At 40.8% G+C, this 288,358-nt stretch overlaps 3 protein-coding genes and 2 non-coding genes across 6 annotated transcripts; 2 read left to right on the top strand and 3 right to left on the bottom strand.

The window, feature by feature from the left end:
* Window positions 1-19,352: 19,352 nt before the first annotated feature.
* NANP (N-acetylneuraminic acid phosphatase) lies at window positions 19,353-22,561 on the bottom strand. The gene is made up of 2 exons (XM_049780229.1): window positions 22,465-22,561; window positions 19,353-20,178 (listed from the first exon to the last, which is right to left on the bottom strand). The coding sequence occupies exons 1-2, from the start codon at window positions 22,552-22,554 to the stop codon at window positions 19,510-19,512; spliced, it is 759 nt and encodes a 252-aa protein (XP_049636186.1). The 5' UTR covers window positions 22,555-22,561; the 3' UTR covers window positions 19,353-19,509.
* Window positions 22,562-42,745: 20,184 nt separating this feature from the next.
* On the top strand, window positions 42,746-43,359 carry LOC126018116 (chromobox protein homolog 3-like). Its single transcript, XM_049780234.1, has one exon. The coding sequence runs from the start codon at window positions 42,777-42,779 to the stop codon at window positions 43,326-43,328; it is 552 nt and encodes a 183-aa protein (XP_049636191.1). The 5' UTR covers window positions 42,746-42,776; the 3' UTR covers window positions 43,329-43,359.
* A 4,439-nt stretch (window positions 43,360-47,798) lies between these two features.
* On the bottom strand, window positions 47,799-47,931 carry LOC126019346 (small nucleolar RNA SNORA51). Its single transcript, XR_007499072.1, has one exon. It is a non-coding gene; the product is annotated as a small nucleolar RNA SNORA51 (small nucleolar RNA).
* Window positions 47,932-73,966: 26,035 nt separating this feature from the next.
* On the bottom strand, window positions 73,967-242,462 carry SYNDIG1 (synapse differentiation inducing 1). Of its 2 annotated transcripts, none has more exons than XM_049780228.1 (4): window positions 242,268-242,462; window positions 158,043-158,598; window positions 124,267-124,404; window positions 73,967-75,116 (listed from the first exon to the last, which is right to left on the bottom strand). In XM_049780228.1, exons 2-4 carry the CDS (start codon window positions 158,520-158,522, stop codon window positions 74,958-74,960), a joined length of 777 nt encoding a protein of 258 aa, XP_049636185.1. In that variant the 5' UTR covers window positions 158,523-158,598; window positions 242,268-242,462; the 3' UTR covers window positions 73,967-74,957. The 2 variants fall into 2 exon arrangements, with proteins under 2 accessions (XP_049636185.1, XP_049636184.1); XM_049780227.1 differs by lacking the exon at window positions 242,268-242,462 and adding an exon at window positions 241,408-241,555.
* Window positions 227,476-227,582, top strand: LOC126019627 (U6 spliceosomal RNA). The gene has a single exon (XR_007499260.1). It is a non-coding gene; the product is annotated as a U6 spliceosomal RNA (small nuclear RNA).
* Window positions 242,463-288,358: the final 45,896 nt, after the last annotated feature.

Genomic DNA, 288,358 nt, shown 5'->3' with positions numbered 1-288,358 from the left:
TAGTTGCTGCATGATGGAATATCTTGTGCTGAAACGTACGTCTTTGAGCCATTGCATTCCTTCCCTCACTGATACCAAATAGGAATAAGTCTTACTAGCATCCTTAGACCTCAAAATAATGAAATGATCTGCTAGGGGACTTAGCATGAAAGAGATATATTTTATAAAATATATTTTTTCTTTTTTTTTTTTTCTTTTTGGTTTTTGGGCCACACTCGGCAGTGCTCAGAGGTTACTCCTGGATGTCTGCTTAGAAATAGCTTCTGGCAGGCACAGGGGACCATATGGGACACCGGGATTTGAACCAACCACCTTTGGTCCTGGATCGGCTGCTTGCAAGGCAAACGCTGCTGTGCTATCTCTCCGGGCCCTATAAAATATATTTTAATGAGGCCAGAGAGATAGCATGGAGGTAGTGAGTTTGCCTTTCATGCAGAAGGACGGTGGTTCGAATCCCGGCATCCCATATGGTCCCTCATGCCTGCCAGGGGCAATTACTGAGTGTAGAGCCAGAAGTAACCCCTGAGCACTGCTGGGTGTGACCCAAAAACCAAAAACATATATATATATATATATATATATATATATATATATATGTATATATATATGTATATATATGTATATATATGTATATATATATGTATATATATGTATATATATACATATATATATCTTTTAATTTTATTTTATGGTTTTAGAAGAATATGAGAATCTGGGGCAAAATGCCTGGTAAAGTGTTACACCCCACTCAGGAAGGGCACACATCAGAAAAGTGTTGCACTCCTGAAAAAGAATTATTTCCCAAAAAGGCCCGCTTAGAGCAGTCAAAATCAGTTGACCCTTTGTATGGATTGTTTGACCATAATTCTAAAACGTGGCTGTAACTATCTCTCTCTTTATTTTTGACCATTATTTAGAAATCAGGCCTCAGTTTTTTTTTTTTTTTTTTGGCTTTTGGGCCACAACCGGCATTGCTCAGGGGTCACTCCTGGCTGTCTGCTCAGAAATAGCTCCTGGCAGGTACGGGGGACCATATGGGACACCGGGATTCGAACCAATCACCTTTGGTGCTGGATAGGCTGCTTGCAAGGCCAACGCCGCTGTGCTATTTCTCCAGGCCCTGGCCTCAGTTTTTCAAACAAAGAAGGACAGTGCCCAAAGCCCGCCAAAAGACTCCTGCTGAGAGCTCCTTTGTGATCTCTGTCTCCACTCACTTCCTTAAAGGTATCTGGTTTCTCCTTACCTGTCTCTTCACATGCTAATTCTAGCTCTGATCTCATTGGTTTATCCCCTTTTCCTTTCTCCCTGGCTTTACCCCAAATATCCATCTATTTAAGGCCCAATAAAGCTCTGGCCTCTCTCTCTCTCTGGCCTCACCTCTTGTTTTCACCATGTAATTCTGTGTGGTCTCATTTATTTCATATTTCATAATTCATTATTCCATATTCGCCTCTTCGTGCTCCCGCTTGATTCTCAGTGGGAAAATGAACTCACTAAGGTTATGCTTAGGAACTATTTATCTCATCAGGATAAAACAGTCCGCAGCAGCAGACAGTCAGGCTTGTGGAAATATTAGCTTTATTCAGTGGACAAGAATGAAGTCCAAAGACTCAGCATCAGTTCCAGCCAAAAGCCTCTCGCCTTCCACAGACCCTTGTTTTATCCCCCAGAATCAGGTACCACCCAATGGTGGGATCAGATACCACCCAATGGTGGAAGCAGAATCAGGTACCACCCTAGAGTGGGGGCAGAATGCCAGGTCACACCCTAGGGTAGGGCACAGTCACCGATCAGGGTAGGGTCAGTAACATAATAATCCCCTAAAATATTTACATACAGAACCAGAAATAACTACACTAGCAACTACCATGGCAATGTTAATGAGTGAGAGAAGTAGAATGCCTGTCTCCAATACAGGCAGGTGATGGGAGAGTGGAGACATGGGTGATGGAAATGTTGTACTGGTGAAGGGGGGGGGGGTTTCTTTTTATGACTGAAACACAACTACAATCATGTTTGTAATCAAGGCGTTTAAATGAAGATATTATTAAAAAATTTAAATAAAAAGATTCCTCTCCAACCAGATAGGTACCACCAATACCCCTTAGGAAGATCTAAACCATTTGAAATTTATAACAAAAAAAAAAAAAAAAAAAGGTCACCAGACATGTGGGAAGATGTAAAAATCAATTAATTAGATGATTCGTAAAAGAAGGATTCAAGAGACCCTGGACCCCAGGATCTCTGTGGGGCTGCTGGGCAGGGATCCACAAAGCCTGGTGGAGGCCAGTGGAGGGAAACCAGCGGGGGCCTCGGCAAGCACGGCTAGAAGATGGGTCCCACATCTGGACTGGGTCCACCAGGTCCGTCTCCTCCTCTGGCTTATCTCAGATCCGTCCTGCAGGGTGCAGGGACCCAATGAGCTGAGCTGAGCAGCGGTCAGGGGAGAGTAAGCAGCTAGTGCCATGGGGAAGGGGACATTTTTATCCACCGGGCTGGAACAGTCCCTGCTGTCTTCATGACTGTATTCACAGAGGAGCTGGCCCTGGACACTGGGCCATGCTAGGGACATCTGTGGTTGGCAGAGCCCAACAGCTACAAACGTAGCTGACACCTCGCGCTGCCTGCCTCTCAGCACCACAAACAGCGATACCGCCTGATGGGTGGTGATGCCAGGGCTGAGACCTGGTGTTTTAGGATTTGGGGCACTCCACTCGAGGCTATCTCGAGGAGACCTCCAGGCTCACTCCTAGATCCATCCTGCATGCTCATGGTCTGTCCAGTACAGAAACCAGGGCCCCCTGCATGGAGAATCTGCACTTAGCTCTCAGAGTCACCAAAGGGGCAGTAGGGACAGACCTTCTATGCCTCCCAAAGATGGGGTAGGAGGGAGAAAGGGAGGGAGACAGAGAAAGAAACAGAGAACATGAAGTGAATGGCTTAGTCCATCATTACTCCAGAGAGACTATGGGGTGTCGCTGGACTTTTACAGAGGACAGAAAATACAGCTGATGGCTAACAGATGTGTCATGGAATACACGAGAAATAGGTTTGGTGAATTTTTGCAGCATTATCAAAAGACCTCATCACAACAGAGAAAAAACAGCGTTGACTACTTTGAGTAGAGAGCAGAGCAGGTAGGGTGCGCTTAACCTGCCAAAAGCCAACTGAAGTTTGATCCTGGAAGCCCAGAGAGCCCTGATAGGCCTGGTTCCTTAGTGAAGAGCCTGTCTTTAGGCCTCCCAAGTATGGAGATTGGTCCCCCCAAATCAAAAGACCATAGAATTTGACAGAGGAAAGCAATTGCAATTTATTTACCTTGGAAACAATACATGCATAAACATGAAATAAGCCCAAATTAAAAACAGCCCGACAAGGGGCCAAAGACAAGGAAGGTTGAGCCCTCGGAAGGCATCTTGCGTGTCTGTCTGAGGGACCACAGATTCAGCTGTGGGTCCGAGATTTTCCTCTCCCAGTAGCTGCCCGGGCAGGTCCTCCTTGGACTCGGGCTGCTCGTCCAGCACTGAATCGGCTGTTGGCTCTGCAGCCAGTGCCAGCGATTTTCCTGACGCTGCTTTGGAATGAGCCGGATCCACATCCACGGCCTGAGCAGGAGCTGTTTCAGGAGAGGAGAAAAACGTCACCCGCATGGCCGGCTGCATGTGGCTGCCCAAAGGCAGGTCCATCCCCGGGGTTCTTGGCGAGTCACTTCTCAGATGAGCTCTGGGCCTCACAACACCTTCTTTCCCACACCAGCCCCTCACACACCACCAGGTGCTCCTTCTCCCTTCCCCTTCTTCCCTTACAGCATGTGCACATAGACTGGCTCTTACCATTTGGCTCTGCTAGTGCTGGCAGGGGCAAGAGAGGAGGAGGTGCTCCTTGCCCCCTTTCAAATTGCAACTCAGAAAAGCTCTGGCTCTCTGTGCTGCTGGAGACATCCACCCAGTCTTGAAAATAAATGGATGGGGAGTAGACAAAACTCTCAGTGCTTTCCTCTGTCGTACTCTCCTCTGTCGTACTCTTCTCTGCTATCGTACTCTGCAGAGAAAAAAATCACCAAGCCTGAGCTTTGGGACCACTCACTGTCATCCTTGTTGTGTTGTACCCTTGACCTCTCCTCGTTCCTTGTGGACCTGGGTCTACGCAGAACCCCCACCTCCCCTACAGATATGAACCCCTTAACAGTAGATGAGTCTTTTGACAAAGCAGTGCCTCCAGGTTCCCCCAACTGAGAAGCAACCTCACCCTTCCATATGAGAGTTTGAGGACAGGCCACATTGCTTACAGCACCAGGTCCTCAGAGGTGAACATGCACAATATTCATTTTCTCTATCCCTCTCACTTTCTTTTTTTTTTTTTTTTTTTTTTTTTTTTTTTTTTTTTTTGGTTTTTGGGTCACACCCGGCAGTGCTCAGGGGTTACTCCTGGCTCTATGCTCAGAAATCGCTCCTGGCAGGCACGGGGGACCATATGGGAAGCCGGGATTTGAACCACGGACCTTCTGCATGAAAGGCAAACACCTTACCTCCATGCTATCTCTCCGGCCCTCACTTTCAATCAATTCATAAACACACACCGACTCACTCTCTTAAGTAATTACACAGAAATTCATTCTTTTACTTATCTTTGACACAAAAAAAATTCATCAAAATACAAACTCGACACACACAAAGACATACACAGAGATCTGCACCCAGGCACACTTGGGAAGAGATAGAAGCTATATCTTAGACATCTATGTTGTGGCCTCCCTGGCCTCTCCTGCCACCCTCCATTACCTTTGGTCCTCGTGAACAGAACCAAGGAGGGCAGCAATGGATTCTCATCCAGTGCCGAAGTCTTCTGAATCTACTACGCTTTTGCTTCGGGGGGTCAGAATCTCGAATTCTTGGTAAACAACAAAACATGTCTGCTCACTGCTTAACACAGCCAGCCAACATGGGAGCTATGTGTACCATGCGGGGGGTCTGGGGTAGCCAGGTTCAAGCTAGATCAGGTTGCCTCATAAAGGAGACAGGGATGTGTCACGGCTGGTGACAGAGCTTCATCCTCATAATAGATGATCCCTCTGAGCTGGCACTGGTCTCCCTCATCCCCCAGCCCAGGTACATATGCAGATATACATACACAGCCAATGCATAGCCCTTGGGAGGGGAAAAGATGCCTCTGGTGTGAAGACACAGCTGATCCGTGCCCAAAACCTCTTTTACAAATTATGGGAGCTTGGATAATCTTTCATAGCAGGAACACTGCCCATGGCTTTCGGGACTGTTGAAGTATCTTTTCAGTGATGTTATGCATATCTATGTGTGGGAGGGAGTGCGTGCTAGAAAGAGATAGAAAGAAACAGAAAAGCATGTACAGAGGGAACTGCAAAGGAACTCATTATGTCCATCTATTCTGAGATGGGAGGTTGAGAAAAAGAACTGTTTCCCTTCTCTATCCTCAATAACCCATAAAGACTAAGTAACACGAGTATATGGGATTAAGTGAATAAATATTCTCTAGTCAAAATGAAGTGCTTACACCAATATCCCTGATGAACACAGATGCAAAAATCATCAACAAAATCCTGGCAAATAGGACCCAACGCCTCATCAAGAAGGTCATACACCATGACCAAGTAGGTTTCATTCCAGGAATACAAGCATGGTTTAACATATGTAAATCAATCAAGGTAATATATCATATCAACCAAAGGTAAAATAAAGATCATATTATCATATTAATAGATGCAGAGAAAGCATTTCATATGGTCCAACACCCCCTCCTGATTTAAAAAGAAACTCTCAACAGTGGGAACGGAAGGGCCTTTTCTTAATGTAGGCAAGGTCATCTATCACAAACCAAAGGCAAATCTTTTTGTTTTGTTTTGTTTTGTTTTGTTTTTGGGTCACACCCGGCAGCGCCCAGGGGTTACTCTTGGCTCTATACTCATAAATCGCTCCTGGTCAGGCTCAGGGGACCATATGGGGTGCCGGGTTTCGAACCACAGAACTTCTGCATGAAAGGCAAACGCCTTACCTCCACGCTACCTCTCCAGCCCGCCAAATCTTATTCTCAATGGAGATAAACTAAAAAGCCTTTCCTCTAAGATCTGGCACATGACAAGGCTGCCCCCTCTCACCAATCCTATTCAACTTAGCACTGGAAGTACTTGCCATTGCAATTGGGCAAGGAAAAGATATCAAGGACATTCAGATAGGAAAGGAAGAAGGCAAGCTCTCATGGTTTGTAGATGGCATGATACTCTATTTAGAAAGCCTAACGTCTCTACCATTAAGTTTCTAGAATCAGTAGATTCATAAGGCAAAGTGGCAGGCTACAATATTAACATGCAAAAATCAATGGTCTTTTTGTACACCAAATGCTAGAGAAGAAGTGTCCATTAAAAAAAAAAAAAACAACCCTTTCCATTAGTGCCACAGAAGCTCAAATACTTGGGAGTCAACTTAACTCAAGAAGTGACGGACTGGGCCCGGAGAGATAGCACAGCGGCATTTGCCTTGCAAGCAGCCGACCCAGGACCAAAGGTGGTTGGTTCAAATCCCGGTGTCCCATATGGTCCCCTGTGCCTGCCAGGAGCTATTTCTGAGCAGACAGCCAGGAGTAACCCCTGAGCACCGCTGGGTGTGGCCCAAAAACCAAAAAAAAAAAAAAAAAAAAAAAAAAAAAAAGAAGTGATGGACTACTTCAAGAAATGAAAGAGGCACAAAGAAATGGAGACACATACCCTGCTCATGGATTGGGAGGATTAACATAATTATAATGCCAATACTCCCCCTAAGCATTGTACAGATTTAAGGCATTCCCTCTAAGGATACCCATGACATTCCTCAAAGTCGTGGATCAAACACTCCAGAAATTGATTTGGAACAATAAACACCAACGAATAGCTAGAGCAAGCCATGGGAAAGGAATATGGGAGGCATCATTTTCCCCAACTTTAAATTGTATTACAAAGCTGTGATCATTAAAACAGCAGGTATCAGAATACAGACAGACCTTCAGATCAGTGAAATAGACTTCAGTATTCAGAGAATGCTTCCCAGACTTAAAATCAATTAATCTTCGATAAAGGGGCAAGAAATGCAAAATGGAGCAAGAAAAACCTCTTCAACAAGTGGTGTTGGGTCAACTGGCAAACTACTTGCAAAAAAGCCAACTCAGACTTCCATCTAACTCTATGCCCAAAGATAAAATCCAAATGGTTTAAAGACCTGGATAGAAGACTTAAAACCATAAGGTTTATAAAACAACATATAGGTAAAACTCTTCATGATATTGAGGCTACCGGGATCTTCAAGGAAGAAACAGCACTCTCCAAACAAGTGGAAGCAGAGATAAACAGATGGGACCATATTTAGCTGAGAAGCTTCTGCACCTCAAAGAAAATAGTGCCTAGGATATAAAAGCCACCCACAAAATGGGAGAAACTTTTCACCCTATACCTATCCGATAAGGGGCTACTCTAAAATATATACAAAGTACTAACAGAACTTAACAAGAAAAATACATCTAAACCCATTAAAATATGGGGAGGATACATGAACAATTTCTCAAAGAAGAAATACACATGGCCAAAAGGCACAGAAAAAAGTGCTCCACATCACTAATCATCAGGGAGATGCAAATCAAAACAATGAGATACCATCTCATGCAATAGAGACTGGCACACATCCCAGAGAACAAAAACACTCAGTGCTGGCAGGAATGTGGGGAGAAAGGAACTCTCATTCACTGCTGATGGGAATGTCGGCTAGTCCAGTCTTTATAGAAAACACGATGGAGAGTCCTCAAAAACCTGGAAATTGAGCTCTCCTAAGATCCAGCTATAATGCTCCTAGGGATATACCCTAGGAACACAAAAGTGCAATATAAAAATACCTTCCCTACACCTATACTCATTGCAGTGCTATTTGCAATAGCCAGAATGTGGAAACAACCAAGATGCCCTTCAACACGTGAGTGGCTAAAGAAACTGTGGTACATATACACATTGGAATATTACACAGTCGTCAGGAGAGATGAAGTCATGAAATTTTCCTAGACTTGGATGCACAAGGAAACTATTATGCTGAGTGAAATAAGTCAGAGGGAGAGAGACACACACAGAGAGAATAGACTCACTCATCCATGGGTTTTAAGAAAACTAAAAGACATTATTGTAATAATGCCCAGAGAGGAAGGCCGGAAGGACCAGCTCATGATATGAAACTGACCACAAAGAGTGGTGAGTGCTGTTAGAGAAATTGTTGCAAGTCAGCCCCTGAAGAGGTTGCCTGTTGGAGGGATGGAGGATGAGATCTTTCCCCTCCAGCTGGAAGCATGCGTCTGCCACCCTGTCTAGCCGACGGTTCTGAGGTGAAATGGCGGGTAAACAGCTCGCAGACAGTCAGGCTTGTGGAAATATTCACTTTATTCGGTGGACAAGACTCAAGTCCAAAGACTCAGCATCAGTTCCTGCCAAAAAGCCCCCCCCCCCCCGCCTTCCACATACCCTTTTTTTTTTTTCTTTTTTCTTTTTTTTTTTTTTTTTGGTTTTTGGGCCACACCCGGTGATGCTCAGGGGTTACTCCTGGCTATGTGCTCAGAAGTCGCTCCTGGCTTGGGGCACCATATGGGACGCCAGGGGATCGAACCGCTGTCCGGTCCGTCCTAGGCTAGCGCAGGCAAGGCAAGCACCTTACCTCTAGCGCCACTGCCCGGCCCCAAAGACCCTTGTTTTTATCCCCCAGAATCAGGTACCACCCAATAGTGGGATCAGATACCAACCAATTGTGGAAGCAGAATCAGGTACTACCCTAGGGTGGGGGCAGAATGTCAGGTCATATCCTAGGGTAGGGCACAATCACCCATCAGGTTAGGGTCAGTAACATAATAATCCCCTAAAATATTTACATACACAACAGTCTAAGATTATTTTTTTTCCTTTTTTATTTATTTATTATTATTATTATTTTTTTTTTGGTCTTTATTGTCGGTCTAGCTCTTGGCTATCTTTTTTTTTTTTTTTTTTGATTTTTGGGTCACACCCGGCAGTGCTCAGGGGTTATTTCTGGCTCCAGGCTCAGAAATTGCTCCTGGCAGGCACAGGGGACCATATGGGGCGCCGGGATTCGAACCGATGACCTCCTGCATGAAAGGCAAACGCCTTACCTCCATGCTATCTCTCCGGCCCCTCTTGGCTATCTTTTACTCCTTGCTTCACAGGCAGTTGTTTGGTTGTTTGGTTGTTTGGCTGTTTGCCTGTGATTGGGGAGTGCTCCTGGTAGTGCTCAGAGGACCATATGTGGTGCCAGAAGTTGAAGTGGAACCAGTGAATGCAAGGCAAGTGCCTTAATCTCTGCATTTTCTCTTGAGTTTGCCAATATTATTTCTACCTATGAAAATTGAGCCACTGGGCCCGGAGAGATAGCACAGCGGTGTTTGCCTTGCAAGCAGCCGATCCAGGACCAAAGGTGGTTGGTTCGAATCCCGGTGTCCCACATGGTCCCCCGTGCCTGTTAGGAGCTATTTCTGAGCAGACAGCCAGGAGTAACCCCTGAGCACCGCCGGGTGTGGCCCAAAAACAAAAAACAAAACAAAACAAAAATTGAGCCACAATTGCTTGAAATAGTGAATTAAATCACTTAACTTAAGCAGGTTAAGACTAACTCTGGGACACTTTGACCTGTTTTGTCTCAGGTGGTTTGATACACTAGGGCTCTAGCTTTGCAATACACTGCAAACATTGGGTCTTTCTCTTCTTCTAGTCATCATTGCATTTCTCCTTGTGGACTAAATTCTCTCCAAAATTTGAGTATGTGTTCATAACTGCTCGTCAGCCAACAAATGATCTGAGATTATAAGATTAAAGGAAACAAAGAAAATGGCCATATAAAAGAATATGAATGGGTGCTTGTCTTGGTAGCACATATACTGAAAGAAATCTGGAAGGGGCTGGTGTTGGAACACAGTATGCCTAAATTCAACTATACAAAATTTGTAAATCGGTGTCTTTTATTTTGTTTGGTTTTGGGGGGGTATACCTGGAGATGCTCAGGAATTACTCTGGGCAGTGCATGGAGAGGGGATCAGGCCTGGGTTGGCAATGTGCAAGGCAAGTATCCAATCTGCTGTACTATTTCTCTGGGCCTAATAATGGTGTCTTAATAAAAATAAAATAATCTGGGGTCAAAGAGCTAGCATGGAGGTAAGGTGTTTGCCTTGCATGCAGGACAGTGGTTTGAATCCCGGTATCCCATATAGTCCCTGGAGCCTGCCAGGAGCGATTTCTGAGTGTAGAGCCAGGAGTAACCCCTGAGCACTGCCAGGTGTCACTCCCCCCAAAAAATCTGATCTGGAGATACTAGACAGGCCAACATAGGCAACAATTGCAAAAATACTAAAATTTTTAGTTTTACATTTTCAGTTAGCTCTGTATCTAATCAAAAGCAGGCAATTATTAAACTCCCAGATTAGGTGCAAGATGAATTTGCTCATGCTAAGCCCTATGTCAGCAAATCTGCTCTAAAACAACACACAACACACACATACAACAAGCACTACTCTAAAACACACTCCTGTTACTCTATTTCTGGTAATTGTTGACTGAATGGTACATGAAACCATGATGTCATTCAGCTCAGGCTGCCATAGAAAAACAGTTGAGGAGCTTAAGTAACAGAAACTTATTTTCCATTTGGAGGTTGAAAGTCTCGTGAAGATGTTGACAGTTTTCTCCTGAGGCCACATCTTCTGTGTCCTTAAAAGGTTTATTGTCTGAGCTTGCTTCCCTGTTGTCTTTTCTTATCAGGGCACTAGTTCCAGTGAATTAGAGTCTCTTCCTTACTGCCTCCTTCCATTTTGATCTTCTTTAGTTTTGGGGCACACCCGGCAGTGCTCAGGGATCACTCCTGGTTCTGCATTCAGGGCAGTTTAGGGGACCATATGGGATGCCAGGGATGGAATCTGGGTCATCCACGTACAAGTAAGCTTGTGCTATCTCTGATCCCCATACATTCTCATGCAACCATTTTCATCAGCATATGTGTAATACCTTTACCCCATTTTAAAAAAAAGAAAAAAATGGAAATATTTAAAATAATTTTTATATTTCCTAAAATATAAATAATAATTTCCTCCATATTCCCGAGTCTCATATTCACAGTCTACTTTCTTGGGAAAAGTGGTGAGGGGGCTGGGGAAGAAGTTAGTGTTTTCAATTTTGTTTTGTGATACTAGGACCAAATGCAGGGCCTCATGCAATGCAAACACGGGCTCTATATTCAGTGGCCCTGCGGAACCTGTTTTTGAATGTCCCCCAAACCTAACCATTCAATTCTTATTTTTCACCATCCCATTTTCCATATCCTGGTTTCGTTCTGTTTTGTTTGAAGGCAAGGGCTCCCCACAGTGCTTTAGGGCCTGGTGGTATTCATCTGATAGTGGGCATTTGACAATTTGGTATTTGGGCTGGACATACAGTGTCAGGGTGACCAGACCTATACCTGGTGGTGCTAGGGGGCTGTGAGATACTGGTGCTGGATCTAAGGGCCTTGCAAAGCATGCACTCCATCCTTGAACTATCTCTTTGGCCCCTCAGAGCCCTTTCAAGTGGACAGTCGATTCATTTCCTTGGGGACTTTGGCATCTTCATTTGATTACCTGTTAACCATCGGAGGTTTAAGAAATGTGTTGAGCTGAATTTTCCCTGCAAGTGTATTTTCCTTCTTTTGTTCTGATTATTACATTTTCTTCATTATCAGCGTTCTACATCTTCAACAAAGTTCCTACCCATAGCTCTCTAGTTTGATGCTTACTTAGGATGTTTATCCACATTGAACCATATTTTGAACCTAACCAATAAGAATAAACCTAATATATTTATCCATATTGAACCTAATATTTGAGCTTCCTCACCCTTTTCACAAGAATTAGAATTGAAAAAGTGGAGATGTAGGTAGAAGGAATTTATGACTCTTAAAGAGCATCTTTAATCTCTGAATCCCATCCCGTTGGTGATGATTAAAACTACTACCTTGGGACAAGTACGACTGAGCAGAACTTCTGGAACCATAAGGAAAGGCTATATCCTAGGCTTCATCCTACAATCTGTGCAAATACCATGATCTCTAATTACAGAGGACTGGTTTTATCAGCCACACCCGAGCAGAATGTTTCCTGGCATCATAAAAAGACTTTGGGGTTCGATAATGAGCTTCTCAGGAGCCGGTAGTTGTGCCCATGACAGTATACTTCAAAGGTGCAGAAACCCTGTATCTCTTTGGCCACGGGAATTTAATTTCCCCAATACTTACTCTGTCTATGCCTCCACCCAGAAAAGGCACAAAACCTTGCCACATAAGCCCTCCTTCCCTTTATTTTCTTTTTTGTGTTGTTGTTTAGTAGTTGTTTATTGTGCTGTTGTGTATTTTGTTGTTGCTTCTTCTTTATTCCCCCCCCCTTTTTTTCTTCTTTTATTTTATTTATTTATTTTTTGCTTTTTGGGCCACACCCGGTGACGATCAGAAGTACTCCTGACTATGCACTCAGAAATTGCTCCTGGCTTGGGGACATTTGGGATGCCGGGGGATCAAACTAAGGTCCGTCCTAGGTTACCGCATGCAAGGCAAATGCCCTATCACTTGTGCCACCACTCTAGCCCCTTTTTTCTTCTATTAAATTGCTATTGATAGCTCCTATAAAGATTCCTCCCAGCTTTTTTTTTCCCAACAGAACCACAGAACTTGAATCATCTTGTTCTGCCTCATAAATAAAGTGGATGGTACCAGGAGCAAACAGTCACATGAACATTGAGTGGAAATAAATAATCAGGCCTAAATACCAAATCCAAAGTCAATGACAATAGAATCAAGATCTACAACAAGGAGCCGGAGAGATAGCATGGAAGTAGGACATTTGCCTTGCATGCAGAAGGATGGTGGTTCGAATCCTGGCATCCCATATGGTCCCCCGTGCCTGCCAGGGGCGATTTCTGAGCATAGAGCCAGGCATATTCCCTGAGCGCTGCCAGGTGTGAACCAAAAACAAAACAAAACAAAAAAGATCTCCAAGTTATATACAAATGGGACCAATTACACTAGCAGTACTGGGGACAAAGGGGGGAAGTATGGGATGCATGCTGGGAACAGGGGCGAAGGGAGGTCAACACTGGTGATGGGGAATAGCCCTAATTCACTGCCACTATGTACATTAAATATAACTCTAGATATAGCTGTGAAAGACTTGTAATTCACATGGGTCTCAATAAAATTATTATAAACTACTGCCTGAGGGTGAAGGGCATAGTGGCATCAGTCAGAAAGGTTGCTATGCATTTTCTGTGGGGAACCTGCAAGTTAGGGAGTTAGGGACGAGGGAGCTGGTGAACAGGATGTAATTTCTGTACACGGATGGATGGGCAAGGAATAGAGAGGCTGAGCTAGAGCCACTTAATCCTTTGCAAAGCAGTTACAGGTGTGGACAGGATCCTACTGATGAGTGCCAGTGTGTGTGAATGCCAGACAAGGGCCTGAGCGCCAGCCCATCAAAGAGGATCTAGAAACTACAGCTGGAAGAGGAGACTTCTCAAGAAATCTTGTAATTACCTGAACTCATTGCAAGTGAAAATGTGTAGGTCTGTAGGCAGGAAAGCTGACTCATAATGACAGACACTCCCTTCTGTCTTTATGAGAGGACTGGGGGACAACCAGCATGCTAGATGATCTTCCTCTTGCCCAAAGATTGAGATTGGACTAATGGTAGAGCCTGGGCCATTTACATGTCTTGATATAATTTCTGGCCCAGCTCCAGGTGAAATAGATGACTTTATTGCTTGGAAGAAGAAAGCTTCTCCCACTCAAGTTGCAAATTGCAAATATGAAAGAAACAAGTGGCACAAAGTGATCTTTTCTTTTTTTTTTTTGGTTTTTGGGTCACATCCGGTTTCACTCGGGGGTTCATCCTGGCTCTATGCTCAGAAATCGATCCTGGCAGGCTCGGGGGACCATATGGGATGCCGGGATTCAAACCACCATCCTACTGCATGCAAGGCAAACGCCCTACCTCTATGCTATCTCTCCGGCTCCCAAGCGATCCATTTTTATTACACACCAGTGTCATTGTTCAAGACACTGGTTATACAGGTTTCCAACTAATTCCCTAGTTTTTATATGTGAATATTATAGTATATCTGGTGATGTTTTCTTGAGTTTTTTTTTCTTGGCCACACCCAACAGTGCTCAGGAATTACTCCAGGCAGGCTCAGGGCACTATATGAGATGCTGTGGATCAAACCCACGTTGTCTGTATTAAAGGTAAACACTCTACCTGCTATACTATTCTCCAGTCACTGATGATCCATTTTCTTCAGCCTATTACCAATTAAGGAGCAAACATAGAGTTTGATAGATCTAGAATTTGATTGACTTGACTCACGGAAACCTGCAAGTCATTTCACTAAGTGAGCCTCTTGCATATTGAGTGCACAGACTCAGGACAGATTCTTATTTCTGTTTCTATGATTTTATCATCTTTAGAGGGAGGAATCAAACCACTGCATTCAGTGTCCTCAGAGGAAATTAAGTTGGTTTTAGAGATGTGATTTTATTGACTTCTGCTGGACATTCAGTGAAGTGCTGTAGACATGGTTTTCAAAGTGTGTATTAATGCTATTTTATATATTGTAAATCTTCAAGTACAAACTTCAAGTTTAGAAGATGTAAAAAATTAAGTATATATTTCTAATGTCTAGAAACTCAGCAGATATAATAAAGAAGACATATACCTATCAATAAACCATTATAATTTTTAAACTTTTATATGACCTTAACATACAATTGGGGCTCTAAACGCATTCAGAAAGCTATGAAACCAGCACTGTCATTCCAGATTATGTTTATCAAACCAAAAGGAAATCTTGTATGCCATAGTAGTTACTCTCGTTCCTGTAAAGAAATGGTGAACAGGGGCTGGAGCAATAGCATGCAGCTGATCCAGGACAGACCTGGGTTCGACACCCTGGCATCCCATATGCTCCCTCAAGCCAGGAGCGATTTCTGAGCGCATAGCCAGGAGTAACCTCTGAGTGTCACCAGAATTTTTTTTTAATTAATAATTTTTCTTTTAAAAAAAGGAAGAAACAAAGATGGTTGGTTTGAATCCCGGTGTCCCATATGGTCCCCCGTGCCTGCCAGGAGCTATTTCTGAGCAGACAGCCAGGAGTAACCCTTGAGCATCGCCAGGTGTAGCCCCCCCCCAAAAGAAAAAGGGAAAAAAAAGGGGCCAGAGCAATAGCGCTGCGGTAGGGCATTTACCTTGTACGTGGACAGACCTGGTTCGATCCCTGGCGTCCCATATGGTCCCCCGAGCCAGGAGCGATTTCTGAGTGCATAGCTCAGAAATAAAAAACAAAAAACAAAAAAAGGGGCCGGAGAGATAGCATGGAGGTAAGGTGTTTGCCTTGCATGCAGAAGGATGGTGGTTCGAATCCCGGCATCCCATATGGTCCCCCGAGCCTGCCAGGAGTGACTTCTGAGAGTAGAGCCAGGAGTAACTCCTGAGCACTGCCAGGTGTGACCCAAAAACCAAAACTCCAAAAAACAAAAAGCAAAAGATATTTTTAATATTAAGAATACAATCCCCCGGGCCCGGAGAGATAGCACAGCGGTATTTGCCTTGCAAGCAGCCGATCCAGGACCAAAGGTGGTTGGTTCGAATCCCGGTGTCCCATATGGTCCCCCGTGCCTGCCAGGAGCAATTTCTGAGCAGACAGCCAGGAGTAACCCCTGAGCAATGCCGGGTGTGGCCCAAAAAAAAAAAAAAATAAGAATACAATCCCCCCCCCTTTTTTTTTTTTTTTGGTTTTTGGGTCACACCCGGTGGTGCTAAGGGGTTATTCTTGGCTCTGTGCTCTGGTAGGCACAGGGGATCATATGGGATACCAGGATTTGAACCACGCAGTGTCCCTCCTGGACTGGCCATGTGCAAGGCAAACACCCTACCATTGTGCTATCTTCCGGCCCCAAGAATACAATTTCTTAAAACAAACAAAACCCTTGTCCTTGCTTTCTTTGCTGTGATGACTGAGGAGTCAACACATGGATCGTGTTGTTTGCCAAGGGTGGCATACTTTGTCAGGCTTGCACATGGGCTCACTTAACACATGTGCATAAGGGTCACCATCCAGCATTGCACTTCCATGCAGTCTAGTTGTGCTTGCCTGGACTATCTGTGGTGCTCCCACACAAGTGTGCTAGGGACCGAAAACCTGGTTGTGTCCAGGGCGCACATTCTACCATTACCAGAAGTGCTAGTGTCTCAACAGAAGCCACTGGGGCCATGCTTAGTGCTTGTGATGGTACGGGGGCCAAGCTCATGGTCTTATGTTTGCAAGGCAGGTGCTTTTGGACACAGATCATCATCTAGGATATATACATATACACACAGTTACATAATAGTGCTGAGGGTTGAATCAGGCTCCAACTTTTAACAGACACTGATTTGTCATTCAGGCTCTCTGCATTTAATGGTGGTGGGGATCAAACCCAGCCCTACCTACACATGCAAGACCCATGACGTATCCCTGAACTATAGCTCTGCACACACCTTGAAAACTATTTATCTTCCGTCATTGTGAAAAATCACTTGTTTAAATCCATTTCTAAAAGTAAAAGAGGTGTTTTATAACCATCCCCTCCATTCCCCCTTTAGAGGTTGCCTTGGCAAGGGGTGGCTCACCTTAGCTGTGGGGCCTCTGGAATTGCATTCCTTCAGCTGAGACTGCACCTTTATTTGCCAACTAGGTGGCACCCACCTAGTTGAAGAACACTAAATCATTGTGGCATCAGATATCACAGACAGCAGGGTTGCCTTGTTTGTGCATGGCACATGTGCTAGCACCAAAGACTGAACTTAGTAGTATTTTAGCCACTGACTGAGCAATCTCTCAGCCTGTAAGTAAATGGATCATTTTATAAGTAGAAATTGAGAGAACAGGGGCCCGGAGAGATAGCACAGTGGTGTTTGCCTTACAAGCAGCCGATCCAGGACCTAAGGTGGTTGGTTCGAATCTCGGTGTCCCATATGGTCCCCATTGCCTGCAAGGAGCTATTTCTGAGCAGACTGCCAGGAGTAACCCCTGAGCACCGCCGGGTGTGGCCCAAAAACCAAAAACCAAAAAAAAAAAAAAAAAAAAAGAATTTCAGCAGAGGAAGCTGGAGAGATCGTACAGTCAGTAGGCAGGGAGTTTGCCTTGTGTGTTGCCAGCCTGGGTTTGAGCCCTGGCATCCTGGAGCCCAGGCAGGAGTGATCCAGAACACAGAGCCAGGAGTAAGCCCTAAGCACTGCTGCTGTACATCTTCCCCAGAAAAAATATTTTTAGCAGAAACCTGGTTGAGACCAGTAAGTGAAGAAGCTCCTAAGTGGGGGCTGGGAAGGAACACGGGCTGCAAGCTACTTAATCAATATACTTTGAAGTCCCCCGAGCAATGCTCAGGTGGCAGGTTGACTGAATCATAGCAAGGGGTTCAGGGTCTACAAGTACCACCTCCCATGAAAAATCAATAAAAAGGGAATTAGGGATGCAGCTCAAGTCGTAGGGTTCTTCAAGTCTAGCGTGTATGGTGCCTGATTGTATGGAGTCTGATTCTGCCACTGGCCTTCCCTCTCCTCACCATTGGGTATGGCACCTTTAAAAAAAAAAAATCAAGGAAAAGAAACACAAGAGGGAATATTTGCAAAATGGCAAAGAATTCTGTCCCCCAAATAGAGAAGAAATGAGTTGTCAAAGAAATAGTCGTTCAGATAGGCATGAGCTAGAGCCATCATTTTAAGATGAAGAAGTCATAGTTCACAGACCCTAACTAAATGTAGTAAGTTTACATTGTTCATTTTTATATACAAGTTAACAGCCCAGACCATTATTTTTTGCTTAGTTAGCCCGGTTCGACTGGTAAAATCTTGACAGGCCAGTCTAATGGTCTTGTGTAGTGCTTTTGAACCTTTTTCTCACCGTGGCCTCTCCTGACCTTTTCTTTTTATTTTTTTGGCCACACCCGTTTGATGCTCAGGGGTTACTCCTGGCTATGCACTCAGAAATCACTCCTGGCTTGGAGGGACCATATGGGACGCCGGGGGTCCTACACTAACGCTTGCAAGGCAGACACCTTACCTCTAGCGCCACCTTCCTGGCCCCAACCTTTTCTTTCTTGAGGTCTCCCAGTCTTGCACTGTGGCCCGCCCCATTTGGCACCCATGGAACATCCTGTGGGTGCACAGGGGGATGAGAGAGTTCTGATCACCTGAGGCCTTTCTATAGAATCATTCATTATTAAGGTCCTGAACTGAACTTGGCATTTGCGTGTGTGTGTTTGGGGGTAAGGAGGTGGGAAGCATTTCCCCAAAATTTCAAAACTTGGTAGATCCCTCAAACAGATCATGTAGGAAACAAACAAACAAAAAAAAAAAAAAAAAAAGAAAAAGAATCATAGGCATACAAAAGAACAATATAGTGCATACAATTTATACTTTTAGTTTGGGGTTTTTTCGCACATTTGAAGCTCATGAGTTACTCCTGGTTCTGTGCAAACAGAAGATTGTGGCATTGCTTGGGGATCATCTGTGGAACTGAGGATTTAACCCCGGGTTGGTAACATGCAAGGTAAGTGTCTAACCCCAAATGCTATCTCTCCAACCCCTGGCATAAAACATTTTATTCAGGGGCTGGAGAAGTATGAAGGTAAAGCATTTGCCTTGCATGCAGAAGATCAGTGGTTCAAATTCTAGCATCCCATATGGTACCCTAAGCCTGCCAGGAGCAATTTCTGAGCATAGAGCCAGGAGTAACCCCTGAGCACTGCTGGGTGTGACCCAAAAACCAAAAAAAAAAAAAAAAAAAACCACAACAAAAAACCCACTTTATTCTGGTGGGAGGCCGACACTTGGTGGTGCTCAGGCTTATTCCTGGCTCTGTACTTCTGACAGGCTCAGAATCAAACCTTGTAGTGCTAAGACTGAACCCAGGTCGACCACATGCAAAGTGAGTACCCTATCTGCTGTACTTTGGTTCCAGCCTGTAGTTCAGACATTAAAAAAAAAAAACACATAGGAACCAGAGCGATAGTGCGGCAGATAGGAAACTTACCTTGATTGCGTCTGACTTCAGCTTGATCCCTCACATCTCATAGGATGCACTGCCAGGAGTGATTCCTGAATGCAGGGGTGTGACTCCCCTACTCCAAAAATGTATATATATTAAGCGAGTACATAGTCTGTATTTATGCACCCATATCTAAGTTACCCACCTGTTATCTTCATAGATCTAAGAAGCTAAAAGATTCTTAATAAAACAAAATTTAATAAACTTTATTTAATAAAGTCATGAACATATCTCCTCAAAGACTTCAGACTAACTCAAAGTAACTTGTATATGTAATATATCTTAATGTTTTCTGATTATAAACACCTTTCATTGGTATTGGCACTAGATCATGTTTCACACCCTGTAATTTGTAATCACACCCCCTAAGAGGCTTCAAGATGATGGCCTGAATCCATACTGTCCATACTGTGTAAGAGAGCAGGCAACTCTAGCACAGAGGAGACCGTATAATGAGGCCTGGGCGATGGCTTAGGCGGCGCCATTCCATTTCTATTTACCCAGACAGTGGCTCTCAGCCCTGCGTTCAGCCCTCCTTGTATATCGGTTTCCAGAGTATCCCCCACCATGACACAATCTGCAGGCTGCACTCCAAGTAGATCACAGGAGTAAAAAAATATGGAAGGTGCTGGCTTCTCCTCCTCCTGCTCTCCACCTACAACAATAGCATCAAAATAGGGCTCGCAGGCACAAGCCTCAATCTTTTCCCTTTGGGTCTGTCGGTCTCCATTGGTTAGTAAAAGTAGCCGGAACTCCTTTCGAAGTTCTGTGAGCATGGCTCTGACATCTTCCGAGAGAGTCAAGTGTTGTAAACGTGTAGATTTCCACAGGAAATAGCATTCTTTAGCTGCGTTCTGGCTGGCCGGGCTGCCCGTTGTTTCCTGGATCGCTTCTTCCCAGTGCTCAGTCCTCACATCGTCAATGCATGTGCTGGGTGGGCAGAAGCATTCCTTGCTGAGTTTCACTTGAACTTTGTCACAGACGACTTCAGCCTCTTCTTTGAAATGATACTTTGACTGTAAGAGCTTTATCACCTAAATAAATAAGCAAAAGTAATCTCAACAGTCTTTAACAATTACTTATATAATATTGTTACTTTTTAAAAAATATTTTGGTTTTGGGGACACACCTGGTGGTGCACAGGGGTTACTCCTGGCAGGCTCGGGGGACCATATGGGATACTGGGTATAAAATTCTGGTAAGCCCCATGTAAGGCGAATATTCTACCTCACGTGCTTTTGCTCCAGCCTCCAATATTGTTAGTTTTTTTTGTTTGTTTGTTTTTGGGTCATACCCGGCAGCGCTCAGGGGTTCCTCCTGGCTCTGTGCTCAGAAATCGCTGCTGGCAGGCTCGGGGGACCATATGGGATGCTGGGATTCGAACCACTGACCTTCTACATACAAGGCAAATGCCTTACCTCCATGCTATATCTCTGGCCCCTATTGTTAGTTTTTTTAAGTGATTTGATATTATTATTATTTTGTCTTTGGGGCCATTATACATACACCCATCGATGCTCACGGGTTATTCCTGGCTCTGCATTCAGAAATTACTCCTGGTGGTGCTCAAGACCATATGGGATACATATGGGAAACAGGGTCAGCTGGGTCCAGAGAGATAGCACAGTGGTTTTGCCTTGCAAGCAGCCGATCCAGGACCTAAGGTGGTTGGTTCGAATCCCGGTGTCCCATATGGTCCCCTGTGCCTGCCAGGAGCTATTTCTGAGCAGACTGCCAGGAGTAACCCCTGAGCACCGCCGGGTGTGGCCCCCCCAAAAAACAAAAACCAAAACAAACAAACAAACAAAAACAGGGTCAGCTGTGCAAGGCAAGCAGCCATATCCACTATACTATCTTGTAACTGTGCTTTAAAGTTCTGATTCTATTTTTGTTTTTGGTGGTGGTCATGGGTTATTCCTGGCTCTGCAATAAGAAATTAATCCTGGTTGTATTTGGGGATCTATATGGGATGCTAGGAATCAACGTGGTTATCAACGTACATGGCAACAACCATACCTGCTGTATTATCATTTCTTCCCCAGTTCTAATTCCTTCACTTATGCCTTCAATATTCTAGGCTCTTAGCCAATACTTTCATCCAGACTAACAATCAAACAGTCCTCCTATTATTTTCCATTAACTTCTCTCAAACAACGTGTATACAATGTGATCCAATCTTACTATTTAAAACAGAGCTTTGCTCCCCTCTCCAGAGCCTTATACATAAATGTGTTGCAGATAGATAGGTAGGGGAGGGAGACTAGTAATGAGTTGTTTTTTTTAAAATAAATAATACAATTTAAGAACTTGTCTAGAGGGCTGGAGTGATAGCACAGCAGTAGGGTGTTTGCCTTGCTGACCCAGGACAGACCTGGGTTCGACCTCTGGTGTCCCATGTGGTCCCCCAAGCCAGGAGCAATTTCTGAGTGCATAGCCAGGAATAACCCCTGAGCGTCCTCAGGTGTGGCCCAAAACAAAACAAAGAAAGAAAGAAAGAAAGAAAGAAAGAAAGAAAGAAAGAAAGAAAGAAAGAAAGAAAGAAAGAAAGAAAAGAAATTGTTTAGCCTGATATAGCCCGAAGAACACATTCCTTTAAGATAAAACACCTAATTTTTGTTTGGTTTTCGTTTTGGCCACATTCTGTGGTGCTCAGAGGTTACTCCTGACTCTACAATCAGGGATCACCCTATGGGACGCTGGGGATCAAACTTGGATCAGCTGCGTGCCACTCAAGTGTATGTAATATCTGTATGTAATATCTGCCCCAAAGTCACTAAGGCTTGCTTGCCTTGGCAAGTCCCTGTTTCCTTTTAAATACATATTCCTCCTTTTCTCCCATCACATCTAAGGCAATTTCTTCTAATGCAACTATTTTGCTTCACTATTTTGTCCCTTCCTGAAATTCTTTTCTACAAGGGAAGGCAATGGACCTGGAATGCTGCCAGTCCCGAGGTTGGGACTGGCTTTCCTTTCCTGTCAAGAGAAATTCCTTGCTGTAGTCTGAGAGAAATTGGGGGAGAAGGGCTACTCTGTGCAGAAAAGTGAAATGATGCTGTAGGACATGAGTATTCCTGCTGCGTCGGTTCCTGAGCCATGCCAGGCATTTTCCAGGATGGCCGAGGGGGGGTTGAGACTTGTTCCTTTGTCCCCCAAAGCCACCCGCAACACCTGTGCATGACGGACGGCCAACTGTCATCCCCGCTGAAGGTCAGTCCGAAGCAGGCGCGTCTGCAGGATGATCGCAGAACAGCAGGTGCTGGCCGTTTGCCCAGGGCCCAGGAGGTCCGGGACGGGCGGGAAGGGGTTCCCAGGCGCCTTACCTCCAGCACGCCTCGGCGACTCGCCCCGGCCGTGTCGACCAGCGTGTTGTCCAGGTCGAAGAAGACGGCCCGCACGCGCCCGGGCCCCATGCTCCAGCCCCGGGACCTCGGCCCACCGCGCCTGCGCGGGGCTCCCGGCGCCCGGCCGACGCGAGCGCACTTCCGGCCGCCCCGGAATCTCGCGAGACGTCGCCTCCCCGCGCCCGCCCGGCGGCCGCGTCTCGCGAGACTGCGGCCCCGGCCAGCCCGGGAGCTGGGCGGGGCTTAGCCGAGAGACCGGAAGTCCCCGCCCTGCGCGAAGCACCGAATTCGAAGCAGCCCCGCGGCGGCTCGGCGTCCCGTCTGCCAGGCGGAGGCGCCGGGCACGGCCCCAGATGTGCCACAGCTGGACGCGGCCCCCGCGCAGGCTGCTGCTTCCTCCAGCGAGGCGTAGCGCGCGGCTGACCACGCCGGGCATTGGAAACACGCCAGCGGCGCTCAGGCCTGAGGCTGTCGCAGCCAGGGCAGCCTCGGGAGCCCCAGGAACAGAATAGAAAGGCCGGGAAGGGCTGCTGCGGCTCTCGGTGCCAGGAAGGCGGGAGGGCGCTGGCCTCGCGTGCGGCCCACCAGGTGCAGTCGAGTCCTGGCACGCGACGCTCCCCTCCTGAGTACCGCCCTGGTATCGAGCCCCGGGCTCAATGCGAGGAGGAAGCTCTGACTATTGCTAGGTGTAGCCCAAACGCCAGCCTCTTCTCCCCCCACAAAGAAAACTATAAGGAAGAGACGGTTCGTATATACTTCTGGACTGGATTTACCCTCCTAAGTAGTAGCATGAGCCTTGCACCAGTCTGTACTGTTCGGGGTGGGGAGAAGGAGCCTGCAGTGGTTCCATGTGCCATAGAGGTCCCACATGGGGACCCTGTTTGATTCCTGCCACCCTGCTTATGGTTCTCCTAGTCACCTCCAGGATGCTCCCTGAGCAAAGAGCCTGGAAGGAGTAATCGCTGAAAACAGCTGGGTCTGGTACCACATCCTGCCCCCATTTTTGGTAATGACTCTTTTTTCTTTCTTCCTTCCTTCCTTCCTTCCTTCCTTCCTTCCTTCCTTCCTTCCTTCCTTCCTTCCTTCCTTCCTTCCTTCATCCTGCCCCCATTTTTGTAATGACTCTTTTTTCTTTCTTCCTTCCTTCCTTCCTTCCTTCCTTCCTTCCTTCCTTCCTTCCTTCCTTCCTTCCTTCCTTCCTTCCTTCCTTCCTTCATCCTGCCCCCATTTTTGTAATGACTCTTTTTTCTTTCTTCCTTCCTTCCTTCCTTCCTTCCTTCCTTCCTTCCTTCCTTCCTTCCTTCCTTCCTTCCTTCCTTCATCCTGCCCCCATTTTTGTAATGACTCTTCTTTCTTTCTTTCTTTCTTTCTTTCTTTCTTTCTTTCTTTCTTTCTTTCTTTCTTTCTTTCTTTCTTTCTTTCTTTCTTTCTTTCTTTCTTTCTTCCTTCCTTCCTTCCTTCCTTCCTTCCTTCCTTCATCCTGCCCCCATTTTTGGTAATGACTCTTCTTTCTTTCTTTCTTTCTTTCTTTCTTTCTTTCTTTCTTTCTTTCTTTCTTTCTTTCTTTCTTTCTTTCTTTCTTTCTTTCTTTCTTTCTTTCTTCCTTCCTTCCTTTCTTCCTTTCTTCCTTTCCTTTCCTTCCTTTCCTTCCTTTCCTTTCTTTCCTTTCTTTCCTTCCTTTCCTTCCTTTCCTTCCTTTCTTTTTTTTTTTTTTTTTTTTTTGGTTTTTGGGTCCCACCCGGCAGCGCTCAGGGGTTACTCCTGGCTCTAAGCTCAGAAATCGCTCCTGGCAGGCTCCGGGGACCCTATGGGATGCCGGAATTCGAACCACCATCCTCTGCATGAAAGGCAAACGCTCTACTTCCATGCTATCTCTCCGCCCCATGACTCTTCTTTTTAAAACCTTATACTTACTTGAGGATTATGCTATCAGTAGATCTGTAACTTGAACACAATGGTTGGGAAGCATGTATTCATGTAATACAAGTTTTGTTGACTGAACTTTTTATCTCTTGATAACAAGTCTCATCACTTTCTGGGACCTCTAAGCAATGAAGTGATTCTCATATGGGAAAGGAAGCTACTTTGGTATTACCTTTAAAAAAAAATATGAACTGGCACACTAGCACAGTGGGTAGGCCCTTGCATAAGGCCAACCCAGGTTTGATATCCGCTATCTCCTATGGTTCCCTGAGCCTGCCAGAATTGATTTTTGAGCACAGAGCCAAGAGTAACCCTTGAGTGCCTCCTCCCAAAAGAAAAAATACTCAGACTTCTTTACAACCAAAGATGTGCTTTCCTTTTTTACCCCAAAGATGCCCAGAGATGAGGGCAGGAAGGACTGGCTCACGATATGAAGCTCCCTCAAGGAGGGGTGAGTGCAGTTAGAACAATAAGAACTACCATCACAATGTTAATGAGTGAGAGAAGTAGAATGCCTGTCTCGAATACAGACAAGGGGTGTGGGTGGAGGGAGATGGGGTGCTTTGGTGGTGAGAACGTTGCACTGGTGAACAGGGGTGTTCTTTTTGTGACTGAAACCCAACTACAGTCATTTTTGTAATTATGGTATTTAAATAAAAAAATAACTCTTGGGGCTGGAGAGATAGCATGGAGGTAAGGCGTTTGCCTTTCATGCAGAAGGTCATCGGTTCAAATCCCAGCGTCCCATATGGTCCCCCGTGCCTGCCAGGAGCAATTTCTGAGCACGGAGCCAGGAATAACCCCTGAGCAGTGCCAGGTGTGACCCAAAAACCACAAAAAAAAAAAAAAAAATAACTCTTATGGGGATACCTGTTGACTGTAGCACCCCCCCCCCCCCCCAAAGCAAGACCTCTAGGTTTGGGACAGAAACCCTAAGAGCCACTTGCTGCTCAGCTGCTTGCCCATGCCCATGCCTGCTGCTTCCTTCTCACTGGTCTCTCAGTAGCTGATTGTGAACTGGTTGCCAGTTGCCACTCTTCATTGTGTTCTTCCCCTTGTCGTCTCTGTCCTTTGCCAATCTATATCTCACTTACTCAAATAAATGTGTTTGGGGCTGGAGAAATAGCACAGTGGTAGGGAGTTTGCCTTGCATGTGGGATGTAGGGACAGGTTCGATTCCCGGCATCCCATATGGTCCCCCAGCCTGCCAGGGTGATTTCTGAGTGCAGACCTAGGAGTATTCCCCTGAGTGCAGTTAGGTGTGGCCCAGAAACCAATCAATCAAGAGATAATGTTTAAAAAAATGTGCTTAGTAAATGTGTTGAAATAAATTGCCTAAACACCTAACCCAACAAAAATGGGAAAAAGACGGGAAATGAACAAGCATTTCATCAAAGAAGAAATACAGATGGTCAAAAGGCACATGAAAAAATGCTTCCACATTATTAGTGATCATGGTGGTGCAAATCAAATCAACAATGAAATACCTCTCGCCAGAGAGACTGGCACACATCTCAAAGTGCTGTGGGGAAAAAGGGATTCCCATTCACTGCTTATGGGAATATCAACATGTCCAGTCTTCTGGGAAAACAATATGGATATTCATAAAAAAGCTAGAAATTGGGGCCAAAAAGATAGCACAATGGTAGGGAGTTTGCCTTGCATGCCGCGGACCCTGAATGATCCCTGGTATCCCATATGGTCCCCTGAACCAGGAGAGATTGCTGAGTGCAGAGCCAGAAGATCCCTGAGAGTTACAGGGTGTGGCTCAAAAGACAAAAGGCCCTAGAAATTGGGGCTGAACCTATAGTACAGTGCAGGGCATTTGCCTTGCAAATGGCCAATTTAGGATGGACCTGGGTTGGGTTCCTAGCATCCCATATGGTCTCCCCGAGCTTGACAGGAACTATTTCATTTTTGGGGGCCGTGGTAACACATGGTGGTGCTCAGGAGTTACTCCTGGCTCTGTGCTCAGAAGTTGCTCCTGGCACACTGGGGGGAACCATGTGGAATGCCAGGATTTGAACCGGGATCCTACCTGTGTTGGCCGCGTGCAAGGCAAACGCCTTACCGCTGTGCTATTGCTCAGGCCCCCGATGAGTGATTTCTGAGTTTAGAGCCAGGAGTAATCCTTGAGCACCACCAGCTGTGGCCCCAAAACAAAATAAATATATATATAAAAAAAAAAAAAACAGAAATTGAGCTTTTATATGATCCAGCAATACCACTCCTAGGAATACAGTGTTAGAGCCCAGAAAGGCCTTCTGCATTCCTATATTCATTTACAGCAGTATTCACAATAGTTGAAATCTGAAAACAACCCAAATGCCTGAGAACAAATAAATGGGTAAAGAAATGGGTACCTCTACACAATAGAATACTATGCAGCTGTTAGGAAAATGAAATTCTGAAAATTGCTTATACCTGGATGGATATGGAGGGTATTCTGTTAAGTGAAATAAATCAGAGGGAGAAATATAGAATAATCACTAACTTTTGGGATATAAAATAGATAATCTGATAATAGTATTCAGAAAAAATAGAAGTGTAGGCCAGGAGGACCAGTCCATGGTAGAAAGCATGCCATAAATGGTAGGGGAGTGCAGTTAGGCAGAGAAGGGACCATTAAAATGAACACTCTGGTCAGGAACTTAGTGCTGAAAAGAGGTGAAATGATATACATGATACTCCTTCAATAACGGTATTGCAAGCCACAGTGTCTAAAAGGAGGGAAAAAAAGGAAGAGAAAGGAAAATTGTCTGACCCAGAGTAAAGCAGGGGAGAGGGCAGAGGGAGAGCAGGAGGAAAACTGGGGATTCTGATGGCAGGAAATGTGCACTGGTGAAAGGTGTTGAACATGTATGACTGAAGTTCAATGAACAACTTGGTAACTGAAAAAATCCAATTGAGGGGCTGGAGTGATACCACAACTATAGGCGTTGCTTGGAATCCCATAAAGTCCCCTGGACACCACCAGGAATGAACCCTGAGAGCAGAGGCAGTAGAAACCCTGAGGACCATCAGGTATGGCCCCAAAATGAAAACAAACATAAAAACACAAATGTATTATGAACAACCTTGTAACCACAGTGTTTAAGTAATTTTAAAAAATCACAAGTATTTTGGGTTACTGATCCTACTCTAATTAATATTTGTATTCCACCCTAGGGTGTGATCTGGTGATGGTATATTGGATTATTCCCTAGTTGGTATTCCTCTCCCACCCTAGGATAGGGCCTGATTCTTGTCAATAAAAGCAGGGGTCTGAAGAAGGCGGAGGCCCATTCTTTGGTCTTCTTCCACTGAGCTGCATTCCATCTTAGGAGCAGAAGCTTGGGTGGTTGAATTCCTTGCTCGAGCAATGAATTTCCTGAAATCCTCATTTTGACTCATTATGACTCCTCATTTTGGAGTCATAAGCTCCACTAACACAAGTGGTTTAAATATATACCAACTTTTGATAAGTATAGATTTGAGAAGTATAAAAAATATATCGCATATCTCTGCCTTTACCTATGGCTGGACTACCAGTGAGCAATCAGATCATCTCAATTATCTCCCCCTTCCCCCGAATTCTCCCTAATATAAAAGAGATAGGGTGTGGGGAATTGAGCTCAGTTTGGGAAACTGTCAGGTAAGTACCCTGTTGACAGTGTCTCTTTGTGTGTACCCCCACATGGCCTGATGCTGCCAGCCTTAGTGCCACTCTTAATAGGTCAAAGAAACTTCAACCATGCTTGTGACCACTTCTGGGTCTGTAAATGGGGAAAATTTCCCTGAGTGCATGTCCGAGAGTTGCTTCTTAACCAGCACTCCCAGTATAACATGGTGCAGTCTGTCTGCAGGAATTCTCTTGGAGTGTGACCAGTTGTAGACTTTTACACAGAACATGAATCCGCAGACATAAGCTTACATGCATATGCATGTATGTGTGGTCATATCTCTGTCTATTATTTTCCAAGTATATAAGCATGCTGAGATAGGTCAATTCTGATCTTCATCAGTCTCTTGTGAGAACTCTGGAAGACTGAAGTCAGGTTCGTCTTTCAAGTATAAACTATCATGTTCAGATAGATGATCTGGCATAACTGGTTACCAGGGAGGGCAAACTTCATCATTTCTGGAGACTCAAGCCTAGTGGAGTCTGGAAACTCATATGAGACCTGAGTGTTCTAGAAAAATCTGAGGGGCAGACAAGAAGAAAATCCTGATGAATTATTTTGCTCCCCCAAGACCTGTCCTGTGTTTGGGAGAGTCGAAGAGGTGTTTTATGACACTGTGCTTTACATTTTAGTTATTTTTGTTTGTTTTGAAGCCACATCTGGAGGTGTGCAGTACTATCTCTTGATTCTACTCTTAGGGACCTCTTCTGGTAGTGCTCAAGGAACATATGGGGTGCCAGGTTTCAAACCTGGTTGACTCACATGCAAGGCAAACACCCAACCCACTCTATTGTATCCAGCCCCCTCTTACTGTCTTCTGCTAGAGATGTAACTTTCTTATATATAAATATATAAAATGTTTAAATATATAATATACTCATATGTATATACTACTTTATTTAAGTACCATGTATTACGTAGTTGATCATAATACTTTAGTTTCCAGGTAAATGGGAGTGAAATAAAAGAAGGTAAAAAAAGATGAAAAAAAGTACAAGAAAATTTATGAAAATTATTATCTCTCAATGAGGTCATTAAGTCATTGTCAAAAGGTTTACCAAACTCTTGTTGCTAGTTGATCTTTCTGCTACTTTTGTTTTTAACATTAGGTGGCTTCAAGTGCACTCTCTTGGCATAATGACCTTTCTTCAATATCTTTTCACAGGCTATATTTTATTTGTATTATACACATATATATTTGGGAATGTCAACAGCCCCAGATCGAGCTGGGAAACAGGCGCACAGAGTGGGTGGGTAATCTCCACCGTTGGATGTACAGGAGTGTCCACTCCAATATTTTACCCTAACCCTTATCATAAAAAGCCTTTTTCCTTCTCTCAGCCTTTATGTCTCATCTGTTCCTTTGGGAGAGGGTCTTGCTGGGACTTCAGGTCAATACCTAGGGGCTGGGGAGATAGCACAGCAGTAAGGCGTTTGCCTTGCATACAGCTAATACAGGACAGATGGTGGTTGGAATCCTGGCATCCCAGATGGTCCCCCGAGCCTGCCAGGAGAGATTTCTGAGCATAGATCCAGGAGTAACTTCTGAGTGCTGCTGGGTGTGACCCAAAAACCAAAAAAAAAGAAAAAAAAAAAGAAATTGTCATTCTTGGGCCGGAGCGATAGAATAGTGGTAGGGCGTTAGCCTTGTGCATGGCCAACACTGCATGGACCCTGGTTTGATTTCTGGCATCCCATATGGTCACCTGAGCCTGCCAGAAGCAATTTCTGAGTGCAGAGCCAGGAGTAACCCCTGAGTGCCACACTGCCAGATGTGACCCACTCCCCAAATAGAAATTGCCATTCTTTTTTTTTTTTTTTTTTTTTTTTTGGTTTTTGGGTCACACCCGGCGGTGCTCAGGGGTTACTCCTGGCTGTCTGCTCAGAAATAGCTCCTGGCAGGTACAGGGGACCACATGGGACACTGGGATTCAAACCAACCACCTTTGGTCCTGGATCGGCTGTTTGCAAGGCAAACACCGCTGTGCTATCTCTCTGGGCCCAGAAATTGCCATTCTTGTGAGTGATGATGACTAAGCACTGAGTCTAGATGTGCTCAGCGAGGGCCCAGCTCTCCTTGGAAAGTCATGTGTTCTGGAGTTAGTGACGTGACCACTCAGTGTTGGGGGCTCTGGCTCTGAAGAGTGTATTGCTCCGAAAGTTCCACTGAGAGTGGATGAAGGAGTCAGAAATAGCTCATGGTGATCATGTATGTCACAGAAACAACAGTAAGGGACAGAGGGGAATCAGCCTTATCCTTTAAGTGCTGGCCTTGCAAGTGTAAAGATATGAGTTAGACTGGAGCCGCCCATGTGCAGGGAGCTTAATCGGAGCAAATATTTCTTTTTCAAATGCATTATTTCTCTTTCTCATTTATTCACACATTTCCCCTTTGCATGTGTGTGTATGAGAGAGAGAGAGAGAGAGAGAGAGAGAGAGAGAGAGAGAGAGAGAGAGAGAGGTGCCTAGAGGAAGCCTCTGAAGGAGTTCAGGAGTCAGGTGGGGATTGGAAGGTCTGGGGGCATAGTTTCTGACTGAGAATGAGAATCAGAGTTCATGCCAAGTGTCCATTGAAGAGATGGAGACATTCAAGAGATTGTCGTGGACTCAGGGTACCAGGAACCTAGGGAAACTAAGTGCCCCAATTCTCTGGGGTTCTTAATATGAGTCTGATTCATGACTGGCTCCACCTCTCCCCAAGCAGCAAATCATTTTGAGAACAGGGTTCAGCCTATTGGGAGGGAGAAAATCCTTCCCAATGATACCTGAGAACAAAAGATGAGGTCCCCTAAGTGTACCTGAAAGTTTGAGCAACATGCCTGGCCTTAATCTTGAATGTCAGCATGTAACTCCCCACCTCAATGTGGTAATCACAACACCACAGATGTTACCAGGATCCCATGTGGTCAGAATTGCCTCTGTACAGAACTTCTCAAACATGCTGTTTCCAGGGCAAGGGAAAGACTATTTCAAGTATACCTGAGCATACCTGGAGAATATTTTGTGATTACAGCGAGAGCCTACAACCTTCTCAAGAACGTCCTGACTGTAACCTGTGGTCATATCATGTTGTCCAGACTTAGCTGCTCCTGACAGCTCCTGCTCCTCTGCCATTGGACTGTGTGAATTGAGAGTAGGGGTCTATTTTCCTGAGGTGCCCCTGCAGAGGGCCAGGACTCCAATGGGGAAGGGGCTAGGGGTTATTGTTTGGGGAAAATATTGTTATGTTATTCTTAGGAAAATGGTCAGAATTAATTTCCACACCAAATTTGCTACCCATGATCTGGGGACTTTCATGAGACTATCCCAGACTCACATCAAGACAATGATGAGAGGTGCATTCCTATAACTTCGGTGGTTCCTCGTAGGCCTCTATTTACTTCAGGGCACAAAACCATTTTAGGGACAGGGTCTCACCCAGTTCTGGGTGGCAGAGAATCCTGGTACCTGAGGTACTTGAACCAGGTCTCCCCAGAGAGCTCTCAAGAGCTGATCTGTAGGCTTGATCCCAGCCAGGGACTCTAAATTGACCGGAGAGTCTTCTCACAAAATAACAGAACAACCACTGTACAAATTATCATGCATGAAGGGGAATCAGACTTGCAGATCCAAAAGATAAAGGTGAGAGACCAGGATGATTTGTCTGAGCATATGGACAGGAGGGAGTTTGGGAAGCCACAGAGGTGTTCCAGGTACTGGTGCTCCAATGGATCCGTCTTAGGCCTCAGCCGCCTCTGGGCCGGTGTAGTACGGGAGACGTCCTGCGGCTGTGGGCTCAGTCTGCCTGCAGATTCTAAGATGGGATCTGTCGGTGGAGAAGCATTTGGAAGCAGGCATATGTGTGATCTTGGTTCCTCTTTCCTATCCAGCTCCTTCTCCAATGAAAACTGGCTCCTCTCCCATCAAAAGTGTCCAGTCAAGGTGGAGAAGCCAGAAGAGCTCCTGAGCCTGCTACTGCTATGACCCCACCCCAAATAAGTGATCCCCATAACATCATCAATGAAAATGATGATGGCTGAGACTCTGGATCCTGATGCTGCAGCATGAGCAGCCTACTGGAAAACTCCTTAGACCCTGAAGAGCAGATCCCAGCAACACTGAAGGGTGATCGGTTTTGATCCCGCCTGCAAAGCAGCACCAGAGTGAGCTAGAAAAGGGGTGCCTGCTGGACCCGTTAGGGATACTGGTGGAGATCGTCTTTAGGTTTGCTTTAAAATTCATTGTATTTTTATGAATTTAATTATTGTTCTTTTTGTTTTGTTTTGTTTTTTGGATCACACCCAGTAGCGCTCAGGGGTTACTCCTGGCTCTATGCTCAGATATTCCTCCTGGCAGGCTCTGGGGACCATATGGGAGGCCAGGATTCAAACCACTGTCCTTTAGCATCTAAGGAAAATGCCTTACCTCTGCGCTATCTCTCCGGCCGCTTGTTATTGTTTTTATTTCAATAAGCTTTTTTTTTTATTGTGATAGGATGCTCCAGGATATGATGTAGAATACTGACCTTTCTTGGAAACCTTCACTAAAATTGTTTTTAGATTATTTCAGGCTCCATAGGAAGCTTTTTTTTTTTTTTTTTTTTTTTTGGTTTTTGGTTTCTGGGCCACACCCGGCGGTGCTCAGGGGTTACTCCTGGCTTTCTGCTCAGAAATAGCTCCTGGCAGGCACGGGGGACCATATGGGACACCGGGATTCGAACCAACCACCTTTGGTCCTGGATTGGCTGCTTGCAAGGCAAACGCCACTGTGCTATCTCTCCGGGCCCCATAGGAAGTTTTTATTGAAGTATTCTTCCCATTTTATCTCCTGCTCATACGCCCCCAATCTATCTTTATATGTTGTTCCTTTAACTTCTCAATGTCTCTCACAGTTGGAATCACAGAAGTAATGATGTACCATGCACAGCTGTTCTGTTCAAATGATGGATTTGGGGATTTTATTTTATATTCCTCAAGAAAGAAAACCTGGATATAGCAGTTAGGTGTAAACGTGAAGTCCTTTTAATAATAGTAATAAAACACATAAGTTTGTGACACATCAGAGACAGATGAGGGAAACCAGGCTCCTCTGCAGGCCCAATCCAAATCCAAAGATATGCAGTTGCTAGAAAGGCAAACCACACCAGGAAGCTTTCCTGACAACCCCATGCCGGAGAAATGGCTACTGTACCCACACTCTTCCTCTTCTGGAATGTCACGCACGTTTCAGATAGTTTCTTAGGGTAGACAAAGCCTGCCATGCAGGGATGAGGCCAGTCTTCCATTGTGGCATACCTGGAAAGGGCGCATGTGGCTCAAGGTCACGGATGCTGTGCTCCTTGGAACCACACAAATAATGTGATCACCAGAACTGTTCAAGCCAGAGTGTGAGTATCACAACCAAGTGAATGAGCACTGTATAAAGTTTGCGAAACACAAGTATCACAACAGAGGAGAGGGAGGAGGGAAAGAAAAGTAGAAATAGGGCCGGAGAGATAGCATGGAGATAAGCGCTTGCCTTGCATGCAGATGGTCAGTGGTTCGAATCCCGGCATCACATATGGTGCCCGGAGCCTGCCAGGAGCGATTTCTGAGCGTAGAGCCAGGAGGAACCCCTGAGCGCTGCCAGGTGTGACCCCCCCAAAATAGAAAAATAGAAATAAATTAGCATCTGAAATAATATGTTGAACAGAATCAAGTGAACAGTTTCTAGAGAAGTAGAGCCAGGCTCTGTCAGATATGCCCCTACACCTCAAGTGGACAGACCAATGGAAACACAATGTGAAAAGTGCCACCATCAGATTTGCAGACTTTGGGTCTGTGACAACCAGCCCTGGGATGACAGGAGGGAAACTGAAGTCTCAGCAGACTGCCTGTGAGAAGTGTGAGAGCCAGTCCTGCCAACAAGCACACTCTTCTCCCTCACAGGGAGTCGGCAGGAGTGTTTCATGCCTTGCGGGCGACATGGGCATTTCAAAGGAGGCCGAGTCTGGCCAGCACAGACGCCACAGAGTTCCTTTGCCCTTTATGGAACAAGGTCGCCGAGCTCTCCTGCAGATGGTTGGGGCAGGCTCTGCGTAGCATCTGCACCAACCAGTTTCCCAGTACCTTAAGGTTCCCAGAGTAGATAAAAGGCAGCTTCTTTATCAAAGCCCTCAAGTTCTGAGTCTGAGATTCTTGGAAAAACCTCTGAGATGCTGCTGCTATCCTGATGGAGCTGTTGTTGCTGAGAGAATGTTTGACTCTCTCAAACTTCCCAGTTGCCAGGCACCAATGAAAATATGAGCAAAATTCCCACAACAGAGGCTAAATGAGTGTCCACTGATGGAGGCTCAGTCCAGTCAATCATGCATTTGGATGACCTGTCAGGTACTCTCCTCTTCACCACAATTTTAAATAAATAAATAAATAAATATGTTTATTCAAGCACCTTGATTATAAACATGATTGTAGTTGGGTTTCAGTCATAAAAAGAAAACACCCTTTACCAGTACAACATTCCCAACACCCATGTCTCCAATCTCCCAACACCTGCCTATACTTGAGAAAAGCATTCTACTTCTCTCACTCATTAACTCTGCCATGGTAGTTGTTAGTGTAGTTATTTCTCTAACTGCACTCATCACTCTTTGTGGTCAGTTTCATATCATGAGCTGGTCCTTCCGGCCCTCCTCTCTGATGATTTTTACAATAATGTCTTTTAGTTTTCTTAAAACCCATGGATGAGTGAGTCAATTCTCTCTGTGTGTGTCTCTCTCCCTCTGACTTATTTCACTCAGCATAATAGTTTCCTTGTGCATCCAAGTCTAGGAAAATTTCATGACTTCATCTCTCCTGACGACTGTAATATCCAATGTGTATATGTACCACAGTTTCTTTAGCCACTCACGTGTTGAAGGGCATCTTGGTTGTTTCCACATTCTGGCTATTGCAAATAGCACTGCAATGAGTATAGGTGTAGGGAAGGTATTTTTATATTGCACTTTTACCCTAGGAGCATTATAGCTGGATCTTAGGAAAGCTCCATTTCCAGGTTTTTGAGGCCTCTCCATAGTGTTTTCTATAAAGACTGGACTAGCCGACATTCCCATCAGCAGTGAATGAGAGTTCCTTTCTCCCCACATTGCTGCCAGCACTGAGTGTTTTTGTTCTCTGGGATGTGTGCCAGTCTCTATTGCATGAGATGGTATCTCATTGTTTTGATTTGCATCTCCCTGATGATTAGTGATGTGGAGCACTTTTTTCTGTGCCTTTTGGCCATGTGTATTTCTTCTTTGAGAAATTGTTCATGTATCCTCCCCATTTCTTAATGGGGTTAGATGTATTTTTCTTGTTAAGTTCTGTTAGTACTTTGTATATATTTTAGAGTAGCCCCTTATCGATAGGTATAGGGTGAAGAGTTTCTCCCATTTTGTGGGTGGCTTTTATATCCTAGGCACTATTTTCTTTGAGGTGCAGAAGCTTCTCAGCTAAATATGGTCCCATCTGTTTATCTCTGCTTCCACTTGTTTAGAGAGTGCTGTTTCTTCCTTGAAGATCCCGGTAGCCTCAATATCATGAAGAGTTTTACCTATATGTTGTTTTATAAACCTTATGGTTTTAAGTCTTCTATCCAGGTCTTTAAACCATTTGGATTTTATCTTTGGGCATAGTGTTAGATGGAAGTCTGAGTTGGCTTTTTTGCAAGTAGTTTGCCAGTTGACCCAACACCACTTGTTGAAGAGGTTTTCCTTGCTCCATTTTGCATTTCTTGCCCCTTTATCGAAGATTGATTGTAAGTCTGGGAAGCATTCTCTGAATACTGAAGTCTATTTCACTGATCTGAAGGTCTGTCTGTATTCTGATACCTGCTGTTTTAATGATCACAGCTTTGTAGTACAATTTAAAGTTGGGGAAAATGATGCCTCCCATATTCCTTTCCCATGGCTTGCTCTAGCTATTCGTGGGTGTTTATTGTTCCAAATCAATTTCAGGAGTGTTTGATCCACGTCTTTGAGGAATGTCATGTATATGACATGGGTATCCTTAGAGGGATTGCCTTAAATCTGTACAATGCTTAGGGGGAGTATTGGCTTTTAATTATGTTAATCCTCCCAATCCATGAGCAGGGTATGTGTCTCCATTTCTTTGTGTCCTCTTTCATTTCTTGAAGTAGTCCATCACTTCTTTTTTTTTTTTTTTTTTTTTTTTTTTTGGTTTTTGGTTTTTGGGCCACACCCAGCGGTGCTCAGGGGTTACTCCTGGCTGTCTGCTCAGAAATAGTTCCTGGCAGACACAGGGGACCATATGGGACACCGGGATTTGAACCAACCACCTTTGGTCCTGGATCGGCTGCTTGCAAGGCAAATGCCGCTGTGCTATCTCTCCAGGCCCAGTCCGTCACTTCTTGAGTTAAGTGGACTCCAAAGTATTTGAGCTTCTGTGGCACTAATGGAAAGGATTGTTTGTTTTTTTTTTTAATGGACACTTCTTCTCTAGCATTTGGTGTACAAAAAGACCATTGATTTTTGCATGTTAATTTTGTAGCCTGCCACTTTGCCTTATGAATCTACTGATTCTAGTACTTAATGGTAGAGACTTTAGGCTTTCTAAATAGAGTATTATGCCATCTACAAACCATGAGAGCTTGCCTTCTTCCTTTCCTATCTGAATGTCCTTGATATCTTTTCCTTGCCCAATTGCAATGGCAAGTACTTCCAGTGCTAAGTTGAATAGGATTGGTGAGAGGGGGCAGCCTTGTCATGTGCCAGATCTTAGAGGAAAGGCTTTTTAGTTTATCTCCATTGAGAATAAGATGTGGCGGGCTGGAGAGGTAGCATGGAGGTAAGGCGTTTGCCTTTCATGCAGAAGTTCTGTGGTTCGAAACCCAGCACCCCATATGGTCCCCTGAGCCTGACCAGGAGCGATTTATGAGTATAGAGCCAAGAGTAACCCCTGGGCGCTGCCGGGTGTGACCCAAAAACAAAACAAAACAAAACAAAACCAAACAAAAAGTTTTGCCTTGGGTTTGTGATAGATGACCTTGCCTACATTAAGAAAAGGCCCTTCCGTTCCCACTGTTGAGAGTTTCTTTTTAAATCAGGAGGGGGTGTTGGACCATATGAAATGCTTTCTCTGCATCTATTAATATGATAATATGATCTTTATTTTACCTTTGGTTGATATGATATATTACCTTGATTGATTTCCATATGTTAAACCATGCTTGTATTCCTGGAATGAAACCTACTTGGTCATGGTGTATGACCTTCTTGATGAGGCGTTGGATCCTATGTGCCAGGATTTTGTTGATGATTTTTGCATCTGTGTTCATCAGGGATATTGGTCTAAGCACTTCATTTTGACTAGAGAATATTTATTCACTTAATCCCATATACTCCTGTTACTTAGTCTTTATGGGTTATTGAGGATAGAGAAGGGAAACAGTTCTTTTTCTCAACCTCCCATCTCAGAATAGATGGACATAATGAGTTCCTTTGCAGTTCCCTTTGTACATGCTTTTCTGTTTCTTTCTCTTTCTAGCACGCACTCCCTCCCACACATAGATATGCATAACATCACTGAAAAGATACTTCAACAGTCCCGAAAGCCATGGGCAGTGTTCCTGCTATGAAAGATTATCCAAGCTCCCATAATTTGTAAAAGAGGTTTTGGGCACGAATCAGCTGTGTCTTCACACCAGAGGCATCTTTTCCCCTCCCAAGGGCTATGCATGTGTATATGTGTATATATATACACATATATGTGTATGTATATCTGCATATGTACCTGGGCTGTGGGATGAGGGAGACCAGTGCCAGCTCAGAGGGATCATCTATTATGAGGATGAAGCTCTGTAACCAGCCATGACACATCCTTGTCTCCTTTATGAGGCAACCTGATCTAGCTTGAACCTGGCTACCCCAGACCCCCCGCATTGTAAACATAGCTCCCATGTTGGCTGGCTGTGTTAAGCAGTGAGCAGACATGTTTTGTTGTTTACCAAGAATTCGAGATTCTGACCCCCCAAAGCCAAAGCGTAGTAGATTCAGAAGACTTCGGCACTGGATGAGAATCCATTGCTGCCCTCCTTGGTTCTGTTCACGAGGACCAAAGGTAACTGAGGGTGGCAGGAGAGGCCAGGGAGGCCACAACATAGATGTCTAAGATATAGCTTCTATCTCTTCCCAAGTGTGCCTGGGTGCAAATCTCTGTGTATGTCTTTGTGTGTGTCGAGTTTGTATTTTGATGAATTTTTTTTGTGCCAAAGATAAGTAAAAGAATGAATTTCTGTGTAATTACTTAAGAGAGTGAGTCGGTGTGTGTTTATGAATTGATTGAGAGAAAGTGAGAGGGATAGAGAAATTGAATATTGTGCATGTTCACCTCTGAGGACCTGGTGCTGTAAGCAATGTGGCCTGTCCTCAAACTCATATGGAAGGGTGAGGTTGCTTCTCAGTTGGGGGAACTTGGAGGCACTGCTTTGTCAAAAGACTCATCTACTGTTAAGGGGTTCATATCTGTAGGGGAGGTGGGGATTCTGCGTAGACCCAGGTCCACAATGAACGAGGAGAGATCAAGGGTACAACACAACAAGGATGACAGTGAGTGGTCCCAAAGCTCAGGCTTGGTGATTTTTTTTCTCTGCAGAGTACGATAGCAGAGAAGAGTACGACAGAGGAGAGTACGACAGAGGAAAGCACTGAGAGTTTTGTCTACTCGCCATCCATTTATTTTCAAGACTGGGTGGATGTCTCCAGCAGCACAGAGAGCCAGAGCTTTTCTGAGTTGCAATTTGAAAGGGGGCAAGGAGCACCTCCTCCTCTCTTGCCCCTGCCAGCACTAGCAGAGCCAAATGGTAAGAGCCAGTCTATGTGCACATGCTGGAAGGGAAGAAGGGGAAGGGAGAAGGAGCACCTGGTGGTGTGTGAGGGGCTGGTGTGGGAAAGAAGGTGTTGTGAGGCCCAGAACTCATCTGAGAAGTGACTCGCCAAGAACCCCGGGGATGGACCTGCCTTTGGGCAGCCACATGCAGCAGGCCATGCGGGTGACGTTTTTCTCCTCTCCTGAAACAGCTCCTGCTCAGGCCGTGGATGTGGATCCGGCTCATTCCAAAGCAGCGTCAGGAAAATCGCTGGCACTGGCTGCAGAGCCAACAGCCGATTCAGTGCTGGACGAGCAGCCCGAGTCCAAGGAGGACCTGCCTGGGCAGCTACTGGGAGAGGAAAATCTCGGACCCACAGCTGAATCTGTGGTCCCTCAGACAGACACGCAGGATGCCTTCCGAGGGCTCAACCTTCCTTGTCTTTGGCCCCTTGTCGGGCTGTTTTTAATTTGGGCTTATTTCATGTTTATGCATGTATTGTTTCCAAAGTAAATAAATTGCAATTGCTTTCCTCTGTCAAATTCTATGGTCTTTTGATTTGGGGGGACCAATCTCCATACTTGGGAGGCCTAAAGACAGGCTCTTCACTAAGGAATCAGGCCTATCAGGGCTCTCTGGGCTTCCAGGATCAAACTTCAGTTGGCTTTTGGCAGGTTAAGCCCGCCCTACCTGCTCTGCTCTCTACTCAAAGTAGTCAATGCTGTTTTTTCTCTGTTGTGATGAGGTCTTTTGATAATGCTGCAAAAATTCACCAAACCTATTTCTCGTGTATTCCATGACACATCTGTTAGCCATCAGCTGTATTTTCTGTCCTCTGTAAAAGTCCAGCGACACCCCATAGTCTCTCTGGAGTAATGATGGATTAAGCCATTCACTTCATGTTCTCTGTTTCTCTGTCTCCCTCCCTTTCTCCCTCCTACCCCATCTTTGGGAGGCATAGAAGGTCTGTCCCTACTGCCCCTTTGGTGACTCTGAGAGCTAAGTGCAGATTCTCCATGCAGGGGGCCCTGGTTTCTGTACTGGACAGACCATGAGCATGCAGGATGGATCTAGGAGTGAGCCTGGAGGTCTCCTTGAGATAGCCTCGAGTGGAGTGTCCCAAATCCTAAAACACCAGGTCTCAGCCCTGGCATCACCACCCATCAGGCGGTATCGCTGTTTGTGGTGCTGAGAGGGAGGCAGCGCTAGGTGTCAGCTACGTTTGTAGTTGTTGGGCTCTGCCAACCACAGATGTCCCTAGCGTGGCCCAGTGTCCAGGGCCAGCTCCTCTGTGAATACAGTCATGAAGACAGCAGGGACTGTTCCAGCCCGGTGGATAAAAATGTCCCCTTCCTCATGGCACTAGCTGCTTGCTCTCCCCTGACCGCTGCTCAGCTCAGCTCATTGGGTCCCTGCACCCTGCAGGACGGATCTGAGATAAGCCAGAGGAGGAGACGGACCTGGTGGACCCAGTCCAGATGTGGGACCCATCTTCTAGCCGTGCTTGCCAAGGCCCCCGCTGGTTTCCCTCCACCGGCCTCCACCAGGCTCTGTGGATCCCTGCCCAGCAGCCCCACAGAGATCCTGGGGTCCAGGGTCTCTTGAATCCTTCTTTTACGAATCATCTAATTAATTGATTTTTACATCTTTCCACATGTCTGGTGACCTTTTTTTTTTTTTTTATTTGTTAGAAATTTCAAATGGTTTAGATCTTCCTAAGGGGTATTGGTGGTACCTATCTGGTTGGAGAGGAATCTTTTTATTTAAAATTTTTAATAATATCTTCATTTAAACGCCTTGATTACAAACATGATTGTAGTTGTGTTTCAGTCCTAAAAAGAAACCCCCCCCCCCCTTCACCAGTACAACATTTCCATCACCCATGTCTCCACTCTCCCATCACCTGCCTGTATTCGAGACAGGCATTCTACTTCTCTCAGTCATTAACATTGCCATGGTAGTTGCTAGTGTAGTTATTTCTGGTTCTGTATGTAAATATTTTAGGGGATTATTATGTTACTGACCCTACCCTGATCGGTGACTGTGCCCTACCCTAGGGTGTGACCTGGCATTCTGCCCCCACTCTAGGGTGGTACCTGATTCTGCTTCCACCATTGGGTGGTATCTGATCCCACCATTGGGTGGTACCTGATTCTGGGGGATAAAAAGAAGGGTCTGTGGAAGGCGAGAGGCTTTTGGCTGGAACTTATGCTGAGTCTTTGGACTTCAGTCTTGTCCACCGAATAAAGCTAATATTCCCACAAGCCTGACTGTCTGCGAGCTGTTTACCTGCCATTTCACCTCAGAACCGTCGGCTAGACAGGGTGGCAGACACATGCTTTGAGCTGGAGGGGAAAGATCTCATCCTCCATCCCTCCATCAGGCAACCTCTTCAGGGGCTGACTTGCAACAATTTCTCTAACAGCACTCACCACTCTTTGTGGTCAGTTTCATATCATGAGCTGGTCCTTCCGGCCTTCCTCTCTGGGCATTATTACAATAATGTCTTTTAGTTTTCTTAAAACCCATGGATGAGTGAGTCTATTCTCTCTGTGTCTCTCTCCCTCTGACTTATTTCACTCAGCATAATAGTTTCCTTGTGCATCCAAGTCTAGGAAAATTTCATGACTTCATCTCTCCTGACGACTGTGTAATATTCCAATGTGTATATGTACCACAGTTTCTTTAGCCACTCACGTGTTGAAGGGCATCTTGGTTGTTTCCACATTCTGGCTATTGCAAATAGCACTGCAATGAGTATAGGTGTAGGGAAGGTATTTTTATATTGCACTTTTGTGTTCCTAGGGTATATCCCTAGGAGCATTATAGCTGGATCTTAGGAAAGCTCCATTTCCAGGTTTTTGAGGCCTCTCCATAGTGTTTTCTATAAAGACTGGACTAGCCGACATTCCCATCAGCAGTGAATGAGAGTTCCTTTCTCCCCACATTCCTGCCAGCACCGAGTGTTTTTGTTCTCTGGGATGTGTGCCAGTCTCTATTGCATGAGATGGTATCTCATTGTTTGGATTTGCATCTCCCTGATGATTAGTGATGTGGAGCACTTTTTTCTGTGCCTTTTGGCCATGTGTATTTCTTCTTTGAGAAATTGTTCATGTATCCTCCCCATTTTTTAATGGGGTTAGATGTATTTTTCTTGTTCTGTTAGTACCTTGTATATTTTTTAGATTAACCCCTTATTGGATGGGTACAGGGTGAAAAGTTTCTCCCATTCTGTTGGTGTCTTTTATATCCTTAGCAGTACTTTCGTTAAGGTGCAGAAGCTTCCCATCTGTTCACCTCTGCTTCCACTTGTTGGAAGAGTGCTGGTTCCTCCTTAAAGAAGCCTTTGGCCTCAGTGTCACGGAGTGTTTTACCTTTGTGCTTTTCTATGTAAATTATGGTTTTAGATCGATATCCAGGTCTTTAATCCACTTGGATTTTATCTTTGCGCATGGTGTTAGATGAAGGTATCGTATTCCTATTTTGAAACCTATTTGTTCATAGTGTATGACCTTCTTGATGAGGCGTTGGATCCTATTTGTCAGATTTTTGTTGGTGATCTTCGTATCTGTGTTCATGAGGGACATTGTTCTGTAGTTTTCTTTTTAGCAGTATCTCCTCCTGGTTTTGCTATCAGGGTGATGTTAGCTTCATCAAAGTTTGGTCCGTTTGGTCCTGGCGCCGCCCTCCCTCTCGGCCGGGCTTGAGCCGGTGCGCGGCGCGCGGGGCCGGAGAGACGTTGCCGCGGCGGGCGCGGGACGCGGGCGCGGGCTCGGAGGCTCCCTCGGCGGCTCCCTCGCGCCTGGTCGGCTGGCTCGGCGCGGCCGGCCTCGCGCTCGTCCTCGGCTCCCTGCGAGTCAGACCCTTCAAGGCTGCGGCTCCAACATGGCCTCCAACAAAACGACGCTGCCAAAAATGGGAAAGAAACAGAATGGAAAGAGCAAAAAAATGGAAGAGGCAGAGCCTGAAGGATTTGTGGTGGAAAAAGTATTGGAAAAAAGTGTAGTAAATGGGAAGGTGGAATATTTCCTGAAGTGGAAAGGATTTACCGATGCTGACAATACTTGGGAACCTGAAGAAAATTTAGATTGTCCAGAGTTGATTGAAGCATTTCTTAATTCCCAAAAAGCTGGTAAAGAAAAAGATGGCACAAAAAGAAAATCTTTATCTGACAGTGAATCTGATGATAGCAAATCAAAGAAGAAAAGAGATGCTGCTGACAAACCAAGAGGCTTTGCCAGAGGTCTAGATCCTGAGAGAAGAATTGGTGCCACAGACAGTAGTGGGGAACTGATGTTTCTCATGAAATGGAAGGATTCAGATGAGGCAGACTTGGTGCTGGCAAAAGAGGCAAATATGAAGTGTCCTCAAATTGTAATTGCTTTTTACGAAGAGAGACTAACTTGGCATTCTTGTCCTGAAGACGAAGCTCAATAATTGTACGCATTGCTTTTTATATATATATGTATATATATAATATACATATATATATAAAAAATTTGGGTTTTAGTTTTGATCTACTAGTGTGAAGAAATGACTACGTTCTAATGGAAATCAAGTTTGATATGTTCATTTTAAAGTAGTTTGGGGGGGTTGGGAGGTTTTTGTGTGTGTATTTTGTATTTTTTTTTTTTTTTTGCATCTAATAGCACTGGTTACTTTGAACAAATTAAGCTTTCTGTAGTTGCTTCCTTTATCAGAAAAGAACATTGATGCCATGGTGTATTATTTTCTCTGCATTAGAGAACAGTTTTACTAATTATTGGGGGAAATTACCATAGTCATTATTCATTGTGGATTTGTGTTTAACTCATACATTGCCTAAGGGCCATTTGGATTTTTGTTGTTGTTCATTTGAGTTTTTTAATTTTTTTGTGTGGGTCTGTATACATAAAATACATATGTAAATGGTTTTGTTTCTTTTACAAACATTAATGAAACAACATTGCAACAACATATTACAATCATGAATAAATGCATGTCTCTAGGATTTCATTGTTTTGAAGGGCCTAAACTTAGGAAAATTTCCTCTCTGCCCAAATGAGCAAACTAAATAAATCCCTGTTTTATTAAGCAAGCAAGACTTAGTAGACAGTTAATTGTTTTCTTTTATGAGCCATTCCTTTACAAATAGGTTTGTTTGTTTGTTGTTTTTTTTTTTTTACATTGAAAACCCTATTACACTTCTAAAAACTTTATTCTTAGAAACCTACTGGTTTTGATGTTGGTAAATAGATGGACATACTTGTCTAAACTTTTGACCTGTGTTTTTTCTTTTTTTTTTTTTTTTTGGTTTTTGGGCCACACCCGGTGACGCTCAGGGGTTACTCCTGGCTATGCGCTCAGAAGTCGCTCCTGGCTTGGGGGACCATATGGGACGCCGGGGGATCGAACCGCGGTCCGTCCTAGGCTAGCGTAGGCAAGGCAGGCACCTTACCTTTAGCGCCACCGCCCGGCCCCCTGTGTTTTTTCTTTGCCCTCATTTGTTCTTATATGTAGGCTCAATCTTTTCAGTATTTGGTTTACTGGTTCAGGAAAAGCCAGGAAAAAGAATAACTTTATAGTAATCAAAATGTTAACCAACAGTATATTGTTTACTTTATTGTAAATACTGGTAAACAGTGGTCAATAAATAGTTTTATATTCCTTTAAAAAAAAAAGTTTTTGTCAGTTTGTTCCTGTTCCTTCATTTTCATTAAAGAACCTGAAAAGGATTGGTATTACTTTCACTTGAAAGGTTTCAAAGAATTTGTTCTTAACTCCATCTGGGCATGGACTCTGTTAATGGGAATACTTTTGATTAACATATTAATTTATTCATTATTGATGGTTTTGTTTAGGTGTGCTAGATCAAGGGTCTCAAACTCGAGGCCAGCAGGCCGCAAACGGCCTTCTGTACAACATTTTGTGGCCTTGCCCTAGAAGAATCTTTTTTTGTTTTGTTTTGTTTTAGTTGTTTGGTCACACACCCCAATGATCAAGGCTTACTATTGACTTTGCTCTCAAGGAGCACCCCGACTTTGCCTCCTGCAGCCTCCAGGTAAATTGAGTTTGAGACCCCTGTGCTAGATTATCCTGGTTTAATCATGTAAGTTTATAGGAGTCCAAGAATTTATCCTTTTTCCCCAGGTTCTCCTGCTTTGTTGAATAGAGTTTCTCAAAATAATCTCTGATTTCCCTTTGAATCTCTGCAGTGTCTGTAGTGATCTTCCCCTATTCATTTATTTTATCTTGTCTTATCTTCATTAAGTTTATATATCACCTTTTCTTGTGAATTTTCCTAGTATTTATCAAACTTTTTTATTTTTTCAAAGAATCAACTTTTGCTTTTGTTAATTTTTGGATTTCCTTTTTGATTTCTACTTCACTGATTTCCACTCTAAGCTCTGTTATTTCCTTCTGCCTACCTATTTGTGATATATTTTGTTGATCCTTTTTTAATTTTATAATCTGTATCATTAAAATATTTATGTAGCCCCTTATTCCTTCTTAATGTGTGGTTAACAAGCTATACATTTTCCTCTTAGTACTGCTTTTGCTGTGTCCCATAAATTCTCGTAATTTGTGTTCTCATTGTCTTTTGTTTCCAGGATTGTTTTGATTTCCTCTTTGACCTGCTGGTTGTTAAGTAGTGCACTATTTAATTTCCAGGAGTTAAGAGTTTTTCTTCTGTGTCTCTTTGTAGTTCACTTCTAATTTCAGTGCCTTGTGATCTGAGAAGGTAATGTGTACTATTTCTATTCTCATGATTTTATAGAGATATGTTTTATGGGCCAGCATGTGCTCTATCCTGGAAAATGATCCATGTGCATTGGGGAAAAATATATATTCAGTTTTCGGGGGTGGGGGGTGAGAAACCATGTATATATATATATATATATATATATATATATATATATATATATATATACACACATATACACATATATATATACTTTCTTCCACTTTCTTCCACTTTCTGTGCTAGTATATTCTTGTTAGATTCAGCCTGGTTGACCCATCAATGGGTAACAAGGCAGTGTTGAGGTCTCTCACTATTATTGTGTTGCATTTGATGTCTTCTTTAAGATTTGTCAATAATTGGGGCAGGAGAGATAGCATGAAAGTAGTGCATTTGCCTTGCATGCAGAAGGTCAGTGGTTCGAATCCTGGCATCCCATATAGTCCCCTGAGCCTGCCAGGAATGATTTTTGAGCATGGACCCAGGAGTAACCCCTGAGTGCTGCTGGTTGTGACCCCCAAAAAACCAAACAAACAAAATAAAAATATTTGTCAATAATTGTATTAAATATTTTGTTGGCTCCCTCATTTGGTGCTTATCTGTTTAAAAGTGTAATTTCTTCCTGTTGTACATATCTCTTAATTAGTATAAATGTCCATCTTTGGGGCCAGTCAGATAGCATGGAGGTAGGGTGTATGCCTTGCAATTAAAAGGATGGTGGTTCCAATTCTGGCATCTCATATGGTCCCCCGAGGCTGCCAGGGGTGATTTCTGAGTGTAGAACCAAGAGTAACCCCTGAGTGCTGCCAGGTATGACCCAAACAACAACAAACAAACAAAGAATTAAAAAAAAAGTCCATTTTTGTCCCTTATAGCTTTTTTTTTTTTTTTTTTTTTTTTTGGTTTTTGGGCCACACCGGTTATGCTCAGGGGTTACTCCTGGCTATCTGCTCAGAAATAGCTCCTGGCAGGCACGGGGGACCATGTGGAACTCCAGGATTCGAACCAACCACCTTAGGTCCTGGATTGGCTGCTTGCAAGGCAAACACCACTGTGCTATCTCTCAGGCCACCCTTATAACTTTTTTGAGTCTAAAGTTTGTGTCTTCTGATATTAATATGGCCACTCCAGCTTTTTGTTTGTTTGTTTGTTTTGTTTTTGTTTTGTTTTTGGGCCACACCCAGCGGTGCTCAGGGGTTACTCCTGGCTGTTTGCTCAGAAATAGCTCCTGGCAGGCACAGGGGACCCTATGGGACACCGGGATTCGAACCAACCACCTTTGGTCCTGGATCGGCTGCTTGCAAGGCAAACGCCGCTGCACTCCAGCTTTTTTAAGGGTGTTTTCTCCACCTTTGATTTTGAATCTATATTTGTTCTGACTATTTACATGTGTTTCTTTTAGGCCGCAGAATGTCAGATTCAACTTTTTTAAATCTATTTTTCCACTTTGTGTATCATAACTGGTGCATTTAGTCCATTGACCTTGAGAGAGATAACTGTCCTGGGACTTAGTGTCATCTCTGTAGAAGTTTCACTGCTCTGTAGAATTTCACGGTGCATATTTACTTTACCTTTATAATTCACCTGCCTGGCTTTGGACACTTAGGTTGATTCCACAGCTTACCTGTTTTGCTGAGTATTGCAATGGTGGCATATGTCTTAGTAGTGGGTCCTGAGCATAGCTACTCGGAAGTAGAATTGTGGATCATGTGGCAGCTCAATCCTGACTTTTCTGAGAAATCTCCAAATTGTTTTCTAGTGTGGTGGAACCAAATAAATTCTATGAGCAGGGAATAAAATTGTAACCACATACATATTCACCAACATAGATTGCTCCAAGTTATAGTGTTGTTGCTGTTTATTTCCTCTTGATCTGTCATTGTCTTCTCTTTGGGGTTTCCCTGACAATAACTGATGAGCACTGCTCCATGTGTCTGTGCATCTCGCTGTCCTCTTCAGAGAAGTCACTGTTTATTTGCTCTCCATGTTTTTAGATGGTTTTGTATTTGTTGTTATTGCTATTTTTGACCTCTTTTTAAGTGTTTTATATATGTGTATGTATATATACTTTAACCTGTTTTTTATATGAATCCTTTAACTGTTTGAGTGCAAACACTTTCTCCCAGTCCTGTGGGTGTTGTTTAGTCTGAGTTTGTGTTTTTTTTCCAAGCAAGGAGTCTTTTTTATTTTGTTCTCCAATTCACAATACAGACCAGGCAAAGGGCCTGGGTTGAGGTGTATATGGGGTACATTTACTGTACCTCCTCTTTCTATACAGTCAGTGTAAAGAACACAGCCTGTGGCAAGAATTGGGAATCCTGGGCCTGGAGAGATAGCATAGTGGTGTTTGCCTTGCAAGCAGCCGATCCAGGACCAAAGGTGGTTGGTTCGAATCCCGGTGTCCCACATGGTCCCCCGTGTCCGTCAGGAGCTATTTCTGAGCAGACAGCCAGGAGTAACCCCTGAGCAACCACCACAGTTGTGGCCCAAAAACAAAAAAACAAAACAAAACAAACAAACAAACAAACAAATTGGGAGTCCTTATCTAGGAGTCTTTAATTTGATGTGTCCCATTTGATTTATTTTTATCTTGTTGCCTTTGCTGTTGAAACCAGATCACTTAAAGCCCACCTATGAGAAAATTCCTAACAAAGTTAGGGCTGTAGGTGTCTTGTAAGAAGGATGCTCTTTTCATTTGTTAATCAAAGTACTGTGATATTAAGAAGTATTTAATATCCGTATTTAACACGGTCGGAGAGATAGCATGTAGGTAAGGCATTTGCCTTGCATACAGAGGGACGGTGGCTCGAAACCTGGTATCTCATATGGACCCCTGAACCTGCCAGGAGCAATTTCTGAGCATTGAGCCAGTAGTAATCCCTGAGCGCTGCCGGGTGTGACCCAAAACAAAACAAAATTTATTTTTAGCACCGCCTGTTCTCTGTGCTCCTGAAAGCTGCTTTACCATATTTGAGACCCTTCGTGTATGGTATAGGAGTGAGTAAATCTACAGGTTCTTCTTATAAGGAAAACCTTTTTTAATTTTTTAAGTTTTAGTTTTTACTTAAAAAGAAATTCCCAGAATTTAAATCAGGAGTCATGTATATCCTAAGAGTTACCAGCAGATGGAAGCAGAGTATAGTAAATGGGGTGGAGTCTGAAAGGGGAAAACCTATACAGAATTCTTGTTCTTTCTTTTTTCATAGTTCATTTGGCTTTATTTTATTTGTATTTATATATTTATTTACTTATTTCTTTTCTTTTTTCTCTTTTTATTTAAAAATCTATATTTGTGCACCATACTGACACGCATGATTGTAGTTGAATTTCAGTCAGAAACAGAACACCTTCCTTCACCAGTGCAACATTAATTCCAGAATATCTATTTCTCAATCTCCCCATTTCCTGCATTAATGCTTTAAAAATTATTTTGTATTCTATAGATCAAACTGTGGCTCGCGGGCCACATATTGTATGTGTTCCCGTTTTGTTTCTTCACTTCAAAGTAAGATATATGCGTGGTAAGGCGTTTGCCTTGCATGCAGAAGGAGGGTGATTCAAATCCCAGCGTCCCATAGGGTCCCCCGAGCCTGCCAGGGGCGATTTCTGAGCATAGAGCCAGGAGTAGCTCCTGAGCACTGCTGGGTGTGACCCCCCAAAACAAACAAACAAACAAACAAAAAAGAAAAGTAACGTGGATCTCCTTTTAGGGAGTCCGTATGATGCCTTGGGGAGTGTTGCCATTTTGATGATGTCAATTCTTCTACTCCAGGAGCAGTGGATGTAAATCCATTTCCTAGTGGCTTCTATTACTTATTTAAAAGTATTTTAGAGTTTTCTTTGTAGATGTTTTCTGAGACACAAATGTGAATAGAATTATTTATAATAATAAATCTCTTCTGATCCATATGACTATGCAATAAGAGACATTATTTTAGTTAATTTATTAATTTCCTTCAATTATTCTACTCATTATTTATTTTTGGTGGCTCTTGGTGTGTATGTGTTGGTGTTGGGGAGCTGGAAGGGGGTTGGATAATAACTGAAAGTATGCATTGCTATCTACTGGCTTTCTCCTCAAGGATAACACTTAGTGGAGCTTAGGGTTCTCTGTTGTGTGCCAGAAATCAAACCTGGACCTGCTGTTTGTAAGGTCTATTGTGGATCTTTTAAATATTTGTTTTAGAACCACTTGATCCATGATGCAACTTCTCACCTTCTGGTGGTGGCTTTTCCTCTTCCCTGAGAACCAGAGCTCAATGAGGGGGAATCCACAGGTCTTTGGAGAAAGAACACTTCTGTGTCTCTCCCTCCCCCCACCACCTTTATTGATTTATTTAAATGTTTATTTTATTGAAACCATTGTTATTTACACAGTCCTTTATAGTTGGGTTTTAGACATACATATAATCAGGGCCAATCCCCCCACCGGTGTCGACCTTCCTTCATACCATCTCTTGCCTCCTAGCCTGCCAGTCTAACAGGCCCATTTGAAGTTTTAGATGGTGAAAGTTTGGGTCTCTTGATTCCATTGTGTTGCCTTTGGCTTGAAGATTTAGTTCTGCCCTTTTGAACACCACCAATGCACCTGAGACCACTTGGCCCTTGGCCTCCATCCTTCCATTTTTGTGTTTATTCTCCACTCAATTTATTTTCTTCTCCTTTATAGACTCTGGGGACAAGGATATTCGAGACAACTCCCATTTAAACCGTTGCATTTATTCTTACAGTTATTCTAAATACCACATATAAGTGATGACATTCAGTTTTTATCCTTCTGGCTCCATTTAACGTATCATCCAGTTCCATCTATGTTGTTGAAAATTGCACGATTGCATCATTCCTTGCAGCTATGTAATATTCCATTGTGTATATGTACCGCGTCTTCATGGTTCACTTTTCTGTTGTTGGATCTAGGTTGATTCCAAGTCCTAGCTCAGTTACTGTGCAATCAAAGGAAATCGTCTCGCAGTGCGCAGTTCCTACGAAAGACCAGACAACGGCAGCAGAGGTTTCGCGAATGAGGGAATGCGTCAGGGGAAGTCTTTGCAGTGCCGAAGAGGACGAGCATTGCCCGAGGCACTGACAGCGACCCTTTTAGGATTTGTATTATTACTTCCACTATGCTTATTTCTCAAAACCTTCCAATTCCGGCCACCCCATTAAGGCTTTTAAATCGTTTTAATGGACCATGTAGTCCAGCGAGTATGGCGCTTGCCTTGCACTCTGCAGACCCTGGTTCGACCCAGTATCCTTTATGGATGATCCCCCTAGCTCTGCAAGCAGAATTCCTGAGTGGAGAGCCAGGAGGAACCCCTAAGCATCGCTGGGTAGAGCCTAACAAAACAAAACAAGTACTTATTATTTAATTCAACAGAAAAAAATGTAAATTGCATTCAAATATAAGGGATACATAAGATTGATCTAACATTATGATTCATTCTGTAAAATCTCCAGCATGTCACATACTTTACTGTTTTATTTATTTTCTGTGGTAAGAATACACGAGATCTGTTGAGTAACTCTCACATATTAGTAGGTCACTCTTGGTTGTTGTCACCACAGTGTTATGCATTAAATTTCAGAATTATTCACTTTTATATATGTATATACATACATATATATACATACATATATATATGTGAGCCACACACACCTTGTGATGTTCAGGGGTTACTCTTGGCTATGCGCTCAGAAATCGCTCCTGGCTCAGACGACCATATGGGACTCCGGGGGATCGAACCAATGTTAGCCCTAGATCGGCTGCGTGCAAGGCAAAGACCCTACCGCTGTAATATCACTCCAGCCCCCAGAATTAATCACTTTTAAACAGGAAGTTTGTGTTCTTTGTACATAACAAGTTCACATTCTTACTTGGCAGAATCCATTGTTCCAATTTGTTTTTCTGAATTCAGTTGCATAAGATTTTATATATGAATCAAGTTATATGGTACTTGACTTTCTCTGACCTATGTCACTGAGAATAATGCCTTCAGCATCCATCTTTAATATTCCAAATGGGAGGATGGATGTATTTTTTAGGACTGAATAGTACCTGTTGTATATATATATGTGTGTGTGTGTTTGTGTGTGTACAATGTGTATGCATTATGTATATATGTGTATATATACATATGTGTATATATATTTATCTCTTTGTATGAAAGTAACAAGTTAAAAATAAATGTTGTTTACTCTAGGTGCTATTTACATTAATATGATGAAGTAATAAATACTTATTTCTTTATAAATATATATTATGATTACTTTCTCTTTTGCTCTGTTTTATCTGTTCTTATTATATGTATTATATATCTAAATATTGTATCCTTCGTTATTATCACCCAAGGAACATCAAATGTATATGCAATTCTCTCTTCTGCATCCTTCCCACCACTCTCTAAAACCCTCTGGCCTCCTATTTCAGTTGAGATGTGTTGTTTTCTTGATCTGTACCATAGGTCAAGTTACTCACAGCTACTCTGAGATCTTGGATTCCAGAGTATCTTGAAATAAAAAATACTTTGATTCCTGGTTATTTGGTTTTTGAGTCAGTGTTATTAATTGAATAAAAGGGTTACTCTTTTTTTTTGTTTGTTTGTTTTTGTTTTTGTTTTGGGGTCACACCCGGCAGTGCTCAGGGGTTACTCCTAGCTCTATGCTCAGAAATTACCCCTGGCAGGCACAGGGGACCATATGGGATGCCGGGATTCGAACCACCATCCTTGTGCATGAAAGGCAAATGCTTTACCTCCATAATATCTCTCCAGCCCCAAAGGGTTATTCTTATATGAAGGAAAGAAAAAAAAAAACCCACAACTATTTTTTAAACTTAGAGTTGAAGACTTCCTGAAGGCAGCTGCCAACAAGGATAGAACTCCTTTTCACTGCTTCTGAGCTCTCCATTGCAGGTTCAGAGGGCTGCAATTGGAACAGGGGCACTATTGTCTTTAGAGGAATTTTTGCATGGCAGTAAAAAGTCATTTGTATTTGGTGGGCTTGATTAATTTCTAACATTGAGAACATGCTTATTTTGAACTCCAGAGAGAGAGAGAGAGAGAGAGAGAGAGAGAGAGAGAGGGAGAGAGAGAGAGAGAGAGAGAGAGAGAGAGAGAGAGAGAGAGAGAGAGAGAGAGAGAGAGAGAGAGAGAGTATACTCGGCTGCCCCAGTTTTGGGGACAAGTTCACTCCATCATCTTTTGTGAACACATCACCACATCCTCCTTCTTCCCATATGCATATCAGAGTCCAAGTGTAAAGACACCATTGTTGATGTCACTCCTCACCTCTGTATCTCCTCTCTCCTCCCATACTGAGATTTTTCTGACGTCCTCATGGTTAGGATTTGGACCAACAAATTAAGGGGAACATGCACATAATCATAAACATGTGATCAAAAACACATAAAACATAATCATCTCAGGGGATTCAGATTGGAAAATCTCTAAGAAGATTTCAGGAGTGGAGGAAGTATGAGAACAAAGTCTACATCTGGGGCAGGTGGGGTGTGGGGGATGTGCCTGGCACAGAGAATCCATGTTGGTCCCCAATACTGCAGGCTCCTGAATGATTGCCTCATCAATCCTGTGTCCTCCCCACAGAGTCCCTTATATCCACAATGACCTACCAGTCAAAAGCAGGCTCCAAATAAAACACAGAAGGTGCTAGATTTCAGCCCTGTCCTCCTTCCCCTCAAAACTCCGTGGAAGGATTCAGCTTTGCAGTGTCTGCTGTCACTCACTAGGGAAAGAGAAGATGATGTCCAGGGCAAAGGGTTGGGGAGAGAGGCCCCTGCATGTGGGAAACATGCAGTGAGAAATAGATAGTTTAGGGTGCCGAGTGCCACTTACCAAGGTTGTGAACAGGCTGCTCAGAGCTACCTGGAAGTGGGCCAGCCTAAGTGCTTAGCTCTCCTGTCTGCACTGAGCATCAGTCCCCTGGTGAAAGCTCATCTCCGAATCATGTCCGCATTTTCCCCAGCCATGTCCTGGCCTTTGAGCACCTGCCTCCAAAACAGAGCTCCAAACAGTGCTTCTTGTGAAGGTCAGAACCAGTTAAGTGACTCAGAATTTACAGAGAAGCCAGTTTGCTTTTGAGCTCTCTCTGTGTCTCTCTCTCTCTCCTCTCTTTCTCCGCCCTCTCTCTCTCTCTCTCTCTTTCACACACACACATGTTGGACTGCAAAGACATGAAACCAGCAGGCATAAGGAGAGAAGCCTGGTGAGGTCCTCCAAGAAAGAGCTTCTGTCTTATTAGAATGTGGGATGTGAATCAGCATGTGGAGGGGTTCAGTGTCCCAGACGAGGCATTTCCCCTAGCCCCTCTTTTGCTTCTACTGTAGGCTCTGTCCCCAGACTTGGTCCCTGAGCCCAATTGTCACTGGATGAGGAGGCCTGCCTGGGACTCTGTTCCCAAGGTTATTTTCTGCCTTGAAGTGAGATGGAACCCAGTGAGGACACTTATATTTCGGGAGAGATAAAACAAGATAAAGCTCTGCTTTATCAATTTTGGGGATGTGAACCTCAGGGTCCCTGTTACTGGCAGAAAGGTGTTTCCAGGGCACAGAGAAGATCTAGGTTTTCATGCACCTGTACCACTGGTGTAAGTTCTGAAGTCCTCATTGGCTTTTAGACAGAGTTAGTGGCTCTCATGAGGTCACTGGCATGTCGTCTCCACTGAATTTGAGATTGTTCATGAGTTTCCACAGTAGTGAAACAACTATAGGCTTTTTATAAACACCGTCCATTTGAGTTTGGTTTCTTTCTCAACATGTTGGTGACTACAAACAGATGGTGGCCTTTCTGGTCTCTGAGAGAGGCCTGCTGGGTTTGGAAAATGGAACTGAGCTAGCATAGGGCACACGAATAGCAGCAGCTCCCACAGAGGTAGAAATTACTCCCAGCCTAGCTGGAGAGTGTCTCTGGAAAGTGTCACTGCATAAATACTCCCTCCTCCTCTGCTTGTTCCTGACCGCTCTCATTTCTATCAGCCTACTGGGAGAAGCCTAGCCTTGTCCTCATCTCCAAGACATAATCAAACTCCTTGAAAACATTTCCAAGAAATCTCTCCAAGACACAGATGACTCCCCTGCCTTCTCAACGAAGATGCTCAGAGTTGCTCCAGGACGAGGACAGATGGAGAGTGAGTCAGCAGTCACCATGGGGTCCCTGGCTTGGCAGAGACTAGACTGTAACAACTGGGACAGAGACTCCGTAGAGGCCACCAAAATTTGAATGTGGCTGTTAATTTCTAGTTTTGGTGACTGTCAAAACTCAGTTTCCAAACTATAAAAAAATAACCAGAGTGCTTTATAATTTCTCATTTTAAAAATCTTGTTTAAAGTGGTCTCCCTGTGTAAATACAGGGGCTTGGGCAGCATCCTTTCTGGACTCTGTACTTTTATGGATCTGAATTAAAAAATTATATATTGGTAATAATATCCAGAGATAATAGAAACGAGGGCCTGGAGGACCAGTCCATGGTAGGAAGATTGCCACAAATACCAGTTAGCATCAAAATGGCAATACTCCCCAAAGCATTGTATAGATTTAATGCGATCCCTCTAAAGATACCCATGACATTCTTCAAAGAAGTGGATCAGGCACTTTTGAAATTTATTTGGAACAATAAACACCCTAGAATAGTTAAAGCAATCATTGGGAAAAAGAATATGGGAGGAATTACTTTCCCCAACTTTAAACTGTACTACAAAGCAATAGTTATCAAAACAGCATGGTATTGGAATAAAGACAGGCCCTCAGATCAGTCGAATAGGCTTGAGTACTCAGAGAATGTTCCCCAGACATACAATCACCTAATTTTTGATAAAGGAGCAAGAAATCCTAAATGGAGCAAAGAAAGCCTCTTCAACAAGTGGTGTTGGCACAGCTGGCTATCCACTTGCAAAAAATTGAACTTAGACCCCCAGCTAACATCATGTACGAAGGTAAAATCCAAATGGATGAAAGACCTCGATATCAGACCCGAAACCATAAGATATATAGAACAACACGTAGGTAAAACACTCCAGGACATTGAGACTAAAGGCATCTTCAAAGAGGAAACTGCACTCTCCAAGCAAGTGAAAGCAGAGATTAAAAGATGGGAATATATTAAACTGAGAATCTTCTGCACCTCAAAGGAAATAGTGCCCAGGATACAAGAGCCACCCACCGAGTGGGAGAAACTATTCACCCAATACCCATCAGACAAGGGGCTAATCTCCAAAATATACAAGGCACTGACAGAAATTTACAAGAAAAAACATCTAATCCCATCAAAATATGGGGAGAAGAAATGGACAGACACTTTGACAAAGAAGAAATACAAATGGCCAAAAGACACATGAAAAAATGCTCCACATCACTAATCATTAGGGAGATGCAAATCAAAACAACTATGAGGTACCACCTCACATCCCAGAGATTGGCACACATCACAAAGAATGAGAACAAGCAGTGTTGGCGGGGATGTGGAGAAAAGGAACTCTTATCCACTGCTGGTGGGAATGCCGTCTAGTTCAACCTTTATGGAAAGCAATATGGAGATTCCTCCAAAAACTGGAAATCGAGCTCCCATATGACTCAGCTATACCACTCCTAGGAATATACCCTAGGAACACAAAAATACAATACAAAAATCCCTTCTTTACACCTATATTCATTGCAGCACTATTTACCATAGCAAGACTCTGGAAACAGCAACATACCCTTCAACAGATGAATGGCAAAAGAAACTGTGGTACATATACACAATGAATATTATGCAGCCGTCAGGAGAGATGAAGTCATGAAATTTTCCTATACATGGATGTACATGGAATCTATTATGCTGAGTAAAATAAGTCAGAGAGAGAGAGAGAAAGATGCAGAATGGTCTCACTCATCTATGGGTTTTAAGAAAATGAAAGACATTCTTGCAATAATAACTTTCAGACACAAAAAGAGAAAAGAGCTGGAAGTTACAGCTCACCTCATGAAGCTCACCACAAACAGGGATGAGTTTAGTTAGAGAAATAACTACGTTTTGAACTATCCTAATAAAGAGAATGTACGAGGGAAATAGAAAGCCTGTCTAGAGTACAGGCGGGGGTTGGGTGGGGAGGAGGGAAATTTGGGACATTGGTGATGGGAATGTTGCACTGGTGATGGGTGGTGTTCTTTACATGACTGAAACCCAAACACAATCATGTATGTAATAAAGTTGTTTTAAAAAAATACCAGTTAGCGTAGATAAGGGACCACTATGAAAATGATAGTTAAAAATGATCACTCTACCCATGGAATATGATCTTGTTTTTATGGGAGGGGCTGGGCAAAGAGAGAAGGGCAAAGAAGAAGAAGGGTAAGCTAAGAAAGGAGTGCAGATAGCCCAATATCCCCAGAGATGCCATGATGCCTCTGTGCTGTCCACCTAGCAGAAGGCAGGGGAGGAATGTCCTTGTCTTTTCTCATACCTCGGTTCAACCCTCCACTGCTCCTACCCTCCATCTATTGTCATCTTCTACTCTCAAACATCTGTGGGTGAACGCTTCAGTTAAACAGGGGCTCATTATGTTTTAGTGGTTCCAAGGGGACTGACAAGCAGCCAAATAAATGTAGAGGGGGTTCTGGCACCCCATCTGTGCTCCCAAGGCCATGGTCCTGAGTCATAGAAAGAGGTTAAGATGCTTGCCTTACATGGCTGACCCAGGTTTGATCTCCAGATATAGTCTCCCTGAACACAGTCAGGAGTGATCCCTGAACACAGGTCCAGGAATGAGCTTCAAGGCAAGAGGACAGAGGGACCAGCTGCACTTAGCTCAGCCTCCATGGACAGGTGATGTCTCTAGATGGGGTCTCAGAAATTTCTAACTTGGACCATTATGCATAAGCCTTTAAAAGACAAGAGTGAGGAAGGAGTAGTTGGGCAGTACCCAGAACACAGGATAAGGAAGAGATTCAAAACTAGGTTTTGAAGAAACACAGAGAGCACCAGTATGTTACAGATGCAGTAATGTGATCTTGAAAGGAACGTGGTAAGTACCCTGAGAGAAAATGCAACTTGGGGGAGTTCTTGAGCCAACAGCCCATATTACGGTGTGTCTCTACCATATCTAAGATCAGAATAGACCCCAGGGCACACACCATCTCAAACACATGGCAGCAGGTGAGGTTTGCTTTCTTATTTAATCAGCCAAAGAAGCAATGATGCCACAGAGTGAGGAAGTTGTGGAGAAGGAGGGGAGCAGTGCTGGCATCTTCCTGAGGGGCCACAGAGCCTTAGGGTGAGCTGTGGTCTTTCCAGATCCAGACTAGACTTCTCCTTTGGTCTTCATTTTGGCAGGGTTTCCAAAGCACAGGAGCAATTCAGGCTGAGATCTATAAAGTCCTCTGTACCCTTGACTTACCCACATTTGACCTGTAATATTCTATGGACAGAGCTGGTGTTATTTTTCTTCTGGTCCACTTGAAAGCTGGGGTGCTCATCACATAGAGTGATGAGTGCAGTTGTAGAGATGACTACACTGAAAACTATCCTAACAATGTGAATGAATGAGGGAAGTAGAAAGCCTGTCTCGAGTACAGGTGTGGGGGGGTGGGAGGAGGGAGATCTGGGAAATTGGTGGTGGGAATGTTGCACTGGTGAAGGGGGGTGCTCTTTACATGACTGTAATCGTACAACTATAATCATATTTGCAATCACGGTGTTTAAATAAAGATAATTATAAAAAAAGAAAGCTGGGGTGCTTTGTATCTTTAATCCTTAACTATTTAAAAACTGTTTCCCCTAACAGCCAGAGCACTCACCTTCTTCTATACTCATAGTACAATTATCCTGATGAGGAAGCTGGTCAGGGATATTACCATAGCTATGACTATTCCTTCACCCACCATCTTTCCTCTGCACGGCCTCTTTTCTCTCTGGAGTTCTATAGTGACAGAGTTCTAGATTAAGTTTCTATATCCCGGTTCTATTTTGCTTATTATGTTGTGAATATGCTATTATTTTTTTGGAATGATCAGAAATCCTCACAGTTCATATCTACTCAGAGTTTGCTTAGGTGCAGGTTTCTGAATCATGTTGCCAAGTTGTTCTCTTATCCATGGTGAAAACCCCCTTCTCTTTCTTTCTCGCTCTTTCCCCGCCACTCTCTCTCATTGTGTGGTGCTTCCATGTAGTACTTGGGATGCCCAGGGCTCCACTGGTGATTATCAGAGGTTCAATGCTGTGCGGCTAGTGCTCGCTACCACTGGAGATCACCCAGGTCAGTTGGTGGTGTTTGGGGACCCTGTGGCATGGCAGATCAAGCCTGGCCTACTCACACAAGGCAACTGCCCTAACCACCTGTATTATTTCCTAGCTATGTTTGAAACGATTAAGTCAAAATGCTAGTTAAATGTAAGTGGATGCTACTGATTCATATGCCAATACATACAGTGAAATAAAGCAAAATAAATAGGACCATTTCAGACTCCCCATATACTCTACTTGTTGTACCCAATAGTCCACAACATCTAAAGTCACACTGACAGGAGGCAAAAAGCAAACTGACATGGTTGAGAGGCAGGCCAAGTCCGCAGCTCTGAGAAACTCAGTGACACTCTGAATCCGGGCTCACGGCCTCTAACAAGTTCAAATGTGGTTCCAGCTTTTTTGCCTGCTAGTGTCAAAGTGGAAATCCTTTTTCCTTTCCAAGAGGAAAAATACATTCCAAAGAGGGCTTTTTGCTTTTAGAGACTGTGAGCCGGTACAGTATCCTGATCCAGATGCTCCTGAATGTCCTCACCTGTTCTCTCTCTCTTCCATTTTCTTGCTGGCCTCTGGTGGTCAGAGGGTGGCAGACTGTTGGCCAAGGGCTCTGGAAGCCAGGTCTCTCTTGGACCCAGCTATAAGGACCTCCCGGGTCCCATCTGACCTGCTCCATGTTGGAGAATGGCTCATGTCTCACTCTCTTTCCCTGCCATCTGGTCTCCTGCAGTGCTGGTGTTGGTACTGGGACACCATTTCCAGCCTGCCCTACTGCAGCCCAGAGGGACCATCCAACCTTTTCTCAGCTAATACAGAACATACCAAAAAAGCATTCATGAGCCAGAAATAGAAACCAGGCCATTAAACTAATGTCTAATCAAAAGTGCTTTCTGCTGACCTTGCTCCTTGTTGCCATCCATCCGCCTTTGAAAGTGCATGACTGAAAGACAAAGGTCACAGTGGTCTCTGGCACATACATCTGCAATCTTCAGGGTGTTTTTGTGCATAGTCAGTGTTTGTTCCCATGCCTAGTCCCAGGTATTTGCTGAAACATCTTCTTCCTGTTCTTTTTCCCTCAGAGATTCCCTGTAAGCCACAGCATACAACAGCTCCAGTGACCCTATCTCATTGGAGCTGGTAAAATTCCGCACAGAACACTCAGAGCCCTCACTCCTCCCTTTTCTTGCCACCTACAATTTGTTTTCACCAGCTGTGATGTCATTAGATACGGTCATTAAACGGCCATTTCGCTTGGGCAGATGAGCAGCAGCCAATAGACAGCAGCATCCTCACTGTATCTGTGAAATGAGAGAAATGAGGTGACATGGCTAGTTGGGGCAGTGAAGAAGAGAATCAGCTGCCATTTGCCTGGGTCACATATTAAAGAAGAGCAGGCAAGGGTGAAGAAGCCTAGTAAAGATGGGCTTTGTACGGCTACTCTCTTTGAGTTTCCCGACTGCCAGTATCCATTCCCAGGGAGTTTGTGTAAGTGTCCACAAGGCTATCAAGGAGGACTGGTGTGCCCTTTTAACTAAAGCATGGTGATTTATTTACAAGGGTTTCGTAAGTCCCTTGTGAATCTGCTTGTCATAGTCACATTCTAGCACATGTGAGGCTTCCTCCTGAGTAGACACATCCCAAACCCATAGTCTGCAGGGGAGGCATAAATCCTTGATCCAGGTTCCTGGCACCTCTCAGAGAGGACTGGCATCTAAGTTTCTTTTCTCCCTGCGCAAGGGGGAAAAGGGAGAGGTGCCAGAGCCCATTTGGAGGAGATTCTGAGTAATGAACTCATTTAGACAACTAGCTCAAACTACAGATCTGGATACATGACCCCAAACTACCAGTTCAGTTTTGTAAGCTGCTCCTTTAGCCTTGAGGCAATGCAGAAGGAAAGCCCGAGTGCATTACACTCTGCACTCAGATAAAGAAAGGTGGCAGTGTTGAAGGAGATGAGCTCCTATCCCCACATACCTCCATTTCTCTCTTTGGGCCTTAACTGCCCTCTGATAAGTCCTCTTCTCTTTTTTGTACCCCTTTTATCATCCAGGGCATCCCACAGGCCGTGAACCAAACAGAAGAGGTTATTAGAGCTTCATGGGTCATTTTGTTTATTGGAGTCTCCCAACAGCCTTCTCTCCCAGACCTTACCAGCTTTAAACTGACATTTGCTGAATTCTCCTGTCCATGGACCAGGGATATGAGTAAGGACCTGGCATGAGGGGTCAACTGTTCTCTTCTTGGTACATGTGGCCACTACAGCCATGGCAGGGTTCTGAGCCCTACCTGGAGTCCAGATAAAAGGAAGGCACAGTTTTCAGGAAAGAGAAGACTAAGTCTGGGATGAACCTGCATGGGGGAAAGAATGTCTTGGTGCAGCCACCTTCAGAAGATTGCTTGTTCAGAGCATGTTTTACAGAGCTGACTTCTGTGTGGTGCTGAGTGGAGGCATGGGTGTGTGTGTGTGTGTGTGTGTGTGTGTGTGTGTGTGTGTGTGTTGTGTGTATGAGGATCTGTGTCACTGGGCCAGAGGATGGGCTGGAGCCATTAGCCATCAAGTGGGCTTGCACTTACAGGCACTCAACCTCTTCCTGCCTCTGGTGCTCCAACCCTTCCCAGGATATGAGTGGCTGTGGGAGGCGGCAGAGAAAGAGGTGGATTTGGACCACCGAGAGCATCTCAGTTTTATATATTCAACTGGACCTAGAGCCTGGCCATTGGCCAGGGGTCAGGCATAGCCAAAGGCCCTCAGTCCGACTCTTACCTGAGGCTCACATCACACTCAATACCCTGGCTAGAGCCAGGCCTGCTTCCTGCTTAAATGTGCTAACCAATGGATCTCCTCCAGCCAATGTCTTGCAAATGCCCATCTGAGTCAATCTCCTCCTCTCTTCTGGCCTTTCTGCCATTGAGAGGGCCAGGTTGTCCCTCCCCCTGCCCAGATCAGACTATGTTTCACCAGACCTGGCATCATTTAGGATGAGCCCAACTTGCAAAATGTTGAGTTCAAGAAGCTGGAAAGAAGCATGTGTAAATTATGTCTTTGCATAGAGAAGACATTGAAACTATTTTCTTTGTTGTTATTTGTTTGATTTTGGGCCACACCCGGTGATACTCAGGGGTTACACCTGGCTATGTGCTCAAAAATAACTCCTGGCTTGGGGGATCATATGGGACGCTGGGGATTGAACCGAGGTTTCTCCTGGGTCAGCCGCGTGCAAGGCAAATGCCCTACCACTTCGCTATCGCTCCAGCCCCACGAAACTCATAATGAAATGAAGTGCTCCTTCATTACCATCGATGGAGTTTCCTGTGAGGGTTGCCATGGCTGCAGAGTCGGTTGAGCAGAGAAGCCCGCATGAGCTTCAGGTTGTGTCCTCGGTACTTTCTCACTTTCTTCCTTGGGTGACAGAGAATCGCATGATGAGGAACCAGGCCGCTGTTGGAAATTTTAATGTGTGCACTGTTGGTTGTGTTGTGTGTGTCCACATGTGTGCGTCCATGTGGGTGTGTGCCTATGTGACTCTGTGCATGTGCTTGTGTGCATTTGCATTCATTCCATTGAGAGATTTCTCAGGGGTCATTTGCACCAGCACAGGGATGGCAGGGCAGCCGTGAAGCTGTCATCATGGCTCACAGAGGACCAGAGACTCACACAAATTCTGTGGCTTGTCCAGCCTCTTGCCCTGAGAGGATGTTGAGATTCTGGGCTGCTCTCGGGTGGAAGGTGTGGAATGGGCCATTAGTGTCTTGATCTGTGTCCCAGTCACATGTGAAGCGAGTGCAGACCTTAGCCATAGTTTTCAAGGGAGGCTCAGAGAGAGCGTATGAACTGCTTTCGATCACACATGGTGTGATGGAAGCATGGAAGCACGGTGGCTGAGCTGGTGCCTGTGTTTGGGAGCAGAGTCAGGGGATGACCTTGCTTCCTTGCTGGGCCTTGTGCCAGGCAGAGAAAGGTGGAAGTTATGTTTGCTGCGCTGCCTGCACCACTGCAACTCAGCATCCAGCATGACCCGGATGGGATTCAGTCTCATGCTAGGATCTGTTCATGGTTCTCAGGAGAATTTGGCCCAGATGGAGCAGCTCCACAGCTCTCTCTGCGGAGTCTCCTTTTAGAAGACATTGAGGTCTCTGGCTTGTTGTGGCTGGCCCGGAGTGTGTAGGAACCAGGCCAATGGAAGAAACGTTCTGTGGCAGCTGCAGTTGTGCTCAGGGTATGGGGTGGGGATTGAGGTGGTAATGGTGGTGTTGGTAGTGCAGACACTAGTAGAGGCATTACTAACAGCTGGGCCCAGAGCTCTGTAAATAATGCCACATTTCCCACTGTTCGCCATTCCTAATTAGAGCGAGACCTGATCCGATCATTTGTATTTCCCTGCTGTCTTGTCAAGCATGTTTTCCACTAGACTAAATAGGACTGTTAGACCTTGTCATGTCAGGTGATCGTGGGCTACACAGGGTCAGACATTCCCCACAGGGCAAGCCTGCTGTCAGCTCTGACCGTTCTCTTCCTGCCTGGTTAGAAAAAAACTTTACACAGAGGAATCCAGACATCAAGGAGCCTCTTGGACCCCAGCTGCAGGGTGGCACAGCAGGAATTGCACGCAGAATTGCTACCTCTGTCCAGGCATTGCTTCTTCCTGGGATGCCATGACTTGCACAGTTGGGTACCTTCTGCCTGGGGGACTATCCTAGGAACTAGTCAAACCTCGGACCCTCCATCCCTCAAACCAAAAGTCGGAGTCATCCAAGTTAAAGGTCCAGATGTATGGAGGCTGGGGAGATGGTATGGGGCTAAGGCACTTGCCTTACACATGGCTGGCACTGGTTCCATCCCTAACACTGTGCATGTTCCCCCTGAGTGATCCCTGACCACAGTGCTCCCTCCACTCCCAAAATCCTGGTGGTTTCTTCCAGTGTTCAAAAATCCACACAGAGCATTCCAGGACTTGTGGGCTGCTTATGGTAGGGACCTCCTGTGTGCTGGAGATAGGATGGAGCTCAGGGTGCACTCATGAGCTGAAGGACTTCCAGCCTGGTTTCTACCCTCCATATCATCTGTCTGAGTGGAAAATTTTACAGGAGTGCTAGGGCCCTAGGCCACTGTTCCTCTTGTATACCTTGAGTGTTTTCTCCTCTCCCAGGTGTTCTTTTTGTCCCTCCCCAAAGTGTAATTTTGCCTGCGTGAACATTGTGTACACAGCAACCCTGGAACTCTGCTCTGCATTCACCTGGCCTCTTCTTTCTCCTTGCACCCAGACCCAGCTAAGCTCATCACTAAAGCCCGGGCATCTTCTACCTCTTCCTTTTCCAAGAAATCTATCAGCAGAACTCGAGCTCCTGGAGGTTGGATATTAGGGAAGGTAGACGAGCAAAGATGTCTTCAGCCAGTGGATGGTCTGGGGTCTGCTTCCTACATCTCCACCATGACCCGAGGGTATTTTTTTCAGTCTTGTCCAGCAGCCCTAGTGCTTGGCCCCAAATGCTGACTGATTCCTTGTCTTCTCATGGCACCTGTCAAATCTTGTGACCCCACCCCAGATACTATGTGTAACTTTACCTGCAAGACCCTCCTTCTTCATCCAGGTAAATCCTCTGCCAGGTCTTTGTGGTCTTCTGTGTGACTGTCATGCCATGTGCTCAAGAGCCCAGAGGCTCTGCTCTATGTGAGTAAGCCTGTCCCAGTATGTGATTCATCCCTGGGTTGTGGCAAACAATGACTGAGACAAGATGGTTGCAGAGACACTCTAGAGGTCAGTTAACTGGTTAACTGGAAGCTAGGAATTCAAGGCTTGTCCCCTTTGTCCTCACTGTTTAAGTTTGGCCAGTCCTTGAGCAAAATCTGGAAAAGGTGTGGGCAGGCAGACCCCAAGAGGGGTAGGGGAAGCCTCTTCTTCCACCTGCTCTAACCTGCACAGGTCAATAAGCTTTTGCAGGCCCTGCACTGGACTTAGAAGATTCTGTGCTCTGCAACAGGAGACCTATCTCCCTGCATGGGAACAGCCTCTTCCCAAGCCTTATGGTTCATCTTTATAATAAAGGAGGGAAAAGCAAAGACAAGGGACCCCACACCTCTGTGCTCGTCCCCAGGTGCTGTAGTCTCCTGTGTCAGGACAGAAAATCAATGACAACTGCTTCCATTGAGCTCTCAGATGTTGGAAGGACCATCTCACGAAGATTCCCTCCCTTGGATGTTGTTTCTAGCATGCTGAGACCTTAAAATCAATTTTCTGTATTTGCTCTTGTGGGGCTTATGGAAGGTAGGGATCACACTCTGAAAAGCCAGGGCTGAAACCAGGAATCTAAGGTAACTCTAGGATAAGGGGTTGCCCAAGAGCACTCACAATGCGAGTAGGTCGAGGCAGCCAACAGCCATGAGGGAAATCATCCAAAGGGCCTTGAAGATAGTCTTCCACTAAGGCGATGCAGGATATTTTACTTAGTTATAATCAAGGCCCACGACCTTCATTTTCTCACTCTTAGCACCACACATCACTCACCTGAGAGGACAAGCAACCCATAAAATCTGATTGCATTTAATTAAAACTAACAGAACACAAAATGAAGTTTCTTCTCTCCACATCATTCTAGACTTTATTGGCAGAGTTTATAAAGGCATTTAATTGACCTGTACTAGATGAAAGCAAAAAATAGAGTGCTCTGAGGCACTTGATGAGAGTGAGTGAGGGACACTATTTGAATAGGGTATTAGTCATTGAGAATTCTTCCAGCAGCAACAAATGCAATCAAGCCTGGAAAAAAAAAAAAATCGATGCATTTTTAGCAAACTCTCAGAAAGAAAGCAGGAGTGATTCTCAGATACTTCTGCCACTGATGAGGGAAGAAAGTGCTTTTGAAGGGGTGGGAAGTATATGCTAGATAAGGGAAGAGTCAAAGAAGCAACTGAAACACTTGCTAAGGGACGGTTGGAGCCTTATACTTTACCAATGCTGGAACCAATGAATGGGTGACTGGGAAATGCAGGAAGCTGGAACCCAGTGGTACTGTCGGTGAAGACTCCAACTGCAGCCAACTCCCTTGTAGTCACACACAATGCTGGACTATCTGCTGCTCTAGGTGATGGGGCCCTGACTCCCGCATGATCATGGTTTTAGAAACTATTTCAAGATGTGTCTGAGACTTTCATTGGAAATTAGATCATCACCATTTTCAATCATCCACAGCATCAATTAGGATCAGAGCTGTTTGTTCACTATCACGCTGGTGTTTGCCACACCACACAGCCCAACCTCTCTCCTGGCCTGTATACCTGCACTTCTCACAGGTCTCTTCTCCCACAACTATCTTCAAGTCAAAACACTCAGAGGGGTCCGTTTTAGAAAGAGAAAATAGCAGTTGATCTACCTTGGGCTGTAGCTGAGAGCTGACAACTCGCAGATTTCATATGTATCTATGTGTCATTCTCATTGGCAATGGCAAGTTAGGCTCAAAGATACACCCGAGCCAGGCCCTAAGCAACTCACTGTCTTAAAATTGTTGACCTACTGGTGAAACCTGTCATCTTTGGAGCACTTCAGAGTCACCTCCTGAATTGCATCCCAACCAACTCCGGGACTGGATCCTCTTAACAGAGGATCACTCCCTCATCAGTGGCAGAAGTATCTGAGATCACTCCTGATTTTTTCTGGAGTTTGCTAAAAATGCATCCATTTTTTCCAGGCTTGATTGCAATTGTGTGTTGCTGGAAGAATTCTCAATGACTGTGACCCCTTTTCAACATAGTGTCCCTCACTCTCATCGAGTGCCCCAGAGCACTCGGATTTTGTCATTGGCCTTTTTTGCTTCAGTGACCTGACCACACCTATCAGTTACTCTATCATTATCACCACAAAGACCTAGGCTCTTCTCTCATCCATTTACCCAAACCTCCGAGCCTGGAGCAGTACAAGGCCCAGGAGTGTATCTTTTTCAGTTCATGACATAGAAGGTTCATTGACTTTTCATGTGCACTACACATTATTTGGGAAAGGATGAGGTATCTAATGTTAAATGCTTTGGGGAGGAGATGAGAAAGAGTCCCCCATGGGCTGCAGCAGTGGTGAGAGAAGACTAGGCTAGAAGAAGCTAGCCCTTGAAATTTTTCAAAGAGTGTGGCTCAAAAACATTGAATTGGTAGGATCTACCTCCCTGGTCCCTCTGAGTCCCCTGACTGTTATTGAACACATTAGCATGTGCCCACCTGAAGGAGATTTTTCTCATGCAACAGCAAGCAAGATAGTCTCCTGGGGACAGGGGTGAAGTAGGGAAGGATACTGAGTTGACCTTTGACACTTCAGAATAGCAGCATCCAGGGTGGTGCAAAGCCTCTGTCTCTGTAGACATGAAGAGCAGACAAAACCCTGCAAATTTGATCCAGGAAGCCTCCCACCTCTGCCCTGGGGCCCCTGGGATGCTAAGGAGCTGTTTATTAGAAAACCTAAACTCAATGGACATTAAAAGCTTGGGCGGAGGACAAGGGGGCAAAAAGCACCCGGGGCTATGAAGAAGTTCAGGAAGTAGATCCCAGGCCATCCACTCAAGGTATCTTTCCTCTTCCAAGTTCCCCAACGCCTGCCCCCCAGGGGTAAGGGTTTTGCTGACTTACTTTCCAGAAATCATATTTTCTCTATTGAACTGGAAAAACAAAAGTACTAATTTTTCTCTCTGGAAGGGAAAAGAGCTTTCCCAGCTGTGCTGTCAAAAAATCTAGCTCTGTTCCTAGGATTACTGAGCCGGATTTAGTTCAGAGGGGATTCCTCTCACACATAAGCCAGTGAAATGCGAGAAAGAATCAAGCACAGGGAATGAGAGAGTGAAAACAGTGTAAATCAACACAGCTCTACGTAAATTGTGACTCCTCAAACACTGAGAGTTAAATGAACTTTCCCCTTTCTGTGGTGGTTCTGTTGAGAGGGGAAAACACACAAGCCCCACTCTTTTGTTTTAGGGACACACCCATTAATGCTCCGGGGCACTCTTGGCTCTGCACTCAGGAATTATTACTGCAGTGCTTGGGGGATCATCTAGGGTACTGGGGATCAAACCTGGGTTTGCAGTGTGCAAGGCAAGTAAGTGCCTTACCTGCTGTTCTATATATCACTCTAGCCCCACGCTCAGAGTGAGGCAGGCATTTCTAGCCTGCTGTGGATGCCAGGCAGATTTTCTTTTTCTTTTTCTGTTCTTTTCTGTTTTCTTCTTCTTCTTCTTCTTCTTCTTCTCTCTCTCTCTCTCTCTCTCTCTCTCTCTCTCTCTCGCGGTCTCTCTCTCTCTCTCTCTCTGTGTCGCGCTCTCTCGCTCCTCTCTCTCTATTTTTCACTTTTGGGAGGCACACCGGGTGGCACTCAGGGGTTACTCCTGGCTCCGCTCCTGGCAGGCTTGAGGGACCACATGGAATGCCAGGGATTGAACCTAGGTCCATCCCAGGTTGTCTGCATGCAAGGCAAAGGATCTATCATTGTGCTATCCCTACGGTCCCTCAGGCAGATTTTCTAAGCCTATTTCATTGTTTCTATCAATTTGGAGCCCAGGGGTGGGGAGGGACAAATATAGAATTTGCCGTTGCTAGATAGCAGTGTTCACTTCTCCATGAAGATTCTGCCAGAGTGAAAAACAGAGACTGCTCAAATGACAATCAGAACCCTAGCAGGGTTTATAAGCTCAGGGAAGGTAGGTCCTTGCCATAAAGTAAGTACTAAAGTTGGTCTGAGTCTCCTCTTCAGAAGAGAGGTAAGCAGGGTGTGCTGGACAGAATGAGACTGGAGAGGCACTTCACAAATGGCAGCATGGTTGCTTGGGATGGAGGTCCATGGAGGTCTTGGTCTTTGAATGCATAGAAACTATAGGTGTATCTTTGGCTGGTCTCTGTCTGCTCAACTATAGGTATCTTCACAACTCTTTGAGCTTCAATTTCCTAAAATCCTTGTCTTCCCAGGTGTGCAGAAGGGGCAAGAAAGACCAGGGGCACACCATCACCACTCATTACCTCCATGGTTACTGCTGGAGGACACCTGTGCTAGATGCTGCTCTTGTTACCACCAATGATGGTAATACCAGGACAAGCAGGGCCGTGGCTCAAAAGCCAGAGAGCATCAGCTGAGTCCATGCTTTGACACTGAAGGGATTCATATCTAACTTCCACCCACTCCACAGACCCCCAAAATTGGCTGGTGCGCATTTCTGGGTCTCCCCAGAGGTCACTTGCTTGTGTATTAATCACAGGCCAGCACCCTCAACGCCTGTTTGTCCCCACCATGCTCTCAGCTCATGCCTGGGCACTTCACACCTGTGTCCCTGCAAACTTTTAACCCAACCCAGTCTTAGGAGTGCCACTTCTCCCCAGGGCAAGGAGCAAATTCCTGGCAGTTCTTTGAGATTTCATTTGGCCCCTGTCTATTGGGATCAATGATAGCTGGGCAGAAGACTTGGAGGAAGAAGGAACAGAAGGTTGTACTCAGCCTGGCTCCTTCTTTATCTCAGATACCTTTACCCCAATTAACCCACATGGTTTAAAGGATACCTTCAGAGCTCAGCTGACATAACCAGTTATGGAGGGAATTTTGCAGCACAGGATCACACACTAACTATGTGTTCATCTAACATCTCAAGGCTGGCATCCATGGATCCAGGCAGATAGGGAGATGGGCAAAAAAGTGAGGTAAAAAGAAGAGGCATAGAAACAGTACAGGGCTTAAGGCATTTTGGAACTAAACATATGGCCTACATAGAGTCCCAGAGCATGGCTAATAGTGACTCCTGATACAGGGCCAGGAATAGCCTTTGAGCCAAGTGTGGTCCAAATAAACAGCAAAGATAAAGGAGATTCAGTGTGAGTTCTGGTGACACAGACATGTGTGCAGACAAAAGGCAGAGACAAAAGATACAAGCACTCAGGCAGAATCATGGCCTACACTATGTCCTCCTCAATCTGTATATTGAGCAATTCAGATGTAGCTGAACTTGGGGCATTTAAAGAGGCCAATAGTCCAAGATGAGGCCATTAGGTGGCTGAGCCCCAATGGGACGTATCCTAATCAGAGGAGGTTAGGGCCAATACATAGAGGGAGTGAAGACTGATGTGGACAGAGAGAGGAGGTCAACTCAAACTCAGAGAAAATTGCCTCTGGTGTCTTCTGACCTCAGAACTCTGAGGACCAAATGTCTGGGTCTCCATTGACCAGCAGTGGAACTCAGTTTCTGCATCATGAGCTGACTGCCAATGCAACCCTTCTCTGGGGCACATTGGCTTTCTCTGGCCTCTTACATGGTTTTGAACTGGGGTGGATATTTTTGATGATGTATTCTTTCTCCAGATATCTCTGCTCCCTCGGAGTCTTCATGCGACCCCTGCCATGAGTGAGGGCCCCCCCCCCTTTCACCCAAAGGCTTCTAGAGCTATTCCTCAGTTTGATCGGGGGAGAGTTAGTGAGGGAACTAAACCTTCCTCAGCATTGCATGGATTCAGACTCTGCCTTGTGGCTCCTTATCCCGGCCAGGTCCTGACCCTTGAGACTTAGTTCCCCTCAGTCAGATGGGATTGTCGAGATCTGTGCTCACATGCCAAGCGTGGGCATCGAGTTTCCAGAGTTGGTGTCTTCAACCAACCAGGCATAAACACTGGTTTTGAGGACACATTCCTACATTAGCTCCCCCATTCTTCCTCCTTCTAGTCATGTGGCGACAGGGGACTGATATTTTCTGGATCAAAATTAAGTCAGGGGCCAGAGTGGTGGTATGGAGTGATAAGGTGTCTGCCTTGCCGGTGCTAGCCTAGGACAGACCATGGTTCGATTCTCCCAGTGTCTCATTTGGTACCCCAAGCCAGGAGCGATTTCTGAGCTCATAGCCAGGAGTAACCCCTGAGTGTCACCAGGTGTGGGGATGGTTATTGGGGGAAGAGGTAGAAGTAGAGAGCTCAGAACGTTGGAGTGAGTGCTTGGCCTAGGTTTGATCCATAGCACTACAGGGTCCCCTGAGCCCTTCGGGATGTGGCCCCACACCAAAAGAAAGTAGCCAAGAAACCTAGGCATTAAAGCTAATCTGCCAGTCTGATTGCTTCATGAATTTACTATTTTCTGGAGACAGAATTTTGGGAAAATTACTGGCCTGCTCTGGATGTATTGATAAAATGGTTTTAGAGCTGAAAAGGGTCAGGTAGGCCACAGGCTTCTTTCTCTTCTCCTTCAAAGCACCACCTCCATAGCTAAGTGGGAGATGCTTTCTCTTCTCTTCAGGTTCTATCAGCTGCCCTGGACTTCATGTAGCTCATTGGGACAGCGTGGACTGGAGCTGGCAGAAGGCCTGCTAGAGCAGTGTCTCTTCCACAGGGAATGTACTGACAACTAGGAGACATGGAGTTCCATAACACTTAAAAGGCTTCTGGCTAGCTAGTGGTCACTAACAGAGACACCGGCAATGACACCTGGCCACCGCTCAAGGACGACAAGCTGATTATAGGAACAGTGTGCACCTGATAGGTGAGCTTTGGAGAACACATGCTTCAATGCCTTATCTCTTTCTAGGCTTGTCTCTGAGCTGCTACTTCCTTCTTTCCTCCCTCCCTCCCTCCCTCCCTCCCTCCCTCCCTCCCTCCCTCCTTTCTTTCTTTCTTTCTTTCTTTCTTTCTTTCTTTCTTTCTTTCTTTCTTCTTTCTTTCTTTCTTTCTTTCTTTCTTTCTTTCTTTCTCTTTTCTTTCTTTCTCTTTTCTCTCTCTTTTTCTTCTTCTTTCTTTCTTTCTTTCTTTCTTTCTTTCTTTCTTTCTTTCTTTCTTTCTCTCTTTCTCTCTCTCTTTCTTTCTTTTTCTTTCTGTCTTTCTTTCTTTCTCTCTCTTTCTTTCTTTCTTTCTTTCTTTCTTTCTTTCTTTCTTGCTTTCTTTCTTTCTTTCTTTCTCTTTCTTTATCTCTCGTTCGTTCTTGTTTCTATCTTTCTCCCTTTCTTTCCTTCCTTCTCTTTCTTTCGTGCTTTCTCCCTTTCTTTCCTTCCTTCTCCTTCCTTCCTTGCTTCCTTCCTTCCTTTCTATTTTTTTTTTTTTGTTTTGTTTTTGGGTCACACCTGGCAGCGCTCAGGGGCTACTTCTGGCTCTATGCTCAGAAATCGCCCCCGACAGGCTCAGGGGACCATATGGGATGCCAGAATTCAAACCACCATCCTTCTGCATGCAAGGCAAATGCCCTACCACTGTGCTATTGCTCCGGCCCCTGTCTCTAAGCTTCAAATACACACACACACACACACACACACACACACACACACACACACACACACCTAGCAGAACCATGTGGCACCACATGCTGGTCCTGGGTGATGATTTGTTAATCTCCATACGGTAGAAGATTCTTTCACACTGAAGACAATCCATCTGGAAAGACAGTCTGGGAGTAGACATATGACTGGTCCAGAAGGCTTGGAATGAGACGATAAGCACAGTGAAGGGCAGAGAGAACTGAATTGACTCATTAACATGTGCAACCTGGAGCTTTGTGACCCTGGCACTGACATGTGCTCCTTTCTACAGTGACTAATGATGAGAAGTCATGGCAGACTGAGCTAAATAGCACAAAGGGCACAAAGAGGGTGGTCTAGACCCATACCCCTCTTAAACTGTGGGTTGAGGCCCCACATGGACATGTATAACTGAGTGTAGGGGCTATTTTATTTATTTAATTTTGTTTTTGTTTTTTTTGTTTGTTTGTTTTTGTTTTTTTTTTGGTCACACCCGGCATCGCTCAGGGCTTACTTCTGGTTCTACGCTCAGAAACCACTCCTGGCAGGCTCAGGGGACTGTATGGGATGCCGGGATTCGAACCAATGACCTTCTGCATGCAAGGTAAATGCCTTACCTCCATGCTATCTCTCCAGCCCCTATTTTATTTATTTAAAAAAAAATTTTTTTTTTTGGTTTTTCAGGCCACACCTGTTTGATGCTCAGGGGGTTACTCCTGGCTACACGCTCAGAAATTGCCCCTGGCTTGGGGGGACCATATGGGATGCTGGGGGATCGAACCATGGTCCTTCCTGGGCTAGGGCTTGCAAGGCAGACACCTTACCTCTAGCGCCACCTCGCCGGCCCCTATTTTTAAAATAAATTTTAACTTATTATTAGGAGATGTTTGACTAGATTTCAATTTTGGATATCTAGGGGTGAAGTAACAATTTTGGGATGAAAAGAGGCTTCAAGAGTAAAACCACTCTGAAGCTCCAGGGCAAGGGCTGGAAAAAGTCCCTACTGGGCAGGAAGCTTGTCTTGCATTCGACTCATCTGGATTTGGTGTACATATGTTCCTCTAAATCCCACCAGGAGTGACCTCAGAGCACAGAGCCAGGGGAAACCCTGAGAATCAAAGGATGTGACTCCAAAACAACAAGCAAAGGAGAAGCCCTGGGTTATATATTTGGGCTATGGGAAGGAGTCAAATGCTTAGTCCTACATTCCGGACCTAGGTCATGCCCACACATTCACTAGCCATCCTGGGGAGTGGGTCTCATTTAGACCTTGTCCCAGAGACAAGCTCCAGAGGCATGCCCTCACTGCCCAAGATCACAGAGCTCAAAAGTATGTCCAACCGGATCCAAGGCTGGATGGGATTGAGAGTATGTGCTCTACAGGCAGGTTACTCTGTCTTTGAGGGGCAGTATCACACAGTGTGCTCACTGGAGGCAGGCCCAGAAAGCCAATGGTGGCAGATTTTAGGATATGAAGTGATAATAGTTGGGGTGCAAGGGAGTGGGGCTGGTAGGTGGGCAGGGGACAGAAGAGGGCAGTAGATGAGCAACTGAGGTCAGGAACCTTATTCTAGAGCAGGATTGGGATTTCCACCATGCTCTGCACTCTTCTCAAGAATCCCCAAGCTACCATACTCAGTATGGTTTCTGGGATGGGGGTCCCCAGCAGCAGGGACTCTGTAGGCGAACCCACAGTCTCCAAGCAATGGGCTCTGTCTACCTTGGGGGAGCCTACTGTTTCTTCCTGGTATAGAAGGTGAGGTTAAGTGGAAGGGTCAGTTGTGCTCCAAGTCTGCTCAGAGTCCCTTCAAGAACTGATACTGATCAGAAAGAAATGTCATAGGCAAAAGAGCTAAAAGACCATTTTTGTTAAGCAATAAACACTCATCAAACAGCACAGAGATGGTATTAAAATGTCTCTGATTACTTATTTGTCAGCATTCATCTGATAACCAAAGCAGCATGAAGCAAGAGTTGCACTTAAAAAAGGACAAGAAAATAGCTATTCAGAGCTGACAGAGAAGACTCTTATCCTTCAGAAGATCGCTGGTCTCACAGCCAGAGACCGAGGGGAGCACGTATGAGTTCCGAAGAGTCCCCTCATGTCTTCCAACAGCCTTCTCAAAGCATATGGAGCAAATCAGGGGGTCCTTCTTCGAGGTATCGTGAGAGGAGCTATGGCCTGCCCCTGCCTAGGTCCCAAGTCTCAGGATTGCATATTGCTGCTGTGTCAGGGCCACTCAGCCAGACACATGTAGGAGGAGGCCTGGAGTACTTAGGCTGGGATGAGCACAATCGGAATAAGATTCTGCCTGGGGACAGGTCCTGAGCCCTCTGTCTTAGCCTTCTCAGGGTAAGTTCATCTGCAGACCCGCGACAGCTGTAGTCCTACCAGCAGGGTCCTCTCTCTCTTCTTTCTCTCTCCTTCTCTCTCTCTTTCTTTCTCTCTCTTCCTCTCTCCCCCCTCTCAAGATGGAGGGGCTTGTTTCCTGTCCTCTGCCTCTAGGACCAGATTCAACAGAAATAACCTCTCCTCCCCACGTTGGCTGTTGCTGTATTGCTAATTCGATGGCTTTCCTGGCGTCGGCGGAGGCTGAGGGTAGAGTGCACTGCTGTCCACCAGACTGAGCCCATCAGGAAACTGCCTCCCAAGTCAGGATCTTTGGAGCTTCCCGGTGGAAGGGTGATCGATGCTCAAGTATCTCGTGGTCTACACAGTGCTGGAAAACAAAATGAAAGAGCGGACCCAGGAGGAGACTGTGGGCATGAAACTCCAGGCGCCATCTCCAGCACTTGCCGACCGACTGCTGCCCAGCTCCTACGCCTCCTGGGTGGCATTCCTGGAGCACTGTCGCCCTGGGCTCTTCCACGCATCACTCCGGGCTGGAGGCAGCTCAGAGGTGGCTGCTCTTGGACAGGTAGGCGATGAGAGCCACGGCTACGCCCACGTAGATGCCAGTCCCGATGGTGATGGAGAGCACCGCCAGGAAGAGGGCCCGCCGAGAGCTGGTGCTGGCCTGGTGGAAATCCCCCTTGGCCACGGCTTTGTTTGTCTGGCAGGGGTGGGAAGAAGAGGTGGAAAAACAAAGGAAGCCAAGGTGAGCGTGTGCATCAAGCAACAGGTGCCCCAGTTCCTTCCTGGCCCTGGAGATGCTGTGTTTGGGATAGATCACCCAGACCCAGGGCAGCTGTAAGGGCTTTCTGAGGCCCTCCTTCTCCCCCCCCTCAGCAAGACAAAGCTTAAAAACAAAGGCAAAATGCCTGACTGAGTACTATGCTGAGGAATCTGGAGTGTGAGATCCCATGCAAGTTACAGGATGCATGTTTCGCCGATCCTGTGTTGTCCTGTCTCATACATTTAGAACATGCTTGTTCCTAAAACATGTTCACACTTACCTGGCTTAATTTACAATAAGGTATGATTGTGGGAAAGAGAAGATAGTTCTCATTTCCTGGAGAGAAACTGGCACAAAGTCATTTGGCTACTTAATGTTTTTCCCTTTGGCAGGTGGATATGAAATGTGTTTCAGTCTTTCTCCCATGCTCTCTGGAGCTGGTCAGATTTACTTAACAGTAAGCTAAGTTGGTGTGTAACCAAAATCTCTATTATTTTTGTTTGTTTGGGCCACTCTGGGGGCACTGTATGGTACTCAGGGCTTACTTCTCACTGTGTTAGAGTACTCCTGATGGGCTCAGAGGATCATATGTCATACCAAGGATTAAATTCGGGTCAACTTTGAAGAAGGCTAAGTGCCCTAACCCCTGTGCTCTTTCTCTAGTCTTTGAATCTCTATTCTTGGTAAGTAACTTGATTCTTTAAGAATACATTGGCTCAATGATTTTCATATTGCTTGGGTCTCAGGATACCTAGAAACATGTCGGATTCAGATATTATACCTGACATTGTTTTCTGTGGTTAACTTCATTGCCCACCCTCAGTACTTCTTCAGTTTCCTCCTCACTCTATCTGTTTCTCTGTATTTCTGACTGCCCCTCTCCAAGACAGATTAAAGTCAAGATACTGTGTTTGCTCACTTTCCCTCCAGACAAATAATGCCCGGGGGAGATCTTAGGGACTCTGTTATGTGTATGTGCATGGATAAACTGAGATTTTTGTTCTCCTGAGAAAATATGGGGCTTATAAGGATGATACAGCCCTCCTTCTTTTCACCCTGGAATGTGATATGACCAGAGTTCTGAGGATAGGTATCTCCAGAAGAGCATTGAAGTAGAGGGGAATCATTGGCAACTCTGAAGCAACATGGGAAACCCTTTCCCTGGAATGACGGAAGGAGGGAAAGAGACCCTTGTCTAGGGCTTTAGCTAGCTGAATAGATGGCTTCTTGATGCCACATTCTTTTCCTTGACTCAGAAGTAGGGGACTCTGTAATTCAACTCTAGCCATCAAGAAGTGGCTGGAGTAAGAGTTACTTGGTTGATCGTGGTGCTGAAAGGTCTGTAATAAGAATAAAGAAAGAGTTTTCTGCTTTTCCTTACTCACTTTCAAGCTCCTTTTAAGTCACTCATTTTTCACCAGTTCCCATTTTCGTGTATTGGCCAAGGAATTTCTATATTTTGTAGGTGAGGATGGAAACTAGTATCTGGGTCACTTAAACTGAACGATAGCAAATTTTCAGAATGGAAAATAAAGAGTCATAGAAATATAACTCAGAAAGTGAAGTGTAATGATCAAAGCAGGGTTGAGAAAGGACTTGGCCTTTTACAGCCTCTTCTCTTGTCTTTAACATCTAAATCTTGAAGGTCAGCTTTTGTGTCTTGTTCTGTAATTTTTATATATCAAAACAGATTGGCTTGGTAGTAAGCAGGGAGCTCATTGAGGTCAATTTTTTAATGAAGCAGAGCTAAGGGAATACATAATAGGAACCTCCTAGGACATCAGGAATTAATTAAGTCATAATGAGCTGAGTTTCATTTTTTATTTAGCAGTGCTCCCAAACACTCTGATCTTTTATCATATGGCTAATATAATTGCCCTTTCTGAGGTCTTAGATATTTGAACAGGACTTTGTTGTTCTCTCTGTCACTGTCACATGTCCATTACAATCCACAATGAACTCTTCTGCAAGAGAGGAGGCGGAGAGAGAGAGAGAAGAAAGTGAATAGCCACTGGGCACTCCTTAATCAGTAACTCAGGACCCAGCCAGGAGTTTCTGCCTCTTGGGACTGAACAAGATCAGAATCCATCATTGAATGATGCCGCATAGACTTGTCTTCTTTGATCCACTAACTGTTGCACGAGTAGAATACATTCATTCCTTGAGTGCCTGGCCTTAGAGTCTGGGTGTCTGCTCATAGTAGAAAATCACCAAGCAATCAATGCATGAGTTGCCTGATCCTGGCTGCTCTGTGAGTCAACAGTTAACTTATGGATAAGAAAGCTGATTTTCAACAATGCTGCCCAGAATCTATACTTTCCAGAAGCTCTGTGGAGCTATGATGCCATTGTCACTCTGCATAGGGCACACATGCTTTATTTCAAAGAGATCTTTATACCCTGACAGATTTCATACCAATTCTCCAGGCTCTTCAAATTTTTTGGCTGTGTAGGTAGGCAGGGTTCACTTCTGATTCAGAGTCATGTGTTTGTGAAGTTACGGTGCTGAAAATAGAACTTTTAGTGGCATGGCCTTTCAAGAAGATGCTAGTTGGTTTCATTTCCATTTCCCAGTTCTATTGGCCTTACATGGAGAAAGAAAGGAGGAGGGAGCTACAGGGATGGAATAAATTTCTATCTCTGGAGGACACTGAATTTGGGGGTAGAAACCTGAAAAGCAAATGCCATTCCATCATTTATATTATGTTTTAAGTTATGCTTCAAGTTCTGTATGGAACATGAACATGTAAGATGTCCTATGCTAGGTTGTCCTGTGTATCTGTTCAACATCACTGGCCACAAAGACTTTGAAAGTCTCAACCTAATATGCCTCTGAATGGACCAGTAGCTTTGGAAACTTCTTATGCATAAGTCTACATATCCATAGCAGTTAAATTGGAAGCCTGGGACTTGTGTTTTATAGCTCTGCTCCAACTTAGACAAGAGGAATTGTTTTTTTCCCCATCCACACCTGATGCTCTGCCCACTGGACCCCTCAAACCTCTAACAACTGTGTAAGTTGGGGCTTTTGCCCACCTCATGTATTCTCCTGCTTGGTAGGAACCCATGTGGCCTCACTTGAATGCAGAATACCCCTCAAAGAGCCCCTGACATTAGAATGGGGGCCTAACTCTATCCCTGTCTGTCCTGTTGATATTCATGTATGAGAGTCAGAACCAGAGAAGCAGAGCAGCAGTCTGCTTGGGTCAGAAAGCAAACAAGGTTGGCACCCAGTCTTAGGAATTTGTGGTCAGCACTCACAAAACTTTAAGAACAATAGGTAAACAAAAGAACCCAGCCATACTAGCAGACAAAAGACAGAAATCAAGGCAAGTCCTCAAATTAACCCAAATCCTTTATCCTAGTTCATCAAGAAGGACCTCAAATCAACCCTAAGTTGATAATACAAATTAAAGCATAGCTCAAAGAGAAATTCAAACAGAGCAAGGAACAGCTTCAGAATATGAAAGTATCCATACAAATAGAACCAATGAATCTAAAAAATACAATAAATTATAGCTACAGAATTTGGAAGGCCAAGAACTGTTATCATGGAACTCAAGAACAAATAAGAGGCTTCAACAATAATGAAGGGGCAAAAGTCAAAAGACAAAAATAAAGAAAGAGAATGTAAAATGTAATATATAACAGTAAGATGAATAATCTCCAAGTTATAGGAATATTAGGAAAGGAGAATGAGAAAGGGGAAGGATTGGTGGGAGAGGTAATAGCTTAGTCAATAGTCAATGGAGGGCTGGAATGGTGCAAGTGGTACGGCGTCTGCCTTTCCCGCGCTAGCCTAGGATGGACCATGGTTACATCCCCCAGCACCTCATATGGTCCTCCAAGCCAGGAGCGATTTCTGAGTGCATAGCCAGGAGTAATTCCTGAGTGTCACTGGGGTGGCCCAAAAACCCAAACAAACAAACAAAGTCAATGAAGCAAGAGTCTCTGCAGATTCCAGAGGCCCAAAGATAAACAAACAAAAGAGACAGGCAGAACAAAACCAAGATACCATCATCAAAATCATGAGAAAATAAAGAAAGAGAGTATGAGAGAAAGGTGATAAAATGAGTAAAAGAGAAGATAAACAACAGCTTAGGAATTTATAGACTCAAAACAAAAGTTAAAGAAAAAAAAACTGTAGGGGTATTTTAAAACAGGAAAAACCCACAAACAATAAATTTCTACAAAATGATGACACAAAATTTCATGATAATAATCTTTCTCAATGTCAATGAACTAAATGCACCAATTAAGACACAGAGTGGAAAAATATATTAGAAAATTAAATTCGTGAGGCTAGAACAATAGCACAGCAAGCAGGGCATTTGCCTTGCATGTGGCTAATCTGGGTTTGATCCCATATAGTCCCCAAGCCTCCTGAATGATTTCTGAGTATAGAGCCAAGAGCGCTGCTGCATGTGGGCCCCCCAAAACAGTAAAAAAAAAAAGAAAATTAAATCCACTATTATGCTGCCTGTAATAAAAACTTTTGGATAGTAAGAGCAAACACAAAGTCAAAGGTTGTAAGACAATCTTTCAAGCAAACATTCCGCAAAAACATTGGGATGACCATACTAATTTCAGGTAGCATAAACTTCAGGCTTAAAAAGGCTATAAGAAACAGAGAGGGTCATTTTTTCATAATCAAGATACATGTACATCAGGAAGAAGTCACATTCCTGAACATATATGGACCCAATGAAGGGCTGGCAAAGTATTTTAAACATTTGCTAATAAAATTGAATAAAGATATAAGTAGCAATGCAATAGTAGTGGGAAACTTCAACACTACTCTATCACTTTTTGATAAATCAATAAGGTTAAAGCTCAACAAGGAAATACTAGCTTTGAAGAAATAAATGGGAGGAAGAAAATTAGTATTTATACATACATATACTACTAGGCTAGTATAAATACACATTTACATGCGTGTGTATGTATGTTTGTGCCAAATACACATTCTTTTCCAATGCACATGGGACATTCTCCAAGATAGGCCACATGCTAGGTCCAAATTCTACCAAGAGGGTAGAAATTATGTCAACTACCTTCTGGACCATGATGTACTGAAAACAAGTGATTACATACAGAAACAGAAGATAAAAAAACTGTAGGTAGGAGGGAATAAAAGAGGAAATAAAAAAATTTCTTTTGAAACAAAGAAGAATGAGGACGAGTTATCATAATTTGTGAGACACAGTAAAAGCAGTGATAAAAGTAAAATTTGTAACTTTGTAACCATTCATCAGTACAGAAGAAATAACCCACTTAAACAATTTGACTCACAGCTTAAGAAATTGAAACATGGATCCAAAGTAGGTAGGAGGAAGGAAATAATAAAACTCAGAACAAAGTTAGAACAAAACTTAGAACAAAATTAGGAACAAAGAGCCCAATGAACTGGAAAACCCCTAAATAATCCAAAAGTCAATAAAATAAAGAATTTTTTAAAAAGAATAAACAAGACTAGCAAGACTCATAGAGAAAGAGAGAACCCCAATAAGCTGAATCAGAAATGAAAGGGGAGGCGGAGAGATAGCATGGAAGTAAGGCTTTTGCCTTGCATTCAGAAGGACAGTGGTTCAAATCCTGGCATCCCCGTATGGTCCCCTGAGCCCTTCCAGCAGCAATTTCTGAGCGTAGAGCCGGGAGTAACACTGCCTGGTGTGACCCAAAAAACAAAAAGAAAAAAACTGAAATTGGGGATTTCACAAGGCACTACAGAAATTCAAATGATGATCATAGATTACTTTGAGAATTTTTATGCCACAAAACAAGAGAACTGAATAAATTCTTGGACCTTATTAATCCCAAAGTTGAACCAATGGGTTTTAAATACATGAGAAGACCTATAAGCATTGAGGAAATTGAAATGGTAATAAAAAGTCTTCAGAAAAACAAAAGTTCAGTCCTAGATAGATTCAATAGTGAATTTTTTCAGACACTTAAAGAGGACCTCTGCCAATACTTTACAGGCTCTTCAGGAAATTGAGAAAAACAGACACACTCCAAAAGAGTTTCTGTGATGTTAACATCACTCTGATATCTGAAGCAGATACACAACAACAATAACAACAACAACAACAACAACAACAAAGAGAATTGCAGGTAGATATCCTTGATGAATATAGATGCAAAGATCCTTAACAAAATACTAGCAAATAGAATCCATGGTCATATACCATGGCTAAGTAATATTCATTCTGGGGATGCAAGGATAGCTTAATATGTGCAAGTCAATAAAATAATACGCTACATCAATAAAAGAAAAAATAAAAATTATATAATCATATCAATAGATGTAGAGAAAGCATTTGATAAGGCTCAGCAATGATTCAAGAAAAATAAACCAATTTCAACAAAATGGGAGTCTATGGAACTTTTCTCATTATAGTATAAGCCATTTACCACAATTTCACAGCAAATATTATACTCAATGGGGCAAAAACTAAAAGCCTTTCCTTTAAGATCTGGCACAAGACAATGTTGCCCATTCTTGTCACTTCTATTCAATATAGCTTTGATATAGTACTAGAATCACTTGCCATAGCAATTAGGCAAGAAAATGCTATCAAGGGCATCCACATAGGAAAAAAGAAGTCAAACTCTCACTTGACATGATGACATGATACTATATAAAGAAAATACTAAATAATACAAAAAAAATCTTCTAGAAACATTTAATTTAAATAGAAAAGTGGCACAAAATGCATGTGCAAAATTTTGTGACTTTTCTATACTCATATAATAAAAGAAAAGAGATATTAAAAAACAATTCTATTCACAATTGTGTCTTGTAAATTAAGTACCTTAGAACCAACTTAACTAAAGAGGTTAAATATATAATATAAAATTAAACATAAGATATGACTTCAAGAAATAAAAGAGGACACAGAAAATGGAAATACATCCTCTGCTCATGGATTGGGTGGTAACTGAATTATAAAGGCAATACTCCCCAAAACATTGGATAGGTTTAATAAATCCCCATTATGGATTAAAATCTTCAAAAAAATAGATCAAACACTCTGTAAATTCCTATGGCACAACAGAACTCTAGAAATAGTGGGGGGGAAATGGGAGGCATCACTTTACCCAACTTCTAACTGTAGTATAAATTAAAACAATATGGTATTGGAATAAAGATAGAACCACAGATCAATGTAATAGACTTAAATATCTTGAGACATACCCTGAGGCATATAAGCAGTTAATCTTCTAGGTTATATAAGGGATTGGTAGAGCTTAATTGGAAAAAACATCTAACCTCATCAAAAAAATGGGGAGAAGAGATTAACAGAATCTTACTCAAAGATAAAATAAAGATGGTCTAAGGCACATAAAAAATTGTTCCCATCATTAATCATCAGAGAAATGTAAATCAATATAATCATGAAATATAATCTTATACCATAGAAACTGGCATGCATCTAAAAGAACAAGAACAACCCACTCTGGATTGGGTGTAAGGAGAGAGATTCTCATTTACTGCTGGTAGGAATGTTGACTGGTCCTTTTTGGAAAAAAATTTTTAAAACATGTCTTAAGTAGAAACTGAGCCCCCTTATAACACAGCACCACCATTCCTGATACTATACCCTAGAGACTTAAAACCACAAAGCAGAATAAAAGGCACCTGTATGTCTATGTTTATTGCAGCACTATTCAAAATAGCCAAAATCTGGAAACAACTCAAGTGCTTGAGAACAGATGAATGAGTAAAGAAAATTTGCACAAAGGTATGCTGCACAGCTCTAACAATAAATGAGGTCTTGAAATTTGTTTATACATGACTGGATATAATAGAGATTATTATGCTGAGAAAAATTATGCTGAGAAAAATGAGCCAGAGAAAAAGGTAGACAAAATGATTGCACTTATTTGTGATATATATCTTATGTATGTCATACATATATATATAATATAGTATAATAATACCCAAACACAATAAGGACAAGGGCCAGGAGGACCAATCTATGATAGGAAGCTTGCCACAAAGAGAGGAGAAGTGATTGATAATTGGAAATGATCACTCTTAATAAGAACTGGGTGCTGAAAGGAAGTAAAGTAACATAGATGTGCCCTTCAGGAACAATATTGCAAACCACAGTGTCAAAAAGGAAAAAAAAGAAGTAGAGAGAGATAAAATGCCATTGAGGCAGGAAGGTGAGAGAGCAGGAGTGAAACTAGGGGCATTGGTGGTGGGGTAAATATGTACCGGTAAAGGGATGGTTGTTGGACATTGTATGATTGAAAATTATATCTATCTATCTATATATATATAAAATCTATATCTCACAGTAATTAAATTAAAATTATTAAAAATAATAAAAGAGAAGTGCATTTCTACTGGACCAAACCAGGCCCTCATTTAATCTGATGAAGGAGACATGGACATTTCCTAAAGACAAGCTTGAGCTGACAAAGGGATTGTCTTTTGTCTTGTTCAAGGGAACCTAGTCAAGGTGTAAACAGACTCTAAAGGTAAGCTGATAAAAAAAAAACAAAACTCATGGCTTATGTCAAGTAAATTGGAGTTGATGATACAGAAAATGTGTGTTTATGGGTTTTTTTCATCAAAGGGCTCTATGAGATACTTAGATGGAAAAGGGTGAAACTTTTTAGGAGGAAAGAGGCCTTTATGAGGATATGAGTTAGGTAAGATGGATGCCATATATATCCTGATTAACCATCTTAACTCCAAAGTGACAAATGTAATAGTTGACAAACTGGGAGAAGGGAAAAGTTGATCACAGTCCTCCTTCCTGGGAAAGCAGGCATATCCATCAAGTACCCCCTAAAGGGCTATATGTCAGTCCCCAGGATAGTTTAAATAAAAAGAGATAGAGTGCAAAATGTGGGCAAGACTATGTAAAAACCTAAATTCTCATTCACTCGTGACCAGAGCATAAAGTAATATCCCCTCCTGGGGAACATATCAATATTTCTCATAGCTGAACATATAGATTGATTGCATAACCATTCTATTGCAAAATACTCCACAAACATTACTCACTCAAAGATATCAACAAGCCTATACATAGAAATAGTCCCAAAAAGGAAATGATACAAATGTGTACAAATAATAAAAAAGTACAAATACCAAAGGAAAAAAAAAGGGCCGGAAGATACCATGGAGGTAGGGCATTTACCTTGCATGCAGAAGGACGGTGATTCGAATCCCAGCATCCCATATGGTCCCTGAGCCTGCCAGGAGTGATTTCTGAGAGTGTAGAGCCAGGAGTAACCCCTAAGTACAACTGGGTGTGACCCCAAACCCAAACCCCTCCAAAAAAGTACAAATAATAGAAATGATGAAATGAATGAACAAAATGGTTAACTAAAGAAGTCTCATGCATCATTCTTTTTACCTTAAGAGCTATATGGGTCAAAGGAATTCATTCGATGATCACCAACGTTAGATTACTGGATATTTTTGGAGATTAATTGGGAGAAAGTTTAAGAAATATATTTTTATGCTCTAATATAATTTTAGCAATGATTCTACCAAGAAGTAATTGAACACAAAGGAACTGTTTATAAAGAATAAAGATTCATTTTATTAAAATAAAAAAATCTTAATACCAAACTAGAGTAGAAAAGTGGGAGAAAAGAAAGCAAGATACTGATTTCCTTTATACAGATAGATGCACAGGGGGTAAGTCATTTTGTTGTGCTTGTCTTCTTCTCTGTTCTGTCCTCTCTGTTCTCTTTGTTCATCTCCAATTCAACCCTCTCTTTCAGATTCAAGCTCTATAACAGCCTTGGCTGTCCCCTACAAAGGTAAAGGTCCAATTCCAGTCCCTGTCACGCCTGTGCACTTTAGGCCTGCTTTTCTCTGCATCCAGGCACTTCTCCCAGCAGGAGCTGCATGTTTTAGTGCTTGGATGGAAATCATAACATGTTCATTCATAACAAAGGAAGGTCAAAGTAACTCAGTGGCCATCAGCCACAGATCTCCCACTGTTCCAGAACATGACATACTTGGTCAGAAATATTTCTGTTGGGATATGAAAGTATCAGCTTGGCCAGTTATTAACTATCATGTATTGAGTTAATATTCTCTTAAGGATAAGATCACACTTGCTTGCACACTGATCAACTGAATGACTGACTGATGGATGGATATACTGGGATGAAATCCAGGACCTCATGCATGAAACCCAGGACCTGACGCATGTGTTTTGTCATTGACCTACATTCATGACCCACAATCATCACTGACCTCATAGAGAACCTACAAGCTGATAAATATGAAAGAGATCAGCATATCCACAAAAGAAAATATTTACAACCATAGCTCCTTGCTCTAGATGGGAAAACCTATTTGTTTCCACCAAGCACTGGGATGTCTTAAGAGATCCAATTCTGGGCAGGATGCAGTGTTTGGTGGGATGAGGGGAGCTTGAGCCTTACCATATTTTGTCTTGAGTTTGTGCTATCCTATCTCTGAGCCATACTTGACTGTCTTCTCAAATACAATTATATTCTATTTACATTAATTTCCACACTCCCATCAGCCACATTGCAAGACACAGACACAGAGGGAGGAAAAATCTTGAGGCAGAGAAAGCCTAAAAAGGGAAAAACAGTCTGCCAGGATGTGGGCTGCTCCCTGACAGTGGAAAAGGCTTTACAAGCTTGGGTGGATTTGTGGGTACAGTTACTGCCTCACCTGCTCTGCAGCCCAACTGTGGGGGAGGTGAATGCAATGAATTGAATGCAACTAGCCACTCCAGGAAGGAAACTGGCTGACTTGTGAGGCAAGAAAGTCCCCTGGAAATCTATAAAGGTTGTGGCAATTTTTGAGACTAATACATTGCTGGAGAAGCTCATCTTCTTCCTTGGGGTCTAGAGCCTCCCTCACACTGGAATCTCTTACAGGAAGACTTATGATCCCAGTGTCTGTGGTGGTCACTACAGAGTCCTCAGGCTGAACTTCAACCCTTTCCAACGTGCCTGGAAATGTCCCAAAGGACTGGGGCTCTGATCTCTGTTGGGGCTCCTGAAGCCTTAAGGGGGCAGGCATTTCTCTGAAATCTGGATTAAGTTTTCTGTAAACTTTTGACAAAGACCTCATTTCCTTTGGCTGAAAAGTAGTACCCTGTTTGAAGTTCAGGAAGAAATAATATTGCTGCTTTGCTTTTCTTACAGTTCTTTTTTTTTTTTTTTTTTTGGTTTTTTTTGGGCCACACCCTGTGACGCTCAGGGGTTACTCCTGGCTATGCGCTCAGAAGTTGCTCCTGGCTTCTTGGGGGACCATATGGGACGCCGGGGGATCGAACCGCGGTCCATCCTAGGCTAGCGCAGGCAAGGCAGGCACCTTACCTCCAGCGCCACCGCCCGGCCCCTACAGTTCTTATTTTTAGTGGCAGACCCTGGTAAGGTCAAATCTTTCCACATATCACACCATCCACAGGAGAGCCTCAGAGAAAATGCTGGCATTGGACAGTAGCCTTTGAGATTTGAGTGTTGCCTGAAAATGGTTGCTAGAACCATCTCTGGCAATTTATAGCACCTTAGTACTTTATGGCTCATTTTTCCTCTAGTACCAATATCTGTCTGGCTGCATTACGTTTCCTAGCATTACTGCAAAGGTTATTCCCATGATTTATTACTGTCTACCATTTGTGACTCACTGACAACGTGCTCAGAGCTGTTCCCAAGAGAAAGGCTCAACGTCATACTCTGGAGCGGAGAAGCAGACTGACTCAGAGCAGACCTGTGAGGCAGAAACCTCTCACCATGGTGCTCACACTCCAATTCACTCAGCATTCAGAATCTCTCTCCACATGCAGTTGGTCTCAGGCCTGCCTTTACAACCTCCCTATTGAAAGCGCTCCTTTTCTGAGCCAGTACAAAGAGGAGAAATCTTTAGCTTTTACTCGGCTCTGAATGGCAGAGAGAAGAGAGATTATGAAACAAACATGATTTGTAAAACACAACACAACCCCGCTTGCTGGGGCTCTGGCCCTGAGGATGGGCCTCTCCATGGGCCCATTTGGGATAAGTGGTTTCCTACAGAGATGAGAGATGGCAGGAAGTCCCTAATATCAAGTAGATGTTATTTCCCTTGGGGACACAGTCTTGACAACACAGCAACAAACAATAGCTATAGATCTGGGCATTCAGGACACTCAGACCTTTCAATTCTCCACGTTGGAAGAGAGAAATTGCCTCTAGGTCTCATAGCTGCCAGCAGCCCTGTAAGGCAGCCTTGGGAGAAACTTTCTGTCTTTCCACCTCTTCCACAGATTGGTTTTCAGAGAGAAGCTTACCTTGCTTTCTGCATTTGCTCTTGGTTAAAACTAACTTATGCCAGGAAGGTCAAATAGCTGGAACTACTCAAGTGAGTTTATAGGGGCTTTCCAAGGATTCCAAGGAAATGGAAGTTCCTAAAGAGCAGAAAGGGTAGATTCTACTAAAACATACCTCCCTGTGTTTTTTCAAAGCCCAGGTGGCCCAAAAACCAGCAGTTCTGACGATCCCACTTTCCATTCTAGTGCTTGTCTTTCCCATGTGCCATGTTTTATCATGAGTAGTTTGGAGGTTATGAAGGAATAATCATCATGATATCATAAAAACTGTCCTATTGAAGCAGCATGAGAGACCACATCAAGGGCCTGGAACAACTGTTACCCATTTCATTTCTTGAATTTAAGCAGCTATAAATAGCCCTCTATTTGCCAAGATACTTGTCCTTCTCATATTCTCCATTTATACATAAATGAAAGTTATTAAAGATGTAAGAGAAGTCATTTGTATATGAGTATACATATAAGCATGTATACTCATATGAGATAACTTATATACACTATGCCTGAAATAATCTTCACTTATTTTCCAGAGTGCAAAACTTAAGTCCGAATATAAATAGTACTGTCTCAAATCATCTGATTCATTGTATATTTTATATACATTGTACATTACATGTGCAGGACACCAACAATCAGATGCACACAGTCTTCTGTGGATAGTCAAGTATTTGGAAGGACAAAACACAGGTTGGATAAAATGCTTTTAGTGCAGTGGGCAAACTTGTATCTTCCTATTAGGAGTGTGATATTGCCTGGAAGTTAGATCCAACATTCTGTTGGAATGTATGCTACTTTCGAGTTGCTTCAATTTCTGTAAGATTCCTTTCACAGCAATGTTGGGGCTTAGCAGCATGCTTTGAGATGCAACAGTCTGTTTCGGGGAATTGGCACGCTCAGAGAGGTAGTAAAGGTCTGGGAGTAGAATTTGTTTTTTCCAGGAATATTCTTGCCCTTTCTGTAATGTAGTTTTTTGTTTCTTTTTTTTTTATTTACCCAGTGGCATTCAAGAGTTACTCCTAGCTCTGGACTCAGAAATCACTCCTGGCAGGCTCGAGGGATCATATGGGATGCTGGAAATCAAACCCAGGTTAGTCCTGGGTCAGCTACATGCAAGGCAAACAACCTACTGCTGTACTATCCCTCTGGGCCCTGTAATGTATGTTTACTCTTCTTTTCATTAAATGAGTGACTATGATCTTGAGAGCCAGCCTGCAGGAGGACAGCTGCATTTGGTAACCTTTCCAGGCCCATGAGATTTCCAACTACCTCTGTTATTGCTCATATCAAAAACAAGTGCCTCTGGGAGAGAAAGAATCATCTAAATCTTCATTCACAGTTAATTTTGCATGTTTCATTTTAATCTGTTTCACATTTTCCATTCTAATCCTGCTTCATAAAAAGTCTTCTTTGCTACTATTGTTTGTGTTACCCACAGGGGCAACATATTTCAAATTCCAGCATGACAGCAAACTGGCTCCACTGGGCTGAGGCTTCTAAAATGAATGATACAGAGCCCAAGGCAATTTCCTATTAGGTTGACAGGTCTATGGTTCAGGCTTTTGATTCCTTTGAAGGGAGAGAAGTTATGGTATTTGGCCAGGGAAGGACCTGTGCGCAGATGAGTCTGCTTCAAAAAGGGGATTTAAAACTACTATTAAAAAACTCAGGAGTAAGCTCTGCATTTGTTACGGATCATGACTCCAGAATCTCAGGGCTGATAATGGGCGTGGACCTTGATTCTATATCCAAGCATAATGGATGAGTACTATAGAGAAATTTAAGCTATATGTAGAACTTAAGACACAGAAAATAAAAAGATATTTATCATATATTTATATTATAATATAATATATAACAATATTTATATATACATGGACAATGGTAGTTTTATAAACTAGAGATCATAAGAAAACAAATAACCTCAATCATTTGCGAACTCACAATAAAAATTATCAATATCATGAAGATGAAAATTACAGAATTATAAGAGAGCAAATAGTAAGCAGATATAATTTTCAAAATATAATAATTACTTTTAGGTTTCAATAATGTAAAGTATGTTACTGCCTTTAAATTTCTAAGCAATTAATTAAAATAAATTCCGTGACTAATAAAATAACTAAATACATAATGAAAGAATAAGACAGCATATTTAAAACATGAAGAAATTTAAAATTGGAATATCATAACTGGAATGTTTTAATGGAAAAGTACAAAGTACTTGACATTTGACAATATTTGTAGATTTAAATAGAGTTTTATTATGTGTAACAGAAAAGTGAATTTGTATGTGCTACAACAGCTATGAAGACCAACTTAAGATGGACATAGAAAGACCCCAAGATAGGAAAATAGGAAAGTGACATATAAGCACATTGTAAAGCTATCATAAAATCAAAATGAATTCCAGAAGGAGAGGAAGAGGATAGGGGCTATTGGCAATGTGCTATGGTTTTTCTAATTTAATTATAAAAGCTAAAGATGGCACGAAAAGCCAAACAGATCAGTTCACTGAGGCCTCAGTAGAATATAAAAAAGTAACGCACATAATAAAGATAAATGGTGGAACTGCAGAACAGGCACGAATGCACTGACAAAAGGCTTGGCTCAGAACCTTACAAATACTTAATTTCTGTTTTTCATGATGCCTACAGATCTGAAACATGCTACAAGCTTCTAAATTTATCAGCCTGGTCTGAATGTGTGTATATATATACAATATCTTGCTTGGAGATCCCCAAAGTAACCTGTAATCTAAAGTTCAAGGTCTATTTTGAGGGCATTGCTTCTTGAATAATGATCTCTTCACCACCACCACCACCACCACCACCACCACCACCACCACCACCACCACCACCACCACCACCACCACCACCACTTTTCTTCAGTGAGTTTTTAAATAGGTATCTTCTCAGGATACTGAGTTTTACTCCAGAATCTAAATTTTTACTTGCTTTGGCTTTTCTGGCACCAATCAGAAGAGACTCACAGTATTTACTCCCATCTCCCATAAGGAGGAAGACCACCTTCCTTCCTTCCTTCCTTCCTTCCTTCCTTCCTTCCTTCCTTCCTTCCTTCCTTCCTTCCTTCCTTCCTTCCTTCCTTCCTTCCTTCCTTCCTTCCTTCCTTCCTTCCTTCCTTCCTTCCTTCCTTCCTTCCTTCCTTCCTTCCTTCCTTCCTTCCTTCCTGGCACCAATCAGAAGAGACTCACAGTATTTACTCCCATCTCCCATAAGGAGGAAGACCACCTTCCTTCCTTCCTTCCTTCCTTCCTTGCTTCCTTCCTTCCTTCCTTCCTTCCTGCCTTGCTTCCTGCCTGCCGTCCGTGCTTCCTTCCTTCCTTCCTTCCGTTTTTGGGTCACACCCGGCATTGCTCAGGGATTACTCCTGGCTCTACACTCAGAAATCACTCGTGGTAGACTCGGGGGACCATTTGGGATGCTGGGATTCAAACCACCAACCTTCTGCATGCAAGGCAAATGCCTTACCTCCATGCTATCTCTCTGACCCCACCTTCCTTTACTTTTAAAATTTACTTTATCTAAAGAACATAGTTGACCATATGCATTTGTTTCCAGAAAGTGAACAAACAAATGAATAAATCCACTTGTGAATGTACTCATTTTCAAGGTTAGGGCATTTGAATGTGGGACCTTTGGGAGGTAGTTGGGTTTCGGTGAAGTCATATATTGGAGCCCCCACCCCCACCCCCGCCAGGGATTACTTCCCTCCTGTTGGACTACAGGATGAAAACACAGAACCCTGGAAAACATAAAGAGAGCTATCACTGGACCCCTACTTGACTTTCACCCCAATCTCAGCCTTCTATCCTCCAGAATTGTGAGAAAAGCAGGTTTGTTCTCTAAGTTGCCAACTTTGTTATCTTTCATTATAGCATCCCAAGCCAAGACAGACTTCTCTGTGTATCTGTAACTAGAGAGGCTTTCATTTCTGGGTCTAATGATGCATAACATTTCATTCCTTATCTCACACATATGCAAATAACCTTCCATCACAAAGGCTAGCAACAACCAGTGCCATATAGTAAGGATATGGAGAAAAAGAAAACACTCATTCCCTATCTGTGGGAATTTTAAGTCAGTCCAGTTCTTGTTGAAGACGGTATAGAGCTTTCTCAAAATATCAGAGAACACAGAAGCATGACCCTTCACAAGATAGATATGTTCATTGTGGTGCTATTTACAAGGGTCAAGATTTGGAAATAACCTAGCTATTAAATGGTGGTTGAGAAGGTTTAGTATGGACATAGTCAGGCAATAGACTATGACTCAGACAAAAGGAAAAAAAAATCTTGCCTTTTGCTGTAATGCAGTTAGAACTGAAGAGGAGATGAGGCCGGAGAGATAGTGTGAAGGTAGGACATTTGCCTTGCATGTAGAGGGATGGTAGTTCAAATCCTGGCATCCCATATGGTCCTCTGAGCCTGCCAGGAGCTATTTCTTTTCTTTTCTTTTCTTTTCTTTTCCTTTTCTTTTCTTTCCTTCCTTCCTTCCTCCCTCCCTCCCTCCTTCCTTCCTTCCTTCCTTCCTTCCTTTTCTTGCCTCCCTCCCTCCCTCCCTCCCTCCCTCCCTCCCTCCCTCCCTCCCTCCCTCCCTCCCTCCCTTCCTTCCTTCCTTCCTTCCTTCCTTCCTTCCTTCCTTCCTTCCTTCCTTCCTTCCTTCCTTCCTTCCTTCCTTCCTTCCTTGTGGTTTTCGGGTCACACCCGGCAGCACTCAGGGGTTACTCCTGGCTCTATTCTCAGAAATCACTCCTGCAGGGGACCATATGGGATGCTGGGATTTGAACCACTAACCTTCTGCATGAGAGGTAAATGCCTTACCTCCATGCTATCTCTCCGGCCCCAGGAGCTATTTCTGAGTGTAGAGCCAGGAGTAAGCCCTGAGCGCTGCCGGGTGTGGCCCCACCCCCCCCCCCAAAAAAAAAAGAAATGAGGAGGACCATGCTAAGTTGCATAAGTCAGAGGAGGCCACTACCTAATATGTGGGCTATAAAGAGACAGGAAGATAAAATAAAAAGCCAAATGAAAACAGACCCCTGGACCTGCAGAACTGAGGTTAGGAAAGGGAGAGATAGTGAAGAGATATTATCAGCTGGGTGGCGGATATCTCATGCTCAAAGAAGCATGAAATTATATGCTTAATTAACAAATGGTAACGTCAATGATTGCCTTAATAATATTAATGTATTAAAATCAACTTAAAACAGTGCATGATCAAGCTGGAGCAATTGTACAGTGGATATGGTACATAATTTGAATGTAATGGGCTGAGGTTAGACTCCTGGCACCACATATAGTCCTCAGAAGTGATCCCTGAGCACCAAATCAGGAGTATGTACTGAATACCACCGTGTAGCTCTCCGCAGCAAGAATTGTGGATCATCACTGAGGTGACTGCAGTCAAGATTAAACAGTTGGTAACAGCTTTGACAGCTCGATGATGCTTATGAGTGAAGATGATTAGTGTATATCTGAAGCTCCAGACTACAGTCTTTTTCTGGAACCAAATGGAGAGGAGATCAAGAAATTTAAGAGCTAGAAGAGAAAAGGAAGATCCTTTTGTAAAATAATCCTGGGGACAAAGGAACATTCTCAGGAAGAAAAGTATATGTTTGAATACTTCAAATGACTAACCGTGGATAGGTGGGGCCACACTGACTAACATCTTGGACTCTCCTGCTGTGTGTAGCTGCTCAGGACCATGCTAAGTCATGAGGTGCTTTCTCGGTGTCTTTGAGTTCACCTGTGCTGTTTTCAGAAGAGCTCACTACAACTTCAGTTCATCTGATGCACAAGAAAATTCCTTTATTTTGCTGCAATATGTGTGATGAATTCTTTTGGTCTCACTTTTTCTTCCAGTTACTTTCACAGAAAACAAATTAAACAATAAACAAAACTTAAAAATAAATAGTCTCAGGGGTGGGGAGTGTGAAAAAAAATCGCACAAAAGGGCTACTAGTATAATCATACCAACTGGGTGATCTTAATAAAAGATTTATCTTAACAGGAGTAAAGATAAGGAAATATCCGAGTTAAAAATAAAGAAAATAAAACCATTTATTTATGAAACTGGAAAGAAATTTTGGAGGAAATCTGAATGCATTAAAATGAAAATAAAGTAATCATATTATATCCATATGGTGGGATATTAGCTAGCCATAAATAAACAGGCTCACACATGGCATGAACATTGCAAATGAACCATGCCCACAAAATGCTTTACATAAAACAAATTTAATATATAGTATGTATAAAATTATGCAATGAAAACTGAAAGGACTAGCTTAAACTCCTAAATGTAGCTAATTTTGAATATTTCTATTGTTTTTATAAACTATAACATTATATTTATCTATAGCCATTATCTATATCTATTATCAATCTATCCATAGTTTAAAGCGTCCAAAATCTTAATGGTGGTATATAGAAAAATCAAATGATACTGCAGCTATTTCTCCCTAGACAAAATCAGGCTTAGGACTCGGTTCTTCTCACAAAGTGCAGCCGAGAGATTGGTAGTATCTGGTCACGAGGTAATTATTGGAGCCCAATGTGTGGGGCCATCATGAAAGGAAAGCTATCTTTCTCTGCCCTTTTCCTTATTTTTAATTTTTTTAGATTCACAGATAGGAGGACCTCATCAGGGTGCCTGGGACACCTTGGTAGAGATAGACCAAGTTAAGAAGACAAATAAGTACACAGAAAAATGAGACAAAGTTGCTCTAGGAAACAAACTTTCTCTGATGATAATGATTTGTTAGATGGCATGGAGGAGACAAATTTGGAAGAAGAAGCCTCAAAAAGAACCTGTAATAGTTAAAATCCTCTAGAGAAAAAGCTGAGAAACTTTCTGGAATCATAATGTAAAAACTCTATCCCAGGCTTTGTCTTAGGATCTGTGCAAAAACCAAGACCACAAATTATAAAAAATTGATTACAGGGCCCGGGCGGTGGCGCTAAAGGTAAGGTGCCTGCCTTACCTGCGCTAGCCTAGGACGGACCGCGGTTCGATCCCCCGGTGTCCCATATGGTCCCCCAAGCCAGGAGCAACTTCTGAGCGCATAGCCAGGAGTAACCCCTGAGCGTTACTGGGTGTGGCCCAAAAACCAAAAAAAAAAAATTGATTACAACAGTGAGGAAACAGAACTTCTAGAACTATAAAGAAAGATTATTCCTAGGCTTCGTCCTATGACCTGTGTAAATACCAAGATCTCAAGTTAGAGAGGCCTGAGTATATCATCCACAACTGAGCGGAAAGTTGCCTGGCACCATATAAAGGCCTTGGGGTGTGAAAAAGAGTGTGTAAGGAGCCTGTTGTGGTTCTCATGACAGTCTGATTAAAGGGCGGAGAAACCCGGAATCTCTTTGGCCAAGGGAATTCTGTTTCTAACTTCCCCAATACTTATTGTGCCTATGAAAAAAATAAGCACAAACCTTTTTATGTAGTTGATGGTTTGGTTTGGGTTTTTTGACTAGTATTTTTTTTGGTCGTTGTTGTTTTGTCTTTTTTTTGTGTGTGTGTGTGGTTGCTCGCTTTGGTTTTTTGCTTGTTCTTTTTTTGTTTTTTCTTTTTCTTTTTTGTATTTTTGTTTGTTATTATTACCTTTTTCTTCTTTTTTCCCTTTCCTCTTCTAAGTTGATATAACACCTAGAGCAGGGGTCTCAAACTCGTGGCAGCCCTCGTACAACAATTGTGGCCCTGCCCTAGAGGAATCTTTTTTTGTTTTGTTTTGTTTTAGTTGTTTGGGTCACACCCCCCAATATTCAAGGCTTACTACTGACTTTGCACTCAAGGATCACCCCGACTTTGCCTCCTGCAGCTCCCAGGTAAATTGAGTTTGAGACCTCTGACTAGAGGGACTCCTCCTAGTTTTTTTTCTTTCTATTTTCCTATATCTACAACAGAATCACATTACTTGAATCATCTTGTTCAACCTCATAAATTTAAAAAAAATGGATGGTACCAGGTTCAGACAGTTGCATGAACATTTAGTGGAAATAAAAAATGATCAGACTTGAACATCAAACCCAAAGTCAACGATAACAGAAGCAATACCCAATCTACAACAAGCTACAATCTAGAACAATCTACGAAGTGGGTAGATTCTGGGGGGGGGGTAAAGAAGGGAGATAAGGGATGTATGCTGTGCACAGGGGTGGAGGGAGGACAACACTAGTGGTGGGAATGCCCCTGATTCGTTGTCACTATGTACCTTAAATATTACTGTGAAAGATTTGTAATTCACTTTGGCTACAATAAAATTAATAAAAAAGAGAAAACTTTAAGATAAGAACACTGAACTCCCTTCTTTTTTTTACCGCCTATGCCTCAGAAATTTTTTGAGCAAGGACAATTATTTAGACAGGTATCACCTGTAAATAAAAGACTATCAGAAAAGAAAAACTTTGGCCATTTTAAATTCAAGCCAGTAAGAAGTTTTATTTTTAATAATATTTTTTACTAGATTGTGGAAATTGACTTATTGTCTGTATGCCAAAGAGTAAACTGATAACTAGTTAAGTTTTTATATTACTATATATTATATTTCATATTACTACTGAAGAAAAATTTATCTGCCCTTAAAATTTCTAAAATTTAAAAATTGTGCAGAAAAGTTGCAAATTATTGTGGTTAAATAATATTGTTAATTTTGTGAGAGCTTGATATTATTGATATAACTCCATTTCATAATGATTTTGTTACCAGGTATTAAATTTAATGTTGGTCATAAGATACCCTTATAAAATGTGAAAATATTATTGGGATATGATAATATTAAAATGATCTCTGAATGTCATGGTACTTTATTGTAATTGTAATTTATTGGGAATTCTATAGAGCCGATTTAATAAATAATAAATGATTATCATAAATTTCATATATTTAATATCATAAATGACAGTTTGTTCTTTTCAGTGTAAGCATTTCAAGAAATTTTTTTCAAAACTGCAAGATGGCCAGACTATGGAGCATTCTAGTGCTCCAACGTGAGTGCTGGTTACAGTCAGAGTGGCAGGACCACCAAATTGGATGATGAAAAAAGAAAAGAAGGTTAGAAAAAGAAATGTAGGTGTGTGATTTATGCAAGAAAGATACTGGAGCGTTATGAATGTTGGAAAAAGGAAGGAAATTCTGTAAAAGTCTGACCAGTTGGCTGCAAATTCAGAATGTTTGAGGATGAGTACTAAGGAAAGAAACTGTATAATAAAACTGATTTGCTATTAATATGTCTCTAAATTAGAAATGACTAGTATTTTGTATAAATAATTCTATGGAGAAGAAGTTTAGATGCTCTAAACTCATGTTACAGTACTCTTAGAAAATTGGATCTATAGAAGTTCTAAGAAATCAAGGTTTTTCAAATGAAATTTAAAACTTATTACATAATGGTTATTCTGTGTATTCTATAAATTTGAGAAAGATTTGCATTTTCTCTTTTCTTGGAACCTTCAGTATTTTTGACATTTTATGACATTGTTGGTTTGCATCAATACAAGCAGGAAGTTTCCCTCTCTATAGTATGGATTAGTCCTCGTGCAGATAAGAAATCTTAAAAATCAGCTAGGATAACCCAGAGTCCTCTTAATGAATGCCCCAAATAGAGATTTCTCCAGTCTTACTGAATTTATTCAAAAGAACAGAGCTTGAACCCAACTTGACTCTATGGCCTCTGTCTCCCACAGCTGACTCTATGCACCCATCTTTCAAGGGACCCCAGAAGATTCCTTAGTGTTAGGATGTTCATAACGGGCAAGGGATTGGTTATGTCACATCTCTCACTCAGCACTGCCATTTCTGGAAGGCCTTTCAGAACTCCACACCTGAACGATTTGCGTGGGACACAGCACTCCTCTCCAGACTCTTAACTGCAGACTGTTTGACTAAAGGCTGATAAATGTCACCATACACTTGCTGCTGGAGGGTCACTTACCTGGATCCTAATTCTCACTTCCACTGGGAAGTGTCCCTAGCTGGCCACCTGACACTCTATCTTAGGCCTGGTCACACTCTCTTGACCACCAACCTCACGAAGATAAGATTTCTGTATTATTTTGTCTAATTATTTCCTATGCCAGCATTTCCATTTGAGATCCAAGATGCTTTATATTTCTATCAGGTGGGAAGTCTCCTCAGTCCTGTTGTGGGATTCACTATCCTTCACTCTACCACTGATCCTTGTTCAGCCCGAGCTAGGAGTCCGTAGTCAGCACAGCACCCCTCCCCACTCTTGGCCATAGGATGTTTCAGCACAGAGAGACTCTTAAATCCTAGAACACTTAAGTCCTACACCCTGGGCATTCCTACTCTCATGTGGGTCACATGAGGGTTCTTCTACAGCCTTCTAAACTGTCCTCGTACTTGGGGAATGTTGGTTCCATTTCAGATCTTGCTCTTCGCGAGGTAGGCTGGGATGTGGGTGCCTCCTGCACAAGGCAACCCAAACCTTGAGTTCAGGTTTTGAAGTTATGGCCCTCAGCTTTCCTATTTCTCTTGGTGACTGGGACCCATTCAAGTCTCTAAGAACCTGGCTCTATTTATTTGTCTAGCTCTTCTAATGGGCAAACTATGACCACCTTCAGCCAAGTCCTCCAATCTTTTAAGACCTCCCATGCAGATTTAACAGTCTTCCTTCAGCAGACCTGAGACTGGAAATATTTTTTCAAAGAACTAGTAACTGACCAGCATGAAAATGAATTGGGATCAGCAATATGGTGGGAAGTAAAGATTGAAGGGGTATGTTTTGTAAATGTGCCACTATGTGAATATCTGTGAATGTGATTGATTTTCCATCTCTGTGAGGACTGGCTCACTCCTTTGGCACTCTGTCCTTCTTCCACTGAAGGGCTCAGCTTTGGAATTAGGTGACATTTGTTGTTCAGTTCATTCTGATGGCTGTTCTGCAAATGATGGCTGAGTAGTACCTGCTTTGATTAGATGATTTTCTCATCTTCCACTTTTATGATTCATGTTAGATAAGGGGATGTGCATTATTGAAAGACCTCTTTGAATTTCTATCTGGCAATGCTATCTGGGCATTGTTTCACTGGATCATTAGCTGGTTGGGGCCTTGGTCAAAGCATCTAATCCCTCAGGGCCTTAATAGTTTCAAAGAATTTCATGATCTTTATGGATCTTATCTAGGGCATCCTGGTTATAGAGTCTAGTGGATGTGTGAAGGTTTTCTGGGGGAGGGTAAACAACATGGTGGGCAAAGAGCTTAACTTTTCCTGCCCTCACCCCTATTCTTCCCAGGTTCCTGAAGAGACCTGCACCCCTTTGGGGGGGGATTTCTGGGTGGTGCCTGCAATTCAGCTGCTGGGGGAGCATCTGTTCTGCTTTTTGCTTGTTTGTTATGTTTCTAGAACATCTGCCTGCTTCTTTTCTTTCTTTGAGATTTAGGACTTTAATGACTTGTTATGCTTCACATTTAGGGATATCAGCATTTCAGAAGGCTGTAGCAGGCCAGGGAGTTTGTGGATAGCAAGAAATTTCACAAAGAGAATCTGATAGCTGGCCAGGTCCTCTGAGGACAGAGCTCTCTAAATCAAAGATTTTTGATCATAAGCGTTTATTTCCCACCTCACCCAGAGCCAGTGCTTTTTGCAGGGAAAAGGTTGTCAGAAAGAAGGGAAATGGAGTGAAAGAAGATATGAGGAAAATGTTGCTATGTGTTGAAGAAAGTTTAAGTTAAAATTATCTTCTATCAGCTGAGACTCACAGTGTTTCGTGACCTGCTTTTCATTCACTGCTCTGTCACTGAGTATTTGTCACCTATGTGTAGTTGATCTCATGGATGCTCTGCCTTCACCCCCTCTTCAGTCGTAATACCCCCCTCCAGCTGCAGGGAAAGAGGGAGTGCTGATGGATAATGGGGCATCACCTTAAACTACAGGGAGCTGCCTTCTTCAGGATCCCACTCTATGAAAAAGTCTGATCAGTGTCTGGCTGATAGGGGACATTGCTCTCACTCTCTCACACACACACATCACCACACACTCTATTTCTATCTATGCTCTTTTGGGATACATCTTCCAATGTGAAGGGTCCACTTACAGCTCTGTTCTTGGGGGCCACTCCAAGCAGTGTTCAAAGAAACACATAATGCCAGCGTTTGAACTGAGGCATCTTGCATATAAAACATGTACTCAGTCCACTAAGGAATATTTTTCCCTAGATAATAAATTTCAAAGGGTTTTCTGTAGGGTTGACTGAGGTTTACAAGGTAACTTGATATCTTCTACTGTATTCCTGAGCACATTTTAGGTAATACACAATGGTGATAAACTTCCTCTCCAATGCGAGATTAAATTTGCTTTCAAAATATGAATGATGGGGTCGTTATTTTTCCCCACAATAATGAAAGTATCTGCTCAGTCTCTCTTCTAATATACCACCTCACATAGAGATGAACTTTCATCAGAAAGGATATTTGATTAAAACATTGTTCAGTTTCCCCTTCCATGGTCAGCCAATCTCAAATGGTTGCAGTGAGAGAATGGCTGAATGATCTTTGTGGGGCACTTTGTCAATGTAAGAATAGCAGCTCATGTGAAGAGCCTTGAGAAATAGTGGCAATGAAAACATTGAAAGCAGAATATTTTGACTTTCATCCAATTGATCTTTTATTGTTCAATAACTATGGATAAAAACATGACTGGTAAAGCCATGGAGTTGGGGAGACTTCAAGCTATCAAAGACTTATCAAGTCTTTATAAGCCTACAACCCAAACACGAATACTTTTTTAACTCAGTGAGTAAATAAAAGTTTTAAGAATCAAAGGCAAAGGCTTCTTTAGGATAGAGAAATGCCAATCTTTTCAAAGGACATCAGATCATGGGGCAGAAGCTGTAGTATGAGAAATAGGGTAATGCATTGCTCTTCACAAAAGCCCTAACATTTGCAGGCTGGAGGCCATTCAAATTGATGATGCTGTTGAGAGGAATCTGATCTCAGCTGCCCATGCGTTTTTTAGGCAATTCCAACATGCATCCATAGTTAAGAATCATAATTTTCATCCACATCAGTCAGCTTCTGTTATCCACTATTCCTTGAATGAATCTTGGCAGGATGTTTTCAAGGAATTGATCCATGTCATCTAATTCACTGAATTTACACAATGTGTGAAGTTTTTATTCTTCTTAAATTTTTTCTTTTGTTGAAGGGGGGATAGAGGGATTCAGGGGACTACTTTAAATTACACTTGACCCAGCATAGATAGATAACAGATGTGATAAGGATGACACTACTGGGGCCTAGAGGTATGGAGGGCCCCTAGGCTCCACATATTTGGAGGCCTCAGAGGATGACCTGGAAGTGCCTGGAAATTCATGCATAGGAGATCACATCAGGGTCTTATTCATGCCAGGCCTGCAGCTAAGCCCCAGCCTTACTATCCTTTTAATGTTCCAGACATCAGTGCATTAATGAACCAACTTCAGATCTGCTTTTATTCCAGTGATAGGCCATTTGAAACTGGTGTATGTTTTGTCCTTTGTGTTAGCTTATTAGTAAGCTATGATTAACATGAAGGAAAGACATTGAGTGGAGAAAGGGAAAGACAGATATTGGGGGAGAGGGGCCAAGAGGACTCAGGTGCTTTGGCGATATTAACAAAAGACAGAACTAAATATCCAAGCTGTGCAGTCAACAACAAATAAATCATGAGCCCAAACTTTAATACCAAACTTAAAAGATCTATTATGCTGGTAGGCTGGGGTGAAGGTTAGTGGCATGATATGGATTCTGGGAATATTGGTGGAGGGAGGCTGACACTGGTGGTGGGAGTGGTGTTGAAACATAATATGTCTAAAACTTAACTATGAATAACTTTGTAAATCACAATGCTTTAAGTAAAAAAATATTTGTAAAGAAGAGTTTAATCATTAAAAATGTTATTAATTCTTTATAATTCTCTCAAATGACTTTGGATTTTATTTTCTCTTTTGTTTACATATTTTCAGTGTTAATTTCTTCTCTAATTCTAATCATTCCCTTCATTTTATTAATCAATATTTCTAATTTTTATGTTATAATCTTAGGTTAATGAATTTAAAATTAGTATATCATTTTAATGCTATAAAGTTCTCTAGAGTATAACTTTAACTACATCTCTCATTTTTATGTTTGAATTTTCTTTTAGTTAAAAATCTATTTATTTTGGTAAGATTTGAGGACTATACCAGGCAGTGCTCAGAGCTGACTTTTGGCTCTGTGCTTGGGATCACTTCTGATGGTGCTTGAAAAAGCCTATGTGGTGCTGGGGATCAAACCTGAATAGATATGTAGGCAAGGGTCTCACCTTCTATACTTTGTCTCCAACTCCCTCAATTTTTGAAATTTACCTTGTGAAACTATACCATGTTCTGTGTGTTGTAATTATTTTCTGTTAGGCTTTAATATATTGAACACAACCATTTCAAATTCCATCTGGTAAGTACAACATACAGATCAGAGCAGAGTCAAGTTTAATTCCCAGTCTTGCTTAAGAGAAAACTCTTAAGTCTTTCCTTGACTTTGAAATATTTTATGAAAGTCATCTTGTATAAAATATTAGATGAAAAGGTAAGTAGGTCTTATTATAACCATTTATTTTGCCAAGGATTGAAGCATATTGCATGTTTGCCAGGACTTTTAAAAAAAATCCTCCATTTGCATTGGTGGAGAAAAAAGGACAGAACTAAATATCCAAGCCAAAGTCAACAACCATAGAAACAAGAGACCCAAACTTTAACAATCTAAACTTCAATGGGTCTATTATACTGGCAGGCCTTGAGGGCAGAGGGTGGTGGTAAATAGCATGCACTCTGGGATCATTGGTAGATGGTGGTGAATGGCCCTGATTCATTCACTGTATAGCTGAAATTTAACTATAAAGGACTTTGTAGATCACAATGGTTTTAATAAAATAAAATAAATCCTCCATAGCTGTTTGGCTCTGGGTCTTCTTTATATACTAAGAGGGTATTCTCTGGTTTTAGGATTGCATCTCATTCTTTGGAGGCATAGTATATCTAGGATTCACTCCACAAAGAAGTAGAAAAATTACAGTGCTTCCATTCTTTCCCAGTGTAGTGTTTTTCCCATCAAATCTTGCTCAAATAAATCTTAGATATTTATACAAAGGATGGAAAAACACTAATTCAAAAGGATATGTGCACCCTTATATTCATAGCAGAATTATTTGCAATAACCAAATATGAAATAACCCTAAATGCTCATGAACATATTATTGAATAAAGAGAACATAGTATATAATCAATGGAATACTATTTTGACATGTAAAACAGATAAAATTGTGCTGTTTCAGACAAAATGGGTAGACGTCAAGGTAGTCATGTTAACTAAAATAAAGAATGAACCAAATCATGGTTATGAGATGGCTTCACTTGTTTGTGCAATCAATATATATCACTAAAGAAAACTGAAAGATGATAATAAAATTAACTCCTTGGCTCTGTGAAAAATATGGTAGTTACCTTAAGGGATGTGGGTGTGCTTAAGAGGGGTGCTTGGTTTGGAAAATGAGAAGAGGGGTCTGTTTTGTGGCAAAATGGTGTGTGTAATGAACAATTTGAAGCTCACCACAAAGAGTGGTGAATGCTGTTAGGGAAACACTACACTAACACCTAGCATGACAATGTTAAAGAATGAGAGAAGTAGAATACAAATACATTTTTTAAAGAGAGAGAAAGATAGAGAGAGTTAGAGAAAATATTAGAGAGAGCAGGAGAGAGAATGAGAGAGTGTGTGTGGAAACATGGTTGGTTCCTCTAGAATTCAGTGGTCGGCAAGCCTCGGCTCTCGAGCCACATGCAGCTCTTTACTCTTTTTAATGCGGCTCTTCTGTGTGCCGGGTGGCCGCTTCAGGAGTCAGGACTCTGCTCCTAGACTCTGTCGGTGCACGCCCTGTGTGGCTCTCAAAATAAATTTCAATTGTGGTTTTGGCGAGATTTGGCTCAGTTGAAAAAAAAAGTTTGCCCATCACTGCTCTAGATGAACAAAGTCATCAGAATGCCTGGCAGGCACCTCGCTTTCTGGTGCCATGATGCCCATTAGCAGCAGGCAAAGCTTTGATCAGAATGGCTCTTGTAAATTTATAAAATTAAAATCAAGGGTTGAAATAGGAATCAAATACCTTCAAATAGATTTTTCAATTACTTCATTAAAATTTTATTTTAGTTAAATTTTGTAGTGTTACCATTGATCCCAGAACCTCTCACACACAAATCATGTGCTCGATTGCTGAGTCATAAAAATACTTTAAAATGAACATAAAAATAGTTTAAAATCATAATTGTTACCAACTCCATGCCGGTGCAACTTTATTATGGCACCGAGTGATAACATACAGGAGGTTGCTTTTTCAAACTGATGAACATAAAGGACTCTCCTCATCTCTTTAATAATGGTCATGTGGAGTGAGGACACTTGTGGGCTCTACTGGTGGATGAAGTCACAATGGTTGGCTGCTGGCATTCATCTTCATATTTGAAAAACTGTGAACTAGAGTCTGGTAAAAACTAGCATGTGGAGAATAAAATAAGCAACTGAGATGAGAGGCCACCTAGTAAGAAAATAGGGTGTGGTCTGACTGAAGGGAGCCCATTTAAGATCCTCCTTTTTAGTTCTAAGATGAAGCTGAGGAAAGCCTATCAGTGTTCTTGGGGTTTCACGGCCTTCACCAAATCACCATCTCCAATGCAATAGCAAGTAATTTGGGAGATGTGGTTTTACTAATGGGGTAAAAGCATGGTACTAGAGAGATGACAGGGGATGAAGAAGGAACCAGTAAAGGCAAAAGATCTGTGTAAACGAGCATTTTTAATTTACTAAAGTAGGCCACTTTGAAAGGAATCTATTGAAACATAAACTAATTTCAAGGTACCAGAGGCCCCTGAACACAACACTGCTGCTTTAAAATAGTTGATCTTATTTTTTTAGGACTTTCCCCACATATGCTCCAATTTCTTAAGGTTAAGAGAAGACAGTTTCTTTCTTTCCCCTGCTCACCTGTGCTTGAAGGAAGAGTGCCTATCTCATGGCTTTGGGCTCCATTAGCTAAGGGGAATCAATGGCCCAAGTTTGTAAGTCTATCTAAATGAGACAGGACCTCTTCCTGGATGACAGTTAACTAGTACTTCAGTCACACTCCTGTTTGTTTATACCCTGATGCCTTCTAAGAAGGATCTCAGGAAAGGCCCGTGAATGACCCTTTCTCATGGCCTTGTTCCAGTTCTAGTTCCTAAGGCCTAAGTGAATGCATGGTTCTGTTCACTGTAGAACCTGAAATTAGAAACTAATTTTCCTCGGCTGTCCTCCTTAACTAATGAAAGGTAGTGCAGAGGCTCTTTGTGTGTGTTGATTTTCAGGCTTTTCCTCTTAGAACCAATCTACTGGCCATGCGTTCATCAGCCACCATGGGCATAAACCCTTAATTCCTGCTCTGTGATGATGATAAATGATCATTGTAAGTCTATCCTGAGAACAGAGAACAAATAAAAGATTATTTACAAATGCATCTAGGATTGACTCTGTTGTAAGTCTCTCCCTTGCTTCAAATTCTTTCAGATTGTTGGCAAATAAAATCAATCACTTCGCAGCTTAATGAAAAGTTTTATCTGCTATCAAAGCTGTCCATGAGTTTTATGATTTCATGCCAAGTTCTCTGTGTGTACAATTTGATCATCTGCTCTTCGGCAGGGACACTGGGAAGCTTGTGTCAGCGGGTCAGTCACAATGTTCCCAATTCATCTGGGGATGATCATGGCATACTTGACTTTTGTCTTGGCACTGAAGGGCTGAGTTCTATTTTAAATAGACACCTCCTACCTCATCCCTTCAGCTGTAGTTACACTGCTGATTCCAGCTAATAGGATAGCAGATAAAATTTGGGAGGCCAGATAACTCTCTAATAATACACAGTGACTTGGTAAGCTTCCCTGCTCCCACTGCGTGAAAGAGGGGAAAGAACTAATTTTAAGAATGAAGTGGTCATACTTCTGAAGGGCTCTTATATCAAGAATAGAGACCAGTAGAATTCATCTGCATGAGCTGACCATGTGACCATAGTAGCCAATAAATTGATATCATTTTCAGAAGGTTTATATTTCTTTTGCTGTTGCTGGTAAGTGGCTCCACAACTCTTAGGACAGTTACACAATGGACTAGGATCAAGTGTGAACAGCTTCAGAACACCCTTTAAGATATGAAACTAGGGGGGCCGGAGAGATAGCATGGAGGTAAGGCGTTTGCCTCTCATGCAGGAGGTCATCGGTTCGAATCCCGGCGTCCCATATATGGTCCTCCCGTGCCTGCCAGGAGCAATTTCTGAGCCTGGAGCCAGGAATAACCCCTGAGCACTGCCGGGTGTGACCCAAAAACCACAAAAAAAAAAAAAAAAAAAAGATATGAAACTAGGGCCGGGCGGTGGCGCTAGAGGTAAGGTGCCTGCCTTGCCTGCGCTAGCCTTGGACGGACTGCAGATCAATCCCTCGGCCTCCCCTGAGCGTTACCGTGTGTGGCCCAAAAACCAAAAAAAAAAAAAAAAAAAAAAAAAAGATATGAAACTAAAGCAGTGTGTGGGCTTTGTATGTTCCCTGCATTTCATTTTATAATTTCTGAGCTACATGTTCTCCTAAGTTCAGGCCTGAAACTGCGTCTTGTGCCAAGAAATAGTTCTCATATGGGAACCACTAAATGAGAGAAAGGGTTGGAGTGACCCCCACTCCAGGGGATTAGTCCACAGAGGAAAGGAGGGAAGAATAACACCAAGTTGAAATTTCTGCAAACCAAGTACAAGAATACTGAAATATTCCTGGAGGAGGGAGATGATAAGAGCTGTGTAGATGGAAGATATTATGATTCACAGCCCAGAAAACCTGGTGGGCAGAAGGGCAGAAAGTTCTGAACATCAGTATGTGATTTTGACTCGTGTGTGGGCCCAAAAGAGTAAGAACAGAAGAAAAACACCTGTGAAATATCCAGAATATCCTGAGTTTTGTGAGGTTCAGGCACAAAGGGAGATTCTAGAGAGCCTTCCAAGAGACATGTCCAAGAATCCATCACGACAGAAGACATCCCTGTGACTATGGCGATCAAAGGCCAGTCCCTCCAGTTCTGGGAGCAACAGTAGGATAGCAGAGACTTTGGTGAGAAACAGTCATTTAGAAGCAAATGTGCTCAAAGTGGCTTCCTTCCTTCCTGGAGGCAAAGCATCTATTCCCCAGGTAGTGTGAGCAAAGGTTTAGACAGGCACACCACAGCTACTTGAGTGTTTGAAGGGCAGCAGAAATTAGGTGGCTGCATGCAGGGCTTTGGATTCCTTTCAACTGGAGCATACCAGCTGACCTTCGGGTAACTCCACTTTTCTTAATTCGCTATTCATACATAATAAATCATGCCATGCTAGAAGCATTAGTTGGGAGTTATCTTACCAACCACCTAAAATCAATCTAAAACAAGTTCAGAGAGAGAGATAGGGAGAGAGACGAGGAGAGGGAGGAAGTGAGGAGATGGAGTGGAAAGAGGGAGAGAGAGGTGGGAATAGTTTGCTGCTACAGAGTCAGGGCTCTCACTAGAGATCTGACTGCTGCCCAGGTTCCTAGTGTGCAATGCTAAGTGCTGCCTGATCAAATCATTATGTGGACACAGATGGCCCCCCAAATATATTCATTACTTTTTTTGGGGGGGGGGCCACACCCGGTGATGCTCAGGGATTACTCCAGGTTCTGTGCTCAGAAATCACCCCCTGGCAGGCTCAGGGGACCATATGGGATGCCACTGTTGGTCCTGGGTCAACCACTTGCATGGCAAACGCCCTACAGCTGTGCTATCTCTCCAGCCCCTATATTTATTACTTTAAAGATAAATTTTAGTTTTAATTTTTAAATGTTATTTTTGGAGAAACCCCCAAACATTCTATACCTATAAAAATTGAGCAAGATAATGTTAAGTGATCTCAGGAATGTAGCACATTTTAAAACATAGCTCCAGGGACAGGGTCTTAAGATGTCTCTTTTCACTACTCAAACACTGCATTTAAGACTCCAGTGATGAACATGGTGGTCTTTTCTTGGTGTCCTCTCTGCATGTCAATCATCCTAGAACAGCCTGGAAGCTCCTGTTGTTCTCTTGGTAACCAAGAAGAGCCATCAGAGACAAAGCCTGGTAGTGAGGAGCAACGGAGACCTGGAATGGGGTCATTTGACCCTAGCAGGTAGCAAGCAATATAGCAGGAGCCCAAGGGGATGATGTCAGAATGGAGTCACAGGGAAGCTTTGTGACTAAGGCATGCAATAAAATGCATGGGTTTGGATGGACTACATATGCTACAAGGAGCTGCTGACTGGGATGGTCTTGCCCACACAAATGTTGGCTCTCATGGGAGAAACTGATATGAGTGATGAATTGACTGAAAACCCAGGAGCTTTCTGGAGAACTACAGCTACTGTCACTAGGCTAATAGGAAGGGACTGAGGCCATGATGGGCCTTACAAGCAGCAGATGTTTTGTGAAAAATGTAACACTTGCACTTAATTGGGTAGGGCCATTTCCAAGGAAACCTCTGCTTTCCAAGTCCTCTAGCAATTTGGAGTCACATAATTCTAGAACTCATTCTTTACTTACTTATTATTTTTAATTAATATTATCTTTTTTAAGCACCACGGTTACAAACATGTTTGTAATTGGGTTTCAGCAGTAAAATGCAACCCCCTTCACCAGTGCAACTTTCCTGTCAACATTGTCCCCACAGCCACACCAGCAGTGGTTGTACATTGTACATTGTGATGTGTGCCAGTCTCTTTGGTATAAGATGATAGCTCATTATTGTTTTGATTTCTAATCCCTGATGATTGGTGTGGAGAATATTTTTTCATGTGCCTTTTGCCATCTGTATTTCTTCTTTGAGGAAGTGTCTGTTCATTTCTTCTCCCGATTTTTTTGATGGGATTAGATGTTTTATTTTCTTAAGTTCTGCTAGAACCTTGTAAATCTTAGATATTGAAGAAACAGAAACACTCCCAAATAGTTTTTATGAAGATAATATCACCCTGATACCAAAACCAGATAAAGATATATATATATATGATTATATATATATATATATATATAAAGAAAACTACAAACTAGGATACCAAGGCCACTCACAGAATGGAAGAAACTCTTCACCCTATACTCTATACCCATCAAATAAGGGACTAATATCTAAGATATACAAGATACAAACAGAACTTAACAAGAAAAAAATCTAACCCCATAAAAAAATGGGGAGAAGAAATGAACAGACACTTCCTAAAAGAGGAAATACAAAAGTCCAAAATGCACATGAAAAAAAGCTCTAATCATTGATCATTAATTTCATTAGATTAATGAATCAAATGAAATCACTAATTATTAAGGAGATGCAAATCAAAACAACAATGAGATACCATCTTATGACACCGAGACTGGCATACATCACAAAAACAAGGACAATAAGTACTGTGGGGATGTGGGGAGAAAGGAACTATCATTCACTGCTGGTGGGAATGTCGGATAGTCCAGCCTTTATGGAAAACAACATGGAGATTCCTTAAGAAACTTGAAATTGAGCTCCTATCCAGTTATACCACTCCTAGTGACATTCATTAGGAACACAAAAGCATGATTAAAAAATGCCCTCTGCATGTCTGTATTCATTGCAGGGCTATTTACTATAGCCAGAATCTGGAAATAACCCAGATGCCCAATAACAGATGAGTGGCTAAAGAAACTGTAGTTTATATACACAATTGAATTCTATGCAGCCAACAGGAACACTGAAGTCATAAAATTTTCCTATACATGGATGGGTATGGAAACTAATATGTTGAGTGAAGTAAATCAGAGGAGAGAGACAGACACAGAATAGTCTCACTCATCTATGGGTTTTAAGAAAAAAAAACTGGGGCCGGGCGGTGGCGCTGGAGGTAAGGTGCCTGCCTTGCCTGCGCTAGCCTAGGACGGACCGCGGTTCGATCCCCCGGCGTCCCATATGGTCCCCCAAGAAGCCAGGAGCAACTTCTGAGCACATAGCCAGGAGTAACCCCTGAGCGTCACAGGGTGTGGCCCAAAAACCAAAAAAAAAAAAAAAAAAAAAAAAAAGAAAAAAAAAACTACATTACTGTAATAATACCTAGAGACAATAGAGTTGAGGGCTGGAAGGACCGGTCCATGATATGGAACTTACTACAAAGAGCTGTGAGTGCCATTAGAGAAATAACTACACTGACAACTATCATGACAATGTTAATGAGTGAGAGAAATAGAATGCCTGTCTCAAATACAGGTGGGGGGGAGGGTGGAGGAGGATGAAGATGGGGGCTTTGGTAGTGGGAAGGTTGCACTGATGGAAGGTGTTCTTTTTTTACAGTCCTCTGCTCTATCGGCTGAGCTATCGAAGGAAGCACAGTTCTTTTTTTATAACTGAAACCCAACTACAAACATATTTTTTAAATAATATTTTATTTAAACACCTTGATTACAAACATGGTTGTGGTTGGGTTTCAGTCATAATAGAGGACACCCCCCATCACCAGTGCAACATTCCCACACCAATGTTCCCAAATATTTCTCCTCCCCAGCCCGCCCCCACCTGTACTCTAGACAGGCTTTCTATTTCCCTCACACATTCTCATTGTTAGGATAGTTCGCAATGTAGTTATTTCTCTAACTAAACTCATCACTCTTTGTGGTGAGGTTCATGAAGTGGGTTGAATACTCAGAGAATGTTCCCCAGACATAAAATCACCTAATCTTTGATAAAGGAGCAAGAAATCCTAAATGAAGCAAAGAAAGCCTCTTCAACAAGTGGTGTTGGCACAACTGACTAGCTACTTGCAAAAAAGTGAACTTAGACCCCCAGCTAAAATCATGCACGAAGGTAAAATCCAAATGGATTTAAGACCTCGATATCAGACCTGATACCATAAGGTATATAGAATAACACGTAGGTAAAACACTCATGACATTGAGACTAAAGGCATCTTCAAACAGGAAACTGCACTCTCCAAGCAAGTGAAAGCAGAGATTAACAGATGGGAATATATTAAGCTGAGAAGCTTCTGCTCCTCGAAGAAAATAGTGCCCAGGATACAAGAGCCACCCACTGAGTGAGAGAAACTATTCACCCAATATCCATCAGATAAGGGGCTAATCTCCAAAATATACAAGTCATTGACAGAACTTTACAAGAAAAAAAACATCTAACCCCATCAAAAAATGGGGAGAAGAAATGAACAGATTCTTTGATAAAGAAGAAATACAAATGGCAAAAGGGACATGAAAAAAATGCTCCACATCACTAATTATCAGGGAGCTGCAAATCAAAACAACTATGAGGTACCATCTCACACCACAGATATTGGCACACATCACAAAGAATGAGAACAAGCAGTGTTGGTGGGGACGTGGAGAGAAAGGAACTCTTATCCACTGCTGATGGGAATGCCGTCTAGTTCAACCTTTCTGAAAAGCGATATGGAGATTCCTCCAAAAACAGGAAATTGAGCTTCCATATGATCCAGCTATACCACTCCTAGGAATATACCCTAGGAACACAAAAATACAATACAAAAATCCCTTCCTTACTCCTATATTCACTGCAGCACTATTTACCATAGCAAGATTCTGGAAACAACCAAGATGCCCTTCAACAGATGAATGGCTAAAGAAACTGTGGTACATATACTCAATGAAATATTAAGCAACCGTCAGGAGAGATGAAGTCATGAAATTTACCTATACATGGATGTACAGGGAATCTATTATGCTGAGTAAAATAAGTCAGAGAGAGAGAGAGAGAAAGATGCAGAATGGTCTCACTCATCTATGGGTTTTAAGAAAAATGAAAGACATTCTTGCAATAATTTTCAGAGACAAAAGAGAGGAAGGCTGGAAGTTACAAACACATTTGTAATAATGATGCTTAAATAAAGATAATATAAATCAATAAATAAACACATTTAAAAAAGATGCAATGGGGACCGGAGTGATAGCATAGTGGTATGGCATTTGCCTTGCACGCAGCTGGCCCAGAACAAATCTTGGTTCTATCCCCAGCGTCCCATATGGTCCCCCAACCTAGGATCGATTTCTGAGTGCATTGCCAGGAGTAACCCCTGAGCGTCACTGGGTGTGGCCCAAAAGCCAAAAAAAAAAAAAAAGATACAATGTAACTGAAGTGTGTATTTATATGATAAATACTAATAATGGAAATCTATTTCTCAAGCATACAAAAATACATTTATACTTTAAATATTAATAATATTGATGATTTAGATAAAAATGACAAAAACTAAGATAAAGGATGGGTCAAGAGGTCTCAGTTGCATTGGTGATGTTCCAAAAGGACCAAGCTGAATATCCAAGCCAAAGGCAACAGCAATGGAATCAAGATATCCAAACTTGAACAAACTAAATGTAAATTGGGCCTGTTCGAATGGCAGGCTGGGAGGGAGGGATGTACTTGAAGAAAAATAGTCGAGGGAAGTCAGCACTAGTGGTGGGATGGCCCTGATTCATTGTATGTATGAAACCCAACTATGAAGGACTTTGTAAATCACAACAGTTTGAATAAAATAAAATAGTTAAAAAATTACAGAGACTATGACTCATCAAAATGCAACTTATAAGTATAAGAGAAACTTTGTGATTTTAAAATGCTATTGTAAAGAAATCTCTGGACCAGATAACTTCATCAATGAGAATTAACAAAGATTTAAAAAGTAAATATTTTACTTTTTATACAAACTTCCAGAAAACAGTAAAAATGGAAGTATTCATAACTAGCATTGTACAGTTACCAAAACCTTAAAAGAGAAACTGTCATTGTTTCTCTATTAACCTAGCTGTGAAAATTCCAATCAAAACAGAAACAAATTTGACATCTAAAATACACAGCTAATTAGAATTTTTCTGTGAATGCAAGGTTGGTTTTTACACTTTACCTGTCTCCAGTTCAGGCAGGGGGTGGGAGGAGGGAGAGGGGGGTCATTCGTGGTGGGAATGTTATATTGGTGAAGGAGGGTGTTCCTTTTTTTTATATATATAACTGAAACCTAACTACAAACATGTTTATAATCATGGTGCTTAAATAAAGGTATTAAATAAAAAATAAAATAAGGGGCTAAGAGATAACTCCACCACTGTACTGTGCTTTGTGCACTGCTTGGAGCTACTCCCAAGCTTAGAGCTGGGTGCAGCATTCTACATCACTGGAAATGTACTTCAAAACAAAACAGTCAAACTTAAATTTTTCAAGCCAATGCAACTTTGCATAATACAGATTAAAGATAACACTCATTTTTTTCTTTGCACAAGAAGAATTTGACAAATTCAACGTGTATTCATGATTAAAAATAAGTCATGGAAAACATCCTACTTAATTATGAAATGTCAAAAATTTTCCCTTTAGAGATCTAAGAAAAGACAAGGATGTCAGTTATATTCATCATAGTTCTAAATGCCTTATGTAAAGAGAAAGTCTTGTAAGTGCAAATGAAGGCAGAGAAAGTAACACATAGACTGCAAGGAGGGCAATGCCACAGAAGTCACGTCTGTGGTCACTGTGTGAGGAGACAGGCTGTGATCAGGAGTATGGGAGGTAGCTATGGAACCCGAGATCTCTTACCTGAATGAGTCCTATGTTCTAAAACAACTAGGCTAAGCAATGACCTTGTATACTATTCTGTGAGCTATTTTCAATGTAAGAAAGGTTTGAAAATCATCTCTACATTAGTGGTGTTAGTCTATTAAAAAACCTCAAATATACATGTGAAAAGGAGAGTGAAAACCCTTATTACCTATATTTGGGGCAACTTATCATCCCTTTTCCTTCTTTCTAAGACTTACAAGTGTCCATATTATATCACATACACGGAGAACTCAACATATATATGAATGAAAACCTAAAAACAAAATCATGTGATAGATACTTTACGCAAACAGATGCCAAAGAAAAAATTTTGAGTGACAAAATTTGAAAGTTAAACAGCCATATCCAGCTAGGAATTCATTCTACTATTTTGTAGTGAGGGCAGTGGACTCCTCTTCCATTCTTAGCATCTCTTGCAGAATAAATATCATAATTTACTATATAGGAAAATTGCTATACTTCTTAATGACTAATTCTTTGAGTAGCAGACAGGATGGAATGAGGCTTCACTGGCAATACAAACTTAAGTGCAGCCCTTCTCACAACATAAAGCCAGAATATTTCTTACCACCATGTCTTCTTGCCTTCTATGCAGACTAATGCATCAAAGATGTCACCCATTATCTGATGAGTATTGGGTGAATAATTTCTCCTACTCAGTGGGTGGCCTTTGTATTCTGGGCACTATCTCCTTTGAGATGCAGAAGCTTCTCAGCTTAATATAGTTCCATCTATTTATCTCTGCTTCCACTTGTTTGAAGAATGCTGTCTCCTCCTTAAAGATGCCTTTAGTCTCAATGTCCTGGAGTGTTTCACCTACATGTTGTTCTATATACCTTATAGTTTCAGATCTGATATCAAGTGGCTAGAAACTGTGGTACATATACACAATGGAATACTATGCAGCCGTCAGGAGAGATGAAGTCATGAAATTTTCCTATACATGGATGTACATGGAATCTATTATGCTGAGTGAAGTAAGTCAGAGGGAGAGAGAAAGACGCAGAATGGTTTCACTCATCTATGGGTTTTAAGAAAAATAAAAGACATTTTTAACAGTATCTCAGAGACAAGAGAGATGAAGGCTGGTAGGTGCAGTTCATGACATGAAGCTCATCACATAGAGTGATGAGTGCAGTTGGAGAGATGACTACACTGAAAACTATCATAACAATGTGAATGAATGAGGGAAGTAGAAAGCCTGTCTCGAGTACAGGTGTGGGGGGGTGGGGAGGAGGGAGATCTGGGAAATTGGTGGTGGGAATGTTGCACTGGTGAAGGGGGGTGTTCTTTACATGACTGTAATCATACAACTATAATCATGTTTGTAATCACGGTGTTTAAATAAAGATAATTATTTAAAAAAGATGTCACCCATTGTTATGTGTATTCTGGAAAGTCTATGGAGATGAAGTTGCCAATGCAGTCTGAAAGGAAATGGTGCAGACCATGAAGCTGGCTTGGTGGAAGAAAAGAAAGAGGGAATGAGCACGCATAGGCCCTTTCACCTGACTCCTCCTCATGAGAAATATTCCCACCCACTTTATTTATTATTTTTGAGTCCCTGAAAGATGGACAGAGTAATATTGGAATGAAGAAAAGAGTCATATGGAGGAGGTAAGAAGCAGCACCTAGATTCGGTCTCAATGCCAGATTTAGGCATTGACGTAAGGGTTTGGGAAGTACTGGAGGAATGAAATAATGAGATTAAAATTTTCTTTTATTTTTTAATAGAAATCTGAGACCTTCCTTCAATCTCATGTAGGCATTTCTCCTATGCTGGGCATAGGAAACATGGTAAGAGCTTTAAATGATTTCATTTAGTACTTCAGTGGCTAGAATTAGATTTCCCTAGAATTAGGGAATACAATTCCCATTTCTTCTCTCTCTCTCTCCCTCCCTCCCTCCCTCTCTCTCTCTCTCTCTCTCTCTCTCGTTCGCTCTTTTTTTTTTTTTTACTAATAAAACCTTTATTTAAGCACCATAGTTACAAACATGTTTGTAGTTGGGGTTCAGTCATAAAAAGTTCACTCCCTTTCACCAGTGCAACATTCCCACCACCAATGCCCCCCATCTTCCTCCTTTCCCACTCCCTGCCTGTATTAAAGACAGGCATTCTAATTCTCTCACTTATTGATATTGTCATGGTAGTTGTTAGTGTAGTTATTTCTTTAACTGCAATCACCACTCTTCCACGTGCAGTGGTGTTTACAATTAATTGATCCCCCCTACTTTAATACACCCTGGATACTACATGTATTCCCACTGCATCATAAAGCTTTCTTTACAATGTGACTGGCACCCCTCTTCCCTCTACCTAGGCTACATGTACAAGATTTGATGAGTATATAGAATAAACAAGTCAACAGGTAGAAAGGAAGGTAGTCATTGAATTCATCTGATGGATGAATTTGTCTTCTGGGCAGAATGAGGACCCAGAAATCACATATGCAGGTGTTAAATGCCACTGATTCATTTAGCATGTGGTGGGAAGGATAAGTAGAGCAAAAGAAAGAAAAGATTTACAATTTTGTATTAAGAAACAATGCTACAAAAAGAGGGGTTGGAAACTTAATGTTTAGTCATCTCTGAAAGGAAAGGAAAACTGGCAAAATAAACATACCATTAAAAAAAACTGTTGTTCATACTGCAGGGGTCAGATGTCTTAATGTTGCTTAGAAGTTTTCAACTGTTTTCTGCTCCTTCTCAAATTCACTTACCAACCTTACTTTTTCCCTAAGATAAAACCCTCCTATGTTAATAAGACCCTGAAAGATAGAAAATGTGATTCAAGTCCAGATTCAAGGATTCTAACACTCCTGTTTTATGACACCCTTGTTTCATAACAACCCATATCTTATTTTAAGTGCATAATGACTGTTATGGAACCTAACTTTAGACTTGCTGGTTTAAAGGAAGCTAGACATCTTGAAGGAGATTGTAGAGAAGTTTGGGTCCTTTCTAGAAACACTGGCCAAGAACCCTGCCATGTTACTATCTTGGGTAACTATGCCAGCAGAAGGAGGGAAGATTTAAAGCCTTTGATACAGTGATGACAGTTAAACCTGTATTTAACTAAATCCTTTGTTCCCCCCCCCCTTTTTGCAGAATTTGCAAAGCCCTTATTCAGAGGAGAAAAGGGCTTACAATGTACTTGACTAATATTGCTACTCTGGGGCCCGGAGAGATAGCACAGCAGTGTTTACCTTGCAAGCAGCCGATCCAGGACCAAAGGTGGTTGGTTCGAATCCCGGTGTCCCATATGGTCCCCCGTGCCTGCCAGGAGCTATTTCTGAGCAGACAGCCAGGAGTAACCCCTGAGCACTGCCAGGTGTGGCCCAAAAAACCAAAAAAAAAAGTTTATATATATATATATATATATATATATATATATATATATATATATATATATAGCTACTCTGCAGATGAAAGTCAAATTCAAAAGAAACAAGTGCTTTCATATAAATCGTCACTAACAAGTCTCTCCCATAAATTAGTACAAGTCTAAGGGAGTCAGACAAAGGTCACAAAGATATATCCCAGGGAGATAAAATAAAGGTTATTATTTCACCGAGAAAAAAATGAGGTAAGGTCTCTAAAGTCACTTACTTCTTTATCTGAAGAGTCACATGTGGGGAATAAAACCCAGAATTCCCTCTATGGAACAGGCTACTTGGGTAGGATAAGTCACCAAATATACAATTACTTGAGCACCAACTCAGAAGTAGGCAATGATGCAGGGTGTGGGCTCTGCCACTGGAATGTGACCTGTGGTCACATCTGTGGTCTTATCTGAATAAATGGACAGCGCTGGCCTCTTTGGGACATGTTGCAGAGTTAGTCAAGTAAGTGTGTGCAAACATGCAGGGCAGTCCCATACACAGCAAGTACATTGGGACTCATTCATACCCACTCCGGTGGCTGTCCTCTACTGCTCTCACCTCTATCCTCCCTCCCCTCCTCTTGCTCTCAAGATTCCACAGCCCATTATCAAAATGGCTTCCTCTCCTCCATCACTGTGTCCCACATCTTGCCTTGTGGTCTTCCTGGGCAAGTTTGCAGTCCTGACACACATCCTCTTGTTAGGCTACAAAAGCATATGCACGAGGACATGACTGCTGGTGTTTTGCTTCCATCCGATGCCACCATCTCTCCCCGCTCTCCTCGGACCCTTCTTTACATTACTTCATGACTTTGGCTTTTGCCTCCAAATTCAACACCTGCTCCCTTAGCTTGGCTTCCTGAACTGCTCTAGAAGCAGGAACTCTCAGGGGCCACCTGCAGTTTTCCAGTCCTCTCCGTCAATAGGAACTCAGGCAGGCAAGCAGACACTGCCTCCTGTTCCAGCTCCAGAGCTTCTCCCGAACCATGTTCTTCCATCAGAGTTCCCTGCCTACAGTGAGGATCATGTTAACTGGCATGCAAATAGGGTACAATTCTTCCCATTCAGACAAGAGAGTGTTTGGTAGAACTATTATTTCCTTATCAATTCCTTCTTATTTACAACAAAACTGTTTAAGCTGCTTTGATACACCATACCCAATTATTCTCCTCTCTTACTCAGAAAAATATTTTAATGAAAGCAGAAATGTAGAAAAGTACATAAGCAGAAACAGTGAATCAGCTCATCTTCTAGAACCCTCTGGCCTTCTGGAGGTCCTTGAGTGTGTTACTGTCCTGCTGGTTCCCAATAGGACAGCTGGCATCATCCGGATGAGTCTTCTCTTCTTCTGGGCTTACACCTATGTGGTGCTTCACTCCAGAGCAGCCCCAAATGTGCTCTGGCCAATGTCACTCTCCTTTTCATTGCTAAGATGTTACCACAGTCACTTGTTGGACATTTGTCTTATTAGCCCTGGCTTTCTCTTGAACGCTTGTGGTGCAGACACATCCAGTTGCTTTCCCAGCTCAAGAACCTTCCACCTGGATTTCAAGGTACTATGAACATCTTGGGCTCGAGGTGACTCTCACCTGCTTCTTTGACACAAGGAACCCCCAAATACCCCAAACAGATCTCCCTCTTCAGTGATGTCTTCTCTCCTCTCCTTTAACACTAAAAAGTGGAGCCTGGTGGCTGTTCTTCCCTATCCCCTCTTCTCACTGGCTCTTAAGCATGGCTGGTCCAGACCCACAGTTTGTCCAGAAAATAATTAGTCCTTGAGTCTATCTGTATCCTCTAACTGTATCTTTAGAAGGGTGTAGAGATATGGTATCTTTTTGTATGTTCAAACACTCCAGTGCCTTCTCATTTCCATGTAAAAGCTTGTGGCATTTCAAAGGCCCTGTGGGTTTGTTGGACACATCCCTGTCTGTCATTTGCATTTTCTCTTCCATTAACATGTGCCCTTTGCATTATACCTCACACACATCTGACTTGTTCCCAGATCTTTTCACTGGCTGAACCTCTGCTTGAAAACTTCTCCTAAAGAGAGACTCATGGCACAGAGCTGGAGTTTTATGTGATATCATTGTACAAGTATACCTACCCTGATCTCCCTTTAACACAGTTTTCCCATATGTAATTCCAAATTAGTTCTTTAGATTCATCATGTGGATGATCCAGGTTAGATCTTTGCCACCACCTGAGCATCACCAGTATTAATCTCACAGTGAATTTTTTAAAAATAAAAACAGGTCTCCACAGTAGTTGTTCCCATGACAATATGTTTCAAGAATGGAGAAACCCTGAATCTCTTAGGCCATGGAATTTCCTTCCTTCCTCAACACTTGCTTGCCTATACAAAATAAAAAGAAAAAAAAGGTGGGGTAACACAAACCCTGCCACCGCAGCACCTTTTCTGGTGTTGTTTTGTCTTATTTTTTTTTTTTTTTGGTTTTTGGGTCACACCCGGCTGCGCTCAGGGGTTACTCCTGGCTGTCTGCTCAGAAATAGCTCCTGGCAGGCACGGGGGGACCATATGGGACACCGGGATTCGAACCAACCACCTTTGGTCCTGGATCGGCTGCTTGCAAGGCAAACACCTCTGTGCTATCTCTCCGGGCCCTTTTGTTTGTTTTTTGATATTATCTTCCTTCTCCTTTTTCTTCCACTTTTTTCTTTCTTTTCCACTTTTGTGGATATTATTAGGTGATTTTTTTTAGTAGTTGATTCCAAATACTTCTTCCTCTTTTCCTTAACCTTTTAACCTCCAACAGAATAGCATAATTTGAATCATTCAGCCTCATAAATTGAGGGGGGAAAATGATACCAGGACCAGTCATATGAACATGTAGTATAAATAAAAAAATGACCAGAGTGGAACACCAAACAGAATAGATACCCAACCTATAACAAGATGTAAGGCAGCGAGCATTTGCAGTAGGATTCTGGGGGGTAAAGGAGTGAGATGTGGGAGACATGCTGAGAACGAGTGGAGGGAGGATAACATTGGTGGTGGGAATGCCCTTCATTTATTGTCACTATGTATCATAAATAATTCTATGTAAATGAACTTCAGTCACAATAAAAAATAAAATAAAAACAGGTTCTATTCGGAAGTACTGAGGAAGAAGAGGGAGAGGATAAGAGAGGGAGAAAGTAACACTCTGAAGAGAGAATGCGAACTTCTCCAAAGTCAGAGAGAGCCTCGGTACACAACCGTTAGTGAAAGAAGAGTATCTCAAGAGGGCAGTGCAGGTGACAGGTGCATGTGGGCACCTGGGGGCACAGATGTGCAGAACTCCCCATTGGCAGAGACAGCCCCGATACACATCCCAGAGTGAAAGTAGAAAGGTACAGAGCACAAAATGGGAGACGTGGGCTCTGTGTGCTCAGGCACCAGATAGCCCTGGCTGAAGTGGTAGACGCTCTTTAGGCTTTGCCTAGATGCAGGAAACACGGTGAATTTTTATCATCGCTCAGGACCAACCAGCTGCTTTCCTTCTGGAGTATCTCTAAGACAGGTCACCCTGTGAATTCCAGTCCAGTGATAGCCAGATGTGGTCTTCGAAACTTCCAATTTTGGTGGCCTCACCCACTAAGACTCTGATTGGGCAGATCTGTGTGGCACCACCAATTAATGCAGTGATTGGGTAGATTTTCATGAACTGCATACCGAATGACCTAATGTGGCTGGTTGCTACTGACCAAGAACATGCCCTGAATGTCCAGGTGGTTGGTAAACAATATGGGCAACATGGGCTAGCAGCCACTTTATTTATCCTTTAACACCATTACTATACTTTATTAATACTCTTTTCAACCACTGAGTATGCCCTCGAATCCTCCCCCATACTCTTCCTTTTCTAAATTATAAGAATACTAGAGAAAAGATTCTAGGGCTCTATCAGATGTCTACTCAGTTAGGGACTCACAGTTGTATGAAGGAAAAACATTTTATTCAGAAGTAGTAGTCATTCTGCATAATGTGATAAGCACCTGCTGCCTCTGGAAACCTGGTGAGAATTTAACTGCACTTCCCTGAAACACTTAGCTCCATGTCAGGGGCTGCTTAACTAGTTCTCAGTAATTGGGAAACTGAGACCTGGAGTTGTTTCATAGCCTGCCATGCCAAAAAAAATCAAGACAAACAAACAAACAAACAAAAAACCGGAACTAAATAAATGAAAAAATATTTTAAATTCAGAGATGTTGTGAACTCTTCAATATAATCTAATCTATCCAATTCAATCCAATATTATCTAATAAGTGAGATATTTGCTTTGTTTTCTCAGAATGCCTGCCATGCAAAAAAAAAAAAAAAAAAAGGACTAAATAACTGAAGAAATCTTTAAAATTCAGAGATGTTGTGAACTCTCTCCTCACTATATCCTAGGTAATCTAATAAGTGAGATATTTGCTTTGTTTTCCCAGAATGGCCTTTTTCCTTTGACCTCACTGAGCAGTTATTTTGACAATGGACAGACACAGCCTAATTGTCAACAACTGTGTGTAAAAAAAGAAACCCCCAAAGGCACACTTTAGATGTTAGAGACTTCTTTGTGAAGAGAATCTGGAACTTGGGGAGGGGTTTGCATTAGGGAATGTGCTGTTTAGTCTCTTCTGACATCTTTATCCCAGCCCCCAACATCCTGAATGTATTGGCAGCAATCAGCAAAGACTTGGGGCTCTCCTCTCTCTGGGTTGAGTGAAGAACTCCCAGTTGGCCCTGGTCAGGAAAACTTTGATTTAATTCCATGCAACGGCTTCAAAGTGTCTGTTCTACTATGTGGCACATAATTTCCCCCCTTAACTCTTAACTCCTGCTCTCCTCCAATACTGAGCAGAGTCCGTGTCTGGCGTCTAAAGCCAGCTCTGAACATCCAGCAGCCTCAGGCTCTGCTAAGACCAATGGTAAACTCCCAGCTCTGCACAAAGTCCAGAAGCATCAATATTCTGTGAGTGAGCTTAAAAGGGAGTTCCCATGAGAAGAATACTTACCCCAGCAATGTCTCAAGAAATACGGACAACCATTTTTTTTTTGCTGTGATTCAAAGGAAGGAAATTCCTACTCAGCACAGTGAAAAGACAGAGAGATGGGGTGAGGTGTCTTTTTATACCCACAGAGAAAGCAAACCTGACACTTCACAAAAATGTTTGCTTGGCACCTCTAAGAAAAGGGACCAGAAGCTTCAAAGCACACTTCGCATCCATTGTTGAGCAAATGATCACGATCCTCTTTGTCACCAAAGGCATTAAATGGCAGGCATCGCATCCAAGTCTAAGAGACTGTTTCACTGTAAAGAACAAAATTGGTTTCTGACAAAAAGAATTGAAATGCCTGTCTGCAATCATGACGTGATTTTTATTATAATCACTGTCATCTAGACAGATGCTGTGCACAGCTTGCTCTTTTCCAGAGACAGAAGCATCACCTCTGGTTATATGTATGGAACAGTCAAGAGAAAGGGGACCTCACCACCCCCTGTGCCACCTCCATATTTATCCAGGGCTCTCTCAACAGCCTGACTCTAGCATTCTGCTAGCAAGATTACATCAATGTCTACGTTCTTCTGTTTGAAGCTGCAACATCCGTTCCTATGAGATCCAAGGTAGAAATACCGATGCCATAGCTGTCAATCAACTCTTAGCTCTGATGCCCACAACAGTGCCTTGCTGGTGGTGGAATAAGGATTGGTCCTAGGAGGTTTTGGTTCTATTTCCTTAACCCAGAGATGAGCAGGACTGAGACAAGAGACAAAGGGTTGCTAAGACAGTGGGAAAGTCAGGGATATTTAGGATCTGTTAAAAGCTGCATTTCTTCCCTCTATTCTCCTGATTTTTATTTCATAACAGTAGAATTCCTGTTCTGTTGTCTACTGTAGCATGATATCCAGGTCTTGGGATGCAGTTCACAAGGAAAGGCCTTTTCTGAGCTGCTGGGGGCGACTTCAGAGCTTATTTCACATGTTAAATGAATCTATGCTCATCTTTTCTTTTCCCTTCCTTCCTTCCTTCCTTCCTTCCTTCCTTCCTTCCTTCCTTCCTTCCTTCCTTCCTTCCTTCCTTCCTTCATTCCTTCCTTCCTTTTTTTTTTTTTTGTTTTTTTTAGGCTACACCCATTTGATGCTCAGGGGTTACTCCTGGCTACTAAGCTCTCAGAAGTTGCCCCTGGCTTGGGGGGGCCATATGGGACACTGGGGGATCGAACCACGGTCCTTCCTTGGCTAGCGCTTGCAAGGCAGACATCTTACCTCTAGTGCCACCTCACAGGCCCCATGTGCACATCTTTTCTATGTCCTGAGTGCAGGCCTTCCCCTTGGGCTCCATAAGTACTTGACTACCAAGGGTCCTTTCTGACCAGAGTCTTGATTTTATCTGGTGCACAAGTCATAAAAGAGAACAAGCCTCTAGCTCAAAGCTGGACAAGTAAGAATCACTCAGTCAAATGTTAATGGCGTACAATGCTAGTGTAGGACCAGAACCTCTGCCAACTTCTCTCTTTAGGGCTCCCTGGAGTCCCCTGCTAAGATGCCTGCTAAGATGTACCTGCTTGTGTCTGGAATGAGGTGGGGTGAGGAGAAAAGAGCATGGAGAGAGGGTCTCTGGTCAAGTAACACCAATTAGCCTGGGTGTGGGTGTGGGTGAGGTGCACGAGGGGCCATTGCTGGGTTCTGCCAAGGAGAAGAAAAACAAGTCTTCCAGTGGTAGCAAGAAAGAGCCTCAGAACCAAGGCCCAAGGAAAGAGGACATACTGGGCTCCCAGGCATGGCACCACTCAGATTTGGTTGTACTGGGGAGGCACTGTGATACCCCAAACCACAGGCCTTAATTGGAATGCATGTCTGTTTTCTCTGATTACGAAAAGGGAAATGTGGACTATTTCTCAATACTCTTCTTTTGCCAGAGAAATATCTCTGAATGTTTCTGCACATATGTGTAGGCCTATGATGTGTATTCTCTCTCTCTTTCTCTGTCTCTGTCTCTCCTCCCTCTCTCTACCTCTCTTGCATTTCTCTAAATAAAATTATTTTACATCAAAAGATGAAATAAAATGAATAAGGTCTGGTCTCATGAGGCAAGATCACCATGTGCTTTGCCCTGAAAAGGGACTTTTTGCCACACCCACTGAGAAACACTGCTCAACGTAGTGGTCTTTAGCCACCACATCAGTGCCTGGTACAGGTAGAGAAGATGGATATCCCGGGCCAACTGCCGTGTTTCTCACTCAGACTGTGTATTCGGATGCACGATAAGTGCCGGTCTGCAGGTTTAAAAGAAGCTGCAATCTGCCGTAACTGATCCTGCATCTGAGGTGAGCACACAGCGGTTATTAGAATCTAGTTTATTTAATTGAGTCTTACCTTCTACCCCTGCCACCACACACACCACACACCCCTGCACCCTGGCCTCACAGGAAATTCAGAAGTCCCCTCTCTGGCACTGGACAGTGCTGGGGTCATGCTATTGGTACACACCAAGTGCCTACTGGACGGCTGGCTTCCCAAGTCACTCACTTTTCCCTGTGGTGAGACATGCTTCTATCCACCTGGCTTCTTTCTAGAGGGGTTTTTGGCTGGGAGGAGGGTAGTCAGGGATCAAATCCACGTCTCAAGAATACAAGGCATCCGCTTTCCTGCAGAGTCATACGCCCAGATTCCTCAGCTAGGGTGTGATCCCAGAGAGACCTTACCTCATGGGACAGGTAGAAAGCTGCGATACCCAATGGCCAGAAGCAGCAGAGCATGGAGAATACACTGAGGCCCAGGTGGTCCCTCGGGGGCATCATGAGGAAGTTGTCTTCGCTCTCTGTGTCGCTAGAGTAGTCACTCTGTGGAAGAACAAATGAGGGTGAGCAAAGGCATCAGAAGCTCCAGACATCAGGGTTTGCGCAGCAAACTGCTGCCCTTGCTGACTACAAGGGGACTAATTGCCCAGAGCAAAACCCCCATGGCTGAGGGTTCTTTCCTATCAAATACAAGAAGAAAAATGTTCTGGGACTACTGGGGAGAAAATCTGTGGATAAAATCCTATGTAAGTATGTCATTCACAGGCACTGAGGTTGGCTCAAGCGGGGCCCAAATTGAGTTCACAGAGAAAGGGATCACGAGTTTCCAGGACACTTATGCAACAGGTCGTGAATCCACAATAGAGGATGAAGATTTCAACTGGTTTACAGGACAAGGCAGGACCAAACACATGGCATGATAACCGCACCTCTGAATCTCTTAGTTCTCTTAGACTGATGTGGGTAGGACTGAGGAGTTGATGGCTGCCTTGTAGAGAGAGTGTCTCTGTGAATAATCTCTGGGTAGGGGGATGTGGCTCTGGAAAGGCCTATGCAAAACCTCTCTGCAGTTCGGTGCAGGAGCTGGGGGACCTGGTAGTAGGAGTTCTAAAGAGCAAGATCTGAGGCTGCTGACACTCACCAAGAGAAGAGCAGTGCTGACCAAGTGTCCACACAGACGCCAGGGCCACCCGACCATCTTCACTTCTAAGTGCTCATGCATTGGTATCATTGTTTCCAGATGGGCCTCCCCATGCAGATTTTCTCTCTCCATTCAAAAAGGGAACACTCGTGATGACTCACCCCCAAACCAGGGCATTTATTTTTTGGAGGGATGAAGTCATACTTTACTCTAGATTTTATTTCCTAAAAAGAAATGGAACATTCCTTCTTGCCAGGACCATTTGCTTTGCCTTTGTTTGCCAGTTTGAGGCTACTGGCTCAAATATATATGGGTTCTGATATCACCCACAGAAGCACAGGCCTGCTGGACACTCCAAGTGAGTAGGGATAGGCAGTGACCTGAGGAAGCAAATGCTCATAGACACCTGTGACATTATCATGCTCTGTGGATGCCTGAAACAGGTTCATGCCTAGTTGCACTCCCAGTGGGCTTCTCCTTTGTGTTCTGGGTACAGAGCACACACATAAATCCATAGAGGACCACAGTGTCCATTCTGAATTTGGTTGTTAACATGCCCATAAGACTGCCAATCAGACCCCTGAGTCAGCAAGCAGGCAGCTGCGGTACTGGAGTGGGATGATGGAAGCTTCGTAAGAAACTACTTTTGTTGAGTAGAGGTAGTCCTAATGGGCTCACTCAAGTTGCCTGAAATGGAGCTTCTCAAGAAGATCTCACATGAAAGCAGGGGCACCTGTTGCACTGCACTACACACACACACACACACACACACACACACACACACACACACACACTACATTCACACACATGCTCACATGCACTCATACATCTCTCATATAATCACACCTCCACATTCACTTATTTGGTTTTTGGGTCACACCTGGCAGCGCTCTGGGGTTCCTCCTGGCTCTACGCTCAGAAATCACTACTGGAAGGCTCTGGGGACCATATGGGATGCCACCATCCTTCTGCATGCAAGGCAAACACCCTACCTCCAGGCTAGCTCTCCAGAACTCTCTCACATTCACTTATTCACATCCACTCACACGCACATCCACTCACTCCACATACTCTCACATATACTCACATACACATATATACACACTATTTGAAGGTCAGGATCTTAGAAACATTCCTTCTCAGAATGAATGGATCAGCTACCAGTTGTCCTGTCACATGGTCACAGGCTACCCTTGCCTGGGATGATTTCTCTGTAAATCTGGATTGCAGAAAAACTCCACAAAAACTGATATTCTCCCCACTTTGTGTCACAATGCCCAGATATTATTACAATTAAATTGAAAGCAAGTGTCCTGCTATCTGTCAGTGAAGGTCACTCAGAAGTCCAAGAATGAATTCAGGAGAGATACTATAAAACAAGGACTGGAGGAGACAGGTAGACATGACCATTTGGGTTACATGAGAGAGATTGAATGTGGTTCCACTGTACCTCTATGTAGAGCCACAACCCAGTGTGGTGCCCAGCCTCAACCTGCCACTCTGCGGACCACAGATTTGAGTTAGGTGTAGGAGTATGTACAATTGATCAAGATATCCTTCCAGTGGTCCCCAGCTTATGGTGTTATGAAGATCAGGTGAAGGTAGCCCAGTGTCTCCTGACATATGTGTGAAACTCTGAAAAAGCACCTCCTGATTCTAGCCCTTTGTTCAATTATGTTAACAAATTCAGGATGACAGGTAAGACACCATGGGGGAAACTTCCTCATAAGGTACAACTCAGTATAGCATGTGTTTTGTGTTGCTGCTGCTGTTCTTTTTTCTCCTCCTCTTCCTCCTCCTCCTCCTCCACCACCACCTCTTTTCTTCCTCCTTCTCTTCTTCCTTTTCTACTTTTCTTCTTCATCTTCTTCCTCCTCTCTTTTTGTTGACTTTTGCTTTGTTACAGTGTCTTATATACCTGAGTTGGCTGGATTGTTTTGATTCTAAAACTAGGTACTGTTGCTATTTGTAGTGTTATTTCAATTTCACAGAGGATAAGGCTAAGATTTTGTGACCAAGAACACACACACACACACACACACACACACACACACACACACACACACACACACACACACACCTACTGCTCCCTACTCTCCCTCAACGATATAATATAAAAACCACAAATACCTACTGAAGTCTGACTCTACAATGTCACTTACAGATGCAAAACTGTTTGGAGATACAAGGTTCAATAACACAAATGCTGCAGTATCTCTAAAACAAATTGTCCTATTAGTAAAGAACTGAGTATTAAATGTAGTTCTTTTTATGAGGTGTCACTCAACATAAAATTAGAGACTATTTCCTACACTAGTACAATGGATGCTAAGATAAATGATTATAGCTCCTCTTTTTAAACATATACACTCTCTTTGGGCCCCTTCTAAAGAATTTGCTAGTCTTTGGGAGACAGAAAACAAGGACAAGGTGCTGAGAAGAGCCCTACTGCTGTCCCCAAAGTGGTGAAGAGTGTGGAATCCCTTAGTAATCCAGTAAAGAGAAAATTGGACTGGGGTGAAAGAAAGATGATCAGGGAAAGGGATGATGGCCTCCAAGGATGGTTGAAGGTGAAGAACTGTGGGCAGAATCCAGGTCTAAGGATCAGGGTGATTGTATGGGAAGATTCTATCCTAAAAATAATACCAAGCAAAATAATTCCAAGGGTCAAGGAATTCAAGAACTGAAGCATTCTGAACTCTGAGAAACCAGTTACGAAGGATCATAGCAAGCATGATATGTGATCTAGCCCTTGCTCTGAGCCTCCAACCCCTACTCCAGGGCTCTTCCAATATTCAATTCATGGAGAATGGATTTTACAAACTGTTTATTTCTCATCCTATGTATAAAAAGTTCAAAGAAAACAAATATTTCCCATAAAAGAGATTAACTATCTCTGCCTGTGAACTGGCATTCTGGATCACGACAGAAAAATAAAATCTGTGCTGTGTGGATAAAATATAAACTGCCTTTCATTTGTGGAATCCCCAGAACTTGGTAATTCACAGATACATGTATATATATGTATATATATGTATGTATATATATATAGTTTGTTTTGGGGTCACACCTGGCAGTGCTCAGGGTTTACTCCTGGCTCTATGCTCAGAAATCGCTCCTGGCAGGCTCGGGGGATTATATGGGATGCCAGGATTTAAACCACCGTCCTTCTGCGTGCAAGGCAAACACCCTGCCTCCATGCTATCTCTTCCAGCCTCTAATTCACAGATATATTGGTTTTATGTTATTATGTGGAGTTCCTAGTTTTGGATTTTTGCATGTGGCTGACCATTTTGTCACAGCACCACTTGTTGAAGAGACTCTCTTGCTCCATTTTGCCTTTCTTTCCCCTTTATCAAAGATTGCTTGTAAGTTTGAGGGTCATTCTTTGAACATTAAAGTTTATTCCATTGGTCTTAGAGTCTGTCTTTATTCCAGTACCATGCTGTTTTAATGATTATTGTTTTGTAGTACAATTTAAATCTGTCCAAAGTGATGCTTTCCATCTTTTTTTTTTTTTTTTTTTTTTTTTTACTCAGGGTTGCTTTAGTGATTCGTGGGTGTTTATTGTTCCAGATGAATTTTAGGAGTGTTTGATCCACTTCTATGGCAATAGGTATCCTGAGGAATTTCATTAAATCTGTACAATGCATTGGGGAGTATTGCCATTTTAATGATGTTAATCCTCCCAATCCATGAACAGGGTATGTGTTTCAGTTTGCTTGTGTCCTCTTTTATTTCTTGAAACAGGGTTTTGTAGTTTTCTTTGTATAGGTCCTTCACTTCTTTAGTTAAGTTGACTGCAAGGTATCTGAATTTCTGTGGTGTTTTGTGAAGGGATTTTTTAATGTTCATTTCTTCTCTATCATTATTTGTGTATAAGAAACACATTAATTTTTATGCATTAATTTTGTAGCCTGCCACTTTGTTATATGAATTTATTGTTTTAAAAGCTTTTTGGTAGAGTCTTAGGATTTTCTAAGTATAATATATCATCTGCAAACAGTGAGAGCTTGTCTTCTTCCTTTCCTATCTGGATGCCATTGATATCTTTTTCTTGCCTAATTACTATCACAAGTAATTTCAGTACTATATTGAATAGGAGTAGGAAAAGGGGACAACCTTGCCTTGGGCCAGATCTATGGGAAAAGCTTTTAGTTTTCCCCTTTTTATTATAATATTTTCCATGGGCTTGTGATAAATGGCCTTGAATATATTGAGAAAAGTTACTTTCATTCCCATCTTGTTGAGAGTTTTTTATCATGAGTGGAATTTGGGCTTCATCAAATGCTTTCTCTGCATCTAATATAATGATCATATGGTTTTTAATTTTCCTTTTGTTGATGTGGTGTATTAGTTTGATTAACTTGCATATGCTGAACCATCTTTTCATCTCTGAAATAAATCCTACTTGGTCATGGTGTATAACTTTCTTACTGAGGCATTGAATCCTATTTGCTAGGATTTTGTTAAGGGTGTTTGCATCCATGTTCATCAGAGATATTGGTCTCTTTTTTGGTTGCGTCTCTGTCTCATTTTGGTATCAATGTGATGTTAGCTTCATAAAAAACTATTTGGGAATGTTTCTGTTTTTCAATTTCCTGGAAAAGCTTGAAATATATAGGCATTAGATCCTCTTTGAAGGCTTGAGAAAATTAGTAAATGAATTCTTTCGAAAAAACAAATAAAGGTCTGGCCTTTGTTTTTGGGAAGACTTTTGATAACCATTTTAATTTCCTCTATAGTGATGGGTCCCAGGTTATTCCAGGGGCCACAGGTGAAAATTGTATAAATTAGGAGGCCACTACATGGAACAGGAGACCAGCCAGTAGAACAGAAGGAGATGAGATGGGAAGAGGTCCAAGTTGGGAAAAGGTTGAGGAACACTGTTCTCAAAAAACAAAATCATCTAATGAAAATAATTTTCTTAATATTTTTACTAATCTGAAATGTACTGCTTTATTGAAAATCATGTATTTAAGTTTAATTTTAGCTTACAGACAACAGAAAATATGAAAGTGCATTGAAGATGATCTTATACAATATATATATGTGTAGATGTATAAATATAGAAAATTACTGATGTATATATACTTTCACATATATATTCTTTGAAAGTATATATGAGTATATGTACTTTGAAACAATTGTAGTTTCATAAATAGAACAGAATTCCTGAAGCAATTGCAAAGATAGAACAGAGAATAACCATGTTCTCGACGGTGCCTCTTACATAAGCACAGCATAATGAAGAAACAATTAAAACCAGGGCACTGACTGACTCTGCCCAGGACTATTGACTAAACCACAGACCTTAGTTGGACTTAATACTTTGGTCGTGCTTTCACTTTTCCTTCTCTTGTTTGTTTGTCTGCTTGCTTGTGGTTTATCCTATGGTTTGTACATGTGCAGATTATGTAACCACCACAGCAATAAGAATACAAAGATGTAGAAAGCCTGTCTCGAATACAGGCAGGCGTGGGGAAGGAAAGAGATGGGAGCATTGGTGATGGGAAGGTTGCACAGGTGAAGGGGGTTGTTCTTGTTAAGACTGAAACCCAACTACAACTATGTTTGTAATCACAGTGTTTAAATAAATAAATTATTTTAAAAAAGGAAAAGAAAAAAATCCATATCTAGAGAAGTAGAATAAAAAAGAAGACAAAGTTCAAAAACCTTCAAAAATCTCCTGCATGTTGCCATTCCTACTTGTTTTTTTTTTTGGGGGGGGGGTCACACTCGGCAGCACTCAGGGGTTACTCTTGCCTTTATGCTCAGAAATTGAGCGGATTTGGACCGCTGTCCTTCTGCGCCTAAGGCAAACGCCTTACCGCTGTGCTATCTCTCCGGCCCCATTCCTACTTCTTTGTGTTCATTCCATCCCACTTCTCTATTATCCACTGTTACCTGTTGTGAAACCATTATTTAAAAACTGTCATCAAGGTGTAATCGGACAGTGACCTTTAGAAGCTGGCTTTTGCCACTTGGAATAATACTGTGAGATTCATTAGGAAGATCCTAAACTTAACTGGCCATTGCTGTTTTTGGGAAAATAATGAAACCAAACCCAAATTGCACAGCGCCTCTCTGGAAATTTACCTTCTGTAAATGAGGAAACAAAAGTGCCTTTCACAGGCCACTCCTAGACGGTATCCCCCAATTAGAGAGAGAATTAAAGTTCATTCCTTTTAATTCCTGAATGTGGAAGTGTTGCCTGCATTATTTCATCACTACTGAAGGACATTTGTTTCCAGTTCTTGGGAATGAAAAAAGTGCAGTGAAATATTTGTACAGGTTTCTGTTGAAAGTAACTTTTTAGTGCTTTAAATACCCCGAAGTGAAACTGAAAAGTCACGGAAGGGGTTAATTTTCTTTTTAACAATAACAACAACAAAAAATTTTTTTAGAGTTTCTATCCTATTTTGTATTTGCAGCAGCAACAAATGAGAAGTGCTTTGCAATTCTTCAGCCTAGGCTGTATTCATTTCTTAGATTCAAGCCATTTTAAGCATTGTGTATGGTATTTTACCACGGTTTCAGGTGGCATTTTCGCGATGACTCATGATATCGAACATCTTTTTGTGTGCTTATTTGCATTTGCCTATCTTATTTGGCAAAATATCTGATCGAATAATTTCTCTTTTTTTGAAGTTGCAATGCTTGATTTTTTACCTTTATGCTCAGTAAGGGTGTTTTTAAATACACAGGATGGATATTTTTGAATACAAATTCTTCATTAAAGATGTGATTTGCAAATATTATTTTCTCAGCTTGTCTTTCGTTATCTCAATAGTTTTGCAGAATAAAAATTTTAAATGTTAATAAAGCCAAGTAATTTGCATTTTATTTATGGAAAATGCTTCTAAGGTCACATCTGAAAAATCCTTCATAGAAATGTTTCTGCTTTTTCCTACAAGTTTTATAGTTGTACATATTACACTTAACTTTAAATGTAAATTTTATTGGCCTATTTCTTTTTCAAAGTAATGTTGCTACACATTTGTTCAGGAAATTAGCACACTAGAATATATATACCTCAATATAAACTCTAGGATATAAAATTTAACATTGAAATTGGTTATAATTTTAAAACACTGGGTTAAAAGACATTAATGAATAAATAATGCAGACACTAGTCTCATATTCTATACTAAATGGATTTAAATAGACATAGATTTATAAGAAAAGAATTATACAGTGAGTGATTGACCAATCTGTTTATTCTTCTATCCATTACTTCATCTTCTTTTAAAAGTCTTTCAAACTAAGTTGCCTACCAGTTGCCTACTTCTTCCTGAACACTTTGGTGTGCATATTTCAACAAGGTTTCAATATTTACTTGTAATTTTTCTGCAGTGAAATCGATAAAAATTGATTTTCAACAGAAAACTACTGTTTCTGGTTGTGATTAAGATAGTCTGAAGCAATGTAATTTTCAGAGACAGATTAGTTGATATGGTAGAAAGGAAAAAACACAGTATTTGGGCTAAATGTTTAGACTATTTATTCCTATGTTACTGGGAAATTCGCAAATTTTCTGGAGAACAATTGCACGTAGGAGCTCATTTAGGGGCTTAAAAATTACTCATTCCTGGATATCTAAAGCTTTGAACATAGGGGATATTGTAAATGATCTTATATGTAATTATGTTTTAAATGTAATTGCAGCCAAGATTTGTAGGGTTGGTGCTAGAACATATGTCTAAAATTCAACTATCAATAGCTTTGTAGATGATAGCCTCTTAATAAAATTAAAATTTTTATAAACAAACAAAAAAGAAGACCCTAAAGACTCCACTAAAAACTCTTAAAAATAATACATAGTATAACAAAGTAGCAGACCACACAATCAATACAAAAAAGTTGATCACATTTTACATGTAACAACCTAGATGAGAATGAAATAAAAAGAATGACTCCATTAACTGGTACCCCAAACATCACACATAGAAATTAACTCAGCAAAATCTGTCAAAGAGCTATTAATGGAATATTTAAATGTAGTTTCAGGAAAAAATTGAAGAGGACAACATAAAATGGGAAACTTACATGTTAAAAAAAAGTAAACATTGTCAATATGAACAGAAGAGAATACAAATTGAATGCAATTCCTATCAACATACCAGACTTAAGAGAAACTGTACTAAAATCTGTATGGAATTATAAAACTCCCTAAATAACCATAGCAATGCTGAGAAAAAAAATAGAAAGGTGTTAAATCTCCTGATTTTAAATTATACAATAAAGGTATATAATGTACTAGAATAAAAAATCTCAGATCAGTAGAATACAAAAAAAAAAAGCCAGAGATAAATGCTCATGTTTATGAAAAGCTAATTCACAACAAAGGAGCTCAGTGCATGGAGTGAAGCAAGTAAAGCCTCAACAAATAGCGTTGGAAAAACTGAATAATGGGAAAAAAATCAATTTGAATTACCAAACAAAAATTTAACTCCAAGTGGATAAAAAAAATGAGTTAGGCCAGAATACAAAAACTTAAGCAAGGAAAATATGAACAGAACTCTCCAGGTTATGGACATCAAAGGTGTTTTCATTGTTTATATTACATTGGCAAAAGAAAATGAAACATGACTACACCGAATTAAAAAGGTTTTACATGGCAAAAGCAAAAACAAAAACGAGTTAAAATTAGAAGATGCCCTACCAAGTGGGTAAAATTTTAAAATATAATACACTTGCTAATGGCCTAAACTCCAAAATATATACATCATAAAGCTTCAGAAAATATAACATTCCAAATAAAATACTCCCATCAAAATTGGGAATAGGATATGAACAGACATTTCCCCAGCAGGAACAACAGACTAATAGGCACTGAAAAAGTATATATCACTATTAGAGAAATAAATTAAGTGACAATGAGATATTATCTCAGGCTAGTCAAAGGGCATACAGTAATAGTACTGGAAATGACTAGTGATGGTGGGAATGTGGTGGAAACCCTTCTTTCATTCTTGGTGGGAATGTCATCTAAGTTTATATGAAAAATAGTATGTAAACTACAAAAAGTAAGAATAGAGCTCCCATATGAACCAGTGATATCACTTAGTGATAAATAATTCCAAAACACAAAAACGATATTTCAAAATATATATGCACATCATATTCATTGTTATGCTGCATATACTAGCCAAGATATGTAAGCAACCAAAATATCCAAAGACAGATAAATGAATAAAAAAGTTATATATAATGGATACTATCTAAGTAATCAATGAAATTAAGCAGTTTGCTACAATTCGAATGGAATTACTGGATATAATGCTAAGAAAAATATATTAGAGGCACAACATCAAATACTGGCTGATCTCTCTCATTTGTGGATCTCAGAGAGAAAAGACATGGATATGGAAGAATAAAACAGCTTGGTGGGCCGGAGAGATAGCATGGAGTTAAGGCGTTTGCCTTGCATGCAGAAGGACGGTGGTTTGAATCCCGGCATCCCATATGGTCCCCTGAGCCTAGTAGGAGCGATTTCTGAATATAGAGCCAGAAGTTATACCTGAGTGCTGCTGGGTGTGACCCAACACCTCCTTCCCCCCAAAATAAACACCCCCCCAAAAAAAACCCCAGCTTGGTACTGAATTACAGAAATGAGAATGTCAAGTAAGGGAAGCATGGCAGGGGGAATGAAGAGGTGGACTGAATGAAACATAAGAATATTGGTGAAGGAACTTAGACTCCATCCAGGCTTTGGGACAGCGACCTTCCAATTGAGAACCCCAGATCCCAGAACTGGAACCGATATAGGTTCCAGCAACAGCACCAGGACCCAAACTCCTCCCAGCGAAACTCCAAATTCCGTCCCGGAAACAACTTGTACAAGTTTTAACATGACATCCTGACATGAGAAAATGGCAACAACTTGAGCTAAGAGAGGGCTGCCCTATCTCACCACCTAACGGTATGATACAATTGGGAGACATGTCATCCTTTGCCCTAAGCAAAAACCAAAATTACTATTTACAGAAGACTGACTTTGACAAACATGGTCTGGACAGAATTTATCGAGGGACCAATGAGGAAGTTCCTAGCCTAGGCCTTGGCCTAGAATTTGTACAAAAACCAAGATCCCTAATTCCAGAGATCTGACTTTGACAACTGCAAAAGAGCAGAAATTCTGGAACCATGCTAAAAGACTATACCCTAGGCCTAGGCTCTGTTCTAGGATCTGAACAAAAACCAAGACCACTAATTACAGAAGACTGATCGCAACAACAGTAATGGAACAGAACTACTAGAACCATAAAGAAAAACTCTCTCCTAGCCTTTACCCTATGATCTATGCAAAGAACAATAGCTCCAGTTACAGAGGCGGGATGTCATCACCCACATCTGAGTGGAAAGTTTCTCGGCATGATAAAAAGACCTTGGGGTGTGTATATGAGTGAGTATGGAGCCTGTAGTTGTTCCCATGGCAGTATGCTTCAATGGCGGAGAAACCCTTTATCTTTTAGGCTAAGGGAATTCCCATTTTAATTTCCTCAATATTTATCATGCCTATGTAAACACAACCCTTTTGTAAAAAGTTGCTGGTCTGTTTTTCTTGTTTTTTTTTTTTGTTTTGTTTTGTTTTTGTTTTTGTTTTTGCCATAGCTGATGGTTTTGGTTTTTGGTTTATTCTTTTTTATTCTTTTTGTACTTTTGTTGTTACTCCCTTATTGTTTTTTGTTTTTGTGTTGTTTTGTTACCTTTTTCTTCTTTTTTCCCTTCCTTCTTCTAAATGGATATTTATAACACCCAGACGAACTCCTCCTAGTTTTTCTCTTTTTTGTTTGCCTCCCCCTGCAACCCTGATGGTACCAAGACCAGACAGTCATAGGTTCATTTGGTGGAAATAAAAGATGATCAGACTTGAATACCAAATCCAAAGTCAATGACAATAGAATTGATACCCAATCTACAACAAGCTGTATAAGTGGGGAACAGTTCCACTAGCATATGGGGGTAAAGCAGGAAGATGTGGGATGCATGCTGGGAATAGGGATGGAGGGAGGACAACACTGGTGTGGGAATGCCCCTCATTCATTATTGCTATGTGCCTTAAATATTACTGTGAAAGATTTGTAATTCACTTTTACCACAATAAATATAAAAAAAAAGAATATTGGTGGAGGGTCCTCAGCATTTTGGTGATGGTGTACATCAAAATCATAACCATCAGCACTATTATCAGTATGTAAAGCTTACATTTGTGGAATATATAAATACATGGGAAATATAATTGTTATATTCTTCATTAAACCCCAGAGATTCTTATGTAATGATTTTGGGGTGTGACCTCGGAATTACTACATTTAAATGGGGAGCTCCAGATGGAACAGAGCTAGTAGGCTGACTTGTGGAATGAATAAAGTCCCAGAAAGTGGGGACTTTATGTGTCTAGTCACTCTGTTTTTGGGTCTTCTTTCTTTACTGGCTACAGACTAAGTAGAAAAACTGATCATGGATTTCTTCTTACATAAAATATCACTGACATAGACTTCATGTGATTCTGTCTTATTTCTATTTGGAGCATACATTTTACCTTTGTAAATAATACTTTCAGCTCATGCTTCAAAATGAAGTCCAGTGGTGCTTGGGAGCACTCACTATTAAACATGTGTTGCTAATCAGCATCTCTCAGAGAGGAAGCTGCATGAATACCACAGAGAATTCTTGACACTGCCCTACAAAGCTCATTTCTAGTCCTTTACTGCCTCAGTCCCAACCATTATTTCCCCTATTTACCCTTTTCACCTTCAGTATCATACAGTTCAAATCATAGACCAAAGTGGTGCACTGATATTAACACCCCATGGAACTATTTCAAAATTTCCCCTCTATGTATTTATTTTGTCTGTCTTTCTGTTTATGATCTGTTTAAAAAGAAGTCTGGTAGAAGTGTCCCTCCATTTAAAGTTTATGCTAGTACCAAGTCAAGGGGATTGTTGGACATATTCTAGCGTCCCCATGGGCACCAATCATGCCATGTGGCATGGTTTATCCTTTGCATAGGCACATTAAAATAGAAAAATGCTATACATACAAACACTTTCTTATAGAGATGGGAACACACAAATCTTGTAATGCAGTGGGACCTTGCACCCTGAACATTGTCATAATGACATGGCTCAGGCATCAGAGGAACAGGCATTGTCCATTTACTCCTGAACCAGGGATGCCATCTACAAAACAACCATGGTTGTGTATAATATCTCCTGAAAGCAATCCTCTACCAGGGAAGACCCTACCACTGTTCTGGCATAGACTTGCTCAAAAGAGACTTCCCTTAATACCCAGAAGACTTAACAATGACAACGACCTGCTTTCAGGTCCGAGCTCTAATTGTGGGGTGAAAGTGGAGGACACTTCGCATCTTCCTGGCTTTGATGTGGGATGTGGATATATTCCAGGATCTTTGATTACAGAGGTCTGACACCAACAGCAGTGATTGTGTAAAGGATAGGAGTGTGTTGGCACTCCAGACAATGACTTGGGTTGGACAGCCTAGTGTGCCTTGAGCCTGGAGTTGGTCTTATGCTAGAGAACTTCAGGGGTAAGGTCTCCTTGTATTTAGGCCAAGGCTTCTCCTTTCCCTGTCCCCTATATTTTGCTGGGCCTATGCAAACAACCCTAACACCGTCTTTGCTGTGCTCCTCTGACTCATCCTTAATGACATAATGTATTATGATCAATTGTGTGAACAATACTATAGGCTTCAATGTGAAAGGAGTTACATAAATTTTGTGCTTTGGATTGCTTTGTGTACTGCTAAGAAATGTTATAATGTACTACAGTCTGGGGAGTTGAGGGACAAAGTAATTGTGCATGGGTTTTTGTTTTGTTTTTTCTTAATGTGTTTTGGCTAAAAATTCAGAATTAAGGTGTCAGCAAGAAGATTTCTTTTGGGAATTCTGTTTATGGGTTATTGTCTTCCCACTGTTTTTTCACCATGTTCTTTTTCTTTGCATCTTTGTCTTCATAAAAAAAAAAAAAAAGAATACCGCAGAGGAGCCTTGCAGAATTGACTGTGATTGACTGTGTGCCAGGAGGCCAAATGTGGACCCCACTTTTTCAATTTGACTTTGGAGACTCAAACACTTTACTAAAAAAAGTCAAGGTATTAAAGGTTCTCAACAACAAAAAAAAAAAACTCTGACAGAGCTTAGGTGCTCACATTATTTCTCTTCATTTCTCTTTAGAAACAACAAATAGAAAATTCTGAAGTTGACTTGGAATTCTCCTCTTGTTGATTCAGACATAATGAATTTAACTTAATCAGCACAAATCCCTATACTGAATTTCTGGCTTCACTGAATCTCAATGCTGGAGACAGATTCAGGAATTTATGCCTTGGCTTCTCACTCCACAGACAGGAAAATTGGGCCTCGGGCCATCGGCACTTAACTCACAGGCTGTATCTCCTCTGCAGCATGAAAGCGCTATTTTCTTGATTCCACTTTTGACCTTGCTTTCTGCATTGGCTGGTTGGGTTCGACCAGGTCAATATTTTATTTACAAAGAAAATAACTTACTCATGAATCCTCACATTGCTGTCTGCTTCTTAGAAAGACTTAAAGGTGACTGAGTCAAATAAAGCAGATAAACAAAAAGTAAATCCGCCCCAAATGCTTTATTTTTCTATTTTCCAACACAAACACTAAAGTCCATTCAGCCTACCAAATCTCTTCATTCTATGGTTAGTTTCAACTTTCCCAATTGAGATTACAATCTGTTCTCTCACACATGGCACCACTCCAGGTAGTACTACTTTTTAGCTTACAGATAAATATGTCTGAAGTTAATGTAAAAACTGATTGTTTCCAATTAATACCTCTATAGTATACACAAGCAAGTGCCCGTGTCTCATAGATTTCTTCTTAAATTGACAAAGGCTATTTATTAAAAATATTAACTATGACAAGAGCTTGGCATAGTGAATATTTTTGTTTTGTTTTGTTTTGGGGCTACACCCAGCACTCAGGGGTGTGGCTCTGGTTCAGAAATTACTCCTGGCAGGCTCAAGGGACCCTATGAAATGCCAGGATCGAACCCAGGTCGGCACCTGCAAGGCAAATGCCCTTCTCCACTGTGCTATCACTCCAGCCCCCATAGTTAATATTTTTAAGCAACATGCTCATAGTACACAGTATTAATTATTTAGGAAAATATATTTTCTTGTTTTATTTTTTCCTAATCTGTGATTTTTCAGCCTGTTGTAACACTCAGTAGTGTTATTCAGTCCAGTAGTATTATTCCTCTTCCTTTCTCTAGAGAAACCTTCTCTAGAGTTTGAAACCTTCATGGAAAGTGAGATAAAAATTAGTCAGTATACTTTCCACAGTGAAGGTCTCTTGCTTCTTCTCTTCTTGTCTTCAAATGAATGAACACGCTAGTTATGTTCACCATAGTGTTAGTCTCACTCAATGCCAACACATGTATTCTTCACCTGAAGGTCAGTTTCCTTCCTTCTTTTAATGATTTGAACAGCTACAGTGGTTCAAACCAACAAAACATTAAAAATCTCAGCACCTCATGGAAGCAGGCTAAGATGAGAAATTGGGGACACGGCGAAGGGAAGGTCACACTGGTGGTGTGATTGGCGTTTGAACATTTACTGCCTTAAATGACTATATTATGAACTTGGTAAATAACCGTGTGATAATAAAAATTAAAAAAAAATCCCAGCATCTGAGACAATAGTTTGCACCATCTTTTTGTTCACTATTTTTCTTTTCTCTATTTTTCTTTTGTGTGAAAGTTCATAATATGGTTCATACCACCTGTTTTAGTTTCTCTCTGTTTCAGATTTTTATTCTACTCATATAAAACATTTTTAAACTGGAAGTTTAAACTGGAAGTTTTGTGGATTATGAAAAAAAATAGTGGCTAAGATTAAAGTTGGATTTCTTGATTTGAATCATGTGTTCTGCCACTGTTTTCTGGAAAAGTTGTATAATGTAATGAGAACTATTTTTTCTCATTACCTCTTCTAGGCAGCACATTCTCCTTTTATTCATTTTTCATTTTATTTATTTTGTTTTGGGGCCAGACCCAGTGAAGCTCAGGGATCCAGGGTCATTCCTGGCAGTAATAAGAGAATCGTAGAGATGCCAGGGATTGAACCTGGGTCAGCGCATGCAAAGCAAATGCCCTACCTATTGTGCTATTGCCTTGGCCTTCTTGCTTATTTTAATTCAATGTGTTGATTTTAAAATATAACTTAAACTTAATGATTAAAATATCACAATTGTAAGTCTGATCTACTATCAAGATTTCAGTTTAACATTTAGTATATTGTCATGAAATGGTAAGGAGGAGATAATTCTTTTATCAACACTGACCAATCACAACATCTCATGGACTACCACTAAAGAAATATTTTGCAGATTTATAAGCAATATTGAAGAGAAATGTTTCCACAAAACTTTTATCAAGTTGTTTTACAGGAAATTCAAAAATAGTTTTATTTTTTTACTAATTTCAGTTGACTGTTATTTGAAATAAGTGGAGCTGCAGCTAAGCATGGGTGAGTTTTATTAAACTACAGTTTTATTTAGAATAAATTTTTTACTGCTATCCGAGGTATTTTTGCTAAGCTATGGGTCTTCTATTCATTATTATTCAACTCATATTTATCTATTTGGAAAGCATGTGGATCACAGTCACATGTAAATATAGAATATCTATTTCATTACAATAATTATAGGACTACAAAGACAAAGGATTCTGATCATGTGTCAGTTATTTCCCTTTTTAATGTAGCCATATATAGCACAAACTTGACTAACCATTTGGAAATAACAATAAAATTTTTTATAGTATCTTTAAGCAGCCTGATTACAAACATGTTTATAGTTGGGTTTCAGTTATAAAAACAATACCTCCCCTTCACCAGTGCAACTTCCCACCACCAATGCCCCCCATATCCCTCCTCCCTCACCTCCCACTGTATTTGAGATAGGCATTCTATTTCTCTCACTGACTACCATTGTCATGATAGTTGTTAGTCTAATTATTTCTCTAACTGCATTCAACACTCTTTGTGGTAAGCTTCATATCGTGGTCCATCCTACCAGCCCTCATCTCTGTTGTCTCTGGGTGTTATTACAATCATGTCTTTTATTTTTCTTAAAACCCATAGATGAGCAATAAAAATTTTGATCAACATGTTTACAATTTTAAAGGGCTTTCTTTTTAGCATACAAATATGGTTTTATACCTTCACTCCTTTATGAAAAAGTATTTCAGGAGGAAAAGAAAGATGCCCTTATATTTTACAAGTGTAAAATATAATATAAATTTATTTTTAGAGTCTTTTCTTCATCAAGTGGCTCTATTTGTACATAGCAATGCTTTTATTTAATATATGAGATAAAAATACACTAAATGAGAATTTAAAGATTTTTATTTTAATTGTTTAGAAACATGCTTTGTGCCACGCATTTAAATGATATTTATCCTTGCCACAGAAAATTAAAATGATAAATGATATGCTATATTTTCCAATCATACTATTATTTTCCAAAATGTTTTTACATTTTTCTTTAGAAATTATAAGTATTTACGAGCCCTTGATAGTGACAAATATTAGTCCCATGAAAATAAGTTAATCTTCATGTAAACAAATCTTTTATACTTACAGTGCCTATTAAAGTGTATGTTACATGCAGTTTGGCAATGAAGAATGAAGTGACTTAAGCATGCCTTGCTTTATTCTCAGATACATTTTGGTTTGTTTCTGTCAATTGAGTATTTTAAGTTACCCTGCTCAATAGTCTACTGGCATCATTTTTCTGACTTGTTCTCATTTTGCTTTTCTGTAACACATTCTGGTAATTCTCATAGTATCTGAAACCTTCTCATTATTATTATGATGATCTGTGATCAGTAATTTTGATGTAATCAGTGTAATTATTCTGTTGCAACATCAACAGAGTCCATATAAAGCAGTCAACTTAATCAGTCAATGATGAATATATTTGGACTGTTCTGCTGGTCAGATCTTCCCTCAACTCTCTCCCGGTCCTCTACTCTCTCAGGCTATTGGTTTCTAATGTTCAAATTCTTTCTTTCTTTTTTTTTGGGGGGTGTTTGTTTTTGTTTTTGGGCCACACCTGGTGACACTCAGGGGTTACTCCTGGTTATGTGCTCAGAAATCACTCCTGACTTGGGGACCATATGGGATGCCGGGGGATCGACTGTGGTCCATCCTAGGCTAGAGTGGGCAAGGCAGATGCCTTACCGCTTGCACCACCACTCCGACCCCTCTAATGTTTAATTTCTTTGAAGAACCACAAGTCTCTCACCTTTAATCAAAATATTAAAATGATTATGCTGAATGATAATGGCATACTGAAGTACAGATAGATCAAAAAACTAAACTTTCTGTATTAGTTAACCAAGTTTTTAATGCAAAGAAAAAAATCTGAGAAAAAATTTGAATGCTGTTACAGGGAATTAACAATAATAAATAAGAGGCTTACTGCTGACATGAAAAATGTTAAAAGTTGATCAAGTCAACAACGAATTCTTTTAAACCAATGCAAGGCCCCAACTCTTTCATTTTTTAAGATTTTAATGGAAAGGAGGCTTTAGAAGAAAAAATACTGAAGCTAGTAAGTTCCAGTTCAAATTTCACCTACATCTCCCACTGAGATGTGTTCACTTATTTTTATTTGTTTATTTTCCTTTTATCTTAGAGAGATTTGTCAGCATCTCCCTCTGATAGGAGTTTTCTTTTATCTCGTGGCTTCTTTGGTCTGCCTGAGCTATCACTTTCTTCCATTGAGGCACATTTCCCCATTGGGGAGATGGCTCACGAATCCTGACTTGGGGTGTATAGTTTGCTTTATTTCTTTTTTCAAATCTATAAAGGTCATGTTCTCTCTCGAGTATGCATCTTCATCTATCTCTCTTCTTCCCTCCATTTACTTCCCAAATAAACATTTCACTTTACACACACAAAAAGGTTGGTTCGAAGGTTTTAAGAAAAGAATTTGTCTTTATAGCATCAAGCTACAAGCTTAAGCAACAAATTACGATGTAGAAGTAAGAGCATGTTATCTAGGGAATCGAGGTAAAGTCATTAAGAAGGTGGATACACTGAACAACAGATTTTCAATTTAGACAACATAGCTTTGTATTGGATGAGGAAGCCATCTAGGACTTTTATAACTAGAGAAAAATGTCAGTGGGGGAAGATCAAAAAGGAAGTAATGGGGGAGTAGGGGCCCGGTCTTCAGGTACATTGGTAATGTGGAATAGCTATATATTCAAACCACAGACTCAGTCACAACACTGAAAATATAAAACACAAACTACAACAACAAAACTTTAATATGTGCTGCCAATGTGGCAGGCTGAGTGAAGAGGGGTGGCAGGAAACTTAGGAATACTGGTGAAGGGAAGTTGACACTACTGGTAGGATTGGTGTTACAACATTATATGTCTAAAACAACTATCACTAACTTACTGAATCACAGTTCTTTAATAAAATAATTGTTTAAAAGAAAAGTTTCAAAGAAATGACAGACTGACCCTTGATAGATGTTAATGTACCTGATAATGCTAAATGGAAACTCATAATCACTTACCATTCTGAAAATGCCAGGGTTTTCATAATTATGCTAAAACTATTCTGCTTGTACTCTATAAATGAAATGACAAAGCCTGGATGACAGCACATTTGTTTATAACATGTTTTGCTGAATATTTCAAATCCACTGTGGAGATTTACTGCTCAATAAGAGATTTCTTTTAAAATATGACTTCTCATTGACAATGTGCCAGGTCACCCAAGACTCTGATAAAGACACACAAAGGAGATTTATGCTGTTATTATGCCTAGTAGCACAACATCAATTTTACATTGCATGGGTAGAGGTAATTTTGACTTTCAAGATGAATTTAAGAACTGAGTTTATGAGATTGGGAGGGTACATGGATGACTGGAAGGAGACCATGACACAATGGTGGCGGCAAGGGGACACTGGTGGAGAGTATGGTGTTGGAAAGCTGTATGCATAAAACCCTAATATTAACAGTCCTGTAAATTCAAAATAAAAGAGATATACATTTATTTTTGTTGTATAGCTATAATTTATACTTATTCTTCAAGTATACCTGGAAAAAGTATATTGAATGCTTTCAATCCTAAAGGATATTAGGGTATAGTCATGAGAGGTCAAAAAGATAGCATAGCAAGGAAAGTTAGTTCATCGCATGAGCTTAACCTACATTTTTTTAATTCTATATTTAATTTTTATTGTGATCAATGTGAATTACAAGTCTTCCACAGTTATATTTAAGGTACACAGAGACAGTAAATTAGGACCATTCCCACCACCAGTGTTGTCCTCCCTCTGCCCCTGTTCCCAGCATGCATCCCATACCTCTCCCACTCTTTGCCTCTAGGACTGCTAGTGTAAGTTTCCCTTTATATATAACTTGTAGATCTTGATTCTGTTGTCGTTGACTTTGGGTTTGGTATTTAGGCCTGATCATTTTTTATTTCCACTCAATATTCATTTGACTGCTTTTGATACTATCCACTGTTTCCCACCCCCTCAATTTATGAGGCTATTTTTTAATTTAAAGAAAAGGCATCACATAGTTGACATAACTAATCATAATACATTTGTTTCAAGATGACAGAAATAAAAGTTATTAAAAATGAAAAGAAAATAGAAAACTTAAAAAAGATAAAATGGAAGAAAAAAGAAAGAAAAAGTTCAGTAGCAAGTATATTTGTAAAAATTATTGTATCTCCCAACCTATAACAAGCTGTAATGCGGAGACCATTTGCAGTAGGATTCTGGGGGGGAAAGGAGAGAGATGTGGGAGACATGCTGGGAACAAGAGTGGAGGGAGGATAACATTGGTGGTGGGAATGCCCTTCATTCATTGCCACTATGCATCGTAAATAATTCTGTGTAAATGAACTTCAGTCACAATAAATTAAAAAATTATTGTATCTCCAATGAAGTCATTAATACAATAGCAGAGGTTTAGTAAGCTCTTTTTACTGGAGATAAAAAATACAATAAAAGTGGTGTGTGTGTGGGGTGGGCGTTATTGTGTGTGTAGGCACAGCAAAATGTGGAAGTAATAGAAAGGAAAAACCTTTGGCCATGAAGTATTCTGGCATAAGACTAACTCCAGGCTCCAGGCAGACTAGGTTATCCAACCCCCAAAGTCATTCTCTGTAGTCCCAGTAAAAGCTCTTCACAATCACAGTGGTTTCTGTCAGATTTCCGTCGTTAGAGATCCTGGTTTATGTACAGATCATATGTTGAAGTCAGAATGATGAGGAGAATATTCTGGTTTTATCTCACCATTAGGTGGCAATGCAGAGAACCCTGCCCTGGAAGCAGGTTGTTGCTGTTACTAAGTCACCAGGGTGTCGTTAAGAACCCTCTTTGGAGTAAGTAGATGCAAGGGCAGCAGTAGGGCCTTCCTTGGTAGAAGTTGGATTCCTGGTGATGGTGAAGAAAACCATGGTTGTTTTTGTAGATAGTATCCAAGGTTCAGGGATGAATGAGAGCTTGACCTGAATTTGATCCTTGGCACTCCAAATAGTTCTCTGAACCTTTGAACCAGGTATATTGAGCATAGAGCCAGGAAAGAGTTCTAAACATCGCTAGAGGTGACCAAAAACTATAACTAAAGCCAGTCATGATTCCTATGACAGAATTTAAATATCACTATTTGCAGTATTTTGTAAGATACTTATTCCAACCAACATGGATGATTTTGAGGGGTACTTGTGCATCCAGTGCAGAAAATACTTCCAAATATGGTAGAATAACAAGAGAGGACGTGAATGAGTTACAACAATCTGATAAAGATGCTATGAATACCATTGATATGATACCAAGTGATTCAGAATGTCACATAAACTTTATTGATAAGGCAGTGAGTGGCAAAGCTTAAGAGGATGAATTTCAATTTTAGAAGTACTACGATAGGTAAAAATTATCATGCAGCATTACATACTCAGAGAAATCTTTTCTGAAAGGAATATTCAATTGATGCAGAAAACTTTATTCTCACCGATTTTTAAAAGAAAATTAGTAATGTAATTTTCGATGCTAAAAGTAAATGTAAGTCATATTACTTAAAGATAATTAATTTTATTAAAATCATATTTTTATTTTTAATTTATTTTTTTTATTGAATCACCTTGACTTGTTTATGATTGAGTTTCAGTCATATGCTGTTTGAGCACCCATCCCTTTATCAGTGTCCTCTTCCTTCCACCATTGTTTTCCGTTTTCTCTGTTGTCCCACAGCCTGTTTCTATGGTAGACACTCCTTTTATCTTTTAGGCATTGTGATTTGCAATCCTATGATGGAAAGAGTGGCATGCATATCACTTTACCTACTTTAGCATCCAGTTCTTGTCCTGTGTGATCATCTCTCACTATCATTGTCAGTGGTAGCGTCTTTGTCCTAATCCCCCTTGTGGTAAGCTTGCCACTAAGGAGCAGTCCTTCTGATTTTCATTTCTATTGTCTTTGGGTATTATTATCCTACTTTTTTCTAAATATCCCCAAAATGAGATCACTCCATTTCTCTCTCCCTATGACTCATCTCAGCATAATGCTCTAAATGTGTATCCATGTACTAGATAACTTCATAACTTCATCTTTTTTTTCTAATGGACGCATAGTATTCCATTATGTAGATGTTCCACAGCTTCTTTTTGTACTCATCTATTGTTGGACACTTGTATTGATTTTAGATCCTGGCTAGAAAAGTGCTGCAAAGAATATAGGAGTACAGATATCCTTTTTGTATTGTGTATTTGGGCCCACAGGGTAGAAATTATTGGGTCATTATGAAAGCTCAATTCATTTAGGATTTCTTCCTGGTGTGAAACGACCTCTTTGTCTCATAACCTTTATGAACCTGAATTTTATTCATGAATATGAATAAAACCACGAGGCCTTTATAAGGGTGTTGCTAGCTTGACTGTCTGCTAATCTTTAACTTTGAGACTGTGTTTGCTCTATTATATGTGTTTATTGAATACAGGAGACTTGGGTTCAATTTTCTTTTTTTTTTTTTTTTGTGGTTTTTGGGTCACACCCGGCAGTGCTCATGGGTTATTCCTGGCTCCAGGCTCAGAAATTGCTCCTGGCAGGCACGGGAGGACCATACGGGACGCCGGGATTCGAACTGATGACCTCCTGCATGAGAGGCAAACACCTTACACCTCCATGCTATCTCTCCGGCCCCGTGGGTTCAATTTTCTAATCCAGTTTGTGACTGCCCCTTGATGAATTTAAATTCTTAACATTAAGAGAGATTATTTTCTTGGAGTTTTGTGCTACCTGTCTGTAGACGTTTGGTGTGTTTATGAGTTTGCCTTGTCTTAAAGTAGATCAGTTAGGTTTTCTTGCAAAGTTGGTCCCAAATCTACAAAGTTCCTGAATTGTCATTTATCTGTAAAGTTGTTTTTTAAAGTAGTTCCTTTAAATCTGACTGAGAGTCTGGCTGGGTAATGTACTCCTTTTGATTTGTTAATTTCATTGAAGTTAATTTTCTTATTATATCCCCTATTGTCTTTGGGTCCAAAGTGTCTCTTTTGAAAGGCTTGCTATAAATCTTAGTGACACTCCTTTGAATGCGACTTCCTTTTTTGATCTTGCTACTTTCAGCATTCTATATCTATATTAGGATGTGTCTTGCAGTCTCTTTATTTGGTCTTTTGTTTTTTAACTGATACCTTTCAGCTTTCCTGTGCGTGTGTTCTCCAGCTCTGGAAACTTTAAAACAATGATGTTTTTGACTGTTGCTTCTTCATCAGCACTGAATTCCGACTGAGACACTAGTGATCGTTACATTGCTCCTCTTGAATTCATTCCAAAGTCCTATTATCAGCCGTTCCTTTATTTTGAGAAAGCTTTCCCATATTCTGTTGTTGTTGCAGGTTTATTTGCATCTCATCTTGGAGCTCACTGATTTTGTTGTCAACTGTTGTTACTTTCCATTGTGATTTTCATTTTATTTATAAAAAATCCCAGTTGACATATCTGCTTGTAGTTTTCTCATTTTTTCTCTCAAACTTTCCTTTAATTGCTTTTTATTCCATTGTATTTTTGAGCTCATTAAACATCCTCAACATTAATTTTCTGCAATCTATAGAGGTGGATATTCCTGCTTGAGTCCCCCGGGTTTACTAAGTATTGTGGCATTTTGAATTGTTTCCCCCATGGTGCTTGTGATAGTCTGAGTCTTTCCAATACACTATCCCATTACCAGGGAAGATTCTGGGGAAACATGGTGGTTGTAGTCACTTCTTTCCCCTTCAAAGAAATTCCCTTCCAATTTAGTGTGCCTGTGTAATTGGATAGAGCCTCTTGCACTGTTGCAAGAAATGTACTGTTTGGCCTGAACTTACTGCTACTCTGATAAGGATTCTAGTGTTCCTTGTTTCCAAAGCTACTTTTGTGTGTTTTTGAAGGAATGTTGATTAGAATAAAGGCAATAGCCTACACTATTGGGCTAATGTGCCTGCCATAGCCAAAGAGTCCTAGTAAAAGTTCATTCAGTACAAGAAGTCAAGATATGGACCTTATGTGATATGGAAGGGGAGATTATCTGGCAGATGTTAGCAAATTACCCACTTAGGAAACCATACCTTCCATTGGTTTAACCTGTGTGAGGAGCCAAGTGCAATTGCTCTTTCAGTTTGTTTGTTTGTTTGTTTGTTGGTCACACCCAGCAGCACACAGGGTTTACTCCTCTATGCTCAGAAATCGCTTCTGGCAGCCTCGGGGGACGATATGGAATGCCGGGATTTGAACCACCGTCCTTCTGCATGCAAGGCAAATGCCTTACCTCCAGTTTGAGTTTTGCCAGGTTCTGCTAGTTTAATCAGAGTTCACAGTCCTACCAAGTCTCACAGGTAGAAGGGAAGAGTGTGTTCAGGTCCTACCAGGTTGCTTATAGAGTGGGGAATTCCAATGTGTGCTAAGGAGTATGGTATAAGGCCCATTAAAATTTCTAACTTGAGCCCATTACCCATGGATTCTTTTTTTAAATACATTTTTGTCTGTATGTACTGTCTACTAGAAAATACATTTCTAGGTCCACTAAAATATGCGAAGACCTGAATCTAGCAGAAATTTTCACCAAGAACCAATACAGATGGTCAGAATAGCCTTCTTGGGGATCTTGATGTTGACCAAGGATCATCAATATAGTGAAAGTGTTGACTTTCTGAATATTGGGTAAAAACACTGTTGGTGTTTTTTTTCTCTGAGCTGTTTAGCCCTCCACCACTCGGTTCATGAAGTATTTCTATCAGAGTAAGATTAGTTATTGAAAAAGTTACTTCATTGCTTGAGAACGTAAATAGATGATTAAACACAAAGGGAAGAAAAAAATTCATCCCTAGCTCTGAATGGGAAAAGCTTGCTTTTTTTCCAGTGTAAGACTATAGTCCTGATTGTATTAAGTATAAAGTCAGTGGATAGTCCAGGAATTTAATAGGGATACGGAACTTCTGGAAATGAGATAATCACAAAAAAGCTTGGTAAACTCTCCTATTGACAAGGAGGCTATTTAATTACATATATAACATAAAAAGGCATGTGAAAAAAATCATGGAATCAAGCATACATAAAACCACACACAAAATTAAAGTGGTAGACATAAATCCAATCATATAAAATAACATATAATCAAATGAACTACATGCAAAAGGCAAACTTTTCACTCTAGTGATGCATTTTAATTTGAATTGACTTACAGTCTTCTCTATTGATTGCATATTTAGTTCAATCGCTAGCACCGCAATAGTTTCCCAAACCTTGCCATGAGCAGAGCCAAGAGTAAGAGAAAGGGACTTGCATTCACTGCTTGTGAATGCTGACTAGTCCAGTCTTTGCTGAAAAACAATATGGATATTCCTCAAAAAAAGTAGAAATTGAGCTTCCATATAATTAGACATATAATTAGAGTACATTCTGTAGGAATGTACCATGCTGCATTTCTATGTTCACTTCAGCACTATTTACAATAGCCAGAATCTGAAAACAACAATAGAGATGAGAGCCAGGAGGACCAGTGTATGGTAGAAAGCTTGCCACAAAGAGAGATGAGTGCAGTTAGAGTAGAGAAGTAAAGAGTATCCACTATGTCAATGATAGTTGGAACTTATCACTCAGGACAAGAATTGGGTGCGAAAGGGATAAAGTGACATGCATGATACCTCTTTATTAAAGATAGTGCAAGCCACAGTGTCAAAAAGGAGAAAGAGAAGCAAAATGCCTGCCGCAGAGAAAGATGGGGATGGGCAGGTGAGAGAGAAACTAGAAACACTGGTGGCAGAAAATGTGCACTGGTAAAGGGTAGTTTATGTTCTGTGACTGAAACTCAGTTATGAACAATTTCACAACCATAAAGTAATATTATAATAAAGTAATTATTAAAAAAAGGAAGTAAAGAAGTACACATTTAAACTAAAGGAAACAGGGGAAAGATCATGATAGGTATTACAGTAAACAACAGTAAAACAGAAAACTGAAAAAGCAAAAAAGTGATCAGTGAGACCAGAAGTCAACTTTTTAAAAAGGTAAGCAAACCAGCTAGATTGAATAAGGAAAGAATAGAAAATTTTAAGTTAACAAAAATGAAACAGTAGCTAGAACAATATTATACTGTTTTTTTTTAATTTTTATATAACAGGTAAAATGGAGTTTCATAAAATGTAACAGGACTCATAGAACAAAGTCAATAAAGAAATTGGATTATATCAGTAATCAAAAATTTTCTGATGAAGATAAGCCCAAACCAAGTTTCACTGGTGACTTCTAACAAAAGAAATAGCAATACAATGAAAATTTGTTTAGAAAATAGAGGGAAGACTTCCCAACTTATTTTGTGTGGCCAGCATGACCGATATAAAGTCAGAAAAATAAACCACACACACACACACACACACACACACACACACACACACACACAAGTAGTAGGATAATATTCCTCATGGACACAGACTTAAAATATCTAAGAAATAGCAAATCAAGAAGCATTTTTTTACAGCATAGTCTTGAGAGTATATTCCAATTGGGATTTGGCCCCAAAGGCAAGTATGATATGATTTAATATCTGCAAGTGATAAAATGTGACAGATCATATTCATGAAATAAAGGTCACCTCCCACTCGAACCCCTAGACGGCCCATGCAAGTGTTAGTATGGGTGGGATAGTCTCTGACAGGATTCAGGTTTGTAACAGCAGGTCCAGGATAGCTCAGCAATTTTAGGGAGGTGAAGACGGGGCCTGTGGCCCTCCTAGTTTTATTTGTAGAGTCTGAAATCTCAGTTTACTATATCATTTTCCACTTTATTTTCCTATCACAGTAACATTGCCATTTGAAGTATGATAGCTATCAGAAGCAGAACCTGTAAAGGCCAAAATCTGTCTCTCACGTGAAGGTGGCACAGTAATAAGACCTATTGTCCACACCGCTGAGAGAATAAGAGGGTAGAGATACCTGGGAGGAGCTTGCCAGATGCCTCATAAACATGCCTTTTGCTTCTCCCTTTTATTCAAGGGAAAAAAACTCATTCCTCTTGGCTACTATTTCTGAGTGATGATATTTCATGTGCTTTGGATTCCTAAAAGCTTTTCACCGTCACAAATAAATGGCAATACTATGCTTTTCAATATCTGATAAGCATCTGTAAAGCCAGAGGCTGTTCGCTTCTCAGGCCTTGCACTTCAACCACTTGGTTTTGTTTTAAACTCTCACTTTACATTTTGATGTTTTGGTTCCTGTACCTGAAAGCTCAGAATTTGTAAGAAAACAAGTGTCTTCCTTGCTGTGCCAATAACTATAGCTGCAGGCTGATAACCAGTGAAAGAGTGGCCAAAAGATGGGGGAGGCTCAGGACTGGCACATCAAGACCCACACCAAGTGTACCAAAGCATTCCAGAAAGGACACCTCTCTCCTTAGACAGAGTTAATGGCATCAGCCTCTGAGCTCGTAAATCCCTCTGAGGGCAGACTTTACGACCCTTCACTCTACCTTTTCACTCTCAGATCTTGAGTGGGGCAAATCATAATCTCTGTAAAGATTTGCAAAATCAGTGTTCCCTTAAACACCAGAGTATTGAAGGTAAATGGAAAACTTGTAAAACTGTATGTTGGGTGACAAACCCCTCTGGATTTGGGATTTCCCCTCTACAAATGCTGAGGATAGATCTCCTCTGGGAGAGGGACAAAGGGAGAGATAAGAGATAGTCAAAGGGACATATGGGGACATTGGTGGAGGGTAGTAGACACTGGTAAAAAGATTTGTGTTGGAATATTGGATCCTTGAAAAATCAGTCACAAATATCTTTGTAATTCATGGTGATTCAATTTTTTTTTGGGGGGGGCACACCTGGTGGTGCTCAGGGCTTACTTCTAGCTCTGTGGTCAGAAATTGCTCCTGACAGGATCAGGGGATATATGGGATGCCGGGAATCGAACCCAGGTCCGTCCTGGGTCAGCTGTGTACAAGGCAAATACCCTACCACTGTGCTATCTCTCCAGCCCATCGTGATTCAATTTTAAAGACAGTCACAGGAACTCCAGTGACAATAGTTCCTGCTCTTATTCAGGGCTTTCTGAAAGTCTGATTTTTAGAAAATACTATTAAATTACATAAATGAAGGGAAATGTTCTGAAAGGGATTAAAATCACTTTTCTTTCACTTTGTCTTAAGTAAAACTGCCTTCAGGGAAGACTTCCAGGTCAATCTACACTGTGGTTTTTCAGTGAAATGGCCTTGCAACCATGGGCATTAACTCCATTCAATCAATCTCAAACATTTTACCAGAGTTCAAACATTTTCTGCTCTGAATAAACACTGCAGCAACACATTTTCAAACCATCTTATACTGACTTCGAATTTGTCCACGTGACTTGCTTTGGCCAATAAGACAACATTTCATACAGGTAAGGCTTAAAAAGCTTCTGTAGGGGCCTGAGTGGTGATGCAGGTGGTAGGGCATTTGCCTTGTGCGCGCTAACCTAAGGTAGACCGTGGTTCAATCCCCCGATGTCCCATAAGGTCCTCCGAACTTGGCTTGGGGGACCATATGGGATACCAGGGATCAAACCCAGGTCTGTCCTGGGTCAGCCGCATGCTAGGCAAACACCCTACCACTGGCGCTATCGCTCTAGCCACTAAAATGATATTTTAATCTAGTAAATTTTGGGGTAATTAGTTAAGTATTTTTTTGTCCTGCCCAGTGGTGCGCAGGGGTTACTCCCGATTCTGAGCTCACAAATTACTCCTGACAGGCTCCTGGGCACATATGGGATGGCAGAGATTAAACCTGAGTCAGCTGTGCACAAGGAAACACCCGACTAGCTTTGCTATTGCTCTGGCCCCTAAGTATCAAATATTAAATGAAACTTATTCCTTTATCATTTCTTGTAATGAAAAACATTGAGGCCGGAGAGATAGCATGGAGGTAATGTGTTTGCCTTGCATGCAGAAGGACGGTGCTTCGAATCCCGGCATCCCATATGGTCCCCTGTGCCTACCAGGGGCGATTTTTGAGTGCACAGCCAGGAGTAACCCCTGAGCGCTGCCGGGTGTGACCCAAATGTAAGGTAGTCTTTTGCATCACTTTGGTCCTTTAAGTACTTTGTTAATTCATTTTTTTAAAAAATGTCTGTTCTACATATACATATGTGAGCACATACATTTCTATTCCTATTTTTATCTTTTTTGGGTGTATGACCTGTTTCTGTTTTCCTCTCTGTCCACCCCCAAATACACCGACAATATAATGTAGCACCATTTCTCCCTGCAAAGGCATACTAAAAAAAGGCACACATATAAAAAAAAAGCTCTTATCTACTAGGGATAGGAACTCATAGTTGTTTACAATACAGGGATATCTCCTACCTTGAAAATATGTCACGTGGACTCAACTTAGACCTCAGGTGATTAGACACCATCCGTCCAGCCTTGAACCCTGGATCCCAGACACAGAAATGGCACAGTTCTTCACAACAGCTGCAGGAAACAAATCCCATCCGGGACAGCCTTAATACTGCTGGGTCACCAACAAGTGCCAGCTCTAATATGATATCCTGACAACGAGGAAAATGGGAACAACTTGACCTAAGAGCAGGTTATCCTACTGACCAGCTAATGATAAGACAAAATCAGAAGACTTGTCACCCTTTGGGAGGTCCAAAAGCCAAGATTGCGATTTACAGATGACTGGCTGCTAGAACCATGACCAGACTGTATATATTTTGGGACCAATAAAAAAGTCCTAGTCTAGGGTTTGAACTACGAACTGCACAATAACCATGATCCCCAGTTCCAAAGGTCTGGCAGAGACAATTGCAACAGAATGGGGCTTCTGGAAACACGAAGAAAGATGCTATCCTAGATGCCATCCTAGGTTCAGTGCAAAGACCAAGACCACCAACCACAGAAGATGGATTAAAGTGACACTGAGGGAACAGAACTTCTAGAACCACAAAGAAAGACTTCATCATAAGTCCCACTCCTGGATCTGTGCAGATACTGAGATCTCTAGATACAGAGGTCTGATTTTATCACCCAGGATGGAGCAGAAGTCTTCCAAACACCACGAAAGCACCACCGGGAGAGTAAATGATCCTGAACAGTCTAGCAGCCCCGGGGTGAGGGAAGAGGATATGGGAGGTAGGACGAAAACAGAGGTGTAGGGAGGACAAATTGGTGATGGGAATCCTCCCTGATTTTATGTATATATGTACCTAAAATATTATTGTCAACAATATGTAAGCCACTATGATCAAAATAAAAATTATATTAAAAAAAAGAAAACCTACAAGCAGAGATGATTTGAACAGATAACAAATGATCAGTAAATAAGGATTTTAATTTCTTTCCTCAGTTGAAAATAAGATCTGCAGCTTGAAAATCTGGATCTGGCCACTGAACTAGTGCTGGAGAGTCAAGCCAGTACTAGTAGTTCTTAAGTGGAGGTTAAGGGGACCCCCTATGGTTATTGGCTTGTAGGCAGCTCTCAGCCAGTTTCTCCCCCAGGGCTTGTGTGTCTAAATTTATATTTTGTTTGTTTATGCTCTAATTTGAGATGAGCCATACCCACTGTAATCAGGTCTAACTCTGTGTTAAGGGATCACTTGTGGCAGTGTTCAGGTGGAACTCAAACTAAGATCAGTTGCCAGGCCAGAATCTTAATCCCTTTGGTCTGATTTTTACTTTTTCATTCTACTAGTTTTACATTTTACTTGTTTTGTTTTTATAGTTCCTTAAAATGTGAGGTGAAATTGTTTATTTGATCTTTCTCTACTTTGCTGATATAGCCAGTATTGCTCTGATTTTCCCCCCTTCATACTGCTGACATTGTAGTGCATATATTCTGACAGTTTGTCTTCATTTTTGTCTTGAGGATTCCAATTTTTTTTCTTTGATTTTTCATTGATCCAATCATCATGAAACTACAAGTTGTTTAATCTCTAAATGTTTGACTATTTCCCATGTTAACTATTTCCCAGTTTTCTGTTTATGGTTGATTTTTAGTTTAATTCCACTGTGATATAAAAATACACTTGGTAACATTTTCAAATTTCATAACTTTATAACACTTGTTTTAATAAAACAATAAAAAACAAGTGTTAATAAAACAAGAAAACAAGAAAAATTAGACATTAAAAAAAGAAAAACAAATAAATATTAGAACAATCAATATATATTGTGACTCTTCTAAATAGTCATTAGCTTTCTTGTTTTTCAATGAAAAAAAGTGTACACACAAGTCAGGAACACTGCACAGAAAGTAACTTTTATAAAGTTCTAAATCACCAAACTAACTCTTTTTAGTGATGCCATAAATTCTACATGAATGTACTAACAGTTTTAATTGCATAAAGGCACCACGCCTGTGTCTTAATTTTTTCTCATCAGAATTGGGAGAAGGAACATTTCTAGTCCAGGTCAGTTATAATCTGACCAAATGCCTATGAAGCAGCCCAATATTTAACCTACTTTTTATTCCATTGATGTCACTGGGTTGGCCTCCTATTGGCCGGGGTATTCATTCCAGCATGCCCCATCTAACTACTAGTTACTATAAAATATTAACATACAATAGGTACCACTAGTACAGGTGACATGCAGTTAAAGAATCTTTTGGAGAGACCACCACCATTGCTATAAGACAGAGGAACATAGTTCATGCTCCCAGTGACTGGACATCTCTTCAAAGGCCTGGAACCACCAAGTTGAAAGTTTCGTCCCCGTAAAAACCCTGCATCCTGGAATTTAATGTAAGAGACTGTTTCTGTGTGGCTTTCAGATTTTTCTAGAATTCTAAAACTACACCAACAGTGTAAAAAAAAAGTTGCAATAAAAATGGGTATAGTACATCTGGCCCCCCCCCCCAAAAAAAAAGTAGATTTAGATGTACTATGAACAAGACCTTTGCATTTGATATTGGGTTTTTAATTTTTTAAGTTTCTTTTGCAAGTTCAATCTTATGACCTTGTTAAATCTTGAGGAAAGAATAAAATTTTCTGAGTTTAGTTCATTGTGAAGTTACAGAAGATAATTAAGACTCTCAACACATATGCTAATCTCCTGTTTCCCTTCACTAACCCTAGTTTCTGTAGGTATTTATTGGATTGATTTATAGCTCTGGGTGGTGCTCTGGGTTTACATCAGATTCTATATTTAGGGATCACTCCTAAGAGTGCTTGGGGGATCCGATATAGTGCTGGGGATCTAATCAGGCTTGGCCTCATGCAAAGCAAGTGCCTTTCCTTCTGTACTATTTTTCTGGCCCAGTGCAAGTTTTTTTTTTTTTGTGGGGGACACAACAGCAGTGCTCAGGGGGTAACTCCTGGATCTGCACTCAGAAATTACTCCTGTCAGGTTTGGGGACCATATGGGATGCTGAGGATCAAATCTAGATGGGTCGTGTGCAAGGCAAACACCCTATCCACTGTGCTATTGCTCCAGTCCCCCAGTGAAAGTTTTCGAGGACAGTTTGTGGATATAAATAAGGAGGGTACAATGAGGCCCATAAGGTGACCAAAATATTGTGGACCTTTTAGATTTTTAGTGATGGGGATCCCATTCCTCTTTTGGCATATCTCCCCCATCTCCTCATGTTCTGTAGGTCTTAGCAATTCTAATGAATTATGTTTAATCTGTTCACAACATTCTATTAGGTTGGGGTTCTCTTTCCATCTTTCTGATGATCTTCCTATTCTTCTTCAGATGTTCTACACCCTGAGAACAGAACCCTGAGTATGCTGTGAGTACTGCTGGGGGTGGCCCCAAATAAACAAAAACAATAGAAGAGGAGGCTGGGAGATAAAAAAAGGCAAAAGGTCAGTTGCCTCAGACACATCTAAACCACAGAACCATCAGCACTGTAAACATGAGGCCCAAATTACATATGCATTAAAAACTTGCACAACAACAGGCATTTAAAACAAGCCTGTCACAGAAGAAGGAGGGAAGGGGTGAGAAACTGGGGTTATCAGTGAGGAAAGTTGACATTGGTGGTGGGACTGGTATTGGGGCATTATATATCTGGACATTAATCTGAACAACTTTGTAAATCATGGCGCTTTAAAAATAAATTCTAAACTGCAACTTCTGATTTTCCAGTCTCCTATGGCCTGAGGTGCATTCAAACTTCTCAGACTACACCCATTCTTGCAGATAACCAAAGTGGTGGTTGTATCTCCTCAAAGTTGTCAGACAGTCTCAAAAGACCTGCTGGCAACCATTAAATCCATTCGTAACTCTATCTCATTACATTGGATCATCTCTAGCTGGAATACTGGTCAAAGGCCCCACTGGGCCTTGGCCATTTAGATTTTATCAGTTCCTTCCATCTTCTACAGATAATCAGTTTAAGTCAAAGACTCCATGAAGGCCTTCAGTCTGTCTGCATTTGTACACGGGAATCAATGGCCTAATTTCTGCCAGGCACAAATCCATTTCTGCCCACCACCCATCCCTGCCGGCCTGTGATAACTACATGATCTGACCTCCAGCTCCTGGAATTCCTCGTCCTCCTCCACATCATAGGAGAGTGTGTGAATCTTGATATCGTCTGAGGAAAGGTCGATGAACTTCCCATCGGGGTACTCCAGGCTCTCTTTGGTGGGTGACCGTTCCTCAATAAAGGTGGTCTCACAGCAGTCAGCGGCTACTCCATCCCCCCAGGAGCGCAGTACACCATCTGAGTAGAGGATGATGTTGGGGCGAAAGTGGGACTCCACTGACTGTTGCAGGGTGTTGGGGTCCAGCAGCTGTTGAACTGGCTCATTCCTGCTGCTGTCCAGAGAGGCTGGAGCTGCACTGGCCACCGCCCTCCGGCTCTGGTACTGGAGGGCTGGGTACACAGACACCAGGCCATCTCTGTTTTCAGCCATTAAGGTTCTGGTGTTAATTAAGCCATTCCTCTTGCCAGCATCGCTGATTTTACTGTGTGCAAGCATGGCCTTCTGTTCAATGATGCCCTCCATAGTGCTCTCCTTCCTGCAGGTGTTAGGTGGGTGGGTTGGACCTAAGGGTCACACTTGATGCTCGGACCCATTTCTCCTGGGGAGAAAGGAAATGGAGATAAGAAAAGCATACTTGAAAAAGGGTTAATCTTTGGGGTTTGAAAGATAGTATAGTGCATAGGGCACCAGCCGTGCACACCCTCTCCCCCCACCCCCATCACCACATATGGTCACCCAAGCACCATCACGTATGAACCCTGAGCTCAGATTCAGGGCCACCAGCACTCCCAGCCCTCCAAATCAAAAGAAAAAGTGTTAATCCTTCACTCAGGCGTCTTTTCCACACAAGAACTATCATGTGATACACAGTAACTGGGAGAGTCAACTAATAATTCGACTCCTACATATTCTGCAAATTAAAAAACTGCTTTATCATGGCAGATAGCCAGAGTAATCTAGAAATCAATTACCCACATCTCTACAAAGTCTCTGCTTCCAAATGAAGGAAATTCTACACAACTGGAACTACTGCAGTTCTAGAAAATCCTCCAGCTGCCAGCAGAATTCCTGAAATTCCTGGTATAACCCAATTCCATTAATATAGGATGGGTCCGCAGGAAAAATAAAGCTGTAAGTATGGAATGGAGATGAACTTATCTCAGGTTCATGTTTATTCATTTAACAGACACACACACCCCCAAGCAAAGAAGAGTTTAAAATAACCATCTCCCCAATATATTTTGAAAACAAATGACAGGAATACACACAGTTAATATACAAAACAATTTTCCTCGCTGAGGAAGCACTTGTGCATTCTAAAACAATAGAATGCCCCTATTTGAATTAGCACAAACCCACACCTGTCCAGATGGCCTCTGCATGGTCACAGGAAGATTTGAATGATAAACAAGCTAAGTAAATACCATCTATATATTGGGGATGCAATTAGAAACAATTTCCATTTTCTTTCTGAATAGTTCTCCTTTCTAGGATTGTAAATCTTAAAAAAGACGATTATTAAGTTTAAGAATTTCGGAGAGAAGGACTAGAGAGATAGTACATTGGGTAGGGTGCTTGCGTTGAATGCAGCAATCCCAGTTTTAATCCCCAGAATTCCACAGGGTCACCAGGCCACCACTGGGGGTAATTCCTAAGTGCAGAGCCAAGAATAATCCCTGAGCATTGCTGAGTGTGGCCCAACCCCCCAAATAAACAAATAAACAAGAATTTTGGAGATAATATATTCAATCAGATTTCCCTCCCTTCAAGTTTAAATACATTTTTGTCACATTGATCATAATAGGCTAAGTTTCAGCTCAATAAAATATGCATCTAGAACTGCTTATTCTTTTTAGGCAATATGATAGGTGCTAACAAGAATACAAATATTAGTTCCTAATATAAAAGTGGAATAAATAACAAAATACAGGTCTGCAAAAACTGCTTAAACAACGAGCATCCCAGAGAAGTAGACAGCATACAACTAAACTATTTTAAAATGGGTCCAGGTCAGAGACAACTGCAGCAGTTGCGTCCTCGCTTTCCAGGCTGCAGAGCAGGGTTGCTCCCCAGCTCCGGCGAGCCCTGTCAAGCATGCCCAGGGCGAGAGGGGCTCAACTCGCAAGTGCACAGGCCCGCACCCTCTTCGTGGCGGTGAGCATGCTGAAGGCCTTTCTGAAGTAGCAGCACGAAGAGCATGAGAGGCCCGAGTTTGTCGCCTTCCCCCATCTCCTTGCCCTGGGGCGATGGTACTCACATCCTGTTCCATAATTCGCACCTGAACCCCCTGCCAACCAGCTACCAAGATGACTAATACGTGAGACCCAGCGCCCAGGCCTGGGCACTGCAGCACTTGCTTGGACCAATCTCCACACGGACCAGAAACACGTGTGGGACCCCAATTCACCGATGCCCAATTTCCCACCTTCCATTCCTCTGCTTCCAGCTGGGAGTGGCTTAAATAAACCTTAGATTGGTCATGAAAAAAAAAAAAAGAGAATATTTTAAAATGAGTTAAAAGTAATCAAGAATATAGAAATTATAAGAGAACAACATAAGTTAGAATTGCAAAACTTAGAAACAATGTGATTTGCCAGTAGAAATTAAAATAGAACTCAGGAAATAATTATAAAGAGAAAGTTATTTCAGAAGTCATGGCCAAACCAGAAAGGGCATGAATGAATAAAACGAGTGATTCATACCTCGAAGAAAATAGAGAGAATATGAAAAACAGGAAAACAAAACAACAAAAATAAAAACAACCCACCCTTAAATTATAAAACATGAGGAATTTTAATGATATGAAATACTAAAGCAGACAAATCTCTTATTTGTGAAATGGTTCTAAGGACTGTTTGAATTAAGCTGAGAAGAATTATTTCCAAGCAAAAGTCAATGATAATAAAATCAAGAATTCTAAACTTTTACAATTTAAATTTAAATGGGCCTGTTATATTGGCAGGCCAGGGGCCAAAGGGTAGTAGGATAGGATGCACTCTGGATTCATTGGTGGAGGGACAGAAGTTGAGACTGGTGGTGGGGAGGGCCTGACTCATGATATATCTGAAATTCAACTATGAAGGACTCTCGTAGATGACAATTGTTTCAATAAAGCATTGTTTTTTTTTTTTTTAAGAAAAAAGAAAGGACAAAACAGAGAAGGCAATAGCAGAAGATAAGATGTTGCCTACCTTAAAGATCTGGTCCAAAGTGATTAATCTCCAATACCAAAGATGTGAAGTTGGTTGAATGCTTTACAAAGCTTAAATTATTTAAAAAAAAAGTGATAAATTTAGAACAAAGTTAAAGGAAGCCCAGCATATATTTAAAGGAAATGTTGGAGAAGAAAATAAATAATGAATGAGTAAACACAAAAGCTATGTTTTAAGAAAAATTTCCTGCAATTGTTGGAAAGGTGCAATAAAACTAATCAATCATTGTATAGAGTAAATCTAATAAAACTTAAGGAAAAATAAACAAGAAGAGTGATGCATGGTTAAGTAGAAAACATACATCATGAAAAAGCCTAAGGAATTCAGATGGTCATCAGACATAACTAATCATTAACAGAAATGTTTTATAACAGACACCAAGTGCAATAGGATACCAAAGAAATGCAAGAAAATGATACAGAGTCAAGGAATTTTATATATAATCAAACTGTGCCTATAAGTTTACAGGTTAGAGGTAAGCAAACAAGCAAGCATTAATGAGTTAGAAACAAGTATCTAGATAACATTATTTTTGTGTGTAATGTAAATTAATATAAACGGCAAATGCAAGGACTATAGTGATAGGGCAGGTTGTTGTCAATGACTACTAGCAGAATAAAAACAGAAAGCAGAAACTAAAAAGCTTTCTAACAGAAAGTCATGCTATCACCACGAAATCTGCTTGCCAAGCAAAACAACAAAACAAACCTTTCTGTAATCAAATCCTGGTGCCTATCAGTTATAGGAAATTTAGATGACAAAATAATATATCAAATTAAATCATGGGTTCATGAAACTAGTAAGATGTAGAATGTGAAATACACATTTCATAGAATGCAGTCTATACCACCACTAGAAAAAAATAGCCCAGTAAATTTAAGGACCATCAGGGATGGAAACTAGAAACTCGAAACATATCAAATAATTGTATATGTAAATGTTACTTGGATCTGATACAAATAACCTGAGATCTTACATATGTGTATGCAAATAAACACATGTATTTTCACACACAGGTGAATATTCATACATATTTAGATATGTGTAAATATATTCATACATTCATAAATAAGGACACTGGAGAAATAGGAGCACTAGCTTTATGGTTGACATAGGACCTTTTGTAATTCTCGAAGGTATATGAAAAATATTTAAAAAAGAGATTCATTCTGGAAAATAGTGAGTGCTCAATAAATATTAGTTGACTGAAAGACTGATCTAAGTGAATGAACAAATGAATTAATGAATAAAACCTCCTCAGGAAGAATAAAACAAGAGCAATAAAGTAAGATGTAAAATCTATGTAAAGTCTTACTTCATTAGTAAAGTAAATTATTCTTTACTAATAAGTTTTTAAAAGATTATAATAATGCTTTTATTCTTTTCTATAGCCTTGAAAAATATTCCTAGAAATATAACTTAAGAGCTCATATTAGAAAAATAAAATGCTATTCTATAAAAAAAAGAGATTCATACTAAAGTACTAGTTCTTGAATCATATGTTGAAAGGTTCATACCAGAAACACTTATAAATACAAAAATTACACAAAGTCTAGAATTTATTTTAAAAACATGTAGGTATGAAGGAATGGGGAGAAAGATATGGTGAATGCTGAATTAACTATGGCCTATGCCATGAAACAAAGGCAAAGAGGTAGGGCTTGTTTGGATGAGTTCCAATAGAAAGGAAACAAGGAGGAAAATCTAAAGGAGGTAACACAGGCCTTATTTCGATGGTCTTGAATACCAAAGAACAGTTTCTTTATTTTGACAAGCTATAGCATAGTGGAGGTAATTCTTGGGTTGAATGTGTAAGTGTCTAGGCAGGTTAAGAAGACTGATTATATGAAAAGCACAATTAACACAGAATTCTGGCTTTAGAACACAGTCTACTTCTTCTAATGCTCTTGACTTTCAGGAGTGAAATGAGGCTTGGTACCCTCTAGGAACCTTGAGAATGTGATGAACCAAAAATCATATTGTTTTGGGCTCTGCATATTTCCTCCTTTGATTAATAGACCACATGGCAATAATTGGAGCAGCAATATGATGTTCCTGTGTGCTGCCACACCAGACGATAGAGTTTATCCTGAGGGAGGGACATGGGTGTCTGCGACTATGCAGAAAAATATATGCAAAAAAAAAAAACTATGAGCTTCACATGATTTAACGAAAAGGGTAAAGGTTTTTTGTTTTTGGCCTATACTCTGTGGTGCTCAGACTCCTGGCTCTATGCTCAGACATGACTCCTGGCAGGCTCAGGGGACCATATGGGATGCCAGGGATTGAACCCAGGGTGGCCAATTGCAAGGCAAATGCCCTACCCGCTGGGCTATAACTCCGGCCTCAAAAGGGTAAAAGTTTAATGAAAACAAGTAACAGACCTGTACTGCATCCAAGTTTCCCACCTAGAGGAAGAGTGTTTTGCCAGGATAGCAGGTTGGGAACACATGGGTGTTAGAGGGGCTGACGCTGTCTCCAAAAAGCCCAAGGATAGCTCTTGGCCAGAAGCCTGGCTCTCACTGCACTGCCCAGCAACTGGAAGTGGGCACACCTGCGCAGTCTTCCAAGCGTAAGTCAACTGTGACATATCTTACCTGGGGTCTTCAAGTGAGAACTTCAGTTTGTTTAACTGGGAGGCTAGATGAAGGAAACAGGAAATGATCTAGACCAGTGGTCGTCAAGCCACATGCGGCTCTTTACACTTTTTAATGCGGCTCTTTTGTGTGCTGGGCAGCAGCTCCAGGAGTCAGGACTCTGCTCCTAGACTCTGTCGGTGCATGCCCTGTGTGGCTCTCAAAATAAATTTCAATCCTGGTTTTGGCGAGATTTGAAAAGAGAGTTGAAAAGAAAGGTTGCCCACCACTGGTCTAGACCCCCAATACCTCTCATGTCAATGAAATGAAACTATTCATGCATAATACATGGAAAAACAGCTATTAACCACCTCTGAGTAGAGGAGCTATCCAGGAAGAGAAAAACAACATAAATTGCCTTTAAATATCCAAAATGAGCTACTTAGAAAAGACCTCCTAGATAATTCATTTCAAAGGGAACCTGGTGTGGATTAGCATATTTTGCAACAACCAAAAATAAGCCTGCTGGACTTAGTCCATTCACTCTGCAAATCAATAAGCTGACTAATTAAACAAATGAGGGTGTGTGGTCACATAACTATGTGTCCTCAGTCCTAAGAGAATACTTTCTCATTACCAATTGATAAATTGGAAATCTGGTTCCATGTATCAGCTCCAGAAGATAGGATAATTTAAGTGTCTCTTTTAAAACAGGGATCTATCCACCCCAACCCATCATCCAGAAAAATAAATGCCTATTCCAGTAACCATATTCATGATGGTAACTTTCAAATTCTCCTGGGTATTAGACCACAATTATAAAAGGGAAAACAAAAACCAGTATCCAGTAAGGAAGAGAGGCAGGTAAGACTTGAGCCCACACATGCCTGGTATTTCCCAGTTTGTCTCTCAGATGAAGCTGACATCTGCATCTTCAACTCATACATATCAAAGGTATATGGTATTTCAGGATGACCCCAATTCTCTTTTGTTTCAATAAGTAATTGCATTCAATTTAGCAATAAATATCAGCATTACTGAGAAAAAATTCACACTCCAGAAAAAGCCACCTAAATTTTCAAGTATATAATTTGAATCTATTCCCAGGGTCATGAAATCCTCTTTATGTAATTCCAAAATATTTCAGTCTCAAACCATTTAAGAAGTCATTCTCCCTTCCCAGCCCATCCAGCCACTAATTTGCTTTCTGCTACTAAGGATTGGATTGTTCTGGGGAGTTTGTGCCATTGAACACACAGAGCAGATTTTTTTGTAACTGATTTATTTCACTTAACAAAATGTGTTGCAGTCTATGTCTGAATGCATTCCTTTTTATGGCTGAATAAAAGCCTCTGGTGAGTATGGTGCTGATGATGGAGGGCGTGATGGGTGTTATCTTTGAATTGCTAGATAAAACTAGACGAATTAGTATTATCATCTTGCTTGTTCAATGTTTGGCAAAATAGTACATCCTTCTTTGGCAAATATATAATGAGAATAAAAAAGATTGTAAATAAAAACAAACGCTCTGCACATTCTATCTGAAGAGAGCGTAGGACATTTCACAGGTGACCAGAGACAAACACTGTACTGCAGTAAGATGCAAATGAAAGCTCCTGGCATACAGCTCTTTTACTTCAACAACAGAAGTAAAACCACAGGCTAAGCCTATTCCTCCTGTAAAAGACAAAATTTAGATACTGCAACATAACGTATGCTTTGTAAAATTTGAGTTTGATATTAGAATATTAGGGGTTTATTTTGTTAATAACCGGATTTGAATAATTTTATGTTCTGTTGATGCTAATTCCTAAAGCATACACATTTGTTCAATACTCAGGCATGGTCCACCAGAAGGATATATTATGAATATGGCAGAATTAAATACAAACATTTCCCTGTAGAAACTGGGAATGTATTTTATAGCTAGCATTTTTTTTTTCCAAACTTGACTAATGTTTAAAGGGTGCTTTTCCTCTGAGAAAATAACTAGAAATAAAATTAAATGAAAAAATTTGGGAAATAGTCTTGTAAGCACACTTCTTTTTAAAGAAAGGCATAAATAAATATGTAACAACAAATAAAAGTATCAAAAATTCTTGCATTTCTCTCTTTTTCCAAGCCTAGGAACAATTTAAAAAATCTGTGTCTCTATTATCCCATTTTCTCCCTACCCATTCATTCCCACACCCAAGAAGAACTCATATACCTTTCATGGGAAGACCTAACATTTATATTACTGGATTTAGGATTCATTTATGTGTTAGGTAAAGGAATGTTCCAAGTAGCTCCTATTATCCAAACTTTGTGTCTAATTAAAGACTATACATAGCAAAGATTTTGAGCAGAAAAAGTCACATTTATCATATGAAAAAAACCTCTAGAGTAGTTTCTCTGAGTAGAAACAGAATAGTAGCAATGGAAGCTAAACCAACTAGCAGCTTTGAATATGGGTTTTCCCTAAACTCAACACTCTGAGGAGCTCTTTGTGTAAACAATATCTCCATTCTAATAAGAAAATAATATATGTACATATATCAATATTCAAGTGTTGAGGAAAATGAGCTGCTTGCAACTCATTAAAAGAGTTAAAATATGCCTTTAGCATAAACATACAGAAAAGTCTGGGTTTGGCAATAGGGATAGTTAATGAAGCACTCAAAATCAGATCAGTTATTGTTATTTAGCATTTATATGGCACATTACAATCTCAAAATGCTGCATCATCGAATTTATTACTCTTGGTAGCCTGGGACTTTATACTCATAAAAATAATCTAAACCTCTTCCAGTAAGTAAGACTTTGTCATAGCACCTCTGGGAAAGAATGCAGGAATTCTAAATATGATTTATTAACGGTAAAAGAAGTGCAGAAGAAATGCTGTGATACTCAACATAAGATAATCTCCAAGAGGAGTTGTTGCTTCCTATGAACATTGTACCAATTCCCTTTAGCTTTGTTCATGATCATAGCTTCGAGGAAGATATGATGGTAGGACCTGCAATATTCATCTTTCACCATTCACCTCTGGCAAATCCATCACTTTATCACTATTACCTCCTCATAGTCATTACCATCACATTACCATTACATCTCCACTGCCTCCATTATTAACCACCTTTTTCACCACCTCTACCACCATTACCGATAATCTTCATCATCACTACTACCTATAACACCATCATACTAACTGCAATCTCCTTCCCAAACTATGGTCACTATTCATCACCGTGGCTATGATCACATCTCTTATTAAATCACCAGGAGTTTTCAAATGAGAGTCTAACTGTCCAGGGGCTGGAAAGATAGTGCCGGTAGGGGAACTAGCCTTGAATGTGGCTGACCTGAGTTTAATCTAGGACTCACCATCTGGCCCTCAGATCCCTGCTGAAAGTGATCTTTAAGTGCAGAGCCAGGAAATATCCCTGAACACAGCTGGATGTGGCATTAAAAAAAGAAGAAAAGTCAAGAGAAAAATGCAGATCATCACCTATGTTTGTATAGATCACAGCTGAAAATTAGTTTAAGTGGTTAAAAAAATAAGTGTATTCTTTGAAAACATTCTATGAGTACATAAGAAAACTACAAGAAATTCAAATACCAGAGCTCAAAAATGGTCTTATATTCTACCCATATCTACGTTATATAATAAACCTATGGCTGGTTCTAAAACTTCTTTTCCTGTTTTCTAATTTTTGTTATTTTTTTGTGTGGGAGATAGCACTTGATTATGCTCAGAGCTTACTCTTGATTTTGTCACTCACAAATCATGGATCCTGGCTATAAATCACTCTTGCTGGGGCTAAGGGATCATAAAGGTTCTGGGAACTGAACCTGAGTCAGCCTTACAAGGCAAGCAATCTACCTATCTCTCCAACCCTGCACTACAATTTTATCCACATATTCTGAAATATTTATTTTTTGGGTCGTCACAGATAATGAGAGAGTCTAGATCATCACCCTTACCATATTACCACTATCACCACACTGTCACTCATAAGAAATTACCATCATTACCATAACTAATATTGCCACAACATCATACCATCATTTCATTGCCATCAATACAAATAACATCCATAACATGCTACAGATTGGAGACTACCTACCCTTGTGGTCAAAAAGTTATGGGCAAGCTCTGGCATCATATTGCAACAGTTTTGATATGATACCCTGACACGAGGAAATGGCAACAACTTGATCTAAGAGAGGATTGTCCTATCTCATCACCTACAGGTCTGCTGCAATCAGGAAATATGACAGCCTTTGCTATAAGCAAAAACCAAAATCGCTAACTACAGAAGACTGACCTTGATAATCATGGACTTGGTAGAACCCAATGAGAATCAGAGACAGATCCTAGCTGAGGCTTCGGCCTAGGATTTGTACAAAAACCAAGATCTCGAATTCCAGAGGTCTGACTTTGACAACTGCAACTGAACAGAACTTTTGGAAATATACTGAAAATCTCTATCCTAGGCTCTGTTCTAGGATCTGAGCAAAAACCAAGCACACTAATTACGGGAGACTGCAACACTCCTAGTTCTTTTTATGGTGCCAGGTAACTTTCCAGTTAGTTGTGGATGATGACATCACGCCTCTGAAGCTAGATATCTTGTTGTTTGTGTAGTCATAGGGCAAAGGCTGAGAGACAGTAGGAGTTATGGTGCTAAGGTGCATCCTTTGCATAGAACTGACTCCAGTTCAATTCCAGTGACCACATGGTCTCTAGAACGGTTACCACATGATTTTAGGCCTGCAGCCCTGGAGGCCCCCCACACTCAAACCATCAGGATGACCTGGATAAATCCTAGCATGGTACCTTCCTTTCTCTTCAGTAAGCACTGTATCCTCATGGCCTCTTGTTGAACCACCAGTTGTGTGGTCAAGTCTTCCTGTAGACCCAAATTGAAAAAGGTGGCTGTTAAGTTGGCAGGCTGGGGTTCGTGTGGTGGTGGTATGGGATGGACTCTAGGGACAATGGTGGAGAGAGGTTGACACTGGTTGGTGGGGATTGGTGCTGAAATATTATATGTCTACAACTTAATTATGAATAACTATGTAGATCACAATGCTTTAAATAAAAAATAATCTTCCTGTGAAGTCTTTACAACTCCTCAACACTGTTTTGGAGGCCAAAGAAATAAAACCTCAAAAATATTCATAAAGGGGGCTGGAGCTGTGGCACAAGTGGTAAGGTGTCTGCCTTGCCTGCGCTAGCCTAGGATGGACCACGGTTCGATCCCCCGATGTCCCATATGGTCCCCCAAGCAAGGAGCGATTTCTGAGTTCATAGCTAGGAGTAACCCCTGAGCATCACCGATGTGCCCTCCCCGCAAAAAAAATAAAAGAAATTCATAAAGGGTAGAAATAAAGCCTTTATTATTTTTTTATTTTATTTTTTTCTTCCTGCAGTGAAAATTTTTAAAAAAATTTAATTTTTATTTTATTTTATTTTATTATTATTAAGGTAAAACTTTATGAAACTTAATTTTGGTATTAAACAAAAGACAAAATAACTCATAATCTGATGGGAATTAAAAACATCAAATGAGATGACTATGATTATAGATATAATATCTATAGTTAAATGTTATAACATGAACATGGTTTGAGTTTTTAATTTAGGACTTAAAATTTTAAAAATTAAAGTACATTTTTAAGGGCTGGAGAGATAGCAGTAGGGCATTTGCCTTACACATGCACTTGGGTTCGATTCCCAGCAGCCCATATGGTCCTCCGAGTCTGCCAGGAGTTATCTATGAGCGCAGAGCCAGAATTAACCCCTGAGCACTGTAGGGTGTGGCCTCCAAACAAAAAACAAACAAACAAAAATTAAAAAAAAATATATTTTTTAAATGAAAACTTCTGTAAAGGTCATATTAAGCTGATTAGATGCTCTAAGGAATTCCTTCAACAGATTAACACCTCAGATTAGAATGCAACTCGAAGGAAAATCTACAAAGATTGTTGCTGACCCATAAGTGAAAATTACTGAAAGCAACAGAATTGCATTGTGTTTGAATGCCAGCAATAAACAAGAGTATAAATGGTCCAATCTTGGTCTTGAGACAAGCTGAAGATATGAAATTAAATTCCTGTTCAGGTTTGATAGAACGGTATCAAGTTCAGCATGAGTTAAACATCTTGGTTTTGTTGAGAGACTGCTTGTTGGTCTCCACCAGTAGAGTTTCTTAGTCAGTGGGGCAGGAGCCAAACATTTCTCTTTCCAAGAAATTCACCTGGGACACCCCTGCTGCTAACGGAGGGACTATTACATACGTTGAGAACCAGCACTTTGTAGGCTCTGACAGTGCAGACACGGAACAAAACTCAACAAAATGAAGACATTCACAGATTTTCTAAAAAGGAAGGAGCTTAAGCTCAAAGGAATTTTAAAATTTTCACTGCAGGAAGAAAAAAAGTAACGTTGGCTAAGAATCTGAAAATTGAGGACTCATGAGCAAGCAAAACATAAAATCTGCAATATCCAAACAAAAATTCCCCACACTGTGGGGCTTATTTAAATGAAATTAAGCACTGAAAAACAGTATATAAATCAGGGAGTAGGTATATTGTTATAAAGCACCCAGGTTCTCAGGCAGTAAAGACTGAAAGCAGAGAACCAGAGAAGAGAAGGCTAAATTAAGTTCAAACTTTATTTGAGGAAAGGGAAGAAAGGCATGGGTGTTATGGTATAGAATATCCTAAAGTATAAAGTCCAGGAAACTGGGAACTACCTTTTTATATTCTCTTTACTGGGGGCATAACTTAGTACTCTGCACTGGACTTAAACATAAAAGATGGGAATATAAAAGGTCTGGAAGAGATCTGGATGTTTGAAAGGACCATTTTCAGCATATCCTTGTCTTCAGGAATTTTTCTCTTCAGGGCTTTTTTTTTTTTTTTTTAAACATGCTCTGCTGCCCTTCCTGGAGCAGGATTTTCAGCCAGCATGGGCTGGCCTTTGGCAAACCTCCATATGTGCCAGAGGCCTCTTGGCCCGGCCTAGGGTTGGGGGGCCCGGACCTGGGTCACCCGACCCCCCTCTCCCTCTTTCCTCCGGATCTCCAGGTGGGTTCCTGGGAAGACCTGATGGGGCACCCTGGGTTTTCCCCACTCCCAGGCCGGCTCCAGAGGTTGGCTTAGGGGGTAGAGTTTGATTTGGGGGGTGGCAGATAGCTGCTCAGCTATACTCAGGCTGTCACTGGCAATTTCATACCAGTCTACATGTTGCAAACCGCATGGGGGCTAGTGCCCCCGCACGAACATATACTCCTCCCAACCATCAGTACCCCAGATTTACCCTTTTTAACTTCAGTAACACACAGTTCTAATCTCAGACCAAAGACATACAGTGGATCTAACAATCCCAGAACTATTTAGAAAGACATAAATTGAACACATATTGAACACATATATCTTCTGAATATTTTATGTTTATTTTCTTTAACAGCTATAACTCTCTCTATATATTCTTCTACCATGATGTTTCTATCCACTTTTCATCTTGTCTTTTCTTTGTAAGCTGTTTAGTAAGGATTGTTGGTGGAACTGTCCCTCAGTTTAATGCCTATGATTGAACTATGTCATGGAAATTGCTGGTCTTGTTTCTATTGCCTCCAGATGCGACGATAACGCTACATGGCATTGATCCTTGTTTGCATAGACACATTAAAATGGGAAAATACTATACATACAGGTAAGTTCTTATCTAATAGAGGTAGGAACACACAAATCTCAATACAATGTACCTTACACCCTGAACATTGATATAATGACCTGGCACAGGCCTCAGAAGAATGGGCATCCTCCATTCACGCCGGAACCAGGCAAGCTATCTACGAAACATCCAAGGTCTTTTATAGCAACAGGTGGAAGCAATCCTCTACCAGGAAAGACACTACCAAGGGTCTGACATCGACCTCCTAAAAAGAGACTTCTGTTTACACTGAGAAGACTTGACAACAACAATGACCTGCTCTACAGGACATGGTTCTCTCTATTGCCCCTTAAGTGTGAGGTGAAACGAGAGGATGCTCTGCACTATCCTGACTGCAATATGGGATATGCAGACTCCAGGATTTTTAATATAGAAGCATGATACCAACAACAGAGACTATGTGAGGAATGGAGGTGTATTGCCACTACAGACGATGACTTGGATTGGACAAACTAGTTTGCCTGGAGCCTAGAGTCGGACCTGTGCCAGGAAACCTCAGGGGTAGGGTCTCCTTGTATTTAGGCCATAATTTTTCTTTCCATGTCCCTTATATTTTGGTGGGCCTATGCAAACAAATGCCACTCTAACACCGTTTTTTACTATGTTCCCTTGACTCCAATCCTTAAGAAAAACAACCCACTAAAACTTTTGAGGTTAACTTAAACTAGTAAGCATGTGCATGGAACTAGATAAATGTACTTTGCCCTCAATGTTTAAGGAGTTACATAAGTCTAATGTCTTTAGATTATATTGTGTGCTGCTAAGAAATAGTATGTACTACAACTGGGGATTTGAGGGACAAAGTAATTGTATTGTACATGGGTTCAGTTTTGTTTTTCTTAATATTCTTTGGCTGAAAGTTCAAGGCTGGGATATCATCGATGGGACTACCGAGAATTCTGTTTATGGGTGATTGTGCTTCCACTGTAACTTTACCCTGTCCTCTTTCTTTGCATCTTTGTTGTCATAATTAAAAACAAACAAACAAACAAACATGCTCTGATTATTTCCCTCCTATCCCTATGCAACTATCAATATCACAATGATCCTTATAATGGCTCAGAATTGTGTTAAAAATAATCAGTTTTAACAGAAACAATGATGAATGGAAGCAGACATTTTGGTAGATGGTGTGGAGTTGAAATGCATAAAGCCATATCATAAATAGTACTATAAATCATAGCATCTAAATTTTTTTTTTGGGCCACACCCGGCTGTGCTCAGGGGTTACTCCTGGCTGTCTGCTCAGAAATAGCTCCTGGCAGGCACGGGGGACCATATGGGACACCGGGATTCGAACCAACCACCTTTGGTCCTGGGTCAGCTGCTTGCAAGGCAAACGCCGCTGTGCTATCTCTCCGGGCCCGCATCTAAATTTTTTAAATAATTAAAAATATTCAGTTTTGGACTCTGGCTAAATATGCACAAGTAAATTTCAAGTATAAGACCAAACCAATAGAAATAGGTATAAATGTCATAACATTTTAATTCAAATTAAAACACTCAAGCATAAGTTGTACCTAAAATGTAAGGCCATGGGAGCATTAAAAGCAAGAACTAAAAACAAGTGAATTACAAGTGAAAATCTAAGAAGCCAGTTGCAATTTGATGACTCTCAAGCAAAGTAAACATTAAGAGGAAAGTATTATTGCATAGTGATACAATGCTGTGTACAGGCTTACTCGGAAAGCTGGGGTGTTGTAGTGATACATTACTCATCTTGACTTCAGTGAGTTCACCAGAGATATTTCTTCTGTAAAGTCAGCTCTAAGACACAAGCCAACTTTGGGGCCTTTCTCACACTCACAAGTCCTTCAGCAAGAACCATCAGAAAACTTGAGGGAAAAAACAGAAATTTTACTTGCAAGACCTGGGAATTACAAAAGGCCCTTGGGACTCAGTAAGATCATGAGCAAAAAGAAAGGGACTAAAGACTAAAAATCAGGAAAATTCATGATTTCAATACCTTACTCTTTATAGGAAAATTAAAAACATAAATTCTAGTGTGTGGGCGAGAGAAGAAACAAAAAGGAAAAGACACAAGTCAACTTCAACTCATTTGGTATTTGAATCAAGAGGCTCTTGGGAATAAAGGAGCAGGGAAGGCAGTGGGACCTAGAGAAAGTACCAGGGCTCTGACTAGTCAAAGAGCCATTTCTATGTTTTTATGTTTTAACTACAGGTAGTGGTAGAAACTCTGACTGCTGACTGTGTGTGTGTGTGTGTGTGTGTGTGTGTGTGTGTGTGTGTGTGTGTGTGTGTGTGTGTGTGTGTGTGTGTATGCCAGTGCGATATTAATGCCGACTTAATTCCACCATAAGGTCTACTTTAAGAAGGGGCTGGAGCCATGCTGCAAACAGTAAGGTCTGCCTTAATTGCTAAACTGTTCGCTAGAGTTAGCCCTTTTTTTTTTCTTTTTTGGTAAAATTTTTGGGCCACACATTATGACGCTCAGGGGTTACTCCTGGCTATGCGCTTAGAAATCGCTCCTGGCTTGGGGGGACCGTATGGGACGCCGGGGATCAAACCTCGGTCCAACCTAGGCTAGCACATGCAAAGCAAACCTTAGACACCCCATCCTATGACGTGTGCAAAAAACCAAGATCACTAATTACAAAAGACTGACTACAACAACCGTGACTGAGCAGAAGAACTTCTGAAACCATAAAGAAAGATTCTATCCTAGACTTTGTCCTAGGACTTGTGCAAAAGCCAAATCTCTAATTACAGAAAACTGACCTTGACAATCACAACTGAGCAGAACATTTCCTGGCACCATAAAAACAAACAAATCCTCAGAGTTTGACAATGAGTCTGGCCATAGCCTATAGTTGATCCCAGTACAGTGTGCTTCAAGGATGGAAAAACCCTGTATCTCTTAGGCCAAAGGAGTTTCCTCTTAATTTCCCCAATTACTGTGCCTATCCAAAACAACAACAAAACAAACAAAAGAAAACTTGCCACACCAGCCCTCCCCCCTATTTTTTCTTCTTATTTTTTTATTTGGTGTGGTATTGCTTTTTGTCTTTTTCTTTCTTCTTTTAAATTTAAATTTATAGCTTCTACACAGGGGCTAATCCCCACTTTTTTTTCCTTTTTCAACCAGAACCACAGAACTCAAAGCAGCTTGCTCTGCCTCAGAAATTGAGAAAAAAAAAAAAAAGTGAATGGTACCAGGGTCAAGCAGTCTCATGAACATTGAGTGGAAATAAAATATATCAACCCTAGGGCCCGGAGAGATAGCACAGCGGCGTTTACCTTGTAAGCAGCCGATCCAAGGACCAAAGGTGGTTGGTTCGAATCCCGGTGTCCCATATGGTCCCCCGTGCCTGCCAGGAGCTATTTCTGAGCAGACAGCCAGGAGTAACCCCTGAGCACTGCTGGGTGTGGCCCAAAAACCAAAAAAAAAAAAAAAAAAATATATCAACCCTAAATACCCAACCCGAAGTCAATGACAATGACAATAGACTCACGAGACCCAAACTACAGCAAGCTATACACAAAAGGGACTTGTTACACTAGCAGTCCAGGGGGCTAAGGGTGGAGACAGCGGAAGCATGTTGGGAACAGGGGAAGAGGGAGATCAACACTGGTGGTGGGAATTGCCCTCATTCACTGTCATTATTTGCCTTAAATATAACTGTGAAAGACTTGTTAAAAAAAAACCAAAACAACAAAAAAAAAGGGAGCTGAAAAGAATATAGCAGATAGGACACTTGCCTTGCCCCCAGGAGTAATCCTTTAATAGTGTTAGTTGTAAACTCTGATGGTATAGCCCAGGGGAAAAAATTAAAAAAATCAAAGCAATAAAATACAACTGTGCTCAGGACTTACTCCTGGCTCTGAATGCAGGGGTTCAAGTGGCTATGTAAAATTCTGGGGATCCAACTTGGTTGGCTGTGTTCCAGGGAAATGCCTTACCACTGTATTATCTCTCTGGCCTTTGAATAAAATATCTTAATAGAAGAGAAAACAGCAATAAACACTTAAAAGAATTAATTTCAAAAAGTCGTATTAGGGTCTGTCTATATGTGGACATGAGTTTGCAGATTGTGGATTCTTTTCTGATTGCCGAACCTAAATTGTAAACAATCTATGCCTATAGTGTATATAGCTCCTTTTAATATATTATCCCTCCTCCCCCCTTCAGAAACCTTTCTATCTTCTCATCCCCCAATTCTGATCCATTATAACTCCTTCTTTAAGCTGCTTTCTCTTCAGTTCTTAACCCATTAGGTAATGGGACTGACCTCCTGCCCCAATAAACCACCACCCAGCTGCTAAAGCAAAAGGACACCCTCCTCTCAGTCCCACATCTCATGCCCCAGCAAGAAATTACAACCAACACTTCTGCTGACTCATGCTGTGTGGCCCTTCTTCTCACCCGCCCTCAAATATGGACTGTTGCATGCTACCAGATTCAGCTCCAGAAGGACCCACAGCTAAAGGACACTACCTGATCCCTTATGGCTGCAAATCATTTCTCAAATTCAGTGGGATGAAAAAGTGTCCCGGATTAACAACCCCCCCACAAGAATATCTCAAAAGACTTAATGAGGATGCCTATATGTCCTCTGTATATTTAATACTTCTATAATAATACCTCTTAGTGAGTTTATTCCCAAATGTAAACGTATTTACTTATTTATTTATTTCTTCTATTTATATTTTTTCTTTAACTTTACCTGTTTCGGTTCTCCTTGGTACAAAAACTCAGAAGAAAAAGTCTTACCTGGGATAAAAGCTCAGGTCAAACCAAGACATAGAAATTGTGTAGCCTGTCATTCTTACCCCCAAATGCACCAGCAATATAATATGGCACCATTCCCTTTTGCATAGGCACTCTAAGAAAGGGGGAAATCTTATGCACAGAAACAAGCTCTTATCTAATAAGGATAAGAATCCATACATTTTAGAATACGGGTCATCTCCCACCATGAATATGTGTCATGTGGACCCAACTTAAGACTCCAGGTGATTGGAAGTGACTTTCCAACCCAGAACCCCAGATGCCAGGCATAGAATTGACAGTTACCTGTAACAGCACCAGGAACCAAACTCCCCACTGGGGAATTCCTAATACTGCTCTGGCACCAACTTGCGCCAGTTTTGATATGACTTCCTGACAAAGAGAAAATGACAACAACGTGATCTAAGAGAGGGTTGCCCTATCATATTACCTAACGGTATGAAGAAATCAGAAGACATGTCATCTTTTGCTCTGTGCAAAAACCAAGATCGCTAACTACAGAAGATTGACTTTGACAAACATGACTGGGCAGAACCTATCGTGGGACCAATAAGAAAGGTCCTAGCCAAGACCTCAGCCCAGGATTTGTACAAAAACCAAGATCTCAAATTCCAGAGGTCTGACTTTGACAACTGTGACTGAGCAGAACTTCTGGAATCATTATGAAAGACTTCATCCTAGGCTTTATCCTAGGATCTGAACAACAACAACAACAACAAAAAAAGACCACTAATTACAGAAGACTGATTACGACAACAGTCATGGAACAGAACTTCTAGAACTGTAAAGAAAGACTCTATCCTAGCCTTCATCCTATGACCTACACAAAGGCCAAGATCTTGAGTTAGAGAGGCCCGATGTTATCATCCACAACCGAGCGGAAAGTTTCCTGGAACCATAAAAAGACCTTGGGGTGTGAAAATGAGGGTGTATGGAGCCTGTAGTTGTTCCCAAGGCAGTCTACTTCAAGGGTAGAGAAAGGGAGAATTCCCTTTCTAATTTCCCAAATTCTTACTGTGCCTATGCAAAAAACAACAACAAAAAAGGGCACAAAATCTTGCCTGTCTTTCTTTGTTAGGCAGGCCTCCTTTCTTCATTTTTTTTCTTTTTCTTCTCTTTTCTATTTTTTCTTTTCTTTTTTCTTCTTTTTACTTCTTTTTTCTTTTTATATTTTTTATGCTCTAGTGGTTATTATATGATGGTGGCTGGTTTTAGTAGCTGGGTCCTTTTTTGGTACTTGCTGGGTTTTTGTTTGTTTGTTTGTTTGTTTGTTTCTCTTCTTTTTTCCTTTTAAATTGATATTTATAGCCTCCAGACGAAAATCTCCCAGTTTGGGGAGTTTTGTTTGTTTGTTTCTTTTTTCTTTATTTCCCAACAGAACCACATAACTTGAGGGGGAAAAATGGGAAGATTCATAAAAGTAGTATGAACATTGAGTGGAAATAAAAAATAACCAGACTCAAACAATAAACCAAAAGTCATCAACAACAGAATCGGTACCCAATCTACAACAAGCTATACACAGAAGGGAGCAGCAACACTAGCAGTCTGGGGGTGGGGGGAGGAGAGAGATATTGTGTTCCCATGCTGGAAACTGGGGTGGAGGGAGGACAACCTTAGTGGTAGGAATGATCCTAATCAATTGTTACTATGTACCTTAAATATTACTGTGAAAGATTCATAAAAAAAGCAACTTGGGACATTGGTAGAGGAAGAGGTGCTGGAATGTTTTATACATGAAATCCTGTGTTAACAGTTTTATAAACCACAGTGCCTAAAATAAAATTAAAATAAAAAGTAGATATAATTTTTGCAATAAAGTAAATCATAAACAACCAAATATAACATCTAAAAAGTTAAAGTAAATGTATATTTTATAAGAAAAATATGTTGTTTTAGGGCCAGAGAGATAACAAAGAGGTAATAGAGAGGTAATTGCTTTGCTCGGAGCTCACTCCATTTAGATCTCTCCAACATCACGTAAGTTCCCCAGAACAATAGCAGGAGTGATTTATAAACAGAGAACCAGTATAAACCCTGGGCATTATTGAGTATGGCTCAAGCCTCACCCTCAGCCCCCAGGGATTCAACAAGTTACTGAAAGAATAAAAGTAGGTGACAATAATTAAGGAAGCAATACCACTCATAAGACAGATAAGCTAATACTGACTACCAATTAGAACATGTCCCAGAAAGAATATGGGGTAACAAGCTCTACAAACTGGGGAGATAAACACTTGAAATTATGTTGCAAAAAATCATTCATGTGAGTAAAAATAAAAAAGGAAAATCAACCACTTTAGTCAGTATTTTCTTCACTCAAAAATTTTATTGCATACATATCCTCTCTAATAAGGAACACACAAATTTATTCTAGAAAAATATGACAGTATAAATCAAGGAAGCAAGTTACTAGGGAGAAAAGCAACAGTGAATAACTTCTGATATGAATAAAAAGAAAACTCCCTGTACCAGCTGTCCAGCAACAATTTGTCCAATTTATAACAAATATACATGGATTTTACCAAGTACTTTCAGGACAGAAAAATTGATGGTTTTTGGACATGGTATGACTGAAACTCAACAAAGTTACAACTTTATAACTGTGTATCTCATGGTGGATCAATTAAATAATTTTTAATAAATAAAAAAACAATTGTATGGTTCAAATACAAGGCAAAATAAAATATCTCTATTTTGAGCAGCATGGAATTCAGAACTACAAAACTCATTTGACATAGACACTAATGTATACCTGTTCTACAATAGGGAATGACAGGAAAACATGCACAGAGAAAATATTACTTTTATAATTGCAACTGGAATTTTTAGTGAATAAATAATCTTTATAGAATAAAAATAATAGTTTAATAATTGGAAGCTTCATGACTGGAAAACAGAATGTCAAGTTTAATTATCTTGTCATTCTCATCACTATCAGTATTATTTTGGGGTGGCCATATACCAAATATGCAATTTATTCCTGATCTGCACTCAGGAATTACTCTTTAGTGGTGCTTGAAGGTGGCTTGGAATGGCAAGGATCCAACCCAGGTTGACCACATATATGGCAAGTGATTTATACACTATACTATCTCTATAGCATCACAATGTAGTTTTTTCACTGAAACTTATTTAGAAAGATGTGGGGGCAGATAAAGAGAAAATTATGTGTTTAGGGAGTTGAAATAGGCAAGCAAAGAAACAGAGATAAGCAAGAAACTATGTGTGCAAGGGAAAACACATGCTTGAAAAGCAAATCACAAATATCATTATTATCATCATTAGAATCAAAGCAAGCAGGTAAGTATTGTGGCGTGCCCAAGGAAGGTGAGGAGGGGGTGGAAAAAAGTCTCGTAGTAGACTCCTGACTTGCCTGAACAAAGGGACTTGTGGCCTGTGCAGATCCAGTGTGAGCAGGGATTTACGAAAGGCTTCAGGAGAGACTCCATAACAACCAGGACAAAGGGAATCATGGCTCAGGCAGATGCACAGTGAGTAGGGCAGTGTTGAGGAGCCAAGCAGTTACCAGACTGTGACCTGCCCATCCACACAAGGTCAGAAAGTATAGAGGCATGGCCTCCTAAACATGAGCTCACATATTCAACTTCAAGATAATATTTACTTACAAAATTCCAAGAGACTTCTCTGGCAATGGGAAAGACTGACAGTGGCATAGGAAAAAAGCATCTTTTTTTTTTTTTTTTTTTTTGGTTTTTGGGCCACGCCCGGTGACGCTCAGGGGTTACTCCTGGCTATGAGCTCAGAAATCGTGCCTGGCTTGGGGGACCATTTGGGACGCCGGGGAATCGAACCTAGGTTCCTCCTAGGCTAGCGCAGGCACCTTACCTCTAGCGCCACCACGCCCCCCCCCCCCCGTTTTTCGGGCCATACCCGTTTGATGATCAGGGGTTACTCCTGGCTAAGCGTTCAGAAATAGCTGGCTTGGGGGGACCATATGGAATGCCAGGGATCGAACTGCGGTCCTTCCTTGGCTAGCGCTTGCAAGGCAGACACCTTATCTCTAGCGCCACCTCACCGGCCCCAAGGAAAGAAGCATCTTGAGACAACAAAAAGAACCATGCATGGTAAAGCAACACAAAATCCACCATGCGTTGTGGGTGAAGACATGATGCAATCTTGCAGACCCAATAAATATTAATACCCTATATAATCTCTCTGAAATAGAGTTCAAATGTTTAGCATGTTCAGTGAACTCAAAGAAACAATGGAATGAACTGCCAATAAACCATAGGAGGATATGTGAGCAGAAATAACAATCTACAGACAATAGAACTTTGGGATAAATTCCATAGGAACAGCATAAATATTATTGGAGTTTGAGAGAGACAGGACAAGATCCCTATGAAGAAGCAACAGTCAAAGACATCATTGATAACAAGCTTCCAGAACTAGAGAAGACATGCATCCACACCCAGGTACTGGCTAAAAGAGACCTAAAGAAAAACACACCTAGGGTCATCTTAATTGCAATAAAAAATTATAGATAGCAACAGAATACCAAAAGCAGCCTGATTAGAAAAAGGAAATTATATATAAAAGAGCATTTGTAAGATATACCACAAATTTACTAAAGGCAACCCTTCAAGTCTGAAGAAGTAGTGGGATATAGTGAAAAATATCAATACTTCAACCAACAAGAATCTCATTCAGAGCTGAAGGAAAGATATACAACCTCATGGGTACACAACAGCTCAGAACTTCATAGACTTGAAACTACCCTTAAGAGAAGAACTAAAAGTGCTATTATAAAACAAGACAAGATGACTTACTCCATGGCAGTAATCTCTCTCAATGGCAATGAACTAAATACACCAAATAAGAGACAAAGTGGTAATATGAATTAGAAAATTGAACCCAACATTCTGTTGCTGACAAGAAGCACATCTGAATAGTCAAAGGAACTGTAGACACAAAGTTGGAAGACAATTATTCAAGCAAACAACCCTCTCAAAAAGGCCAGGGTGGTAGATATAGACTTTAAACTCAAAAAGACTATAAAAGACAGTAAAGGCCATTTCTTAATGATCAAGGGACACGTTTACCAGGAAGAACTCAGACTCCTAAACATATGCGCCTAATAAGGAACTAGAAAAATAGTTTAAAAAAACTGCTAAGAGAGTTGAAGGAAGACCCTGATAACAATACAGTAGTAGTAGAAGACTTCAACAGTTCCCTGCTACCTCTTGATAGCTCTACTAGACTAAAGTTCAGTTACTAATACTCATTTTGAAGAAAGGAATAGAAGAGAAATTTTTTTAAATATAGACAGGACTTTTCACCTCCGAAAACAAAATAAACATTCTTCTTCAGTGAATATAAATTATGTTCCAGGAATAATATGCTGGGACTGTGACAAAACAAACTGTCCAGAAGACAGAAATCATTGCAACTACTTTTTCAGACCATACATCACTGAAATAAGATGTTAATCATAAACAAAAATGGTGAAATAATGCAAACACCTGATATTAAACGGTTCATTATTAAGCAACCAGTGAGTTAATAAAAAAATTCCTAGACACAAATAAAAACGAGGATATGAACGACCAAAACTTGTAGGACACAGCCAAATCAGAGTTAAAAGTAAAGCTCATAGCTTTGCAAGCATTCATCAGAAAAGAAGGGCTCACATAAACAACTTTACTGCACAGCTTAAGAAATTGGAAAATGAATGTTGCACTGGTGATGGATGGTGTTCTTTACATGGCTGAAACCCAAACACAATCATGTATGTAATCAAGGTGTTTAAATAAAATATAAAAAATAAAATAAATAAAATAAATAAAAAAATAAAATATTCTCCATTGTTTAAAAAAAATTTGGAAAATGACCAAGAAAATAAACCAAAGACAGGAAGGCAGAACCAAATAATAAAACTAAAGCAGAAATTATGAACTTAATGAAATCCCCTTAAAAATACAAAGTTTCAATGAATGCAAGAGTTGATTCTTTGAAAAATAAACAAGATCAATAAATCATTAGCAAGACTCACAGAAGAAAAAGTACCCCAATAAACAGAATTTTCCGGAATGAGAAAACTAGGTGGAAAATTGTTAATGTATTTTTAAAGGAATTACTGTTAATGCATCTTTAAGGGGTGATGATGCCCCCTGTAATGGCAATTGGACTGGGACATGTTCCCTGAAAAGGGCCAACTGCTAGGCTTAAAAAGGGAAGCCTGATAGTTAAAGAAGGGGCACAAGGACGGAGCCTACAGCATCAGTAAGATGTAACTTGCTTTGCCTTTCTCTTTCTTTCCCTCTGCATGAAATATATGAGTAAAGACCCCAGAAATATAGGCCTCCTCCTCTCTCTCTCTCTCTCTCTCTCTCTCTCTCTCTCTCTCTCTCTCTCACTGGTTATGATACATTTAGGTTTCCTACAGGAAATCACAACAGACACTATAGAAATGGAAAGGATCATCAGAGATTATTTTGAGAACCATTATACCATAAAAATAGAGAAATGGATTAAAAATATTAGACTACTATAATTTATAAAATGAGCTTAAATACCTGAACTGACATACCATAATGAGAATATTGAAAGGGTAATCAAGAGAGCCTACATAATATCTAAGATATATAAATTACTGACAGAACTTAACAAGAAACATTTAACCCCATCAAAAAATTGGGAGAAGAAATGAACAATTTCTCAAAGAAGAAATACAAATGACCAAAAGGCACAAGAAAAAAAGTTCCACACCACTAATTATCAGGGAGATGCAAATCAAAACAACAATGAGGTACCATCTCACACCATAGAGACTCGCACACACCACAAAGATGAAAAACAATAAGTGCTGGCAGGGATATGAGGAGAAAGAGAGTCTCATTCACCGCTGGTGAGAATGTTGTCTAGTCCAGCCTTTATGGAAAACAATATGTATATTCCTCAAAAAACTGGAAGTTGAGCTCCTATATGATCCAGCTATACCACTCTTAGGGATATACCCTAGAAATACAAAAATGCAAAACAAAAATCCTTTCCTCACCCCTATATTCATTGCAGCACTATTTACAATAGCCAGACTCTGGAAACAACCAAGATGCCCTTCAACAGAGGAATGGATAAAGAAAATGTGGTACATATACACAATGAAATATTATGCAGCCGTCAGGAGAGATGAAGTCATGAAATTTTCCTATACATGGATGGACATGGAAACTATTATACTGAGTGAAATAAGAGGGAAAGAGATACACACAGAATAGTCTCTCTTATCTATGGGTTTTAAGAAAAAACAGACATTATTGCAATAATGCCCAGAGATGAGGGCCGGAAGGACTGGCTCATGATATGAAGCTCACCTCAAGGAAGAGTGAATGCAGTAAAGAACACTAACAACTACCATGACAATGTTAATGAGTGAGAGAAGTAGAATGCCTGTCTCGAATACAGGCAGGGGGTGTGGGTGGAGGAATATGGGGTGTATTGGTGGTGGGAATGTTACACTAGTGAAAGGGGTGTTCTTTTTGTGACTAAAATCCAATTACAGTCATGTTCGAAATCACGGTGTTTAAATAAAGACAAAAACAAAAACAAACCAAAAGAGAGCCTACAATCAATACTTTTCAGACTCTTAGAGGAAATTGAAGAAACAGGAACATTCCCTATATATTTTATGGTTTCTGATCTAATACCAAGGTATTTAATCCACTTAGATTTGACCTTTGTGTATGGTATTAGATGAAGGTCTGAGTTCACTTTTTTTGCCTCCCCCACCCCTTTTTTGCAACACCACTTGTTGAAGAGGCCTTTTCTTGTTGATATGGTGTATTATGTTAATTGATTTACATATGTTAAACCATCCTTGTATTCATGGAATGAAGCCTACTTGATCATGGTATATGGCCTTTTTGATGAGGCGGTAGATTGCATTTGCCTGGATATTGTTAAGGATCTTTGCATCTTTGTTCATCAAGGACATTGGTCTCTAGTTTTCTTTTATTCAGCATTTAGATTTGGTTTTGGTATTAGGGTGATGTTAGCTTTAGAAAAACTGGAAGTGTTAATGTTTCTGTTTCCTCAATTTCCTGATAGAGCCTGAAAAAGACTGGTAGCAGTTTTTCGTGAAAGGTTTAAAAGAATTTGTTAGTGAATCTATCTAGACCTGGGCTTTTGCTTTTTGGAAGACTTTTGATTACCATTTTAATTTCCTCAATGGTGTTGGATTTGTTTAGATATGCTAGATCATTCTGACTGAACTGTGGAAGATTATGAATTCAAGAATTTATCCATTTATTCCAGGTTCTCATGTTTTGTAGCATAGAGTTTCTCAAAGTAGTCTCTGATTATCATTTGAATCTCTGTAGTATCTGTAGTGGTCTCCTTTTCATTTCTAATCCAGTTTATTAAGTTTCTCTCTCTCCCTCTCTTTGTAAGTTTTGCTAGTGGTTTATCAATTTTGTTTTTTTTTTTTCTTCAAAAAACCAACTTTTGCTTTCATTAGAATCTTTCAGCTAGTATTTTTCAATTTCCAATTCATTAATTTCTGTTTTAAGCTTTGTTATTGCCTTTTTCCTACACATTTTGGTTCATTTCATTGATCACTTACTAATTTTATAAGTTGGGTCATTAAGTTATTTATGTAGGCCCCTTCTTCCTTTCTGATGTGTGCTTGCAAAGCTATAAATTTTCCTTTTAGTATCACTTTTGGTGTGTCTCACAAATTCTGATAAGTTGTGTCTTCATTGGCATTTGTTTCCAGAAATCTTTTCATTTCCTCTTTGTTTTCATCTCTGACCCAATGTTTGTTCAGTAAGATGCTTAATTGTTGTCCAATGAGATGTTTAATTTCCAGGTGTTAAAATTTTTTCTTCTGGGGCCGGAGAGATAGCATGGAGGTAAGGCGTTTGCCTTTCATGCAGAAGGTCATCGGTTCGAATCCCGGCGTTCCATATGGTCCCCTGTGCCTGCCAGGAGCAATTTCTGAGCATGAAGCCAGGAGTAACCCCTGAGCACTGCCGGGTGTGACCCAAAAAAAAAACCACAAAAAAAATTTTTTTTTTCTTCTGTGTCCCTTTATAGTTCACTTCTAATTTCAGTGCCTTGTGATCTGATAAGGTAGTCTGTACAATTTCTATCCTCTTGATTTTAAGGGGTATGTTTTATGGCCCAGCATGTGACCTATCCTGGAGAATGACCCATGTGCATTGGAGAAGAGTGTGTATCCAGTTTTTTGGGAATGGAATGCCCTACATATCCACTTGTCCACTTCCTTCCATTTCTGTTTTCAGAAGAGCTAGTATGTTCTTGTTGGGTTTCAATTTGGTTCACCTATCAAGGGGTGACAGGGTGGTGTTAAGGTCTCCCATTATTATTGCATTGTTATTGATGTCTTCTTTTAGATTTGTCAATAATTATATTAAATATTTTGCTAACCCCTCACTAGTGCATATATTTTTAGGAGTGAGATTTCTTCCTGTTGTACATATCCCTTGATTATTACAAAATACCCATCTTTGTACCTTATAACTTTTCTAAGTCTGAGGTTTTATCATCTGATATTAATATGGCCACTCCAGCTTTTTAAGGGGAGTTGTTTGCTTGGATGTTTGTCCTATAACATTTGAGTTTGAGTCTGTTTGTTATGACTATTCAGATGTATTTTTTGTATGGAGCAGAATGTTGGATTCAGCTTTTCCTTCCTTCCTTCCTTCCTTCCTTCCTTCCTTCCTTCCTTCCTTCCTTCCTTCCTTCCTTCCTTCCTTCCTTCCTTCCTCCCTCCCTCCCTCCCTCCCTCCCTCCCTCCCTCCCTCCTTCCTTCCTTCCTTCCTTCCTTCCTTCCTGATTCAGCTTTTTGATTCATTTTGCCACTTTGTGTCTCTTAAAGACTAGTGCATTTAGTCTACTGGCATTGAGTGAAATAATTGTCATTGGATTTAGTGACATCTTTTTGTATGAGTTTGGTGTTTCTGTTGGTCTATTGTCCTAAAGTCGACATTTTGGTTTGTCTTGTAAAGCTGGTTTTGAGTCTGTAAAGTTTCTGAGCTGTTGTTTATCCATGAAACTATGTATACTTTTTTTGATTCTTTCAAATAAAAATAGATTAAGAACCTTGATATCAGACCTGAAACCATAACTTACATAGAGGAAAACATAGGCAAACCTCTCCATGACACCAATTTAAAGACAACTCAAGGAAGAAATACACTGATCAAGTGAAGGCAAATATAAAAAAAACCCAGCAACTGGACTACATTAAATTAAGAAGGTACTTCATTTCAAAGATTACCAGGACACAAAAAATCACCCACCAAATGGGAGAAATTAAACCAATAGCATCTATTTATGGGTTAATATCTAAAATATATAAGGCGCTGATAGAGCTTACCAAGAAATAAACACCCATTACTATCAATAAATGGGAGAAGAGCTGAAAAATATTTCTTCCAAGTAGACCTACAGATGGCCAAAAGGCACATAAAAATGCTCCACATCATTAATCTTCAGGGAGATTCAAATAAAAACTACAATGTGATATGATACTACAAAGACTGGCACACTACAAAGACTGGCACATGTCAAGAAGAACAATAACCAGCTAGTGTTGGTGTGGATCCAGGGAAATCGGGACTCTCATTCAATGCTGGTGGAAATGTTGGCTGCTTCAGTCTTTTTGGAAAGCAATATACATTCTTCAAAACACTAGAAACTGAGCTCTTGATGACAAAACAATGCTGCTCCTGGAAATATACCCTAGGGACCCAAAAACACAATTTAGAAAAAGCATCAGCCATTTGTATTTCTTCTTTGAGAAATTGTCTGTTCATTCCTTCTATCCATTTTCTGATGGGGTTAGATGTTTTATTTATTTTTTAATTTTTTTGACAGACATTTATTAGAATATACAATGGCAAATCTTACACAGTGATATTTAAGGTACACAGTGACAATAAATGAGGGCCTTTCCACCAGCAGTGTTGTCCTCCCTTGATCCCTGCTCCGAAGCATATATCCCTTATCTCTGTCTTTTGTCCCCAAAATGCTAGTGCATCTAAAAGCATATATGTTAACACTAATGTAAACCTTTTTTTTTTTTTGCAGTTCCAGATATTTTTATGAGTGGTTTCTTAAAGGTTTGAAGTCAAAGGAGCACTGTAAAAACAATGTTAGTGTGGCAATTATTGTTTGCATGAACCCACTAAAGTATGGGAGTCATTGAAAGGAAAAACATTTGGCCTAAGTACAAGGAGACCCTACCCCTGAATTTTCCTGACATAAGTCCATTTCTAGGCTCCAGGCAAACTAGTTTTTCCAATCCCAGTCATTGTCTGTAGTACCCATACATTTATATTTTTCACAGTCTCTGTTGTTGATCTCACATTTCTGTATTGAAGGTCCTGGAATCTGTATATCCTACATTGAAGTCCGGATGGTGAGGAGCGGCATCTAATTTCAACTCGTAATTAACGGGCAATGCAGAAAGCCCTGTCTAGTACGCAGGTCATTGTTGTTGTTGTTGTTGTTTAAATCTTCTCAGTGTTAAGGGAAGACTCTTTTGAGTAAATCGATGTCAGAGCAGCAGTAGAGTCTTCCCTGGTAGAGGATTGCTTCTAGGTGATGTCATAAACAATGATGGATGTTTCATAAATGGCTTCTCTGGTTCAGGGGTGACTGGAAAATACCCAAACCTCTAAGGCCTGTGCCAGGTCATCATGTCAATGTTCAGGGTTTGTAAGGTTCCATTGCACCACAAGATTTGTGTGTTTCCATCTCTATTAGATAAGAACTTATTTGTATGTATAGTATTTTCCATTTTAATGTGCCCATGCAAACAAGGAATAATGCCACCTGGCATTATCAGCGCATAAGGGGGCCGCAAGAACAAGTCAAACAATCCTCATGACCTGGCTCAAACGTAGGAATTAAACTACTAAGGGACTCTATCACCAAAATTCCTATTGAACAGTTCCCAGCGAGATTGGTATGGGGATGCTAGAACAACTCCAACAATTCAATTGACTTGGTTCTTATATAAACGTTAAATGGAGGGACACTTCTACAAACTTCCTTATTAACAAATAACAAAGGGAAGGAAAGATAGAGAGGCACTCTTTCACCAAAATACCTTATTGAACAGTTCACAAAGAGGAGAAAAAATAAAAAGTGGGAAAATAAACAATCTAACTTAAGACAGTGACTCAATTGTCACCGTTCATGGGAACTAATCAGAAACCTAGTATGGTAGCAACCACAGTTACACAATGAAAGAAGGAAGAGGCCAAGAGACCGATGAGAGTAAACAAGTAGGAAATGAGTACTGGCCTCTTCCAAGCTGTTATTTTTTTTGTAAATTTCTGTCAGTACCTTGTATATCTTAGATATTAGCCCCTTATCTGATGAGTATTGGATGAATAGCTTCTCCCATTCCGTCGGTGGTTTTTGTATCCAAGGCATTATTTTCTTTGAGATGTAGAAACTTCATTGCTTAATAAAGTCCCATCTGTTTATCTCTGCTTCCACTTACTTGGAGAGTGCTGTTTCCTCCTTGAAGATGCCTTTAGTCTCAATGTCTTGGAGTGGTTTTCTCAAAGAAGAAATACAAATGGCCAAAAGGCACATGAAAAAATGTTCCACATCACTTATCAGAGAAGTGTAAATCAAAACAACAAGAAAGTACCATTTCACACTACAGAGACTGGGACACATCACAAGGAACAAGAACAATAAGTGCTGGGGAGGATGTGGGGAGAAAGGAATTCTCATTCACTGCAGGTGAAAATGTCATCTAGTCCAGCCCTTATGAAAAACAATATGGATATTCCTCAAAAAACTGGAAATTGAGTTCCCATATGATACAGCTATACCACTTCCAGGGGTACACCATAGCTATACAAAAACACAATATGCAAATCTCTTCCTCTCACCTATATTTATTGCAGCATTATTTACAATAGTGAGACTCTGGAAACAACCAAGATATCCTTCAACAGATGAATGGATAAAGAAACTGTGGTACATATACACAATGAAATATTATGCAGCTTTAAGGAGAGACGAAGTCATGACATTTTCCTATACATGGATATGCATGGAATCTATTATACTGAGTGAAATAAGTCAGAGGGAGAGAGATACATAGAATAGTCTCACTCATCTATGGGTTTTAAGAAAAACAAAAGACATTATTAAAATAATTCCCAGAGCTGAGAGCTGAAGGACCAGCTCAAGATATGAAGCTCCACAAAGAGTGGTGAGTACAGTTAGAGAAATAACTACACTGAAAGCTATCATAACAATGTCTATGAGTGTCAATAAGTGAAGTAGAAAGCTTGTTTCCAATACAGGTGGAGGGGGGGCATCAGTGATGGGAAGGTTGCACTGGTGAAGGATGGTGATCTTTGTATGACTGAAACCCAACTACAACCATGTTTGTAAACACGGTGTTTAAATAAAGATATTATTAAAAAGAAAAAAGAAAAAGCATCAACAATCCAACATTCATTGAAGCACTGTTCACAACAACCAGAATCCTGAAAAAATCCAAGTGTCCAAGAACAGATAGATAGAAAACTGTGATATATCTAAACAATGGAATAATATGCAGCTATTAGAAAAAATAGAAGAGGACCAAAATCAACTTTTAATGTCTTAGCAATAAAATTCAAGGAATCACTAACCAAAGAAATTAAGAAATCCAGACGAGCAACTCATCCAACTCAAAAGAGAACTGTATCACAAACTTAAAATATGTTAGCAGCTCACAGTAGCAGAATTACACACATAGAGAATCACATGGATAAACTTGAAGGCAAAATGCAAGCCAGCAACAACAAAGAAATTAATAATAAAAAACGAGAGATAAAACTCTAGAAGAAAATGTAAGATGCTTAATGAACAAAGGCAAAAGAAATAATCAACCACTTATAGGAATACCCAGAAGGGGAGGAAAAGGCAAGGGGGAAGAACAATCAGTGAGGAAAATGATAACAGAGAATTTTCCCACCCTCTGGAAAGAGGAACCTGTACAAATTCAAGAGGTGAAAAGAGGGCCCGGAGAGATAGCACAGCGGCGTTTGCCTTGCAAGCAGCCGATCCAGGACCAAAGGTGGTTGGTTCGAATCCCGGTGTCCCATATGGTCCCCCGTGCCTGCCAGGAGCTATTTCTGAGCAGACAGCCAGGAGTAACCCCTGAGCACCGCCGGGTGTGACCCCCCCCCCCCAAAAAAAAAAAGAGGTGAAAAGAGTTCCAAGAGATCAAAACCAAGAGATATAGTAATCCAAATGGCAAAAAAACAACAGAGAGATGAATTTTTTAAAGCAACAAGGGGAAAAATACCTCAAGTACAATGGAAGGAACGTGAGTCAAACCAGATCTCCCATGTGATACAATTCAGGCAAGAAGAGAGTGAAACAACATATTTAGACTACTGAATGAAACCAGAGTCCAGTACCCAGCAATACTATCATTTACATGGGAAAGAAAATTAAAAACATTCTCAGACAAAAAAAAATAACACACATTATTTGCACTAGTGAAACCATCTAAATGAACTCCCCAGAGAACAACTATACAAACCAAATGTCCAATTGCAACAACAATAGAAGGACCCTCAGCTCAAGAACACTACCTGATTCCTTACTACAGGAAACCATTTCTCATACACAACGGAACAAGTGTGGGATGAAAATGTCCCCTGGATCTCACCCCACCCCCGAAGAATATCTTAAAAGACTCAATGGGAATATCTATATTTTATTTGTATATTTAATACCTCAATAGTTATACCTCTTAGTGTGTTTATTTCCAAAGGTAAAGGTAGCCTCCTCCATTCCCCCTTGTTTTGATTCTGCTTGGTACAAAATTCTAGAAGAAAAATTCTTGCTTAGGATAAAAACTCAGGTCAAAACCTGAGATAGCATAGCCTGCCATTCTTAATCCCCAAATGCACCAGCAATATTATATGGCACACTAAAAAAGGAGAAATTTTATATAGAGAGACAAGCTCTTATCTACTAAGGATAAGAACACATACATTTTTGAATACAAGGGCACCTACCACCCTGAACATTTGCCATGGGGACTTGACTTAGACTCCAGGTGATCAGACAGCAACTGGCCAACCCTGAACCCCAGATCCTAACTATAGAACCGACATAGTTCCCTGCAACAGCACCAGGAATCAAATATCCTCCAGGGAGTGCCTAATACTGCTGGCACCAACATGCGCCAGGTTGATATGACACCTTGACAAGAGGAAACAACAACAACCTGAGCAGATTGCCCTACCTCATTACCTAATGGTAAGATGAAATCAGAAGACACCCCATTTTTTGATCTGTGCAAAAACCAAGATCACTAATTAGAGAAGACAGACGCTGATAACCACAACTGAGCAGAACTTTTCCTGAGACCAAAAAGAAAGACTTCAGCCTAGAATTTGTGCAAAAACCAAGATCTCTAATTCCAGAGATCTGACTATGACAACCGTGACTGACCAGAACTTCTGGAACCATAAGGAAAGACTCAATCCTAGGCTCCATCCTAGGATCTGTGCAAAAACCAAGACCAATAATTACAGAAGAATGACTACAACAACCGTGATGGAGCAAAACTTGTGGATCCATAAATAAAGACTCTATCCTAGACTTTGTCCTATGACCTGTGCAAATACCAGGAACTCTAAATATAGAGGACTGATTTTGATAACCATACTGGCACCATAAAAAGATCTTGGATTTTGACAATGTGCATGTGTGAAGTCTGTAGTTGTTCCATGACAGTATGCTTCAAGGATGGAGAAACCCTGTATCTCTTAAGCAAAGGGAATTCCCGTTCTAATTTCCCCAATACTTACTGTGCCTATGCAAAACAAAACAAAACAAAAAACAAAAACAAAAATACAACCTTACACACCAGCCCCATTCCTTGTTGTTTTTTTCCCCCTTTTTTCTTTCTTAGTGGTGTTGTTCTGTTGATGATTTTTAGCTGCTATTGTTTTTTGTCATTGCTTTTTTTTCCTTTCTTCTTTAAAATCTATAGATTCTAGACAGGCTCCTTCCAGCTTTCTTTTTTTCCCAATAGAACCACATAACTTGAATCATCTTGTTGTTCCTCATGAATGGGGGAGGGGGGAGGAAATAGATGGTACCAGGACCAAACAGTTGTATGATCGGAGTAGAAATAAAAAACAATCAGATTTAAACACCAAACCCAAAGTCAAAAACAGCAGAATCTACAATAAGCTATACACTAAAGGGAGCAGTTACACTAGCAATCTGGGAGGCAAATGAGGGAGATAGAGGATGCATGCTGGGAACAGGGGTAGAGGAAGGACAACACTGGTGGTGGGAATGGCCCTAATTCACTGTCAGTATGTACCTTAAATATAACTGTGAAAGACTTGTAATTCACATTGGTCACAATAAAAATTATTTTTAAAAAATGAGAGGGTGGTATAGACTAAAACCCAATTCTGAAAAACTTCCCAACTGTGGTGTTTAAATAAAAGAAAAAAAATGAGAGACTTCAAATTATCATCAAAAGAAGCCATCTACAAAAATACTTAAGATGCAGCTAGAGTTGCAAGTCACCCAAGTGGCCTTATTTTTCTGATGCAAATGTTATTTTTACCAAACCTGAGATTTTCTGCAATAATAAAAGCATAAAGCTAAAAGATGGTTATTTCTTCACATTTTCATATAAATTAGTTCTTTTCATTTGGATTCTGTGATATTATTCCCCAACCACCTGACAAATAGCCTTGTAGAGCTATTTGTTTTGGGGGACCCCATAGAGCAATTGTTCCTGGGATACTCCTTGAGACTAAAAGCTTCAGAGACACCAACACACCAGGAATGGGGAAGGACAGTACAAAGAGGGGTGCCATTCCCATGATTAGTGACTTTCATTCCAGCTTGACTCTAGGCCATCCCTCCTTCTTCAAAGAGAGCTCTGGTTAAAGATTAATACCTATCACCACTGCTCCCGAAAAATTCCTAAACCCCAATATTCATGTTTATTTTCTCCTTGGTGTCTGACCTACTGCAGGCTATTCTTCTTTTATGTCCTGTTGCCCTCTAGATATCCAGGTTCCTCTTGCCCTATAAAGGCACTGTTGGAAGGAAACAAAGAGTCTAGTCATTAGCCTGGAACCTGTTCTTTTCCAGTCATAAGCTTTAGGAAGATCTTTGGTCCTCAAACACACAGGGGCCACAGACGTTAACCCTTGTCAGCCAGCAGGGCTAGCACACTTTTCCAAAGAGGAAACCAATTTTATTAAAAATATTCACAAGTGCATGCATGATCTCACTGGTTGCATCCTTGGTTACCTTCTAATTAACTAATATAATTAACTCAAAGGCTGCTTCCTGAACCATCATAAACAGAGGCACAGTTTAACCCAAGAAACACATGTAAAAACCATTATCTGAAATTAATTCATCAAAATTCTGACTTTGAGAAAATGGGTCTCATTTCAACCCAGCATTCCAAGATGTTAATCATGCTAATACCTCAAGTTTAATTGTGTGGCCATTTACTCTATGGTTACTACCTGCCAGTCAGTGATGGTTTTCATTAACCTAATGAAGACCAAAGAACACAAACTGGAAGAAAGTACAAGTTCCAGGGACCCTAAGGGTGGGGTGAGTCTTGGTTTCAGCTGATGTTTAGACTGATAAAGTGTAAAGGCTTAAGCGGGGCTAATCCTCATCCTAAATTACCAGTTTTGTTAACAGGAACTGGCTTTTAAATATAATAAATTCTTTAATATTTTGTGGCCTGTGCTTTTAAAGAGTGAAAACACAGAGCTAAGAGATTTGTTCAAGCCACGCATATGGAAATGAGTCACTTGACAACTCTGCAGCTCTTACAAATCAGAGCTCAGCAGGAAATCAGAGGCTGAGGCATAAGCAATCTCAACCAGGCAGCTACTACTTCTGCTTGAGCTTGAGAATGATTTCCATTTGAAACCAGGGATTTCTCTTTGATAAAAGCATTCACTGAAAGGTTTTCTTAAGCCTAAGAAGACAATGAAAAATAAACCCAGTTATTGATTTTGGTTTCCAACAGGACATGGAGAATCCTCATAAACCAAATTGCTCCACAAGAAATCTACTCTACAATAGCAAAAATATACTCTCTTTGTTTTTGAGTAAGTGCCCCTTTCTTATCATTGAAAGCTGCAACAAAAGTTACTGAGCTCTCCAACTGCTAAACTGCTTCCTCATGATCTCATATTCATCTCACATTCAGAGCTGTTCCTGATAATTATTAAGTACAAGTCTATCTTCTGAGAGCATTCTCCCCACTACCAAAACTGCTCCAGAGATTCCATGTAGTCATTTTGACTTGTTGCCATAGCTAAACTACAATCTATCTGACTATTGGTGCACTCTTAGCTGGTGAATTTCGGCAGAGAAAAAGCCACAAAGTCTGGCATACACACACAAATATTTCAATGACAAGGTGAGATATTTAAGACAGGACATATGCTTTCACTAACATTTCTATCCCAGTTTAGTCCTTATAAAACACAGCATTGGTGGTTTTTATTATTATTATTATTATTATTTTATTTTTATTTTTTATTTAGTAGTCAGATCTCTAATTATTTCCTTGAAGAATTGTGCTTTAGCAATTGAGGCAGACAACACAATGTGAAGTCATCCTGAAACAAACCATCAGTCTAATGTAAAACACCCTAGAAATTCCTTCCAAGGGATAACTGATCTCACAATAAGGCAAGAGAAACCTCAAGGGAACAGTTAGACAAAAGCAATGCATACAGAGTTGCTCCTTCTGCATCCCTGGGAACAGAAAACAATGTTGATGAACAAGACGTGGGTTTTAATAGCCATCAATGAGAGAAGACAGGCTCTGAGTGTTCTCAAGAAACAGAAGCTGAGGTCTGTATTTATTTAAACATGTGAAACACAAGGATAACATGTCTAGTGAAAGTTTAAGATTGAAATCTAGTTCCACCGCCGTGAGAGGCACTATCTATAAAGAAAAGCAGAGAAAGAGCTTAATGAGCAATAAGCCTACAGTTTGGAAATCTCACATGCTAATCATCTATCTTGTCTTCTCAGTCACAAGAAGCAAGCTTTATAGAAAAAAGAATATAGGGGTATGATTTTAGAAAAGGTGGGTTGCATGCAGGCTGGTGTGTGCCAGAGTGATCAATATTATTATGGGTTGGTTCCCTAAGGTATATATGCCAAGATTTCTAAGGGCTAGTCCTTCATCTTAATCTGATTAAGAGCAGCATTCGTAATATTTTCAACCATGTTGCCCAGAAGAGCTTGGTTGTTAATTTTGAGTTAAATTCTTTATTTCTTTTGGGTCTGTTTAAAAAAATGCTGTCCGGAATCATCATGTCAGTGGGAGAGAAAACAGAACTTTAGTCTGAGATGGGGGGAAAAGGCTGTTGGAAACTCAATATCATGTGCAACTGGGGATTGAAATTTTAGGATTCATATGGTCATAAACTCCTAAACTAAGAAACTATCATAGATAGTGACCTTGAGGGCCAGAGTGATAGCACAGTGAGGAGGGCATTTGCCTTGCATGTGCCCAACCCTGTTCAATCCCCAGCATCACAAATGGTCCCAGCCTTCAAAGAGTAATGTCTGTAAGCTCCATTCCTTGACCTGTGCAGATGTCAAGATCTCTAGATACAGAGGTTTGATTTTATCACCCATGATGGAGCAGAAGTCTTCTATACACCACAAAAGCACCGAGGGGAGTGTAAATGAACATGCAAGGAAGGAGTCTATAGTTAATCCATGACAGTATACTTCAAGGGTGGAAAAACCCTGTATCTCTTAGGCCTTTCTAATGTCCCCAATATTTACTGTGCCTATGCAGGGAAAAAATAAAATACAAAATAATCTTTTTTATTTATTTATCTATCTTTTTTTTTGACTTCTTTGTTTCGGTGTGGATATTAAAGTTGTCTCCAATTATTTTTTTCCTTTTTGCGCTCTGTCATGTTTTTATTTCTGGACTGTGGCTATTATGCGGTGCTTGTCTTTATTGCTGTAGTACTCACTGGATATTTTATTTTATATTTCTTTTTGTATTGTTGTGGTGTTTCAATTCCTTTTTCTCTTTCGTCTCTCAAACTGAGATTGAGAGCCTCTAGAAAGACTCCACCCATTTTCGGCTTATTTGATTTTTACCACATTTTATTGCTTTTCATTTTTTCAACCAAAACCACATAACTTGAACTACCTATTTCTGCCTCTCAAATAGAGGGGGGAATAATGGAGGGTACCTAGATCAAACAGTTGTATGATCACTAAGTAGTAAGCTAGACAGAGGGGACCACTCATTCTAGGGTGGAGGGAGGACAAATTTGGTGATGGGAATTCTCCTGATTCAATGTTAATATGTATCTAAAATATTACTGTGAAAGATATGTAAGCCACTATGATCAAAATAAAAATTATATATTTAAAATAAATAAATAAAGATTAATGTCTGCGCATAGAGCCAGCAATAATCCAAAGAGCTGCTGGGTGTGGCCTAAAAGCAACAACAACAGCAACAACAGAAAGTGACTTCAAGTAGATTATTTTTAGAGGAAGATAAATCCGATCTCACCTCACTAAATATTTAGTTATAATTTTTATTAGAGGTCTATTGAGGGGGAAAAATTAAAAAAAATTTCCAAAAAAAAGTCCACCACAATACTGTCTCAAATAGAGCAGCCTTCCCCAAAATTTCAGATAATGAAGCAATAATACAAGTAATTAAGTAAGTCTCTTACTTAATTTAAATATCTTAAAAAGATATTTAAGACATATAAGAAGGATTTTCAAATCCATATAGAAAATATATCATCAAATGATCTAAGTCATATTAGAATTTCCTGACAAAAACTATACTGAATTTGAACATGAGTGAGTTCTTGAACAAAGTAGATAGGTTTTATGAGGGAATTAATGAGCTAGAATATGAACCAATGCTATAACTAAAATTCAGCAAAGATGGAAAATACGAAAGATGATGTGCAGGTAGGAAGGTGAAAAGAAAAATGTCTTCAATCAATTAATAAAAGTTCTCAAAGAATAGACAGGGAATTACAGGATGAAAACATTGAAAATGGGAACTAGTCAATGTCTAAAGGCATTTGAAGGCAGGAGAAATAGTACAGGTGTTTAAATTCTTGCTTGGTATTCGAGCTCTGCTCAATGACTAGAATCACATATGGTCCCTTGAACACTGCCAGTAGTGGAACCAGAACACAGCACCAGAAAAAGACCTCAAGTACCACTAAGTATGGCCCAAACTCCCTTCACTCCTGTCAAAAAATATATTTGAGAATTTATAAAAAAAAAATGACAAAATATATTGATTTGCATTTCAGAAACAGATAATGCAATGGTTTTACAACTAAATTGTTATATGGCCAAAAATAAAACAAAATGTGTGCGTGTATGTCTGTGTATACACAATCCCTGGAGTCTATCAAGATGCAGATATGTGGGGCCAGAGTGGTGGCACAAGTGGTGGGTGTTTGCCTTGCACGAGCTAACCTTGGATGGATCTTGGTTATCATGATCCCCAGAGTCCCATATGGTGCTGGATGGATCTTTGTTTGATCCCCAGAGTCCCATATGGTGCCCCAAGCCAGGAGCAATTTCTGAGTGTGTATCCAGGAGTAATCGCTGAGTGTACTCGGTGTGGCCCAAAATCAAAAAAAAAAAAAAAAAAACACGCATATATGCAAAGGGTTTCTGAAAAAATTTCTAAACTCAAGAAAACAGTAAAAATAATGATATAATAATATATAATAGATATATAATAATATATAATAATAGAGATATAGTGAGTGATATTGATTAACATTTTTCCTCCCTCAGTAACTAACTCCATGGGAAAAATAAGTGATGATATAGAAGAAATTTGGGCACTCCTGGTATTGTAGATATTGAAAGTCTTTCCTATTTATCACTGCAGAATGAATTCCAGAATCAAATCTCAAGCACTAATCAGTACTTTCTTGGTTTAAGTTCTTACAGGCTGGGGAAGTAGTAGTGATCGGGAAAGTAGCCTTGATCACCATAAAGGTGAAGAATGAATCTACCACCAACCCTTGCATAAACTGGAATTGTCAAGATGCTCCACTTCACCTCCCACCAGTAGAACTGACACTGACTGCTTCTGTGGTAATTTGTGAGAATGAAGAACTGAAAGGCTGCTCTTCCTTTTCTGTTCATCCATACCCCTTCTGCTGTCTGCAGTCCCTCTCCTTATAGTCCCCAAAATATATCTGCATCCAAATCCCTGCCTTGATGTTTTTTTAGACCAATCTCTCCTTTATTCCAACATACCTTTCCAATTGAAGAAGGAAACAGACTACAGTCTGCCCTGTTAACTGCCCAACTTCATCATTTTTTTTTTATGGCTCACTTGTATCTGGTCCTCCTATGGCATTTGTGAACCAAATGGTGAAAACTCTGTCAGTTCTGGAACTGGTATGATTATTGTGAAACATGATGACCTGAATTAGCAGGTCCAGGAAGAGTCACTGCCCTGAAAGTCAAAGTATAGGAAACTAAACAGCCAAACTAAACTAAGCAACTGAAAAGAATCCCTGATTTGTACCTAAAGGGATGGTTCCTTTCTAGTAATGATGTCACTTTGGATCTCCAGATAGGAAACATTTTGCATATATGATAATGTTCTACACAGTTAATGTTAAAATGATCTCTAAACTCTTGATTTTGGAAAGTTTAGGAATTAAGATATTTCTAAAGTTTTCAAAGGATAATGTCACAATTTTTTAGAAAACTGTATTACCTTAAGTGATACCAGTTGTCCTGTTTTCCATCTCATGGCAGGGGGGCATTTCTTTAACCTAAATCCAATTTCTTAACAACTTGAAGGTGCCATCTCTCTTCTATCTTCCCTTAATAAATTTGTGGGCGTGCTGTTGCTTGGACAAATGGTATGTTCTAAATAAAGGCTGAACTCTCCCTTGTTCTGTGTGCCATTAGTCTTAAAACTTGCTCAAAATAAGAATGTCTTGGTTGTCAGATCCTTCATTGGTAGCACCAGACAATGAACATGCTTTCAGGTGCAGCTGCACTAAGTTAAATAGAAAATTCTACCATGTGTCAAGGTTGTTTATGGATAGACCCTAGTGAGGCTGATCCAAATGAGGCATTTGGAAAGACTGGGCTAGGGCGTGATGATAAAGGCAATCATATCATATCCTAAGCCTTGGGTCAGTATTTAAGATTACACTACAACCCTGCTCTCATAGGACATATGCTACACATAAAAGCGAGCACCTCTCTCTAGCAAGTTGTTCTCTGATTTTGCCTGCCTCTGATATATATCAGTTTTTGCAGAATAGAAACAAACAACATTCAGTTTAAAATTACTGAATATAAATCATTTAATGATATTTCACTATCCACAGACTTTCAAAATTGTATTTTCTGGGGCCAAAGCTATAGTACAGAGGACAGAGCACCGGTGTTGCACTTGGCTGGCCTGAGTTCTATCCCCAACCCCTATTGTCTCAGCATTGACAGTAGTAATTCCTGAGTCAAGAGCCAGAAGTAATCTTTGGCATAGTTGGGTGTGGCCCCAGTTCAATAAACATGTAAGTAAAAATGTGTTTACTGGGACCAGTGCTTGTACACAGTGAGCCTGATTTGATCTCTGCATGACCATAGTCCTCCAGAACTCCCAGGAGTTCTCTGGGTATACAGTCAGGAGTAAGAGCAAGCAGTGACCCAACTCCCTATCTTTTATCCCTCAAACAAATAAAACACCTCCTTGTTTCTAGTTCTAAAGTGTAACCCCTAGCCTTTTGCTTCCATTTGAATTTTAATCTCAGCATTCATTAAATACATTTCATTCTAATGTGTAAGATATGGTTTCCTAAGGAGAATGCTGAGTTTATCCAGTTAGCAGAAATATCCTAAGCAGGTTAGTAAAACAAATTATGAAACAAACATAGGGCAAATTCAGCCTGGGATTCTATTATATTCAAACTTAAAAATGATGTCACAGTACCACTAAAATTAAATCCCAAGGTATAAGAAACTTATGAGTATGCCTGAAATTCAGTCATATTTAAACACAAGGTAGAGTGTGGAGGGCACATTTGGACAAGGATATGCAGAACACAGCCTTAAGGTTAGGTCAGGGCCCTCCACTCTATGGAAAGCCCAAAGGTTTTCAAAAACATTTGACCCAATGGCAATTTCTTTTTCTTAGAAGCAATATCACTCATGTCTTCCCTGGTTATAAGTCCGACTTTTCAGGCATCCCCAACCAGGTCTTCCCATCTACTGTATCGGTCCATCCTATTATGTCCAGTATTGAATCTAAATCACTTATTCAGAGTTGCTTTCGCTTCTGGAGCCAACAATCACCCATATTCTAGTGACCAACAGACCCACTAGAATCCCAATTTCTCCAAAGTATCAAATTCAATATACACCAAATTCTGTTGGTTCCTCAAATCCACAGATCATCAAACTGATCTGTGGTCAGCTGCATTTTACTGCAGTTATCTGCAAGTTTGCAATTAGCTGCAGAGGCCCAAAGCGGTATGGCTGTAGGGCCGCATGGCTGCAAGGCTCATAGTGGCCCGTTGGACCTGGCTATCTCCATAGTCACTTCTGGCCTAAATGTCATCAATTGCTATTTAGGTCAATTTAGGTCAATTCAACAATTCAACACTTTCTAGCTCCTTCCCACCCTCATTTCCAATGCAGTTAATTGTAATTTAAGTGAAATTTTCTATTGTTCTTCTGACAATCCTGTGTAAACTTCTTCAGTAAAATTAATCATGGGATACAGACCAAATTTCATAGTGCATGAATCCTAACAACCTCTGCCTAAACATTACAAATTTGTGACCCAGGCCGGAGAGATAGCACAGCGGTAGGGCGTTTGCCTTTGACGCTGAAGAATGGTGGTTCGAATCCCCGCATCCTATATGGTCCCCTTGAGCCTGCCAGGAGCGATTTCTGAGTGTAGAGCCAGGAGTAACCCTGAGCTTTGCCGGGCGTGACGCCCCCAAAAAACAAAACAAAACAAAAAAATACAAACAAATTTGTGATCCATATTTCCCTGAAACAACAAAGAACACTTTCTGTGCTGTTTCCTCTTTGAAAGTAAAAGTTAATCTTCATGAACTGCAGATTTCCCAATTAGGGCTTGCTCCACTCCAAAGAAAACTGAAATCTAAGTACTTTCTTTTTCCATACTACAAAAACCTAGGACTCAGACAACAAGTACCCCAGGGCCATAAGTATCTAATTTGTCTGATCAGTTCCTGGGAAGCCTTGAGATGGGTTACTTCATTTTGTCTCAGTCTCTACCTTACTTTATTTCAATGGAGTTGTTTAAATTTTTTGTTATTTGTGCAGACTTTTTATTTATGTGCATCTTTCTTTGACTTTTGGATGAGCTACCCCACAAACTATGTTGTACCAACAAGTTATCAGACTTATATTCCAAGAAGGGCTAAACAGCATAAAATTCTGATTGGATCTGATTTTGTAAGGAACATAACAGAATAGAATTTTTTCATACTTCATATAACAAATATAGAATGATCACCTTCCCTATTTCAGGTCCTTAATTCTGTCATTCTCAGTGCTGGGGTATGCCAGGAAACCAGCTAGAAGTCTCTCTTTCTGACGCCTTAGCTTCACCTAAATATGGAAAGTAGATGGTGGCTTTTATGAGTGAGTTTTATAGGTAAGAAATCATGGAAACTGGAGCAGGGTACGGGAGATGGAAGAGATGGATGGGAAGACTGTCCTGATGGTATTTGGGGATTCTGTTCATTGCAGTGCAGGGTTGCTTCACTAAGAACTATCTATCTCATCTCCGGAACAGAAATAGATGAGTTTCTCATGAGTCCCTGAGTTTCTCATCAGGTCTATTTTTACTACATGGACACTATGAGTCATACTTCTGACTGTGTCTCCCTCTTTTCAATGCTGCTGATATACTTAAAACCAGTTCTGGACATTAAAACATTTATCATGTCACTGCTCTCTCTCCTTGTTCCATGTTATTTGGTTTCTAAACTTTCCCCTTACATAGTATCACCTATGTATTTAGTTGCTTAGCCTATCTTTTTATATAACCAGGTGCCTTTTCAAACTTGGTGGTAAATGCCATGCATAAGTAATTCATTTTTTCTTAGGTAGACAGATTTCCATCCTCAGCAACAGTTATTCTGGAGAAATGATGGAGCTTGCACAATCTAAAAGAAGTAGTAGTGGAGAGGAAAGAAAGAGGACCATATTTTTTCTGAGACCCCAATGCAGATAACACAGCTCCCCAAACTCTGATTATGAACATGGGGCAAGGGACCATTGAGGATAAAGGAACTTAAATCTTAAAAAGCAAGGGTAGTTTATTAATACTATGACTTAAAAGTGAACAATGCATATAATTATTCAAAATTTCATACACAAAAACTTTTTACTAGTCACAGTTTAAAATCACAGATTTCAAATAAACACAAAAATAAACTCTGTTGAACATGCTTTCTAGATGTCACAGGAGTATATAGCTAAAGAAAAATGATAAATAATACAGTTTCTGATGTTTTATCTTATTTTAGAGACCTCTGTATTTTATTATTTAGTGACAGAGGATACTCTCAGGAATGTCATGTTGCATTTGACTGTGATGGATAAAATTTGATTTGGAAAGGAAAATGAGCATGTGCCTTCGAATTTTTAAACGAAACACCAAGAAATAATGCTTGTTGAAGAGGCACTAAAATGTTATTCAAAGCCAAATAGATAATTGTTTCAAAGTCAGTTTCTTTCCTGTTAGACTGTACAGAGGAAGATTTCATTTATGCGGATCCAGGAGAGCCTATTTATGCTTGGTATGTGACTCATGCTTGTAAAGGCTTTGACATACTATGAATCAGAGCAACAGCACTGCCCAAGCAAGCCATAGTCTGGAGAGGATACTGCCTCACAGTCTGACACATCAACTCCTCCACTTATCCTGGGACAGAATTCACCTAGTAAGCACAATGACCTTCTATTTCAATAAGGTTATGATTCCCGAGTCCCTGTTGATGGTGGTAGTGATTTTCCTGTTGTCAGGCCAGACTGGAGCGTAAATATTTTGTTAAGGAGGAGGTTACAGAAAAACACTAGGTAGGTATTGATATTTAAGATGGGAAACAGAACCCATAAAAAAGTGTGTTCCAGGGGCTAGAGTGATAGAACAGGCGGTAGGGTGCTTGCCTTGCACGCAGCTGCCCAGGACGGACCTACGTTTGATCCCTGGCATCCCATATGGTCCCACAAACCAGGAGAAATTTCTGAGCTCAGAGCCAGGAGTAGCCTCTGAGCTTTACCAGGTATGGCCCCAAAACAAAAACAAACAAAAAAAGAAAGTGTGTTCCATGCAGCGTGTCTGAGAGACTATAAAGAATACACATTCTGAAAGATCTGATCTAAGGGAATAGACAATAGCAGAAATTGTACACTAACTCCTGCTCATCACCGATCAAGAGTTGCTCCTAGAACCTCCACTATTTGGCCATAGCATTTTGCCCTGATTGTGGGCTGGATTATCTTCCATTGATGGCAAAAACTCCCAGGGTGTGGGGCTTGCAAAGTTTGATTGTACAGAAAATATACACCCCGAGGCATAAATTACTGCATGAAATACCAGGAGTAGAATTATTTAATTCTATAAAGTACAGAGTATAGCACAGATATTCTCAGAGACCAGAGACCACAAGGACCGAGAACCTCACTTTGTGCCACCACCATTCTGTCACATGTTACTGAAGCCGCCATTTTCAGATTGAGAACTGAGATACAGAGAGGCACTGTCAGTTACTGATAGTCAGACAGTTAACAAAGTGGCAACGCTGGAACCTAAGCCCAGTCATCTGGTCTTTAAGCTCTTGCTCTCAACCTTTGTTCTAGTAAGTTTTCATCAGGATTGTTGCTGGCTGTGCAGATGGACACAGCCTAATTGTGCACAGTATAGCTTACAGTTTAAAATCAAATTGAAGGCTGAGAAACGGAATCCAGCACAAATAGTGAGAAAATCCATCATTAGCTACTGCTTCAACAGTGATACTGTCAACCTGGGCAAACAAATACTAGGACTGGGATTAAGCAACAGGCATTTATTTTCACACAGTTCTGAAGCTGAGAAAGTCAGAATAAAATGTCAGCCTTACTTGCTATCTTGGAAAGGTCTTCTTGCTTTCAGATAGCTTCCATCTGTGTTCTCACAGGTTCTTTGGAATTCTTCTCTTTTTCTAAAGCTTCTAATCATGAGGTTCCTACTCTTATAGTCTCACAGAACCTTAATTGCCTCCTATAGGATCCCTCTCCAAATAGCACCCTGCTGGAGATTAAGAAATTATATGAAATTGGGAAAGGGGAACACAAACACTCATCTTACAGCACAGGAAACACACTTTCCATAAATGTTAGTATAATATATAGAGACAAATATGGTTTAAAAATAAATCTAGGCGTCAAAGATATAGTACTTGAACAACAACGGTTCAATTCTCAATATCCCTCTGGAATCCTAAGTCCCACAAAAAATGGTCCCTGAGTGCAGAATCAGGGGTAAGCCCTGGTGGGCCCCAAAATAAAAACAAAGAAAAAGGAAATATCAAAACCAACCTAATAGTGCTAGTATAAAATATAATTCAGAATTTGCAATATGCATAAATAAAATGTAGAACTGTTATCTAAGTATTTCTAAGTATCTTTTCCCAATAGATTCAAATTACTTAAGATGCTAGCATGAGGAAATTTATATTTAATTTTTCTTGGCATTCATAGGTTGAATTGTTAAGACACTGGCTTCCGTTTTCAATTTGCATCACTAATAAGAAAAAATGACTGGGGCCCCTGGGAATCCATAGGGCCTAACTGTCAGCTTCAAGACTGTGATGAAGTTTGTTTTATCTTTGTGGAAAATGGATCTCCCACTGTACAGGCTTCTGGGCAGAAATCCCACATTATGTCTCATGCTCCTCCCAGGGCAATGCTGATGTTCTGAGAGACATGACTGATATGATCAGCATGTTAAAAGCTTTGCTTTAACTAAGTAAGCTGGGAGCCAGGCAGAGTCTTTGCTAAAGTAGTGTCTGAGCAACTCAATAGAGACAAAACCTAGGGCTTTGTTTTCTAAATAATGGAGAGTTGTAAAGAATGTGAAATCACACAGATGCAAAAAGGAAGCAAATGTACTATAATTTCTTTATCTACTTATCTACTCTCTGGCACTTGGATTGCTTCCAGAAACAGCAGAGACCAAGAGCCAGGAGGACTGGTCCATGGTAGAAAGCTGGCCACAAAGAGTGGGGGAGTGCAATTAGAGCAGAGAAAAAAGACACTATGACGATGATAGTTGAATTGATCATTCTGGAAAACAAGAACTAGGTGTTGAAAAGAAGCAAAGTGGCATCCCCTTCAGTAACAATACTGCAAACCACAGTACATGAAAGGGAAGAGAAAGAGAGAGGGAGAGACAGAGACAGAGAGAGAGGGAGGGAGAGACAGAGAGAGACAGAATAAAGCTGTCTGCCATAGAGTCTGTGAAAGAAGGAAACTGGGGACAATGGTGGCACAAAATGTACTCTGGTGAAGGGATGGGTGTTGGAACATTGAAGGACTGAAACTCAATCTTTGTAATTGGATCTCAGTAATTCAATTAAGTTTTAATGAAAAAAGTTTAAAAAAGAAGAAAATGCTTTTCTTTCATTGACAATTAGAAACATCACATTGTAAAAGCTGACAGTGAAATATCCTGATATCCCCTCCCATTTTTTATTTGGAAATTCATGGCAAAAGCATTTAAGCCAGAACTTGACAGAAACTGTTCAATCCTGTGGCTAGTGATAGCACAGTGGGCTGGGTGTTTACCTTGCACATAGCAAACCAATGCTCGATCCCCACCTCCCTCTCCCTTCCCCTCCCTCCCTTCCTCTCTCCCTCCTCCCTCCCTCCCTCCCTCCCTCCCTCCCTCCCTCCCTCCCTCCCTCCCTTCCTTCCTTCCTTCCTTCCTTCCTTCCTTCCTTCCTTCCTTCCTTCCTTCCTTCCTTCCTTCCTTCCTTCCTCTTTCCCTCCAGCATTTTCTTCAATTACATATATTTCGTTGTATTATTATTTCCTAGTTGTATTTAAACAATTTTAAAGAGATATTAAGGTTCTTAATGGGTATATTATTATTATTATTATTATTATTATTATTATTTGGTATGGGGAAATCCCCAGAGGATCCAGTGGCCCTGGGGTAACACCGAGCAATGTTTTGCCTGGTGGTCCTCAGTGTAATGATCCAGCAAGAGTTGCAGCTATCACTTAGGTGTACTGGCAGATTTCCTACTGGGTCTCTAGACTTGTTCTTTCTTGATTTTTCTTTCCTGTTATCTTTGGCTATTTAACTGCCTACCCAACTTGTGAAGAGGATGAACAGAGGCCTGTGGGTAGTTACCATGTTTCTAAAGGCAGCTCTTTGTATTTAAAAACATACTTTTTGTGAGGCCAGAGAGATATTTCAGGGGGCAGAATGCTTGTCTTGAAGAAGGCTCACCTTGGTTCAATATCCAACATCCAAAACAGTCCTCTGAACTCTGCCAGGAGTGATCCAGGCATGTAGAGCCAGAAGAAAACTCTGAACACTGCAGGATGTTGCCCAAAACAGATAAAATATGCTTTACTCAGCATTATTAAAGCTAATAGCAACTTTCAAGGCATTTATTATCCCCACTCCATTGCTTAATAAACAGGAACTAAAGCTACACATTCATACGGGGTTTCACTTGTTACAGAGAAATTTTCTGTAACATAGTGGGCACTCCTTGTCTTTAACAAGAATGCTTATTTGTTTTGAGTATTATTATACAATTGCTCAACTTCTGCCTGCACAAGGCAAGAAGAGTTGTCTGTACATATGTGCAGGAAAAATTCTCTTGCAGGTATGGTAAATCTGAACTTGTACTAACCACCCTCTCTCTCTCTTCCACTTAGGGGCATGTGCCACAACATTGTAGGTCTCAATTCACATTGGTTCTTGTGCATTCATAGGCAAATGACCTGCCTGAGACCATTTACTGGGGCAGTGCCTGTAATTGTAGAGGTATGTACTGATGACTATGAAACTCTTACCTTCACACCCTCCAAAAATGAACATTGTGCCACTGGATGAGAAAATAAGAGAGCTCCTAAGTACACATGCTGAATGGACTCACAGCCATATCCTGCCTGAACAGTACAGATGTCCAGTATATCTGTCAAGTACAGGTGGGTTTGCCACTTTCAGTTCTATCAGGGCAAGTTAGACCACTTTAGATTTATTAGTCAGATCCTCTTTCTCCTCTTCTTGCACCCAAGAGAGTTTCCTGACGTGCTTATAATGAAGAGTCAAAATTCTCAGCTGCCTTGAAGTCTACATATAGTTCCAACCTTCTCACCCAGGCCGACCTTTGTTCTGTGTCCACTTGGGGTCCTCCAATAGCAACAGTTGCACATGGGCATCATTCTACCTACTTCACAAACATTGCTTGGTTCCCCCCTCCCCCCACCACCCCATCAGGGCATTGGCATTTGTGCCAGAGCCTTTGCACATAGGTTAGTCAGCAGAGAACCTTATTGCCATTAGTCTCTTAACTCTAAAACTATTTTTAAAACTCTCTATCCTTGGCTGCCATCTATATTTTCCCACTCTCCTCATACTGCCATATTAATGCTATTTTTATAGCATTAATAATCTAAAACTACTCAGTAGGAAACGTGTACCTGATGACAGTTAGAACTAATGTCTAATCTATTGGGTTGCTATTGCATGTATCCGGAAGAAAACTTGGGCAAATAATACACAACAATATTTCAAGAAAAAATTATAAAATCTTCCTTGAAGGTTCTAACCCACACTCCTCTAGATTCTATCTCTAAGATTTGTTCCTACCTGAGCATGTGATTTGTCTGGCATGATGACAATTTATCATTCCTATCAACCATAAACAATCATAAAGGGCACTGGACACAGTGACAATAGAATAGATACACCAGGTCATGTGGTCATGTTTTCAGGTTTAACCTAACTAGTCTTGCTTAAGTGTGTTAACCAAGCCAGATGGATTTTACTTGCTTAATGACTAGCCTAGGTTCATCAAACCACTAGGAATGAGTGTGAGCCTAGTCTCTTATTAGAGAGGCATCCCAGAAAATCAAAATCCAATCAAAATAGTTCATTAGGTGAGGGCTTTTAGGAGAGAGTGTCTAAAAATTTTATTTATTATAATGTGATTGTTTATTATTGCTAAAAAAAAGTATTTGCTATTGGAAAGGTTATCCAGTTATAATAAATCCATTTGAATTATGGGCCCAGCACTCTTCTGCTGTGCCACTCTGGTAACTTAAATCCATTTAAATTAGAAGCTAAATTTTACAACAGTGATGTGTGCTACATGCTAGAAAAAGAAAACTCTAAACTACAAAAGTGAGTTGTTCATTTCATTTTAATGAGATCTAGATTATAATTATGAATTTATTATAATTCTCAACAGTGATGTGTTTCCATTTGTTCATCTAATTCTTCGAACAAAAATGTCTTTTATAGAAATGAGAAAAAATAAGATTTTTGCAAATATATTTAAAGCTTCCCTACTTTTTATGGGTATATCTCAATACCTTGATAACACTGGGCTGCAAAATGCCAAACCTACGTGATGATTGGAGGTGATTTTTCTATTATTAATGGGTGAGCATAGTGGGGTTTAGACGTACTTGCAGCCATTCTTCTGAAGCTTACAACATTTGCCACTGATCTATGCAGTCTTCCTCTCTTTAGAGGATCTAGCTGTCCACTGAAAGACGTGACCAGGTGGCAGGAAGAGGCACTGAGGTGGAAAGGGTATGGCTGCTAAAGGCAGAACTTGCAGCATTGAGATGAACAGTGAATTTATCCCCAGTGCTACCCAAGGCTGGGTCCACAGGATCTTTTGACTCCAGCAAAGAAATCAGGGGAAATATTTCATGACTTTCCATACAATTCATTACCCCCTTTCCAGCTCAATGGTATGGAATGGGGGATTGTGCAAAACTTGACTCAGTCCAATGATACATATAATTTATGCAGAATTGGGACAACTGTGAAATTTTGTCATTTATTTTTCTTTGTAACTTGACGGTAAGCCTCCTTAGCAGTATGAAAATACATGTCTCCCTTTGCGGTCAGCAGCCAAACTCAAGACAAACAACAGAAAGGATTTCTAAACTCTCACACCATCACCTCTGCCCAGGTACCTTTCTCTTGTTTGAAACCTTTGACTTCTCATTCAAGTCAAAGTATGGGGCCTGCTCTCTGAATTCCGTGCTGCTAGCTGTAGGCCCCAACCTGACTGGACACTGAAATACCTAACAGGAGCCAGCAAATACGACAGAAAGGGCATGGCACACAATGTTTATGAAGGCACAGAGATCCACAGCTACAATCTAGGCAGATAAAATTGAATTGGATCACATGGACCCACCTTCACTGGTTATCCCAAGCCTCTCCCATTGCCAGGTACATGAAAGAAACAGCATCCCACACCAAGTTTATAGTGTGGCATTCATTTTAGGCTTGTTTTTATTTCCTTCACTCCTCCACAGTATCTCTTATTTTTCTTGTATCTTCATACATTCTGGGATTTACTTCTAAAGTCTACTTATACTGAATTTAAGCATCAGTTTCTTGAGAGAAGTTATAGCATCTTTTCTTCTGTTGTGCTCCCAGAAAGCACATGGCATGTATTTGATACCCAAAGACTTGTGATTCAGGGAATAAATAAATTAAAGTTCTTCAATTATAACCACATTTCAAATATTCCTTAAATACTACAAGCGCCACCTTGAAAATATGTCATGTGGAATCAACTTAGACCTCAGATGATTAGATACCATTCATCCAGCCTTGAACCCTGGATCCCAGACATAGAATCGGCACAGCTCTTCACAACAGCTGCAGGAAACAAACTCCATCCGGGACAGCCTTAATACTGCGGGGCCAACAACAAGGGCCAGCTCTAACATGATATCCTGACAACGAGGAAAATGTGAACAACTTGACCTTAGAGAAGATTAGCCTACCTTACCAGCTAACGACAAGACAAAACCAGAAGACTCGGCACCCTCTGGTAGGTCCAAAAGCCAAGATCGTGACTTACAGATGACTGGCTACTAGAACCACGACCAGACAGTATACATCTTGGGACCAATAAAAAAGCCCTAGTTTAGGGTTTGAACTATGACTTGCACAATAAGCATGATCCCCAGTCCCAAAGGTCTGACAGAGACAACTGCAACAGAATGGGGCTTCTGGAAGCACAAAGAAAGACACTATCCTAGGTGCCATCCTAGGTTCAGTGCAAAGACCAAGGTCACCAACCACAGAAGATGGATTAAAACGACACTGAGGTAACAGAACCTCTAGAACCACAAAGACTGACTTCATCATAAGTCCCACCTCAGGATCTGTGCAGATACTGAGACCTCTAAACACAGAGCTCTGAGTGTATCACCCTGGACAGAACAGAAGTTTTCCACACACCAAAAAAACACCACCGGGAGAATAAATGATCCTGAGCAAAGTCTAGAGCTGATCCCATGACAGTATACTCCAAGGACGGAGAAACCCCATATTTCTTAGGCCAAGTGAATTCCTTTTCGAATGACCCCAATATTTACTGTGCCAGGGCAGGAGGGGAAAAAACAAAAATACAAAAAGCACAAAACCTTGGTTATTTTATATATATACATATATATATATATATATTACCTTCATTTATTATTGTTATTATTATTTTTATTTACCTAGCTATTTTGGTCGATTTCTCTGTTTGGGTGTGATTATTGAAATCGTTGTCCCCAATTATACTTATTTTTTTCTCTTCTTTTCTTTCGTTATGTGCTATGCCATGTTTCTTATTTCAAGACCATGGCGTGTTTTTGGTTTGTTTGTTTGTTTGTTTGTTTTTAGCTTTGTTTTTCGTCTGTTTTTTTGTGGTGCTTATCGATATAGCTGGAGTCCTCACTGAATAATTGACACATTTTTTTGTACTGGTGGAGTGTTTCACCTTCTTTCTCTCCTTCATCTCCCAAATCGATGAAGAGAGCCTCTAGAAGGATTCCGCCCATTTTGGGAGTATTAGACTCTTACCCCAGTTTATTTATCTTCTCTTTTTCAGGCAAAACCACGCAACTTGAACTAGCTAGTCCTGCCTACAGTTAGAGGGGGAGATAAGGGAGGCATCAAGACCAAACAGGTGCAAGACTACTAAGCAGTGGGTTGGATACAGAGGGGACCACATATTCTAGCCGCCCTGGGGGTGAGGGAAGAGGAAACGGGAGGTAGGACAAAAACGGAAGGGTAGGGAGGACAATTTGGTGATGGGAATCCCCCCTGATTTTATGTAAATATGTACCTAAAATGTTATTGTCAACAATATGTAAGACACTATGATCAAAATAAAAATTATATTAAAAAAAAAACAAAAAAAAAGAAAAAGATAAAAAATACTACAAGCGCCATAAAGTTCACGTCATTTGCTAATATAGTGATTAAGTTTCCTATTTCATGATTTAACCTTTTTGTTTGGGTGGGCCTATTAGTGCTCATGGCTTACTCATGGCTTTGTGCTTCTGGTGGAGTAATTACACATGTTGTACTAGGGATGGAACCCAGGTTGGTCACATACAAAGCAAGTTGTCTTGTGGTATCTCTCTAGTTTTCTTGTCCTTTAATATTAACGTGTTAATGCCAGGTCTCTACTTGACTCCAGACAACAGGTGTCTTTCCAGATATGTAGCCCTTAGTATTCTCCCACTCCCAGGCTTCAGACATCTGTGGTGGGCATTTCCTGGGTCTACACAGGAACCTTGCCAAATGCAGCACGCTGATGTAGCAGCAACCTCATATTCACACTGCACACAGTCCTGCATGGGCCAGTCTAAATGAGCTGCTAATTATGTCAAGGCTAATAACCCACCAGTCTATCCTTTACTGTGTTTTACTCAGTATTCCACTAGTCTACAGATATAGGGCAGAAGAATTCACAAAGGTGATTGCAACTGACCTCATATTCACTCTATTGGTTGTCATCCCAAGAACCAAATCTGCAGATCCTGGGGAAAGAGTACAAGTTGACTTTCCTGAGACCTTATTTTCTGTAATCTCAACCTCACTCTTGATTCTACTAGCCTCTCCTGGCACCAGTCCTCAAGGGCTAGCCTTCATCTTCTACCACAATTGGATCCACGAGGCAGTACTAGGCTGTGGCCTCTTGGTGCATTAAAACATAGCCAGACTCAAGAATATGGGGTAAAGGCACCTCCTCTGGGATTTACATTCTACCTAAATCGCCTCCAGCTCAGCAATCCAGAATGGTAAACGTGACTTGATGACTTGTCCTCCTGCCCCACCACTCAGCAAACAGTCATAGTCCCCAACATCACTTCACCCACAACCGGAAGAATTCTGAAAAACCAATACCCAGTATCAGACCAAGGTTAAGTCAAGTAGCAACAGTTGCTAAGTGCTGGCTTCTACGTTAGCTGATCATGCCGATAAAAGAGGTAATTTTTTGTTCATGACAACACTCTGGAGGGACAATCGGAGTTTCCTTTTCATTCACAGGGAAATATAAATAGAGATGCTGAGCAATTTCCCTAATGGTAAATGATAAGCTGGAACTCAGACCTGCACAAACTGCAAAATCCCAGAAACAGCTTCATATGGAATCCCACATCATTTTCCCACTTAACTCATTTTACCACTCTCCTCAGACCCTGCCAAGCGCTCTTCCCAAGCTATTTTGACTTAGTTTCCCATCAAATCACACTTTCCTTCTCTAAAGTAACAAGTAAATCTCGTCCTTACAAGTGCATGAGCAAAGTCTGATTGCTATTTCTGATGAAATAATTATCTATAAATAAAAATCAAGAAGTTACAAGATATTCTTTACATAAAATACTCTGGGAACTGAGATCTTGTTGTTCACTCAAGCAGGAAAACAAAGCCATTCTCCCAAAGGACCAAAGGCATAAGTTCGCCGCTGCCTCCATCCTGCAGACTCTGCTCCTCTCAAAGGGTAGAAGAAAAACAATCCAAGTGTGGCACAGTTGAGGCCCTAAATCCTTTTTCAGACACCTTTTACTCCTTTTCTGACACCTTTACTCCCAGACTGCCCTCCCTTCCTACTGCTTCTCTACTCTATTTGTGGGCTCAGATGCAGTGACCCCTTCTCTGAGAGGAGTATTCACATCCCACCAGTGATAATAAACCAAGATCTCAATTGCAGCAGAGAAAGGACTACTTGATAAAGTAGGGAAACATCTCCTGAGGCTTTTTAACAGTCCTCGGAGCTGGTTCATAAAGAATCCCTTCTTAGTCCACAGCTACATAGACCCAAGAGTTGCCCTGGCTCACAGTCCACAAGACCCACAAAAGCAACTCCACGTCGCCTTTTTTGCAGGTACAGGCTTTACTGCTGAGGACAGTCTTTGCTAAAGTAGATGAGACATCCACTGATGATCCCAGGGTGCAGGGGAGGCAGGCAGCAGTAGTCTCTGGTAAAACTGGGAGACACTTTTCTCCTGTTAACTTAAAAAAATTAGGTTTAATGAGAATAAACAGTGTTGGCGGGGATGTGGAGAGAAAGGAACTCTTATCCACTGCTGGTGGGAATGCTGTCTAGTTCAACCTTTATGGAAAGCGATATGGAGATTCCTCCAAAAACTGGAAATCGAGCTCCCATACGATCCAGCTATACCACTCCTAGGAATATACCCTAGGAACACAAAAATACAATACAAAAACCCCTTCCTTACACCTATATTCATTGCAGCTCTATTTACCATAGCAAGACTCTGGAAACAACCAAGATGCCCTTCAACAGATGAATGGCTAAAGAAACTGTGGTACATATACACAATGGAATATTATGCAGCTGTCAGGAGAGATGAAGTCATGAAATTTTCCTATACATGGATGTACATGGAATCTATTATGCTGAGTGAAATAAGTCAGAGAGAGAGAGAAAAACGCAGAATGGTCTCACTCATCTATGGGTTTTAAGAAAAATGAAAGACACCCTTGTAATAATAATTTTCAGACACAAAAGAGAAAAGAGCTGGAAGTTCCAGCTCACCTCAGGAAGCTCACCACAAAGAGTGATGAGTTTAGTTAGAGAAATAACTACATTTTGAACTGTCCTAATATTGAGAATGTATGAGGGAAATGTAGAGCCTGTTTAGGGTACAGGCGGGGGTTGGGTGGGGAGGAGGGTGATTTGGGACTTGGGTGATGGGAATGTTGCACTGGTGATGGGTGGTGTTCCTTTTATGACTGAAACCCAAACACAATCATGTATGTAATCAAGGTGTTTAAATAAAAAAAAAATTAAAAAAAAATTAGGTTTATAAGAATTTTTTTTTTCTTCTGGAGAGGGGGCGGAGGTAGGTTGTTCAGGCATCTCTGATGGGTTCTCAAAGGGAATAGGTCTCATGGTACCTCAGAATTTTGCTAGGCTTAGAAATATTGGGTCAGGACATATCCTCTGGGATTTGCTGCTACGGTGTATAGTGTCTACTTTTATGTGAGTGTATGCATGAGCCCAGGTGTGTCTGTGTGCCTACATCTGTATGTGCTGGTCTTTGTGTGCAGATATGCATATGTTGTCTCTATTTGTGAATGGCAGAAGTGAGTCTATGGATGTATCCTTATGGATGTAAATTCTGTAGAAATAGATAAACCTAATTGGAATGAGAACGAAATTGCCAAATATTGTCTTAAAGTAAGTGGATGACTTGTTCTGAGTCAAAACACCTGAAGGAATTTTGACCTTTGCATTGCCTGAATAAGTGAAAGGGCTGAGTCACTGCGGGAGAAATAAAACAAAGACAGAAAAGGCTTCTCACATTTTACAGTCCAAGGATTCATGCCCCAGTTGTAGAAAAGCAACAATTCCTGATGCTTCATTTGTGCCCTGGCCCAGGCCTGGTGTTAAGAGCCGAAGCAGGACCAGAAATGGTGTTTCTAGCTGAGAAGAGATTTCTTCCATATTTAACTTTGAGTCTACAGAAACTTACACTTTTATCTCACTTAGCTCATTGATATGACACTTTGGCCTAATGCAGTATGCAGAGCTTTTAGCACAGGTTGATAGAGACTAGACTTTTCTCGCAATAAATCTACGGGATGCAGAGAGAAGGGCTCCTTATGTCACAAGAGATTGAAATTGGTGTGTCCCGGGATGGAAGGAATTATGTATAGCTTGACACTGGAAATTCTGATCTAGAGCTTGGGGAAGGCAAGTGACTTCTTACTAGCTCACTCTAAAGCATGTCTGCCTGGTCTTCCTTATCCTTAGCACATCACAAGTAGTATGAGTTATAAGCAGGCCACAAATGGATAGCAAGCATTGGTAAGAAAATAAGACTATAATACTGGGCACAACTTTAAGCAATCTATATATAAAGATTGAGAGAGAAGTGGCTGTTTGACAGAGTTGACTGCAGCACCATGCGTGCTACTCAAGATATCCTGAGTGAGTCACTATGCATTTTCCTTCTGTAAGAGGCATGCAGTGTATTGAATGTCCATCTGACATGTGCTTAAAAACTACCTTTTATACATACTTTATACATATCTTTATATGTACTCTTATGCAACAACATTTATCATCCTATTTTTCTAGTCATGACATCAGTTATAATTTACTATGTAACAGCCACTCCAAGAGTTAGAAAGTGAAAGAACAACTGCTTCTAATTTACTCACAACCACCTAAGTCAGCAGGTTGCATTGACCTGTATAGTTCTTGGCTTATGTCTCCCGGGGTTACTCAGGAACATGTACTCATTGGAACCACCATGGGAGCTGAAGACTATTCCCTATTGACATGATTAATGGTTAAGGAAAGTGATAGGCTGGACAAACGCCAGCCTGGGCTTCTTCAAAGTTGACGAATGAGGTTCAAAAGAGGATATTCAAGGATAGGACTCTGAAAGCTGAGCTCATTCTCACTCTTTATATGGGTCAAGCCAGTCATAAAACAATCCAGATTTCAGGAAAGTAGAGATTTGCTTTTCTTCATTGGAGGTGTGAGAATTCCATGGTACAAAAGGCATTTAGGAGGAGATAAAGAGATCATTACCTTGCAATTTGCAAATAATCAAGCTCACCCTAAACGAAGCAAAATATTACAGGGGACAGGAGACAAGGCAAGGTATTCAGCATGCATACATTCATCCTATAAACACATACGCATAATTATATACATAAATGCAAAGCTGTGCATGATTGTAAGGTAGATACATATTCACTTATTTAGCTCCACACCTGCCCATAAGTGTACTAGAATCTTTGCAAAGATTACCTTACCATCGTTGAGGTAACAATTTTTTACTATGTGTTACATAAGACTTGATGTAAACAAAGTATGTCTTGGGTCCAATTCCATATTCTGTAAGTTTACTTCAGGTCAGTAAACCATATATTAAAGTCATCAGCCACTGCACACTGTTTGCAATTCCAGCTAAGCAACTGATTCCCTTACTTGGCCCAGACTAGGGAGATGGCCCCAATATTCCAAATTCCCCTACATCAACCATCTATTCATCTTGGTCCTGGATGTTAAAGTGTTCTGAGGACCAGCAGCACTTTGTCAGACACTGTTAAAAAAGCAAGATTTCAGACTCTTCCAGGAAAGAACCAGAAGCATGCCTGCGAATCTCCAGGTGTTTTGTGTTAGCATTAGAGTAGGAGGAGCAGGGCTTTGATAGCTGTTTCAGCAAACAAAAGGAAGTAATCTGCACTTTCATTATTATTGACCTAATACAGTTTTTATTTTCTCCCTTATTTGTGTGTAAGCCAATTTCCCACTATCCCCCAGTGAACATACTCATGCAGCTAAGTTTGAGACCTGGAATATTTAAATCGATGCAGCAGCCATTCAGGATTTGCTAGAGACAGGATCTCTGCCCTGACCTGAAGCGTCAGAGCCTGCAGTTTACCAAACACCATGAGATACAGGTGCTCACTCCAGCTGAGCGATTCTGCTGGTCCTCCCATGCTTAGAACCATCTGCCTGTCATATCTCCAACTCCAAAACGACAATTTAAGAATCACAATGGAACTGTCTGTTGTTTTGAGTTCAGAAACACATGCTGCCCTTCCATCCCTCCCTCACCTACCTATAAAATACCTTGGCACTCCTCTTTGAGAGGTGGTTGACAATCACTAGTTAACTGAAGACACTATCATAGGACCTCATCTGTACTTACCTTCATCTGGAATTTGGGAAAATGAAGTCCTCAAATGTACCCCAAGCTTTTCTTTAACTGTGTGGCTACAAAACTGAATCTGTGTATTCAGAATAGCAGTCCTAGCCATCTATCTTTGCTCTGATTTCAGATAAATTTTGGAGTCTAGGTTTGGGGTATTTATAGCCACCACTGCTACACCATCTCCACATGGCTACTGAGCGAGTACCCTACTTCCAGGCTTGCGTTCTATTAGGAATATAACCCATCTAGTTAAACCTAATGTCCCTAATTTCCCATCATCTCTGTGTCATATCTAACTTAAGTACTCACATGATGACTTAAAGAGGTCTTTCTATGTTGAGCATAAATAAGGAAAAGAGATGCTAAAGAAGGCTAAAGGCTAGGTTCAAATCAGAACCCCTGATATCTGTGTAAATATAGGAGAGTAAAGATTATGAAACTTTCCACTGTTTTCCTCACTCATTGCTCTCTTCAGTGGAGAATGACAGAATGGAAAAGAAAATTCTAAAATGCAAAAGTCAAGCACATAATAACTGGTGCACCAGTATAACATCTAATTTGGGGCTTTTAATCTATGACCCCATTCTTACTATAGAATTGAAACAGCACCACTCTAAAGTATATTTTTATATTTAATATTCCAAGAATATATATATAATTTAATATTCCAAAATTTATATTAATGTTGGAAAATAAGTAAGGCACTATGAAACAATCTATGTACTAAAATATGGCCCAGAAACTTTCCTAACGAGAATAAGTTGCATATCTTACTTACTTGTACTCTATGTACTTGTACCTTATTACAAATAAGGAATGTTTTGTTTTCTTTTTAAATATATTTTTTATTTAAGTAACATGATTATAGTTGGGTTACAGTAACAAACGGAACACCCCCCTTCACCAGGAATGTTTTTGATGTCAATAGTTACATCAGACATTTTTCAAAGATGGAATTAGCAATGTTTCTTACTCACAATTATTCCACAATGTGGCCTTGACGTAAATCTCAGTGAGAGAGGGGGTTCCTCTCTTTCTTCTCTTGATATCTAGGCAGGCCTGAGGCTCACATGAAATGTAGTAGGAGAGACCTTTTGTGACTCCCAATGCCAGGCCAAAAGGTTCATGCAATTTGTATCTTTTATTAAAAGCATCACACTGTCGTCCAAACATTTCCAAAGTATTCTGAAGTGAACAGAAATCCAGGGTCACCAAGAGAGGAAGTCCACTGTCAGCAGGTAAAGTCCACATGGAGAGTTCTTGAGGTTTCACAGAGACATCCAGCTAACCCTGAGCTGCCCGAGCTGCCCTAGTGTCCTGATATTTCAGATCAAACCACTGTCATCTCACCAATATGACAGAGAACTGTGAAGTGCCCAGGTGACTCCTTTCAACTTCCCTATAAGCAAAGATTGAGCAATGCTAAGCGATGCATGTTAACAAGGCTGAGGTCAGTCTGCCTCTGGTGACAGTGAGCAAGAATGTCTGTGAAGTAAGTTAACTCTTGCTATAGTTCTCACCTAGTCCCTGAATCTGAGCTAATGCTTTTGGTGTGCACTGGGTTCTGAAGCCACCACACATACACACTAAAGTCCCCTGATCTTTCTGACCTCTCTGCTTAACAATCACCCTTTGCCTTTTTCCTTTTTAGTCTAGTCTAGCCCTTCAGTATTTGAGGTCTTTATTGAGATTTGCCAGGGAATCCCACTTCTCTTTATGGCTGAGGTCTCTTCCCCATTCCCCTATTGTTATTAGTTCTTTTTCTCAAGCAGTTAAGATAGAAAGCAGAGGACCAGAGATGACATGACTGCATTCAGGAGAAACTTTGAGAAAAGGGAGGGCAGGGTAAAGAAACTTGGCATGGGTTATCCTTAATAGGAAGGCCAGGAAAGTTGGAAACTCTTTTCATATTTTATTTTCTAGGAGTATAGGTGAGCTTCTGCTTAAGGTAAGCAGGATGTTAAGATAAAAGGACTGAGAAAAGGCTCGAAAGATGGACTTTCATATATCCTGGGTGCATATTCTGGGCCAATTCTCAGGACTTTTCCTCTGAGGGCATTATCTTCCTTTTAATTTCACCTAGCCTATTTCCTATATATATATTTCCTTTATATCCCGTTCTCAACTCTCCTAATCCACATCAGATTTTAACATAGATTTCAATACTCCACCAGACAGGGCCTCTGAGGGCCTGGTGAAGGTTGCCAATCACCTAATCTCATCTCTGATGTCTAACTTGAGAGAAAGCAGATGGTAAATAATGAGATATGTTGAATGAATTATGTATAAAGTATCAACCAAATTGTGACTCAAGCCAAAGCTGCTAGCCCTGGGTAAGAGCATACTTGTTCTCAGGAGAGAGAGGGAACTTACCCAGATGGAGAGAACTGAGCAGGAACACAGAAGGCACTTTTAGAGGCAGATACTAGACCAGGGGAAGTTGACAATGGGCAAGCAACTGATATGGACCGTGTGCTAGGTGCAGGAAAAGGCAGTGGGGAATATGAATTAGAGAAAACAAATCAATGTCTTTAAAAATTCATGTGGTTTTCTTCATTTCCACTTAAACACTAATACTTGGAAAACAGAAAATTTGAAAGTTTATAAAGAAAAATGTAAACTGTGGGGCCGGAGTGGTGGCACAAGCTGTAAGGCTTCTGCCTTGTGGGCGCTAGCCTAGGACTGACCGTGGTTCGATCCCCCACATGGTTCCACGTGGTCCCCCAAGCCAGGAGCGATTTCTGAGTGCATAGCCAGGAGTAACCCCTGAGTTTCACCAGGTGTGGCCAGAAAAAAACAAACAAGCAAACAAACAAAAGAAAAATGTAAATTGTATAGTTTATCTTCTCATGTCATTGTCTCTACACATATATTTTTCTCCCTCTATAGGCAAGTGCTCTAAGTTTAAGTACTTGAAGTTTAAATCCTGCTTCCTTACATGAGCACCCGTTCCTTTTATTGAATTTGTAAGACTCCAGATATCCCACTTACCCTGAAACCAATAAGAATGTGTAGCCAAAGTCTTTATTAGATTATTTAGTTACATAGATTCCATAGGCTACTTGCATTGATTTCTACTTTAAAAAAGTATTTGTTTTCATTAATTTTCAAACCATGAAAATGTGTATAAAGTAAAAATCTAAAGTTCCTGTATTTTTTTCTCTGCTCCTCATAATAACAACTGGGATATACACTTGGAATCTTTTAAATGTTTATATAAACTATACCCCTCAGGTTAACATATTGATGAAAACTTTTGTCTTGGTATCATTACATTATCATAGTACATGCTAGAAATGGTCCTGGTCAATGTCAGTTTTTTTATGGTCAGAATTTCATTACTTTACAGCATATTTAATCCTTAGTTTTATATTTTCAAATATTTTATCATTTCAAATGAAGGTTTGTGTCTATTTTGTATCTATTCTATGCTTCATTTTATCATTTTTTTGTTACTGCTCCCTTATATATACAGTCAAAATTTTCAAGATAAGATGCAATTTGACTTTATACCCCCAAAAAAAACTTTTCTAAATTTCAGTATTTTATTTCTTCCGATACCACTAGGTATGGCCCACAGACCAAAATCAATACCAATTAAAAAAACACAAACACAAACAAAAAACCCTATATAGCTAAATTGATTTGGTTTGGTTTTGAAGTCACACATGAAAGATTAGGGAACCATAAGCAGTATGTGAATCAATGTGGTATTTACTGTTTTTTTTTTTAACTTTTATATACCATGGTTTACCATACTATTAATGATAGGTTTTTATTTCTATCAATGTTCTAACACCACTACCCCCCATTAGTACTCTTCATAATATTGAATCTAGTGGCATCTTCAATGATTCAATGGCATACGCCAAACAAACGAAGCAAAATTGGACTGTATCATACTATGAAGTTTCAATGCCACAAAAAATTGATAACCAGAATAAGATAATCCCAAGACTGAGAAAAAATATTTGTCACCATTCTTGTGAAAAAGGGATATTATTCAAGAGAGATAAAGCACTTGGCATCAACCTCATCAAAAATGAGAAAAGATAAATAGAAACTTACTCAAAGAAGACATATGGCCAAAAATATATAAAAAAATGCTCGGCATCACTTATCAGGGAATACAGATCAAAACAACAATGAGACACCATCACCATCTCACACCATTGTGACTGGAATACATGATGAAACACAAAATTAGTAAGCAACAATTCATGGCTTTTCCATATACAAATAATGAAAGAAATATTTTTTTAAAGTCAATAAATATAGAATCAAGATCTACAACAAGTTATATACAAAGCAGTCCAGGGGGTAAATGGAGGAAGTATGGGATGCATGTTGGGAATAGGAGCGAAGGGAGGTCGACACTGATGATGGGGAATGGCCCTAATTCACCGTCACTATATACCTTAAATATAACTGTGAAAGACTTGCAATTCACATGGGTCTCAATAAAAATTATTTTAAAAAACTGAGAGAGGGTACCAAAACAACAACTACAACAACAATGGTTCTCACAATTGTGCTTCAGAAAAACAAGTACCTTGGAGTCAACTTAACTAAAGAGGTAAAAGACCTATATAAAGAAAAGTACAAAACACTGCTTACAAAAATAAAAGAGGGCACAGGGAAATGGATACACATACTCTGCTCATGGATTGGGAAAGAATATAATTAAAATGGCAATACTTCCCAAAGCATTATACAAATTTAATGAGATCCCTATCAAGATTCCCAGGACAGTTTTCAAAGAAGTGGATCAAACACTTCTGAAATTCGTGTGGAACAATAAATGTCCATGAATAGCCAAAGCTATTGGAGAAAAAAAATAAGGAAGGCATGAGTATGCCTAAATTTAAACTGTATTACTAAAGCAGTAGTCATTAAAACAGCATGGTACTGGAATAATGACAGACCTTCAGATCAGTTGAACAGATTTGAATATTCTGAGACTGACCCTTAGTTATGTGTCTAATTAATCTTTATAAAAGGGGAAGAAATACAAAGTGGAGAAAGGAAAGACTCTCCAACAAGTGGTTCTGGGAAAACTGGTCAACTACATGCAAAAAAATGAACTCCATGCACAAAGGTCAAATCAAAATGAATGAAGGATCTTGATATCACAAGTGAAACCATATTGTACATAGGCAGAGCACTCCATGACATTGAAGCTGGAAGAATGTTCAAGTATGAAACACCAATGGCCAAACAAATGGAAACAAAGACAAACAGAAGTTTCTGAACCTCAAAGGAAATGATGAGTAGGATACAAAGACCAACCATGGAATGGAATGGAGAAACTATTCACCCAATACCTAGCTTATAAAGGATTAATTATAATAACTAATATCTACAAGGCAATGATAGAGCTTAGCAAGAATATTTTTTAAAAAATCTACCCCATCCAAAAATGGGGAGAAGAAATTAACAGGTATGTCCTCAAAGAAGATATAGAGATGGTCAAAAGGTACATGAAAAGATGCTCTACATCATTAATCATCAGGGAGATGCAAATCAAAACAACAACAGGTATCATCTCACAGCACTGAGAAGGTCAGACATCACAAAGAACAAGAACAAGCAGCAGTTTTATCAGTGGTGGTGATAAAGGGGCTCTCATATGCTTCTGGTAGGAATGCCGACTGATCCAGTCATTTTGGAAAACAATATGAATATTCCTTAAAACAAACTAGAAATTGGGGCTGAAGTGATAGCACAGCAGTAGGGCATTTTCCTTGCACGCAGCTGATCTAGGACAGACCTTGGTTTGATCCCCCAGCATCCCATATGGTCACCTGAGCTAGGAGTGATTTCTGAGTACAAAGCCAGGAATAACCCCTGAGAGTCACAGGGTGTGGCCCAAAAATCAAAATCAAAACAAAACAAAACAAAAACCCTAGAAACTGAGCTTCCATATTACCTAGCAAAACCACTCCTAGGAATATATCCCAGAAGTCAAAAAATAAAATACAATACAGAAAGCCCTATACAACACTATTCACAACAGCTAGAATCTAGAAACAAAGTGCTTGGCAACAGATGACTGGATTAAAAAGCCAACAGTGGGGGCTGGAGAGATAGTATGGAGGTAAGGCGTTTGCCTTTCATGCAAGAGGTCATCGGTTCAAATCCCAGCATCCCATATGGTCCCCCGTGCCTGCCAGGAGCAATTTCTGAGCATGGAGCCAGGAGTAACCCCTGAGCACTGCCGGGTGTGACCCAAAAACCACAAAAAAATAAATAAATAAATAAATAAAAAATAAAAATAAAAAGCCAACAGTGGTGCATCTACACAATGGAATACTGTGCAACTGTTAGAAAAAAGTGAAGTTCTGAAAACTGCTTATACATGGATGGATATGAAGATTATCATGCTGATCCAAATAATTCAGAGGGAGATGGATAAACAGAATAATCTCACTTATTTGTGGGATATAAAAAAGATAGTGTGGTAATAATATCCAGAGGAAATAGAGACAAGCACCAGACCAGTCCATTGGAAGCTTGACACAGAGAGCGGGGAGTGCAGGTAGGGCAGAGAAGGGACCACGCTGACAATGATAGTCTGGGTAAGACCCTGGATAAGAACTGAGTGCTGAAAGGAGATAAAGTAACATGCATGGTGGAAGTAATACTATTATTGCAAACTGTTTCTAAATGAAAATAAAAGGAGAGAAAGAGTATAAAATACCTGCTCCAGATGCCAGCTGGGGGAGGGAGGAGGTAACTGGGCACATTAGAACTTAATCATGGGGGCCGGGAAGGTGGCGCTAGAGGTAAGGTGTCTGCCTTACAAGCGCTAGCCAAGGAACGGACTGCGGTTCGATCCCCTGGCGTCCCATATGGTCCCCCCCAAGCCAGGGGCGATTTCTGAGCACATAGCTAGGAGTAACCCCTGAGCGTCAAACGGGTGTGGCCCAAGAAAAAATTAAAAAAAATAAAAAATAAAAAAAAAAAAAAAAAAAAAAAAAGAACTTAATCATGAACAACTTTGTAAACACAGTATTTAAATAAAGTCATTGATAATCACACTTCAATAAAAGAAAAAAACATCAGTGTTGGTGTGAATATGGGAGGGGGATTCTCATCTATTGTTGGGGAATGTCATTTACATTTTCTCTTTTTACTGAGCTAAAGTAGGTTAAGGGGTAGGAGAAAATTCAAGAAATTAGTGGATGGATGTTGACACTGGTGTTAGCTCTGAAGCTGGAACACTGTATGCCTGAAATGAATTAAAGCTTTATAAATGATGGTAGTTAAATTTTTTTTCATTTAATTTTTTCTAGTTTTCAGCTCAACAGCCTTATTGTTGTCAGGCAGGTGTCTAAAGCTTTTTTCAATATTTTAGCATTGGATCTCTTCTCTCTCTCTCTCTCTCTCTCTCTCTCTCTCTCTCTCTCTCATTCTTCCTCTTTACTCTGTCTGTCTTCACTCCCTAACAAGGGACGTAGTTATCTGTCCATTATACAGATGAGAAAGCATTAGACATAAGTAACTGCATCTAGAGTTCAAGCTCTTTTCTGCTTTGAGTTTTGGGTCACACTGACAGCGCTCAGGAATTACTCCTGGCTCTACGCTCAGAAATCACTCCTAGCAGGCTCAGGGGACCCTATGGGATGCCGGGATTCGAACCACTGACCTTCTGCATGCAAGGCAAATGCTTTACCTCCATGCTATCTCTCCGGCCCCGAGTTCCAGCTCTTAAGTGTGAAGCTTCTGGATTATCTGACACCTTTCCCAGATCCCTTATCTAGAGGAGGATTGTTTATCCACAACAAGTGCAGCCAAGCAATCTATTTCAGCCTTTGAAAATATGTTGATAAATAATAAATGTGACTTTCATTTATACAATACATTCAACAGTCATGTATCTTGTGCAACGATCATCACGTGAAGTCTAGTTAACATCACACTCACCAGGATTGTTTATTGTGATATCTTTTAGGATATTTACCTTTATAACTTTCAAAGAGACGACAATAATATTAACTATAGTCCATCTGCTGTACATTATCATAACATTTATTTTATAACTGGATGTTTGTATGTTTCTATATATATCACATACTTAATTTTTTTTCTCTGACAACCACTGATCAGTTCTCTGTATGTAAAAACTGCTTGGGGCCGGAGAGATAGCATGGAGGTAAGGCGTTTGCCTTCCATTCAGAAGGATGGTGGTTTGAATCCTGGCATCCCATATGGTCCCCTGTGCCTGCCAGGGGCGATTTCTGAGCACAGAGCCAGGAGTAACCCCTGAGTGCTGCCGGGTATGACCCAAAAACCAAAAAAAAAATTCTTTATTTTTTGTTGCTAGACCCTAGATATAAGGGAGGACATATAGTATTTGCTTGACCTCTTTCGTTTAACACTGTAGCATCAAATTTCACTCATAAAGTCACAAATGACAAGATTTCTTCATTTTTACAGCAAAGTTTCAGTCCATTGTCTATATGTATAGTATGTTTATCTATAGATAATATATATGTCAAATTTACTTTCTCCAATCAGCCATCCATACATTTGGTTTGCTTTTTATAAACTGATAAGCTATTTAAATAATGGCGCAATGAGCACTGATATGCATATAAGTTTCCTTTGGGTTTTGTTCTAGCTCTGTGGTTAGGGATCATTCCTGGTAAGATTTGGAGGACTATATATAGTGCCAGAGATCAAGCTAAGATCAGCAGCCTGCAAGGCAAGCGCTCTACATGCAGTACAGTATCTATGGTCTGGAATATTTTCTTGTTGTTTTCTCTAGGGGTTATACTCAGTAGTACTTGGGGTTTTCTTCTGGCTTTGCACTCAAGGACTCACTCCTGACATTGCTCAGAGACCCTATACTCTGCCAGTGATGGTACCTGAGTCAGTTGTGTGCAAGGCCAGTACCTCAACTTTAATTATTTTCATTGTTTTTGTTAGCTGCCCAGAAATGGAATTGCTAGATCACATGGTCATTTTATTTTTAGTTGTTTGAGAAAAAATACATTTTATAGTGGTTGCACTAATTACATCCCTACAATGTACTGTTTCCCATTTTATCCTGACATTATTTTTTCATTTATTTGGTAATAGTCCATCTAATGGGTGTCAAGTTATATATATGTATATATATGCCTGTACATATATATGTATATATAAACTATATCACTGTAGTGATATATCCCTAATTATTAGTAAGGTTGAGCATCTTTTCAGTGCCTAGGAGCCACACGAAAGTCTTCTCTAGAGACAAAGGTTTATTCAGCTCCTCTACTATTTTTTTTGTTTTTTGTTTTGTTTTTGGGCCACACCCGGTAACGCTCAGGGGTTACTCCTGGCTATGAGCTCAGAAGTTGCTCCTGGCTTGGGGGACCATATGGGACACCGGGGGATCGAACCTCGGTCCGTCCAAGGCTAGCGCAGGCAAGGCAGGCACCTTACCTTTAGCGCCACCGCCCGGCCCCAGCTCCTCTACTATTTAAGATAGGTTTTGTTATTGCTTTTACTGAATTATAAAATATATTTATATATTTTGGATGTTACCCTCTTAAGAGAGAATAAGTCTGAAAAGCTTTCTCCCACTTCATAGGTTGCCTTTCTTTTCATTGATAGTTTCCTTTGTTGAAAATAATTTTTTTGAGTTTTTTGTAGTCACACTTATTTTTGCCTTTATAACCATAATTTTTCTTGGATTTTGTTTTGATTTGAGCCACACTCAGCAGTGTTCAGGGCTCACTCCTGCTCTGATCTCAGGGATCACTCCTGGCTGTAACCAGGTAACCTATGGAGTTCTGGGAATCTAACCCTGGTCAGCTGCATGCTGACAACATGCCCTACTCACTATACTATTGCTCCAGCCTCTGTTGTCATTATCTTTTGTGTCCTATCCAAAAACAATTATCATTGAATCATATTAAAATTTTTATATCCCGTGCTCACTTCGGCAGCACATATACTAAAATTGGAACGATACAGAGAAGATTAGCATGGCCCCTGCGCAAGGATGACAGGCAAATTCGTGAAGCGTTCCATATTTTTAATAGGGAGCTCTATTAAATATGAGATTTCAAATGAGGAAAAAAAATTTTTATATCCTGGGGTTGGAGCTATAGTGCAATGGTAGGGCATTTGCCTTTCACGTGGCTGATCCAAGACGAACTTCGTTTCGATACCCAGCGTCCCATATGGTCGGTCCCTCAAGCCAGGAGCAATTTTTGAGCACAGAGCCAGGCGTAATCCCTGAGTATTACAGGGTGTGGCCCAAAACCCAAAAACTATATATATCTATATATGATTTTCCCTTGGCCTTTTTATTTTCATGTTTGAAAATATATAAATCTTTAAGCCATTTTGTAGAATTAGTACTGTCAGATAGTGGCACATTTTTCTTTATGCCATTTATGTATTTACTATTATTTTAGTATTGAATTTATTTTTAAAAACTTTGGGTGGGTAGGAATATTGAGAAATGTTTGAGAGACCCTCCGAGTGACCCTCCAAGTGGAACTAAACCCAGGACTCTGGTATGCAATCCATTGATTGCCCTTTGAGTCATATCCTTTGCCCTTGCACCATGTATTGAAGTTCCCAAGTCCCCATCACTACCAACCTGTCTGCCATTGATTATTCATTGCTCCTTTTTCAATTGACCTTTTTATATAGAGGTTTACATATTTATTTTTTATGCCTCGACTATTACGTTTCATAGATGTGTTTTTTCATGTCATTTACCACTCAGTTTTATTACATAGCTTTTACATGTAATTTGAAACCAGGAAATATGATAACTTCAGCTTTATTCTTCCTTCTAAAGATATCCAATGGAATACAATGGTCATAATAATATATAAAGTGATGCAATTCACTGCAACCTGCAAAGAGCGGGAGAGTATCTTTTTACTTAAAGTAAGAAATAAGTGTGTCAGAGAAAGAAGAATAAATATTAAAAGGTTTCCCTTAGTATCTAAAGTTACAAGACAAAGAATTAAGAAGTATGAAATGATGAAAAACCTTTGGCCCTAGATTATAAATAAGAGAATGCTATGGGAAAGGTGGATGCATAGAGATGGCAGACTGATGATAGCAGAAAAATATTGGTAAGTATCTTGGACACTTTGGTATGGCAGAGGTGAGTTAACTATGTACATGAAAACCACAAATGTTAACTCTAGTATAAACATGTGACCCAAACTCTAATAAGTAACTTTTTTTTTTTTTGGTTTTTTTGGGCCACACTTGGCAGTGCTCAGGGGTTACTCCTGGCTGTCTGCTCAGAAATAGCTCCTGGCAGGCACGGGGGACCATATGGGACACCGGGATTCGAACCAACCACCTTTGGTCCTGGATCGGCTGCTTGCAAGGCAAACGCCGCTGTGCTATCTCTCCGGGCCCATAAGTAATTTTTTAAATAAATATTAGTTTTGGCTATATGGGGTCATTTGTGATATCATACTAATTTTAAGTTCATTGTGTTTCAGTAAGAACAATACCACTAGAGTTCTGACAGAGATAACATTGAGTCTGTATGCTACTTGGATGTCAGACATTTTAACAGTATCAACTTTTACAATCTATGGGCAGAATATAGCTTTCCATTTATTTTTATCTTTAATTTCTGTATTACAATCTTATAAATTTTCACTGTACAGTTCTTTAGTTGGATTTAATCCTACGTATTCTGTCATTGGGAGGCAATTATAAACAGAAGTGATCCTTAATGTCTCTTTTTTAATGTCTGGGAGTTCTTTTTTTTAGTTTTCATTGTGTGTAGAAACACAACATCCTGGTATATTAATTTTTTCCAAACACCACTACATTTATTTTTTGGTGGAGTATACAATTTTCTACATACATACATACATATATATGTGTGTGTGTATATATGTGTATATATATACGCACACACGCACACACACACACACCATGTGACAGTTCGTATATTATTTGAAAGACTTTTATTTCTCATTCTGTCTCATTTCTCTGACTAATCTTTCCAAAACTTTGTTGAATAAAAGTGGTGACTATGGGGCTGGAGACATAGTACAGCAAGTAGGGCCTTGCACATGACCAACAGGGTTAGATCCCTGGCATTCCATATGGTCCCCTGAGCACTGTCGGTAGTGATGCTCTCTCAGAGGAAAGCAGAGTTAGCAGTAAACCTTGAGCTCTGCCAGGTGTGGCCCTAAACAAAAACAAACAAAATGCTGTCAGTGGGAAATGTATTGTTGTTCCTGATCTTAGAGGAAGTTTTCAAGATTTTCTGCATTTTATGATGATTTTAGCTGCATATTTTCACATGAAGCAGTTTACTACATTGGCCATGTAGAAGCATGTTCCCTTTATACACCCTTGCTGATAGTTGTGCTTTTGCTTGAGGTCTTACCTGGCAGTGCTCTGAACTCTGTGTTCAGGGATCACTCCTGGCAGTGCTCAGAAGAGCTTATTTGGTGCCAGAGATCAAATAAGATTGACTGTATGCAGAACAAGAGCCTTCACCCATATTATGTCTGTAACCCCAAAGAAGTTGCTTCTTTAATGAATGTTGAAATGCTCTTTCTGCATCTATTGCAGTATGAAACCATCATTTCATAGAATCATATTCTCAAATACAGAACAATACTGTTAGGATGGAAATTTATATCATTTATCTTTGAGTTTTATGTTTGATTCATAGCATGTACTCTAAAGGGATAATTCTGCTTCTGGGTGGAAAATTTTAAAAGATGCTAACCATGTATGCACTTACAATGAACTTCCCTGTTCCAAGCTAAGAAATTGCTGATTTTAGGAAACTCCCTGACACCTACTGATAAGATACCAAGATGTGCATGCACCACAGCACTACTTAAGCATGATGAGTTTGCACTAATACTCTATAAAAACAGGTTCTTGGATCTCCTGCGTTTTGTTTAGATTTTAGGTGCTTGGATAGCCTAGGACCCACCAATCCAATCAACCACTGTAATAAAGACCTCTTTGCTCTCCTGTCATACATGGTCTCTGTGTTTAAAAGAATTAAGAGAATGCCTCTTACAATACTTTTATGTTGCCATATGACCTTTAAATTATTTTTAAATATGATTAGTGAAATTTTAGAGTTTTTATATCTATATTCAATTGAGATGCTGGCCCATAATTTTTTTCTTGTGATGACTTCCTCTGATTTGGATATCAGGGAAACACTGAACTCAAGAAAGCTCTTTTTAATCTGTTTTGTGCTGGAAGATTTTTGAGAAAGGCTGTTATTAATCCATCTTGAAATATTTCTTCAGTCATTCATCCATTTCCAGATATTCTTTTGTCAGGAAGTTCCAGAACTTTTTTAGAACTCAATAAAAATAATATGTTACTATCCAGTTTATTTGTACAGATGCTTCATGTTTCTTGCCAAAGTTATCACTAAATAGCACATACTCTGGTACTTTTGCTAATGTCAGACCAAGATGGCAGTAGAAAGTGGTAGAGGGTACCTGTACAAAGGACATTCAGAAGCAGGAACTTGAACTTTGAGAGATGGATACCAGGAAGAGGTGATGACTAAACTAAACCTTGAGAGGATTATCAAAAGGCAGTCATTCAAAGATGGAAAGTCAAGTGAGCGTACACAATGTGTGAAGGTGGCATTAGGGGTCAGGAAACCAAGGTAAATGAAGATGAGGTAGGAAGGTGGGTAAACCAGGCAGTCATTTTTTCTTCCAGGTAACCTTACTAAGTCACTGGTGAGGAGAATCCAGTGGAAAGTTTTGAGAAGAGGGCCACAGAGGCATACAGAATTTTATTAAGTTTGCTCTCTGACAGCCCTGGAGGTCACAGGCCAGAAGCACATTGAAGCAGAAAATGAGCTCCTGAAAGAAACCACTGAAATGAGACAGGAGACAAGAGGCACCATGGGGCCAGTGAAGAGAAATACAAGGGGAAAAAAAGTCTTGTGTGAGGAAGAAGAAGGAGACCAGGAGATAATCAGTTCTCTAGTGTGAACACTTGTGTTCCTGGCTGTCACCATTAGGGAAAGGGATGTAGAAAGAGTAATGAATTGTCGGAGGAGGCAGGCAGAGAAAGTTCTCTGAGGGAGCACACAACAGAGATCCAGGGGCAGAGGACTAGACAGGGCTGAGCCTCAGGCAAGGCTTAGGGATAGGAAAAAGTCCCTTCCTGGAATCAGATGCATAAAAATCAATTAGTCAGAGTATGTGGACTGAGAGCAAAGGGCTCCAGGAGGGAGCACCAGTGAATTCACTCAGCAAAACCATGGTGGGACTCTTCCAAGGGGAAAAGGGAGTGAGGGAAGGGAAGAAGGATCCCCGAGATAGATTGTACAGTTACGGCTGTGCTCCTAAGGCTTTCCGAGAAATAGGATAACTGGTAGATATTTGGGAGCCCCAGCCAAACCACAATTGGGTACATTCTTGTTTTACTCTCCAACAAGGCACCAATCTCGCCTAAAGGAGAGATGGAAGCAATTGGAAAGCAGAATTCAACTCATTCAAAATATATTTGAAACAAAGTTCTGAATATGAAGTCCAGAAAGATCATAACTTCTGGGCAGCAACTAGGGAGAAATGAGCTTTCCATTTTCTTTCTTTCTTTTTTTTTTAACTTTATTGATTGATTGATTGGTTTTTGGGCCACACCCAGCAGCAATCAGGGGCTACTCCTGGCTCTGCATTCAGAAATCACTCCTGGCAGGCTGTGGAACCATGTGGGATGCAGGGGAATCAAGCCGGGTCCCTCCTGGGTCAGCTGCATGCAAGGCAAATGCCCTACTGCCGTGGTACTTCTCCAGCCCCTGCTTTCCATTTTCTATTACGAGCCAGAAAATGACCACTAAACCTGTGAGATCTTGGTGCTTATTCAATTTAGTTTCTTTTCATATTCTCTGTGACGTTGCCTGTAGCTTTTAGTGGAAATTAATCTTCCTCTCTTTTGTTAAATATCGTGCAGATTTCTGTTCTACTGGCATTTTGGAGTTTCTAGGTATACTGCACCCCAGCCTGGCTGCAACTCAACTACCCCCTTACCTCACCTGCGAATCTGAAGTCAGTTTGCTCTTGCGGTAGGCCCTCACCACCAAGGAAACCACTGAGAAAAAAATCACATATGGAGAAATGACCTAATTACATTTTGTTCTACTTGTGCTTTACTGCAAATGGAATTGTATACATTTGTCTGTTCACGTACTGCAGAGGATGTGTAATTTTCCTTAGCATTTTGCCAAATATGAGTTCTGCCAAGGAACTGAGCATGGATAAGTGAAAAAAAAAAAAACAAACAACAAACTTTAGAGACAGAAAAGCAGACCTCCTCATCAGGCTACCTGAGCAGTAATTGAGCAGGATGGGTAATGCCAGAGTCTCCTAGCACCAAGTAGAAAGTGGACCTTGTCAAGAGACAGCAGAGGACTGTGAATAGGGAGGTGAACATACTTCAAATGGTCTTTCCCCTTCTCTCCTCTTCCCTCTTCCGAGCACACTCTTCCTCTTGTTCCGATCAAGCAAGAAGGTGCAAACCACAAAAACTTTCATTGGTTTTTCTCTTGACAAACAATATTTGCTTTTAATTGGACCCTCTCAGGCTAGAGCTTAGTCAATGTCGAATTCATGAATTTATCCTCATTTAATCCCCAAACCAGCAGGATTGGGAAATGTAAAGGTGTCCTGCTTATGCTAAGGAGGGCAACAATTCTAGCCAAGCAAGGCCAGAGAGTGGGGTCTACCCTGTGTACAACCCACATGGCATTGCGTGCCATGTGGTCAGGCAGGCATGAGGAGTACCTGTCTAAGTCAGCAGGTGGGATGGCAAGTCTGTTGGCATAAGGCATTCACCTCACTTCAACACCGTCCAAGTCCCCTGAAGCATTACTATAACCCAAAGAATCTGGCTTCCCCAAACCACATCTATGACCTTCCAGGACAAATGGGAACCAAGCATCCTAAGAGATCTTTTAGGTCTTCTGTACTCATGCTTACTCTTACTTCCAGTGCACATTATTAGCACTACAGACATGGCAGGCTGATATCCAAGCAGAACTCCTCCTCATTCTTTATGGTACAGGAAGGCCATATCACCTCTTGATGCCTCACTTCCTGTGTCTATTGCAAGCTCCATGAACACGAGCATGCACACACACACAAGTACACATATAAATATACACATTCACACATATGCACATGTGCACACAAATATGGAAGCAAGTGTACATGCATGATGTTGCTGAAAGGTGTGATTCCCACGAACTTGGCAAGGTTGCAAAGCTTTCCCTAATGGCTGATGGGAGCATACCAAGACCATCTGGCTGCATTTGGGCTGACCACCAGTAGCAGAAATTATGCTCTCCCTTTGCAAAAGAAACATGAGGCTGTGTGGCCTTGGTATACTGTGCTGTGGAAAGGCTTTGTGAAAGCCACAAAAAGGGCATCTGGTTCCTCCAGTTGCCTGCAGTAACAACAAGTCCTGTGAGCATGCACCGGGCCAGCAGCACTTGCTGAGGAAATCAACTCTTTGTTCTTTTTCCCCAGTCCTTCTCCTAAGTTGCAACATTTGGCTGGAAGGCTAAACATCATTCTGACCCCCTGTACCAGGGACCTTTCTCTGACTAGCAGAGCTCACTGAGGTTAATCATAACCTGCAACTCTAAAATAGACTAGGCGATTGAACACCTGGATGGCGCAGAAACTCCCACAGATGCCAAAGAGTGGGGAAGCTCATCCTTCAACCAGAGATCATTGGGAAGCCCTTTCTTCTCACCACCTGTAGCGTTGGCAGTTACAGTCCTATGCACAGAACAAGTAAAGGCCCAGACAAACTGGAAAGAACCCTAGCAGATGCTTAGTGGCATGCAACTTTGCCAGTGGAATTTCTGGTGTGGGAGGCAAAATGGTGAATAAGGAGGGAGGAGAGGTACTGTTTGTGCTATTCCTAAATTTCAACTTTGCAAAACAGAATTCTGATACCTGGGGTACATTGGAATGTGTGGAAACATCCTTGCTTTAAAATAAAAGGGGGGAGGTTGTGGCTTAACCAAGATGAAAGAGACATTTTCTATTCCTTAGAAACATCTTGCTCTGGAGCAGTCATAAAACTGACGCATCTCCTGCACACAATCCCTTGGCCTGTGAAGCTGAACATACAGGGCAGCAACTGGAATTTTAGTTACAACTTTTCATGACTCCAGAGAAAAAAATGTCCATGTTTAAAAAAATTTTCCTAGAAAGCTCCTTGGTAAATCTTCTACTCAGTGTTTATAATCAGAAATGAAATCGCATGGCTCTGTAACATTAGAGTCAACAAGCATATTTTCCAGGCCAGAGAGATAGCACAGCAGTAGGGCGTTTGCCTTGCGCGCAGCCGACTCATGACGGACCTTGGTTTGATTCCTGGCATCCCATAGGGTCCCCGAGCTTGCCAGGAGTAACTCAGGGGTTACTCCTGAGTATTGCTGGGTGTGGCCCCAAACAAACAAGCATATTTTCCTCTTTGGTCAAGAACAGACTGATGTCTCAAGTATACTTCATAAGCCTACACCATAACTATCAGGGTAAGCAATCATAAAAATCAGAATTATGCTGGGTGACCTGACCACTGGACAATTGGGTTTGGGCATTCCTTGTAAATTCCTTGAGCAGGACACTAGTATAGGCTAAATCCAGGTGAGCAAGTCAGGGGCAACTTTACATGATGGCAAGAGCCTTCGTGATCCACTCGTGAACAAAGTGAGGGCAAATGGACTGGTAACCCCCTGTGTAAAGATGAAGCTCTTCTATGCCCAATTTTAAAAATCAAGACAAGAATGCAAAGCACAGAATGGATTCCAAAGTGACCTTCCCCTTGCTTAGAAATGACTTTAAAGAAAAAAAATCTCTTTTTTTCTGTAGAAAGAGAAATTTTAACATACTTCAAAAATACGATGTCTCTTAATGTAGCATACAAACTACAAAATTCTATGCAGACTAACTGATCACTGCATGGTTCTTCATTGCAGAAATGCTTGCCCCTAAGTTAGAAAGAGAAGGAAAAAGTAAGTAGAAGAGAAAAATGGAAAATAGAAACACTGAACATTGAGCAGCATTTCAACTCCAGGTAGAGAATGCTGGGATGAGTGAATTCTTCATAGAGCACACTTTGAAAGAGGAGATATCTGAGGGACTGAAGCAGAGGCAGATGGTGAGCATTAAAAGCCTCGAATAACAGAGCTGAATAACTCTAGACCTTGTGTTCTAGGAACCTCTTAGACCCAGGCACTCAAGTTGGATCTCAACTTTCCAGGCTTAATGGATGCAGCACTATTATTATTCTAACCACCTAAGGAGAAGTCCCTTCTAAAGCAAATACACTACTATAGCCTCAGAAGACTCAGGCTTCAGCTATTACTCTTAGCCACCTTATGCATCTGCTTTTACAGTTTCAGAACTGTAAATAACAAAAGAACTGGTAGAAATCTTTGGTAGGAGAAACTGAGCAGCCTTGGTTTTCCCTCTAATGCTAAATAACGCCTGAAACAAACCTCCCTCCACAATATTACTGCCCCCCCCACTGTCCCATGAGTTAATGGCAATAGGCATCTCAAAGAGAAATACTCTTATTTCAAACACACCATCCAAGAGCCAGTGCCATCACGCTGTACATTTTAAAAAACCAGGTCCTTTAAATAGAGTTCAAATTGCTTACTGTACACCTGAAAAAGATGAACTTTGTTTTTATTCTCTGACCCCACAATTTTCAAGTAACATCTTTATTTTTTCAGTGGGACTTTAAAATGGAAAGATCCTCGTCTTAGAACTGGTTCTGATAATGGTAGGGGAGCACAGGCGGGAAAGGAAGTGGAAAGAAGGGACCTAGAGAGAGTGATAAAGTTGTTTTGACATTCTGGTGGGGAGTGTGGAGCCATTAAACTGACATATTAAAATCAAAAATAGAGAAGGTAAGTGCACCAGGGCCGGAGAGATGGTCTAGTGGCTAAGGGGTTTTTCGTGCATGGAACTGACCCAGATTCTATACCCAGGACTGCATATAGTTCTCCAAGTCTCACCAGGAGTGCTCCCTGAGTACAGAGCCAGAAGTAAGCACTGAGCACAACTGGTTGTGGCCCAAGATCAAAACTCAAAATATTGGTGCAAACAATAAAAAAAAATAGTTTTAAAGAATTTCATTTACTTTTAAAGTAATTTAAGAAAACAACTTTCGGGGCCGGGTGGTGGCGCTGGAGGTAAGGTGCCTGCCTTGCCTGCGCTAGCCTAGGACGGACCGTGGTTCGATCCCCCGGCGTCCCATATGGTCCCCATATGTTGCCAGGAGCAACTTCTGAGCGCATAGCCAGGAGTAACCCCTGAGCGTCACAGGATGTGGCCCAAAAAACCAAAAAAAAAAAAAAAAAAAAAAAAAAAAAAAGAAAGAAAACAACTTTCATGTTTCTAGTTGTCTCACTTTTTAGTTTTGGACACTGGCTTCCCAACAGAGAAAAAAACATTTAAGAAAGGAACAGATGGGAGCACATTTCAAAGTGGCTTGCCAATAAGGCCAAAGGATACATTGCAAACAACATAGATTTGAGAAGTCATACTTTCAGAAAACTATTAAGTTAAACTAATCAAGCCTTTTTTTTTTTTTTTTTTTTTTGGTTTTTGGTTTTTGGTTTTTGGTTTTTGGGCCACACCCGGCAGAGCTCAGTGGTTCCTCCTGGCTCTACACTCAGAAATCGCCCCTGGCAGGCTCGGGGGACCATATGGGATTCCGGGATTCGAACCACTGACCTTCTGCATGGAAGGCAAATGCCTTACCTCCATTCTATCTCTCCGGCTCCATAATCAAGCCATTTTTTAAAGGCTCAACTTGCAATCAATAAATATCTATGTTCTTTTTCATTTGAAGTCACATTCTGTAACCACTACTATTGCATTATCAGGACTTAAGTTTTAAAATGACTGATTTTAACATGATATAGATATTGACTGGAAAAGGTAAATTGAAAACTAAATGTGTTTCACACTGAAAATCAATTTACACAACATAGCACAGAACTCCCATCTCTACAAAATGTGCATTAAACTGTCAGATAAATTATTCTTATGAAAATCAAATGTACAAAATTTTCAACTAGGTTAATCTGAAGTGCTTTAGTACACAGTACTTATTCATTTTTTTCTATACAGGTATTCTGTTTCTTGCTTATATTTATCTTGGTTCTTACAAAAATCAAGAGCCCTTTATCTTGGATCCCAATAGGCAAGATGAGAGATGTTGCTATTCTTTAAGTAGTTGATTTAATGGTATTTTTTTTTTTTTGGCAATTTGGGGTTTGGTTTAACATCAAATGGTTTAAGATGATTTTAATTTTATCTTCTAAACAAACTTTTACAAATAACCACATACCATAAATGACATTTTGGGATTTGTCACTGATATGTCTTAAAATGATGCATCCTTGAAAGCATGCCTCCTATAACTTTATAAAGTGATGTGTCTAAAATTAGTTATGTTAAAGATATATTTCACATTAATTTCTATTTAATTCTCTTTAAACTTTCACTGACAAAAATACCTTCCTTGCCTCCCTCACATTTGGGGGGGTGTGTGAAACACATACAGTCTGGCAATCTACCTCATATCTCCCACAAACTGCCTGTCAGAACTGCTTTTACTGAGAATAAAGACCACCCTTAGATGAGGCAGTAAGGACAGTGTAAGGACAGATAGCTCTCCCTCCCATTTTATAAATAAAAATATTCTTAATGTACATTCCTACTTGAGAATCAGATCCATATAACTGTACATCATGAACTGAACTTGGGTCCATCCTGGATCAGTCACATGCAAGGCAAATGCCCTACCACTCTGGCCCACAAAACACCAAAACGCTAAAGAAATAACAACAACAAAAAAAAAATCAGCTAGTACAGACCCAGGACATACTTAGTGTGAAACTGCATACATGACAAACTGCATGCATGACAATAACTTTCTAGCACCAAAACTCAAAACTCAAAACCAAACTAAACCAACATAAATGCCTACTAAATTGTAACTTGTAGTCTTTTTCAGCTCTGAAAGTAACTGCAGTTCCTTTTTTAAAACATCATTAGTGAACCCTCAGGAATAGTCTGAAATGATATGAAACACTGCAGAGACAACATTGAAAAACAACATTTTAACCATATTTTTAAAATTTAAGCACTGTGGCTACAAGTTTTTTTATAATAGATACAAACTGCATTTCATAATATTTTATTCTCAACTAAAGTTGTTTATGATTGTTACAATCATACAATATACAACCAGCTTCATCAGTGCACATTTCCGCCACCGATGTCCCCGGTTTCACTCTCACCCTCACTGTTGCCCTCTTCCCTCCCACTGACCCTTTAAATCACTTACAACTACCTTAATTTTTGCAATTCTGACACCCAGTCAGCCTACCGGAATGTTCACAATATTTTTGCCTTGTTCCCTCCTTTTTGAACACGCCAACACAATATCTCTGGAATAGTGGTGCAATGTCAAAAGCCACAGCACTGACTTATCAGCGTTTGAGCAAAACAAACTAACTGAATGGACTTCCCATTAAAAAAAAAACACAAAAACAAACAAACAAAAAAAAACGGGCTGTTTTCTACTCAAAGCATGATGCTCTGCTGACAAATGAACATTCTTTATTCAGATCTGACCACACTTTCACCCACTCATCCAATGAATTTTACTGATAACATGAAATTCAGTTTACAGGTAACAGCAAGGCAATGGGTCCGAATTGGCAATGAGCATTTCTGATATATATATATATATATATATATATATATATATATATATATATATATGTATGTTACCATATGTCTATGTAATGTAAAAGCTTAGGTAAAGGAATCTGGAGCATGTTGGTGTTATGGAAAAGGAAAATTTCAAGAGTGGAAATGAGGATCCTATAAAACTGCTCACTTACGAAGTAATCATTTCTATTACAAAAGGTTAACTAAGGATGCCTTTAAATACTGCATTGTAAAATGGTTTCAAAAGTCTGATTAAATCTTTGAGAACATCACCGACCATTTTTAGAAACAGCTTTTATATTATATAAAGAAAGACAAAGAAATATGTTGAGTGAGAGGAAGCGTGTGGGTGTTGGGAGATTACCCTCCCACTGACCCCCAAGACTTTTCCCATGCTGTTCTTTCTAGCCAACAAAAATCACGCCTGAAATGAAACTGAGCCAACAGTGGCTCTCTAGAGGGTATCTGAGAGGTGACCAGTATGATGGCCAAACACTTTCTAATTGAGAGATAAAATATTCAATGTTCTCCATGAACCTGAGAGCAGCACTGTCTACTGGCTCTGAAAGCTTACATAAGAAAATACTTTATTACTTTCACAAGCAGCAATAACTCACATGACCCTGACTTAAAGTTAATGAGAAAGATGAATTCAGTCCAGCAGAGCACTTCTAATTGATCAAAAGTTAACTGTGGAAGAGATTTGCTTTATGAATTGAACTTTAAAATTTTCCATCAGATCAAGGTGGTTGTGTCCATGACGCTTCAAGTGGCACCTTGTTTCTCTTGAAGCGAATCAGCTGGTATAAATCGCATTTCGCAGTGACCAACGTCTCTGTTTCCAGACTCTGAAGTGCTCTTTCTCCCTTCCTTTCTCCATCCACTTCAGGCCGCAAGGAACCTTGAGCTTTTCTTTTCTACCCACCAAATGACAAGGGAATGGGACTGTCACTTTTATTTGAACGTCACCCATATTTCCAATGAAGCAACCAGTCATTTCGAATGAGGAGAAGGTGAGCGGGAACCGAGCCACCACCAGCGGAGGTACATGAAGACGCATTTAGTGAGCTCGGGATGAGTCTTTGGCTCCTTGTCCCTACCAAGCCCCCCAAGTCTGAGTGAAGGCAGTGGACAAGAAGGACAGGCCAAAGACTTATTAGTGTGCACGGCAAGTCACCGGTACTGTCATCTGCTTTGGTAGCACTTCACCACACTTTCCATCCCAGACCCAAGCAGCCCGAGCGTCAGCCAGTCTCCCCGGCTTCTCCGATCCCGGGAGCCCTCAAGACCCTCCGTGTGGCCTTTCGCGCAGCGGCTTTGCTGCCCACCCTCAGCGGAGGACGCGGGTGCGGGGGAAGGCGGGAGCTGGCGGCGCAGAGTCGCTCCGCCGTCCGCCCAGAAGCCCCGAGCGCGCCCCGCGAGGAGCCCCCGACCACTCGCTCGAGCGGCGCCCACGGCCATCGGGGTCCCGACGGGGGGACGGGCGCGGACCTCCGGGTCGGGCAAAGTTGGCGCTCGGGGGCGGCCCCGCGCGCAGGTGGCGCCCGAGGCGGGAAGCGGGGTCCCCGGGAACCGGCGGCCGTGGATGCGGACGCAGCGGCCACCGCACCGGGCCCGCCGTTGGGGAGCCCCCGGCCGCCAGCCTCGCCGCCGAGCCCGGCGCCCCGCGACCAGCTGCCCACGCCGGCCACGCGCCCGCCCCGAGCCGCGCCGCGCCGAGCCCCCGACCGGGACGAGCGCCCATCGCCTCCCGCAGGCTGGAGCGCGCGCGCCCCGGAGGGCAGAGGCTGCAGCGGGGCCCCCAGCACCTTCCCGGAGGCGGCGGGGAGCCCTTCCCGCGGGGCCGGGAGCGCGGCTCGGGGTCCCCCGCAGGCGCGTCGCCAGGAGCCCGGTCCGCTCGCCAGCCCCGGCCCGGCCCCGCGCGCCCGCCGCTGCGGAGCTCCGGGGCTCGGGCAGCTCGGCGCCCACGCCGGCCCGGCCCCGCGCTCCGGGTTTCGGGGCTCGGGCGCGACCCCCGACTTGGCGCCAGGGCGCGCGCTGCAGCCGGGCGGGCGGACCGCGACCGGCCTCGGCTGCGCGTCTCCCTCGCGCCCGCGCCCCCGACTCACCGCGCCGCCCCTGCTGGCGGGGAGCGCCCCGCGCCCGCGGTCGGGTCCCCCTCCGGGACAAGGCGACTCCCGGGCCGGGCCGTCTCGGGGCGAGTGCGCGTCGGGGCGCGGGGCCGAGAGGCGCCGCCGCCGCCGCCCTCCCGCGCGCGCCGCCAGCCCGGAGCGAGGAGCGGGGAGCGGGGAGCGGGGAGGGCGCCTCGGGGGCGGAGCGCAGCCGGGACGGGCGCCCCGAGGTGGCGGCCGCGAGTTCTGGGGGCCCGAAGCGCGGGGCCGAGCCAGTCCGGGGGCCCTGGGCAAGGAAAGGGAGGGGCGCTCCGGGGACGGGGACCGGCATTTGCCGCGGGGCGCGCTTGGAGAGGAGGAAGGAGGAGAGGAGGAGCGGGCTCCCCTCAGTCCTAGAGGAAGGAGGAGAGGAGGAGCGGGCTCCCCTCAGTCCTAGAGGAAGGAGGAGAGGAGGAGCGGGCTCCCCTCAGTCCTAGAGGAAGGAGGAGAGGAGGAGCGGGCTCCCCTCAGTCCTAGAGGAAGGAGGAGAGGAGGAGCGGGCTCCCCTCAGTCCTAGAGGAAGGAGGAGAGGAGGAGCGGGCTCCCCTCAGTCCTAGAGGAAGGAGGAGAGGAGGAGCGGGCTCCCCTCAGTCCTAGAGGAAGGAGGAGAGGAGGAGCGGGCTCCCCTCAGTCCTAGAGGAAGGAGGAGAGGAGGAGCGGGCTCCCCTCAGTCCTAGAGGAAGGAGGAGAGGAGGAGCGGGCTCCCCTCAGTCCTAGAGGAAGGAGGAGAGGAGGAGCGGGCTCCCCTCAGTCCTAGCGGCCCCCCAGGCGCCGCGAGTTCTTGGAGCCCTCGGCCGCACGTCTGCCCCGGTGCTCACCTGGTCGGGTCCGGGAGGAGCCGGGCGAGGCTGCCCGGGCCATCGTCCGGGACCCCAGGGCTCCCAGGTCCAGGCAAGCGGCCCGGACTCCATGGGAATGGAAGGGAAACTCGGCCGAGGGGCTCGGGGCACCGGGGGTCAGGGACGGGCTCTTCCACACGGAGGAGGTGGGAGCTGCCGTCGGCAGAAGGGCCCGCTCCTTCCTCACTGCAAGAGCCGCTTCTCCAACGCGGGGAGGATGGGCGCCGTTTTAAATTTAGACCTTCTGGAAAAAGAAATGGAAAGGCAAGACACAGTGTTTGCCAAAAGGAGTCAAAAAAAGACACATCTTTGGGGAGCTGATTTCTTCTTCACGCACAGATCCAAGTGTGGGCCCCAACTGTGCCCACCCGACACCAGTCCTGGAGGTCAGAGCGAATTAGGATCCCAAAAGACTCACCTCTGGGCAGAACCTCTCTCCTGCCTGAGACTGAGCCTTTCCCTTGAAAAGATCTGTGTCATCTGCTGGGTCTCCGAAGAACAGGACTTGAAGTCGCCAGAGTAGTAGGCCCTGTTCCTCTCCCACTGAATATCTGACATGTGGACTTCTGTACACCAGCAGCTCAAAATTAAGGCCAGTCACAAAGTGAGAGCATGGGTGTAAGGAGATAGGGCTGTGGACAAGCAGGCTAGTGGAATTAACACTCTCTGGGTTTCTTTATCCACCAGATTTACATCTCATCTCCATCTCTGTAGCATGAAACAGCATGTTGCTGTTTTAACAATATCTACAGAAAAAAATTCAGAGTTTTCCTCCATTTCAATACTTGGGTTCATTATTGTAATATACTCAGTGCATCCCCAAAAGATGTGTATTATTCAGGAATATCTAAGAACTTTAAATGATTTTCAAAAACTCTTATGTGACATAAATAGGATTCATCCCTCCCTTTGGATTCCAAAGTCTGAACTCAGCAAACTTATTCAGAATGATGGAGGGAAATCCAAACTTAAATAGCTTCAGGTGTTTAATTCAAACGTCTCAAAAGGAATTTTTGGATTTTGGATTTTTTTTTTCATGGACTGGACCCAAAGGTCCTATCTTTCCAGATTTTTATTTTCTTTATTCAATTTTTTAATTTTTTAATTTTAATTTTATTTTAATTTCTGCAACTCCTCATTTTCCTAAGGGTCATATTGCTCAAATGTCTGGGACTCTAGAATGGCTCTATTTACACAACCATCAGCCTTGCACATTTGCGCCCTATTTGGAATTGACTGCTGCTCTTATCATCAAAGCAAGTCTCAGAGTAGTTGCTTTGTTAGGTTTGATCCTGAAATAATAGTCTTGCCAGTTCCCAAAAAGAAAGTAGAATGCATATCACCTCTCAATGAACCCCTTCAGTGAGCCATATTAGATTTTTCAGGAGAAGTTTCCTCCCAGTATTTGGCTGGAAAGGCACGGGATCTCTTCAAAAGAGAACATTTAGTCATCTCTAGTATCCATTACTCCGGATAGCCTATACTCCCATGCTTTATATTGACGAGACATCATCAGGAAAAGGCAGTATCACTAGTTCTTCACCGAACACAACAGTACCTAGAATTACAAATCTGCTCAACAAGTGCAAGTTGTTACTTTAAATGACTTACATTCAAAGATATGTGCAGCAATGTATACAGCTGTTTAGATTTAGCAGATATCCTTGGATAAGGCATCTGAATGCCATGGACTCTTACTGCAGTGTTTCTTTGGGTCTAGGACATTTCCTTTGCATGACTGCTGTAAGACGTTTTTTCAGACTCCACAAGACCACATTGCTGGCTGAAGATGTGATCCAAAATTATTCTCCCCTCAGACTATTTTTTTTTTTTTGTGGTTTTTGGGTCACACCCGGCAGTGCTCAGGGGTTATTCCTGGCTCCAGGCTCAGAAATTGCTCCTGGCAGGCACGAGAGGACCATACGGGACGCCGGGATTCGAACTGATGACCTCCTGCATGAGAGGCAAACACCTTACCTCCATGCTATCTCTCCGGCCCCCCCCTCAGACTATTTTAAAAGACTTAAAGGGAATATGTATTCATTCTTTGTATGTTTCTTAGGTGTATTTCCTCAATATGTATAATTATTTATTGTATATTCATTATTATATAGTTTCTCTCCCTCTCTTTGATTTGCTAGTACGAATTCATAGTAGATAATATAGTGTCCTTTGAGTTTTGAGATTTTGACAGAACCATGTTATAAGGGTTTGTTATTATTTCCTCTTAGGGTCCAATAATATCCTATGGCACTGTTCTTTTATGGGCACATTAAATTGGGGGAAATTTTAGATAGAGAGAAGAGTTACTATCCATTAGTGATAGGACTTCCAAAATTTTTTGTTACAGGGCCTTTCACCCTGAACATTTGCTATAGTGACTTGACTTAGGCTTCAGTAGCTCAAACGTCAGCCAATCACCCCTGCACCTTGTATCCCATATTGTGATTCAGTATGGTTTTTCCATCTACATTAATTACTAATAATTAACAAATAATTATTACACTAATAATGAGTAATTTATTCTGCATGATTTTCTGCATGTAAGCCGGGAATCGATTTTACCAGGATAGGCCCTAGAACTGCCTTGGTACACACTTGTCCCTGGGTGGACTCATACACCACCTAACAATACCTTGAAACAGCAGTAACTTGCTTTCAAGGTGGATTATTTCCCTGACACACCACCTAACAGTGAAATGACACCAGCAGATGCTTCAAGGCACTCTGACCTCAACATAGGATCTGTGCAAACACCAAGATCTCTAATTACTGAAGCCTGACTGCAACATCCATGATTGAGGAAAACCTTTCTTGGGATCATGAAGTATGACTTTGGGAATAGAAAAATTAGTATGCCTGGAGCCTGTAGTTGGTCTTATAGCAGGATGCTTTGTGGCTAAGGACATCCTGTTGTAGGCCTAAAGTTTTTTCTTCCTACTTTTCCCAACTTTTGTTGCACCTATGCAAAAAACTGCCACCGTTTTTTTGTATCTTTTAGATAGAGACATCCACCTTTTTCTTAGAACTTTTTTTTTTTTTAATGTTTAATTTTGGGTCACACCTGGTGACGCTCAGGGGTTACTTCTGGCTATGTGCTCGGAAATCGCTCCTGACTTGGGGGCCCATATAGGATGCTGGGGCATAGAACCACGGTTTGTCCTGGGTTAGCTGCGTGTAAGGCAAACACCCTACCGCTGCACTATCCGACCCCTTTCTTAGAACCTGGGGGCATGGATTATTTTGTTGTACCTCAGATTTCTGCATTTTTCTATAAAGTAAAAAAGGGAGGAAATGTATTTAATTATCTTAAACACACACTCTGTTTTAAAACCCTGAGCATAGACCCTTGTTCCCCTAACCCCCTTACCCTGTCTTCTCTGAACACAGAAGCACAATCCTGCTTTAATCCCCTCTCACATTCTACCAGGTTGGCTGTCACACCTTACTTTCTCCTGATATAATTATCCATTTATAACCTACAATAAACTGAGTTACTCTCCTGAAGTGGCTGGTGGATACTGCATTGTGAATGCTCTTCTCGCCTGAGATCTAACCTCACCAGTGACTTCTACATCCATCGACTTTGACCTCATCAGCCATGCTGATCTCAACTGACTTCTACATCTTGGAATCTGACCTGTCCAGCCTCATTTACACTTAGGATTTCTTCCTTACTCTGTATTCTGGTGAGGCTCAGGGAACCATACATAGTGCTGGGGACATAAAGCATATTGGTGACAAAGAAGATACCTTAATCTCTGTGCTCTCCTTCTACCATTTGATTGAATTTTTTAAAAAATATATTAGGTCGGGGCCCGGATGGATAGCACAGCGGCGTTTGCCTTGCAAGCAGCCGATCCAGGACCAAAGGTGGTTGGTTCGAATCCCGGTGTCCCATATGGTACCCCATGCCTGCCAGGAGCTATTTCTGAGCAGACAGCCAGGAGTAACCCCTGAGCAACGCTGGGTGTGGCCCAAAAACCAAAAAAAAAAAAAAAAAAAAAAAAAAATATATTAGGTCTGCAGGCATGTCATTACTTGAAATACTAAAGACACTTGATTGACTGACTATGGAGTACTTTATCTAATTGTGAAAGGTGCAGATGAACCAGAAACACCATACAGCCCAGCCCTTTCTGTTGAGTTCTGTGGACTGTTTTCCTCCATGTTTTTCACACTTTGAAACTTTATAGGTTATACATGGGCATTCTATTTTCTTCCTCATATTCAGGTGATACATTGAACAGTATATAATTTGGGGATTGTAGGAGAGGCAAGCCTACCTTTTCTAAAAGTTTTAAAGTCCTGATTTTATAATACACCTCACTCAATTTAGCATTTAAAATTTTTCATTTTGGTGGGATTAACTCCAGAGATGGTCCAGGTCCAAGAAGAAAAAAAAAAGAGAAAAAAAAAAAAAAAGAAAAGAAAAAATTCATTTTATTCTGCTGTGGAATGTATGTGTAAGTTTTTATCAGTGTATTAACATAGGTCACTGAATGTTACACTATTCTACTTGTCAAAACCAACAAACAAAACCCCAAATTATTTGTGGGATAAAAAATAATACACACTCTCTCTCTCTCTGAAGCAAGGGAGGGTGTGGTTTAAAATAAAAGACAAAACTTATTTCTATTTTTTTCTACACACCTATCTAGCTTCACGATTCAAAACTTACGCTATCTTTGTTTTGCCTTTGCCTCTCACCTACATGTACACACTTGCTAGTGTTTCTATATTCTGAAAGGGTTTTGCACTTCTCTACAAAACAAGCAAACAAGCTTGCCAGGAATTGAAAATGAAGAGAGGGTTATTGTGAGCTTCCAGCAGATGTGGCATTCTCAGGGAAAGGATCTGGGGTCTTTATCACCAACTTTATTCATCTGAATAATAACTGTACGTGTGTTTCTCTTTGATATGAATTCCCAGTTGTTGTCTGGAATGTTATTATAACATATGTTATATTGGGACCGGAGCAATAGAACAACGGGTAGGGTGCTTGCCTTGCACACACTCAACCTGAGTTTGGTCACTGGCATCCCACATGGCCCCCTGAGCATGCCAGGAAGGCGTCCTGAGCAAAGTTAGGAATAGACCCTGAGCATCGTTGGGTGTGGTTAAGAAAAAAGACATGTTATATTGTAGCATTGAAATAAGAAAAAACTTGAGGGACTGTCACCTCTTGGACAGAGATAGAAATTTTCTAGTCTCTTGGAAATTGGGTAAGCACTTCAATAGTGCTTATCTCTAAGAAGAGATTACAGTATCTTCAGAGTTTAGAGCGGTCAGTGAGGTCACATATGTGTGTGAATAATTGTCAAATACACACCCAGCAGTTGTCAAGTTTCTGAGGAACTTACAGAAGAAGCTGTTAGATGCTCAGCGATAAATGACTAGATGAAAGGAAGCACAGATTTATGAGTTTTTCAACTGGGATATATTCCTCTTGAATCCAAAGGCTTTAAACCACAAAAGCTGAAGGCTCGAGAATATTCATTAAAATCTCTTCTCCAGAACAAATATCAAACAAATGTTTGACCTTAAATATTAATATTCATACTAAATACTAAAGGTTGTAGATCATTTTGAAGTGATGTAATGAATAGTTTTGTAAATATTCTCCTACCTCCTCACTTACGAAATTGTTTGTTTTAGTTATTGACATTGGCTAGAAGGTCCAAACGGCTCGAAAGCAAAGCAGAGTGGCCATTTCCCCTTTATTCCCCACTTTTTGGGTGGGACTGCTCACCTCTGAAGAAGATGAGCCCTCAGGGAATAATGGGGAAGAGGATCAAAATCCCAGGCCGCCGGACAGGAGAGAGAAGACCCAAGATGTTCGCCGTGTCTCAAGGCAAAGAACAGAAACCAGCTTTACTGTCTATGGGCCACACATGCAGAAATTAAAAACTTGTGAGCCAGAGAAATAGTAGACAGGGTACTCGCTTTCCATAATGTCAACCTGGATTTGATTCCTGGAACCTCATACCATCCCCCAAACACCTTCAGGAATAATCCCTGAGTCATGATTAGCTCTGAGCATTTCCAAGTATAGTCCTAAAACCAAGAAAACAAGAAAGCTGCTGTATCTTAACAAAATAGGAATTTGTTGATTGTCAAGAACAGAAAGAGAAATTTTCAGATATCTATATAGATATTAGAAGTGAGACTTCAAGGAAAATGAAACGTTATTAGAAATAAAGGGAGAAGAATTCAAAACCTCCATGATTTTGAAGCAACATTGACATTAAAGTTTAAGACCATAACAAATGCAATAAAATGTCTGAACCCAATGGCCTCATCCTTTTCTATACTTCTAGATGTGAAGAAACAGCTCCAAGGAGTGTGAATGTAAAGGCAATCAAACCATGATCTGGGCACTGGTCTTTAAATCACTAGTCACATCTCTATATGTTTTTTTTTAATTACTTTGGAAAGAATCAAGGAAGATAAAAAGTAAATATGTGTTAAGCAGGATCCTTAGTGTGAATGTGTCAGTTAGCTATTGCTATATAACGAACTCCCCACACATCCTAAGCCAGTGACTTTGAATGATGACTATTGATTTGTTCACAATTTGAGGGTAATTTAGGCTGATCTAATGAAGTGAATAGCTTGTAGTGTATATGATGCTGATTAGACACACATGCACCTATGGGAGTCAAAAGCACACATGGGAGTCAAATACTTCCTTCTATAACTTGGTGTTAGGCGTTGCGTTATCTATGACAATAATGATTCATAAGCTCCACCTTCTCGGATACAAACTGTGACTTAAGAGTGTCTTGCCACTGCAGGCCTCAAACCAGAGAACTATGATACTAACATCAAATTTGCTAATATAATCAGGACAAAAAGCATATTCTAGAGACGGAGAAGCAGTCAGATTTCTTGAAGAGTAAAATCATAAAATGACATTAGAAAGAAGTATGTGAGGAATTCTGGTCCATTTCAGTTCAGCTCATCTGGTAATACGGTGGGTCATTTCTGTTCATAAACTCCCTGCAGATTGGCAGGAGTTCCAAGGGCCTATAGGAGTGATTCCTAAAGCAGGAAGCAGTTGGGTGTCTAGACTGAATTGTTCTCCAGTCAGCTCAGGTCATTGTGTATTAAGGGTGAGGCTTAGCTATGACCTGACTGTGACTTCCCAAGTAGAAGTCCACTATGTGCCTGCTATCAGATTAGAAGCATCTCTCTCTCTCTCTCTCTCTCTCTCTCTCTCTCTCTCTCTCTCTCTCTCTCTCTCTCTCTCTCTCTCTCTCTCTCTCTCTCTCTCTCTCTCTCTCTCTCTCTCTCTCTCTCTCTGCAGTGCTCAGGGGTTACTCCTGACTCTATGCTCAGAAATAGCCCCTGGCAGGCACAGAGAACCATATGGGATGCCGGGATTCAAACCACCATCCTTCTGCATAAAAGGCAAATGCCTTACCTCCATGCTATCTCTCCAGATCCACTTCTTTTCTCTTTTACCTCGTTTGATAAAGCTCAGTTTTCTGCTGCTTTGGCATCACATGAGATAAGGATATGTTTTATATGCTCCAAGTATTTTTTCAGAGCAAGGATCCCTAGCTATTTTTCTTAAAGACATTTGGAAGGACTATAGTTTGCTGGGTATTTTTCCTAAGGAAGTGAAGGAAGATGGCAACTTTAGATTCTTGGCTCTAAGCTGACACTGGTGCTGGAATGCCCTCAGAATGGTATAGAAGAGGGGTGTCTTTTTTTTGTTGTTCAAATTGCTTCTTGTTTAAGGTGACAGATATTGCTGTATCATTTTTGAATCAACCCTCATCCCAGATCCTGGAGGCTGAATCCATCTGTTTCCACTTCTATTGCCACCAAGTTACACATTTTTCAGTATTCCTCTCATTCTTGGGATAGTCAATTTCTTTTATAGAAGGATGAGAATAGGACTGCCTATACTACGTGGTTCTAGAACCTTAAAGGTAAGGATGGAAAGACACCCAAGCCTGTTAAGATGATGGAACATCCTAAAACTAGAGTATCTCAGAAAGAGGCCATTAGAGTCCTGTGGCTGGGGTAAAATTTTGACCATCATTTTTCATCTACTGAATGGCACCTGCTTGACACTTGGTCAATTACTCAGCATCTTGAAATATACATTTCTCCATCTATAAATCATTCGTAAAGACATTTGCCATGGAAAGCACCTTCAAAAAGTCTCTAGGAGGAAATACAGTGAGGTAATTCTATGGTTATATGACTAGACTACTGGAAAAGAATGAGTCAATTCTCTCTTCATCCCCCAAGACATGATGAAAATAAAAACAACAGCGTTGCAACCTATTTTCATGCTGTCTTTATACCTATGATCGGTTGGACTAATTTTCCTCAGTTGTGCTTAAGGTTTCCTTTCCATTCCTTTCTTTTTTTCTCCCTTCCTTCCTTCCTTCCTTCCTTCCTTCCTTCCTTCCTTCCTTCCTTCCTTCCTTCCTTCCTTCCTTCCTTCCTTCCTTCCTTCCTTCCTCCCTCCCTCCCTCCCTCCCTCCCTCCCTCCCTCCCTCCCTCCCTCCCTCCTTCTTTCTTTCTTTATTTCTTTCTTTCTTTCTTTCTTTCTTTCTTTCTTTCTTTCTTTCTTTCTTTCTTTCTTTCTTTCTTTCTTTATTTCTTTCTTTCTTTCTTTATTTCTTTATTCCCAAACCGGCGACACTCAGGGGTTATTCCTGTCTCTGCATTCATAAATAGCTCCTGGCTTTGGGGGACCATGTGGCACACTGGGGATCGAACTGAGGTCTATCCTGGGTCAGCAGCGTGCAAGGCAAGTGCCCTACCGCTGCGCTATCGCTTCAGTCCAAAGGTTTCCTTGCCTTAACTTGGATAAATTATCCTAGTATCCTGAAGGGTGTTTCCCATCCTGAAATAAAAATTTAATAATACTCAGCATACATCTCTGGGACAAAAACGGAAAGATCTCTGGGATTGTCAAGAGGAAGAGCTAGTTTAAGGAACCACTTGCTATGGAAAACAATCATTACCTATTACTGAGGACCTTCTAATGACCCAGTAAGAGTCAATCTCAGAAACACCAGGGAGGGAAAAAGAGAAAATAAATGTCTAAGAATATTTGTCCTGGATAGACCCAGAGACAGCACACATCTCTGGATGGGGTCTGACTGTGTCAAGTAGGCTCCCAATGGCACAGTAGAGGTCTTTATTTTGTTGTTAATTTTGGGGGAGCTCCAGCAGTACTGGGGAGGACCGTTTCATTGCTGGAACTGACCTGGACTTCCTGTATGCCAACCATACATTCAAACCTACTTGGTCCCATGGAGAGGTATCTTAAGTTAATCCTAGGATATACTACTCTGGAATTTACATATAAAATCCCATTATTGTTCAAGTCTACTTTTTAAAAAGTATGTTGTTATTTCTTTGATCACCATGGTTGCAAACATTTTCATTCTGGGATTTCCTTCGTCAAATGTACACCACCCTTAATGAGTGAGATCTTTTCACTACCAATGTCTCCCATTCCCTCACCCTACCCACCCTACTGACTGGCTCTCAGACAGACATTGTGCCTTCTCTCCCTCACAAGTATTGTCATGGAAGTTGTCCTTGTGATTAGTGCTCTTGCTGCACTCATCAGTATTTGTGGCAAGCTTCATGTCATGAGCTAGACCTTTCAGCATTCATCTCTACTATCTCTGTATATTATTGTCATACTGTTTTTTTTATATATATACCACAGATGAAGGACACTATGTATGTCTATCCCTTTCCCTCTGACTCATTTCACTCAGCAAATAGTCTCCATGTCCATCCAGGGATAGGAAAATATTCTAACTTCATCTTTCCTAATAACTGCATAGTATTCCATTGTATAAACATACCACAGATTCATCAGTCACACACCTGTTGTTGGGCACCTGGATTGTTTCCAGATTCTGGCTATTGTAAATAGTGCTTCGATAAACAAAAGGGTGTAGAGGACATTTCTGTAATGTGTTTTTGTGTTTCTAGGGTATATCCCTAGAAGTGGGATAGCTGGATCATATGGGCGCTCAATTTCCAGTTTTTTGAGGAATCTCAATATTGTTTTCCATAAAGGCCTGACTAGCCAACATCCCCACCAGCAGTAAATGAGAGTTTCTTCCCACATCCCACTAGCACTTACTATTCTTGTTCTTTGTGATGTGTGCCAGTCTCTGTGACATGAGATGGTATATTATTATTGTTTTCATTTGCCTCTCCTTAATGATGAATGATGTAAAACTTTTTTTCTTATGCCTTTTGGCCATCTGCATTTCTTCTTTGAGAAATGTCTGTTCATTTTTTTCTCCCCATATTTTGATGGGGTTTGTTTTTTTGGTTTTAAATTCTATTAGTTCTTTGTATATCTTGCATATTAGCCCCTTATCAGATGGATATTGGGTGAATAGTTTCTCCCATTCTGTGGGTAGCCTTCATACCCTAGTCACTGTTTGCTTTGAAGTACAGAAACTTTTCAGTTTATTGTATTCCCCCCACCCTTTTTTTTTTATCACTGCTTCCACTTTTTTGGACAGTGGTGTTTTCTTCTTGAAGATGCCTTTAGTCTCAATGTCCAGAAGTATTTTGCCTACATTTTCTTTGAACTATCTTATAGTTTCAGGTCTGGTATCAAGGTTTTTAATCCATTTTTATTTGACCTTTGTGCATGGTGTTAGATAGAGGTCTGAGTATGCTTTTTGTCTGTGGTTGATAGTTGTCCCAACACCACTTGTTGAAGAGGTTTTCCTTACTCCATTTTGCAATTTTTGCCCCTTTATTAAAGAGTAATTGATTGTATATGTGGGTTCTGAATGCTTGAATCTATTCCATTGATCAGAGGGTCTGTCTTTATTTTAATACCATGTTGTTTTGATGACTATTGTTTTGTAATACAACTTAAATAATGGAAAAGTGATGCCTCCCATTTTCTTTTTCCTAAATGTTGCTTTAACAATTCATGAACATCTGTTCTTCTGAATGAATTTTAGGAGTGTTTAGTTCACTCTTTTAAAGAATGTCATGAGTATCCTTAGAGGGATTGTATTATAACTGTACAATGCTTCGGGGAGTATTGCCATTTTAATAATGGTGATCTTCCTAATCCATGGGCAGGGTTTATGCCTCCATTTCCTTGTGTCTTCTTTTATTTTCTGAAGCAGTGTGTTGTAGTTTATATAGGTCCTTCAACTCTTTAGTTAAATTGACACTAAGGGGTTTGAATTTCTGTGGTACTATTGTGAATGGGATTTTTTTAAATGTCTATTTCTTCTCGATCTCTGTATATAAGAATGCGATTGATCTTGTGTGCTATCTTTGTAGCCGTCCACTTTGCTGTATACATTTATTATTTTTGAAAGCTTTATGGTAGTCTTTAGGTTTGTTTAAATATAGTATCATGACATCTGCAAACAGAAAAAGCTTGACTTCTTTTCTTATCTGGATGCCCTTGATATCTTTTCCTTGCCTAATGGCTATGACAAGTTCTTCCAGTATTATGGTGAACAGAAGTGGTGAGATTGGGAAGCCTTGCCTTGTGCCAGTTTTTAGACTTTCAGGTTTTCCACATTGAGTATAAAATTTGCATGGGCTTAAGGTAAGTTGCCTTGACTATATTGATGAGTTCCCACCATTCATGATTAGTCATGAATGGGATGGGTGTTGGACCTTTTCAAATGCTTTCTCTGCATCTATTGATATGATCATATGATTTTTTTTTATTTTTTTCTGGCATGGTGTATTAAAATTATTGATTTGTTCATGTTAAACTATGCTTGAATCTCTGGGAAGAATCCTACTTGGTCATAGTGTATGACCTTGATGAGAAGTTGGATTCTATTTGCTAGGATTTTGTTGAGGATCTTTGCATCTGTTTTCATCAGAGATATTCGTCTGTAGTTCTTATTTTGGTGGCATTTCTTTCTGCTTTTGGTATCAGTGTGATGTTAGTTTCATAAAAATTATTTAGGAGTATTTCTGTTTCTTAAATTTACTGGAAGAGTCTGAAAAAGATTGACAGTAGGATATCTTGAAAGGCTTGAAAGAATTAGTGAATCTATTTAGGCCTGGGCTTTTGTTTTGGGAAAGACATTTGATTTTTATTTTTATTTTCTCAATAGTGATAAATCTGTTGAGATATGCCAGATTATCTTGGAAGGTTAAAGGTTAAAGGATTCCAAGAATTTATCCATTTCTTTCAGGTTCTCATGTTTTGTGCCATAGAGTTTCTCAAAGTAATCTCTGATTATCCTTTGAATTTCTGTATTGTCTGTAGTAATCTGCCTCTTTTCATTTCTAATTTGGCTGATTAGGTTTCTCTCTTTCTCTTTCTTTTTGAGTGTGCCCTTTTGCTAACGTGATATAGATATAACACAATGTTTTTCTTTGTTGCACAAAATACTACATGGGCTAGTATATCTCCAACATCATGGAAATCTAAGAAAGTGGTATTAATGAAGTATTTCTGGAGAGATAATAATTTAAGCATACCACTAATTATTAGCATGTTTTCTAGCATTTTTTAAAGACCTAAGAATTTGTTTCTGGCTTAGAAAAAAATCATTTTGCTGCCTGCACTGTTTTATATCTGAAAAAAAAAGTTATATTGAAAAAAAATAAAACCACCACTTCTGTAATATAAAAGGATGTGGAACTTAAACCACAAATTCCATTTTTTGATTCTCCACTCCTCACTCCCATTTCAAGGAAAGAATGCCACTGAAACAAAGGGATTACTCAGTCAAATGTCAGAACTGAGCTGCTCAACCTCTTTCTCCTCTGTAAACAACCCAGCTAGTATTTCTCTGGAAGATTTTCAATCACACCAGCAGGATGCATTGAAGAGGAACTTGACCTAACCACAACTTCCTAGGAAGTTCCTTCTTCCCAAAATGCTTTAAACATGGCACAGGGCTGCTGTGAGGCTTTTCTCCATTGAAAAGGCTGAGTTTGGTCTTTCAGAATCTATTTAGTTGGGCAGGTGGACAAATACAATCTATCAGGCAGCACACAGAAAAGGACTGCTCCTGGTCATATAAATAATTGACAGGATTTACCAAAGGGGTTTCACCAGGTAAGTTATGGCCTGTCCAGATTGCTTAAGTGTTATCCACTATAGTCACAAAAGAACAGCAAAGTAAAATAATTTAATATGTCATACCAGATTGTAGCATATTTATGTGGTAGAAGTGGTAGTCTTATTTGGAAAGACAGTGACTAGTTTTGACCTTTCTAGTCTCTATGTGTCAATGGGTTCATAATTATGAAGATATCTGATACCAAATACATGTAAAACAGCAAAAATTATAAGGATTAAGAAATGGAGATGGGGGCATTGGTGGTGGGAATGTTGCACTGGTGAAAGGGGGTGTTCTTTTTTGTGACTGAAATCCGACTATAGTCATGTTTGTAATCACGGTGTTTAAATAAAGATATTAAATTAAAAAAATTTTAGATAGGAATAAAAAGAAGTGAAAAAATGTTATAACCCTGCAAGAAAGAACAAGAAACTGTAGTGTTTCTGTAGATAAGGGGAGCATAGTGGAAGAGCATGTACAGAAAGGTTGTTTCCTACATGCAGAGCAGGAGATGCAAGCTCCTATGTGAGCATCTTGTGTGCACTAATGATTTGGAGAGGTGATTTCCTTGGGCATTGCATTGCTCTCACAAATGTATAAGTTAAAAAGCATGGAACACTAGAATAAGTTTAAACTCTTATTATAAGGTCTGGCAAAAAAAAAAAAAGAAAAGCTAGGCAATAAGCAAGTTATTTTGGGTTTGCAATGTTGAACTGCATCCTGGAATCCACAGACAAGCTCCAATCATAAACAAGTCAAAATAGAATTTGTATATGTAAACAATGAGCAAATCTTCTGTACACAGAAGGATTCTTTGCTCTCAGCAAAGAAAGATAATCAGTTTTGAAGATTCTGTTTTTCGGTTTTAAATCATCACAGATGACCCAATTGATTCTCTCATACTCTCATATACTCTTTTAGAATGTGTTTCTCTCACAGAAACACCTGAAGTCAAATGTATTGATACTCTTGATTCAGGGAAACAACTGGAATTCTCATGACTTTTGTGCTTTTGGAATATAGACGAAGGGGCAGCTGATGAGGCTGGTACCTACAGGATTATCATCCTACATACAATCAAGCTTGCCACCAGCCCCCTCCACCCCAGCCCCCAAACACCAACTCTAGACCTAGCCTTTCTTTCAAGAAGAGAATTGTCGTTTTCATTTCTATGTTTGAGAGACTTCTTCCCAGGTGAAGCACTGTTCTTTCTTCATTTATTATGCCTCCTGGACTGGGGGCTCTTTCACATGTACATGTAAAGGTGGGCACCTGGGAAGGGAGATTTTATTCTGAACTTTATGTAGACTATTTCTACCAGTGGTTACTCTGAACATGGTGCCTGGAAAAAAGCTCATCCCCTCCTATCATTAGGGAAATTCAAATCAAGATTACAATGATATCAAATCAAGATGACAGAGATATTACCTTACATCTGTGAGGATGGCATATATCAAAAATGCAGGGAACAATCTGTGTTGTTGGGGAGATGGTAAAAAAGGAACTCTCATCCACTGCTGATGTTAATGTTGTCTGGTTCAACCCCTATGAAAAAATATATTGAGGGTTCTCATTAAACTCAGAAAGAGCTACTATGTAACTTAGAAATTTTAATTTTAGGTATCTTTCCTAGGACAGGAAATCATTCATTCAAACAGACATATGCATACCACTCTTGATTGCAAAACTCGGTACAATAGCTAAGAGTTGGAATCAACCAAGATATCTAACAGATGCGTGAGCCATAAGATGTGGTACATATATACAATGGAATATTACATAGCTGTAAATAATGATGTGATTGTGCAATAAGCTGAAACATGGATGGAGCTGGAAGATAGTATGTTAAATGGAGTAAGACGGAAGAAAGAATAATAAAGGATATCACTTATATATGGTATTTAGAATAACTGTAAGAAGAAAAAGAAATTGTATGGAGGAGAAATACAGATGTGAAATAATGGGAAAAGGTGCCAAGGAGATTCATGTGCATTGGTGGTAAGAAGAAAAGACAGAACTTAATATCCAAACCACTGAGTCAACAAAAACATCATGAGACCCAAACTTTAATAACCAAACTTAAAAAAGGTGACTGTTAAGATGGCAGCTGGGGTAGGGGGTGGGGAGAGGCATGAGATGGACTCGGGGAACATTAGTAAAGGGAGGTTGACATTGGTGGTAGGATTGGTGCTGAAATATTGTATGTCTAAGATTTATGAATAACTTTATAAATCACTGTGCTTTAAATAAAATACATAAATGTATACTAATTAAAATGTAAAATCTAGCCAGAGAGATAGCATGGAGGTAAGGCATTTGCCTTGCATGCAGAAAGATGGTGGTTCAAATCCCGGCATCCCATATGGTCCCCTGAGCTTGCCAGGGGTAGCCCATGAGTGATGTCGGGTGTAACCCACCCCCCTACCAAAAGAGTAAAATCTAAAATGAATTCAGGGTCCTGGAGAGATAATATAATAGGTAAGCACTTTCTTATACATAGTTGATGTAACTTCAACCCCCCACCTTATATATGGTCTGAACTAGTCATAAACCCTAAGCAAAACTGGGTATGATCCACAAACAAAACCAAAACTGCATTGAAAATTGAGTGCAGATACTACTGCATAATGTTGGTGGCTATAGGCCAGGGTGAGTGCTGAGGAAAAGCAGAAATGCCATTGGCTCCTGTTTCAGGAGGCAGCCTCCAAATTTTTTTTAAATACCTTTACTTAAACAACATGGTTACAAGATTGTTTACAATACAGTTGGTTATTCTTTTCTTCACAGGTACACAGTTATGATCATGATTAAATTTCAATCACAAAGTACAACACCCTTCACTATGGCACAGTTCCTGCAACTAAAGTCCCAGTATCCCTTCTGTCCCCCCTCTTACCCTCTCCTCTGCCTGCCTCAGGGGCAGACAATTTCTCTCTCTCTCTCTTTTTCTCTCTCTCTCTATTATGTTCTTACCTTTTAGATACTGTGGCTTGCAATATTTTTACTGAAAGGGTATCATAGCTGCCATTTTATTTACCTTCAGTACCAAGTTCTTATCTAAAGTGATCGTTTCCAACTCTCACTGTCATAGTGGTCCCTTCACTGCCCTTCCTATTTGTGACAAGCTTCCTACCATGGACTTATCCTACTGGCCCTCATCTCTATTTTCTTTTCTTTTTTATAAATTATCTTTATTTAAACACCATGATTACAAATATAATGGTAGTTGTATGATTACAGTCATGTAAAGAACAACCTCCTTCACCAGTGCAGGATTCCCACCACCAATTTCCCGGATCTATCTACTCCCCACTCCACCCACACCTGTACTCGAGACAGGCTTTCTTTTTTCCTCATTCATTCACATTGTTATGATAGTTTTCAGTGTAGTTATTTCTCTAACTGCACTTATCACTCTATGTGGTGAGCTTCATGTCATGAGCCGCACCTACATAGGAAGATGGGGGGAAATAAGGATTGGGACTGAGGCAGTAAAATATTAGAAATGAGATTTGTAGGGCAGTGTCAAGGTCACTATACAAGGAGAAAAAATTCCAGTGACTGTCTCAACATAAACCAGTGCTAGAACAGCCCGCCCTCCTCCCAAAGCGCATTCCCATTAGTGTAGGGAGAATTAGGGGGGAAGCCTGAGGACCACTAAGAGTCCACCTGAACCCACTTCTGGCCATCTGAGCTGGCACCCAGGGAAGGCCTGGAGTCAGGGGAAAAAGACAAGGACAGCTGGGGGCCTGCCAAGCCTCCCAGCACTCCCCAGGCCAAGGAGAAAGGCTCTGGTATGGGGCCTCCCCAAACCCCATACCTGGCAAGAGCTGGTCTCCAGAATCAAGGAGGAAACCAGAAGCCAGATGTCTGCCCGCCCTCCTCCCCATGCACCTCCCCCTGGTGTACAGAGGGAGGGGGGAAGCCTGAACCCACTTCTGGCCACCTGAGCCGGCACCCATGGAGAGCCTGGAGTCCAGGGGAAAAAGAGGGGATAGGCTATGGGGCCTGCCAAGCCTCCCAGCACTCCCCAGCCTAGGGAGAAAGCCTCCAGCATGGGGTCTTCCCAAACCCCGTGCCTGGCAACAGTTGCATAAGCTCAGTTTTTCTGATCTGTTAGTTCAGTGTGAAAATTTCTAATTTCAGTTGACAAATCCTCTTGATGCTTAATTGTGCTCCAGTCAAGTCTATCGATGCTTTTTAGAGCTTCCTGAACATTTTCTATAATTCTACTCTAAACTTCTTATTTGAGAGGAAACCTAGCTATTTCCTACGTTTTAGATTATTAGAGGAGCCATCTTGATTTCTGTAAATATGGGGGTGTGCTGCAAAATTATTCCATTGGCAAGGCTGTAGATTGCTTCTTAAAATGTGCAGAAATGGAATTCAGGGATTACAAGATAAACGCGGCCTCGGAACAAAGCGGAGTGGCTGCGCTTTTCGGGTGTGGGTCCTGGAGAGATTATAGTTCTTGGTGTGTCTAGGCAGGCTCAGCAGAAAAGAGGCAGAGAGCATGGCCGCCGTTCTTTATAAAGTCACTGGGTACCCAATCACATAGCAGGAATTGGCCCTGCATTCGTTGGGTGGGGACATCTTACCAGGTGTGGGTCCTGGAGAGATTATGGTCCTTGGTGTGTCTAAGCTGGCTCAGCAGAAAAAAGTCATCTCTATTTCTATGGATATTATTAGCCACACTTTGTGAACTAAACAGAATTTAATGCTTTGACTGTGTTCTCATCTCTATCTCCCTCCGGATTTCCACTCTGATTATTTCTGCTGCACAGCTTTCAGGCTCCAGTCTCTAGCTTGCTTTTCTTTAGACCATTTCCCTTCTGAAGAGTTCAAGAGGAAAACAAAAGAAAAAATAGGCTAGCAAAGTGACCTCAAATCACCAGCTGACAGAATAAACTGAGACTCCAAGGTGTGAGGATGGGATAGCAGCACTATTTTTCATACTTTCAAGCCTGAGAAAAGGGTCTTTTCATCTTTCCTTTGGATTTTGGACCAATCAGCTCTGTCATAAAAAAGCTGTTAACCAAAATTAAAATAGAAGCAAAACTATCCAATTACTTCAGGAGCACATTCAACAGTACTTTCTATCGTGCATTTATTTCATTGGCAAGATTTGATGGAGATCCCCCTGTGATTTTAGAGTCTGCACAGGATAGACCACTGAAGATTCTTGAGAGCTTGGCAACTCCAGAAAATGTATAGTGAGCCTTATCTTAGCAGCTCTTTTTAAGTTCTGTACTGTAAAAAGTAAGGGATCAGTATATGCAAGGACCAGATAACTGAGCAGAACACTGGCTTGTTAATATATATTGTTTAAAGTGAGGGCAAAAAATGTGATTAAACACAATGTAGTGGAAATTTCAAATCTAAAAAGTGCCAACAGTTCTGGAGCCTCTAGCCTGATGCCTTAGTAGAGACCCAGCCATATATACCTGGGGAACCTGCTCTTCTATGGGTCTTCTTGACTCCATTTGTGGAAATGGTCATTAAAAATGGGACTGGACTCTAAAATTCCAATTTTACTCCTAATTTCAAGTGGACTTTTTCTTTCTTGCCTATTGTCATTCTCTATTGATCCTAGTTTGAGGAATTAGCATTTCTGTGTCAGGCCTCCATTTCTCCCAATTGCATTTGGTTCTGCTGCTATACCCCAAGTATGCAGTTGGAACAGGACTCCTATTCCTAGTGAGAAGGGGTTTCTATGCAGTACTCTGAGCTTGTTGTGACCTTCTTTAGCATCCAGAGTTATGAACCCAAGCTCATGTTTGGAAGTTGGCAGACATGATATCTGTAGCCTGTCTTCCTGACTATTGGTTTCCATTTACCACAGTTGCACAACTGTTTCTGAAATCACTGATTTTGATCTTTGAGTTTGACTATGTCTGCAGATTGTGGGCATGGTTGAAAGATGAAATTTCCTTGCAGTCAATATCTACACCTCATCCAAATTGTTGACTGAGTTCTTGTGTATAGAGTGCTCTTCTATGTCTTAAACTATTCATTAGATGGCTCCAGGAGTGACCAATATCTATTAATATTACCACTCCTCTTTTATTTCCTCATGGCTTCTTCCTTTTAAAGTATCCTCATTTTCATTCCTTTCTCATTTCTTTCAGTTTTACAAAAAAAGATAAGAGAAGAAAAGCAAAAGCCAAAAGAAAAAATAAAAAAGACAACCAAAATAATCAGAGCTAGAGCTAGGAGAGGAATTAGCAATGCCTGGAAGACTTGGCTCATGAAACAAAAACTTGATTGGAATGGATATCAAACAGTGGCTTGATTCTGTTCTTATCTTTTATGGCAACAGAATGGGGATCAGTTATAGACTTACCTCTCACCCCAGGGTATAGGAGGTGGATGAGATTGCATTTCTACATAAACCAATGGGATGAGAGGTGCCATATTAGTAACTGGAGGAAAAAAAAAAAACAGTCTGGCAGTATATTTCAGATGGTTTGGGAAACCATTTTTTTTCTTGATTTTTTTTATATATAAAAAAATCCCTTCACTGGTGCAACATTCCCATGACCAATATCCCAAGTGTCCCTCCTCCCCACCCCACACCAGCCTGTATTCTAGACAGGCTTTCTACTTCTCTCATTCAGTCACATTTTTTATGATAGTTCTCAGTGTAATTATTCATTTTTTGGTTTGGGAAACCATTAAGGCTGCTATGTTGAATCAGAATAAATTCTACTTTAGCTGATAAGTATTTTAAAATCCTCTAAGCAGTAGTGAATGCCACCTTTCTACCAGTGGTATGCACTTCAAATTTGAAGTCTTTCCAGTTGATATTTGATTATTCGTTGCCATCTCTGTGTATGTCTGTTTCCACTGATTGCTCAAGTGGCCTTATGTGCCAGGTCATTGTGTAGCTGTCACTGTTACAAGGGGGAGGGAACCAAAGATAAAGAAAGAGAAGTAGGGGCCAGAGAGATAGCCTGGAGGCAAGGCATTTGCCTTGCATGCAGAAGGACGGTGGTTCGAATCCCAGCATCCCATAGGGTCCCCCGAGCCTGCCAGGAGTGATTTCTGAGCTTAGAGCCAGGAGTAATCCCTGAGCGCTACAGGGTGTGACCCAAAAACGGAAGGAAGGAAGGAAGGAAGGAAGGAAGGAAGGAAGGAAGGAAGGAAGGAAGGAAGGAAGGAAGGAAGGGAAAGAAAGAAAGAGAAAGAAAGAGAGAAAGAGAAGTAATGCTTTGAATTTGGTTCAGTGGAAAGGATTGTAAACTGGAAAATTCTGAAGCCCTGTTCTTATGTAGAAGAATCAAATTACATTCACATTCAATGTAATTTATCTCATTCTTGCTCTTAAGTATGCCGCTTCTAAATACACATAATTTAGTGACACTCTAGAAATGTGTGTGTGTGTGTGTGTGTGTGTGGTAAGTTTTATTTACAGAAAATTTATTTACAGAAATTCATTTTAAGTGGGAACTGTGACACTTCTGAGGACAGACCTTAGGGGTGGAGAGTGAAAGTTTCTTGATGCCTTTGAGGGGTGCCAGTCAGTACAGCTCTTCTTTCTTGTGTCTACCTCAAACCTGTTATACAAGAGGTTCCTTAAGCTTTGTGGTTGCCATACAGTCAGGTAGCATTTAATTGCCCTCAGTATGAACTTGCTTGTATAATTACTAAATTACTATGTAGCCTTCTCTTAAAAAATACTCAAATTCTGTCAGACTTAAATTTTTTGCATACCCTTCTTCTAGATCTGGCATAGGCAATTCCTTCAGAGGAGGTATGTAGGCCACTAAACTGCTTATCTTCAATTTCATGGAGTTGGAAGTGACCGTGTCCTTCCTGGTGACCCACAACCAGTGCCAACCTGATAGGCATCTGAACTCCCAGGTTCCTTGCTTTGAGATAGTACATACTCAGAGGCATTACCTACTTTCCACAACCTCTAGAAGGGTAAGCCTAGAGCTCCTCTCTGCAGGACAGCCCCAATTTAAAATTTTTCCTTTAAAGGGATATGCATAGAATGTGTGATAATATGCATTTGTGGGATATTAAAAATATGATGTTAATATCCATAGATAATAGAAACAAGGGCCAGGAGGATAGTTCATGGTAGGAGCTTGCCACAAATAACAGGTAGTGCATTTAGGACAGAGAAGGGGCCGCCATCACAATAATGGCTGTAAAATTATCTCTCTGAATAAGAGCTGGGTGCTGAAAGTATATAAAATAATAGGCACGATATCCCTTCAATAGCAATATTGCAAACCACAATGTCTAAAAGGGAAAGTACGAGAGAGAAGAGAAGAGGAAAGGAGAGAAGAGAAGAGAAGAGAAGAGAAGAGAAGAGAAGAGAAGAGAAGAGAAGAGAAGAGAAGAGAAGAGAAGAGAAGGGAGAGGAAGGGAGGGGAGGAGAGGAGAATGGAGGGAAGGGGAGGGGAAGGGCAGGAAGGAGAGAGGAGGGAAGGGAAGGAAGGGAAGGTAAAGAAAGGGAAGGAAAGGAAAGAAAAAGAGAAAATACATTAGAAGAATATTTTATTTATATATTATATATTTAAATATATTTAATATATATTTTATATTACTCAATCAGGAACAACTTTGCTATTGTGTATCTCATGATGACTCAATTAAAGAATTTATTTATTTATTAAAAGACAAAAAGACTTTAAAAAACCTTCCATTCCTATTCTCTCCTGCTGCTTCCTCCTTTGAAATTTTAGAATCAATCACTTGCTCCTGGAGCAATTTGCCTGAGATACCCGAGTTTTATGACTTGCGATGCTTGTATTTCTCACTTCTACTAGAGTAACTATCCACCGGTTCTAAATTCCTAAGGCTTTTCAGTTAAGATTCACAAAAGGATGCCACCCTGGTCAGGAAGTATATCTCAGAATTAAAGGTTGTCCTGACACTTAATAACTCTGTGTGTGTGTGTGTGTGTGTGTGTGTGTGTGTGAGAGAGAGAGAGAGAGAGAGAGAGAGAGAGAGAGAGAGAGAGAGAGCATGTGTGCATAATACAGAAAGGTATGCAGGAAAGTAGAGGCTAGGAAATCTACTCTGGATATCAGATCTTGATGTGAAAGAAAGTGACAGCAGTATTGCTTCATGGTAGGAGCTTCTGATAGATTAGTGCTAGCATTCAAGCACTGGCCAGTTACTGTGTATTCAAGACTGTTTTGAAAAGGAAATAGGCTTTTCCAGTTGAAGTAATAGTCCTGCAGATAATGGAAGTGTTCTAGGAGAATTTTGTTCTAATTGTATATCTAGGGAGTCTTACCTGTTCCTGGGACTGAGAGATAATGGACAATCATATAATAAGAGGATGCTTTCCATAGCATTATACTAAGGAACACTGAGAGCCAGGATCTTGAGAGAGAAAGCCAGTTCAATCTACACAAGAATCTCAGAAGACACCAACCAGATTTTTAGGGTGAGAGAAGACATTTACCTTTGCAATCAATCCAACAAACAAAAGTGGAGTAATTTACTTTTCTCTTTGGCTTGCCCAATAAGCAATGTTTTATACTTAGAGGGATTTGCCACAGACAGAATTCAGAAATTTGTGGCACTGGTACCAGCTCATTAAATGATTCCATATAAAAAGGGAAAAAGGACACAACACTTAAGGAAATTAGAAGCCATTTAGAAAATAAATCCCCAGGGAGTCTATTAAATTTCAATGGATCCAAGATTATTATTATATTTTAACTGATTTTTTTTTCCCTCTACTTCATTGCCTAGTTAGCCCACGCTACTGAAGGAATGTTCTAATTCTTACCTATTGACAGTAAGGAAACAATTCCCCCTGAGCAGACATACAATTGTGCCTACAGACACTGGATTATTAAGCTGAGAAGCTTTTGCACCTCAAAGGAAATAGAGCCAAAGATACAAAAGCCACCCACAGAACGGGAGAAACTATTCACCCAATACCCATCAGACAAGGGACTAATATAAAAAATATACAAGATGCTGACGAACTTAATAAGAAAAAAACATAACCCCATCAAAAAATGGGGAGAATAAATGAACAGACATTTTCTCAAAGAAATACAAATGGCCAAAAGGCACATGAAAAAATGCTCCACATCACTAATCATCAGGGAGATGCAAATCAAAACTACAATGAGGTACCATCTCACACCACACAGACTGGCACACATCACAAAGAACAAGAACAATTAGTGCTGGCAGAGATGTGGGGAGAAAGGAACTCTTATTCACTGCTGGTGGGAATGCCATCTAGTTCAGTCTTTATGGAAAACAATATAGAGATTCCTCAAAAAACTGGAAATTGAGCTCCCTTTTGATCCAGCTAGTCCACTCCTAGGGATATACCCTAGGAACACAAAAATACAATACAAAAATCCCTTCCTCATACCTATATTCATTACAGCGCTATTTGCAATAGCCAGACTCTGGAAACAACCAAGATGCCCTTCAACAGATGAATGGCTAAAGAAACTGTGGAACATATATACATTGGAATATTATGCAGCCATCAGGAGAGATGAAGTCATGAAATTTTCCTATACATGGTTGTACATGGAATCTATCATGCTGAGTGAAATAAGTCAGAGGGAGAGAGAGACACACACTGAGTAGTCTCATTCATCTATGGGTTTTAAGAGCAATTAAAAACATTACTTTAATAAGGCCCAGAGACAATAAAGTTAAGGGCTGGGAGGGCCAGAAGGACCGGCTCACAATTTGAAGCTCACCAAAAGAGTGGTGAACGCTGTTAGGGACATAACTACACTAACAACTAGCATGACAATGTTAAAGAATGAGAGAAGTAGAATGCCTGTCCCAGTACAGGCAGAGGCTGGGGAGGAGGGGGTGCATTGGTGGTGGGAACGTTGCACAGGTGAAGGGTGGTATTCTGTTTATGACTGAAACCCAAATATGAATATGCTTGTAATCATGGTGCTTAAATAAAGATTTATATTAAAAAATAAACTCACAGAAGATGGATAATGCATTCGCTCACATGTTACTGCAAGATTTTTTTCTTACATGCTTCAGAAAATACTGTCATGGTTGTAATGGAGCCTCAGATTCTGAGTTTGGGGAGAGAAGACACCATGGACACTGAAACTAGGAAAGTACTGAAGGAATTGCAAAGAGTGAGTGCTGATGATTAAAGAAAGTTAAGTTATGTCTAACAACAGCCAGAGTTGAGCCACACAGCCCCTTGCCCGCACCTCATTGGTGGGAAATAGATGCTGGCCTCGTCTGGTTTCCAGGCCACTGAAAGAAACAGCTGCTCTTCTCACCACAAGAACTTTTATTAAATATTTGGTCTGAAAATGTGAAAATGATACAAACTCACATAAATCATGTCTAAATTCATTTTCACATAGATTTGTGATCCAATTAACCACTTTTATAATTTAAACATTCTTTCCAGAATGAATACTCTTTTATTGCAGCATGAATCTAGAAAAGAAGCAACTGACAAGACAACTTAACTGGTATCTATATACAATAAGGTAGTTAATTTTTCTTGAGCTCAGTTTGGAGGAAGTATCAGATTTCACCACTCATCTTCTGAAATATGACATCACATGGTGATCTCTCTGTATGTAAAACATGCAGCTGGTGATACCTACTTCAAATTCACTAGTATTCTTCCCAGGTGAGGCTCTGTTCTAAATAAGTTGTTAGTATTCTCTAGGCCTTTTACCTAAACCTTCTACATATTTAACAAACTCAATATACTATTATAATGGTCTCTAATCAGGCTCCTGATTTTAATTTCTAATTGCATGCAGTATCATTATGATACATTATTTAGAATAAATCATTTGATTCACAAAAGCATTCCTATTCTTAATGTGTCTCACTTGTTGCAAAAATATTAGATTGATTCATTAAACTATGCTTAATAGGGGCCGGGCGGTGGCGCTGGAGGTAAGGTGCCTGCCTTGCCTGCGCTAGCCTAGGACGGACCGCGGTTCGATCCCCCGGCGTCCCATACGGTCCCCCAAGAAGCCAGGAGCAACTTCTGAGCTCATAGCCAGGAGTAACCCCTGAGCGTCACAGGGTGTGGCCCAAAAACCACAAAAAAAAAAAACAAAAAACTATGCTTAATAGGTTGAGTTATATTATTAATCACGCATTGATTTAATATTAAAATAAACATTAGTAGCAAAGTCAGTGGAGCAGAAAGTTTTCTTCCTCTAATGAATGCATGTTTCTTTGAATTTTCTTTCCTCACTAAATAAAGATTTTTCGTTTTTTTTTTTTTTTTTTTTTTTTTTTTTTTTTTTTTTTTTTTTTGGTTTTGGGGCCACACCCGGCGTTGCTCAGGGGTTACTCCTGGCTGTCTGCTCAGAAATAGCTCCTGGCAGGCACGGGGGACCATATGGGACATCGGATTCGAACCAACCACCTTTGGTCCTGGATCGGCTGCTTGCAAGGCAAACGCCGCTGTGCTATCTCTCCGGGCCCATAAAGATTTTTCTTAACCCTTTTCTGCGTGTTTCTTTTTGAATGAATTCAAATTGCTTTCTGTTTTCCCTCTAGTTAATACTGTAAACTGAAACCAATATGGGTGAGTCTTTATAAAGGTATAAAGCAAACACAGGATAAATTGGCTTTACATTCCAAATATTTCTCTTATTAAAAGGCAGCCCCAAAAGGATATTGCTCAAGATTCACTTTATAATCTTTTCTCTGTGGCATTCACAAACGGATGCTTCTATTGATGCTATTTGTTAGTGCTGAGGAGGAGCAAAGGAAAAATTTAAATTATAGTTGCTTGCTCCACATCTCAGGAAGATGTCTTGGAGAAAAGTGCACATAGAAGAATAAGAACATTTAAACTTGAAATGTGCAAAGTATGGTATAGCTAGATGCATTTAACTTTGATGACATCATTCTGATTAATAATAAAAGCAAGCAAGCAAAGAGAATATGACCTGAATTAAGACCAGGATGCACTGCTATGTCCCTGAATGACTGGAAGAGGATCGAGCCACCCATAAAGAAGACAAATGGATACAGGTGAGGGCCAATGGGAATGCTGTCCTCAAAGAAAAGATTTTTCACATTTGATTAGATCTGAATGACTTCAGGCAGAAAAGAGGCTCTGAACCTGACCTAGCTCCTTTGACACCATTGAACCTCTCATTCTTACAAAAAATTCATGTGTAGCATATTTTCTGGATGTGAACAGCCAGGGACCCTCAGCAGAGCCACTGTAGGCGCAGGAGGAGGGAAAGAGCAGAACAGAACAGAGCGCCAGTAGAGGAAGGGACACAGACTGGCCTCCATCGGAAACCAGGGCAACTCCCAAGTGCAGACAGAGTCATGCCCTAAATAAAAGCAATTATTCCCACCTAGATCTACCTTTGGAAAGTGGGTTATGTGTTGGACTCCTTTCAAGATAGATCTGGAGCAAGACCAACAAGGGACCTGGGTCAGTAGAAAAGCAGACATTAGGGATAAATGCATTATCAGAAAGCAAAGTATGTGGGGAAATATATTCTCAGCACGTGGCATGCAGAGGGATAAGCAGGTATGTTTGAAGGTATGTGTGATCATATGTGTGTGTCTGAGTCTGTGCACTGGAGTAGGTACGAATTGAATGTATATGTGTGAGCTGTATATATATGTTAATTATTGTGTTAATAGTATGATACATATATGTATCTCTGCAAGAGAATGAGCATGAATGCAGCTATGTGAGTGAATGAGTTATGTGTGGGTAGATGGCAGTGAGTATTGTCTTCAGTGGAAAGAATGAGTCTTTTGACCTCTGGCCAAGGTCTGCCCACTCTATTACCTTTATTAGAATTAGCATGAGACAAATACTGTCTTTATACACAAAATAATAATTATGGGCATGTTGTTTTTACCCCCCAAACTTTCAGGATTTAAATAGTCTTGGAATGTCAGAAGTTTTCCCAAGAACAAATTTGTCAGGACAATCCTAGCTGTACCATGCTGAACGGGACACTGATAAAATAAAGATTACAATAGAATATAGTAAAAAATGGACAGACAAAAATGTGCATTTTGGGACAAAGGAAACAAGCTGGAATGTTTTGTTTCCCTAAAAGTAAATGACAGGAGAAGATGCCTCATCTTCAGTTTACATGTGGACTGGGCTATTATTGATACATGTGTGCCTCCAGCAGAGTCAACAGTTCAGGGTAAAAGGCAGCATAAACTATGGTAAAGCTCCCGAGGGAAGGGCTTCACCATGCCATCTGGATCTGGAAGAGCTGGGAATGGGCCCGACCAGACAATGGGTCCTTATCTATTTCATGACCTGGAGAATGTGCTCACTCAGGTCCTTTAATCCAAACATTTCACTGTTATCCAAATTCATAAAATCAGCCTGAGCTTAGGAAAATATGTTATGATTACAGCTCTAAAGTCCTATCACTGAAAAAGACCCTTTATCTTTCTGGATTTGTATGTCCTCTTCTGTAGAGAGTAACTAACACCTAGGGAATAGGCTGTAGAGATGGTTGAAGGGTGGAGGAGAGATGGGAAAATTCAGTCATGGTCAGGTACATTGGTCATACCGTGAATGTGAGAAATTTTCTAGGCAATGAAAGCCTAACATATAAGGGTTGTTCTGGATTAAGTAAACTTAAGGGCAAGTCCTCATCTAAGTAGGAAAGTTTTCCTTGAAAATTCAGATGTAAATAGGAAAAATCCTGTTAGAATTCATGTCTAAGCAGGATACTTTTGCCTAGGGAGAATACAGGCTTAGAAATATTTCTGATGGTCTGCAAGATAGTCTAGAAGACAATCTAGAAGAAATAGTCCTGCCCAGAAAAGGGGGTCAACCCTCTAAGCACAAGGCTACAAATCAAATGTGCAATATAACATACATCTCCATGTGCGTAGATGTGCATGTATCTTATCCTATGTCCTTCTGACTCTACCTATATATCTGATCTTTTACCATATTAATATGTACTGACTCATAAAAATTGATATGAGATGGGATGAGTGGTGATACTCAATCAGTAGGCTAGGACAGCCTTTTATTAGCTGCTGTTGGGTGCTGCAGACGTGTTTGTGTCCCTAAGCAAACTTAGTGGGTCAGATAATCCTCACTGGGAATAAGTGGGTACACAAGGGGGACGAATATGAAATATGAAATAATGATATCACACGCAGTATGTGTGGGGTCAACATATCTCTGACAGGAGTGTGACAAAATTTAATCTTTAGGAAAGGGAGTATATAAAGGGAGAAAGAGGCAGTCATATCATGAAAGGAATGCAATGTACATTTTTTATTTTAGAACAAATACACATAGCTTTTGGTGTTTTGTAACCTTAGAATAGAATAGGTTTCAGTTAGGAGTTAGAGGATAAAAGAAAGACCGAATTCTTACATATCAAAGAAGTTCCTGGCCCTACGTGTTATTGCTTATGTAAATTAAGGGATAGCTGGAATCCTGGTTTACTCCTGATAACAAATATCTTAACCTGAGGGAAATAGTATTCTAGCTAGGGGCTAAGACCCACTTCCTATGATCTGGTAATAGAAAGAGAATAACATTACAGAAAGGGATACAATAATTATACCTAGTGAAATAATCTAATTCTACACTGACCAAACCTGTTTGCAAGCAGGTATTCAAAGTGACAGGGAGAGTTTCCAAGACTAAAATCACACTGTTTTCATGATCAAGGGCAGGGAGAGAAGACTATTGTCTTGAAGATGCTATGTTTTGACTTGGCCTTAAGCCTGACAGAAAGAGAGGTAGCTGGTGAGCTTTGAGTTGCAAATATACTAAGCCAGCAGGGAACTTCTAGCAGCTTGCTTTGGTACTGAAATTCCTTTGTGAGTGTAGAAAAGCTAAAGCCGAATTTCTGTAGTAGAAAAGGAGACAAAAAATCAAATATATAAGAGTAAAGAGAAAATGTAATGTCACAGCCGTGTCAGGATTATAGCCAATAATCCACGCCAAGGGTCAATGATTGACTTCTCTGAATGGGCCTTTTGGCAGATAATTCTTGGGAGGAAAATTAGGCACTGAACCGGGAAGGCAAAAGCCACATCTGGTGCATGCTTCCTTATACAGGTGGTAACAGTTGGGCTTCTTTGCTAACCCAACAAGTCATGTTGCTGATTCATTCTTTGCCATATTTGATAGCCAGTGTTGAAAGTGCTGGCCTAACTGGCTTTGGGGGTGGTTCTCTGCTACAGTGAAAGACAGAGGTGTGAAGGCAGGCTGGGAGAGGGGGAAATCCTATTATTTGCCAAGTAAGAGAGCATGCAAATAAGAAAGGATGTTGGTGAATAGAATAGGTCTTAATTTTCTTCGAGGTGGTAAGATCCTGATGTAATCCAGTTTATCTGATAAGGATAACTGAATCTTACGGTTTCCAGACCTACAAGGTTCAGCTGGGTTAGCAACATTTGTTTTACCTTGATAAAACTGACCTAAAAAGTGTGGCTTTGAGTTGAGGCTAAAATAAAGCTTCTGGGACTGGAGAGATAGCATGGAGATAAGGCTTTTGCTTTGCATGCAGAAGGTTGGTGGTTTGAATCCTGGCATCTCATATGGTCTCCCAGAGACTTTCAGGAGAGATTTTTGAACGTAGAGCCAGGAGAAACCCCTGAGAGCTGCTGGGTGTGATCCCCCCCAAAATAAATAAATAAAATAATAAATTAATAAATAAAATAAAACTTCAAACACATCCTGTTTAATAAAAGAAAACTTACTTGTCCAGACAGAAAAATATGACTATCCATACTTTAAAACGTTTTATTTTCAAGCCAGAAAAATAGCATGGAGGTGGGGTGTTTGCCTTGCATGCAGAAGAATGGTGGTTCGAATCCTGGCATCTCACATGGTTCCTGAGACTGCCAGGAGCGATTTCTGAGCGTAGATACAGGAATAACCCTTGAATATTGCTGGGTGTGACCCCAAAACAAAAACAAAAAAAAAAGTTTTATTTTCACATTCAGCAGCGTTGGTGAAAAAGTGGGATGGATTGACTGTGGTGATTGGTCCTCTGGTGCTTTCCCTAGCACTGTGGTCTAAGTGTTATGTGTTGGGCTCCATAAATGCTTGGAGCCAAAGAAGTTAGATCAAATCACTCCATTTTATAGAAATTAATCGACAAGCTCTTTTCTGCTGAGCCTGCCTAGAAACTCCAAGGACTATTGCAAGATATCTTCGCTGTTATCTTGGCTGGATATTTGTGAATCCAGGACCCACACTCGGTAAGATGTCCTCACCCAACGAATGTGGGGCCAATTCCTGCCATGTGATTGGCTCTCACAGACTACCTGTGGTGCTGGGAATCAAATCCAGGTTGACTGTAAGGCAAATGCCCAACCAGTTGTACTATTGTTCTGGCCCCAGACCAAAATTATTTGTATTTTGGGAGACAATGAGGTTTCCACCTTTATTTAGGTAGGGGAGTCTGGAGAGAGTAGAGTAGGTAGGGAGTTTGCTTGACTGCCCTGGGTTCAATTCCTGGCATCCTATATGGCTCATGAGTCCACCAGGAGTAACCCTTAGCATTGCAATGTGTGCCCCTCCTCCCACGAAAGGGGAAGATGCTATTAGTATGAAGGACTTTGGAATGGTATGCTGAGGATGTGCTAGACCTTCACAAGTATAGTTTGGTGTTAATGAGAATTTAACACCTAACAGTTCACAGAAATCTCTGTGATAAACCAGAGCTGAGGTTAAAGTAACACCGGACCAGAAAAACCTATCTTTTTTTAAAAAGAAAAAATGTCCAGGCATTTATTCTGTCACTATTAAGAAGATAGTGTGCATATATTTTTTTTGAGAAGTGAAGCAGAAATATTTTAGTATGTCCTCTGATAACTATCTGAATAAATAACAGACTTAAATGCAAGAAATACTGCTATTCTCACAATCTAAATATTACTGATGTGAATATGCATACTATAAACATTTTCTGGTAATTATTTAAAGCTTCAAAAATAGGTCACACCTAGTGTTGGGAACCAGGTTATGAAGCTAAAACAGACTGTGCTGGGGGTAAAGTATCAAAGAGTTTGGTTTTATACCAGTACCCTATCACTTGAGAGAATTCTCTCGGCTTATAGAGCATTTGTAAGCCATCATTTTGGTGTTATAAAATGACATCATAGAGAGTCATGTGTCTCTTCCCACAAAGCACTTACTTTTATGATATATGAAGAGTTTTTCATCTCTCTTTTACATTATGATTTCTGAGGCAACAGTCTGACATGGTGCTCCAACTTTTATAGAAAGAAAATAGAGAGAGAAATGAACTGTGTCTAACAAGCAACAATTATTACCTATATGTGCACAATTTTGATTTTTGTTTTATTTTTATTTTTTGAGTCACATCCAGCTGTGTTCAAGTCTTAATTCTGGTTCTGTTCACAGAGTTATTCCTGGTAGGTTCTGGGGTGACAGCAACGTAACCTGGTTCATACTTGAAAACCAAAGCACCTTTCTTGCTCTACCTTTCTAACCCCTATTTAAAAAATTAAAAAATATGTAAAGCATTGTGGTTTACAAGTTATTTAAAGTTAAGTTTTAGACATACAATGTTTCAACATCAGTTCCACCACCTGTGTCACCCTCCTTTCTCCAATGTTCCCAGATTCCATCCTATACCTCCTCCTCCCACTCTGCCTTTTTAACAGGAACTTTTTAAGTGTTAAAACTTTGGGTCTTATCATTTTAGTGTTGTTGACTCTGGGGTTTGGATATTTAGTTCTATCCTTCCTTAACAGCACCAAATATAGCTGAATCTCCTTGACACCTGTATTCTGTTATTGCACATCTGGCTTTCTCCCCTTCCACTCATTTTATTTTTTTCTCCTCCATATACTGTGAGTCCAAGAGTGTTCTAAACAACTCCCCCATTTAAAAAGCACACATCATTAAATTTTCTCTGGAGCTATGAAAAATGATACATGCAAAATTCTGTTGACTATAGAAGCCAGGCTTAATCTTAACAAATTTTTTCTTTGTCTTTTAAAAATAAATTGAATTTTTATTCCAAATTTGTGGGGTTTTATATTATTTACACATATTATTTATCTAGATAGTATTTCCAAAAGGCAATCTATTTTGCATATTTTACTCCAAGCATATTTTATTCCCCAGGCTATATTATGTTGTCTTATCTAATTATTACTTTATTCCCTGTGCCCTTTTTCACATGAAAAAGAATAATATAGTTCTGTAATTTATATGTTCAATATGTAGAAATAGAATACTGTAGGAATTTATGAGTTCATCCTATAAGTAATTCCACCCGTTTTTACTGCAGCAGTAGCTATGGACCTTGTTGGATTCCTTGGAGCTTAAGGATAACATTCAACAGCAGAGTAGTTGTATTCCCTCTTTACCATTTACCATAAGGAATATAAACCTCATAAACTTCAGTTGTATATATATGTTTCTTTGGTTTTTGGGCCACACCCGGTGATGCTCAGGGGTTACTCTTGACTCTGCACTCAGAAATCGCTCCTGGCTTGGGGGACCATATGGGATGCTGGCAATCTAACCGAGGTCCATCCTGGGTCAACAGCGTGCAAGGCAAGCACCCTACTGCTGTGCTACCACTCCCTCTCCTTCAGCTTGTACTCTTGACTAAAATATCAGCTTTGGCTTGGGATTTTGTTTTATTTTTAAAAGCTGGCATGGGAGGGCCACTCCTGATAATGACCAAGTCATGTGGTGCCAGCTTTAAAAATATGGATTTGTAAATACAAGGGATATATTCTACCATGTGAGCCACAATATGGCCATTAATCTAATTTTATTTTACTTTTTTAAAATTTAATTTTATTTGTCCAGAGCAATAGTACACCGGGTGAAGCAATTGCTTTGCATTAACATATGGCTTCAATTTCGGCATTGCATATGTTCTAGTGAGCATCATAGAAAGTGATCCGTGAGTGTAGAGCTAAAAGTAAGCCCTAAACACCACATGGTGTGGCCCTCCCAAAACGAATAAAGATACCCATGACATTCTTCAAAGCAGTGGGTCCAATACTTCTAAAATTCATTTGAAACAATAAACACCCACGAATAGCTAAAGCAATCCTTAGGAAAAAGAATATGAGAGGCATTACTGTCCCCGATTTTAGACTGTATTACAAAGCAATAGTTATCAAAACAGCAGGTATTGGAATAAAGACAGAACCTCAGGTCAGTGGAATATTTAATACAACTCTTGACAAACCTGAAAGAAGATATCAATAGCAGCACAATAATAGTGGGAGAGCTCAACACTACCCTGACACCTCTTGATGGTCAACCAGGTTGAAACCCAACAAAAGCATATTTGATTTGAAAAGAGAAATGGAAGAAAGTGGACTAGTAGATGTATATAGGGCACTCCATCCCTAGAAAAATGGATACACATTCTTCTTCAATGCACATGAGTCATTCTCCAGGATAAAACACATGCTGGTCCATAAAAGATATCTCCATAAAGTCAAGAGGATAGACATTGTACAAACTGTAGCATTAAATAATTAATGATTGAGCTGGATGGCTCAATGGATGGTGAAGGATGGAGGCCTTTGTTCTTAGGCCCCGGCCACGTGGCTTCACAACCCCCATCCAGCCGGCGGGTCTGGGGTTCAGGAAAGCGACGGAAATAGAACTCACTCACAGGCAGGCATCAGGAAGCATCATCTTTATTCATGCCCTATTCACCACATGTGTGTGGCCTATCTCATAACCTTTTAAGTATTCAGCCATTCTTAGCTACCCTGCATCTTAATTCCTTTCAGCCATCTTCCCTTTGGCCTCCATCCTGGTCCAAGACCAAAAGAGGCAAAGCCCAAAAGCCAAAGAGCGCAGCAGGGCAGAGCCCAGAGACCCCTAATCCCCAGGCTTCAGGGTTTATCTACCTATTCCAAGACCCCTCCCAGGAATGGGCCGGGTCTTGCAGGTAAGGTCACACCTAATATCCGGTTCCCAAGACCCCTCCCAGAAATGGGTGGGTCTCAGGTAGCTACACCTAAATCCAGGGTCTCAGATAGGTACACCTACATTTCCCCCTTTTCTGAAATATAAAGACCCTTTTGTAATTCTGACTCCACCTTTAGCTAAAGGTGGGTTAATATTTTCACGCACCAACATAATAGAGTGAAAATTAATATACCAGCCCTTTTCAAAAACATAACATTTTTGCAAAATATACTATACACCTGTAACTTAATATTCTCTTAATGCTTTTTTACCAAGCACTATTTCGGAACTTTCATGTTCCTACTTAGTCCTTACACCTAAAGTCCAGATGCTGGTTTGTCCCACGCTGATCTCACCACGTGGCTTCCTTTCATAGTTCCAGGTCCGCAGCCGGTCGGATTGTGCGGTTTCACCTTTTTGATTTGGAGGGTGGATTCCAGGCTTGCCGGTTTTCTGGAGCAGAGTTGAGCCAAGCTGAGCCGAGCCGAGCCTAGCCGAGCTGAGCGGAGCCAAGCCAAGCCAAACAGAGCCGAGCCGAGCCGAGCCGAGCCGAACCGAGCTGAGCCAAGCTGAGATGAGCCGCTTCAGGGCTAATTAGGAGCTTTTCGCCACTTCTTTGCAGCAGGATGGGCACGTTCTCTGCTGATCGTAGCTGCCTGCAGAACGGGCATTTTCTGCTGATCGTTTTGGCTGCTGCTTCTTTGCAGGGCGCATCTGGATGTTCAGAATTTTAAAAGTCCTGTCCGAAATTTTCAAAGTCGAAATCCAAATTCAAGCCAAAGGTTGTTTTCAGAAAATCAGTCCGCTTTCAATACAGTCTTTTTTCTCCTCCGTTTCCAATTTAGGCTTTTAATCAGTCTTTGAGGAGGCCGAGGTTTTTGTTTATTGTAACAAAGTGTCAGTCCTGGGCCTGTGATGGAGGTGATGCAAGCTTTCATCACCTTTGTTTCAATGGCCTTTGAGCCCCCAAATAGGGTGTCGGCCATCTTTGAAAATTGTTGCACGTGGCCCAGGGTTTTGGGCTCAGTGCACCCGAAAAGAGCCAAAATGAAACTGAAAAGCAGAAATCTCACCATCATCGCTGTTTTCTTGGGTCCAGGTTTCAAGTCAGAGTTCGGAGCGCCAGTTGTTGCATTAAATAATTATCGATGGGGCTGGATGGAGGTAGATGCCATCCCAGGCCACGTGGTTCCACAACCCCCATCCAGCCAGCGGGTCGCAGGCCCAGGTGAAAGCCGGAATCAAGACTCACTCACAGGCAGGCATCAGGAAGCATCATCTTTATTCATGCCCTATTCACCACATGTATGTGGCCTATCTCATAACCTTTTAAGTATTCAACCATTTTAGCTACCCTGCATCTTAATTCCTTTCAGCCATCTTCCCTTTGACCTCCATCCTGGTCAAAGACCAAAAGCGGCAACGACCCAAAAGCCAGAGAGCGCAGCAGGGCAGAGCCCAGAGACCCCTAATCCCCAGGCTCCAGGGTTTATCTACCTATTCCAAGACCCCTCCCAGGAATGGGCCGGGTCTTGCAGGTAAGGTCACACCTAATATCCGGTTCCCAAGACTCCTCCCAGAAATGGATGGGTCTCAGGTAGCTACACCTAAATCCAGGGTCTCAGATAGGTACACCTACACAAACTACCTTTGCTGATCACAAGGCACTGAAATTAAAAGTGAACTACAAAGAAACACAGAAGAAAAACTTTAACACCGGGAAACTAAACAGCTCACTACTGAACAACCAGTGGATCAGAAATGAAATCAAAAAGGAAATCAAAACATTCCTGGAAGCAAATGACAATGAAGACAAAAATTGTCAGAATTTATTGGACACAACAAAAGCAGTACTAAGAAAGTACTAAGACTTGCAAGCACACATCAGAAAGGAAGAGGGGCCTATATAAAAAAGCTTAATGACAAAATTTTTAAAATTAGAAAATGATCAACAAAAGGAGCCAAAAAAATAGGCAGAAGGAAAATACAAAGCTTAGAAAAGAAATCAATGAAATCGATCAACAAAAGCAAAAGTTAGTTCTCTGAAAAAATAAACAAAATTGATAAACCACTAGCAAAACTCACAAAGACATGGAGAGAGATAAATCTAATAAACAGGATGAGAAATGAAAAGAGGGAGACACCACAGAGACTGCAGAGTTTCAAAGGGTAATCAGAAACTACTTTGATAAACTCTATGCCATGAAATATAAAAACCTGGAAGAAATGACTAAATTCTTGGACTCTAATAATCTTCAAGTGTTAAACCAGGATGATCTAGCATATCTAAACAGACCCATCACTACTGACAAAATTAAAATGGTCATCAAGAATCTTTCCAAAAACAAAATCCCAGGCCCAGATGGATTCACTTGATAAGGTCTAACATTCATTTGAAAAGGTCTAACACCCATTCTGTTAAAAAACTACCATCAAGATGGGAATGAAAAGAAGTTCTCTCAGTATAGTCAAGGCTATCTACCACAAGCCAATGGTAAATATTATTCTCAATGGAGATAAACTAAAAGCCTTTCCTCTAAAATCTTACAAGACAAAGCCTGCCTCCCCACCACTGCTATTCAATATAGTGCTGTAAGTTCTTGCCATTGCAATTAGGTAAGAAAAAGATTTCAAGGGCATTCATAATAAGAGAGGAAGAAGTCAAGCTCTCACTGTTTGCAGATGACATACTATTTTTAGAAAACCTAGAGACTCTACCAAAAAGATTCTAGAAACAATAGATTCATATAGCAATGTGTTAGGATACAAAATTAACACGCAAAATTCAATGGCCTTTTTATATACCAATATTGATAGAGAAGAAATGAACATCAGAAAACCCAATTTCATTCACATTAGTGTCCCACAAATTCAAATATCTTGGAGTCAACTTAACTAAAGACATGAAGGACTTATACAAAGAAAACTACAAAACCTTGCTTCAAGAAATAAAAGAGAGCATGCAGAAATGGAGACACATACCCTGTTCATGGATTGGGAGGATTAACATTATTAATATGACAATACTCACAAAGGCATTGTATAGATTTAATGCAATTTCTCTAAGGATACGCATGATATTCTTCAAAGAAGTGGATCAAACACTCCTGAAATTCATCTGGAACAATAAACACCCACGAGTAACTAGAGAAACCCTTGGGAAAAGGAACATGGGAGGCATAATTTTCCCCAATTTTGAACTTTATTACAAAACTATAGTTATTAAAACAGTATGGTATTGGAATAAAGACTGATCCTCAGATCAGTAGAAGAAACTCGAATATTCAGTATATGCTCCCCAGATGTAGAATCAATGAATCATTAATAAAGGTGCAATAAATGCAAAATGGAGCCTCTTCAACAAGTGGTATTGGGACAAATGGTCAGATCTCCATCCCTGCACAAAGGTCAAATATAAATTGATTAAAGACCTTCATATCAAACCTGAAACCATAAGGTATGTAGAACAAAATGTAGGTAAAACACTTCATGACATTGAGACTAAAGGCATCTTCAAGGAAGAAACATCACTCTTGAAACCAATGATAGTGGAGATAACAGCTGGGACTATATTAAGCTGAGAAGCTTCTGCACCTCAAAGAAAATAATGCCTAAGATACAAAAGCCACTCCCAGAATGGGAGAAACTATTCACCCAATACCCATCAGATAAAGGGCTAATATCAAAAATATACAAGATACTGACAGAACTTAGTAAGAAAAAACATATAGCCCCATGAAAAAATGGGAAGAAGAAATGAACAGATACTTCCACAAAGAAATACAAATGGCCAAAAGACACATAAAAAAAATGCTCTACATCACTCATCATGTGCCAAAAGACACATGAAAAAAATGCTCCACATCACAATCATCAGGGAGCTGTAAATCAAAATAACAATGAGGTACCATTGTATCCCACTCTTCAGAGATGACATACATCATGAAGAACAAAAACAATAAATGCTGGCAGGGATATGGGGAGAAAGGAACTCTCATTCACTGTTGGTGGGAATGCCATGTAGTCCAATCCTTATAGAAAACACTATGAAGAATCCTCAAAAAACTGGAAATTGAGCTCCCATATGATTCAGCTATACCACTCCGAGGGATATACCCTAGGAACACAAAAATACAATATAAAAATCCCTTTCTCACATCTATATTTAAAATTACAATAATTACACTAATTGCACTAATTACAATAGCAAGACTCTGGAAACAATCAAGATGCCCTTCAACAGATGAATGGCTAAAGAATCTGTGGTACATATACACAATGGAATATTATGCAGCCATCAGGAGAGATAAAGTCATGAAATTTTTTTATACATGGATGTACATGGAATCTATTATGCTGAGTAAATAAGTCAGATGAAGAGTTATAGACACAGAATCATCTCACTCATCTATGGGTTTTTAAAAATTAAGGTCATTATTGTAATAAGGCCAGAGACAATAGAGTTAAGGGCCAAAAGTCCAGCTCACAGAATGAAGCTTACCACAAAGAGTGATCAATGCTATTAGGGCAATAACTACACTAACAGCTAGCACGACAATGTTAATGAGTGAAAGAAGTAGAATGCCTGTCTCGAATACAGGCAAGGGTGGGGGAGGATTGTGGGGGGCATTGGTTGCACTGGTGAAGGGGGATATTCTGTTTATGACTGAAACCCAACTACAGTCATGCTTGTTATTATGGTGCTTAAATAAAATTTTATATAAAAAAAGAAACAGAAGTAGTGTTGAACATTTGTAAAAAAAAAAACATGCCTTTTTGCTTCTTTCCGTTTTCAACACTAATTTTCTTGTAATTATGACATGAAAAAAATATACTCAACTAAAAAAATCTTTTCTAGAATTTTGTTGACACCACCATGGTCATATATATATATATATATATATATATATATATATATATACATAATACATATATATACACACAACAAGATAGTATCATTGATTCTAAAATGTAAAATATTCCTATTTGCTATAACATGGCTAGAACTGAAGTGATCATGTAAGGCGACATAAGTCAGAAGTAGAAAATCACACCACATATGCTTACTAATATATTCTATAAGTAGTAAAAAAAGAAAGTAGTGTCATGTGAAAATAAACTGACTATAACCACAAAACTATGATTATCAAAGAAAGGGAAAGCAGGCTGAAAGGAATTGAACAGTGTTGAAGGGACATTGGCAATTTGTTGGGGAGCAAGTTGTAATGACATTGTACTCCTAAAACAAATATTTATACTTTGCACACAAGTATTATGTTAGTAATGCATAAATGTAAATATTTTTCATTATTGAGTTCCAGACATACATTTTTTTAACAACAATCTATCCCATCGCCAGTCTTTACTTCCTCCACCAATATCCTCAAATTCCTTCCTGGCTGCCAACCAGCCTCTATACGCAATTTATTTTTCTTTTTCCCATTTTTTCTTCATTTTGGAATTGTGGTTTACAACAATGTAACAAGGTCTCATCCATATCACTTTACCTCTTTTTAGCTGCCAATCTTCATCTACAGTGACCATTCCCCTCTGTCATTGTTATAGCAGACCTTTCCTAGAATAGCTCCCCTCTTTGTACCCAGTGGTAAACTTCCTACTAATGACATATTCTCTTGCTCTTCAAAAACTAATGCTTATTCAATAAAAAATAAAAATATATTCATGTAAAGAATAAATTTCAGCATTGGTCGAGATAGAAAAATAAAAACCAGTGTAGATGAGACTAAATAGTGCTGAAGAGGGTGGGGACAGATACTACAAAAATGTTTCTTAGAAGTTGAGACCTTAAAAGAAATGCAAACTGGAGCAAGAAAAGCCCCTTCAACAAGTGGTGTTGTGACAATTGGTCAGCCATTTGTAAAAAAGTGAACTCAGACCTCCATCTAACATCATGAACAAAGGTCAAATCCAAATGGATTAAGGACATGATATCAGACCTGAAACCATAAGGTATATTGAACAACACATCGGTAAAACATTCCATGACATTGAGACTAAAGACATCTTCAAGGTGGAAACAGCACTCTCCATACAAGTGAAAACAAAGATAAACAGGTGGGACTATATGTATGTGTATATATATTGTTTTGTTTTGTTTTTGTTTTTGGGCCATACCCGGTGAGTCTCAGGGGTTATTCCTGGCTATATGCTCAGAAATTGTTCCTGGCTTGGGGGACCATATGGGATGCAGGGGGATCGAACCTCGGTCCATCCTAGAAATTCACAAGCAAGGCAAATGCCTTACCACTTGCTCCACCACTCCGGCCCTACAGATGGGAGTCTATTAAGCTGGGAAGTTTCTACATCTCAAAGGAAATAGATCCTAGGATACAAAAGTCACACACAGAATGGGAGAAACTATTCACCCAATACCCATCAGACAAGGGGCTAATATCTAAGATATACAAGTTACTGACAGAACTTAACAAGAAAAAAATCTAAGTCCATCAAAAAATGGGGAGAAGAAATGAACAATTTCTCAAAGAAGAAATACAAATAGCCAAAAGGCACATAAAATTGTTCCCCATCACTAATTATCAGGTAAATGCAAATCAAAATAACAATGAGGTACCATTTCACTTCATAGAGATGGCACGTATCACAAGGAACAAGAACAATAAGTGATGGCTGGGATGTGGGGAGAAAGGAACTCTCATTCATCGCTGGTGGGAATGCTGTGTATGAAAAACACTATGGAGATTCCTCAAAAAACTGGAAATTGAGCTCCCATATGATTCAGCTATACCATTCCTAGGGATATACCCTAGGAACACAAAAATCCAATACAAAAATCCCTTCCTCACACCTATATTTATTGCAGCTCTAATTACAATAGCAAGACTCTAGAAACAACCAAGATGCCCTTCAACAGATGAGTGGCTAAAGAAACTGTGGTATATATACACAATGAAATATGATGCAGCTATCAGGAGAGATAAAGTCATGAAATTTTCCTATACATAGATGAACATGGGAACTATTATGCTGAGTAAGTATTTATGCTGAAATAAGTCAGAGGGAGAGAGACACACACAGAATAGTCTCACTTATCTATGAGTTTTAAGAAAAATTAAAGACAGTATTGAGATAATGCCAAGAGATGAGGGCCGGAAGTTCATGCTCATGATATGAAACTCACTTCAAAGAGGGGTGAGTGCAGTTAGAGAAATAATACACTAACAACTACTATGACAATTTTAATGAATGAGAGAAGTAGAATGCCTGTTTGGAATACAGGCAGGGGGTATGGAAGGGGGGAGATGGGGTGCATTGGTGGTGGGAATGTTGCATGGTGAAGTGGGGTGCTCTTTTGGTGACTGAAGCCCAACTACTGTCCTGTTTGTAATCACGATGTTTAAGTAAAAAAAAAAAAGTCTAAAGCTCACGTGTGTGTGGTGAGTCTTTTCTTGGCCTGGCACATCTACCCCTTCCACTGCGAGTCTGAAGATGCAGGTAACAGCAAAGAAATAATCACAAGCAGTCAAAATTTCATCAGAGGCAGCTCGGTTTATTCCGTGGCCCTATCCGCCATGTGCAGACTCTGCGCCATGTCTGCCTAACTCATCTGTTTCTCAGGAGCTTTCTTTGTCTCCCTTTCTACTGCTCTACATGCTTCCTTGCTGCCTTTCCTTACCCCCAGGCAATACTATTTATTTATTTATTTATTTATTTATTTTTATTTTTATTTTTCTTTAAAAAGCCTACAGCACCCGGTATTCCCAGGCGATTTCCCATCCGAGTACTAACCAGGCTTGACCTGCTTAGCTTCCGAGATCGGGCATGTTCAGGGTGGTATGACCGTAGACACTTTTTATTCTTTTATGAAAAAAAGGAAGTTGGGGCCTTAAGAACATGTATACATGTTAAATATATGTATGTATATGTGTGTGTATATATATATGTTCTATTCTAAAAGTCAACATTTCCAAAACAAAAACACTCTTTCTTAAAAGAAGAAGAATTTCTTTGTAAAACAAAATTTGTATAACACACACACAAAAAAAATCTTCTGGGTCTGAAGCATATTTCAAAGTTTCTAAAAATAAATAACTTAAAATATCAGTTTCTGAGATTAGATCTAAGAAGTTTAAGAAAATACACATGCAACCACATAATTTTCACAATTCATCTGTTTTCCCCAAGCAGCGAGAAAGCATGAAAATCGTCATTTCAGTGCAACCTCAAGCCACTAGTTGGAAAAGAATAAGCAGAGTAGCTTCGTTGAGAGAAATGAACCTAAAGGTCATTATGTAAGAAATGCTGGCTGGCATACATAGGTCAGGATTGAGCAGGACCCGGAGGCCTTCACACTTGATTGATCCCTGGCCAGATCTGAAGTCCAGGTATACCTCGCTGAGGAGCAGGTGATGCTGGCTCTCGTCAGTATAGTTCAAGTCTGCCCAACCTCCCAGGCCATCGCCCATCTGGAGAGAACTCTCACATCTAGGCAGTTCTGGAGCTGAATTCACACCCAGACCTAGAAGCTGGGCACTTAGCAGAGGACCTGGCAGCTCTACTCGCTGCTTACTCCTCCATTGTCGAGCAGCAGTTTTGCCTGCCCTGTCCAACTGAAAGGTCACTTTTGGCTACTCAAGTCTGAAGAGTCAGTTTCAGTGGAAACGAGTTGGGCTTCTTCTGCTTATGGTCACTTCTTCAACTAGATACTTAACATGTCTATAAAGATATTAGAAAGAAGTCCAATGGAACTGCCAAAAAGCATGACTGATCTGGTTCAGTCGCAGGTAGGAAACGTTAGACTTTACAACAAATGTTCATATCTGTTCTTTGATTTTGGCGTTAAACATTTTTTAGCTCAGTAGATGCAGCTGGGAGCAAACTTCTTCTCTATCCCCTGCCTTGTCTAAACGGTCTGAAGGTTCTTGCTTCCAAACACAGAAGTGCAGGGTGATTTTGGAGAGGGTGGTGTGAATATCAGTAGCAAAAATGCAGAACTGACTCGGGTGCTGTCTGGGGGCTCCAGATGCGTTCTGAACATGCTTTTAAGATGAGTAAAGGCTTAGGAGACAGCACGCCAGCTTTCTTTATTTGTGCCAGGGTAATTCGGCTATTTAGTGGAAAGTGTGAGCATGGATACATTTTCTGTTTGGTTTTTCGGGCCACACCCGTTCTATGCTCAGGGGTTACTCCTGGCTAAGCACTCAGAAATTGCCCCTGGCTTGGGGGGGACCATATGGGACACCGGGGAATCGAACCGCGGTCCTTCCTTGGCTAGCGCTTGCAAGGCAGACACCTTACTTCTAGCGCCACCTCGCCGGCCCCGGATACATTTTCTTTACCAGTCTCAATGGTGTTTTCTACTCCAGGCTGTGTCTGTGAGTCGAGCGTGAATGTGTGCATGGATGTAGCATTGCAGCACTTTGGCTCAAGGCCATATGAGTGTGTGGACATCCCTACTGCGGGCTTTCTGCAGCACCTGGCATCTTTTTCAGCTATGGGAAAGGCATCCCAGGGAAGTGCCAGTATTTTAGATGTTCAAGGTTGCCTCTCAACAATGCTGGACAAGTCATTAGCACCCCAGGTATTCTGTCCTTCCAAAACAAATCTTGAGGGTTTCAATGGTGACAGAGAGATAGTACAGTGAGTCGGGTATTTGACTTGTGCTCTTCCAGGAGTGATCCCTGAGCTCAGAGCTAGAAGTAAGCCTTGAAATTTACTAGGTGTGACCCCAAAACAAAACAAACAAAACATTTCTAGGAACAACTGAGCCATACCCAGCGATGCTTAGGCTCTGTGCTCAGAAATCGCGCCTGGCAGGATTAGGATGTGATGCTGGGGATAGAACCTGGGTCTGTCCCATTTCTGCTGTGTGCAAGGCAAATGCCCTATCTCTGTGCTATCACTCCAGCCCCTGACCTAAGTCCCCGAGCACTACTGGGGGTTGTCTCCCCTAGAAAAAAATGAAATGAAAATGACATGGTTTGAAAGATCAAGCTGGATACTATAAACATATTGGTTGCAAAAAGAAGAGCAGAGTTAAACATGATTGCAGCAAATCAGAGCATAAGGGAGGATCTCTGTCAGTGGATGTGATAAATCCTGGATTGAGCAGGGAGAATGTTTGTGTCTAGACACAGATTGTGGCTTTATATCACCCTTTTTTTTTTTTTAAAGAATTCTTTTGGGGGTTTTGGTCACACCCAACTACCCTTACGGCTTACTCTGGCTCTGTGTTCATGATCACTCTTGGTACTTCTTTGGGTACCCTCTGAGGGCCAAGGATTTGAAACGGTTGTAAAGACCACAGCCACATGCTGGCAAATGCCTTAATCTCGGTATTAGGTTTCTGCCTGTGCCATGTTCTGGATCTATCACAGACTCCAGTTTACCTTCAAGGGGTGTGAAGATTCTAAGTGCTTTTTAACTTCTCCATCTTTCTTTCTCTGTAAAAATAAACTTGAGAGGATCATAAAAAAATTCTCATTTAGTTAAACTTTATTATTACTGTAAACACCAATGCAAAAAATAACCTCAAATCAACTACAAGATTAAATAAGAAAATAATAAAAGCAAGCTTGTAAATGTGATAAATTAATAATCAATATGCCTAATAGACCTACTGTTTCTAGAATGAAACTTAGTGTCCCATAAAATGAATGGTTTTTATCACTAAAGGTTAGTTATTGAATTATGCTTATTATATATTTCCACATGTGAATGGATATATCTGACATGGGAAAAAAAGTATACATTACGACTAAAAAGAAATAACCCAAACTAAGACAAGGCTTAAATAAAAAATTTTAATTAATCTATGGAATTTTATCCATACCTGATGGCAAACTCATTTGCTGAAACAAACCACTGGGAAGAGTGGTTGCCTTTATAAAATCTTGGAAGAAGCTAGTTCATAATTTTTCAAGAAGCTTCCCTTATCAATATCATGATTTTTCTGAAAGTTTAATCTTCCAAAAGTCAATGTACAGTGAAAAATATAGTTTTTGTGACACTCTTCTTTTGAAATTGAATTAAGTTTTTCTGAATTTAATTAACATAATATCTGGTATCTAGTTCAGTTATTCATTCTAAAAGTGCATTGTGGGAAATATTTGCTATACTGTCACTCTGTAGCTAATTAAGTTTAAATTATATAGTTAGATATCCATCGAAAGAAGCAAAGATTAGAGGCAACAGTTCGTTTAAAAATTCACATTCTCTAAGCTGATCAGGCATGCCACATTAAACAAGAATGCTCTATCAAGTGCTGTGTGTGTGAAATGAAATAAAGTGTAGAGCATTTTAGAAAGTTCTAGTATATTCTCATTCTAGAATTTTAGAATGAGATGTCCTAAAACCTAATTTGGTGGAATTTATGGTAAGATGAAAGACACGTGATTATCTTGACATGAGGATATTTTTAATTGACTAGAAAATAAACTCTATGTAGTAAAAAAAATACTAAGAACCTGAAGTTGAATAGATAAGGTATTATCTTTTTTTAAATTCAGTTATGGGCTTTGACAAATTTATTTTTCCTAAAATGTAGCCAGTTAAAAAGTAAATGATATTATACCTATAAAGTATATTGTTAAGTTGACTTTTGTATAAAAAGATGGACTGCTATATTTGGAGTGATGAATAAGCACTAAAGAACAAATCAGAAAAATGTCACAGAACATACTGATTTTTCTCCCTCATTAGTTATACTTTCTTATTCCACGACACGGCTTTTACTCTGTAAAACTTTGTCTTCAAAAGAACTTTAAATCTGTTTTTGTGCTTTTTTTGGCTTGACAATATTCCTTTTCCATTACTTTCCCAAGCACCCAGTGTCTTCTCGTTGCACCTGAAGCTGGTTTAAGATCCAGGGCAGGCAGAGACTCTGAATGGAGGAAACACAGAGTCGGACTGACAGTAAATAATACGTAATTGTTATGGCGTTCGTCTAGGATGATGAACACTAAATCTCCCACCTGAAAATGTCTAATAGCTATCTTTTCAGAATGCCTTATAGATACTGAAGACATGCTCTGAGACATCAGTTTTTGATTTAACCGCTTGTTTTCTTCTTCTTTCAACTGTAAAGTTCGTTCTTTTTTTTAAGTTCCTTCTAACAGCATTATTCTCTATTTTTC

The sequence above is a fragment of the Suncus etruscus genome, chromosome 9 (genome assembly GCF_024139225.1).
Source record: "Suncus etruscus isolate mSunEtr1 chromosome 9, mSunEtr1.pri.cur, whole genome shotgun sequence".
NCBI lineage: Eukaryota > Metazoa > Chordata > Mammalia > Eulipotyphla > Soricidae > Suncus > Suncus etruscus.
This window is presented reverse-complemented; position numbering and strand designations above follow the sequence as displayed.

Coding starts and splice junctions, on each gene's coding strand:
- NANP (XM_049780229.1), bottom strand. CDS start 22,554: ATGGGGCCCGGGCGCGTGCGGGCCGTCTTCTTCGACCTGGACAACACG. Junction 20,179..22,464: donor GTCGCCGAGGCGTGCTGGAG/GTAAGGCGCCTG, acceptor TTATTTATTTAG/GTGATAAAGCTCTTACAGTC.
- LOC126018116 (XM_049780234.1), top strand. CDS start 42,777: ATGGCCTCCAACAAAACGACGCTGCCAAAAATGGGAAAGAAACAGAAT.
- SYNDIG1 (XM_049780228.1), bottom strand. CDS start 158,522: ATGGAGGGCATCATTGAACAGAAGGCCATGCTTGCACACAGTAAAATC. Junction 124,405..158,042: donor AGGAATTCCAGGAGCTGGAG/GTCAGATCATGT, acceptor GTTCTTCCACAG/AGTGACTACTCTAGCGACAC. Junction 75,117..124,266: donor CTTTCTACCTGTCCCATGAG/GTAAGGTCTCTC, acceptor CACCCCTGCCAG/ACAAACAAAGCCGTGGCCAA.